Here is a 285,560-nt window from a genome sequence, read left to right as displayed (position 1 = left end):
GCCATATATTATGTTCAAATTGCACATTATTTCCTACTGTATGTAGATGGATTGTATACTTTCTCAAGACCTCTTCAACTCTAGGACTCTATGGATTTAAGGCCATGAAGAGTAAAGCTTCTCTGCCAAGGTAAGAGGCTTGGCTTCTAATCCTTATCTATTATAACCCTTTAAAGGACAACATAATGAAAAGATCTACAGGTGTGTAGTATCAAAAGCAAATGTGTGGCAGAAAATATTACCAAAGTAATGACATTGATTATCTTTGAACTTTGAGATTTTGAGTTATTTTCTTCTTTCAAATTTTGTTTTCTGAAACCTCCATAATTAACACATATTAATTTTACACCGAAATAGCGGAGAGTGCAAATGCAGCAAAGTATCACTTTTATGCTTCATTTCTGTGCAAATGACCTGGCTTTATCATCTGTTAGCCCACAGCTGAACTGGCTGCTGGATGAAGTAGGCCAGTTTGCCCTTTCTTCTTTTTCCTCTTTGTGATGCTACACACTCAGTGTTAAGGGGCAGCATTCCCAGAGAGAATAACTCTGGTTGATGACACACAAGTACCACTCTTCTCTGCTACAATCACTCCTTTGTGAGCCTACGGTGCATCATGTCTGGTGGAGACTTAAGAAAAAGCAACTGGCCCTGACTGAGGAGAAAGACATCCCATTTTATTTCTGAGGCTAAACCTCACCCTCCTGAAGCACTGAGTTCTAGAAATCTTACCTTCATCATGAGCACCCTCCCCGATGGGGATCCCAACATACACCATCACATTAACTGCATCAGACACATCTAAGTGAAGATTTGTTGTGCCAACTCTTCTGTCTTCTGCTGTTATCAAGCCTGAAGATAAAAGGAAGATATACAAGGTGAAAGGCAATATTCTGTATTATTATAATTATTTTTTTCATTTTTGGCCGAGTGGCGTGGCATGCCAGATCTTTCCTTGACCAGGGATTGAACCCACGCCCTATGCAGTGGAAGCATGGAAGCTTAACCACTGGACTATCATGGAAATTCCTTGGATGGAGTCTTTGAGAGGAAACTTTCTAATGCTGTAATGTATGTTTTATGGACTGGGCTAATAGGGCTGTTATGTAAATCAATGATAAAAGCAAACATTAAAACCATCCTGGATACTGTCAACTTCTTCAGCACCTGTCACTCTGCCCTCTATCATCTCTACACGTGATACTGATTACAGATCTCCCTTTTCAAGTAAAATGGAAACAAGAGTGTCCAAAAAGATCAGTTATGGCCTCTCCCTCATACCGTAGGCATTGTACATCTTGGGGCCCAGATCGGGCCTTACAAAATAGCTGGGTAGCCTGGAGGCCAGATTAAGCCTGCCATCTCGCTTGGTATATTCTGGCAGAGGAAGGTTCTCCATCAGATCTTCAAACCTACAAAAAAGCATGAGAGATGACTTAGGTTGTTACAGGGGAAAAAGGCAAAGAGGTGGAGCTCACTTTTCTGTGATTACTTTGTGATAGCTTCAGCAAAGCACAAGTCTCTCAAGATGACTTACTGTAGTTCACTAACCTTGTTGGCATCATGTCCCGAAAATCTTCCCCAGGAGGCCAGTCCTTGAGTTTGAGCACCATTGGCTGCCCATCTTCTGACCGTAATCGCTCTGGAAGACGGAGAGCACTCCTATAAATATCTGCTGGGTTGGCTATTTCCTGATTCTCCAGTGACTAAAAGGTTTAGAAAACTCTTTTTTTTTTTTTTAGTTTGCAAACCTCTATAATGGATTAGGTGGGCTTTGTTTTCTTTTTCTTTTTTTTTTTTATAAATTTATTTATTTTAGTTGGGGGCTAATTACTTTACAATATTGTAATAGTTTTTGCCATACATTGACAAGAATCAGCCATGGGTTTACATGTGTTCCCCTTCCCGGACCCCCCACCCACCTCCCTCCCCCTCTCATCCTCTGGATCATCCCATTGCCCCGGCCCTGAGCCCTTGTCACATGCATCGAACATGGAATGGTGCTCTGTTTCACATATGACAATACACATGTCTCAATGCCATTCTCCCAGAACGTCCCACCCTCACCTTCTCCCTCAGAGTCCATAAAATTGTTCCATGCATCTGTGTCTCTTATTCTGTCTCGCATATAGGGTTATCGTTACCATCTTTCAGATTCCATATATATGCATTAGTATACTGTATTGTTGTTTTTCTTTCTGGCTTACTGTGTATATGTACCACAGCTTCCTTATCCATTCATCTGCTGATGGACATCTAGGTTGCTTCCATGTCCTGGCTATTGTAAACAGTGCTGCGATGAACATTTGTTTTCTTTACCCTCAGAAAAACCATGGTTGAATTTTTCCATCTCAAAGTGAAAGTGCTCCACACAGCCCATGTGATCATGTGCTTAAGTCCAGGTAAGGTCTGGGAGCCATGTGATTGCCATGAGAGCTACCTGGTTGCCACCATGATAGACTATTTCTCCCACTAAAAGGATGTATCAATAATTTGCTACTTTAGGGGTAGGGCTGGGCATATAGATGCTTACTTTCCAGTCTGCTTTTATAGAACCAGATATCAAAGCTACTTACTGCATATGATCTCGAAGCCATCCCAGAAATCCCGAACTTTCACATCGGAAATTATAGCACAGTTCCTGCAGTTCACCAAGTCCACATCCTGGTCTCCAAATTCCTGGCTAAAGGCTTCTGGCTTCCAGAGTTCAGACTTGAGCTTTTTATGTACCCCTGAAACCAGCACTGGCTGTGGAAACAAAAGTATCTTAATCAGAGCCATGTAGGAAACACTTAACTCAGGGCTAAGGATAGAATAGGAGGGTTTCCTGAGGACAACCTCCTCTTCTCCATGATGACTGATTGATCCCTCCCAGTTTCAGAATCCATGGTTTCAACATGTCAGCTACAGAAAATGAAAACACTTCTATTCTGTCACTATACTTGATTCTCACAGGGTGGGGGTGGGGGTGCATTCCAGAGAAATCACTTCTATTCCCCTTGTATGTACCATTAATTTGAGGTGAGAGGATGAAAAGCTAACAAGTGCAACTCAGAATATTTCCTCACATCTCAAATGAAAAACTATCTAGACAATTCCATAAACTCCTTCCTCACACCTGCTAATGTATAAAGTTCAGGAAGTGTTATCACACTATCACACAGACTTGTATGGTCTTGAAACATTTACCTAGAAAAGTACCACCCACTTCCACCCACTCTCGCCTCACCCCATATCTCACTTAAGGATTTTCCTCTAAAGGTGTCATTAATGCCATATCACAACCTCACAGGAATTTCAATTGCACTTTTAAGAACACAGAGCTACACAGTTGAGAAAGAAAAAAGATCCACAGTGTATTTTATGAATCTTCTGATTTTTAAAAATCAAAGAAAACTCAAAGTAGCAAGGCTGTCTACAACAAACTTACTGTATATCTAAATCTCCTCGGCAGAGTATCTCCCAGAGAGAACTGAAACTATCCTGCTAGCTTTGGTGGGTGGGCAGGTAGACAGCCGACCCTGGGATCTGCTTATTCTTGCTTACCTGGCCTTGCTTCCAACACTCCCGGAAAATCTTCCAATTGTTTTTGTTGCTGGGGTCATGAAGACACAAAAGTCTTCCATCACAGAGCCAGGAATGAGAGGTATGGGGGTCCAGCACATTTAACCCCATCACCATCTCCTTCACTTCCTTTTGGGTATCAGTCAAGTTACAGGCCCGCTTTGCAGCATCTGAGGTTTTCTTATTTTCTACCACTGAGGCAATGATGTGGTCAAGGAAGTTGGGTAGGCTGGCCTTGTTCTTCACTCCCTGCCAGACACAAATCCATCAGGTTAGTATGACTGAGGCATCATCAGTAGAGTATTAAAAAACAGTCTCACAGTTTTATTCACATGGAGTTCTGATCTACCTGATTCAATTTCATAAAAGTTATTATGAAGTCTTTTGTGGTTGGAAGGGGAGTCTATTAAGTCAATATCTTACATTTTCCCAGCCTCCATATTCTGCTTTTTATTTGTGAAAGAAAAGTACAGAAAGATCCCCTCAATTGCAAGAGATTTGAGACCTAAGAAATATCTCTGGGGACTTCCCCGATGGTCCAGTGGTTAAGATTCTATGCTCCCATTGCAGGGGGCATAAGTTCAACCCCTGGTCAGGGAAGATCCCACATGCTGCATGGTACAGCCAAAAAAAAAAAAGAAATATATTTGGCCCACTTTAAGCATATGCACATAGACTTTAGGGATCACAAAATGCTACAGCTGAGTGAAAAAGATCATCTACTTTGAGGGTTATACATTTTTTTCTGGCCAGCATGTTCAAAGGATATAATACTTCAATTAAGTAACTGAGGTGACTTACCAAGGCAGTGACTTTTTACTAGGGAGTGTACCCAATAAATATTTGTATCCAAGAGAACTGTATATTCTGAAAGTAGTCTCCCACTCTTCAGTTTGTCCCCTACCAAGAATCTCTGATTTGTTTTGGTTGGTGGGAAAGGCCCAGAGATACAAGTGACAAACCTAAGCTCACAGATGTGAAGGAAGGGGAGGGCTTCTGTAAACTTGATAACCCAATGTCTAAAGTATCACTAATCATTATCTCTATAAAGTATATATAACCATATAACATCCTTGGAAAATTTAAAAAGAAAAAGGAGAACTGGGAGTCCAAGCCAAGTACAAATAAAACAGAGGTCAACGTAAATTCAGAGGTCATTTATCCAAAAGAGAAACAAATAACCCACACTGTACAGGGCTCAACCATCATCAGATTTCAGTCAGTCATAAAATAGAATGAGAAACATGTTTATGTACTTGTTTGAAATGATCTCTGAAATACATAAACTGAAAATTAAGAAGCAATGTTTAAAAATATCTGTGTAAAAAGAGGAGGAAAAAACTATATACTGTATGTATTTTAATATCACAGAAAAGACAATCATGAAACAGTGGTCGCCTACAGAAAGGGAGGCAACAGTGAGAAGAAGCCTTTTCACTGTATCTTTTAAATTTAAATTTTATATCTTTTGAATTTATTTGTTCAGTAAATGCTTACTAAATACCTACGTATCAAACATTGTGGCATTATGGCTATCAGGTGAATAAAACAGACAAAAATGGGGAATTTCTGGCAGTTTAGTGGTTAGGACTTTGTGCTTCCACTGCTGGGGACCCAGTTTGATCCCTGGTTGGGGAACTAAGATCCCAAAAGCCGCACAGCATGGAAAAAAAAAAAGACAAAAATGCCTTTAAGTGGTGAGACAGAAAATAAATAAAACACAGTAAGTCATAAATAATAGATGCAGAGGAAACATATGAGTGGAGGATGGGAGTGGAATGGACTTTAAAAAAGAGTGATCTAAAAAGAAGGCTTACTGAAGAGGTAACATTTCAGAAAGGAGGAGAGAAGGCTGATGATGAAGCAGGCCATGTGGTGACATGGAAAAGACAGCTCTTGGTGGAGAAAAGGACACATGTACAGGCTCTGAAGAGAGCATGCGTAGCCATGTCCAAGGAAAAGCAAGAAGGTGGGTGTGGCCAGAGCAGAGTGGACAATGAGAATGGTAGTTGAAGTCAGGGAAGTGAGGAGAAGATAGGGCTGGAACATTATAGTCCACTGAAAGGACTCTGTTTTTATTATGAAATTGGAAGGCCTTGAAAGATTTTAGGCAGAGGTGATATGATTTGATTTATATCTTAAAAAGGATCATACTAACTGCTCTGTTGAAACTGAGTGTAGAGTGGAAAGGGAAGAAATGGAGATTACTGCAAGAATTCAGGCAACAGAGGATGTTATCTCAGACTAGAATGGGGAAGCAGGGGAGCTGATGAGAAATGGGTGTGCTACGAATACATTTTAGCAATCAAACTGAAAGGATATGCTAATAGATTAGACACAAAATGTGAGAGGGGAGTCCCAAATGACTCTAAGATTTTTGGCCAAGCAATTGGAAACCAGTGACCAAGAGAGGAAAAAAATAAAGGAAATGCAAGTTTACAGGCAGCAGATTAGGAGTGTGGTCTTAGATGTATTAAGTTTGAGGTATCTAGTAGATATCCAAGAGGATACCACATAAATGTATTGCCTATGTTAAAAAAAATTAGCTACCTATTATTACCAAGAAAATAAAGTGATTCCTGCTGATGACTGAAAAATTCCAATGTCTCAGTTTCTACTAATTTCCTAACATGGCACAAAAGCTTTACTACTTAAAAGGATCTCAAACATTCCCCAAACTTAATATAAAGAAAGATCTTATCAGTTGGGACTGATAATGTAGAGAACACAAGTCACTCTATACCTTCTAACCTAGTTATCAGATCTCTTTCTGATGGTTCTTTCATGGAAAAGCAGCAAAGGCTAGAGTTTTAGGGAGGACACTTACTGCTGAGGATGTAGAGAAGACCGGGGGAAAGGGTATGCCTGTGTCCAAGGGGGTTTGAGGAAGCTTTCCGGGCCCGGAGTGGAGGAGGTCTCGAAGGCTAGAGCCTTCAGTTTTGTTGTTGGAGGCAGTGGGACCCAGTAACAGACTGTTAAAAAGCTTTGGAGTCAACGGAGAGACCTTTGCAGTGGAGTTGAACGAGTCCAGCCCAAAGGGTGAATGAGACTCTTTATTGAGCACCGACCTCAGGGACCCTGCTTCTGTAAGAACATAACCGGGAATAGCATTAGGCACAAGGAATACCCAGCAGGCAACTGACTCCTAAAAATCAGCCAAGTGGGAAAGAAGAAAGACTCTTCCCTCCCCTGCCCCACAAACTACATACAGCCTGTCTGGGCCAAGCCTGATGAGCTATGACTATGGCAGGTCTCATGGCCAAGGAGAAGCTCTCCTACTTCCTATCTTTTCCAGATATGGATTTCAACTTCCTTTTGTTCCCATTCATCTTTTGTCTCCCTCACTTTCTTTTCTTTTCTTTTTTTTTTGTCTCCTTCACTTTCTAAGTCAGTGCTTCTTCAAGCGAGTCTCCAGAATACTTGTACTGCAATCACCTGAAGTGCTTGTTAAAAATGGAGATTCTCATTTAATAGTTCTGGTAGGGCACAGGAATCTTCATTTTTAACGATTCCCCAGGTGATTCTTGTGCCCATCAAAAGACAAGTCTAGCCCTCCTGGCCAGCAATACTGGCCGAGTAACAGGGCAATATGGGAAGATGGTTAAAAACCTCATATCAATTCTGACTAAAGAGGTTTGGGGTAGAGCCCAGGCATGTGCCTTTTTAAAAAAGCTCCATTTCTAGAAAGAAGTTGAAAGAGATTCCCTCATTTCACGTGACCAGCCAGAGAAAGCAAGCAGCATGTTTCAAAAATGTGGATGGTAATGTGTGAGTTTGAAGAATCCCAGAATAACTCAAGTGTTCCACCCACAGGCAGGGCAGGGGCTTGTGGTAATCTCACCTTTTGTTTCTTCTTTAGCCTTCTGAGTTGCTAAATCCGCCAACCAGTGCAGGGCAGAGGAGGGTGGGGCTGTGTCAGGGCAAGGGGGCCTGATGGCTTTTAGCTCACTATTGCTATTTGATGTCGAACTGTCTGCTTTCAGAGGCTCATCAGCTCTGCTGTCAGTACTGTCAGCTTTGGGAACATGGTCTGTCTCTGGTTGTGTTCCCGGTGCAGTTCCTCCTCCGCCTGAGAAGGTGGTTTCATTTCCAGAAGAGGCACTAGGGTTTATGCTAGGAAGCTATAGCACAGAACACCAAAATGATTAAAGTGCTGTCCTTGTGTAGAAAAAATACAATGCAAATACTAAGGACTGCTGACACTAAATAAGTCTGGGAAAGCAACTTGGAATTGTCCCATAAACTGCTATTTCACTCACTCATTAATTTAATATATATTTATTGAGTCCTACATGTGATAGAAACTATGCTAGGTTCTGTGGAAAGAGCAATGAACAAGACAGGGTTTTTGTTTGGCATGCCTGAGGCTCAATTTCTGCAATGGCAAATCGTGATCAGAACCTGACTGCACAAAGCTGTTCTGAGGATCAAATGAGACAGTATATGCAAAGAGCTCAGCACAGTGTCTGGCATACATAAATGCTCAATAAAAAGGTTACTATTCTATTGTTAAATTTTCCAGATGATGTGTTCTAATATATCAATTCTACTGAAAATATATCTTGAGATTTCTCAGGGTTAATCCTTGTACCTCTTATTGATCATGTGTAGCATTCCTGGAAAGTCCTCCGAAAGTAAGCAGTGTGTTTTTTGTTTTTAAATAATGTCTTATTCTTAGTGGTCACCATCAAACTAGAATGACCGCTACCTCTGACAGAAAATGGGAAAATCACTGTCTCTCTATGAAGGCTTAGGATGCTTTCAGATGGAATGATCCCAGATCAGCGGGCCAATATTCATGTTTCTTTCCTCAGTACCCAACATGACAAGGCAGGGTCCATGCACACAGATAAGACTGTATTCCTAGTGACCTTTTCTATATTCTTTATCTACATAAAGACCCTGAGGTATAAATCCTGACAAGATGCAAAGAATCTCTTTGTGCTACTTATCAACCAAGCCTGAATTGGTTTTAAAGACAAATGAAGAGAAACTCACACAGTTAGGGGGAATTTAAATCCCTCCAGTAACTGTATGGGCTCTCTCTAGACAGGCTTCCCTATCCCCTAGTTGCTCAGGAATCCAAGAGTAGCCTGGGTCAACAGAGGTGAAAATGGGACATTTCCTGGAACAAAGAACTTAAGTTTCTCTCAGTTTACCTGTGAGAAACACCACTTTTTCACACCATTTTACCTGTGACATCCCATTAGTGACAGCAGGTCTCAACACAGATTTGTTCTGCCGACTAATACAAGGGCAGTTTGCTTTAATTCCCCACTTGCCCCGGGCAGCATGTACCATGTCTCCAATGTTGTAAAGAGCTGGAAAAAAGATAATTATAATAATAATCAACCTTGGAATACTTTACATTATCTCTCTCAAGCCTTTCAACATTTCAATGAAGTAGCAGCTTGTACCCTTGATTTCTGATGATGAAAGTGAGACTCAGGGAAGTTAGGTTATTTGCTTAAGTACATAAAGTTGGTAAATGAAAGTACTAATACTTTAACCCAGGTCTATCTAGCACTAATGTTCTGTACACATTTAACCACTAAGCTACACTCCCTCCCTCCTCTAGTAAACATTAACAAGGTGTCCTTCAGCAGAAACTCTAAGGGTAGATTCCTTAATATTCAAGCATATATAAACATTTTGAATTGTATACTTGAGATTTAGGTACTTTACTATAAGTTATACCAATGAATACTTTACACAAACATTTAACCAATGCTTAGATCAGCAGGGAGCAGGCATCTCACTACTGCACTCAGGAAGCTCTTCTGCTTGCATACACTGGGGTATAAAGATACAGTGGGTGGCTCCCCAAAGTGAAGGAGACTATAGGCAGGGGATTCACCAGCTTCAGTGTGTGTGTGTGTTAGTGAAAGTATGGAAGCTGGAAATAGACTTCCTGGAGGAATCACTGAAATAAGTTGCCATATGACCATTCATTCCTACTGGTAAGGTGCCTTCTTCATGGTTTCAAGAGCTCTAATTAGCTTCAGCTGGATTTTTTTTTAAATTTATTTATTTTTGGCTGCACCATGGGGTATGTGGGATCTTAGTTTCCTGACCAGGGATCGAACCTAGGCCCCCTGAATTGGAAGCATGGAGTCTTAACCACTGGACCATCAGGGAAGTCCCTCAGCTGGATTTTTATAAGCCTAAAAACAAAGGTCTTTCTGGAAGCCAGGGGACTAGCTTTTTCTTTCCTTTTTTTCTTTTTGCCATGTTACACAGTTTTCAGGATCTTAGTTCCCCAACCAGGCTTAAACCCGGGCTCTTAGCAGTGAGAGCACAGAGCAGAGACCACCACAGAATTCCAAGACAAGCTTTTTCTATTCTGGCCCTGCTGACCATAGGAATGTAAAATGACATCTGAAAAGCAACCAACCCCTACACCCAGCAAGGTGAGGCAAAGTATGTGCCCTTGCTGCAATCAATCAATCCAACATTTCTGAAGATTCAAATTCTCAGAGAAATCTTGTGAAGCTTAAAAACAGTCAAGCTGACATAAGCCATTTTACCAAATTTTATAGTGTATAAATTATAACTTAAAAATATTTTTCTCCCACCAAATCTAAAAAAGGAATTCCTTTTACCTGTGCCGGGGATTATCTGTGTGGGCATGAGATTCTCTGGTTCATGGGACTGCCCCTTTGCACACTTCAACCAGGAGAAAACCTCTTCATCACCCATCTCTTCTGTCTCTGAAACGGAAATGAATGACTTTCCTATTTATGAGGGTCACAAGATGTATCTCTCTCAGTGAGTGAGAGTTCAGACTCTAAAGGCCAATTTTCTCATGGGTCAAAGAAGATCATAGATAACTTTTATTTATTTTTGGTTATACAGTTTGTGGGACCTTAGTTCCCCAACCAGGGATCAAACCCATGCCCCCTACCGTGAAAGCAGAGTCTTAACCACTGGACCACCAGGGAAGTCCTTAACTTTTAAAAAATACTGCTTCACTGAGGTATAATTTACATAAAATTAGTTCAACAATTAAAGTGTTCACTTCAAATTCAAATACGTTTGAATTTTGACAAAGGTATCTAGTTGTAGAAAACAGTATGACATTCAGAATTTAGAACATTACTATTCCTTCCCAAAGTCTCCTTTAGCCCTCTGCAGTCAATACCCTTTCCTCAACCCCTGGCCACTAATGATCAAATTTCTAACACTAAAGTTTTGCTTCTTCTAGAATTTCACATTACTGGAAACATATGGTATGTCATCTGTCATTTGTGTTGAGATATTTTCATTTGGCATAAAGATTTTGAGATTCATCCATATTGTTCCATGTATTAATAATTCATTCCTTTTTATGACTGAGTGCTGTTCCACAGTTTGGATGTACCACATTTTGTTTACCCACTCATGAATAGTTGGACTGCTTTCAATTATTGGTGAATAGTTGGATTGTTTCCAATTATTGGCTATTATGAATAAAGTGCTACAAACATTCAAGCACAAGCCTTTGTGTGGACATATTTTCATTTCCCTTATACATACCTAGTTGATGTTTAAATTTATAAAGAAATAGATACACTGTTTTCCAAAGTGATGGTACCATTGCATTCCTACCAGCAATGTTTAATAAGTTTTAGTTGCTCCATATCCTTGACAGCACTTTGCACTCTCAGTTTTAAAAATATTATCCATCCTAGTGGGGATAGTGGTTTCTCATTATGGTTTTAATTTGCATTTCCCTAGTAAGTAATGAGTTTTTTCCATGTGTTTATTTTTCATTGACCTATCTTCTTTGATGACATATCTGTTCAAATATTTTTCCCATTTAAAAACTGGGTTGTGGGGACTTCCCTGGTGGCACACTTCCAATGCAAGGAACTTGGGTTTGATCCCTGGTCCAGAAAGATTCCAGATGCTTTTCCTTGTCTTTTTAATGTTCTAATTTTTTGGCTGTGCTGGGTCTTAGTTGCTGCGTGGGCTTTTCTCTAGTTGCAGACAGTGGAGGCTACTCTCTAGTTGCAGTGTGCAGGCTTCTCATTGCATCGGCTTCTCCTGTTGCAGAGCATGGGCTTTATAGGGCACTCAGGCTTCAGCAGCTGTGGTTCCCGGGCTCTAGAGCACAGGCTCAATAGCTGTGGTGCACGGACTTAGTCGCTCCACATAATGTGGGATCTTTCCTGACCAGAGATTGAACCTATGTCTCCTGTATTGGCTGGCAGATTCTATCTAACTGAGCCACCAGGGAAGCCTTTCCTTGTCTTTTTTTGAAATTATTTATCTATCTAGTCAGTTATTTTTGGTTGTACTGGGTCTGCTGTAGCAGGGGCTAGTCTTCCTTGTGGTATGCAGGCTTTTCATTGCAGTGGCATCTCTAGTTGCAGAGCACAGGCTCTACACTCAGCAGTTGTAGCACCCGGGCTCAGTAGTTGGGGCTCACAGGCTCTAGAGTGTGGGTTCAGTAGTTGTGGCATATGAGCTTAGCTGCTCCGCAGCTTGTGGAATCTTCCCGGACCAGGGATCAAACCCATGTCCCCTGTGTTGGTAGGTGGATTCCTATCTGCTGTACCACCAAGGAAGCCCTATATTGTTATTACTTTTGCTTTAAACAATTATTTTTTTAAAAGATTAAAAATAAGAAAAAAGTGTTTTGTATGTACCCACATATTTACCATGTAGCACATTCTTTATTCCTTTGTATAAATCCAAATTTCCACATTGTATCATTTTCTTCTGCCTGAGTAACTACCTTTAACGTTGCAACATGGGCCTGCTGGTGATAGAATGATGAATTCTAACACTTTTTCCATTCCTGGAAAATGACTTCACTCTAGAAAGATAATTCCACTAGGTATGAATTCTAGGCTAATAGGTTTGTTTTCAGCACTTTAAAACGCTGTTCCATTGTCTCTAGAGTATAGTTTTCTGACAAGTTAGCTATCATTCTTATCTTTGTTACATAATATGCATCTTTTTCCTCTTGTGCTTTTCAGCTTTTCTCTTTACCACACTGTTTTTCAGTAAGTAATTAGGATGTGCTTTGGTGTGTTTCTCTTAATGTCTTTTTTATTTGAGGATTATTGTTGGACTTGTAACGTTATAGCTTTTTCATCAAATTTGGAAAAATTTTGGCTTTATTTGTTCCAATATTTTTTCTATCTCTGCTCTCCTGCCCTTTTTCTTTTTGGAACTCTACTTACTTGTTTAGGAGACTAGCTGATGTATCTGGTAGTTCAACAAGGCACTCTTCAACTTATAAATTTAAGTCCTCTGTCTGTACTTAGTTTTTTATAGTTTTTATTCTATGTCTTCAAGTTCACTGTTTCTTCTGCAGTATCTAATGTGCCATTAATCCTACTTAGTGTAATTTTTTTTGAGATACTTTTCATCTCTAGAAGTTTCATCTGGGTCTTTTACATGTCTTCTATGTTACTCATTATGTTTTCCTTTATGTCCAAGCATATTAAAAGTATTTTAATAGCTGTTTTAAGGTCCTCTTACAATAACTCCATCATCACTGTCATTTCTGGATTTGTTCTATCGATTGTTTTCTTCCTCCCAGATTACTGGTTGTATTATACTGGTTGCATTATTCTGCTTTTCCGTACACCAGATCTTTCTTCACTGAATGCAGAGCTTTGTGAGTTTTATGTTTCAGAGTACTGGATTTTGTTGTAATCCTTTAAAGAATGTTTGGTTTTACTGTAGCGTATAACTAAGCAATTTGCAGATGAATTTGATCCTTCCAAGTCGTGCTCTACACTTCATTATGGCAGCTCCAGAGCAACCTGATTCTGGAACTACGTTAGTCCTACTACAAAGGGTATGACTCCTTTGGACTCTATCCAATGTCTCTCTACTCTGGCTGGTGGGAATACAAATTGTGAGTTCTGTGTACTATTAAGTTGATTGGCTTGAGGACAGTTTCCTCTGATGCATGTGCAGACCACTATATGATAAAAAAAAATTGAGATAATTTCTCTATATCTGGTGTTCTTTCTGTAGCACTTCAGTACACTGCCTCAGATTTTAATCTCGGTCTGAACTTGTGAGATTGCCAAACTCTATTTTAATTACGTTTCCCTGTCGTACAGGCTAGAAACTGCCTCCAGGCAGTAAACTGGGGCAATTATAGGACTCACCTTGTTTCTTCATTTTTCTGAGGGAATACAGACTCAAGCTGCCTGTTGTCCAATATCTGAAACTGAAAGTGTGAAAGTCTCTCAGCTATGTCTGACTCTTTGAGACCTCACAATACATGGAATTCTCCAGGCCAGAATACTGGAGTAGGCAGCCTTTCCCTTCTCCAGGGGATCTTCCCAACCCAGGGATCGAACCCAGGTCTCCCGCATTGTAGGCAGATTCTTTCAGCTGAGCCACAAGGGAACCCAAGAATACTGGAGTGGGTAGCCTATCCCTTTTCCAGCGGATCTTCCCGACCCAGGAATTGAACCGGGGTCTCCTGCATTGCATTTCAGGTGGATCCTTTACCAATGGAGCTATTAGGGAAGCCCTATGAAACTGTGGTTTTGTATATTTTGTCTGATTTTCTTATTGTTTATGATAGGAAGGCAACTTATGCAGAAGTTTATCTTTCATGGGCAAAAGTGGAAGATCTTAGCTATGTAACATGTAGTATCTAGTGAATGTGTTAACAACTTGATATACATTATCTCATTTAATCCTCAAAACAATGCTGTGAGGGACATACTTGTATTATCTTTTATTATCTTTTATATATTATCTTTTATATCTTTTATCTGTTTTATAGACAAGGAAATGAGTCTGAAGTGAAGTGAAGTGAAGTCGCTCAGTCGTGTCCGACTCTTTGCGACCCCATGGACTGTAGCCTACCAGGCTCCTCCATCCATGGGATTCTCCAGGCAAGAATACTGGAGTGGGTTGCCATTTCCTTCTCCAATGAGTCTGAGGGGTTAAGGAACTAGCCCAAGATACCATAGTTGGTATGATAAGATACAGAAGTAGGATTCAGATCCCAGTAGTCTAAGCTCTAAATCACTGTTACAATGGTTACACTGTATCATAGAAGAGGGAAGAATGATGAAATCAAGGGGCAAGGAAGATTTTTGGCTGGTAATAAGATAAAGCAAAAAGAAAGTGAAGCAAAGGATCTGAGGAGACACTTTTCCAGGGAAGATAAACATAGGGCCAAAAAACACATGAAAAGATTCTCAACATTAGTAGTCATCTGAGAAATGCAAGTTAAAATCACACGATATACTACTTCACAGTCACTATGATGGCTATAATCAGACAGATAATAACAAGCGTTGACAAGGATGTAGAAAATTTACAATCCTCATACATTGCTGGTGGAATTATAAAATGGTGTAGCTACTTTGGAATACAGTTTGGCAGTTTCTGAAAGGGTTAAACATAGAACTGCCATATGCCCCATCAATTCTACTACAAGGTATAGTCTCAAAAAAATGAAAACATACATCCACACAAAAACTTGTAACAAATGTTCCACTATTCATAACAGCCAAAAGTAGAAACAACCCAAATGTCCATCAACTAAAGAATGGATGATGAAAATGTAGTATATCTATACAATGGAATATTACCTGGCAATACAAGGAATGAATTATGTGCTATAACAGGGATGAAACTTTGAAAGAGTATGCTAAGAGGCCAGTCACAGAAGGCCACATATTGTATGATTCCATTCATATGACATGTACAGAATAGGCAAGTTGATAGAAACAGTAAGCAGACTGATGGTTACCAAGGTTTAAGGGGGGAAGGAATGGGGAGTGACTGCTATTGAACGCAAGATTCATTTTTAGAGCAATGAAAATGAAATTAGATAGTGGTGATAACTATATAAACTTGGGAATATACTAAAAACATTTGAAGTGTATACTTTAAAAGTTTTAACCTTCTCAGTTAGGCTGGAGTATTGGCAATTATAAGACCTCACAATGTGACAAAACATAAGCTAAAGAAGCGGCACAAAGCCATTTCTGCTTCAGTTTCCAAGTCCACACCTTCACTGACAGTTTACCTTCAGCTGTATAGGACAACATTTGCTCACCACTGCGTGGTCGGCTTTTCCTGAGCCTGTAACAGTCAAGGCAGACCCCAAATCCACATTTGCGACAAACCCAGTGGATGTTGAAGAGGGTTGTTTCACATACATCACACATCTCCCGTACACCTCGGACCGCTCGCTTCCATGCCACTTTCTCTGGTGGAAAAAGGAAGAGGAATACTGTTGGCACTGATCATCCTGAGTGAGAGCAAAAGATCCCAGATCCACTGATTCCCATTCAAGAGTTTTGTCTAGCAATTAAACTCAAAGATTCATGAAGTTTGTATTTCTCTAATTGTAAGAGAAACAAAATACATGTAATTTCTAACATTTATGAACAAGCGTCAGTGAGAATGAATGCCATATGTTGTCACTTAAGATACTATAAAATTTTCAAATTGGGGAAGTTTGAAATAAGAGGAATTTTCTCTTAAAGTATAGGGCATAATTTTATAGTACAATATTCTTTGGTCTAGAAATAGGGTATAGTATCTCAGAGACATGGAAATACCATAAATGTATGAATAACATGGGTTTAAGGTATGAAACACAACAACCAGTAGCACTTAATCTATTCACAAACCATCAAGTGTTACTACTTACTGACACAAATTAGTTCAAAGCGAAGAAAATATTCAGAGTGAACCAAACCCAAATAGGAATCAAAATGCAAATTATGGCAACTGTGCTACAAAAATGAAAGACAAACAGGGAAGGAAATTTTAGTCTGTTAAATGCCAAAGCTGGAAAGACTGAGGACTGCTAGACACAGGTATTGTTTTAGCTATTCAATTTATTTCATATAGAAGTTGTAGCAGGCTTAATTCATCCATAGAAAGTGTTATCTGCCACTCATTCCACACTTCACTTTAAGCAAAAGAAAATGAGTTTCCAACTAGAACTGCCTAGAAGACAAGCAAGAGGGTGCCTTACGGTGTGGCTCCACCATCATCATGGCCTCCTTCTCAGACATCACAAGTTGGCAGAACTGGTCTCCAACATTGGCCAGAATGTATTTTGAGGTTTCTAGGTCTATTCCTTCTGCTAGGGAGGAAGAGGGGATCCACAGGTTCATGGCATCAGGGTCACTTTGCTGGGGACTCAGAAACCCTTCCACTCGGAGTACGCCTTTTCGAGTGAAGATCAACCTGAGATAGGAAGGTAAACAGTCAAATAAACAGTAAATAGCAGCAACCATGCAGACCAACACCCACTTATAAATTCTACGACCTATAAGACATTAAGTGAGACTTAATAGGAATCAGGCTGAGTTAAGAATTGCACCATATTCGACCAACACAGTATGCACTAATAGAAAGGCTTATTGTTAACATTTAATAGGTCCAGGTTCTTTAAAGAGCTGTCTACCAGTTTCTCTAACCACTTATTCCATACCAGCAACTACACCAGTAAAGGTGACCAGAGAAAAATACAGATCTGTGCTCACTGTCACACTTGAAATGCCTGTCTACTTACATCAAGTGAGCCTTTAATGCTTGTTTAATATCTTCTTTCTTTTCAAAACTCCTGTATTATTTTCCCCACGAGGACCTTGCTAATTATCTCACTCAAAAATTCCTGCAAGGAGCCAGAAGAGAGAATTCCCACAAGCTCCCACCACACTATCACACCTTGCTATACCTGCCCCCATGTACTCCATCTCATCTTCTGCTACTATGGATGAACTAGCTCCCAGTGAAGGCCAATCTCTTTGCTCTACATCTTATCCTCCTGCATAGGCATCCCTTCACTAATTCTCTGTTCTACATCTATTTTCCTCTCTTTTTCTCATTGTTCAGTTGTGTCCGACTCTTTGCGACCCGATGGACTGCAGCACGCCAGGCTTCCCTGTCCTTCACTATCTTCTTGGAGTTTGCTCAAAGTCATGTCCATTGAATTGGGGATTTTCCTCTCTACTGAATCACTCTTGTCAGTATTTGAATGAGCTATCTCAGTCCCCTTGATCCCACATCCTCCTTCATTTATCTGTTTGTAAGAGCAAAGTGTCTTAAGAGATTTGTCTATACTGATAGTTACCAGTTCCTTTCCCTTTTATTTTCTCTTAACCCACAACATTCAGACGTTCTCTCACCAATCTACCAAAACTTTATTTTGGCTGCGCTGTGTGGCATATGAGGTCTTGACTTCCTGACCAGGGATGGAACCCACATCCTCTGCAGTGGAAGCACGAGTCTTCCACTGGACTGTGAGGGAAGTTCTAAAACTGTTTTTGACAAGGTCATTCTCCCCTGTTAAATCCAAAGGTCATTTTTTTGTCCTTAACTGACCCCACCCAATCACCAGCATTTGCCAGAGTTCATTATTCCTTCCTAGAAACACCTTCTTCAGTTGTCTTCCAGAATATCTCACTGGCTGTTCCTTCTCAGTCTCCTTTACTAGTTCCTCCTTATCCTGAAACAGGAGGGAAGAGGGAGGGCACGGACTTTAAAAGAATGACATAGCCCAAGGACACAACATAAACTGATTAGAACAAACAGGTCCAAGATGTCAGAGTGACTTCTACTAGACCTTTGAGCCTCAGTATACACTCATCATAACACATCAGCAAAGTAAATTGACACACCCACCAGTGCCATCAGAGTTCTGAGGCCAACCATCAAAGACCAAAAAGCGGGCGGTGGCCTAACTCCTGGAAATCCTTGCCCTTTCCCAGGATGACAGAGGATGAGATGGTTGAATGGCATCACAGACTCAATGGACATGAATTTGAGCAAGCTCTGGGAGTTGGTGATGGACAGGGAAGCCTGGCACGCTGCAGTCCATGGGGTCGCAAAGAGTCAGACACAACTGAGTGACTGAACTGAACTGAATTTCCCAAAATAGTTGGAATAATCCCCCCATTCATTGTTGTTGGTCAGCTGCTAAGTCACGTCCAACTCTTTAGGACCCCATGGCGTCACCACACATGGGGTCTTAGTTCCCCAACCAGGGATTGAACCTGTGCCCCCTGCAGAGGAAGTGCAGAGTCCTAAACACTGGACTGCCAAGGAAGTCCCCCATCAAGTCATCCTATTTCAATTGTAGCCTCTCTAGCCTCCCCACACATCAATCCTCTTTCCCTTCTTTATCTTCTTCATAGTTAAACTTGTTTTTCTTATTTATTATCTGCATCCCTAACAAGCCTCTGGAGGGCTGGAATTTGATGGTTTTGTGTACTGTTTAATCCTCAATGCCCACAACAATGGCTTGCACACATTAAATGCTCAGTACACATTTGCTGAGTAAGCAAATCCATGCCACATGGATAAACCACTTGGATTTCTTTATTTAAAAAACTAAGGACTCCTGAATGATTTCTTAGAAGAAATTCCTCTTCTAAGTTTATCAAGCAGAAGCAAAGTGAGTAAATAGCTATTGTTTGGTAAAAACAAGGGACATTTAAGGATTTTGAACAGTTATCCCTATTTTAAAGAAAGTTCACATTATCTCCTAATCTTACTTCCCCTTCTTTCTTAGGAGACTCCAGTTACTCTAGCACTAAAGAGGAATAACTGGTCAAGCAAATCTATAATACAAAATGGCATCCTTCTGCTCACATCACTGGTTTCAAATGGAACTGAAGTTAGGAATAACAACACAGTTCAGGGAGCAGCAGGTGAGACTGTTAAATTTCAATTCTCTTAAGGACAAAGTCATGTATCATTTCACAACTTAAATAACTAATGGGATGGCAGAACCTTAGCACAGACTCTGAGAGCAACGGAGTTTAGTAAAACAAGAAAAAGATGCTGAAATACGTTTACCGATTCAGAGAAAGGGTGGAAGTTACATATCACTAAGGAAACTGGGAAGGAGATGAAGAGAGGAGTTTGGGTACCTCCGGAAGTGAAAGAAGCGGCAGGCCACAGTGGAATCATCTTGCTCCTGTTCCTTAAACTTCCGATACCGCTCCAGGCGGCACTCACGACACTTGTGCAGGTGAGGGGCTACATTGATGCATGACCCATCCTGCAGGAAGGGCTCTCCAGACTGCTTCAGCTTCTTTACTTTGCTCACATCTTTCAGCACTGACTGGCCCACTGTGAGAAGGCAAAGAGAGAAATGGTTGGTCATGAAAGGTTTAAAAGAGATGCAAAAACATAATCCTCCTGAGGACAGACGTTGTCCTGACCTGAGTCATTCCTCCTTGCACTGGATGGGCATGAGCCCATCAGGTCCATCCTTGGCAGAAAAAGAGCAGAGGGAACAAAGAGGCTTCAACTGGGAAATAAAAACCATGGAGGATTTGTGGGAAGTACCCCATGACAATGAACCAACTCTGAGTATGGGTGAGGAAAACTCAAGAAGGCAGAGGGTAGCTTCTTGCCACCAGCCCCTCAGGATATGACTGTTCTGATATGTTCTGACTATTCTGATATGACTGTTCTAGATATGACTAATCAAGAACTCTTGGGGCTTCTATGGGAAAACAAATCCTAATGAGACAGGTGACTTGCCATTTTCTTAGACACTTGTCTTTACACAATTTCAGACCATAACCTCACTCCACAGGAGTTAACGGCTTTTAAAAGAGGTCTAAAACCATAAATATGTGACAGAGAGGAGCAAACTGAGGAGTGGTTCTCTTGCTTCATCAACTCTACTAAAGGCTGCTATGTGAGAATAAAGACTAGTACCGAGTAACTCCCCTAAGTTCATTAAAGGGGAAGGACCAAAGGCAGGAGAAATACACTAAGGGAGGAAGGAGCTCCTGACCAAAAATAACAGACTATCAAGACTTTGTGGGATTATCATTAACAGGACAGATATCTCTCTTACAGTGCTGGTTTAGATCAACCCTGCCTTGAACCAGATGATCTGATGAGAGATCCCTACTGCACCCTTTGGACTATGTAATTCTATGAGATTATAGGACTTTCCATCAAAAAGAGGGCCTCTGCTGCCCAAGAGCACAGCAAGCATTTGAGGCAAGTGCCAGAGCTAGGCCCATGGATAATCTCAGCAGGATCACCTTTCAAGGGAGCAGTCCGAGGCCGGCCCTTGGGGGCCTGCTTCCCTTTGCCTTTTCCCAGCAACAGCTCAGCACTGCGTTCCCCATTGGGGCCCAGCTTCCCCATCAGGTGCTCCGGAATCCCCTTCAGGCCGGTCTTGGCTTGCAGCTGCTCCTCAGAGTCGCTTAAATCTGACAGGTCACTATTGGTACTGGAGTCTGAGTCCTGTCTGCAAGCCAAGCTTCGCTCATCCAGTGAGAACCTTTTCACAGCTTCAAAAGGAGCTTTGTTCTCCTGTGAAAAATCTGCTGGGGACGACAGAAAGCTGCCTGAGTGCCTGCCAAAGACGTTACTAAAGGTTTTAAGGAGAGGATTGTCCTGCTGCCCAGGCCCCACAGTTGGCCTCTCCTCTGTGGGGCTGGAGGAGAGAGTAGGCATCTCAATGGGCTGGGTGAGGCTGCTGGTGGGTGAACTGGAGCGGCCATTCCCCATGGCAGAGAGGCTTGGCCCCCCGGTGGTAAGAGCTGAGCCCAGAACACCAGACACCAGTTTGGAGGAGTCAGTTGTGATGAAGAGGGTTTTCTTCTTTGCTAAAGATGCCGAATCTGTAGAGGAGTGAGACTCGGGCCAGCTGGGTGCTGCCTTGGAGGTGACAGTGGTAGCAGAGGAAGAGCTACCTGATGCCTGAGATGCAAAGCTGCTGAAAGGGCTATGTTCAACTTTCTCCACAAATGCCAAGAAAGGGTTAGAAGGCTCTTCTCGGGACAGTTTAGGGGGCTGTAAAAATAGATTTTCATGACTGTCTGGGGTGCGGGCATTTAGGAGGCTCCGTGGGAAGGCTGGCGTGAGGGTGGGCATGGACTCTGCAGGCACTTTCCGATCCACAGAGCTGCCAGCCTTAGAGCCTGATTTAGTGTCTGCTCCAAGAGTGGATCTTCCTTTACAGAGGCTCTCAAGGCTTTGTTTAAATGAGTCTCGACTGGAGGAATCATCAGCCAAATTCTCTGAAACGGTAGTGAAGTAGTTACTGGTGGGTAAAGTTTGGGACATGCATTGAAAAAACAAGTTTTTGGAGAGATCAGAGTCTTTCTGAGACTCTGGTGCTGGGCTACAGCCAAAAGAGAAGCCCAAAGGTTTGTTCTCTGTGGCAAGAACCCCATTGGACTGGCTCCTTCCACTTCCAAAAGTCAAAGCTTGTGATGAACCCGGGAGAGATGCTCCAAATCCAGAAGAGGCCAGGATAGAATTCCTTGAATTCTGAAAAGAAGATAGGCAGAGTTAGTAATGCTGGCTTCACTTGACAATCTTATGATATCTTCTTGGACCTAGGCCAACATTTCTTATGGGTCAATCAACTTTTCTCTCCTATAATTCCAGGAAAACTGCTCTTACAACTGTTATTTCACCAGGAAAGAAAACTGCCACAGACAACACAGAGGGGTCTTTAGCAAGGTGAGACAGAGATGGCAGGATGAAATGATACCCTTGGTTGTTAGCCAACTGACTGTCAAAGCACCAGGAGGCTGTGTAGGCTTCTAAGTTATCTATTTAGAAATGAAGACTCTACCAGGGAACTGAAGAAAAGGGTTCCCGAATGTAAATGAGCTTTTAGTCTGAAATAGAGTGAAATATTACTAGTGACCCTGTAATATTAATCTATCTCAAAGACCTTAGGGGTTATGGTTAAAGTTTTGGTTGATTTAAGTCATTGCAAATTGCCCACTCTTACAAAAGTGACTTCAGCCCTATGAAAAGCTCATTGTACATTAAGGAAAGGTACTTTGTCTGAAAATCACCAAGATGGACCCAAGTCAACGTAAAAGATGAATTATCTGTTTCTCTTAAAGTTAGACCTAAAGGTGTTAAATTAAAGAGGCATACCAGTTACTGAACACTTCTGTTATCATTATGATTTAACAAGTCTCCAAAGTGGAAAACTGTAGATACTGATAACACCCACCAACAAAAGCATTCAGCATAACAAACTGGAGAATGAAAAAAAAATTCTTTTTTTTACATCTTAAAAATGCTGACTTCCACATTTGGATAAAGAAGGATGTGTACATAAAAAGGGGTTAGAATCACTTTCATATAGTATATCACACATTCATATATGTGGATAATACAGAGAAATATTCATAGGTAGGTACAAGTACTTACATAATACTTATATTCACTTTAAAGTATTAGAAATAAAAATTATTTCATGACTGCTTAATAGTTATGGAGTTTCTCTTGGGGGAGAAGAAAATTTCTTTATGTAGTAGTGATGGTTGCATAACATGAATGTATAAATGCCATGATACTGTACACTTCAAATGGTATAAATGGTAAATTTCATGTGTTAACTTAATTTTTAGAGATGTAACATATACCAGATAAATGAAAGGGTATTGTTCAAAAAGAGTGGGGTGGTGGGGGGAGTTTCTTCTTTAACTATGTAAGAGGAGTCTACATTAGGACTTTCTTTGAGGGTGGCAAAGAGGCATGAGAACCTCTATGGCTTGCCTCCAGGTGACATCTGCGACAGAGACCAGTTGAGGGTATTTCAATAACTTAGTTCATTCTCCTTTTTTCTTTTTCTTCCCACTAACCAAAAACCACCAACTTAAAACTCCTCCAAATAAAAAGAAGAGAATAGACAGACACAGCACTGATGCTGTGCTGTTGTTTTGCTGGCTGGATATGGCCAGGAGCCTTGACACCTGCGTGACTGCAAGGAATGAGCATAAGGATCTCAGGTTTCACTACTAAAGTTACTCTCTAAAAATAAACACACACATGGACTTCCCTGGTGGCTGAGTGGTAAAGAATCCTCCTGCCAGTGCAGGAGACACAGGTTCCATCCCTAATCCAGGAGGATCCCACATGGCCGTGGAGCAACTAAGCCTTTGCATCACAACAATTGAGCCTGTGCTCTAGACCCCAGGAGCAGAAACTACTGAGCCCATGTGCCTCAACTACTGAAGTCTGAGCACCTGGAAACCAAGCTCTGCAACCAGAGAAGTCACCACAGTAAGAAGCCCTTGCACTGCAACTAGAGGAAAAGACAGTGCAGCAATGAAGACCCAGCACAGCCAAAAATATTAAATAATAAATAAATAAAATTATATTAAAAATATACACATGAATGAAAAATAATTGGATGCTCTTTCATTTTCCTACAAATGATTAAATTTCAAATCCTTTTCTTATAAGAAAGTGATGACAAACTGATTTCAACACAATTTTTAGGGCAGGAAGTTTCCTGGGGGGCTATGTCTCTGGTTCATGATGGAGAAGGCAATGGCACCCCACTGCAGTGCTCTTGCCTGGAAAAATCCCGTGGACGGAGGAGCCTGGTAGGCTGCAGTCCATGGGGTCGCGAAGAGTTGGACACGACTGAGCGACTTCACTTTTACTTTTCATTTTCATGTACTGGAGAAGGAAATGGCAACCCACTCCACTGTTCTTACCTGGAGAATCCCAGGGACAGGGGAGCCTGGTGGGCTGCCGTCTATGGGGTCGCACAGAGTCGGACATGACTGAAGCGACTTAGCAGCAGCATGATGGAAACATCCATTTCTGTACTTTTAAATCATATCCCAAGAGAATACGTAGGCTAACCCACTAGTAAAGTTACTGATACAGTCACAGAAATTTCTCAGACCTGTTTGGAAAATGCCCTCTGAATCCGCACTTCATCTATTCAGCTTTGCTACTCCAAGAACAACAGTATTCAGTGGATCTCTTCATGAAGCATGTAATATTTGCTCTGTTTTGTAATCCCCATTTACATCTATTCTGCCTTTGACATGGATTTAATTTTAATCAATTTGGGCACTATGATGACTTAAACAGAGGAGAAATCCACATAAGATCCCACCTAGTTCTCCTGGGAATGCTGGTAAACTAACAGAGAACAAATCATGAAGAGTGTAAACTTTGCATTTATAGGCCTTCTCTTCTTCTGCCTTGGCACTTCACCTCCCTCCCCATCCTTGCACACTAGAGATTAACAAACTGGATCTGCTATGGAGGGGAAGAAGTCAGATGAAATGTATATGCCATGTTTTATATGACACTGTTATAAAATGATTCCATTTTAGGATGTGAGCTCCTTCAAATAGGATTTCAATTCTTTGTTTATAATATACAGTACTTAGCACACAGTAGTTTCTTATACATAATTTATGAAAGTCATTTAGTATTTTATTTGTATTTCATATTCCAGTTTGAATTAATAGCCAATTTGAAAAGAAAATATGACCAGCATCATTAATCATACTTTGGTGACCAAAATAAGAGCCAAAAGACTATAAGAACTGATTTTGATACTGTTTCAAATTTGACTGGGGAGCCAACTTGATGTTAACTTTATTTAACAGAAGTTCTATTTCAGCAACGATATATGCATATCTGATAAAGAACCTAGCAAGCTGGATACTACCACAATTAATTCCATCAAATTTCCAGGTAAGGCTTAAAAGATTAAGTTAAGAGGGGAAAAAAAAAACCCTTCTATGGTCATATCAAAGCGGCCCAGCCTCAAAGGAAAATACAGAAAAAGATGAACTGAAAATGGGTTGGTAATAGTAGCTTTCACATAGCCCTAATTATAGTGTTCACTGTTTCCAACACTGTAATTCATTAACCTTGCCTCTCAAAGGCCTGGTGGAGGCTAAACCACTACACGAACTAAATAGATAACTGAATTGAAAAGATTCCCCATTAGATCTATTTTAACGACACATTAAATTGGATTATATAATAAAGTTTTGATTAGCCAAACTGTTCAGGTGACTTTTAAGAGCTGAGAAAGTTTTAAGAATATACACATTTGTCCAATAAGCAGTAAAGGACTATCTACAGAATACAATTTAAACACATCTCAGAAATACTCCTTCCCTATGGCATTTGAGATGCTTTTTAATGTGTTAAGAACAAAGTAGGGTGAAAGTGTGAACACACATCTTGCAAATCTGCCCCTGAAACAACTCACCTCTCCTGGGGCCTGCGACCAGCTGCCTTTCTGTTTTTCCGGCCCAGTCACTGTTGCAAGGCCAGTGTCTGAGATCCTCACCGTGGTTGGGGTGGAGCTGGCGGTAGTGACCACAGCTGCTGGAGCCACCATACACTGGCCAACTTGTTCCAGTGTTTTTCCTGCCTCTTTACTTTCGGGTCCACCCACCTCTGGGGCCAAAGGTGTCTGACCTGTGGCTGTAGAATACGGAGTGAAAGGTAGAGGTGTGTCCCCACCCACAGGCTCATCCTGCACCACCAGAGTCCTGCCGTTTTCTTTGGTGTAAGTGGCAAAGCGAATGTTGCGGTTAATCTGGGGGACAAATGTAGTCGGTGGCTGCTTGGTTCTCTGATCCAGCCCTGGCTCTCCACTGGCATTCCCTCCTTTCCAGGGCCCTCGGCTTGCCTCGCCTCCATCGCTCCCATTACTGTCTACTTCACCCCTGTCTCCTTTCAATTTCTTTGATGCAGGGTCACACCCAGAGTCCGAAGCACTTTTCCTCCTCCGGCCATCTTTCCCCTCTATGCTCTCTCTCTTCTTCTTTCCTTTGGAAGATTTTACTGCTTTTAACGTACCCCCCTACAAAACAAAATTCAAAAAAGATTTATTACAAGGGACTTTCCATCCTGTGAAAACCATAAACCATTAGCTCTTTCCCATCTCTAGAAGCAGACAATCAAAGCTGGGACAGATTGCCAAATTCCAATGCCAGCTCTAAGACATCCCCTTTGTTAAAAAGCTCCAATCTTCCTGTGATTCAATTTACACACACATATTCAAGATAATAGTTACTAGAGGTTAACTCACTTGGCAAAACTTCCCTTAAATGAAATGTACTCCTTTCTTAAATGGACTTTTTTCAGGATTTTAAAAATTTGTGGAATTTCTTTTACAAAATGGACTGATGAAGCTAGTCTGAGAACTTATTTGCCCCTTGGTGAAAAAAAAAATCTGCTTTATTTTATATTTATCTCCTTGTTTGACAGAAACTGGCAAGTATTGAGATATAAAATCTCCTCTATCCAGAAGTCACTAAAAACTGGTGACAACTTAACAATAGGAAAAGGAACATTTATGAGTCTGTGACCAGAGGAAAAGTGAGCCCAACAGAGACAGGTTTGAGTTGCTCTTATGGACACTATAAAGAACACAAACAATTTCCAGATCTTATTTCAAAGCATTAGATACAAACAGCGGGGAAAACTAAAAAGGCAGGCTACGATAGCCAAAAACTCAAATCTCTTAGCTCTTTCAGTAATTTCATCCTATCTCATGAAATCTTACTTAGCCTTATTTGAAAGGTCAGTAACCTTAAAAGACACAGAATTAAAAGGGGGCAATTCCTATCTCTGAGTGAAAACTCTTTCCCTGAGAAGGACAAGAGGACAGGGGCTTGGGACATAGTTAACACTCTCTCAGGCAACTTATACCTGGAACATTCTTAGATTGATATCCTATTATTTCTTTTTAGCTGCATTTAGCTAACTTTCAGACAGTTTCATTTAGATAATGTGCTGGGGTGGCAATAAGCTACTGACATGGTTATTTGGCTGTTATTATTTACCACCTTGATTAATCGACTCTCACTGCCCTTGAATACATATAGATTCTTTGTGCAGATCTGTATCTTTGCTGTAATCAATCATTATGATAGCTCTTATAACTGAATTTTTTTCAAATTTTTCATTTCTTCTTGACAGTTTTCTCTTTTTTTTTCTGCCTTCATTTTTTTCCCCTTAATTTCCTTCTGAAAACCTTAACCAAAGCTCAAGATTGACTCGTTTCTCCCATACTTTTGGTAATATTAATCTAAGTTTCTAGATTTAAGAACTGTTTCTGTTTGTTAAGAATTATTTTCATTTGATCATTTAAAAATCTTTTTACCCCTTCTTCAATCTCTATCATCACTCAGTTTTCAATGCTGTGAAATATTTAAGTACGACCACTGAAATCTCTCCTTTCTTGCTCACTCTTTCCAAGGAAATGAGGTGACCATGGATCTCTAAGAAGCGTTACTGAAAAACTTGGCAGATCTATCAATAATTGTATTTCGCCAGCTAAGAAGATAGTCACACCATGGAAAGCTGAAAAGAGAAGAATCAACATCTGTTGCTGAAAACCAAAGATCTCACCTTTAACTCATTCAGCCAATTTACAGAGCCTGGCTCACAGCAATTTCCCTGAGCAACAACTTATATGTATGTCCTACTTATGGTGAGCTACTCACATGTGAGTAGATTACGACACTGAGACCAGTACTCTCTAGCTTTTTATGGCACAATCTAAATGTACATAGCATATAATAGGTGCTTAAAGAACAAATGAAATGAGGAAGGAAATAAAAAAGGGACCCAATACAGCATCAAAGTAACAAGCGTTTTTCAGCCATGTAAACACAATCAACAGACTTATCCTATTTGTAATAATATAATATGTAGTAAAGAACTATTAAATTTTACCCTGATTCTTCTTTTCCTACCCTAATCTTGTTTTATCAAGCCGAAATGACTGGATAAAGAAGAGGAAGAACTGTATACCCAGCAGGAGCAGCCAAGAGAGCAATACTAACACAGGTGCTAAGAAAACTATGAAGAATATATGGACAGATGGCTGTCCAAGTCAATGTCCTACTGAAGGAAATTCATACAGGATTTCTTGATTGGTTCAGGCACTGATTTATAATGTGTCTTTTTATGGGTTATGATAATTCTGAATGAACCAAGAGTTGGTCTGATTCACAGAAACTATGGAGTAATCCACTGTGTGCTGAGCACTGAACTAGGCACTAGTTTAGTTTGAACTCTTCTTGGGATACGAAATTTCAGATTTCCTTGGAGCTCACTACCACCTAATGGAAAGAAAAAGAGGATGTAGCTTCTCCATTTCTTATTACTGGGTAGGTCATGAATATTACTATTGCTTATTATCGCTTTGTCTGTTGTATCTTTTAAGTATACCTGTCCTGAAAAAATGTAAGAAAAAAGTAGGCCATTTTAAAACAGTTAGGCAACACAGCCATGATGAAAAGGGTTTGCTCAGACTAGGTCTCTTTTTGAGATTATCCTCCCTCAACTAGACATGACTGTGGTGAGAGCAAGAAATGTACAGTAGTCAGAGCTTGAAACCCAAAGCTATTAACATGGATAGCACACACATAATGAAGTCTATGTAACAAGATAATGCAAGCTCATGAGTCTGCTCAGAGACTCACTCCATTACTGTACCTCACTCTGAGGCGTTGAATTATCCACAAGCATCACATGGATCAGTCTGGGATCTACAGACTTGATCTCACCACTCTATAGGAGGGGGATAGAAATAAGAAAAAAGGAGGAGAAAGATTTAAGGCTCGCCCACCAAAGACATAATCATGTATTTTTTCTTACATAATTTATGCAATTATCTCTATTTGTTTCTACTCCCCTGCTAGAATGAAAGCTCCATGAATAGGGATCTCTATTATTTAATTCACTGCTGGAATAACATTTGAAACAAGGTCTAGAATATGGAAAGCACTCAAATATTTGTTAAATGAATGAATGAAAAAATTGAGTTCAATGCCCAAGTGTCTCTTTCAGGGTTACTAATTTCAAATTCTGCATCTCTAAAACCTTCCTATTCTGTAATTAAAAAAACAAAAAAAATGAACTTCCCTGGTGGCTCAGTGGTGAAGAATCCACCTGCCAATGCAGGAGACACGGGTTTGATACCTGGTCCAGGAAGATCCTACATGCTGTGGTAACTAAGTCTGTGAGCTGCAACTGCTGAGCCTGTGCTCTAGAGCCCAGGAGCCACAACTACTGAGCCCATGCGCTTAAATTATTGAAGCCCTGACAGTGTCAGAGCCAGAGCTCTGCAACAAGAGAAGCCACCACAATGAGAATCCTGCATACTGCAACTAGAGAGTAGCCCATAGACCCTGCAGCAATGAAGACCCAGCATAGCCAAAAATAAATATAAATCAATAATAAAATTTAAAAGAAAAAAGAAACCTTCAGAGAAAAAACTAAAGGTTTCGGCAGGGGCCAATTTGACAGATACTGTCAGATTTAATGTGTACATCCTTTGACCTGGCAATTACACATTTGGGAATTTATTTCAATAAATAAATAATGTGAAAAATGTATAATGATATATGCTCAAGGATATTCACTGAGGCATTATTTGTATTAGTAAAATACTGGCAATGATTTTTAAATGTCCATCAATTTTAAATTAAATTAGTTATAATACATCAATTCAGTGGATAGTATGCATCTGTTTTTAAAGGATGAAGTAGATTTCTACATATATTTACAGAGAATGATGCTAATAACTTAAAATTAAGTTAAAAACATAAATCAAAGAACTATGTGTATCATACGATCCCATTTGTTAGTACAGTATGATCTACACAGTTCTTACCTAAATAGACAGTATAAAAATATCATATACACACATAGAGAGAAGGTATTTGGAAGCATATGGAATATATACCAAACTGTTAATGGTGGTTACCACTGTCAGGAGTAATATTTGCCGATGGGAAGGGATGACTTTCACCATCTATTTTATATATACGTGTATCACTTGAAATTTGTAAATGAAGATTGAATAATTCAATAAATTAAATAAAGAAATAACTAAAATCATTATGCTCATATTACATGTGACTGCTGAGGGCAAGTCTGAAACCAATTCAAAGGTATTATAAATACATATGTGTTTGCCTCAAAATACTCTTGTTTTTGATAGATAATTCTGCAAGTAGTTATAGATGTTATGTTTTTTCTACTTATTTCCTTAGAAAACAACTCATTTTATCAGCATCTAGGGGAGAGTGGCATAAATATTATAGAAGCAAATGCTAATTGATTAGATTTGTAAATAATAAACATTTTGAATATGATAAAATAATGATAATAGCACTTCACATCTGTATACCGTTTTATAGATTTCAAAGCAATTTTGAATATATCATCTCAGTTTCCAAAACACATACTGTGAGGCCAAGGGTGGTTACCTAATTACCTCTAATTTACAGATGAGAACACTGAGGTTGAAAAAGTAGAACAATCTTTCTCAAGGTGACAGAATCAAAAGTGATAAAGCCAGAGATGGAACCCAACTCTTCTTACGTGTAATCAAGTACTCCCTTTCTCCATACTACCCTTGGTAAGGGGATGGATGGACCTCAGACAAAATAACACAGAGCCTCACCTCAGTTACAGACACCTCCATAAGACGGGTGATTGAGTCTTGATGGCTTACAACGCCACAGAGCCAACTTTCTTCTCCCTCTGGCTGGTATACTTTGACCCTGTGACCTTGAACACTGTAGGGACCTAAAGAAGAGATCAGTCAGTACTGAATATTTTTGGCTAAGCTGTATTTCATGATTGTTCCTAAAAAACAGAAACAGAAAGAAGACTTATTGGCACTTTCAATCCTCTTGTATGGAGTTGAATAAATGAGCAATTTCAGTTCTACTATACACAGCAATTTAAAAATAAAACATAGTTTTTCCCAGTGACTTTTGTAAATTTTATTTGGAGATTTCTTAGAATATTCCAGGTTCTGACACCTTATCTCAATCTTCCAATTCTAGAAGTAATACAGCAAAGAGAAAGGCAACTTACAAGTCAAAAACTGTAGATAATATGAAAATCTACTCAGATCTATCTGACATATACATAAAAAAAGTAGGCAAGTAAGTTGACTGTACTATTTTGTTATGTTAGCATAGGAATGATATATAACTATTTGCCCTTTGCTATCTTACTTTCAATACAGTAGGTGGAGAATTCAATTTATCAGGTTTCCAGCCTCTGCTCTAATAACAATCTGAACAAATATAGCACCTGTCTTCCTAAGAACATAGAGTTTCAAAGATAATACTTTATCAGCAGGTAATGTTACCCTACAATTTCAGCTGGCCCTCCAAGAACAACAGTTTCTCTCTCCTATATATCTTATACATTTGAGACTATATAGTTAAATTGCTGCTTATTTTAATTATCTTTCAGAGCTATAATTAAGATTAATTTTTCTATACACATTCATATATATCTCTACGTCTTATCCTGTCCCTTGATTTCCTTCTCACTGCTATCTATTTTTCCTTACTTTCTTCCTCTCTCATACCTTTCCTTGATTATTAAACATCATTTCACACTGATACCTCCCTTATCCGAAGAGGCCAGTTTTCCTACTTTTACCTATTTAGATTTAGTTTGACAAAAGAGAACCAAGACCCCTATTTCACTGAAAATCATTATTATCATGAGGTCAGGAAGGACAAAGAGCAGATGTACAACATGAACGGAAGGATAAATGAAGCAAGAATCTACCCTTTGTGTAGAATCTTGGGCAAAATCTGTATGTAAAATGAAAAAGTTAATAAATCTCTTTTGTTTTCATTCTTAAAAGTTAACATGCTCTTAATGTGAATGAGTCTGTGAACACCTTCCTTTATGAACATACCTTACACTCTAAGTTGTTATTTGTTGGTGTTAACAGTCTTTGGTCCCCTGAACCTTATAAGACAGTATGCTCAACAAGGGCAGAGATTTTCTAGCTTGTGGTTATATCCCCACTACCTTAACACTGTGTCGACTGCAAGGTTAGTCCTTAATAAATATTTAAGAAATAAAGAAATTTTTAAAAAGACAAAATTGCATATTATTAAAGATAATACAAAAAGGAAACTGGTTTGAGGGAGACCCTATTTTTTCAATCCATTCTAAAGATCCAGCTAACTAGAGTTACCTGTGACGCTACCCACAAAAAGAAGATAAGCACAGATGTTTAAGAGTTGCATGGTGTTTTCCCCATTCTATCACTTTCAACACTGACCGTACACCTGATTCAGAATTCAAGGACAGAAGACTACCTGTTCTTACCTCGGCTGAATATCTCTTGTAGCTTTTGGTCACTGATCAAAGCATTAACTGTGTCTCTCAGAGCAGCATGTTCCAAAAGAATCTGGTTTTGGCTATCTGTTCCCATCTAGTAAAGATAAAAGAAGAAAAAACTGAATACTGAAATAAATGGCAATAATATCTAACCAGAAGAGAAAAATTATACCCCTCAGGAGCTCTACATCAGCATATATCAAAATGTTCCAAAGAACCCTAGTCTGACTACAAGATGCTCTACAAAAGTTAAAGGTGCTATGATCATTTAGGTTTAGGAAATATTATACCTCCCTTGAACAAGGTGGGAAGGGGGCAGGACATCAACTGCTCCCCCAATATTATCATCCATAAATCCTGAAACTCTAACTCAGATACTAGCTTGTTTAAACTACTAACCTATCCCTTTTTTGAAACTAAAAATATACCTAAGCTCTTCAATATTTAATTTAATGTTGGTTGGAACCAGTCTAAATTCCCAGCCTCCCTGCCACTGGCAAAGGTATAGGCCCTTCTAGACAAGTTACTGAAGCAGCTACCTCTGGGAAGTCACTACTTCTGAGGAACTGTGGTCTTAAGCGTGAAGTGGTTTTAGGGTGGGGTGGGGGTGTGGTAGGGGAGAAAAGAAGCCTCAGTCACCAAATGTACTTTTCAAGGGAGCACAGAAACTTTAAAAGGCACATGGATTAAAAAAAAAAGGTACATGGAATTACTGGGAGAAAGTACTTGCTTCAACATTAAAAGAGAAGAGGAAACACTCTATTTATAATCAACAGAGAAATTAGCAGGGAGAGAAAAAATTCAGGACTAGACCAACTGATAAGTACCTGGAACAAATGCAACCCATTAGCATCTGACAGGAAACGAAGCTCTCGATCCAGAAGGTATTCAACTGGAACCACAGAACCCAAACCGAGTTTATCTACCAGGGGAGTGAAAGTCTGTGAAATACAATGACAAGAAATAGATTAGTATTTGGGAGAGAAAATAAGTAACAATTAAACTGAATATCTAACTGCAGAGAAAATATCCATTATTAATATATATCTTTCACCTCAGTAAATACAGATAAGCTAAAGCATAAGTTCTGAGAGTCATTCCTAACCCACCATCTGCCCTCATATAATCATATGAAGCAAACTAGAGCATAAAGTCAGCTCAATAGCCTTATTAACAGCTAAAAAGGATAAGAAGAATAAGAAATTCCTCATTCTCTTTTGCAATCTAACTTATCTTGTCAGGCTTCAAGAGGGTTACATTACAGTCAGCTCTCAGAATAAAGAGTTACACCATTATCATCTCTAGAACTCTTGAAACCTTTGTGAGATTTCTAAAATGATCAGGTATATAAAAATGCATGGGTAAATTCATATTTAGTGTTTCATAAATAATCTGCCTACAAAAGTCACCCAGGGACCAAGATCAATTTGAGCTTCTTCTAAAAGTTCAACTGGAAAGTGGCCTTAAAAACAAATGAAAAGAGTTCAGTAAGTGATGATATGTATAATCAATAGGTTAAAAATGTTTGTTTTGAGCATTATTTAACTTTGTTAGTCACAGGAGAACTAGATTTTTGCCTTGTGAGAGTCTGAGCTAAGAAGTAGTACACAAAGTGTCTATGCTTCTAACTTATCCAACTAATAAATGGGTGATTTAAAAAGCTAAAAACAAAAAACTCCTCACAAATAGTCTGATTTAAAAATGGGCATGCTGCTGCTGCTGCTAAGTCGCTTCAGTCGTGTCCGACTCTGTGCGACCCCATCGACGGCAGCCCTCCAGGCTCCCCCGTCCCTGGGATTCTCTAGGCAAGAACACTGAAGTGGGTTGCCATTTCCTTCTCCAATGCATGAAAGTGAAAAGTGAAAGTGAAGTCACTCAGTCGTGTCTGACTCTTAGCGACCCCATGGACTGCAGCCTACCAGGCTCCTCCGTCCATGGGATTTTCCAGGCAAGAGTACTGGAGTAGGGTGCCGTTGCCTTCTCCAAAAATGGGCATATCACCTGAATAAACATTTTTCCAAAAACAGGCAAATGGGCAACAGGTACATGAAAAGGGGCTCAACCTCACTAACTTCAGGGAAATGCAGATCGAAACCACAGTGAGTAATCACCTCATACCTAAAATGAAAGACAAAGAGGAGGGGACCCTTGGACCATCAGTGGGGATGTGAAAAGACAAAGACACCAAGTACTGGAGAGAACGTAGAGAGGGGGACCCTTGCGCCACCAGTGGGGATGTAAACTGGTGCAATCACTACAGAGAACAGTACAGAGGTTCCTCAAAAAAATTAAAAACAGAAACTACCATGTAATTCAACATCCCACTTCTGAGTATTTATCCAAAAGAAATGAAATCACTATCTTGAAGAGATATCTGCACTCCCATGGTCACTACAGCAATATTTACAATAACCAAGACAAGGAAACAACCTAAGTGTCCAGTGATGAATGAATGGATAAAGAAAATGTGGTGCATACACACATACATAAATATTATACACAATGAAATATTATTCAGCCATAAAAGAGGAAATCCTGCCATTTACAACAACACAGCTGAATCTCCAGGGAACTATGCTAAGTCAAATAAGTCAGACAGAGAAAGACAGATATGGTATGATTTCAATTACATGTGGAATATAAAACAACTGAACTCATAAACCGGAGAAGGCAATGGCACCCCACTCCAGTACTCTTGCCTGGAAAATCCCATGGATGGAGGAGCCTTGTAGGCTACAGTCCATGGGGTCGCTAAGAGTCAGACATGACTGAGCGACTTCACTTTCACTTTTCCCTTTCATGTAGTGGAGAAGGAAATGGCAACCCACTCCAGTATTCTTGCCTGGAGAATCCTAGGGACGGCGGAGCCTGGTGGGCTGCCATCTATGGGGTCGCACAGAGTCGGACACGACTGAAGCGACTTAGCAGCAGCAGAACTCATAAACACAGAATATATTGGTGGCTGTCAGGAGTAGGGGGCGTGTGGGAAATGGGTAAAAGTGGTCAAAGGATATAAGCTACAGTAATAAGAAGAGTAAATTCTGAGGATCTAATGTACAGTACGGTGACTACAGTCAATAATGCTGTAATGTATACTTGAAAGTTGCTAAGAGAGCAAATCTTAAAAGTTCTTACCATGTATGTGTTGTGAGAAGCAAATTAGATAATATGTAGGAAGGTACTCTATAAAACAATGAGATTATTATACTTTATTGAGATTTTTAAAATGTTCTTGTTCTGCAAAACTAAAAAAAAAAGTTCTTACTACATTACTACACAAAAATGTAACTATGTGAGACACAGAACTATTAACCTTACTGTAATCATTATTTCACTATAAATATAAAATCATCATGTTGTACACAGACTTATACAATGTTATATGTCAATTCTATCTCACTAAAGCTGGAAACAAAACAGTTTCTATGGGAAAAAACAGACTTTAAGAATTACATTGTTTCATAATATTATATAAGAAATGTGAAAATTTATTTAGAAACAAAGTATCAAATATTACTTAATATAAAACGTTTCAGAAGGCATAGAAGAAGAGATCCTCCCAATTTTTGCTTTAGTAACTTCAGAATAAAAGCCTGTAAAGGACAAAGCATTAGAGTTTGGGGAATTCTAAAGAGTTCCGCTATTGCATAAATACTATATAGAATAGGCATAAAGCCCAAATATGTTTCTAGCCAATAAAAGTCACTCACCAGGGCTGGCCACTGTGCAATTGAGACTCGAGCGCCCTGGATAAGTACTGGGTCCTTCCGTGGTGCCCACACTAGAGACCCTTCCAGCAAAAGTACAATAACTTCTTCAGCGTGAACTTTAACCCAGGAGTGCTGCTTCCAGTTACAGCCATCAAATTCTACAAAGATCTGAAAAAAGACACAAAAAGTTATCTTGAGGTTACATTGGAAAAAATCCCACACTATAATATAAAAACAAATACAAACTTCCTGTTTTGAAAACTTTTAACTTGTTTTTAAGTTCTTTTAATGGATTTCAATAAAAACCAATCGTACTTCAGAGCCAGGAAGTTGGCTGCATCCTCACTCTGAGAAGAGGGTACAGAGTTAACAGGGCATTAGTTATTTACAGTTAGTAATTTCTAGCCATGATCCTACTGAGATTTATAACGCTTAGTTTCCAATTTACATCTAAGCACCCTAACTGGGGGCTTACTATGTTTAAGGCCCTATGCTAGGTTTAGGAATACGGAGAGGAATCTAGAACACTGGTCTCAAGGAGTTCATAGTCTAATAGGTAGAAAGAAAAATTTTTTACACTTCTATTGTGAACTTTTAAAATTAATAAAGGCTAGAGTACTTATAGACCACTTCAAAGAATTTTAGTTGGCTTTTGGGAAAGATACAAGAAAATGATAAAATATAAATTTGTAAATCAGGACTAAGCAAACTACAACAGGAAGTCACTATTAAAGTATAAAAAGAGGGAAAACTTAAGAAGGCAATAAGGATCTATACAGCTGTATGACTGAGGGATATATGATGAATGATGGATTACTGATTTGGCTCGGAGCTTCCTAAAGGCCAATCTGAAAATGGAGAGGTCAGTTGCATTGTCTTCACTGTCTAAAAGGAGAACACAAAGCAATGTCTCATGGAAGCAACACTTTTCCAACCACGTGGCTCTACAAGAAATTTCTCATATGACACTTCCAAAGGCAATAATGTAGAGGAATTAAATTCATTACACAAAGCTCTAGGTTTATTACTTATAATATACTAAATAAGTCTCACATTTACTTAAAAAAAAAAAATGACAGGAAAATAATGCTCAAAAGGGGAAGCATGATTTTTACAGAGAAAGAACATTAAACTGCATTACATTTAATATATGAAGGGGCTCATTCATATATTAATATGTTTTCTGGGAGAATCATATACAACTTTAAGTAACTTGCTGACAACTGGAAAGAGATGTATTCAAACTTGTATTTAAGTACAGACTCAGGCAACAAGAAAGACAGTAATGAACAAAGCTTGGGGCTTATGTTTCTGAAGGCTTGGATTTCCGTCTTAACCTTAAGATGTTAGCTTTAATTGAAAACTTGAGCAAGTCACTCTTCACTTCTCAAGTCTTGGTTTCTTCCTTTGTGATAAGACATACCTCATGGACTGGTTGTGAAGACTAAATAAAGTAATAGATTCAAAAGTACTTTGGTCAATTGTAAGAGCACTACTTCGGTAATAACATGCCATAAGATAAAACAAATAAAATAAGGTAGAGGGAGTGTTCAGAAGCAGGAGAGACCACTTCAGGTGTGCAAACGGACTGATATGGGTTGAGGCTAAAAAAAAAAAGTCCCAATCAAGTTCTAGGATGGCTAGGAGCTACAGCACACTATGGGGGAAGGGTGGCAATGAGACTAAAAAGATTAATAGTCAATGTGGATAAAACTTGGGTTCATCCATCTGCCAATGGGAAATATGTATGTGTGTGTGTGTGTGTGTGTGTGTGTGTGTGAATGTGTATACAAGCAACTGCCAGTAAAAGGTTTCTGAGGTCAAAACATAAGCAGAACAGTTTGTTTCAGGACAATTCAGCTACTTAGTGGATGAAGATGGTTTAGAGTGGGAGTAGGATGGGGAACAGGCGGTGTTCTTACATGACCTAGAGTGGGAGCAGTGAGACGAGGAAGGAAGTGACCAGGGCTCATGAGAGTTGATGAGTCCTATCAACAAACACGATGACTGGCTGGAATAAGAGTAAGGGAAAACCCCAAAATGACTTGGATTTTGAACCAAAGACTAGGAGAACAACAGTCCCATTACTGTTCAGTGGTGTCATAACTGATGTCCAGAGGAGGCAATGGCCGGAGGACAGACAAGGCATTCCAAGTCATGAAAAGGAACAGAGGCTGTTTTGAAACCCTAGGTGGAGTCTGACCTTGAGTGACACAGTGCTCTCCTGGGCATAGCTTAGAAAACCAGAGGTTGAGGCTCTCTGGTGCCTGACAGCTAGGTTCCATGTACAGTGGTAATCCACCAACTACTTTAAAAATCAACACGGTGCTGGTGCTGGTGCTAAATCGCTTCAGTCATGTCTGACTCTGTGCGACCCCATGGACTGTAGCCTGCCAGGTTCCTCTGTCCATGGGATTCTCCAGGCAAGGATACTAGAGTGGGTTGCCATTTCCTCCTCCAGGGGATCTTCCCAAACTAGGGATGGAACCAGCGGCTCTTATGTCTCCTGCATTGGCAGGCACATTCTTTACCAACTAGTGCCACCTAGGAAGCCAACATATGAGTCACAAAATTCTAAGTCATACCAACATACAAATACAAGGACAACACTAAACGAAGTCATTGTATCAAAGCTGTAATGATTTTAATTCTTTATATAGGTATTTTAACATTTAAAAAATCAGTATTCAGGAATTCTATCATAACATGTCTAAAAACACCATGGAAGAGCTGAAATATTTGAAAGCCATATTTCACCTAATTTAAGGCAACCCACTCCAGTGTTTTTGCCTGGAGAATCCCAGGGACAGGGGAGCCTGGTGGTCTGCCATCTATGGGGTCACACAGAGTTGGACACGACTGAAGCAACTCAGCAGCAGCAGCAGCAGCAAGGGCAATTATCTCCTAACCTGCCTGGGCAAAGGAATAAAGTATTGAACTTGGAAACCACAGTGCTGTATGTTCTAGGATCAAACAACTGCTCTAGGCTAACAATACAAATTTGTTTTGAGAGCAATATGGAATGTGGATATATGCAAACATGTTCTACCAGTATTATGGCTTATTTCTGGCCCTAGCACTCTGTTCCACCTCCTAGCTAGAGATGGAAGGAGTTAGAATATATAAGGTGAAGAATCATTTCAGGTCAAAGTACACAGAACATGAACTCTTAAAATGGTAATGGCCAGGGACTTCTCTGGTGATCCAGTGTTTAAGATTCCATGCTCCCAATGCAGGGAGCCCAGGTTCTATCCCTAGTCAGGGAACTAGATTCTACATACTGCACCTAAGACCCAGAGCAGCCAAACAAACAAATATTTTTTAAAAATGGTAGTGGCTAGGTCACAAAACAGGAAGAAGTGATATAAACTAACAAAAATCAATGGCAGTGCTTGGACTGAGTTAGAGATGGCCAAGGTGGGTTGATAATGTGGACAGAACAGAACTAAAACAGTTTGAGTTGATTTTTTTAAGTCTTTTTAAAATTTCTACTATTAGAGTAAAAGTAGCAAAAAGTATTATACATTGTACAGCTAGAGCCTAAGGACTAGATGTGTAAAATATTTCCTTAGTTAAGGAGAGTTAGTGGTAAAACGCTTACTTTCATTTCAAAATCCCTTTTATGGTATATATGTTATGCACATTTATTTCAGTGACATTAAAATGAAATAAATTTTAAAAAAATCAAGTAAGTTAACCTAAGTTTGATAAAATCAGACGGTAGTAGTCTGAGTAATACAAACTTTCATGCTAACCACATCATTATGTAATAATCAGTTTGGATTCTGGTCTTCCCTAGGGCCATTCTTACTACAATTAATAAAAGTATTAATTTATTCACTCACTCAACAAAAACAGAATGCCTCAAAAATATGTGTGTGTGTGTGCACGTGCACAAAATACTTGCCAGGGCCAAGAAGATCAAGGTGAATAAGGTAGCACTTGGCAGGAGGGAATCAAACCCTAGATGAGCCAACAGAGAGGTACAGAAATTATTACAGAGGTATGTAATAGGAGCAGTAATAAAGACTGAATATATCAGAGAAGGTATATGCTTTGGGAAACAAGAAAGGTTTCATGGAAGAGGGGTATACAAACTGGATCTCAAAGGACAAACTGTATTCTTCTGGCAGAGAAGGGAGAGAAAGACTGCAGCAGGTGCAAAAGCAGAGAAATCTAAGAGCAGATTGGGTGTTCTAGGAGGAGGATGTAGCAGCTAGTAAGTTAGCTGTAAAGTGTTCTGTTCGCCTGTTAACCGATGATAAATTGAAACCTGGTGGCAAAGGTTCTTGTTTGGTCAGCAGAGTGGGGGTTCTGTTGGTATGTCTGAACTCTCCAGTAGTAAATCCCCCTTATACCCTTCAGTCTGTCGCCCAGCTATTCCTCACAAGCCTGGCCCTGGACACATGAGAGTTTATGTTGTCTTCTATAGCCCTTGGGGGAGCGTTTGATTGTTTTAAGGGGGGGTGGGGGAAATGATGATATACACAGACATCTTGCACGTGCATTTTAGACAGATAATGCCATCTGAGGGGAAAAATTTCTCAATACTCAGTTCAAATAGGAAATCAAAATAGAAACTACAAAGTAGTAAACATACTTTATTCAAATTATGGAATAACATAAGGAAGTTTTAAAATGAGATAAATCTAATAGATGAACATAGATCTCTACGATATACTATACGGAAAAAAGCAAGCTGCAGATTTTTTAGGGAGTTGGGAGGACAGGAGAAGGATTGGGATAGGAGGAGTAATCATGTTATTTGATAATAAGGTAATACCTTATCAGTAAATGTTCCCTTTTTTGTCCTTAGACATATTATTTATATAATTAACTTTTTTTTTTTAAAGGAAAGAATTAACTTTGGGATCAGGTTGGAAAGGAATTCATAGAGGCAAGAAACTGGAGGCAAGGAGACTAATTATAAAGTGATGAAAACCCAGGTAAGAGATGTAAAAGGCCTAAACCAAGGCCTAGATCAAGACTGTATGAATGAAAAGTATATTTGAGAAATTAGAGATAAAAATAACAGGATATGGTAATAACTGTGAGAAGGTAAGGAAAATGGAAACTAACTTCCAAGGTTCCTAACTTTCCTTTTCCAGTTTTCCTAACCACATTCTAAATGAAATATGAACTCTGTTACAAATATTAGAGTCCCAGGTGGCACAGTGGTAAAGAATCTGCCTGCCAATGTAGGAGGTGCAAGAGACAAGGGTTAGATCTCTGGGTCAAGAAGATCCCCTACAGTAGGAAATGGCAACCTGCTCCAGTATTCTTGCCTGGAAAATTCCATGGACAGAGGAGCCTGGTGGGCTACAGTTCATGGGGTTGTAAACAGTCAAATGCAACTGAGCACAGAAATAACCTGAATACAAACTCAAGTGTGCGTATATATATATATATATACAGTTTTAGGTGCAGAGGAATCACAAAGATGTGGATTTACATCCCAACCGCCCCATTTCTTAGCTGTGGAAGCAAGTTACTTTAGCCTCTTTGAGCCTTACTTCCTTTGTCTATTAATAGGGATAGTAAGTACTTCACAGAACTGTGGTAGAATTAAATAAAATAATGTGAAATGCCTAGTGGATCTTGGGCTTCTGATAAATAATACATTTCTTAAGCATATTCATAACTGGTCAGAATATAAACTGGAATGACTTAAAAGGAAAAAAAAAATGTCATATTTCAAGAATCTTATGTATGTGTATACCCTGCATTTCCATAATAGCATTTTTGGCAATAATCCTAGAAAATCATAGTAAACACAGAACAGGAGGCTTTATTCACAAAAATGTTCATCAAAGAATTATTAATAAAGCATAAGATCTGAAACAATTTCAGTATCCAATGAAAGAGGAACAGTTAAATAAATTAGCCAGTCAATAAAAACTATAAGATTTTCTTTGAGAGAATTTATTGTTTCCCTTTCAGTTACGAAAGCAACACATGTTACCTGTGGAAAATACAAAAAATAACAAAAAATTAAAATCACCTATAATACAAAATTTTTTGGTAATACATGAAAATAACTGACATATTAAGTTAAAAGAAAAACTCAAAACTGAAAATACAGTATGAATTCAACTTAAAAAAAAGATTAGAATATGTACCAAACATAGCAGTTTTTAATAGGTTGTGATTCTACAGGGGCTTTTTTTTTTACTTATTATTTTTATTAAAATAACTTCTACATTTTGTATACTAGAGCACGTATTACTTGAGAATCAGAAAAACAAAACACATCTAACAACTCTGATGTAAATCACAAAAACCAACGGACAATGTACCTTGGATGGGGGTCCCAAATATAAATCCAATCATGTAAAGAAGAAAATCAGTAGTGAGTCAACATCAGTAAAAATATACAAAAGAAAAAAACCTTAAAGATCAAGTTAAATACAGGGGGCCACAGAGTAGAAAATCCATAATAAATAAAATAAAAAATCAGAAATAAAAGTTAATATAACACTGGCTTCTAAATATTCTACTTAAGGTGAATAAAATACTAGTAAAAATGCACATGTTCCCTGTTCTTGATGAACTTACAATCTAGAAGGGCAGATAAGCTATATATCTTGTTATGTATCTATACCAAGAAAAATTAATAAATATTACAAAAGAAGTATCTCACAAAGTGATAAAGGAAAAACACTGGGATTTAGAAAGACTTGATAGAGGTGTTCTTTTCTCTTTACAGGATTTCAATGGACGACAGAATCAAAAGCAAAGGGTAAAGGGGGTATAAAACACGGAAGCCAGAAAGTACTAGGAAAGCAGAGGATCAGCAAGAGTGCATGTTGTAAAGATCCCCTTGGCAACGCCCAGCTTTCCTTGTCTGATTCTTTGCAGGACAAGGATCCCTCTTATCTGTAATTTGGTCTCCTGCGTAGACCAGGAGAGGGGCTCTGTGCAGATCTCTGGATAGGTTTATCTCCCGTTGTAAATTAATAACCTTACATGTGGATTTACAAATCAGTCTCAAGAGTTTGGTTAGTGAGAATCAGTTCCCTAGAGCCTGATTACCCCTGAAGACACAAACCCCCACCCCCACCCCCCCCAGAGCTCCTGCCCTTGCAAAACTATGTGAGGTCACTGTTCAATCAGGCAGGTTTTATCCAACTGCAGAACAAGGGTAAAAGACACGTTAGCAGTAGGAACAGTGGGATGAAGAGGGTTTAAAAACCACCAACCTGTCAAAGGCAGTGGAAAACTGAGAAACAGCAACAGGTGTTGTGTCCCCCAGGCCTCGAGGAAGCAAAGCCTACTGGAACCCACTCCAGCTGCTGCTGAGAAAATCACTAACAGAAAATGCCATGTTCATTACCCGTGATTTAGGCGAGTGGAGGGGAAACTAAATCAACAAGAAGAAGGTGGAGAATAGAACTAGGCAAGTGAGCACTAAAGGAGGGAATGAGCCCTTGACAGATGGAGTGTTAGTGAAACAACTCTTAGAAACAAATGCATAATTAACAAGAAAAAAATCTGATTTTACAGTAAAGGGAGAGGATGCTGGACAAAATGACCAGTGTACAGTGGGACCACTGGTGGACATATTGTAGTCTTGAAATAAATAGAATGCACAGACAGTAAGATAGAAGTATCAAAAATGACATACACACATAAATGAAGACAAACTTTAAAAAGCAACTTACACAAAGCACTTGAGTGCCTAAAAAATTCAATAGTGGCTCAATGTTTCAAAAACAGAGGATCAAAAGTGTGTGTAGATGGCCTCACACTTAACCATTATGTATTCTTTTGCACCATCTCATTTTTATTTAAAGTTCTCTAAACCATACACTGATCCACAAAACATATTCTACTGACTTTAGTAAACAGCATACTACAATATTATTCAGATTTTTATTTAGCTTAGGGGTTATAAGCAAGAAAAGAACACTTAGGTATAATTATTAAAGGCTGATCTCCTAATTCAATTAGGGCTGAAGTTCTGTGTGAACTTAGGTTGAGAATAAATAATATTAGATTGTACACTGGAAATTATTACATTATCTAGAAACAAACTAGACAGCTATTTTAAAGTCCACCTACCCTGAGACAAAGAGGAGAGGTTGCAGGAAGAGTTTTTTGTTTTTTTTTAAAAAAAGCAGATATGCTTTCACTTCTCTTGTAAGACTACCAGATGGAAGAAATATGGTACTAGCCTGGACACTCCCACATCTATTACATCAACTCAAATCAAAGAAAAGGAGTACTTTAGAGCCCACCTTTCCTCTAGATAAAGATGAAAAAATTAAAGGGTTAAAAAAATTAAGGCAGATATGCTTTTACTCCTGTTGCAAGTTCTGGATAGCTGAGACAGGTAAGATATACATTCAAAACAATTCATGACTACTAAAAGCATAATTTAATTCTATCATATAGAAAGAAAAGGATGGTTTAGTTAATAAAAATTGATGCTGCCACAACTGGTTCCTACTCAGTAGGAAAAGTTACATTGTCCACCACACGTGCCACTTATAAAAATATTCCAGATGGACTAAAGATCTAAAGGTAAAAAAATGAAACAGAAAGAAAATTTGAAGAATATTTATACAGGCTCAAGGTGGCAGGGGTGAGGTTGGGTGTCTTCTTCCCTAGCAATAAAACCCAGAAGCCATTCAGAAAGGTCTAACAGATCTGATGATATAAACATTTTATTTTTCTATGTGGCAAAGCAACCCTTAAACAAAGTTAAAAGACAAATGAGAGAAATGATACTCTTGACAGGTAAAGGGGTTAATGTGGCAAATACAGAACTTGAGCAGAATAAGAAAACTCCCATTTTTTCAAACAGGCAAAAACTTGGCATAAATGACTCATAAAAGAAATGTAAAAGGCTAATAAACACAGAAAAAGATCAGTGGTCATGAAAATGCTAGATACTATTTTTCACTCATCGGATTGCAAAAAATGACAAAGACCGATGACACCAGAGATGGCAAGGATGAAAAGAAACAAGCACTGCCTGCATGTTGGTGAGAGTATGAAATGCTATAATCTCATAGGAAAATAACCTGGCATTACCTAATAAAAATATATACATGTAGTCCTTAACCCAACAATTTCACTCCTGGATGGCTAAACTAGAAATAAAACCATGATTACATAAAGACATATGTACAAGGATACCAACTGCATTGTAAGTGCCAAAAAATGTAAAACACCTTGAATGCCTATCATAAAGGGAAATGATTGAATAAATCATTGTACATCCATTCTATAATGTAGTTATCTCAAATGATGAGTAAGGTCATGGGTACTAATGCCCCTAATGTTAAATGGAAAGGAAAAAAAAAAAGACATAGGCTACAGATTTTACACAGTATGATAGCATTTGCTTAAAAAACAAAACAAAACAAAAAAACCCCCAACTTTTTATAGACAGAAATGTTTTTATATTTTTGTACCAGTATTAAGAAGACACACAAGGCTTCTTCAACAAGTGGAAGCTGCTAAAGGATGCAGATTGTTGACCTTCCTGTGTATACTCTTCACATTTTGACATTCTACAAAATGCAAGTTTTGCTTTTATTACCCCCAAAAAGAAAAATCTATGTTTTTGTGGTGTGTGTTTATTCACCATGCCTACATATGTGAAGGTCCCAAGGTCTCTCTTACATGGACCAATAACAATCCAGAACACAAAGGACACAGCATTAGAAAGGCATAAAAATCCATAATACTAATTTTGCAACTAGACTTTTTTTCAGATATAACAAGCCTATTTTGAAATACAAATAAAGTTACTATTACATGGAAGAGGGGAAGGAAAAAAAGATGTTTAAAACTTAATTCAAAATCTCAGTAGTTATTTCTCAGCATAGCTTTGGTGAGGAAAATGCCCAGATATCAAATTCTTTTCAACAAAACTCTTGATCAAGATCCTGACTTATAGCTTTAATAATGTTTTCAAAAAAAGGGGGGGGTCATTAATGAATCAGGACTACATTTTGAAAGATTTCTGTATCAAAATTATTTAGAAAGAGGATATTAATGGAGCCCAAAATTGCAAAGTGTTTGCAATCACTTCAAAAACTCATTCATTCAACCCTCAATTACTCATCCTTAACAGGGGGCGCCCTGCCATGCATTACTCAAAACCAGGCATGCCTGAAAACATCTTAAACATAACTGAATGAAAATCTGTCCAATCACAGGCCAGCTGCCTGCAAACTCCACCCTTGAGTACAGGAAGAACACTTTCGATTGGAAGACAGTTGTGTTTACTACGGTTGTGTGGTGCAAAATTGGAAAGGCACACATGCCAAGGGTCCAAAGGAAATCTCTTTCATGAAAAAGGAAAACAAACGGACAGTTCTGATTCTATATTAGTTGTTGTCATTAACTGAACCTCATCATCACAGCAGCAATTCTTGAGCAATTTTGCAAGCTGGTAAAATATTTTAAAGGCTGAGTTTTGTTGTTGCTTTTTTCTCATCTATGTTCCTTGATTATACATACGAGACAAGCATAAGCCTATTCTTAAAACCCCAAACTGCCTTTGCTTCTAAATGCATACAGCTCCCTCTAAGACCTCAACACAGTTGTAACACTTCGTTTTGAATCACTGAAACTTTTTACTTGGTTTGAGAAACCAGTTCCATGGGCCCAGTGGCACAATCCTTCAGTATTTAGCTTAGTAGGTGTCCAGCATCTCAGTGAGCTTCAAAAACCACTGCCCTTTGGGAGCTCAGCAAACAACAAAGTGAATGGGTAGCCATTTCAGGTGCAGAGCTCATTAGCAATTCATCTGATGGAGGAAACAACTATAACAGAAAACTTCAACTGAAACGCTAGGACAGACTAAGTTTTTAGGTCAAAATATGCATTTAATGGTGGATCTTAACCTAAGTTTTGCACTCAAGGTAGTAAATTTGGATCTAAGAGGGACATCTCTCCCCCCGTTTTAACCTAAAAAGCAATCTTCTAAAGAAATCGCAAAGGAATTTAACTCCAAATCTCCTTGTTTAATCATCCTCTTCACCTCTTTATATTCCTGATATCTCTTTAAAAATTCGCCCCACTAAAGCCTCATAAATGTCCAAGCAGTCTTTTACTTAAAGCCAAAGCCAGCCACAAGCGAAACAACCCAGAAGACTTCTATATGGGGCGGGGCGGGGCGGGGCGGGGAGTCTAAAACCACTGATCGATAGGTAGAAAAATGAGTATCAGAAACCTGCAATGTTAACATCAAATCTTACAAAATGAATTCCCGTTTACAGCGAATAAAATACCTGCAAAAGCAAGTTCATCAAGAAAATTTTCCTTCTGCCTGCGGATCTATCACAATCTAAAAGAATCCCCCTATTTTTCACAGCCTTATCTCAACAGAGAACCTAGGGCCGCTATCAGAATGAGGAACTGAAGAGGCTTGCCAAAGTTCAAAGACAACATTTTGTCGCTACATTAACAAAAATAACACATCACGGACACGAATGCTAGTTAAGTTCTATTACTGAACAACTTCAATCACAAAATACACCAAGACAAGTATTCAAAAGTGGCCATGCCCCAACACAAAGTTTCAAAACAAAACCTCTCCCAAGGTTTGGGGGAGTTGCCTAGCTCGGAGATAAAAAGCACCACCCAACAGCCCCATTTGGCTGCTAAGACAGATCTCAAACTTATCAAAAGCAGCCACTACGGCAGCTCCTGTCACCCAGAAGCGCAAAGAGAGAGGAGCCTGAAGAGAGCTGGCCTTTCTGGAGACAGCCTGGCCGAGTCTGGCTCAGACAAGGAGGAAGTAACTGCCAGATAAAAAAACCCTGAGCAGCTCCAACTGCAGCCTCTCGATCTCCCACAAATGCCCACATTCCCGCCCCATTCGGGGCTCGGGGAAGAAGGGAACAGGGCGCAGGTCTCCCACGAGAGGCTGGAGACTACAGGTCTGCTTCTTCCAGGAGGCAGCGGCACACAGGCAGAACTCTAAGGGGCCCCGGAACCCAGGGTGCTAGAGCCTGCTCCGTAGGAGTGTTGGGGGTACGCTGAGAAAGGGGTCGCTCAGGAGGCGGGGCCTGCCGGGTGGAGGCAGCATTTCCTAGCGCCCTGGCTGCCCCCCGGGGTAACCCGGGGCGCGCACCCCGACGCGGAAGCCATGCTGGCCAGAGCTCGGGGTGCTGAGGAGCCGGCGGGGGGCGCTGAGGAGATCTGGGGGCGCGGAACTGGGTCACCTCCACCCCACCGCCCCCTCACAAAGGCCCCCGGGGAGGCCGCCCGCAGGCCGTTGCAACCCCGGCCTCGAGTGCCCGCCTCGACCGCCACTCACCGCTAGGTCCTGGGGCACCGCCCCGCTCATGGCCCGCACCGTGCCGGCCCGCCAGGCCCGAGTGCGCAGCGCAGGCCCCGGATCTCCGCCCGCCGCCGCCGCCGCCGCGGGGACCGAGGCCGAGGACGAGCCCGCGGTGTCCGCGAACAGAAGCAGCAGCCGCTTGCCCACCGGGGAGGCCGCCGCGTCCGCCATCGCCAGGGCCGGCCGGACCCGTGCTCCCGCCCGCCGCCTCCCACCACCTCAGCCGCCGATCTCCCGATCCGCCCGCAAGGCCTCCCTCCGCACCACCCGCGGCCGCGGCTCCCCCCCACCCCCCCCCACAACAGCCACCACCAACCACCGGCGTCGCGCAGCGCCCCCCGTGGCCGGGAGCGGAGCCGCAGCCCGGGCCCCGCACAGCGCCCCCCGCGCTTCGGAGCGGGGCGGCAGCTCCGGGCCCCTCGCAGCGCTCCGCCCCAACCTCCCCGGGGCCTGCAGTGCCCCCTGCGGCAGGGAGGGGAATTGCAGTTTCGGCCGGGGTAAGGGAAGTGGGCGGGTCCTTCAGTCTCCCTTGGCACTATCCTGGTGCCATATTTCCCTTAGGGGGCCCCTTTATCTGAGGAGGTTTTAGCTTACCCTCCTCGGATACCAAAGACTTTAGCTGGGGTGGGTGGCTGAGGGGCAAGTTACCTAGAGAATTGATATTCTGAGATAAGAAGTTAGTGCCCCAGTACCTGATTGATTTCCAAGCCTGAAAATAGGCACTACCCTCCTGTCCTTATCTTTTAGGAAACTTCCCATTGGTCCATGGGACACAATATCTTTTTTCTCACTGGTCCATAACATGGTACCATTTCATTATATACTACCAATACTTCATAGGTCCCTTTCCAATTGACCAGTGTTTTATACCCATTGTATGTGATAATGCCACTCTATATTGGCTGAAGGCCAACGTGCTTCCAACATCTCAATAGTCTGACATATCCCAATGGAGCTTCTTCCTGCTTCCAAATCAGCCAATGTTATTAAGTCCAGGTGTTTCTCAATTCAACTTTTAAGGGAACTGGAAAGAGACCAAAGTACATCTTACCATGGAAATAAGTGGAGCTGGGACAAAGAAAACCCCACCACTCCTATCTGAATTCACAGGCATGGAAGATTGATACTCCTGACAGAAAAGTGGCTGTAGAGAAGGGGAGATAGATATTTTTTGCCTGGATTTTTGTTTACACTGGGCAATGAGAAATCTCAATCATTAACTCTGATCACGTTAGAGACTAGCACAAGTTCCATAATCTTATGGATGCAGAGTACACATGGAAGTAGATACAAACCAGGAAAAGGTATGGTATTAATCCATGATTATTACCCTAAAAGTACCCATTTCTTTCACTGATCTGACCCACAGACAATTAAGAGCAGTAGCATTCTTTCCAGACTTATGTGCCTACCCAGAAATCTGTCCATAATCTTCTTTAACCTTGACCTACTTGCCTTGTAGCAAAGGTTGGGGGCCAGAGGGAAGTACCACTTACTGGCTTCAGTCAAAGTACAACATCCAGTGAAGCCATTCTAGAACTAACCCTATGGAGCACCAAGCAAACATTTCTTTGGATTTTTTCCTCTCCCTATTCCTTATCATGTCCATTTCCCATAGCCAACCTAAGGCCTGATTCAATTTTTCTTGGTTTTTCTGGGCCAAGACACCTCTTAAAGCACACTCCTCACAAATTGTAGTTGGTAGGAGAGAAAGAGGGATGAATCCATACATGACCTAGCTGCCTTGTACATTTTCCACTAAAATTCACTGCTGGGATTTTCTTCCACATGGAGCTCTTATTACTGTCCCACTGTCCAAAGCTGGCTTCTCACAGCACCAGACACAAGTGGTGTCTTTGTGCCTAAGCTCAGGAATGGGAAAGCAAAGATAAAAAAAAATTAATTCAACAAATATGGCAACACTTTTCATAAGCTAGTAAGTTTTCAAAGTGTTGGGGATACAACACTGAATAAAACAAAACCCTCATAAAGTTTATATTCTTTCCTACACTTCAGCAATGGAAAATGAAATCACACTAGCCTTCAGAGAAAATAAACAGTAGAAAAACCCAACAAAAAAACTGAACAGAAAGGAAAAAAAAGCAGAGGGAAGTAAGTTTAGATGTTCAGGCCTTAACCCTGCTCAAACAGTAGGTGAAACATAACAGCAGTTTTATACAAAGAACGAACACGTAATTCTGAGATTCTTTAACCACATGCTATAGCCCTACCCCCTCAAAGCCCTTCTTACTTTGTTTCCAGGATAGGTGACAACTCCCACTCTTTTCAGGGTGTATTTTCATCCCCTCAAAGTTCCTCCTCCAGGTAGTCAAGCCAATCCTGTCTTCTTGCACACTTCATTGGTATTCAGTGATGAGTGCCACCAATTTGAAGCAGGAAACTGGGTCGGAGGCTAAGCAACTTGACTCTTCTTGCCGCCTGGCAAGTCAGTGCTACAACTGGTAAAGAAAGGCTATGCCTTAGGGACAAGAGGCTCCTGCCTGGCTCTCTAAGCAACTACACTTCACCCACACACATTGGAAGAATGCTAACGGAGGGAGAAGAAAGGGTGGAATAGAAAGGTCTAAAGAGAGAGAGTGAGCCACACAGCTTCTTTCAGCAAATGAACATTCCAAACTGAAGCATTAGGAAAAATACCACCTCTAGAGCAAAAAAGCAGCTCTGCTGCTAGGGTAGTTTTCCAAAATCAGCATTTTCAGGATGGAGAAATTGCTGAGGTCTTTGGACTTTGAATTTTGACAACTTTATCTCCAGCTCTCCACAACATAACACGTGAAAACTCTGAAAAGACACTCCTGGACAAGGTCCCTATCATGCCTTCTCCATACTTCCCAAAGCCTACAAACCATTCTAGACAAGTTTCTAATTGCATCATCTAGCATTTCTCAGGGAGGAAGAATGGATTAATACTTGACTTCACCCTGCTGGAAGTGAGAGTGACAGGAGGGAAGAGGAGATGGGTATAAGTACCAGGGAAACAGGAGACCAAATCAGACTGCCAGAAATAACTGAGGTCTTAACAGAAGCTGGGTCACAGGATAGAACTACTGTGGCTGCAAAGGGCCCAGGGACCAAATACTGTCCTCAAGGGGCAAAAGTTCAGCCATGTCATAGAAGCAGCTGGAAGAGTTGGGCGGCCTTCTCCCCACTTCCTCCTTGCCTTTCTTTGTGGAGAAAGGAAGACGACACTGTAGTACACAAGGTTGCTTGGGAAAATGGATTATTCTAATAAAACTTTATTTTTTCAAACACAGCCACAGAGGCAGGACCTCATGTTTAACACACACAGACTTATGGATTTTTTTTTAATATAAAACAAAGTTTACGAAAAATTTTTTTCCACTTTTTATATTTGTAATCCCATTAGCACAGGGACTTTGGCAGCAGGTGGGAGTGAAGGGCAGCTGGAGCTGCCAGTGGGCAGTCACCGGGCACAGGAGGAGAGCACCAGCCTGGGAGTGGCTTCACTCACACACGCAGGAATACTCACCTACTGGTCAGCCACACCACACACACAATACAGATGCAGATGTCTACCCAGGGTCAACCACTGCAGAGGTGTGTTCCACTCTGGGTAAGCCCAATATGTGAAAATCCAAATTGTCAAAACAGCTAAAGTAGAGGGAGGTTGCTTGCTTTACAAAAGAAGCAATCACAGGCTGCTTTTAAATGGTCAGCAGTCCAAATGCTTTGAAAAATAGCATTTGGTTTATACAGAACTGTTAGAACAGATCTACCATGTAAAGCAAAATAAACCACTTCTCGAAAAGGCTTGTCCAAGGGCCACAGGTACTCAGATTAGGAAGCAAAACAATAGCTCCAGCTAGTTTAACTTTCCAGATCTTAAAGTAACGGAATTCAAATATGGCATCTATAGACCTTCTCCCTTAGGGATGGTGCCCTAGGGCTTTGAGGAAGCCAGGGTGGATGCAGAAATTATTGCCCTCACTTCTTCAACTTTGGGCCTGCAGAGACCCCCCTGACATTACCAGTGGCCTATTGTAAGCTGGCACAATCTGCAGCAGAGAGCCCAGAGATGAGGATGCCCCAGGAGGAAAAGAAGCTGGCACCAGGGAAATTATGGCCTAAAGAGGGAGAACAGCCAGGGGAGGGATGAAACCAAGGAGGGGCAACTCCTGGGCTCAGTTTCCTTGGATTCTCCAGAGAGCCTCTCTCAGGCCCCTACAGACCTGGTAGCTCACTGGTAACTCATGCTAACTAGCAGGTAAAGGGAAGGAGTCCTGAAGGGGTAGAACCTCTAAAGTTAGGAGGCTGAAGACGACACAGCCATCTCCTTGGGAGTGGAGGCGAGGTTGCTAGGACCTCACTGACGCTCCTATCCAACATGTGGGAGACCCACAAAACCATAGGTTCAATTCCATAAGGAAGAAAACATGTAGGTCCTCTTTCCTAACATGAGCAACTGGTTCCTACAAAACCCTGGGAAAATGCCCTTCTTCCAATAAACAGGAAGGGCAAGTCCAATTTGGTCCTGCAGGGTCTAAGCAAAGCTGGACAAAGCCTCAAAAGCCATTATGGTGGCTGCTTCAGTATGCATCTCCCCTGGAGCCAGCCCTATAGAGCTTCTGAAATCCTTAAACCCATCAGTGTGGCCACTGAGACCTGTTGCCCGGGCCAAGTTGTGGGTGTGAAACAATAAAAGAAATTCAATCCAGCAACAACAAACTCCCAGCTGCTTCTCACAGTCTGCTTTACACATCCTCAGCCAGTTCCTCAGTGAGCCTCAACCTCGCTGAGGTCTCTAAGGGCCAATTAGAGGCAAATAAACATTTCCTGGCAGGAGTGGAAGACAAGCAAACTAGTAAATGCTGACATCCCCTTCCTCTTTCTCAACCAAGTCAGAAAAAATGGCTAGGCCTGGGTTTTATAATGAGTTTCTCTACCGTCTGCTTCCAAAGGGCAGTGCTGGGGTGCACTCACCTATGCCTGCTGGGGACTGAACACTACTTCTGCTGCAGGTCAGCCTCCATACAGGGGCTTCCTTCCTTGTTCTTGACCCTCAAAGGGCAGAAAGTAAGAGGGAAAAGAGGTCCCATCAGTAGGGAGGGAAAAAAAGAGATGGAGCCCTTTAGCCCTGCCTTAATTGCCCACATGTGTTTGCATCTACTTAGTGAGTGAGACAGGCAAGTTGTATCCAGCCTTGGCAATCTGATGAGAAAAAAAAGCCAGCTCAGAATCAATATGCAGTGCCCTCTCCAGCCAATACTAGATCTATCTAGGGGAGGTGTGGGCCTGAGAAAAAGACCATTAGTTGAGGACCCACAAACAGAATCCTTTGCAGAGCCACTGTTGCTAACAGATTACAAGCTTGCTTCCAGAGCTCCTTAGAACCCCGACTCTTAGAACAAGCCTGCTGTCCCGTGAAAACCCAAGATCCTGGGAGTACTGTGGTGCTCTGCTGTTAGGGAGAAACTGCCTTCCTTCCCTAAGCCTACCCAAACACACCTTTCCTCGAACACTCTCATGCACTCACACACTCTCACACAATTTCTCCAAGGAGGCTGAATGAATCCCCCACCCTGGCCAAATTCTAAGACACAAGTGCCCTTTGAAGCAAAGGGGCTAGTGAAATTCCCCGAGCTGGGGTCGGCAGACCCCTTTCGTCCCTGCCCATTGCTTTCTCGGTGGCAGGGATACTCACACTCAGGGCCGCCATGGGAAGGGTCTGCTCTGGGGCTGTCCCTCCCGCCACCAGCTCCGTTTATCTTGTCCCGGCCAGTCTCTCGGCATGGTCGAGCTTCCTGGAGCGAGAAGATTTCCGGCTGCCCTGAGTCGGAGCCCTCCATTCACCCCCATTCCCAGGCTGGGCCCCCGGCCTTGGGACCTCGACACTTGTTAGTAGCCATAAGAGAGTCAGTCTGTGTGGCCCCAGGAAGTAGCCTCTCAGTTTTAGTTCTCCTCAATCAGATTCAAGTCCAGGTCCCCAAAGTCCTGCTGACACAGTGTCCGCTTGCTCAGAGCCTGCCGCCCCCACCGCACGGCCCCCTCCTCTTCCTCTTCGCTTTCACTCAGCACCTGGGAGGAACCCCCAATGGGGCTGCAGGAAGCAGAGAGGGGTGGGGGGCTGCAAGCCATAAACCATGGTGGAGAGATACTGCTGCCTTCCCGGGCTGTTTCTTGGAGACAGAGACCTCCTGAGTATGGTTTCTGTCAAACAAACAAACAAACAAACAAAATTAAGGCAAAGAAAGATGTTAACTTCCCAGAGAACCCTGCTCAAGCTGTATTTCAAAGTACCCCTCTTGGTTACCCTTGAAGGCAGGAGTCCTATGCATAAGGGTGAGGTCATGAACTCCCAGATAAAATTTTGAAAATTCAGTGTACATGCATGTTTTTTTGAGGAAAAGAGCCCATAGTTTCTATCAGATTCAAGATTAGAAGCCTGTTTATAAACTTCATGTGTGTAGGAATACTGACTGACTGCTTGTTTCACTCCTATATTGCCAGTGCCTAGTTGGAGTCTGGTACATAGTAGGTATTCAATAACGTTTGTTGACTGCTTGAATGAATGACTATGAATAAGTGAGTAAGTTCTCAAAGCGGTTTATGACCCAGTGGTCTAGAAGGAAGAATATGAAAAGAGTGGGCAAGTGCCTACAACAACTGTACTCACATTGGGAAGACAAAAAACATTTGTTGAGCAAATGAATGATGCAACAGCCTATTTTGCTTAAGCCCTCACAGACCCACTTGAAGCAGTGAAGGGCAAAGGACAAAACCAGCCTTGCATGAGAAGGGGCAGGGCACTTATGATGGGGTTTTTCTGAGCCATGTACAAGAAGGGAAGATGCCTCCAGCAGGACAATCTGGGATCTCTGTTGGAAGGTTTAACATGGGTCTCACCCTAAGTTTCTCTGGAACCCCAAGAACTTAGGAATTTCACAGGACATAGGACTTTCACTGCTAAAAGCAGGATAATCCTGGGCAAATTGAGATGGTAGACCACCCTTAGCAAAGGCTCAGGCAGACAGGAGAGCCAGGGGAGGCCATGTCAGGAGGGCCTGGAGCTAGAGGACACCTCACAAGTGAAAATGGAACAGTCTTCGCTACTCCCATCCTAGCTTCCCTGGTCTTGCCGGTCCCACCTGATTCATCTTGTCAAAGTCCAAGGAAGGCCGCAGCCGCCGAGGGTCCTCCTCGTGGCGCCGCTTGACCCCAGCTTTGCGGGCATCAAGATCACAAGGCTGTGAGCGGCTTCGGGGAAGATTGCGCAGGCCTCGAGGTCGCCAGGGCAGCTCTGGGGAGGATGCAGGGGAGCTCCGGGCAGAGGGCAAGAAGCGGCTTGCCTGTGGGCCCAGGCTGGGTGACAGGGAGAAGCGGCGTTGGGGTGGGCAAGGTGACAGGGACTCAGCATCACTCTCCCAGGAGCCACTCTGCGGGGAGGCGGCAGAGGGATGAGAGGAATCTTGGGCTAGGGCCAGGCTGAAGAAAGGGGGGCTGTAGGGTCTGTGGGCTGGGGCACATTGAGAAGAGGCACTGGGAGCTTGGAGGAACCTGAGGCTGGAGACCCGCTTCGGGGGGCTCTGGTGAGGCACCTGCGGCCCACCCCCTCCACCACTGCCCCGGTGCTTGATGGGAGTCCACAGCTTGGAGGGGGCGGGCCGCCACACTGGCTGCCAGCGAGACAGGTCCACGGGCACTGAGAGTGAGCGGCAGTGCCTCTTAGATGGAGGGGCAGGGGGCACAGGAAGCTTTTCTGGGTCTGGGGGCTCAGGGCTTAGGACTTGGGAGAGGGACTGCTCCTGTGGGGAACTTCCCGGGCTGGGTGGTCTGAGGTGCAGGCTCAAGCCTGAGGGGTGGTAGCTGAGGTTGAGGCTATCCTGGAACTCGGCACAGGAACAGTGGGGCAGGCCCCTCCAGGAAGCACCTTCTGGAAGGCATTCAAAATAAAGATAGAATTAATGATAGCTAATATATTTTCAAGAGCTTACTATGTGCTACAAAACATAGTGAGCACTTTATGTGAGGTTTCCCCTAAACTTCATGAGTTAGGTACAATCACTACCCCCATTTCACAGATGAGAGAAGCTCCGTAACTTGCCAACAGTTATGCAGGAATCAAATGACCAAAGCAGGGTTCAGAACCAGATTTGTCCGATGCTAAAGCTAGGTCTTTTACCCAGCAGATTATATGAGGAACCACCTGAAACTAAAAACACAGAATCATAAACTGCCTGCGAATCCCTCTCAAAGGTAGAATGAGTCAAGAGAAGCAAAGGTGTGTGTGCCATGCTCATCTTTCACTCCACTCCACCGAGCTCTACTCTGCTCCCCCAACCCCCCGCCCTGAGTTGTGGAAAGCTGGCCTACACTCTCTGTCCTTAGCCTTTACCTTTCCTATGTGTCAAAGCACCAAGACAGGGTGATCAAGCAGGTAAGAGACCATTTGTATTCCTAGTGAAGGCAAGGGTGGGGAGGGTACAGTGGGAAAGGGTTTTGATGGTGCTTGTGTTCCTCTGGGTCTGGCCACCCACAAGGAAACACTCAACATACTTACATGGAAAGATCTTCTAGCTTTATTAAGATTAGTTTAAAAAGAAAGTTCCAAATAAACAGAATGCAACCTTTTGTGTTAAAAGAGTGGGAATAAAAAAAATTTACATTTATATTTGCATCTATTTGCAGAAAAAACAAAAACAAAAACTCTGGTTGAACAGACAAGAAACTAATAACAGGAGTTACTTTTGGGGAGGTGATAGAAGCTGGGTAGATAGAAAAGGAAGGGGGACTTTTTTCAGTTTAACACTTTTCCTATTTAAAAAATTTTGAAATGTGACTGTATTGCCTACTCAAAAAATTAGATTATAAAAGTTCCTACAAGGCTAGAATAAGAGCAAGGGAAACAGATAACTCCCATACTGGTGCGATAAAATGGAGACAAGCACTAATTTCAGAAGCTGACCCTGGTAATAAAATTGTGGAGGCAGGCTAGCTAGACCTGGTTATGGAAAATCAATAAAAGAAACATGTGGATGGAGGCATGGGCATACACACAAATATACACATAATGTCTTACCAGACACAAGCTGGAAAGGGTTCCCACAGTTGGAGATGTCTGCATGATCAGGCAAAGGCTAAGAGACAGAGAATATCCATCATGATTCAAATCAGGATAGAGTTCCAGGAAGCCCTTTCAGCTCACCCCTGCAACTCATGGGCTATAGGGATATTAGGGACATCTAAATGTTCTTTCTCTTCTTATCCTCCCAAAGTTAGTGAGCAAAATAATTCACATCTTCCAGTATCTCAAACCCTTCTCCACCCAAATTTTAGTGTCCCTTCTCTTAACAGTAAAAAAAATCCCTGCCTTTTGGGCTGGGTTTTGAGCCTTTAGTGGGCACATCCCATACAAGTACCATGATTCATATAGCACAGGACAAGGATGAAGTAGTAACAACAAACAGCCTCAGAAAAAAGGGCAAGGGGGTGTTAGAGAAGTGGGAAGACTGTCTTATACCAGACTGATGCTGAAGCGTGTGCATTTCAGCTCATCCAGAGTCTGCTTCTGTAGCTGCTCAGTGATCAGGGTTATCATGATTCTCCCCTGGATTGGACTTGCACACTTTGGAGCAAATGATGGATGTCTTCCCTGTTGTTCTTCCAGACCTCACTCGTGAGCCGTCTTCTGCCACTGCAGCACCATTCTAGCACCATTGGGACTTCCCTCTCCAGTCATGCCTGCTGAGTCTGCCAATTACAGATGGATCAGCCCCAAGTGATATTAGAGATGTACCTAGTCCAGAGATGGAAAATGCATGGCACACATACCCCAGCATCCCTATGTCAGGCCTCTGGCAGACATCATTAACTGATCACAGCTCTTTCCGGCTAAGCCTAAACATAGCCTCAGAAACATTCTCAACTTGGCACTCCGGATAACCAGTATAATAAAATGGAGTTGGCAAGCAAGTTGAAAGCTAACTTGGTTGCCACTCCTAACCTGGTTCGTGCTCTGCTCTGCCTACCCAAAAATACCAGCACCACTTAGAAAACAGCTCAAATGAGAGAAATACCTGCATTGTTATTTCCATCCTGATTAGTCCAAGTATTTTATCTTCCAGTCAAAAGCAAGGAGAGGTAGCCTTTTCCTAAACTACAGAAATAGTAACAGTGCAGTGGTTGTAGGAATGACTTTCTACTTCAAACCAGAGTAAACAAGGTATTATATTCTCCTTTATCCTGAACAGCTGATATTATATTATTGTTCTCCAACAGATACTGTACATATTCTCTTATAAGAAGACAAGGAAATGCTACCTCGGTAATTCCATTCACATTTCAACTCTAAAAAACAACTCTAACTTCATTCAAGTAAGTTTTTAGCCAGATTTGACTCAAAGACCATGAATACAATTAATCAAGACTCTTTCTCATGGTCAAGTACAGTAGAAGCAAACTAATTCTATCAGAGAACAGGCTTCAAGCCCACACAATTGCCTGAGGGACCTCGATCAACGGAGATGGGGAAGTTAATCTAACATTTCCATACTGTTCTGCCTATTCCCAGAAATGACCAGCAGGCAGACAGCAATCAGACAGTGTAAGTAGCATTTGCTAGCAGAAAGAACAAACTATCAAGAAATCAAATCTGGATCAGATTTGCTGTGATGGTCTTGGCAAATCATCTAACTTTTCTTTCCCTCAGTTTACCCATATGAAAAATGGGCAGAATAATCTTAATCTGTCACAGGGATAATATAATGCAAAATATCAAAACATAAGTAGTATACCACTTGGCCTGTACAAATCAGGAGTCCACACAGACTGCCATTTCTCACCCTTCCTATTTGCTGCTCTACAAAGCCTCAGGGTGCTACAAATGATAATATTAAGATGAAGAAGGCAATTGGGTTGATTTATTTGGCTAGGTATCAACCTCCCTCACTCACATGCCAAGAAAAGCCCAAAAGGCTTGACCTTGAGGGCAGATAACTTTCAACCCTGGCCAAAAAAAAGGGGGGGGAGGAATCCTCTCTACTCGATTTCCACCTCAGAGGGAGGCAGACCACAAAGAAAAGCAATGAAACACACTTTGATGTACTTGGAGTTTAGGCAAAAAGGAGGCAGAAGTCAACCACCACTATAGTTAAATAACGTTTTCATGCATAATTACTATTACCACCCTGAAGTTCCAGTTTCCTGAGCGCTCCCTTCGGCTGCTTCCCCCATTCTTGTAGAAGAAGCTAAAGCTTGTATCACTTCTGCTCTTGGTTTCTTAACTCTGCCCTCAAAGACCAACCAGAGAGGAAACCTAAGGCAGGCTTTTACCCCCAGAGACCCCAGGCCTCAGGCTGACCAGCCATGAGGAGCAGGGAGTGAAGCAAACTCTTTCAAGGTTTTCATGAGGCATTTGGCCAAATAGCAAACTTCCAGCCCTCTCTGGGATCAAGAGAGTGATTTTGTGTTTTTCTGCATTTTAATTGTTGGGATGTGGCCACACACGGCGGTAATTAGAACAATGCAACTGCCACCACGCAACTGATAGTTTCAGTCTGAGTTTCCTAAAACAGGCCAGGCTGAGAGGGGGAACAGAACGGAAGCCATAAGGAATCAAACCAGGACACAAAAGAAGGCAAACCAGCTCCGCGAGGGGCCTCCTCTTTCTCAGGCAGGCAGAGAAAAAAGTCTAAGAAGCCCTCTCTTGCCGCCTTCCTTCCCTTCCATTTTGTGTATCTGAGGGGCACAGACAGCCCTGAATGTTCACTAAACAAGTTAAAACTTCTCAGCTTAACAACTGGCATGGGGCTAAGCCCAACACAGAGCAGCAGGCCGCTAGGCCCTCCCTCAAACCCCAGCAGGCCCAACTCTCAATCCAGGCTTTCTCTGCACCATCACCTCTCCCTCATATAAAGGTTGGACCCCCACCCCACTGGGTGGCAGTAACCCCTGACATAAGGTTTTCAGGGATGCTGAGGTTGTGCTGAAACCTGGATAACCTAGGATCAAGTCAGGCCAAGGAAGGAGAGAGTCAAAAACCCCTGGAGACCCCCTAGGTCCCAGTCCCACAGCTCTGGGGGAGACTGAAGAAAAACATGAGGCAGGGAAGCACACGAACAGGTATGTGGGGACCTGACTGCTTTTTCTCCATATGGCACCGATGGGCATAAGGGTGACAAGTCGGAGCACCCCTCCCCCCACCCCAATGAAGAAGCAAAAGGCTAGGCCCCCCTCTCCAATCTTCAACCTCTCCATCGGTTGCTCTGCCTGTCCCCGCGGGGTGGGGCATGGGGCGTCCGCTGGCCCCTGGGGTGGGGGGGAGGGAGGGCGCCGGGGCACGCTCAGGGGGGCTGTCGCTCGCCTGTTCCCAATCAGCTCCCATCATCTGGCCGCGGGGAAGCGAACTCAGGACACAGGAGACAAGAGGGTCTGGGACTTAACACTCCGCCACCCCCTCCCCCACCGGGTCCCGTGCTCTCCCCGCGGAGGCGGCCAGCGAGGCCGTGCCTCGCGGGCGGACGGGCTGGGGGAGGGGAAAGAGGGAAGGAGGGAGGGACAGTCTAGGTACACGCCCCGAGGCCCCAGCGCCACCTGCCCTCGGCCACCTACCGCGGCTCCTCCAGTTCCCAGGGCCGCGGCCGGAGCAGCTCTGAGCGCTCGGTTCGCCCCACGGTGCCCTTAAAAGGCGCTGGCGTGAACCAACGGGCCCCTGAGGAGAGTGGAGAGATCGCTCGGGTTGGGAGAACCCCCCTGAACCGTCCGCGGAGGCTCGAGCCCCGCGTCGTTTTTCTCGCAGAGTCTTTCTTGGCTAGCGCCGTCGGAGAGAGGCCGGGCTCTTTGATTTAGCGATGAGGGTGGTTTCCTCCCTAGGAAGTCACCCCCTGCAAAATATTGCAGAAGGTGGACTGGGCCAGTCGAACGCAAATCTCGAAACCCGCGGGGGAGGCCGTGTTGGTCGAAGGTAAACAAAGCCATTGCCCCCGCCCTCTGTTACTACATCAGCCCACGTACAGCCCCCAACTCGATTCCGGCTGCGTAACCGAATTAGCTAGGGTTCCTCTCACCTGTTCTCCTGCCCCCACCCTCTACGGCCTCCGCTCTGAAGGAATCCCCCTTCCCCCAGCAGAGGACCCGTCCGCGTCGTGAAGGCTTCTGGGAGGCGTAGTCCAAGCACCGATTAGGGCCTGCTCTGAGTCCCAGGAGTCCCTCTTCCAGCTGCTGGATCGGCTCGAACCTTATAAACCCAGGACCTGTAACGGTTGCGGGCCGTTCCCACTTGGTTGTGTAGTTAGCTGTCACTCAAAATACCGTAAATCCGACGAGGGCCCGGGGCTGTTCACTCGTTCTCCTCCCTCTATGCCCCCACCCCCAGCAGGATGAGGTAATGGGATTGTGATTATGACATCATAGGCGGTTCAGTTGCTTGCGTGGGGGAGGGGGAAGAGGGGAAAGTACGGTGGTAACAGCTGGACCACTTTCTTTAAACCTTTCTGAGAGGGAGGAAACAGGTCGCTGGGGGAGAAGATATTGATAATGCTATATTTCGTCTTCAGGAAGAGGAAACCACCTTTTATTAAATCTCCATCTCTACCGCTACCTCCTACTCAGCCAAAGTTTAAGTCCTTTTTGAAGAGACTGAATGTAGCAGTTGGTAGGTGAAGAGGTTGTGGAACAGCTAGGTGGTTTCTGGCTCTTAAGTAAATTTGAGTATCAGTTATCAAAGAAGGTTCAGACAGAGGGTAAAACATGGGAAAAGGAGAGGTTTTAAACAATGCCTTCGTGTTATGATCTCTTTGTGGGACAGAGTTAGATTTTTAATCAGTTGGAAAGTAGAAGTACTGCAAGTAACCTTCACTATTACATTCAGCAAGAAGTCCCCTGAAAGACACGTTTTCCCTAAATATTTTATGCACCACTGAAGTCTAGGACAGATAAGTAATTGTGACCAGCTCAAAGGTAGAGCCAGTGGTGGGGATCTTCCTCAGAAAGACAAGGAAGGCAGGAGGCAGGAGCAACCAAATCTGCAAACTGAAAAAGAAAAGTAAAGGGAAAGTGAGGCACTTATCAAGAAAATACGCGGAGCAGGGGGCTGTGATAGGAGATACACTGCACATTTGTTTGCCCTGCACATTTCCCCTTGACAAAAGAAGGGTCAGGGACCATGAAGTGTAGAGGACATGGTTTCCAGTAATTGCTGCTATGGAGCGCTTATGTGCCAGGCACCGTGCTTCGTACTTTAAATATGTATTCTCATTTTTGTTTATGATCATCAAATGAGAGAAAATTTCCTTGTTTGACAGATGAAACAGCAAGAGAGGTTAAGTAGCTACCCATGTGGTGGACAATGGTAGTATCAAAAAGCTGCCTGAGACTCTAAAGCCCTTGGTCTTCACCACTAGGTAAGTCTCCCTTTTTATTTAATAATAAAATATCATGCTTACTAAAGATAAGTGATTAAGTGTAAGAAGTTAGCATTGGCGCATTTGCAAAACATTGAAAGAAACTGAAACACTTAAAACAACCAAACCCTGCAAGTCAAATTTCAGGTCTTGACTCAAAGGAAAATGACACCCATTTCATCAAGTATAAAACAGTGTCCCCAGTGCAGCCCAGCCTCTTCCCCATTCCTAACTATAACTAGATCTTTTTATGCCGCTTTTGGTTCAAGGTTGTTGTTTTTTTTTTTTTTTTTACTCACATTCTGCATATTTTCCCCCCTGCTGTTCCATTTTTCTTCTTTTGTTCTTGGGCTACTACCTTGAACCCTATCATAATTGTGACCTCCTGGGCCAGACCCCATCTCTGACCCTGCTCCAGTGGGTTTCAGCAGAGGATACTACCTGGGCTCCCTCCTAGTCTTCATCCTGATTCTCTGAGGGTTCCAGGGCCTGGAGCCAGTCATCCAAAGGGGTGGAATCCATTGGCTCTAAGAGATTGTACACTGCGCATCTAGGAAGGCAGCAGAGTCAGAGAAATGTGCATTTCATTCATACTCTCCCTTTTCAGCCAATGAAAGTGAAACCTCTGCAAAGTGGGGAGATAAGGCTTAGTCCACCACTCAAGGAAGGAACAAGGAATAGTGCACACACCCCTCAGGCTGCAGAGGCTGGCTGGGAGGGTCCCAGGAATGTAGGGCTCTTCTCCACTTCCTGATCTGGGCATCCCAGGAGCGACGGCTGTACCTCCTGTTCTTGTTTGGTGTTTGAGGGTGAAGTCCTGGCTGTCGCTGTGCCCTGGCAATGACAAATGTGTCAGACTAAGGTCAAGGCCAAGGGGCATAGCTTATTGCTTATTATGGTGAATTAGGAGACTCATTAGGGATTTCCTGAGAATAAGGTAAGATCAATGTCCTCAATCCAAAGAAAATGTTTAGATTAAACATCAAACTTCCCAACTCTCTAATATTCTTTCTTCTGGGTAAGCTAAATTAGATATTCCAAGTCCCTCACTAGTCAAGATAGATACAGAAGAAAGTATTTGACATCTCTTTAAAACATATTCTACCTTTTCATTCATTAATTTGTATATATGCTTGTAAGCTTACATGTAATTAGGCAGGTATGTTGTAATTAACAGTCAGATGGAGGCATGGGCCTTCCCAGGTGGCACTAGTGTTAAAGAACCCTCCTGCCAATGCAGGAGATGTAAGAAATACAGGTTCGATCCCTGGGTCAGGAAGATCCCCTGGGAGAGGGCATGGCAACCCACTCCAATATTCATGTTTAGAGAATCCCACGGACAGAGGGAATCCCCTGGTGCTGGGGTCCATAGGGTCGGAAAGAGTTGGACACAACTGAAGTAACTTATCATGCATGCACATGGAGGCATGAGGTGAAAATGGAAGAAAAATAATTTATTAGCAAACACGAATAGAGCTTTGAGAAGTCTTATGGGCCAAGTATAACTTGTTCCATTTGAAAAAAAATCTTGGAAATTTATTTGGGGGACTAGATTACAGAATAATTTAGTAATGTTGCAACTTCGTGGGAGCATTCAGATTTTAGTATCTTTCCATCACCTGACATTGAACAAAAGCCATGTGGTTGACACTCTTGTGACTACTCACAACTGCACTCACTTGGGGACCTGCTGTAGAAAGCACTGGTAACCAGGTGTGCACTTGCCATAATCTATCTGCTTTTGCCGCCGCTGTAGGACAATTGCATCTGTCTCTATCTCCCACCTATAAAGATGCAGACAGTGGTCCCATGAAGTGTGATGATAGTCATCAAAGCAGAAACCAGCTCTTCCCACATTCCCTTAATCTCCAGCCTGATTGTCAAACTTACCTGGCATGGCAGGGCTCTGTACTGACTCCCACACTCATCGTCTCTATCCTGGAGGATAAAGACTCTTCACACACCTTCTTTCTGGGGAAGCAGATTCTACAGATGAAAAGGGTATTAGGATAAAACCCAGCTAACTATACTATACCTCACAGCCACTACTACTACCAAGATCCTGGCACCAGATAAAGGTTGTATTCCTGACTCACTGTCTCTCAAAGATAAAGGTTGCATTTCTAATTTGTTTCTCAAAGTGTGGTCTGTAAGCCATTTATATGGGTAGCTTATGGGTGCCTTGATAACTCCTCAACCCCACTCCAGACCTGTTGAGTTATCATTTTGGGAAGTTATATTTTAAAGAGCTTCCAAGGTTATTTTAAACATTTTTTATTATGGAAAATTTCAAATATGCAAAGATAATAGCATAATCATCTGCTACTCAAAGTTTGATCCCAGGACCAGCTGCATTAGCATCAGCTGAGAACTTGTTAGAAGTGTAGAATCTTGGTAACCAGATCTACTGAACCAGAGTATGCCTTTTAGCAAGGTCCACAGGTGATTAGTATAAAGATTAAACTTTGAGATCACTGGATATCATGGACCTCCTAGTTACCCATGACCCAGTACTCATGGCCAATCTTATTTCATCTATACTCACCACACTCCCACAGGATTATTTAAAAGCAAATTCCCAACATTAAGAATAAATTCTTAATACCGTCTAGACAGAGGATGAGAGAGATGGTTGGATAGCATCACTGACTCAAGGAACACGAGTTTGAGCAAACTGCGGAAGATGGTGAAGGACAGGGAAGCCTGGCGTGCTGCAGTTCATGGAGTCCCAAACAGTCACACATAACTGAACGATTTAACAATAATAACCACCTAGTCAATGTTCAAATTTCCGTAAACGACCAAAGTTTGGGATTCTTTGGACTCTGATAAGGATTACGCCATGAGATGATTCTACTTTCCTTGAAAAGAAATTTCTTTTATCTCACAAACCTAGTGTCTCAGATGCTGGGGCTTCAAAGAGTCACGGACCCAGGAAAGCTCTTGGAAGGGGCCAGTGCTACTCATCATAAATACACACACCTGTCTTGCCGCAACATCTGCCATACTGGCTGAAAATGTTCCATCTATAGGGGAAGGCTAGCAAAAATAAGGAAAGGTCCACGTAACAGCACGAGAAAGAAGCAAGGGAAAAAAACACAACCCATTTAAAACACCCTCCCACATAAATGAATTCCTCCAGGTAGTATCCTAGGGAGTGGTCGTCGCTAGCAAGGTGCAATTTAAATGTCCCGGGGTTGAAGGGGCTGAAGGGGCTGAAGGAAAGGAGAGCTCAGAAAGGGTGTGGTGATTGGCCAGAGGAAGAGCCAATGAGGCGCCAAGCTCCCTATGGGGCGGGGCTTAGCTAGGGGCTGGTCCAAAGCTGGTGGTCTAATCGGAACCCAGCTGGCCTGTGGGGTGGGGCAAATCTCCTTCCGAACAGCTCACGCCCCCGGTGATGCAGGAGGCAAACGATTGGCCCAGCGGGTCTAGGCGGGTGCGCGGAGGTAGGCTGACGCTGCTCTGAGGCGAGCGTGATAGGTTTTTGGGAAGGCGGAAGGTTTGAAAGGTCAAGGCTTTTGGCTGTTAATCTTACTCTGAGGCTGTAACTTCAACCGTCTGCTAAGAGAAGCGGCGAAACCCGACCCTAGCCTATCTGGTCGAGAGGCATAGATATCTGGTTAAATCTCTTCCTTTACCTCAGATTTTCTTTAATTCTTCTAGAATCTTCGCTTGTGTCTGATTTCCCTGCCTACTTTCATTCCTCCTGAAGGCAAGTGTCGGACTCAAACCTGAGGTAAGCCTGGAGCTGTGTCCTCCACAGAATCACGGGCCTCGCGAACGGTGTTTAGGGGGACAAAACAGGCATTATCGCGAGTTAGGAGACCTGAGTTCCTTCCTGTCAGGAGCCATGAACTGTGTGGCGCCTAACAAGTCAAAGGCCTCTTTTCATTTCATCTTCAAAATCCTGAGGTTGCCTTTCGGTAAGTTAAGAGATTCCAATGGGAAGGCCAAGCCGCTTCCGGCAAGCGCTATTTCACCTTCAGGCCAATCTCTGATTCACCGTTTGGGAATGCCCCCTTCTCCAATACTGGTCCACTTGGTCGCAACTGGAAAGGGTGGAGGGGGTTGTGTAGGTGATGTTTTCCCTCTCTTGTGGTTGTTTGCTGCTGCTGCTGCTGCTGCTGCTAAGTCTCTTCAGTCGTGTCCGACTCTGTGCGACCCCATAGACGGCAGCCCACCAGGCTCCACCGTCCCTGGGATTCTCCAGGCAAGAATACTGGAGTGGGTTGCCATTTCCTTCTCCAGTGCATGAAAGGGAAAAGTGAAAGTGAAGTCGCTCAGTCGTGTCCGACTCTTAGCGACCCCATGGACTGCAGCCTACCAGGCTCCTCCATCCATGGGATTTTCCAGGCAAGAGTACTGGAGTGGGGTGCCATTGCCTTCTCCGGTGGTTGTTTACTAGTCGAGTCCAACTCTTTTGCGACTCTATGGACTGCAGTCCAGCAGGCTCCTCTGTCCATGGGATTTCCCAGGCAAGAATACTAGAGTGGGTTGCCATTTCCTCCTCCAAGGGATCTTCCCCACCCAGGGATCTAACCCACGTGTCCGGCATTGGCAGGCGGATTCTTTTACCTCTGAGCCATCTGGGAAGCCTTGTCTCTTAGCTAGGTTTGGTTTTTTCTTAGAACTCGAAGACCATGTCTGCAGAATTCTTCTCATCCAAAAGAGAGGAGGGAAGCCTTGCCTCAGGACCTAGTTTTAGGTCCAATCAGAGGAAGATATTAAACCTGCTCCTTGAGAGAGATGCCTCCTTTTCCATCAGTTCAGATCTCCCTAGAACTCCAGTGGAGAAGAAACTTTTTGGTGACTCTGCAAACCTAAGCATTTTGTCTGGGTAAATCTACTTTTTCTTTTCACATCTCCTTTACTCTTGTAAACAGTTTTTGGGTTTTTAAAAAATTATCCTGGTTCAGAGATAAGGGTTAAGCTACTGTCCTTGACTAACCATTTGACAGTTTTGAGTCTAAGACTTCTTTTCTGTGACATAGACATAATAATCCCTTACTGTCTTACTAGGATCATGTAGAATCAAATGATGAGGAAAGTCTTTGAAAACTATTGCATCATATGAGTTATCACTTTATAAGTACTACAGTTAACATTACTTTTGTTGTTGTTTAGTTTCTAGTGCCCAATTCTTTTGCAACCCCATGGGCTGTAGCCCGCCAGGCTCCTCTGTCCGTGGTATTTCCCAGGCAGTAATACTGGAGTGAGTTGCCATTTTCTTCTCCAAGGGATCTTCCCAACCCAGGGATTTAACCCACATCTCCTGCATTGACAGATGGATTCTTTACCACCGAGCCACCAAGGAAGCCCCTATTGTACTTTAAATTCTGGTAATGCCATGCTCTGATGCCTCAACTAGCCAGCAAAGTTGGAAGTCAGAGAAGTACTGAAGACTCCAGGGAGAAATAAAATCTGTGTGCTCATGGTGCTCAGGGCAAAAGATGAGGAGTCAAGACCCACCTCAGCCATTTTCTTAAATTACCTTGATTCAACATATTGATGAGGAGAAAATGAGGTATTATTGGAGTAGAGAAAAGGTGGGAGATTTTTCTCAGCCTAGTCTGACGTGTTTCCAAAAATCAATTTGATTTATTTGAAGACTGTTTTATGTGGTAGTCAGGGAGGGGTATTTCAAATGAAGAGGATAATGTGAAAAGGATAATGTGATCTTTGCCTTTTAGGATATTATAACCCAGTGGGAATCTTGATGTACTATTATGTCTCAACAGAGGAACCCCAAAACGTTGCCTTGATCTTTCGAATCTTAGCAGCGGAGAGATGTCTGCCACTCAGCTTACTGCTTCTGCAGACCTTGATGAAACTGGTAGGGAAAAGGGAGGTAAAAGCCTCAAGGGAAAGAATAATTGTTAGGGGAGAGGACAGTAGTATGATAGAGATGGAAGGTGGTAAAAGTAGATAGAGAGCCTTGAGGATGTAATTCTTTGAGTACCTAGAGGATTTTTGAGAAGAATGATTCAGCCAATGGGAAGAGAATTGACCTGAATAGGAGTCACTTTGCCTTGAGAAAGTTAGACAAGAAGGAATATTTTGTTGATTGATTGTGGGAATGAAAGTGGTAGTTAAAGATGAAAAGTTTTATGCCCCAGGCTGATTTCAGCAGAGACAAAGAAGCCAACATAAAGAAATGCTTTGTCAACTAATTCTTATGTGTTTTTATAGAGTGTGTACTCCAAAGGAATGTGTTTTACTAGTCAACCATTTTAGTATTTGTTCTAATTTCACATTTCCTGAGTGATAAATTTTCCTTTCTACTAATGAAAAAAATCTCTGTAGGTTAGCATAATGCACTAGTTCTGAGAAATATTCCTTTATGTGACACATGCAGATTTTCAAGTTTCCATGAACTTGTACCATGGTACCTTGTATCATGAAATTAATATTTATCAAGAGCCTTTGTGTTTAAAAGCTCAGCTTTTGAAATTAATATGGCTCACTGGTAATGAAAATTAGATGGAAAGACAAAATATATGAACAAGAATAACTCTTTACATCTGATTGCAGGTCATTTGGAGTCTACAGGACCTGAGCAAGTACAGTTAGCTGGAATGTAAGTTCTTTTGCTAAATGAACCCTGTACTAAAGTATTAAAGCCTTCTCAGCACTGGCCTAGGGATTTTATCCTATGCAGACTCTATAGAGAATATTTCACCTTAGGTGTAAAGGGGCTTGAAGGCATAGGTTCTTCCCTTGAAAGTTTCCGAAATTGAAATTGTGTTGTGAGGGACTTCCCTGGTGGCACAGTGGATGGAAATCCACCTACCAATGCAAGAGACTTAGGTTTGATCCCTGGTCTGGGGCAATTCCACATACTGTGGAGCAACTAAGCCCATGTGCCACAACTTTTGAGCCCATGCTCTAGAGCCCATGAGTCACACCTACTGAGCCTGCATGCCGCAACCACTGATGCCCATGCTTCTAGAGCCTGTGCTCGGCACGAAGAGAAGCCACTGCAATTAGAAGACTGAGCATTGCAATGAAGAGTAGCCCCTGCTTGTTGCAACTAGAGAAAGCCTGCAGGCAGCAACAAAGACCCAATGCAACCAAAAAATAAAATAAATAAAAAATAATAGATTATTTATATAAAAAAATAGTGTTGTGAAAATGAAGGCTATTTATTTTAACCCTCACATACAATCAGTGTTGTCTTTAAAATGGAAGAGAATGGTATACTGAACTTAGGTGGAGGCTGTTATCTGCATGTGAGTAGTACTAAATCTTAGTGGTCAAAAGTGCAGCAGAGTGCAGGCTCTGGAATCAGAGTGTCTGGATTCCAGTGTCTTACTACTTCATCAACTTACTTTGACAAGTTTCTTAACCTTAAGGGACCTCAGTTTATTTGTAATAAAGAAATAATAATAATGGAGATAATCGCACTTTTCATAAATGACTCCTTGTGAGGATTAAATGAAGATGTATACTTAATACATATGCTGCATTTTACAATGTTTTGTATTATTACTATTGAAGATTCTTTATTGAAAATCTTAGAAAAATGTTTAGTTAGAGGGTACTCAAGGAATGAAAAGTACTTTTAATTCTTAAATTTATCATGAATTTTCCATTTGATTGTTTTAATATTTTTATAACTTTATTCTTCAAAGTTTAGATGAATTAGGTGCCTCTTTGTGCACTAGGGAAGACTCTCCATGAGTATTTTTAATCAATACATGTGAAAATTTTACTTTATATTGCTTTTATTTTCTTTGAATTCCTTATATGTCCTAACCCAGAGAGACTGGATGAAGTCTGGGGAGGGAGGATAGAAATCCGTAAAAAATAAATATTAACTCCCAATAGTCCATGCTGAAAAATTAGCAAATTGTAAATTGTGTCTACATAAGAGATAGGACAAAGTCATCATCTTTGATGCATATCTATATATATGGTTATGCCAGTGAGGTGAGGTCCTCATCCCCAGGATGTCACTCGATGTCTTGTTATTTACCACAGAGAACACCCTATGTATTGTTATTGGAAGAGATATATCAATTAGGTACAGGTCTCCTAGAATGCAAGAAAAGAAAAGTGGGATGTCCCGAGTCACTGAAGAATAACCAAATCGTGTTTGGGGTTTGAATGACTGGCAGTTTTTCTTATTTTGATCTACAGGAATTACCGCCAACATCTTATAAAATGTAGCCCAGTGAGTAATCTTGGGTTTGGGTTTGTCAGGTGGGAGGCAGAGGATTTCCACCTTACCTGTAGCTCAAGGACGCCGGATGTTCTTTGAAAACAATCCCTTGTAGGCACAGCTGTTTTGTAGCACTCCGAATGCCTTGGACCATGGCCGCAGGAAGAAAGATGAAATATGTGGCTCATCTGCAAATAAGGAAAATGTGAGTGTTTAATGGAAACCTAGGTCCACTAGCAGTTTTATTTCTTTGAGTAGAGCAACTAACTCATCAGTATCACTATGAGACCTAGAGCTGTCTGTGCTTCAGTATGCTAGACAAGCAAATTGAAATACTAGAGGAAAAAAAATTCTTTATAGTTTTTTTTTTTTTTTCCATTTAAGGTTTGATCCTAGGATGGAAACCTGGCTTCCAGTCTTCCACAGCAGGTCATCATTATTACTCATGTTCAGTTGGTTGTAATGTAAAAAAATTTATGACTTAAAAAAGAAACACAGGGATAATTTACATAACTTGTTCACGTATTCATTGCATGGCTTCATATACAAGTCTAGGTTTCTTAATTTCTTCTTATTTCCCTCTTAGTCTAGTTTCTTAGCCCCTATTCTGGGGAAGTCATTGTCCTTTTTTGTCTGAGTCTCAGATCATCCTTCAGTTCCAAGTTGAAACTAGCTTCTCCAAAGCTACGTAATAGCTAAGATAATTCTCTAACTAATCCCTTCACTAATAATCCCCTTTTCTAACCATCTTTTTGCTTTTCCTGTCCTCCCATCCTTTCCCTCTGGTCAGTATGTAGAAAAGATAGCTGCTGTTCTTCTTTGCTCACATTGCCTAAGTTATATCCATGTTTTTCAGCTGTCCTAATCAGCTTTTTCTTGAATTAATACAGTTCTACTCTCTGTTTATAATCACTATTTAAAAAATCTCATCATTCCTTCCCCTGTCAGGCTCCCTTCTTCCTCCCTTCCTTTGGCTTGTGATCATAAAATTAGTACCCTCCAGAGAGGTTCTACACACCATACATCAAATCCAAACCATAATTTGTATTTTCAGGATATGTGGTCAACCTTGATTACATGTACTATGTTTTGTGAGGCTTCATCAGATGAAATGTTTTTGGCAGAGTCTGCTGACACCTCTTCTTTCAGCCAGTGTAGTTTTTCTTATGCAGGAAAACAGCACTTCAAAGCCCCTGGAGTGGTGGGTATCCAGGAACCTGAGGTCTCCTCTTTCTCTACTGGTGAGTCACTGGACATCATCCTCAACAATCAACTGAGGTGTTGTGGAGTAAAGGATTGCAGATCTGGATTTATGGCTCTTTGAATTTTCTAAGCTTATTTGAGCTTATTTGGGTTGGAGAAGTAACCTTTGAGTAAGGAAAGGGAGGAGACATGTCCTCTGATCTTTTTATGCTAAAATTTAAGAAGAAGAATAAATTCTTAGGCCTTTTAAAGCATTTCTCCTTTATTCTTTAAGTGTTTCCCTCCTCTTTCTCATGGCTTCCAGGTGGCTTAGTGGGTAAAGAATCTGTCTAGAATGCAGGAGATGTGGTTTCAATCTCTAGTTGGGAAGATCCCCTGGAGGAGGGCATGGCAACCCACTCCAGTATTCTTGCCTGGAGAATCCCATGGACAGAGGAGCCTGGCTGGCTATAGTCAATGGGATTCTCAAGAGTCAGACATGACTGAAGCAACTGAGCATGCATGCACCCTTCTTTGTCAATTTTGAAAGTACTGTGTGCCCATTATGAAAACTATGTAAAAATATACTAAACCATAAAAAAGAAAATAGCCACCTCATAGAGAAAAACCACTATTAATGTTTACCTCATTGCTTTCAATCTTTTAACCATGTGTATAGTTTTACAAAGTTGAGGTCATATTGTATATATAACTTTATATTCTATTATTTTAAATAAATATTAAAACTCTTAGCAAATAGTTCTTAATGGATGCTTTTATTCTAATAAATGAACTGTATACTTCCTGATTATTGGGCACTTATGGGTATTTGCTTTTACAAATAATGCTATTGTGTAAATTCCTGAGCACAAATTTTGCCTGTTAACAATTTTTTTATTTAGGATTAGTACCAAATATTATAATTACTAGATTAAAGGGTTTAAATATTTTTAAGATTTTTTGATACATATTGCCAAATTCCTTTCCAAATAAAGTTCTAAGAATTTATATTTTCATGAGCAATTCATAGCTCATTTGGATAAATGATTTGTTATCACTTTTAAAAATTTATTAATTAGATGGGTAAAATGTTTTATTTTATGTTAAACATAATTAGTAATGATTTCATGTCCCTTAGCCATGCATATTTTCTCTAGTGAATGATTGTGTCCTTTGTCCAGTTAGCTACTGGAGTTTTAAGTTAACACAGGTGCTCACTTGTTGTGTTTGTTTGTTTAATTGAAGTATATTTGATTTACAAGGTTGTGTTAGTTTCAGGTATATAACATCACTTGTTTTTAATAAACTATGGACTTGATATACTTCAGAGATTTGGATCCTAATCTCAACACTCTGGGGAAGGCATTTTAATATGCCCCATACTAAGGAGATAAAGTTGAGCATGTTTCACATTTTTCATATCTTGGAGTAAGGCAAGACTTGGAGCATAGTAAATTGCTAGACAGCTGTTAGTATATGTATGTGTAATTTTTTTTAATATAGTAAAATATACATAACATTTACCACCTGAACCATTTTTGTGTACAATCCAGTGGCATTAAGTATGTTCACAACATTAAGTATGTTCACTATCCATTTCAGATTTTTTTTATCATTAAAAACAGAAGCTCTCTGCTCACTAAATAATGGTAGTGGTGGTTTAGTCTCTGACTTGTGCCTGACTCTTGTGACCCCCATGGACTGTAGCCCACCAGGCTCCTCTGTCCATGGGATTTCCCAGGCAAGAATACTGGAGTGAGTTGCCATTTCCTTCTATAGGGGATCATCCTGACTCAGGGACTGAACCTGTATCTTCTCCGTTGTAGGCGGATTCTTTACCACTGAGCCACAAGGAAGTCACCCATTAAACAATAACTCCCCCTTTCTCCCTCTGGTAACGTTTAGTCTACTTCTGTGTCTGTGAATTTGACTACTCTAGGTACTGCTACATGTAAGTAGAATAATATAATATTTGGCCTTTTCTGTCTGGCTTATCTCACTTAGCATAATATCTTCAAGGTTCATCCATACTGTAGCACGCATTAGAATTTCATTTTTTTTAATGGCTGGATAATATTCCATTATATGGATATACCACATTTTGTTTATGCATTAATCTGTTGATGGCCGTTTGGTTTGTTTCCACCTTTTAGCTACTGTGAATAATGCTGCTATGAACATTAATATAAAAATATCTCTTTAAATCCCTACTTTCAATTCTTTGGAATATATACCAAAACATGGAATTGCTGGATCATACATGGTAATTGTATGTTTAATTTTTTTGTAGAACCACCATACCATTATCCATAGCAGCTACATCATTTGACATTTCCCACAACAATGTACATGGTTCCAACTTCTCCATATCCTTGCTGACACTTTTTATTTTCTGTTTTTTTGTTTGCTTGTAGCTATCCAAATAGGTACAAAGTAGTATCTCTGTGGTTTTGACTTGCATTTCCGTTATGACTAGTTATGTTGTGCATCTTTTCATATGATAGTTGGTCATTTGTATATCTTCTTTCAATAAATGTCTCTTCAAGTCATATTTGTTTCTGTTGTTATTGTTGCTATTGTTGTTGTTGAGTTTTGGAAGTTCTTTATGTATCTTGAATATTAATCTCTTATCAGATATGTGATTTGCAAATATTTTCTCCTATAGGTTACCTTTTCAGTTTTTTAACAATATTCTTTGATGCACAAAGGTTTTTAATTTTGATGAAGTCCAGTTTATCCTATTTTTCTTTTGTTGCTTGTGCCTTTATTTAATATTCAAGGAATCATTGCCAAATCCAATGTCATAAAGCTTACCTCATCCTATTTTCTTCTAAGAGTTTTATAGTTTTAGCTCTTACATTTAGGTCTTTGATTCATTCTGAGTTAATATTTGTATATTGTTATAAGGTAAGAGTCCTAGGTAGTTTTTAATATTGTCAATATACTTTGTAGGACAGTGGAAACTTGGTGGAAAGTGAAATGAAACATCTGGGCAGTCCCATTACTACAGTTTCAAAATTACATAAAAATCCAGAGCTAGCAGAAGATCAGGCAGAAGAGATATCAGGTGAATTGATGGCGTTTTCACTGGAAGATCAAGAAGAGGCCAAGGTAAAATACTCTCTGATAGTATCTTTGCGTTTTTCAAGTTCCTTCATTCTTGAATAAATAAAGTTGTGTCTCTAACATGTTGCAGCCACTGGACTATGTGGTAGGTCTGAAGAAATCAAGAAGACATGGTCTCTAAGGGTTACCTGACTGATAGAGTATCAGGTCATCATGGGAATATTACTGCTGGTGAGAAGGTTTGTTAGCAGTTTGAGTAAATCACCATCAGTGCAATCTGAGGTAAAAGATAGCTCCAGAATAATGGTAATAGATGAAATATGTTTAGGATGATTTTTCAAATATTTTAGAGTATATCTTTTTCTCTTATTTTATCCTCTCTATATCACTAAGAGGAATATATGCTGCTGTTGCTGCTGCTAAGTCGCTTCAGTCGTGTCCAACTCTGTGCAACCCCACAGATGGCAGCCCACCAGACTCCCCCGTCCCAGGATTCTCCAGGCAAGAACACTGGAGTGGGTTGCCATTGCCTTCTCCAATGCATGAAAGTGAAAAGTGAAAGTGAAGTCGCTCAGTCATGTCCGACTCGTCGCGACCCCATGGACTGCAGCCTACCAGGCTCCTCCGTTCATGGGATTTTCCAGGCAAGAGTACTGGAGTGGGTTGCCATTGCCTTCTCCGGAGGAATATATGAAGCCTGTGTTATTAGCAATATGATGATATGTCAAAGATGCTTTCTGAGGCATTTAGATTTTCTCTCTTTTTTTTTTTTTGCATTTTGATTTTCTGAGACAACTTCCTTTCTTTGGAACAAATACATGCAGTGGTTTGCTTTTTTTGGTGGGATCCAACATTCTCCTGTCAATGGTTGTTCAGCAGTGAGTTGCAATTTTGGAGTTCTCACAGGAGAAGATGAGCATACGTCCTTCTACTCCGCCATCTTTTCATGTAGACTGTTAAGAAAGTTCTAGGACCCACAACAGATTTCCCAACTTGGGGCTCTGGCAAAGGGACTGAGAACCCCCAGGGAATTTGACTTTAGAGGCCAGTGGGATTTGATTACAGAACTTCCACAGGACTGGAAACAGACTCTTGGGGGGCACAGACCAAACCTTGTGTGCAACAGGACCCAGGAAAAAGGAGCAGTGTCCCCACAAGAGACTGAGCCAGACTTGCCGTGAGTGTCCAGGAGTCTTTGGCGGAGGTGTGGATCGACAGTGGCCTGCTGCGTGTTCAGGGGCAATGAATACAACAGTGCAGGCATAAGTCCTTTTGAAGGAGGTCGCCATTATCTTCATCACCCCTACAATAGTTTGGTCTCAGGTAAAACAACAGGGAGGGAACACAGCCCCACCCATCAACAGAAAATTGGATTAGAGATTTACTGAGCATAGCCCCTATAAAGAAAGCTGAGCACTGAAGAATTGATGCTTTTGAACTATGGTGTAGGAAAAGACTCTTAAAAGTCCCTTGGACTGCAAGAAGATCAAACCAGTCAATTCTAAAGGAAATCAGTCCTGAATATTCATTGGAAGGACTGATACTGAAGCTGAAACTCCAATACTTTGGCCACCTAATGTGAAGAACTGACTCACTGGAAAAGACCCTGATGCTGGGAAAGATTGAAGGTTGGAGGAAAAGTGGAAGACAGAGGATGAGATGGTTGGGTGGCATCACCAACTCGATGGACATGAATTTGAGTAAGCTCCGGGAATTGGTGATGGACAGGGGACCCTGGCGTGCTGCAGTCCATGGGGTTGCAAAGAGTCGGACACGACTGAGAGACTGAACTGCACTGAGCATAGCCCCACCCTTCAGAACAAGAAACAGATTCCCCCACAGTCAGTCTCTCCCATCAGTAAATTTCCACAAGCCTGTTATCCTTATCCATCAGAGGGCAGACAGAATGAAAACCACAATCACAGAAAACCAACCAAACTGATCACGTGGATCACAGCCTTGTCTAACTCAATGAAACTGTGAGCCATGCCATGTAGGGCCACCTAAGACAGACAGGTCATGGTGGAGAGTTCTGACAAAACAAGGTCCACTGGAAAAGGGAATGGCAAACCACTTTAGTATTCTTGCCTTGAGAACCACGTGATCAGTATGAAAAGGCAAAAACATAGGACACTGAAAGATGAACTTCCCAGATCAGTAGGTGCCCAATATGCTACTGGAGAAGAGTGGAGAAAAACTCCAGAAAGAATGAAAAGATGAAGCCAAAGCAAAAACAACATCCAGTTGTGGATGTGACTGGTGATGGAAGCAAAGTCCAATGCTGTAAAGAACAACAATGCATAGGAACCTGGAGTGTTAGATCCATGAATCAATGGAAATTAGAAGTGGTCAAACAGGAGATGGCAAGAGTGAACATTGACATTTTAGGAATCAGTGAGCCAAAATGGACAAGAATGGGTGAATTTAATTCAGATGACTATTATATCTACTACTGTGGGCAAGAATCCCTTAGAAGAAATGGAGTAGCCCTCAGAGTCAACAAAAGAGTCCGAAATGCAGTACTTGGGTGCAATCTCAAAAACAACAGAATGATCTCTATTCATTTCCAAGGCAAACCATTCAATATCACAGTAATCCAAGTCTATGCCCCAACCACTAATGCTGAAGAAGCTGAAGTTGAATGGTTCTTTGATGACCTACAAGACGTTCTGTGGGCAGGAATCCCTTAGAAGAAATGGAGTAGCCATCACAGTCAACCAAAGAGTCTGAAATGCAGTACTTGTCTGCAATCTCAAAAACAAAAGAATGATCTCTGTTCGTTTCCAAGGCAAACCATTCAATATCATGGTAATCCAAGTCTATGAAGTTGACTGGTTCTATGAAGACCTATAACACCTTTTAGAACTAACACCCAAAAAAGATGTCCTTTTCATTATAGGGGACTGGAATGCAAAAGTACGAAGTCAAGAAACACCTGGAGTAACAGGCAGATTTGGCCTTGGAGTACAGATTAACGCAGGGCAAAGGCTAATAGAGTTCTGCCAAGAGAACGCACTGGTCATAGCAAACACCCTCTTCCAACAACACAAGAGAAGACTCTACACATGGACATCACCAGATGGCCAACACCGAAATCAGATTGATTATATTCTTTGTAGCCAAAGATGGAGAAGCTCTATACAGTCAGCAAAAACAAGACCAGGAGCAGACTATGGCTCAGATCATGAACTCCTTATTGCCAAATTCAGACTTAAATTGAACAAAGTGGGGAAAACCACTAGACCATTCAGGTATGACATAAATCAAATCCCTTATGATTATACAGTGGAAGTGAGAAATAGATTTAAGGGACTAGATCTGATAGACAGAGTGCCTGATGAACTATGGACAGAAGTTTGTGACATTGTACAGGAGACAGGGATCAAGACCATTCCCAAGAAAAAGAAATGGAAAAAGGCAAAATGGCTGTCTGAGGAGGCCTTACAAATACCTGTGAGAAGAAGAGAAGCAAAAAGCAAAGGAGAAAAGCAAAGATATAAGCATCTGAATGTGGAGTTCCAAAGAATAGCAAGGAGAGATAAAGCCTTTCTCAGTGATCAGTGCAAAGAAATAGAGGAAAATAACAGAATGGGAAAGATTAGAGATCTCTTCAAGAAAATTAGAGGTACCAAGGGAACATTTCATGCAAAGATGGGCTCAATAAAGGACAGAAATGGTATGGACCTAACAGAAGCAGATAATATTAAGAAGAAGTGGCAAGAATACACAGAAGAACTGTACAAAAAAGATCTTCATGACCAAGATAATCACGATGGTGTGATCACTCACCTAGAGCCAGACATCCTAGAATGTGAAGTCAAGTGGGCCTTAGGAAGTATCACTTCGAACAAAGCTAGTAGAGGTGATGGAATTCCAGTTGAGCTATTTCAAATCCTCAAAGATAATGCTGTGAAAGTGCTGCACTCAATATGCCAGCAAATCTGGAAAACTCAGCAGTGGCCACAGGACTGGAAAAGGTCAGTTTTCATTCCAATCTCAAAGAAAGGCAATGCCAAAGAATGCTCAAACTACTGCACAATTGCACTCATCTCACATGCTAGTAAAGTAATGCTCAAAATTCTCCACGCCAGGCTTCAGCAATATGTGAACTGTGAACTTCTAGATGTTCAAGCTGGTTTTAGAAAAGGCAGAGGAAGCAGAGATAGAAAAAGCAAGAGAGTTCCAGAAAAACATCTATTTCTGCTTTATTGACTATGCCAAAGACTTTGACTGTGTGGATCACAATAAACTGTGGAAAATTCTGAAAGAGATGGGAGTACCAGACCTCTTGAAAAACCAGTATGCAGGTCAGAAAGCAACAGTTAAGACTGGACATGGAACAGCAGACTGGTTCCAAATAGGAAAAGGAGTACATCAAGGCTGAATATTGTCACCCTGCTTAGTTAACTTGAATGTAGAGTACATTGTGAGAAACACTGGGCTGGAAGAAGCACAAGCTGGAATCAAGATTGCCGGGAGAAATATCAATAACCTCAGATGTGCAGATGACACCTCCCTTGTGGCAGAAAGTGAAGAACTAAAGAGCCTCTTGATGAAAGTGAAAAAGGAGAGCAAAAAAGTTGGCTTAAAGCTCAACATTCAGAAAACTAAGATCATGGCATCCGGTCCCATCACTTCATGGGAAATAGATGGGGAAACAGTGGCTGACTTTATTTTTTTGGGCTCCAAAATCACTGCAGATGGTGATTGCAGCCATGAAATTACAAGACGCTTCCTCCTTGGAAGGAAAGTTGTGACCAACCTAGACAGCATATTAAAAAGCAGAGACATTACTTTGTCAACAAAGGTCCGTCTAGTCAAGGCTGTTGTTTTTCCAGTGTTCATGTATGGATGTGAGAGTTGGACCATAAAGAAAGCTGAGCGCCGCAGAATTGATGCTTTTGAACTGTGGTGTTGGAGAAGACTCTTGAGAGTCCCCTGGACTGCAAGGAGATCCAATCAATCCATCCTAAAGGAGATCAGTTCTGGGTGTTCATTGGAAGGACTGATGTTGAAGCTGAAACTCCAGTACTTTGGCCGCCTGATATGAAGAGCCGACTCACTTGAAAAGATCCTGATGCTGGGAAAGATTGAGGGCAGGAGGAGAAGGGGACGACAGAGGATGAGATGGTTGAATGGCATCACCAACTCAATGGACATGAGTTTGGGTAAACTCTGGGAGTTGGTGATGGACAGGGAGGCCTGGTGTGCTGCGGTTCATGGGGTCGCAAAGGGTTGGACACGACTGAGCGACTGAACTGAACTGAACTGAACTGACCTGAACTATGTTGTCTCCTGCTGAAGATAACTCGGAGGTAAAAATCATACAAGGGGGAATTCCCTGGCAGTCTAATGGTTAGGATTCTATGTTCTCACTGCCAAGGGCCAGTGTTAAATATCTGGTAGGGAAAGTAAGATCCCACAATCCTCATGGCATGGCGGAAAAAAAAAAATTGCAGCAAGGAAGAAAAAAAAAAAGAAATCTTACTACTAGGGACTTAGAAAAACAATAGTTGCTTGTTCTGCAGGCTTGGTAAGCTGAATAGACAGTTTGAATGAACTAAAGTGTTAAGAAAGATGGTTAAGCAATTATGGTTAAGCAATTATCTAAAGTAATGCTGTTCAGTAAAGCTTTCGGAAATGATGGAAATATTTTATATTTGATACAGTAGCCACTAGCTACTAGCCACATGAAGCACTGAGAACTTAAAATGTGGATAGTGCCATTAAGGAACTGAATTTCTTTTTCTTAGTTTTAATTCATGCAAATAGCCATGTATGGTTTGTGTTTCTATAATGAGTAGCACAGATATATAACGCTCTATAAACTATGGTCCCTGGAACAGGAGCATAAGTATCAGGTAGGAATTCTTAGCCATGCAAATATGTGGGCCCCACCCCAGATCCTAAAAGATGATGCTGTGAAAGTGCTGGACTCAATATGCCAGCGAATTTGGAAAGCTCAGCAGTAGCCACAGAACTGGAAAAGGTCAGTTTTCATTCCAATCCCAAAGAATGTTCAAACTATCACACAGTTGCACTCATCTCACACGCTAGCAAAGTAATGCTCAAAATTCTCCAAGCTAGGCTCCAGCAGTACGTGAACCGAGAACTTCCAGATGTTCAAGCTGGATTTAGAAGAGGCAGATGAACCATAGATCAAATAGCCAATATCCAGTGGATCATAGAAAAAGCAAGACAATTCCCAAAAAATATCTACTTCTGCTTCATTGACCACGATAAAGCCTTTTTGACTGTGTGGATCAAAACAAACTGGAAAATTCTTCAAGATTTGGGAATACCAGACCACTGACTACCTTACCTGCCTCCTGAGAAATCTGTATGCAGGTCAAGAAGCAGCAGTTAGAACCGGACATGAAACAACAGACTGCTTCCAGATTGAGAAAAGAGTACGTCAGGGCTGTATATTGTCACCCTGCTTATTTAACTTATGTGCAGAGTAGCACATCATGTGAAATAACTAGGCTGGATGAAGCACAAGCTGGCATCCAGCCCCATCACTTCATGGCAAATAGATGGAGAAACAATGGAAACAGTGAGAGTTTAGTTTTTGGGCTCCAAAATCACCGCAGATGGTGACTGCAGCCATGAAATTAAAAGACGCTTGCTCCTTGGAAGAAAAGCTATAACAAACCTAGACAGCATATTAAAAAGCAGAGACATTACTTTGCTGACAAAGATCTGTCTAGTCAAAGCTATGGATTTTCCAATAGTCGTGTATGGATGTGAGAGTTGGATGGTGAAGAAAGCTGAGCGCCAAAGAATTGATGCTTTTGAACTGTGGTGTTGGAGAAGACTCTTGAGAGTCCCTTGGACTGCAAGGAGATCAAACCAGTCAATCCTAAAGGAAATCAGTCTGAATATTCATTGTAAGGGCTGATGCTGAAGCTGAAGCTCCAATACTTTGGCCACCTGATATGAAGAACTGACTCATTGGAAAAGACCTTGATGCTGGGAAAGATTGAAGGCGGGAGGAGAAGGGGAAGACACAGGATGAGATGGTTGGATGACATCACTGACTGGATGGACATGAGTTTGAGCAAGCTCTGGGAGTTGGTGATGGACAGGGAAGCCTGGTGTGCTGCAGTCCATGGGGTCTCAAAGAGCCGGACATGAGTGAGAAACTGAACTGAACTGAACTGATCCCAGACCTGAATCAGAATCTTTGTGGGTGGGGCCCAGCAATCTAGTTCAATAGTTCCTCCTGGTGATTTTGATGCACACTAAATTCTGGGAGCCACTGCACTATAAATTTAAAAAATGTAATTTTTAATTTTATTTTTAAAAAATTAATTAATTTTAGTTGGAGGATAATTACTTTACAGTATTATGATGATTTTTGCCATACATCTACATGGATCAGCCACGGGTGCAAATATGTCCCCCCATCCTGACCCCGTCCCCCCACTAAGTTAAATTCTGTTTTCTTTTAATTTCCTTGTGGGAAAACAACAGAACCAAGATAACAATCCAAAAGGGGCAGACTGGGTATTGGGAGAATTGACAGTGACCTTCCTGAAGAAAACATTTTTGAGAACTTGCTGATTATGGAGAGTAGATCTGTGGAAAAACAGCAAGTTAGGGATAGTTAGTTCTTGCCTGGAGAATCCCAGGGATGGTGGAGCCTGGTGGGCTGCCATCTGTGGGGTCACACAGAGTCAGACTCGACTGAAGCTACTTAGCAGCAGCAGCAGCAGCATGGGGAAAACGCTACTAGGCCTTTTGGAAAAAAACAAAAAAGCCCATTGTGAAATGAAAACTTAGTGTTGCTCTTGAAATACAAGTTAGTCTTCAAATTTGTAAAATGTTGGAGTTAATACAGACAAGCCTCAATTGTTATTAACATAATAAAGTTGAATTTAATGTTGATTAAAAAGAAAATTCTTTTGTTTTCAATTTTATTGTTTTAAATTTTTCTGTTTAAACTGCTTTTGTGAAATAAGTACAATAACAGTGAACAAAATTGAATCTTTCTTTGCTGATTGACGATCTTTCACAGTCTTAGAAACATTGTTCATTTTGAATTGTATAATATAAACATTATATGACAGTGAATGTAAAATAGACTCACCCCAGTAAACACTCTGGAATTTTGTTTGTTTACATGGAATACTAACATGTGGCTGTTAGCTATTTATTTTATTGGTCTTTCATAAATATTAAATCTCTTTATAGGCTTGTTTTCTTGGATTATGACTCTTATAAAGTAATTTTTTATTGAGAGCCCACTGTTTAAGACTGCATTGCAATAGATTTTAGGTTAGAAAAAGTGTAGGGATTTTCTCTTACTGGATTATCTCTTTGATGCTAAATGGAATGAGATACCTTATAAAATAAGGAGATTGGTATAACTTTTGTGAGTTTTGATTCATTTCTTTAAAAAAAATCCTATTGACACTTGTTAAGGGTCAGGCACTGTGATACAATGGTGAACAGAACAGACTAGGTTTATACCCTCTTGGGGTTTATATTCTTGACATAGAGACATAAAAATCCAAAACCAAAAAACATGTTCATCAACTTACTAGATGAACTTAGTTCAAGTTCTTGGTTGCAAATAACAGAAATAGATTCTAGTTACCTCAGGCAGAAAAAAGATTTTTCTGGAAGATATTGAGGAACTTGGAAAATTACCAGGAAGTTTGGAAAATAAGATGAGACCCGGCCAAAGTGCTACTATAGGAACATTGTGCTCTGGATGCCACCACTTGCTGGCTAAATGCTCGGTGCCACCATTACTGGCCCCCTGCCACAGAACATAACCCACCTTGCTCCTGGACTCTTGGTCAGGGACATGGCTGCCACTCACTATATTGTCCACTGTGATGCAGCATAAAAACGTCTTAACCAATGCTGTGCTTTTGTATTGTTCCTCAAGGTTCAAAATCCAGTCAAGAATATGAAGTTGACTATAAGCGAACAGAAAAGGGAATATCTGTCCCCTTTTGTCTTTTATCAGGAGGCAGGGCTGCCTTCCATCTAATTTGAGATTTTACTAAAATAGGATGCTTAGTAGCCAAATTGCAAATGACTGTCACAGAGACAAAATAATTTAACTATTGCAAATTGCCCATGTTTAATGTAGGAAACAAAATGGGGACCAATATAGCGTCTGACAGAAGGAAACCTTTAAATGGAGGTAATTAGGAAAGGCCTCCTCAAGCAGGAGATATTTAGTTGAGAACAGATTCATCAACTGTCCCAGTTTGCCTGAAACTGAGGAGGTTCTCAGGACATGGGATTTTCATTCTAAAGGTGACAAAGTCCTGGATGAATTAGGGTGAGTTGATAAGGTACTATCAACTCCTTCCAATCCCAAAGAGAGGCAATGCCAAAGAATGTTCAAACTACCTCACAATTGTATTCATCTCACACACTAGCAAAGTAATGCTCAAAATTCTCCAAGCTAGGCTTCAACAGTACGTGAACCAAGAACTTTAAGATGTTCAAGCTAGATTTAGAAAAAGAGGAACCAGAGATCCAATGGCCAACAGCCATTGGATCACAGAAAAAGCAAGAGAATTCAGAAAAACATCTGCTTCATTGACTATGATAAAGCCTTTGACTGTGTGGATCACAACAAACTGTGGAAAATTCTTCAAGAGATGGGAGTGCAAAACCACCTTACCTGCCTCCTGAGAAATCTATATTCAGGTCAAGAAGCAACAGTTAGAACTGGACATGGAACAACAGACTGGTTCCAAATAGGGAAAGGAGTACATCAAGGCTGTATATTGTCATTCTGCTTATTTAACTTACATGCAGAGTACATCATGCGAAATGCCAGACTGGATGAAGCACAAGCTGGAATCAAGATTGGGAGAGAAATACCAATAACCTCAGATATGCAGATGACACCACGCCAATGGTAGAAAGTGAAGAGGAACTAAAGAGCCTCTTGATGAAAGTGAAAGAGGAGAGTGAAAAAGCTAGCTTAAAACTCAGCATTCAAAAAACGAAGATCATGGCATCCAGTCCCATCACTTCATGGCAAATAGATGGGGAAACAATGGAAACAGTGAGAGACTTTATTTTCTTGGGCTCCAGAATCATGTGGATGGTGACTACAGTCACGAAATTAAAAGACGCTTGGTCCTTGGAAGAAAAGCTATGACCAACCTAGACAGCATATTAAAAAGCAGAGACATTACTTTGCCAATAAAGATTTGTCTAGTCAAAGCTATGGATTTACCAATAGTCATGTATGGATGTGAGTGTTGGACGGTGAAGAAAGCTGAGCGCCGAAGAATTGATGCTTTTGAACTGTGGTGTTGGAGAAGACTCTTGGGAGTCCCTTGGACTGCAAAGAGATCCAATCAGTCCATCCTAAAGGAAATCAGTCCTGAATATTCATTGGAAGGACTGATGGTGACGCTGAAGCTCCAATACTTTGGCCACCTGATGTGAAGAACTGACTCATTGGAAAAGACCTGGATGGTGGGAAAGGTTGAAGGCAGGAGGAGAAGGGGACGTCAGAGGATAAGATGGTTGGATGGCATCACCAACTCAATGAACGTGAGTTTGAGCAAGCTCTGGGAGTTGGTGATGGACAGGGAAGCCTGGTGTGCTGCAGTTCATTGAGTTGCAAGTTCAGACAGGACTGAGTGACTGAACTGAACTGATAAGGAACTGTATATGACAGGAGTTGATAAGGAACCATACATAGCTAGATTGTTCCATGACAAAGGAATATTGTTAAGTGCCAAAGTCCCAAGGTGAAAAGATCTTGGTGTGTTTAAAGAGCTGAGAAACCAGTGTGAGTGAGGGAAAAATTTGCCTGAGGTAGGAAAGGAGAGGTAGGTAGGAGACAAATCGTGCAGAGCCTCTAGGCTATGGCAAGTTTTTCAATTTTATTCTAAATAAATGCAGTGAAAAGTTATTGAAGGGTTTTAAGCAGAGCACTAGTATAATCTGATTTATGAAGACCACACTTGTTGCTGGAAGAGGAATGGATAAGAGTTGGGGGAGGGGAGAGGAAGGAGTTGGAAGTAGATAAGGGTAGGAAGCAATTGCAACATTCCCAGGGAGAGTTGTTGGTAGCCTGAACTAAGGTGGTGGCTATAGGAAAGAGAGAAGGGATGAATTCAAAATACACTTTGGATATAGAATCAGCAGGACCTGATGGGTTGGATATAGGCTATGAAGGAAGGATGGATCAAGGATGACTCTAGATATGTGAATTTTGAAGTATTTGGTTTCAAAGAAAACAGAAGCAAGCAGAAGAAAACTACCTTTTCTCGCCAAATATGGCAACCTATCTTCTCTGGTATTCATATGATCTGCCATTCCTCTTGTTACATGAAACAAAATGTCCTTGCTCAGATCTAAACTCAGCCCTTTCACCCATTTACACTGAACCGTTTGGATTCGTTCATTCGATAATCCTGGGGTTAGTTACAGTAGTGAACACAGCACAAGTCCCTGCTCTCATGGAGCTTACATTCTAGTCAAGAGGTAATAGACAAATCCCAAGTATATTTATAATTGGCTGATAGTAAAAATACTATGGTAAAAAAAAAAGTGGGGTAAGAATAATGGAGAGTGCTTGGATTACAATGTGGTAGAATGGGAGTTGGAGAAGGAAATGGCAACCCACTCCAGTGTTCTTGCCTGGAGAATCCCAGGGACGGCGGAGCCTGGTGGGCTGCCGTCTATGGGGTCGCACAGAGTCGGACACAACTGAAGTGACTTAGCAGCAGCAGCAGCAGCAGAATGGGAGTTGATATATATATATATATGTATATATATATATATTTGGCTGCACTGCATGGCATGTGGAACTTTCCTAACCAAGAGTCAAACCTGTGCCCCCTGCAGTGGAAGCATGGAGTCTTAACCGCTGTACCACCAGGGAAGTCTGGGAGTTGATCTTTTTGATAGGTTGCATAGGTTAGAGAATATCTCTCTGAGAGTGTGCAGACTTCTGAAGCAGCAAAGGAGGCAAGCAGCAGCTATCAGGAGGAATGAGTTCTTCCAGGCAGAAGGAAAAGAAAGTGAGTGCCTCTGAGATGGCAGGGTGGCTGGCATATTCGTGGAAGAGCAAGAAAGCTGGAGCAGTGAGCACATGCAGAGTGGTAGATAAGGGCAGAAGGCAGGTAGCTGGACAGATCATATAGGGCCTTATGGTCTATTGTAAAGACTGCAAAACCTCTGAGTCAGATGGAAACATCTCTTCCTGTTTGCTCCTACAGTACTCTCTCTTCCTCTCTCCTATATTATCTATTTTCCTCTTTCTCTTAGATTAATAGTTGTCAATTTTTTTTGTATCAGGATTCCTTTACAATTGTAGTTATTGAGAACCTCTTGCCTGTACCTGATCTTACAGGAAAAGCATCCCGCCTTTCTCTATTGAGTATAATGTTAGCTGTAAGTTTCTTGAGATGTCCCTTACCAGGTGAGGAAGTTTCCTTTTTTTCCCTAGTTCACTGAGATATTTTAGCAGGAACAAGTTCTAGATTTTGTCACGTGCTTCCTCTGTATCTACCGAGATGATCATATGAGTTCTTTTTCTAACCTAATACTGTGAATTACATTTATTGATCTTTGTTAAAACAACCTTGCATACCTTTGATTACTTAGTCATGATATATTATTCTTTTTATGTATTGTTGGATTTAATTTACTAAAATTTTGTTGAGAATTTTAACATCCATGTTGGTGAGCAATATTGATCTTCATTGTTTTGTTTTCCTTTTAATGTCTTTGGTATTGGTATCAGTGAAATGTCATCAGTTGGAAAGAATTCTCTCTCTTTCAGTTTTCTGGAAGAGTTTGTATAGGATTGGTTTTCGTTTTATAAAATGTTAGGCAGAGTTCACCTGTGAAGGTGTCTGGACCTGAGTTTTTCTTTGAGAAGTTTTTTTTTTTTTTTTTTAATTATTTGTATTGTGTTTTTTGGCCATGCCATATAGCTTTCAGGATCTTAGTTTCCCAACCAGGGATTGAACCTGCATCCCCTGCATTGATAAACGGATTCTTAACCAGTGGACCACCAGGAAAGCCCCTCTCTATTGTTTTTCTGTTCTCTACTTCATTGAATTTTGCTCTAATTCATTATTTCCTTCCTCCTGCTTGGATTTAGTTATTTCTAGGTCATTAACTTGAATTCTTTCTTCTTTTTCATTATAGATTTATAGCTATAAATTTCATCTAATCACTGGTTTAGCTGAATTTTTGCCCAAGTTTTTGTATGTTATATCTTCATTCTTGTTTATCTCAAAATATTTTCTGATTTCTTTGGTGATCATTGTTGACCCATTGATTATTTAGGAGTGTGTTAATTTCTGCATTTGTGAATTTTCCAGATTCTTTTCTGTTATAAATTTCTAATTATTCTATTGTGTTCAAAGAACATACTTTATATCACTTCAATCCTTAAAATTTATTGAGGTTTTTTTTTTTTTTTTTTAATATCCTAGTATATAATCTATCCTGGAGACTGTTCTGTGTGTATTTGAGTAGAATGTGTATTTGAGAATATTGTTGTTGGGTACAGAATTCTATAGTTGTCTATTAGATCTAGTTGGTTTATTGTATTACTTCAGTTTTCTTTTTTTTTTAATATTTATTTATTTTTGGTGGTGCTGGGTCTTCATTGTGCTGTGTGGGCTTCTCCTTGTGGTGGCTTGTGTTGTAGAGCACAGGCTCTAGGTTTCTTGGACTTCAGTAGTTGTGGTACATGGATTTAGTTGCTCTATGGCATGTGAAACCTTCCCCAAGATTTGCAGGTTTGTGAGATCAAACCTACATCCACTGCATTGGCAGGCAGATTCTTAACCACTGGACAACCAGGGAAGTCCAGTATTGTTCCAGTTTTTTGAGTTTTCTAAAAATGGAACCATCCTAAATTCTGCCGTCACTGGTTTTGCCATTCTCACTAGAGCATTTATTGTTCCTGCAGCCTAGAACACTTCCCCTGGGCAAACATGATTTTCTCCCTCATTTCAGTCTCATATCTCCACATTTGTCAGAAAGCTTTTCCTGACAAGCTTCTAACCCCAATATTTTTTCCTATCTTTTATCCTTTTTTATTTTTCACTTAAGGCACTTATCAGTATATGAAAGTACAGAGTATATTTATTTGTTTGTCTTTTCCACCCTCTTATTCACTGCTATGTCACCTGGTATGTATTTGAAAATTGTCTAACAGGTATGTAAATATGGAAGTCTGAAAGTAAGAACAGAGGTCTTGAGATAGAAATTTGGGGATCATCAGCATAGAGGGAAAATCTAAATTCATGGGTAGGAAAAAATCACCTAAAAAAAAGGCCAGATCCTAGCTCTGAATCCAACATCTATTAGAGGTTTGGTAGGTGGGAAAACTTGACAAAAAAGACAGAAGGAGTCAGACAGGTAGAAGAATCACAGTTTTTTCAGTAAACGGTTGCCTATACAAGGACTAAACTCAGAAACTAGGTAGTGCCACTGAACCTAAAGAAGAAGGAAGTATCCAAGTCAATGGAAGTCACTGTGTGATTCAGGATGATAACAGGGCTAAAGAAGTGATTGTCTGATGTGACAAGAAGATTGTTGATAACCTTGATAAAAGCAATGCTGCTGCTGCTGCTGCTAAGTCGCTTCAGTCGTGTCCGACTCTGTGCGACCCCATAGACGGCAGCCCACCAGGCTCCGCCATCCCTGGGATTCTCCAGGCAAGAATACTGGAGTGGGTTGCCATTTCCTTCTCCAGTGCATGAATGGGAAAATTGAAAGTGAAGTCGCTCAGTCGTGTCTGACTCTTAGCGACCCCATGGACTGCAGCCTACCAGGCTCCTCTGTCCATGGGATTTTCCAGGCAAGAGTACTGGAGTGGGGTGCCATTGCCTTCTCCGTGATAAAAGCAATAGAGTGGTATAAACAGAAGCCAAGTCTATGTGTGTTAAAGAGCATATAAGCTATGAGGAAATGGTGATGCCTCTTCAGTTTATAAAATAATTATCCAGTTTAAAAATCTGTAAGTAGAATTGAGCTTTTCTTCTTTCTGGTCTTTTCAGTGCTTAAAAATTCCCAGATTTGGAAAGTGTTCATTAATTCCTTAAACAATGAAAGCCATTAGTTGGTAGATCTAAGACAGCTGGTCCTGGGATCTGCCCTCACCAGCTTCTGGACACTGGGAAACTCCTGACTAGCTAGACAAAGCTAAAGTATCATTATCATCGTTGATTTATGACCTAGCACTTATATTCTTTGCAATAAGTTGCCATTTGTTTTTATATAAATGTATTGGAAATAATCTATCAAAGCAGTAGTGGCTGTTTCTGTTTGTTGAAGTATTTTTTTGTTAATGTTTATTTCTGGCTTCTTGTCCTTGGACTGTGTGAAACTCAAAGAGATGTTTATCACCCTCATTATCGCCATCATAATAGCTACCAAAAACCTAAAGCTTCAGTGCAACAGAATAGAGATTTGAGAAACAGACCCCATGCATGTATGGTCAATTGATAATAGATGAAGATACAAAAGCAATTAAATGCAGAAAGCATAGTCTTTTCAACAGATTGTGCTGGAGCAATGGAAAATCCATGTGAAAAACAAAAACTTCAATCTATACTTCATATCACATATATAACTTTACACAAAATGGATCATGGGCCTAAACATGAGAGTGTAGAACAGCTGAAGAAAAAAACAGGAGAAGAATGCTTGTGACCCTATGTTAGGCAAAGATTTCTTAGATGTAACGCTAATAAATGGATACATTTCACTTAGTAGATAGTTAATTCAAACTCTTTAAAATGAACTCTTTGCTTAATAATTACAGTGTGTTCTAGAGATGCTCTTTTGGTTAAAGAAACAAAGATTGACTAAGGCCAGCAAATTTGAAATTCTAATCTAGCTTCCTTCTGCATTCTTCTCAGGGCAAAACTGAAGTAATAAGGGAAGTCATTCATGGATGCTGGGTAGCCTGCTTCTCAGTTCTTTACCACATCTCCTCTACCACTATACCTTTGGTTCATCCATCCATTCATCAATGGTGTCATGACCTTGACTGTATCTCTTGGCTTCTTCCTTTTAATAAAACTTTGGCTTCTACTGCTGCCTAATTATTTTGACATTTTGCAAGTTAGACTCCCAGAGAAGGAACCTGATTGACCCAGATTATATTTACATATTTTTGACCACTAAATAGGAGTGTTCAGTCAGCAATATGGTCCAGTCACCAGTGGCTTGCAGTAGGATTGTGGAGGCTAGAGGGCATTGACTGGCAGGGGTCCAAGGGAAAAAGTAGATATAGAATGCTGGTATATCAAATGTGGTCTGTACCTTTAACTGGTACCATGGACAATCGAGTTTTCTTTAGACAGGACCATGAGTGTGACAAATACTGTTGTATAGATGTAGTTATTATGTTGTTGTACAGTAAATTACTGATGTTCTTACTTTCTTCTCCCAGAAACCATTGACTATCAATATGTCTTCCAATTTTGACTCTCTTATGGTCTAGCCTGCTTCTAAATCAATCCATGGCAGTTAGTGAGATGAGTATATAAAGAAGGAAAACAGGATAAGAATCTTGGATTAGTTTAAAGTTGCTATCAGAGATCTTTTAATATATCCCCCTGCATCTGGGTATATAACACCCATATCATATCTTTCAAAGAGACAATTAGTCTATCCTTCTGTACTTAGTCTATTCCTGGGCCAGCAGCTCCCATGGTACTTAATCCATTTTTTTTCCTGATAGGCTTCATAGTATCAATCCTATAATGGTCATCCTGATATATTTTTTTAATTTATTTATTTTAATTGGAGGCTAATTACTTTACAATATTATAGTGGTTTTGCCATACATTGACATGAATCAGTCGTGGGTGTACATATGTTCCCCATCCTGAACCCCCCTCCCATCCTGAACTCCCCATCTCATCCCTCTGGGTCATCTCAGTGCACCAGCCCTGAGCACCTTGTCTCATGCATCGAATCTGGACTGGCGACCTGTTTCACATATGATAATATACATGTTTCGATGCTATTCTCTCAAATCATCCCACCCTCACCTTCTCCCACATAGTTCAAAAGACTGTTCTATACATCTCTGTCTCTTGCTGTCTCGCATATAGGGTTATCGTTACCATATTTCTAAATTCCATATATATGCGTTAGTATACTGTATTGGTGTTTTTCTTTCTGGCTTACTTCACTCTGTATAATAGGCTCCAGTTTCATCCACCTCATTAGAACTGATTCAAATGCATTCTTTTTAATGGCTGAGTAATATTCCATTGTGTATATGTACCACAGCTTTCTTATCCATTCGTCTGCCGATGGACATCTAGGTTGCTTCCATGTCCTGGCTATTGTAAACAGTGCTGCGATGAACATTGGGGTACATGTTTCTCTTTCAATTCTGGTTTCCTCGGTGTGTATGCCCAGCAGTGGGATTTCTGGGTCATATGGCAGTTATATTTCCAGTTTTTTAAGGAATCTCCACACTGTTCTCCATAGTGGCTGTACTGGTTTGCATTCCCACCAACAGTGTAAGAGGGTTCCCTTTTCTCCACACCCTCTCCAGCATTTATTGTTTGTAGACTTTTGTGATAGCAACCATTCTGACCGGCGTGAAATGGTACCTCATTGTGGTTTTGAGTTGCATTTCTCTGATAATGAGTGATGCTGAGCATCTTTTCATGTGTTTGTTAGCCATCTGTATGTCTTCTTTGGAGAAATGTCTGTTTAGTTCTTTGGCCCATTTTTGAATTGGGTCGTTTGTTTTTCTGGAATTCAGCTGCAGGAGTTGCTTGTATATTTTTGAGATTAATTGTTTGTCTGTTGCTTCATTTGCTATTATTTTCTCCCCTTCTGAAGGCTGTCTTTTCACCTTGCTTATAATTTCCTTCATTGTGCAAAGCTTTTAAGTTTAATTGGGTCCCATTTGTTTATTTTTGCTTTTATTTCCATTACTCTGGGAGGTGGGTCATAGAGGATCCTGCTGTGATTTACGTTGGAGAGTGTTTTGCCTATATTTTCCTCTAAGAGTTTTATAGTTTCTGGTCTTACATTCAGATCTTTAATCCATTTTGAGTTTATTTTTGTGTATGGTGTTAGAGAGTGTTCTAGTTTCATTCTTTTACAAGTGGTTGACCAGTTTTCCCAGCACCACTTGTTAAAGAGATTGTCTTTTTTCCATTGTATATTCTTGCCTCCTTTGTCAAAGATAAGGTGTCCATAGGTGCTTGGATTTATCTCTGGGCTTTCTATTTTGTTCCATTGATCTATATTTCTGTCTTTGTGCCAGTACCATACTGTCTTGATGACTGTGGCTTTGTAGTATAGCCTGAAGTCAGGCAGATTGATTCCTCCAGTTCCATTCTTCTTTCTCAAGATTGTTTTGGCTATTCGAGGTTTTTTGTATTTCCATACAAATTGTGAAATTATTTGTTCTGGTTCTCTGCAAAGTACCGTTCGTAGCTTGATAGGGATTGCATTGAATCTATGGATTGTTGGGTAGTATACTCATTTTCACTATATTGATTCTTCCAATCCATGAACATGGTATATTTCTCCATCTATTTGTGTCCTATTTGATTTCTTTCATCAGTGTTTTATAGTTTTCTATGTATAGGTCTTTTGTTTCTTTAGGTAGATATATTCCGAAGTATTTTATTCTTTTCGTTGCAGTGTTGAATGGAATTGTTTCCTTAATTTCTCTTTCTGTTTGCTAATTGTTAGTGTATAGGAATGCAAAGGATTTCTGTGTGTTAATTTTATATCCTGCAACTTTACTATATTCATTGATTAGCTCTAGTAATTTTCTGGTAGAGTCTTTAAGGTTTTCTATGTAGAGGATCATGTCCTCTGCAAACAGTGAGAGTTTTACTTCTTCTTTTCCAATCTGGATTCCTTTTATTTCTTTTTCTGCTCTGATTGCTGTGGCCAAAACTTCCAAAACTATATTGAATAGTAGTGGTGAGAGTGGGCAACGTTGTTTTGTTCCTGACTTTAGGGGAAATGCTTTCAATTCTTCACCATTGAGGATAATGTTTGCTGTGGGTTTGTCATATATAGTTTTTATTATGTTGAGGTATGTTCCCTCTCTTCCTGCTTTCTGGAGGGTTTTTATCATAAGTGGATGTTGAATTTTGTCAAAGGCTTTCTCTGCATCTATTGAGATAATCATGTGGTTTTTATCTTTCAATTTGTTAATATAGTGTATTACGTTGATTGATTTGCAGATATTGAAGAATCCTTGCATCCTTGGGATAAAGCCCACTTGGTCATGATGTATGATCTTTTTAATATGTTGTTGGATTCTGTTTGCTAGAATTTTGTTAAGGATTTTTGCAACTATGTTCATCAGTGATATTGGCCTGTAGTTTTCTTTTTTTGTGGCATCTTTGTCTGGTTTTGGTATAGGGTGATAGCCTCATAGAATGAGTTTGGAAGTTTACCTTCCTCTGCAATTTTCTGGAAGAGTTTGAGTAGGATAGGTGTTAGCTCTTCTTTAAATTTTTGGTAGAATTCAGCTGTGAAGTCGTCTGGTCTTCATCCTGATATTAGATTCTATTATTTCCTTTTCCCTTGCATGATGCTTATTTTGCTGTTTTTCTTTCCCCATTAACCTCTTTTAAACCTGAATGATATTTTTCCTCTTTCACTCCACAGATTGAAAAAATATATATATTTTTAAGTTTTCCTTTATTCCCCTGAAGGAAGTTCCAAAAAGCAAGCTTGAATTTGCCTACACAGGAAACTATTTACATAGCATTTACATTGTATTAGGTATTGTAAGTGGGCTTCCCAGGTGGCACAGTGGTAAAAAGTCCACTTGCCAACGCAGGAGATGCAGGAGATGTGGGTTCATTCCCTGGGTCAGGAAGATCCCCTGGAGGAGGGCATGGCAATCCACTCCAGTATTCTTGCCTGGAAAATCCATGGACAGAGGAACCTGGCAGACTACAGTCCATGGGGTTGCGAAGAGTCAGACACAACTAAAGTGACTTAGCATGCATGCATGAGTGTGTGTGTGCATGCGCACACATGCACACCCACATATTATAAGCAATCTGGAGATGATTTAAAACATACAAGAGGGAATTCCCTGGGTTAACCACTCTGCAGTTCAACTACATGGGTCATAGGTTTGATCCCTGGTCAGGAAACTAAGATTTCACATGCTGTGCAGCGTGGTCAATAAATAAAATAAATGTACAGAAGGATGTTCATAGAATATACTACATAATTTTAAATAAGGGACTTGAGCACCCCCAGATTTTGGTATCTGTGGGAGCCCTGGAACCAGCCTCTCACAGATACCTCACAGTTGTCTCAAGGGACAACTATATATTCTTGCTTCTTAGTACTTTTCACCCAGGCTAACTTTTTTGGCTTGTTATCTTCAGTTTTGTTGGGATTCTTAAATCTTGATAGTCAGGGTCTTAGGATCCCATAGAGAAGCTATCATATGACTAGAGGAATTAAGCTTGCATTTGCTTTTTTCTACAAGTATTGGTATATATGACAATCAGGTCGAGAATTTGGCTGGAGTTAAAACATCTTAGGAGAGATGGAACATCATGGAGTCTGAGGAGAAGGTGTTAATGAGGAAGGGAAGAGAGATTCCTTACCTGGGGCATTGTTTCTCAAACTTTAGTGTTTCTAGGAGTCACCTGGGCATCTTGTTAGAGTGAAAATTTTAATTCATCAGGTTTGGGAGGAAGCCTAACATCTTGGATTCTGCATTTCTAACAACCTCCCAGGGGAGGTTCACAATGCTGGCCTGCAGACCCACTTTAAGGAATAAGAACTTAGGGGTTTCATGTTTCCAAACAGCCATCTCTGAACCGGAGCTCCCTGTATCGCTCCTCATCGTTGCCAGACAGCTTGAACAGTCCAAGTCTGAAGCAGATGGTAAAATTCAAGGACAGCACAATACCAGATAAAGTAAAAAAGAAATATTGTTCAAACCACAAAGAGCTCGGAAAGGTAAGAAACTTTTGTTTTCTTTTTTTTGTCAGAAACTTTTAAAAAAGACAGTCTCTTTAATCTTTATCTCATCTTCTCCACCTTTCTGGGTTGGGGGTTGCTTTCACATAGCTTTTGGCCTTTTACTTTTATCTCCTCTTTCCATTTTCCTTTTCTACATATGCACCCATATATTAAGTATTTAATAATAAATGTTATATTATAATCTTGGAAATGATATCATTGTATTGTCTTCCCAACCACCTTTTTTAAGATCTGAGAGAATACAAGGGAACTGTGATTGAGAAGGACATTTATTGCTGTTTTATAGGCATTCAGACAGAAATAACATCATAGAGCACACTGGTTTGCTGGAAAGCAAATTCTGAAAAACTTAGCCCTCATCCTGTATCTCTCCTTTAAAAAAAAATCTCAGTACATTTGGCTATTTTATAAAATCGGTGTATGACATTATAGAAAAATAGAAAATTCAAATAAGCAAAAAGAAGCCATTGCAAAATGTGCATAATTCTACAGGCCAGAGATAATTACTGTTAATAATGTATAGCCTTTCAGACTTTTTTTTAATGCAACTATGTTTTTTCTTTTATTAAAGAGGCATTACAAAGTATATGTTTTCTAACCTACTTAATGATGTCATATTTTCAAGTTAATGAAGTTAATTTACAGCTTACTTTTTATTCCTTAATAGTAATCGATAATGTGTGGATATGATTTGTTTAACCAAGATCTTGTTATTGATCATTTAATTTATTAGTAATTTTTCTCTATTGTAAACATCCTTAATAGCCAAATCTTTTACATATCTTTATTTTCTTAGTAAAACAAATGGAATTATTAGATCAAAGAGTATGCATATTTTTAATGACTCTCCCAACACTCCTTCCATCCCTTGGTTTTTAAACCTTTAATATGAGGATTGGGGTGGGGGGAATCTTGTTGTTTTCAGGGCTTAGGTCTAAAGAAAATGGTCTCCCTCTGTGACATTAATATGACTCAGATGCTGGAGGAAGATTCAAACCAGGGGCCTCTGATTGGTGATTTCTCCAAGGTGAGTTTGGTTACACCAATCCTATATTTCATCCTATATTTTGGATCTGAATCTTATCTGCTTGCAGAGGACACTAAGTTTAATTAATATGCGTCTTCAGCAAGTACTCACTGATAACCTGAAGGTGCTGGAGTGGTAGATCTAGGCCCTAAGCCTTTCATGAGAAAGTATCCCTTATTCACTCTGGAACTATCTACAGAAGTGGAAAAAGTATGAGGTTTTCTTTTTTCTGTTTTTTGGTGGTGCCCTATGGCATGTGGTGGAGAAGGCAGTGGCAACCCACTCCAGTACTCTTGCCTGGAAAATCCCACGGATGGAGGAGCCTGATAGGCTGCAGTCCATGGGGTTGCTAAGAGTCAGACACAACTGAGCGTCCTTGCTTTCACTTTTCACTTTCATGCATTGGAGAAGGAAATGGCAACCTACTCCAGTGTTCTTGCCTGGAGAATCCCAGGGACGGGGGAGCCTGGAGCTCTTCCGTCTGTGGGGTCGCACAGAGTTGGGAATGACTGAAGTGACTTAGCAGCAGCAGCAGCAGTATGGCATGTGGAAACTTAGTTCCCTAACCAGGGGTCGAATCTGTGCCCCCTGCAGTGGAAGCACAGAGTCTTAACCGTTAGACTGCCAGGGAAGTCCCAAGTATGAGGATTTCCACTTTTTTAAAAAACATATTTTAAAATTATATAAATCATATTTGGTGACTACAGAAAAGATAGAAACTGAAATCTACCCCAGATCTTATCAGAGTATTATTGTTTTTGTTTATTATTTTTTTGGTGTATATTTCTAGTGTATATTTTGGTGTATATCTCTGTATGTATTTTCACAAAGACACATGCATATACACAAATATACTTTTTGTTTTTCCATGTTTGTTTTGAGTTTTTTGTAATTTTGGTGTATATCTCTGTATGTATTTTCACAAAGACACATGCATATACACAAATACACTTTTTGTTTTTCCATGTTTGTTTTGAGTTTTTTGTAAGTACCACGCACTAACCGATTGCACCACTGGAGCTCCTGTTTTGAGTTTTTTATTCCATCTCCTTTGATGTATCAGGAACATCTTTTCATGTCAATAAATAGTTCTTCATTTCATCACTTTTAATAGCAGCACACTATTTCTTTTTTTTTGGCTGCCCATAATTTCCTGATAAATCCTTTCTTGTTATTACCAAGATGGACATATTTGTAGCTAAATCTAAGAATTTTTAAACATTCGTAATTAGCTCCTCAGGTTCGGTTCTTAGAAATGGAATCGTTGTGTATGCACATTGAGACTATTGATTTCTGAAGGCATCTGGGGTTTTAAATGTCATTTGAATAGGACAATATATGGGTCATGATTTCAAATTTGGGTATAGAGAACTTGCTGTTTTTTTAGCTCTTGGGTATTTCTAGGTATGTGCACTGCCAACCGTGTCAGGGAAACACCAAGATCTGAAGTACGTCAACCCAGAAACGGTAAGCAGATTTCTGGAGATGGTAACTGGTTACATAAGCTGCCATCTGGTCTGTTCTGTCCCTAAAATCCCCACTTCGATTTGTATTTCTTTCACTTTGTTCACTCATGTGGGCTCTGTATTCAGCTGAAGCTATGTTGAAAGACTCTCTTATATGTCACCTTTGTTTGTAATTAAATAAATGAAATATAATTGTTAACATACGAAAGGAAGGAGGAAGGGGAAGGGAGAAAAGTAAAAATCACCCAATTAGGCTGGCCTTACATCCTGGCTTACATGTTGCAGTTCCATTTATGCCTATTACTGCATATTATTAACAGTGCTCTCTATCACTCTCAAAAGTGTTCTAGTTTGTGCAATAATTATTTTGTCACTTTACCCATAGGTCTCACCATCAGAGATAAGCACTAGTAATACTTTCCTTATGGCCTCACAGATTTTATTCTGGTATAATAAGTTTTATAAAAATAGTATCATAATCAGCATGTAATTTTGTAGTTAGTTTAGTAAGTCATTGTAAACATCTTTCTATATTATTAAAAAAAAATCTATATTATTCCTTTGATGCCTATGTAATATTCTGTTATACTGATAATATATAACTTTTTTAACTAAACTTCTTTTATTGAGTATTTAAGTTATTTATAATATTTTGATAATCTAAACAATGGTGAGATCAACATTATTGTGCCCTATCTTTATGTACTTCTGTTTGCTTAAGATGTTAGAAAAGAAATTGCTGAAAATGTAATTACATTTATTTTTTTATAAGTATTTACAAAGTTTCCTCTGGAAAGCTTGAACCAATTTACATAACCACACATAGCTTAAGTTTCCTCCTCTGAATATCAACCCTTTCCTTCCATATCCCTTGTGAGAAACTCGCTTTCTAATCTTACAGTGGAGGGTGGGGAATCATTTCTCATTTCTTCTTATAAAACTGAGACCTCTAGCTGCTACCTGTGCCCTTACAGAAGTCCTTGGGTGTCTTCTCAGAGATTGATTGCAGCCGTGTCTTCCTCCAAATAAGTAGCTTGAATGTTCTCCCTTGTGTCCTGGCAGTATGGGCTGTTTTGGTTCTCCAAAAGGCCATTTCCTGTTTTATTCTCTTACTTGCAGAGGGTTGGTGGGGGGTGGTTGCACCATTGCCATGTTTCAAATATAGGGGGACTGGAGGCTGAGCATACAGGGGGATCCTGAGTGACTAAAAGGAGTACACATCAGGAACTGGGTGACTGGCTCTTCTTTCCCTCTGAAGAGGCAGGGTATTCACTCATAGATTCTGTACAGGTGGCTGCCTTGCTATTGGGGAAGTTCCAGGGTCTGATTGAGAAGTTTTATATCATCGATTGCCGCTATCCATATGAGTACCTGGGAGGACACATTCAGGTAAGGTTATATTGGGGACTTAGCAGGGGAGGGGCTGGAGATACCACTTATTAAGAAGTCTAGACAAAGGGTCCTGCGACCTCTGGAACCAAGGCAGACATACATTTGGAACACATCAAGGTTGTCAGTCCTCATTCCTGTTGTAATTCTGTGAACCTTGAGCAATTTACTTTCTCTTTCCCTCCTAGACCAATCTGCCTCTTTCCTATAGGAACCAAAAGCTCTACCTGGAAATAAAAACATTAATCCAGGGACTCAGCAGCACTTTGCAAACACTTAATGCTTACAGACATTTCTCACAATAATCCCTACACTTCAGGCAGTTCTGTTCTATAAATGTTTATTGAGCACCTACTATATAACCAAGCTCCATGCCAGGCCCTGGGGGTAGATACAGGTAGATTTCCACTCTGAAAGTACTTAATAATATTTCAAGATGGTATTCCAGTTATTTCTAAGTGTTGGCCCTGTTCTCTCACCCTTAAGGAAATACTTACTAAAATTATTTTACAGGGAGCATTAAACTTGTACAGTCCAGAAGAACTATATAACTTCTTTCTGAAGAAACCCTTTGTCCCTTTGGATATCCAGAAAAGAATAATCATCGTGTTCCATTGTGAATTCTCCTCTGAGAGGGGTCCCCGAATGTGAGTGTCTACACGAGGAGGGGGCATGGAGAGGATGATGGATCTTGAGTTGGGACTTAAGCCAGGGAACCTTCCCAGCCCAGTTCAGACAGAGACTGAATGAATGAATGATTTCCACTGTAGTTTAAAGAATGTTAAGAAGGTGAAAGGAAGGAGTTTCTACAATTCAAAGGTTTGAAGTAGTGAAGGAAAAAGGATTTGGAATTAGATACCAATGGAGGAAAGGAGAAAGAGCGGTGCTACTTGCACCTTATTTTGCAAAAATAAGATCTGGAGCTCCTTTTGAGGGTTAGCAAAAGTCTGTTCTTCTTCCTCTTCCCCAGTGAATGACCCATGGAATCCTGAACTTACTTTTTCCCATCCCACCCATCTCTGGATTTTCTCTAAAGGTGCCGTTCTCTGAGAGAAGAGGACAGGGCTCTGAACCAGTATCCTGCACTGTACTACCCAGAGCTGTACATCCTCAAAGGGGGCTACAGAGACTTCTTTCCAGAATATATGGTAAGTCTTGGATGGGACATGTGGGGCAATGGGGGAGCCCAGACTTGGGGGAGCCAACTTTTAACACGCAGCTCCCAGGGCCTGCAAAGCCCTCTGAGAAGAAAGTGCTGTTCCTTCTAAGCCACTCCCTGCAGCATCTCTGTTATACCTCTTGGGCAGACTGTAGGCATCAAGAGGATTCCTTACTCTGTCCCTTGCCTTTCAGGAGCTGTGTGAACCACAGAGCTACTGCCCGATGCATCACCAGGACCATAAGGCTGAGCTGCTGAGGTGTCGAAACCAGAGCAAAGCATGGGAAGGAGAGCGGCAGCTGCAGGAACAGATTGCCTTACTGGTGAAGGATGTGAGCCCATGATATCAGGTCACCTACTGGCTGCCTGGGACTCACCAAAAGGCACTGTAGAAAGCCTGAGCAGAAAGAGGCCATCTTCTATGCAGACTCTTTTCATTCTAAGATGTTAAAAAGATATCAGCAAACCAACAGGCTGCCAAACTAATGAAATCCCAGGCATGGGGATTGGTTAGGTTTTAGTAGAGCTGCTGGCTAGTGAGGAAGTCCTCGAGCTAGTTCTATAAGGTTGGAGCCTTGGGTTGCATGGAGATTTATGTTGCTTCAGGGGGCTGTTGCATTCCTCTTCCTAACTACTCCTGTCTTCTCAGAGATCAGCCAGATCTCTCTCCTGGGCTTCTGGCTATGCAAGAGAGAGTTGAGAGAGCTGTCCATCTTCTTTCTCTATATTTTCCCTCTTTGTCTCCCTCTCTCTTCTTTTTTTAAAAATGGAAATATAAACATTGATGATTGAGAAGAACTCCTAGAAGATGTATATAAGGAAGTAATCACCACATTTAAACTCCTTCAGACAAAGATGTAGCCACCTCTATTCATAGCTGAGGCCAAAGTGCTTTTCTCCAGACCATGGTTCTCAAAGTTTGGGCCCTGGTCCATCAGCATTATCTGAACTTTGCTTGAAATGCAGGTTTTCACAGCCCACTCCAGACCTACTAAATCAGAATGTCTGAGGTTAGGGCCCAGAAATCTAGGTTTTAAAAATCTCCCTTTCAGGTGATTGTGATGCATGTCAAGGCTTGAGAACTACAGCTCTGGAATTAAAGAAAACCTTTTAAATGGAATTCTTCAGCAGTGTTCCACACTTTCCTTTCCTACACCATTCCATGGTATGAATTGCCTAAAAGTGTGCCCCAGACTCAATTCTTTGTGGTATCAAGACTCAGAATACCAAAATAATTGCAATTCGGTAAGACCAAGTGATAGGTCTGAGTTGCATTCCAAAGGTTCCTTATCTACAGCCTCAATAGAATTAAAAAAAAAAAATATATATATATATATATATATATGTATATTTATTTATTTATTTTTGGCTACACTGTAACTTTGCTGCTGCTCCGGATTTCTTCTAGTTGCAGAGAGTGGGGGCAGTGTGTGGGGGGACTACTCTCTAGTTGTGGTGCTTCTCATTGCAGTGGCTTCTCGTTGGAGAGTACAGGGTCAGTATTTGTGGCGCACAGGCCCAGTTGCCCTGCAGCATGTGGAATCTCCCGGACCAGGGATTTAACCTGTGTCCCCTGCACTGGCAGGCAGATTCTCAACCACTGGACCATCAGGAAAGTCTGCCTCAGTGGAGTTTTGACTTTTCCCATTTTCCAAATTTTTTTCTCCACTCCACTTCATGTTTCACAGAGACAGATTTACAATGGTTGGAAGTAGAGATCTGTGCCATATGAAGATAAGAATGAAGGAAAAGAAAAGTACCAAGCAAAATCAGTTACACGTCAGAAAGATATTTAATCAATTTTTTAAAAAAATTTGGCCACGCTGTCTGGCATGTGGTATCTTAGTTCCCCAACCAGGGATTGAACTTGCACCCACAGAAAAATATTTTAAGTTACATTCTTCAGCATTACCCCAGGCTTTCCTTTTTTAGAGCTCTTTAAGGTGAGTAGGTTTTTGTCTGTGTAATAAGGTACAGCCCTACTTGGCCTGGACGGCAGTGGAATTGCACATTGTCATTCTGTGGCATTAACCTGGTAGGTAGTGATAGCCTGAGATAGAATGGAGACAAAAATGACACCTTCGCAGATCTGGAGCAGGGAGATTTTTTAAAAAGTGAGTGGGAGGGAAGAGTGTGCCCGAGTGACTGAATTGATTTTTGCAAGGTTCAAGAACACTCTTCTCCCAGAGTGCTGCATGCTTGCCTCACAGCAGAGGGCACTGCTGTATTCTCTAAAGCAGCCACTGCAGCCTGCAGTCTCCACTCCTATCTTGAACCTGCCTGTCCTCAGCCCTTGAGCTCAGAGCTCAGAAGGGCTGGGGGAAAATGGAGAGAAGAGCTGCTGCTTCAATAGGTGGAGACAGCTGAGGGAAAGATGCTGTTCTTTTGTCCCACTCCACACACTTCCTCACAACAGGCAGGAGCTTAGTCGCCTGAGCAGGAAACTGCTTGAAGCACCTTTACTTCCAAGTGTGAGGAGGGGTCCCTGACTCACTGCCTACCTTAGTGAGTCATTTCCTGTAATTCTTCCCAGAAAGGGAGAAGCAAGCCCCTACTTGGGAAGAGACTGGTGCACAAGTATTCACATTTCAGCGATCTTAAATGGAAGTTCTGAGTTGTAAAACATAAAACTAGGGTTTAATCAGCTATCTACTTTGTGGAAAATTATATTTGCCTAAAAGGCTACATTTTCCCATATAGTTTCTTGTAATATCTTCCCACTGTATAGGTACCATGTCACGTGATTCATGTTATTTTCAGGAATAATAATAATAGTAGCTAACAACCTTTCAGTTGTTTACTGCTTGCAAGTAAACATTTACTCATTTTATATAAATAAACTAATTTTCACAACAATCCTGTGAGGCAAGTAAGTACTCACTATTATACATGTTTTACCAATAAAGAAATTGAGGAACAGAGAGATTGAGTAACTTGTTTAAAGTCCCACAGCTAATGAATGGCAGAGTTGGGATATGAACCCAGGCAGTATGGCTCCAGAGTCTGTAATGCTAATGGATTTTGCTGTTACCAAATCCTCATCGATGGAACAATGTCCTTCTAAATTGGCATTGTATTAGGTGTTAAATGTGTAAGTGCCTCAGTTATAGGTTCTTGAGAAGTCAGGGCCACAGGGTTGCTTCAGCTTGGGAACTGAAGCTAAGGGCAGATACTAAGACCCCAATCCAGAAACCTTTGCATGAGGCTATGAAGGGGTTAGCTCTGTGCTGGTGTCCTTGTACTGACTGGTATTGGTTTAGCATGAAGTCAAGTGATAAAGAATGGAAACCTTTTGGTCTGAAAACACTTCTGGTTGCAATCTCAGCCCCAGTACCTGGCTGACCTCTGCTACAGAGAGGGAAGCATTTCCCTTTCCTTACCAGCCATATATAAAGTGAGAGGCATGGAGAATCTTCTTTCCCCATTCAGTTCAGACAAATGTGAGGGACTCACCAGTTTCTTTTAGGGATGTCAGTTCTAAGTACCATAAGCATTCAAATATGTCACAGTTCCTCCCCTCAAGGTAGAAATGACTCTCTTTGTTCCCATCTCTACAAGCACTCTGGCCCACTAGCATATTCAGCAAAAGGAATAAGATCTAGCCTCCAACTCCAAAACTGTAGGTTGACTGGTAGAGGCTGGCTGAGTTCATAGAATAATTAACTCCTGCAGTGATATCATTCCGTGTGTGCTATGTGCCTGGCACTAAGCTAAACCCTTTATTCACTATATACTTGTTTAATCCTCACAACTGTTATACAAAGTAAATACTGCTATTAGTTTTTCAGATGAAGAAACTGAAGCACAGAAAAATTAAGTGACATGCTCGAGGTCACCCAGCATGTGTTGATAATGTCAGTTGAAACTAGGTAGTCTGTAAAACTTGTTCTCTTCACTGTTTTTCACTGAACTGCTAACACCCTGGATTAGCTAAGGATAGCAGCAGGAATTAAAGCCCAACAGTGAGAGAGGTCTTGATAGAAGGCAGAAAACCAAGATTACAAATGAAAGTGGAGTAAGATACAGAGTCTTTGGACCTTTGAGCCCCAATCAGTGGCTTGCAAAGCCCTCCCAGGGCAGTTTGTGTCTTAATCATTTTTGTACCTGGCACAAAGCTGGGCTCATAATCAGCCTCAAAAGACATTATTGAATTGAATGATGGTTGAGTAACATCTTTGTAGAAAGGATTGGCTCATTTGTCATTATCCACAAGGTTCCCAACAGCAATGCTGCTTATCTAGCAGGTGTTGGCTGGCAGTCACAAAGGACATGGTTGGTGGGGAGAGAGTGTGTGGTAGGAGCTGTCAATATTAGTCTTGGAGTCATATTTATTTGCAGAGGCTTCCTCAACCCTCCACTAGCCTTGGTTACCAATCCTCATTAAAGGCCTGATGATGTCAAGCTGTTTACCACAGTACCCAGACAGAATTATGCTCCAAGCATCTCATTTACTCTCAAACAGAGACTGGTCTTTTATGGGTGGCTTTGGATATTGCTTTCAGCCCATCAAGTTGACCTTGTTCCTGCTTTCCTGGTTCCTTTTGTGGGGAGAGCATTGAGTAGACCTACTGAGTAGACACCCTGAGCAAATGCCTTTTCTAAGCCTACCCTCCTATCCCAAACTGATTTGCCTTGGTTGCTGAAGGAGAGAGCAGAGGTGACACCCCTTGATCATTTCCCACATCTTTGTTGCTTCATAGCACCCTTTCCTAGCATCCCAAACACCTGATATTGTTACATTTTGCCTTGTAAATCCCATTTTGGAGCTATTGCCAGAGTGAAGCGGAGAGTGGGGGCTATCAGCTCCCCAGCCACACGTTTTCTAATCTTACTGGAGGGAAGGACTTGGGAAAGGTACACAGAGGTAGGGTGGAACTGGTGGGGGTTGGGGGGAATAGGCCCTGTATAAAAGCTGAGTAGCCAGATGTTCACTTTCACAGCTCTCCTGTAAGACTGGCAGGGCAGATATAGATTAAAATGAAGCACAAACTCCATTTAAAGTGCATTACAGCCCAGGAATCAGCTCCCCCTGGGCTGGAGAAGGGAGGAAAGGGCACAGGAGGCCACATAAGTCTCTTTCCTTATCTAGCACCACATGTCACTCTCCTAGCTTTGTGAAGGGTGATTTACACCCCGGCTGGAATGACTCTCTTTCTGAGCTGATTACATTGGCAAATGCCCCCCAGAGGCCACAGCAGGATGGCCATATTCAGAAGCAGTGGCCAATAAATCTCAGAGGTCTATATTGCACTTCTCAGTACCCTCCCTCCTGGCCCTCTGCCAGGTGGGCTGTGGAAGTAGGAGAGCGCTTGGCTGGAGGATTGGGGGAGGACACCCTTCAATACCTTTCATTACCATCTTCCCTACGTACTGTTTAGTTCTCATTCTTACAAGCCATTCTGCCTCTGTCTTTATCCAGGGAGCAGATGGGAACCAGCTCAGTAAATTGATCTAATAAATAACCCTTATCTTTATGGGTAGAAGTCCTGGGTTTCTCCTAGGTATTTGCTCTTGGTAGAGTAGCGTGCTCTCCTCACACTCCTCTGAAAATGATGAGGCTCCTAAATGGTCTCTCCAACCACCTTTCTCAATGATCTTTCGTCCAGGGAAATCTCTGCAGTTTAGTCTGAGGGAGTTTGATCCTTCCATCCTTCCTCATGACTCTGAAGGGGCTGAATTTTGGAGGAGTCTAGTCTGGCAAAGGTCCTGGGATCTGGCCCCAAGTCTGTCCCCAGCAAGGTCATTTCACCTGTCTGCAGAATCTTGGGGTTAATAATACAACAGACTCTCACCCCTGAAAATACTGATGCGGGGAAATGATATCAGATATGTGTAAATTCTAAAGGAAAGAAAAATCAAAACTTGAAATGCAAGTGCCCTCGTACGTTTGTTACAAGATTTCATTTGGGGTGGTTGTTTCTTGGTGGTAGAGCGGATTCCGGAAAGTAAGATAGGATGCTTTTTAAAAAAACAAATATTTGGACCCCCGAGATGGCGAGCTCCCACAATGACTCGGCTGCTCCGGGGCGCGTACCCTGGCTCGCCCCCACCCCCGCCGCCCTCTGAGTCTAGGAGGAGAGGCTGCGTGGTGCGTCCGTCGGCTTTGGAGTTGGAGGGCGGCGCCCGGGACCCTGGTGGGAGAGTGTCGGCGCCGCGCTCCCTGCGAGGAGGGGCGGGAGAAGTGGGAGGTGCCGGTGGAGGAGCCCGGCTCACAGAGCTCCTGTGCGAGGAGAGAGGGTAACGCTGAGTCGGGTGCAGGCAGAGCACCCGACGTCGACGGCCAGCGCGCGCACTCCACCATGGCGCGCCCACGGAACCCGCGACCTTTGCCGCCTGCACTCCTGCTCCTGCTGCCGCTGCTGTTGAGAGCTGGTGAGTGTCATTGGAGCCGCCCCGGCTGGGGAGCGAGGGGATGGGGCTGGTGGTTACCGTGTAAGTGGGGTGCCGGCACCAGAGCCCAGAGAGGTCTCAGACCCCACACTGCTGCCTGGTGCTGGGCGTCCGTCTGTCCGAGCCTGGAGAACTGGAGGAGGAAGCCTAGGGTGTCAGGAAGGGGCTGGGTTCTATGCCTAGTCCAAGTGTCTGAACTTGTAAATTGAGTGTAAACCGTGGCCAGGGTACCCAGGTATCTCTTCGCTGCCGGTTCCCCCTCTTCCCTCTTTTGAGGTGCTCCTATACAGTCACAGAACAACCCGCAGCCAGGCCACTACCAAGATAGCATCTCTAGGAGGCGGGGAGAATCAGAAGCAGGACACCTTTTGCTCCACATGGGCTTTACCACTTCCACCCCGTGTAAAGACTGGGAAAGTGGCTACTAGGTACAGATGACAATATTGAAGTTTTTGTTAGAACTAACTTGTCACTGGGAACTCCCTGGTGGTCCAGTGGTTAGGACTCTGTACTTTCACCAAAAAAAAAGAGAAAGAACTGACTTGTCACAAATTAGGGTTGAAAACTGCTGCCCAGAATTCGCCAACACCATTACTGAGTGGTTGAGAATATTGCTCACCATCAACAAACCCCCTCTTCAGGAGTTACTTTATTATTATTTTAATTGGAGCAAAAAACTCACTACTGGGTAAGATGGCCTTTCTGTATAGGCTGTCCAGCACAGTGCCTTGCCCTGTTATAGATCCACAATAAGTGTTTTGTGGAGTACATGGTGTAAAGCCTGGTTTTAGAACTATGCGATTCCCCTAAGAAGCATGCATGTGGCCTCTGGGAGAGGGATGGGTGCATGGAATCTCACTCTGGGGCTCCTGTCCAAAGCCTGGCTGGAGGGACTCGTGAGGCAGAGACCAGGTACTTATCTGCACGTGACCTCCTCCACAAAGTAGGACTGCAGAAGTGCAATCTTGGCTGAGAGACACATATGGAAGGAAGGAGGGAAAGTACTGACTTGTTCAGACTGACTTCGTCAGTAAATCAGAGCAGCAAGACATCACTGATCTGATTGAGCTGCCCAGGAAACTTCACTACCCTAACAGTATGGCTGTATGTCAGGATCCAGGTAAATTTTCAACACCTTCATCATGACCAATTTAGTGGAACAAGTTACCCTCTGTTAGTGATGAAATTTAACATGACCCCCACCTTCTTTTGTGGAGCTGCAATGCCCCCAGATCGACCACTGCTCAGACTTGGTGAACTATATTATCAGCTAAGAAATTAGAGAGGTTTACTTTCGAAAATTGTTATGACTCAATATTTAATATTTAGTCCAGTTAAAGCAATGAGACTTGAACCTGCTACATTTCTTTCAGCAAGCACTTTCTGGGTACCTACTAGAAGTAACATCTTAAACATGCACCATTTCTCAAACTGTTTAAATTCATGTCCCTTTTTTGATAAAGATAAAAATCTTATGTCTTCCTTAAATAAATTTTGAAATTTCAAAAGTCCTTTTGTTCATCTTTCACATATAAAATTGTTATATATGCTTTTTTGTTTTTGTTTGTTATCATTGTTGTTTTGGCCATGCCATGATCCTAGTTCATGTTTTGGCCATGCAAGATCCTAGTTCCTTGACTAGGGATTGAACCTGGGCCGTCAGCAGTGAAGGCACAAAGTTCTAACCACTGAACTACAGGGAATTCCTGTCAAACATACCTTTTTGAACCACAAGTTCCCTTTGGAAATTCTGATATGGCCCTAAAAGTGTCCCATCCTCTCTCTTTCTTATCCTCTGCATTGAGAAATTCTGGTTTAGTCCAATCCCCTTTTTAAAAATCAAAATTATGCACTTCCTTGGTGGTCCAGTGGCTGAGACTCCGTGCTACAAATGGAGGGGGACTGGGTTTGATCCTTAGTTAGGGAACTAGATCCCACATGCTGCAGCTATAATCTTGCATGCTGCAGCAAACATTGAAGATTCCATGTGCTGCAACTAAGACCCGGTACAGCCAAATAAATAAATACATTTTTTAGAAAGTCAAAATTAAGGACTTCCCTGGTAGTGCAGTGGATAAGAATCTGCATGCCAATGCATGTGACACGGGTTTGATCCTTTGTCTGGGAAGATTCCACATGCCACAGAGCAGCTAAACCCGTGAGCTACAACTACTGAAGCCTGCACACTCTAGGGCCCTCAAGCCACAACTAATAAGCCCCTGTGCCACAACTACTGAAGCCCACACGCCCTAGAACCAACAGTTGCAACTACTGCACCTGCATGCTGCAACTACTGAAGCCTGTGCACCTAGAGCCTGTGCTCTTCCACAAGAGAAGCCACCACAATGAGAAGCCACCACACTGCAACAAGAGAGTAACCCCCATCTCTGCAACTAGAGAAAGCCCGCATGCAAAAACGAAAACCCAGCACAGCCAAAAATAAATAAATAAATAATGACTAAATAAATATAGCAGTGTGTACATGTCAAAAAGTAAAAATAAATGCCAAAAAATCCACAATGAACAAAATACCAAAATTTTAAAGCAAAAGTAACAATGCCATGTTGAGGCATATTAGAGCCTGAAGCAAAAGGAAAATTCAGTACTGCTCACCCTGCCCTTTTTTACACGTTGGATATGGCATCAATTGTCAAACTTTAAGGGGCATCATTCTCTCTAGTGAATTTGCTAAAATTCAGATTCCCAGCCATTATCACCAGAGATTCTCATTTGGTAGTTTGGAGCTAGGGCTCAGAAATGTGCCTTTTAATAAGTTATCTAATTGATTATTATATGATTGGAAAAGAATGTTGGACTAACTAAACTTGGAGGCCCCTCCTAATTTTGGGACTCTTTGATTATAGGTAGAGAGAAGGTGCTCAGAGAAGTTATTGGGGTGGCTCATAAAATGTCTGTTATCTGGTTATTTTTTAAATATTAGTGGGAGCTTACAAAGAATAAGCACTGTTCTAGACACTGGTAACAGAGTAGTGATAAGATAGACATGGAAAGCTAGCTGGGGAGAAAATTAAAAAATGAAGTAAAAATATATCAAATGGAGATAAGTACTATGCACAGGGCTATTTTACTTTGGTTGGTTGGGGATAGCCTTTGTGAGATGCCACTGAATGACCAGAAGGGTCCAGTCATGTGAAGGTCAGGTAGAAGAGCATTCCAAACAGAAAGGCTAGGTGGACACAAGCTTGTCTTGTTTAATGGCAACCAGAAAGAAGGCCGGTGCAGATGTAGGGAAGTGGGAGAGGAAGAGAGAGCTAGGAGGTAAGGTTAGAGAGTTGGGCAGGGCCAGATCTCTACAAGGCTTTGTAAACCAGGGTTCATAAACTAAGTGCAATGGAAGCTGGTGGAAGGATTTAAGCAGAGAAATGAGATGATCTGATATACAGTTTTTAAGTTCAGTTCAATCACTCAGTCGTGTCCGACTCTTTGCGACCCCATGGACTGCATGCCAGACTTCCCTGTCCATCACCAACTCCTGGAGTTTGCTCAAACTCATGTCCATCCAGTCAGTGATGTCATCCAACCATCTCATCCTCTGTCATCCCCTTCTTCTCCTGTCTTCAATCTTGCCCAGCATCAGGGTCTTTTCCAATGTTGGTTCTTCACATCAGGTGGCCAAGGTACTGGAGTTTCAGCTTCAGCATAAGTCCTTCCAATGAATATTCAGGACTGATTTCCTTTATGATTGGCTGGTTTTATCTGCTTGCAGTCCAAGGGACTCCCAAGAGTCTTCTCCAACACCACAGTTCAAAAGCATACATTCTTTGGCATTTAAATTTCTTTGTGGTCCAACTCTTACATCCATATATGACTACTGGAAAAACCATAGCTTTGACTAGATGGACATTGGTTGGCAACGTAATGTCTCTGCTCTTTAATATGCTGCCTGGATTGGTCATAGCTCTTCTTCCAAGGATCAAGCATCTGTTAATTATCATGGCTGCAGTCACCATCTGCAGTGATTTTGGATCCCGAGAAATAAAGTCTCACTGTTTCCATTGTTTCCCCATCTATTTGCCATCAAGTGATGGGACTGGAAGCCATGATCTTCGTTTTTTGAATGTTGAGTTTTAAGCCAGCTTTTTCACTCTCCTCTTTCACTTTCATCAAGAGGCTCTTTAGTTCCTCTTTGCTTTCTGCCATAAGGGTGGTGTCATCTGCATATCTGAGGTTATTGATATTTCTTCCAGCAATCTTGATTCCAGCTTGTGCTTCCTCCAGCCCAGCATTTTGCATGATGTACTCTGCATATAAGTTAAATAAGCAGGGTGACAATATACAGCCTTGACATACTCCTTTCCCAATTTGGAACCAGTCTGTTGTTCCATGTCTGGTTCTAACTGTTGCTTCTTGACCTGCATACAGATTTCTCAGGAGGCAGGTTAAGGTGGTCTGGTATTCCCATCTCTTTCAGAATTTTCCACAGTTTGTTGTGATCCACACAGTCAAAGGCTTTATCATAGTCAATAAAGCAGAAGTAGATGTTTTTCTGGAACTCTCTTGCTTTTTCTATGTTCCAACGGATGTTGGCTATTTGATCTCTGGTTCCTCTGCCTTTTCTAAATCCAACTTGAACATCTGGAGGTTCTCAGTTCACATACTGTTGAAGCCTAGCTTGGAGAATTTTGAGCATTACTTTGCTAGTGTGTGAGATGAGTGCAACTGTCTGGTAGCTTGAACAGTCTTTGGCACTGCCTTTCTTTGAGATTGGAATGAAAACTGACCTTTTCCAGTCCTGTGGCCACTGCTGACTTTTCCAAATTTGCTGGCATATTAGTGCAACACTTTCATAGCATCATCTTTTAGGACTTGAAATAGCTCAACTGGAATTCCATCACCTCCACTAGCTTTGTTTGTAGTGATGCTTCCTAAGGCCCACTTGACTTCACATTCCAGGATGTTTTGCCAAGAGAACAGTAAGAGATGATCCCATATAATTCTAGTCAGCATTAAAATTATGTTATACTCACATGATGGAATGCTATACAGCAATGAAAATAAGCTATTTGCAACTATACTTAATGGTGTGGGTGCATTTCAGAAACTTAACATTGAACAAAAGAAGCCAAGACACCAAAAGCACATCTATGATTGAAAAACAGGCAAAACAAACTACTAATGTTAGAAATCAAGATGTTGCATTTGGTTTGTTAGGAAGATGGTGACTGGCAGATGGCTTCTGGCATGCTAGTAATGTTCTGATTCTTTATCTGGGGATGTGGTTACACAGGTATATATAATTAGAAATTCATTAAGCTATATATTTTTGATTCATGTATTTTTCTACATTATACGTTATTAGCAAACATGATATACAAATGACTAACAAAAACATGAAAATATGCTCAATATCATTAGTTATTAGGGAAATGCAAGTGAAAACCACAGTGAGATACTAGCTTACACCCACAAGGATGGCTGTAAAAACAGAACAAAAAACAGAAAGCATGGGTTAATAAGTATGTAGAGAAATTGGAACCACCCTCATGCATTGCTAGTAGGAATGTAAAATGATACCAGCTCCTGTGGAAAACAATTTGGTGGCTCATCAGAAAGTTAAACATTGAATTATCATGTGACCTAGCAATTCCACTTCTAGAGAAATACCCAAGAAAAATGAATACAGGTGTTCAAGCAAATACCTGTGCATAAATGTTTACCTAGCACTATTCACAGTAACCCAAAGATGAAAACTACCCAAATGTCCATCAGCTAATGTTGACATAAACAAAACAAATTATGGTATCCATACAATAAAATATTATTCATAAGAAAGAGTGAAACACTGATATATACCACAATGTGGGTGAACTTTGAAAAAAGTATGTTAGATGAAAGACGCTAGATACAAAAGTACATATTTTATGGTTCCATTTACATGAAACATCTAGGATAGGTAAATGTGTAGAGACAGTGACTACTAAGGGGAAGTGAGAATGGAGAGTGCCTGTTTAATGGGTACGAGCTTCCTGTTGGGGTGATGAATTGGATCTAGAAGTGATGGTTGTGCAACAGTGTGAATATACTAAATCCCATTTACTTGTGCCCTTTAAGATGACTGATTTTATGTTGCATGATTTTTTCTCTCTCTCTCTTTTTTAAAGAGTTTGCATCTTTTGACTACCTTCATCCAGTTCTCCCTTCCCATCCTCCGCCTCTGGTAGCTGCAAGTCTGATTTCTTTTCCTATGAGATTGTTTTTGAAGTATAATTGACCCACAATACTATGTTCCTGTTGAACAATATAGTGATTTGCTATTTCTATACATCTCAGAATGATCACCAGACATGAATTTTACTTCAATAAAAATGTTTCACAACCTAAAACAATTTATTAAAAAAGATAGATGCAACAACAAAAAATGTTAATTATATGAAGTGAAAGATTTGTTAACCAGTTGTGGTAACATTTTACAGTATATACATGTATCAAATGATTATGTTGTACACCTAAAACTTAAAAAATGTTGTGTGTCAATCGTATCTCAATAAAGCTAGAAAACAAAAAAGATGGCTGAATGGTATGGGAGAATGAATTTTGAAGATGGAATTATGGAGACCAATAAGGACTCTCAACTAGTTCAGACAGGAATTGATGGTGGCTTGAGCTAAGGAAGTAGTGATAGATATGGAGAGAAGTGGACAGGTTCCAGATATGTAGTGGAATTGACAGGACTTGCTGGATTGAATATAGGATGTGAAGGAAAGAGAAAAATTCAGAATGACTCCTAGATGTCCTGCCTTGAAAAACTAGGGGATGATGGTGTGTTGTTACCACTTGATAGGGACCCTAAGGCCCAGGGTGCAGGGCCTTTTTCCAGGGCTGACCTATAACCAACCATGATATTCTTGAGTAAGTAACAGAATCAGTAAAAGTGCCCTACCCCAATCCCAGCCAGTTCCCACTATAAGGGTTTTTATTATATATATATTTTAAGTTTTTAATTTTGTTTACACCATGTTATTTTTAAGTGACCTTTTTTTTGGCTGTGCTGTGAGGTTTGCAGGATCTTAGTTCCCTGACCAAGGATTGGACCTGGGCCCCAACAATGAAAACACTGAGTCCTAACCACTGAACTCCCAGGGAATTCCCTTATGTGACTTTTAAAGGACTGAGAGTTGTTGCTAACTGTCACTTAGCACTCCCATGCACATTCTCAACTCTCTCTGTTCATGGCATAACTCTGCTCAGGGCCCTCTTCCCAGTGCCTGGCAGGGTCATCGGGCTCATCCTCAAACATTTGTTCCCCTTTCCTTCCCAGGAGGCTGAGCAGCCTTTCTTTATTAAACTCCTGCCCTTTCTTGAGCCTGACCTCTTCTGTCCAGATTGTGACCACGGCAGACCCTCCTACTGGTCTTCTTGTTCCCCACTAAAGGCCTCTGTGCTACCCCAAGACTTTCCTGCCAAAGATTTCGTCCAGAATCCACCCCACCCTACCTTATGACTCGGTTTTCTCAGACAGCTATTCTGACCTTATGTGAGCCTCTCTTGACCTCTCTCCCTCCACAGGGGACCACCTCCCCACAGAAGGACGACTCACAAACAGCTGTATCCAGGCCAGGAGGAAGTGCCAGGCCGATCCCACTTGCAACGCTACCTACCACTACCTGAATTCCTGTGCCTCAAGTATAAGCACCTCATCACCTGCAGAGGAGCCTTTGGTCCCTGAGGACTGCATGGAGGCAGCCCAGCAACTCAGGAATAGCTCTCTGATGAGCTGTACATGCCATCGGCGCATGAAGAACCAAGCTACCTGCCTGGACATCTACTGGACCATTCATCCTGCCCGCAGCCTTGGTGAGGCCCCCATCCTAGAGTGGGCTAAGCTAGGGAAGATGGCTCTTGGGAGTTGATTTTTAATCCTGTTGGATATGGTCCACATGGTAGATTCTGACAGGGATGATAATGAAGCTCTGCATTTGACATTAGTAAGAAATGGAAGGAGGAATTGGCTGTATCCTTTTGGGTCCCAGAGTACTGCCCTCCCTTCCCACTACTTCCCCCTTTCTTTTACCTGGAAACATGTGGCTGCCTCTTGGAAGATCTCTGAACCAAGCTGAGGCCCAACATGGGGAGCTCCTGGAACAGATGGATATGGAGAGGAAGTGGAGGGAAATGGTCATAACCCATAAATACAACATACAAATACAAGATAATCCATAGATTCAGAGAAACTGGGAGGCTGTGTCCTGGTGCAGCCTTTAACAGAGAGGATACTCATTAACCAGACAAGAGATGGTAAAAGACAGAGGGCACTGGAAGAGCAAAGAGGAGCTTCCTCTGACCCTAGAGATCTCTTTTTATATAGTCAATTTTACTGGATTACGCTGCAATAATGAAACAGGGTCTTGTAAAACAAAGGTTAAGTTCTTACTCACGTTCTGTCTTGGCTGTGTCCTGCGTCCTCTTCGTTCTGGGATCCAGTTCAGCCTCTATCTGGGATGTTCCTTTCTGATGGCAGGGGAAATGAGCATTGGCAGAATCATTTGATGCCTTTAAAAGTTTCTGCTCAGACATTACATGAAATACTTCTGCTCACATTCCATTGACAAGCAGATAGCATGGTCAAACCTGATGTCCTCCCCCAGGGGACACTAAAAATCTCATGGCAATAAATGAGGATGTGTAGTCTTACAGGAAGGGTAAAAATAAGTAGAAACAGTAATGCAATCTACTGTAGTTCATCACTTGGTCAAAACATTCATTTCCCTCCCTTCCACAAGCAAAATATATCTACTCACTGTCTAAAGAAGGTGCCTAAGTATTTTATTTAAGCAGAACATCAGGCTCCAAGATCCCCGACTTGGATATTATCTTGTGACAATTTCTGTATAAGGTCTGAATGTGTGGTTCCTCTTAATCTAGAAACCTATATACTAAAAAGTCATCTGCTTCCCATATATGCTCAATATATAGTAAGGGAACAGGGACGGGAGAAGCACAACAAACTCAGAAAGAGGAATAATGGGAAGCACACAGCAGACATTGATTCATAGCAATTCTGAAGTCCTGACACACAACTGATGCAAGGGCCGTCTTCCCTGGGAGTAGGAATTACTCTTTAATAAGGCCCTGCTTTTGCTCATTGGGGAGCAAAATCCCAGGAGTTTCTCAGCCCTCTGGGAGGTCCTCTCTTTTCCATTATTTTCTTGGGCTACATCTGAAAAGGGCATTGGAGACTATGACCTCCTTAGGGACTGAATAGTGTTCTCTGCTTGCTTCTTACTTGAGGAATGTTGGAGCATCTTAAGTCTCAAATAGAGTCTCTTTTAATCCAGGCTGGTGGCTCGTAGCAGTACAACTCTCTCAATACATAATTGTGTTTTATATCTTTTGATTTCTGTCACCTCATGTGCCAGTAGCTGTTCTTATAATCCTTTTCAAGACATACATCTCTTTCCATACCTAATTAGAGGTACCTTGCCCTTATCAAACTTCTGTGCCTGAGCCACTATCTCAGTCTTTTTTCCCTGAGCACATTTGTCCAACTGGCAGGATTTATTGGATACTGTCTTAATCGATGAGAGATCTCCACGAAGGGCATGATAGCCGTGAAGTTGTATTTGTCTTTGCCCCAAGGCTGAGTTGTAATTGAGCTTATTACTCAAAGCATTTTTCAGTTTTATCTTTTACCATTAGAATATGAGAAGCAGTTGCATTTCTTAATCCTGCAAGTCCTAGAATTTCTGTATTCTTTCTTCTCTGTTTCCTCCTTATTGGTAAACCGGTCAGTTCTCTAAGCTTATATCTTTCTTGTGGTACCTTGCCACATATAGCCATGAGCATTCACACCAGACTAGTAATCTTCCTTTTCCTAGCTTCTTCCTCTTAAAGCACAAGCTCACTCGGTACATCATCTTCCTTCTAAGTTATTACAGGCAACAATTTTACCAAACATTGTGCCACTGCATAATGAGAGCTGCCAGCCCCCAGTAACAGCTTATTCACTGCCCACTGCCCAGTCCCAAAGCTAATACTGTTTATTTTAGATCTTTTTTGTTACTTGAGCACTCCACTTCTAGTACTAATTACATGTTTAGTAAGAGTTTGCTGAATTATGCAACCAACGCAAAATCCTTGGCTTTCACCAACAAAAATGTAACTTTTGTTCATGTTACACACATCTGCTGTGGGCTGCCATGAGTTGGCTTTATTTTTGCTCCACATGTCTTCATCATTTGAGGATCCAGGATGGTAGGTGGAAAAAAACCACAGCAGGATCACGTGATAGTTCTTAAAAATTCTTCTTAGAGGTGTTTAAGTCTCAGCAGCTCACAAGCCACAGACCAAGGCAAGTCACATGGCCAAGCCTTACAGTAGGGTGGGAAAGTACAGTACTCTCCTAGGGGGCCTAGAAGGCACATGGCAACAGGAAAGGATATATAATCATTCTCCAGCAAGCAGTTGGAAACAGTAATACAATTTACCACTTTCCTTGTTCCCTGACTTCCTCTCCTTATCCTAATCACCTCACTTCTAGAGCTTCACCTGAACCCTCTCCCTAAATCCTCTTGTCTTCCCTCGCTTTCCCTTGGGAGCTCCCAGGTATCCCTAGGCATTCAAATCATCCTTTCCAATTTGCTTGATACTATCCATATCCCTTCTCTACCGAAGACATACTCACAGAATGTCCCTGCAAGCTCACCTCTGTCTTTGAACAAGTTTTTAACCAGCATTTATTAAGCACCTTGTGTATGAGCTATGCAGTGATTTTTTTTTTTTAATTGAGGTATGGTTGGTTAACAATGTTGTGTTGCAGTGATTTTATAAGATCCTGTACATCTCTTTCAGGAGCCCACAGCCCCATGAGGGCATCTGAAAGAGATGTATTTCCTTTGAATCATTGTCTCTCCCTTCTCTGCTTTTCTCAGTCAGGTTCATTCTGGGCCTGGTTACATTTCCATCACCTCAGCGTGTGATTCATCTCCATAGCCAAGTGGTCAGTCCTGGAACAGAGTTCACCATGGCCCCTTCTCCAATTGCAAGAGCAAACAGGACAGAATCCCTTTACTTGTTTACATGCTCACAGGCGATATGTGTAGTAGTTAGGAGTGGAGACTCTGGAATCAGATAATCCAGATTTCAAATCCCGGCTCCACTTATTAGCTTATGTGAGTGGAGCAAGTGAATTAAACCTCTCTTATCCTCAGTTGCCTTTTACCTACCCAAAGACTTCTATGAAGACTAAGTGAAATTGTATATTGTATATATTTATATATATTGTATATATTTATATATATAATACCATAGTGCCCAGTATACAGTGTGCACAACAAACAGTAGCTTTATTATTCTTACCATTAAACTCAGTTTATTCATCAAGCCTAGCCTGTACCTTTATGGGCCCATTTTTTTTCCTTTTCCTCCGCCCAGGATGCAGCTAGTTGGGTAGAGATTGTGCCTTTTCCTTTTCCCCAGGAGCTTCAGCCCCTCCTACTCTCATCCCCAGCCCAATCCTCAGGATTCTGATGCATCCTACCTTGTCTCTAGGTGACTATGAGCTGGATGTCTCTCCCTATGAAGACACAGTGACCAGAAAACCCTGGAAAATGAATCTCAGCAAACTGAACATGCTCATACCAGGTTTGCAGGGCCAACTGGGGCTGGGGTATGGGAGGGCTTGGACCCTGTGGGAAGGGTGGCTGGTGGGGAACACAGCTGGGGAATAAGAGGGGAGAGTTCTAGGTTGCCAAGTGACTAAAGAAGCCCTGTCATGGTGAGAATCTGAGCTATGGGGCATAATCTAGTCTCACAAGTCAACAAAAAGCAATGGTTATTAAGGAGATAATCGAAGAGAGCCTGTTAGAGCTTTCAGCTTCCAAAGGGTGGATCTCTACAAAGGGTTAGAAGGGAGTGGCAGCAGTCCCAGGGAAAAAAATGTGCTGAAATGGAGTATTTACCCTAATTCAAGGCAGCCAGGAAAGTAGCTTGCGGTCCCTAAAGACTAGGAAATTGCTTGTTTTCAACCATTCTAATGGGATGGGTGAGGTGTTGGGCAGGGAATGGTGAGAGAGAGTGTGACTCCTCAGGAGTGATTCAGGGTGGGGAGCCATCTGTCTGGCAAGGACTATGATGCATGTTTTTCAAGAAAGTGAGGCTGTTGTGTTAATTGGAGAGGAAGACACACATGCACTCTCTTTTTTGAGAGAGATGTGAGATTTGTTGTACAGTCAGTTCTACATATTAGAATTTTGAGAGAAAAATATAGAAATTTATATATTAGAAACTCTAGGTTACAAGGAATCTGGGAATAACCTAATCCAGTTACTCCATTGTTCTGACAGCTGAAATATTCTGTTAATAGAGATATCACCATGATTTTCCAAGACTCAGAGTATGGTTTTTTTTTTATGCGTGCATCAATCAAAGAAACATGGACAGAATACAGATATAGAACCAAAATCCTAAGTACAATTCGGTTGCATCTGTTGTGGACAATTCAGAAAGTATACTTTTCCACACTAGGAGGATTGTGGGATCCTAGTTCCCCCACCAAGGATGGAACCCCTCAGAAGTGAAAGACTGGCTCCTAACTGCTGGACTTCCAGGGAATTTCCCAGAAAGTACTTTAGAATATTGTAGGGCCTCTTGGTTACAGTTTCCACCATGGGATCTCACTCATTGCATAGGATTGTAAAAAGGATTTGGTTAGATGTATATGGCTTAAAAACAAACAAACAAACAAAAACCTAGGCAAGCAGAGAAGCAGGATCAGGGAGGCTCATGAATACCAATATTGTTTGAGGCTAGAGGGAAAGGCCTTTTTCAGAGCAGTCCTCCCTGATGGTAGTGCCCTCCCACTACCGCCCTTGATAAATCAGAGGCTGGGCGGCAGGTCTGTGAAGAGGACTGCTGACTTGCTTCCCCTCTCCCCCCAGATTCGGACCTCTGCCTCAAGTTCGCCACGCTGTGCACTCTTAATGACAAGTGTGACCGGCTGCGCAAGGCGTACGGGGAGGCGTGCTCTGGGTCCCGCTGCCAGCGCCACACTTGCCAAAGGCAGCTGCGCACCTTCTTCGAGAGAGCCTCAGAGCCTCACTCGCAGGGCCTGCTGCTGTGCCCGTGCGCGCCCACCGACCAGGGCTGCGGGCAGCGCCGGCGCAACACCATTGCCCCCAGATGCGCGCTGCCCTCGGAGGCCCACAACTGCCTGGAGCTTCGGCACGTCTGCGTGTCCGACCCGCTGTGCAGGTGCGGGTGCTATGGGCTGGGTGCTGGTGAATCGGGTGGGTGCCACTTCCTCCGGGCTTCTTCCTTGGCAGGGTTGAATTTAACTTAGCCCAGGGATCCTGGACTGACTTCACCACGTAGCTACTCTCGATACCTTCTGAAACTTTTCTAGGGGGAAATGTGAGTGTGTGTGTGTGTGTGTGTGTGTGTGTGTGTACACACACATACAGTGTAAAAACCTTAGAAAATATAAAAATGTCTTAAAATATCACCCCAAACCCGTTACTTGGAGTTAATCTAACATACTTCGGAGAGCATTTCCTTCCAATCTTTTTTCTTTACACATAAACAAAATCAGACATTTTGAGAGTATATTTATCTTGCATTTCTTCCACTTATGGTACATATCTGGTGAGCATTTTCAGATGGAAGCAGTATGAAATAGAGATGAAGACAAGCTCTGAAGTCAGACATATGTGAATTTAAATCCTTTTCTGTGTGACCTTGGATCTATCACTTAACCTAAAATTTTGTCACTTAACCCAAGGTTCCATTTACTCCTCTGTAAAAACTGGGATAATAATGCAGACCTCTTGGGAGTCTGGTGAGAGTTAAATTACATAATTTATGTAGAAAGTTAGCTTACTGGTGCAGTTAAGTAAGCACTCAGTAAATGATAGTGCTTATTTTGTCATTTACTGTCCTTTAACAACTTGCTTTTTAACTGTGTACATTGTATTTCACTTTATAGATGCCCCATATTTTATTTAATAATTCCTCTATTTATAGATATTTAGGTTGCTTTCTTTACTGCTATAAATAATGCTGCAATAAATATCACTGTTATTCATTAATCTTTGTGCACAAATCTAATAATTATTTAGGTTGTGTTGCTACAAATGTCATTACCAAATCAAAGAACATGAAGAATTGTAAGGTGTCTGATCAAAATTTAAGCAAAATTTTAATCTGGCTTACCTTGACCTTCTTACGCAAACATTCATCAGATTGACGTTATCATCCTTTTAAGTGATATTTGTTGACAGTAAGAGTCACATCAACTTTGTGTTGCAGCTTGGTTCTACCACTTAGTTCTCTATAACCTTGGGCAAGTCACCTGTCTTGAGTCCCACTTCCTCTTCTGTAAGATAATACATAGTAAGAGCTCTCAGTTAACATAATATTAACATTTAGTAATTACTATGGGCTAAGTACTGTTTTAAGTACTTAACATCTATTAACTCTTCTAAAATTCACAAGAACTCTGTAAGATTGTTGTTATTATTATTTTTTTATCATCCTCAGTTTACAAATGAAGAAACCGCAGCAGAGAAAGGTTAAATAGCTTACTCAAATTCACTCCTAGATAGTAAGTTAGGTTTGTTAATGTTTACAATGTTTACAGTGAAAGAAGTCTGGCCTAGAGTCTGCTCCTAAAGGCTCTGCTATGCTGCCTGTTGTTATGCTGGTAGCTGTTACTATTACTATCACAATCACATAACAAGTGCTGGGCTAGATGACTAAGATATTGTCCCTCCCTTCAAGGAGTTTGCAGTTGAATGGGAAGGGCAGAGAAGTAAACCACCGATCTAACACAAGGCAAAATGTAAGGAAAACTGCACAAATATATACAAAAAATATATTCTTAATTCCATTGCCTAAAGATAACCAGCTTTACCTATTGTAGGATGAGTTTTAAAATAATAATATCTAACATTTACTGAATACTCACTGTATACCAGGCACTATTAAATGCTGTACATTTAATGCTCTTACTTCATCCTCACAAAAATCTACAAGGTAGTGCTATTTTCATCTCTATTTACTGTCAAGGAAACTGAGGTTAAAGAAATTGCCTGAGGTCTCATAATTAGGGATTTTGGAGCCCAAGTTAAAAGTGATATGCTGTGGAGACTGGGGTGATGGTACATTTGACTGTGATAGGAGCAGGCCTCACTCAGGAGGAGGCCGTGGCTCAGGCTCTGAAAGGCAGAGGAGGATTTGGCATGAAGATAGGCATGTCAGCTAAAGGGGAAGCAAGGTGATGGCTGCAGGCCAGACCGTCAACAGGGACTCTTGAAATTTCCTTTTTTCCAGATCGCGTCTGGCAGATTTTCAGACCCACTGCCATCCTATGGACATCCTAGGGACCTGTGCAACAGAGCAGTCCAGATGTCTGCGAGCCTACATGGGGCTGATTGGTGAGGCTGGGGGACATGCGTAGGGAGCCAACAGGTTGGCCAGCCTGGTGGGTGAAAATGCTCTCAAGATTGAACCTAGATGGAGTGGTCCTGAGACAGGTGGGAGATGGATGGGAGCTGAAGGCAGGGTTGGCTAGTCACTGATAATCTCTTCACCCCATAGGGACTGCTTTGACTCCCAATTTTGTCAGCAATATCAATGCCAATGTTGCCTTAAGCTGCACCTGCCGAGGCAGTGGCAATCTGCAAGAGGAATGTGAGCGGCTGGAAGAGTCCTTCTCCCACAACCCCTGCCTCAGTGAGTGCTCGCCACCTGCTCCCAGTCCCTGTGGCTGGTTCAGCTCAACCCCAGGAGAGGGAAGGGGTCAGCTCTGTGGTCCACACTGGTTTCATCCATCTTCTTCAGATGGAGCAACCTCCTCCTCAGCCCTCAGCATAGGCTTTCATCTTCCCAGCCTGGGCCTTTCTGCTTTCTTCCATGCCCTAAATGACCACCCCCCTTGCCCCTACCAAGCTGCCTCTTCACCTGTCTGAGCCCCAGGGACACTCTTCAGCTCAAGGAATAGCAAGCAGAATGAGATAATATCCCATTCCCACCTGCCACACACACACCCTCCTATATGCCAAGGTCCCTGAGACATTTCCTTTCCTTCTTTTGGAGCCTAAGAAATCTCCAACATCTGCCTGCTCTCAGTCTTCCTTCTCTCCTAGTGGAGGCCATTTCAGCTAAGATGCGTTTTCACAGCCAACTCTTCTCCCAGGACTGGGCAGCCTCTACCTTTTCGGTGATGGAACGCCAGGTAGGGGCTCCTCTGTTATACCCTCTTCTGTCTTTTCTGGACCATCGGGGGAAACCCAGACAAGGGAAACAAGAGACTGGGGGTGGCATGAGTTCCTTGTGGTCGTAAGGACTGTAGACCTCTAATGGACACCTCAGGGGAGGGGAAGAGGCCTTGATGGAAGCTGAGGTGGTGCAAAGGGTGGAGCTGACTCCATTTCATTTTTTCCACAGAACAAAAACCCTGCTCTGAGGCCACAGCCTTGGGTGCCCCCTCTTTTCTCCTGTACTCTTACCTTGATTCTGCTCTTGAGCCTCTGGTAGCTGGACTTCCCCAGGGGCCCTCTTCCTCTCTACCACACCAGCTGACCTGCTGCCTGCAACGGGTGAGGAAGGGACAGCATCGGGAAGGAAGTTCAGTCCACCACGTGGCAACCCTGACCTATGTCCATTCGACTCCAGATGAGGTCATGGTAGAAGCTGACTAGCCTAGTTCTCATGCCCTTCACTTCTTTTTGTTGTTGTTGTTGTTTGGCTGTACTACACAGCTTGTGGGATTTTAATTCCCCGACCAGGGATTGAATCTAGACCCTCCCAGTGAGCACTCAGAGTCCTAATCACTGGACTGCCAGAGTCATTCCCTTCACTTCTTCTCGGGCTGCCCCTTCTTAGGACTTCAGCGTATCATCTGGTGGTATCCAGCTCTCCCAGGCTCTCTCCTTATTCCTTTCTCCTGCCTACCCAGGATCACTCAGGCTCTAACAGATCAGTCATACTCTGCTGCATTCTCCAGGTGGGCAGAGTTGGGTGACCTGTTCTAAAGTGACCTGGAAAGACATTCCTTATGGTGAGGAAAGCTGGAGGAAGACCCCTATCTATCCCTTGTTTTCTCCTCTGAGTGGGAGATGGGAACCTACTGCCAGTCCCGCCCCAGGATCCTACACAACACTTGAGCATCAGGAGCTGGAGCATTTGGGCCTTGCTTTCTTCCTGCTACTGTCCTAGAGTCCCCTTAGCCTCTTGGATTATGATTAAACATTTTGACTTAAAACTTTTCTGTTTTTCCATTGTCTCACATTGTGAATTTATATAGAACAAGGGTTGTTACAGACACAAGAGCACAGGCCAGGTTATCTAAGAGGCACAGTGACCCTGCCACCAGATTCTATGTGACCCCCAGGCAAGTCTCTCAGCCTCTCTGTGCACTTGACATGGAGTTGGAAGAAAAGTAATTTATGTGAGGCTGTGGACCATGTACCAGTCCCAGCTGCTGCCTAGGATCTGCTACTCCCTGTACATCTGTGCACATGAGAACCTATCGGTATGTATAACATTTCATAAGTAAGATTGGGCACTGCCTGTCAAAGCGTAAGTCACAGACCCCTTTCAACATCCATGAGAAAAGCTTGAAATACATCATCCTTTTCATCAGCGGCGTAACATGGACTTGTATGAATGCATATTTCTACATACATAGTTTATTTAACCAGTTATGTATTGATGGATATTTGTTTGTCTTCCCATCTTTCTCTGAGCCAAGTTTTAAGGCAGCGAGGAGGTGACTGGGGGTAGGATGTGCAGAAGAGCTGTCAGAGCATGGGTGGCATAGGGAAGCCACTCTCTAAACATTCCTGTATCCACATACCCCTGCCCCAGGAAATGCCCAGCCAACCTGCCATCCTGCACACTTCTGTGGGGTACCTGGTGGACCTTCCTCTCTCTCCCCTCCTAGGAAGATCTCTGTCAGGGCCTCTCCATTTGCTTTGGCTCCATTATCATCGTGATGGGGAGTTGAATGGTACAGTCATTCCTTGCTAAGTGCTTGAATTAGATAATAGGTCATCTGTACTTTTCTCTGAAGAAGGTCCAAATTCCTGGTAAACAACCAGACCACTCTCCCAGCCTAGGGCCCAGAGCCAAGACCCAGGGTTGGGGGCGCACAGTGGCTGGACTGAAGCTTTTAATGGTATCCTAGCTGGCCAGGGTGGTTAATGCCATTAGACTAGTTTCTGGGTAATGAGGTGGGAAGGTCTGCTGGCAGCAGTGGTAAGCAGAGAATGCTGAATTACAGGTCTCTGCATGGCTGGGGTGGAGCAGACTGTCTTTTAAACAGCTATCTTGAAATTCACCCATTCAATCTTGTATTCATTCAGCAAACCTTAGCAAGTGCTTGCTCTGTTCCAGGCTGTATTTTTCAAGATCTGTTCCTGCCTATTCATGAGCTAGCATTTTGGTGAAGGGACAGCCCAGCCCAGGACTTTGGCAACTGGACCTCAGCTTTAGGCACTTAGGACTTTTCAGTTATTCTGGCTGATTGTAACACTCAGCTGTCTGACCTTGTGAAATACTCTTTATCCCTCTGAACCACCATTTCCTCATCTCCAGTAGGGATGCCAATAAGAGTACTTAAAGGGTTGCAGTTTTGCTTTTGCCTTTGTTTTAAATAAATACATCAGCAATTTAATTTCAGTAAAAAAAAAACAAAACAAATTAGCAACATCAACTAATGTTTATATCAATTTTTTTTTTACTGTAGATCTGTAATTCTTTTTTTTTCCTTTTTCTTATTTTTTAAATTAGTTTATCTATTTTTTAACTTTACAATATTGTATTTGTTTTGCCATACATTGACATGAATCCACCATAGGTGTACATGTTTTCCCCTTCCAGAACCCCCCTTCCACCTCCCTCCACATCCCATCACTCCAGGTCATCCCGGTGCACCAGCCCCGAGCACCCTGTATCATGCATCGAACCATTTATATCAATTTAAATGGTTTTGGTTGGCAATGTTTTTGGCTTCTTATTTCCATAAAAGCTTATAAGCATGAAGAATTTATGCTCATTTTGATCTCCATGTATATTTACTAGATAATAGTAAAAATATTTAGAACTATCAGGGTTGTTTGAAGACTAGAAATAATTATAACATTTAACATAGAGCCTGATACAGGATGCAGAGTCAATAAATGGCAGCTGTTACTACTATTACTTCTGGGAGGGGATCTGTGGGTACTATGTATTCCACTCCCAGCCCTGGAACCGTGCTGAATGATGATGCTAGCTCTGCCTCCAATTGGGGACTGAATTCTGGGTGGGGCTGCTTCTGGGAGATTCGCCATTCAAGCTCTGAACTCCAGGATGGAAACCAGAGTTCTGGGTTTGTAGCTCAGGCCCTGAGGGACCTTGGACCAGGCATGGAGTCAAAGGCAGTGTCTCATTCAAGGATCTTTTGGCTGCAAGTAACGGAAGATCCCCTGGAAGAGGAAATGGAAACCCACTCCAGTATTCTTGCCTGAAAAATCTCATGGAAAGAGGAGCCTGGCAGGCTATATAGTCCATGGGGTCACAGAGTCCGACACGACTTAGCAACTGAGCACACATACATACAACAGAAACATTAGGATTACTTAGTAAAAAGGGAATGTCATGCAACCTAACTCCAGGAAGTTCAGCTGGGCCTTGGTGAGACTGAAACTAAAAAGTCAGGAGCCAGTCTTCAGCTCCAACTGTTGAAGGCCTAGACATCTTGGGCCATCTACTTCATTCTCTCTACAGACCTAGTTCCTTTGCATGACCTTCCAGAGCAAGCATCTTCAACTAAATGACCTCCCATCCCAGTTCCAAATTCATGAAAAATCTGACTGTGCACAGGTTTTAGATTGGCTTTCCTGGGTTGAGGGTCCATCCTAGCTCTATCAGCTGGGTAAAAGAAACACAGACACACATGCAACTAAAGTAATTACAGGGTCCCAGGCCTCTTAGCCAAAAGCAGTTCTCAGAGAAGCAGTGTGTCTCAGCAAGACTCCAAGAGCATAGACACTTGGCAGGGAATTGAGGTAGATTTTAATCACCTGAAGTCCAACTTTGTGTTTTTTGTGGCTTCCTTCCTGGCATAGGAGTGTCTTCTTTGAGCTTCCTTCTTGGATGCCCTGAAGGATGGGAGTTAGGGACAGAGGCCCAATGTTGTGGCTCCCAACCCAACCCAAAGTCTGAGAAGCATCCTGAGAGCTAGATGGAGGTTCTTTATGGCTGCAGAAGGAGGCTTTGCTACTGTGGAGCTTGCTAGCTTTCTGGTCCTGACAGTTGAAGAGTGAAGCAAAGTGAAGGGGATCAGAATGTGCCACTCTAAAATATGCCATTTTGGCATAAGGATTATTTTGATCTGAAGGCAATTAAGAACCAACAACAAGGTCTCTGTCCTCCCCTTACCTGCCTGAAAGGGCGTAAATGAAGATGGGGAGTCAATACCAAGATAAGCTTGCACAAACAGACCTTACGAAAATAGCCCTTGCCTTCCAATTCGTTTCCCCCATATATTTCCTAGTCTCTTCTGCACAATTGTTCCTTGGGGCCCAAACTCTCTATCCTTTGTTAAAAGGGTACATAAAGCCCCTAGTCTAATCTCAAGTCTTATATAAGTTTCACTTATTTTCTGTGAACTCCCATGTAGATAAATATTAATAAAAACTCTACCTTATCTCTTGTTAATACGTCTTTTGTTAGCTTAATTCACAAGCCTTCAATTACTGACCATAAGAGAGTAGAAGAAAAGCTTTTTCCTCCCCAACAGAAGCATTGCCACTTCTTTGGCTGATAACCCTCCATTTTTGCTTCCATATATCATCTTACTGATCCCATCTTATCACTCTCATTCCTCTCATGGAATCTCGGGTTCTCAAAAATTCCTGACTCGTTTCAGCACCTCTGCTTCTCTCAGGAGGAAGCCTATTCACATGGGAGACTTGGTCCAATAAAGTTCCATCCTCAGATACTGAGCTGGTCAAGGCCTTATCTGACATACTGTGGGAGTTGTGGGGGTGGAGGAGAGACAAAGACAATAATAATAACTAACATTAAGAGTTTAATGTGTGCAAAGCACCAGGCTAATGGCTTAAAGAGCATTATCTCATTTACTTTTCAGAAGTATCCTCTTTTATTTTCTTGTTCTACAAGGGCATTGTAGCAAAGCTAAGCAACTTGTCCAAGGTTACAGGGCTAACATGTGTCTGATCCAGGATTCAAACCTCAATTTCCCTGACTCCCAGGTTCAATCTTTGATCCAGTGATCACGTTTGTTGGGGTGAGATCCCACTACCTAAATTTCAACAGAGGCCATGATGAGCGTGGGGTCAGAGGGCTCTTTTAGGCTACAAACATGACTTCCTCAAAGAGAAGGTATTTGGACTGGATCTTGAATGAATAGGATTTATCAGGTAGAAATTGGGGAAAGGGTACCCCAAAAATCAGAGTGGGCAAATGCAGGCTGGAAAGGGAGGATGACAAGATGTCTGCTGTAACTGGAATTATTTGAGGGGAGGTGCTCTCAGGTCTTCCTGTCACTCAACTCCCCATCCCACTGTCCTAGGGGAGGGTTCTCCTCTGGGGACATACCCAACTGCAGAGCTGGTGTTGTGAAAGGCAGGCCCTATGAAGCAGGCAGGAGTCTTGGGGAACTGGTGTGCAGAGTTCTGGCTTGGCATGCTTGGCCTCTCTGGTCACAGGGAGTCCCATGGCTTCTTGACCCCTTGGTGACATCCAAGGGCACAGAGGTCATCACTGTGTGGGTGAACAGATACAGTGAGACTGTGTCTGGCCTGGAACAGTGAAAAGCAGGAAGGGATGGCCCATCCCCTACAGAGGGATACCAGCAAATAACCACTCCCCACCCTTCCCACCCCCCACACCCATGATCTTCCAGTTACTGTGGTCAACTGCAGTGTCAGGACATTCATTTCAAGAGTCTGGTCTTCCCAGACTTTGGTTGGCTCTGGGGTTCCCATGGAGGCTTCTTCCTGCTGTACCTACTGTGGACTGGGTATGGCAGGCAGCAGGCACATGTAGAAATGAAGACAAATTTTGTGATGGAGATAAACAACAGAGACATCATTATTTGAGCACTTGATATGTGTTGAACATTGCACTGAGTTTTGCATGTGTATCTTTTTAAAGCTAAGTTGCCTCATGGGCTTGTCTCCACATGGTATTATCTGGCATCAATAATATTTGAAAAAATTTAAATAATTATTGTACAGTCTTTTGAAAAAATACACAGCAAAACCAAAATTCTTTCCCCCATCTGTTTCTCTCTATTGTATACACAAAGCAGCAGCCATCTCCACAGAATCTCTTCTCTCTCTATGAAGCTCAGAGGAGAGATTTATACCATGAATATATATAGTTAATATTTTTTCTTTGTCTCACATGTGTAATACAGTTTAAATTTCCTCATGTCTCTCTAAGGGCAGACACTATTATCCCCATTTTACAGATGGAGAAACAGACGTCCAGAAATGAATTATTGCCCAAGGGCACATAGCTAATCACTGGCAAGTATCTTTTAAGCAGAATTTGTGCTTGCTGTGAAAATACATGTGATCTAGGGTCTGTGAGGTTCTTGAGGAAGAGACAGTTCATTCATTGTGGGGGGCTTCATGGAGGAGGCAACATTTGAGTAGAACCTCAAAGGATAAAGAGAAGCTCAACAGATAGAAAAGGGCAGTAGAAGTGTTCTTTAGGAAGGCAGGAAAGCCTGAGAGATGAACACAGCAAATTATGGGATGTCAGAAGAGAGGCAATTTCATTTCTCCCCATCTCATGCCTCCCTCTCAGTGGTGGTGGGTCTGGCATTTAGGAGACTTGCTTCATTTCCCAGCTTTGCCCCAGGCACATTCTGCCTGTGCCCTTTAAGAGCCTCCATCACAAAGCCTCCTTGTGTCTTCTGAAAGAGACCATCTAATTCAGACTGGTTTCCTACCCACCATTCCCCTCCCTGACATAGGGGAAGAGAGAGAGATGTGGTGATGGAACACAGAAATGAACCCCCTCTTAGGCCAAATCAAATACACTTAATTCTTCAGGAATTACATGTCAAGAGTGTCTTAGGGAAGGCAGCTGTCTAGCTGTTCAGTGGAAGCATGTTATAGTGAAAAGAGCACAGTGGAAAGTGGATTTGCCCTTTGCATCTCCTCAGAACTACTTATCAGCTAGATGACTTCAAGCAAATTGCTTAACTTTGCCAAGCTTCAATTTCTTGATCTACAAGAATCATGGGCCCTATTGCCAAACAGTGGTGACTTGTAGGGTTTGTCAGAGAGGGAGAAGAAATGGCTGGCTGGGAATATACTGATCTGATAGTTACTTTAGTATTGGGTGTCAGTTCAGTTCAGTTCAGTTCAGTTGCTCAGTCGTGTCCAGCTCTTTGTGACCCCATGAATTGCAGCACACCAGGCCTCGCCGTCCAACACCAACTCCCGGAGTTTACCCAAACTCATGTCCATTGAGTCGGTGATGCCATCCAGCCATCTCATCCTCTGTCGTCCCCTTCTCCTCCTGCCCCTAATCCTTCCCAGCATCAGAGTCTTTTCCAATGAGTCAACTCTTCACATGAGGTGGCCAAAGTATTGGAGTTTCAGCTTCAACATCAGTCCTTCCAATGAACACCCAGGGTTGATCTCCTTTAGGATGGACTGGTTGGATCTCCTTGCAGTCCAAGGGACTCTCAAGAGTCTTCTCCAACGTCACAGTTCAAAAGCATCAATTCTTCGGCGCTCAGCTTTCTTCACAGTCCAACTCTCACATCCATACTTGACTACTGGCCCAAGGAATCACAAAACCTGACCACCTGATTGAAATGGCCAGCCAAGAGAGGAGAGGCAAAAGGGAATAAACAGAAATTAGCATTTCAATAAGTTATCCTGCCACTGAAATGTATCAAGTGTTTGTTATGTGTCAGTCAGCCTGCTCAGCTCTTCACATTTAGGATATTTCATGTTGCTGCTACTGCTGCTAAATCGCTTCAGTCGTGTCCGACTCTGTGCGACCCCATAGACGGCAGCCCACCAGGCTCCCCCTTCTCTGGGATTCTCCAGGCAAGAACACTGGAGTGGGTTGCCATTTCCTTCTCCAATGCATGAAAGTGAAAAGTGAAAGTGAAGTCGCTCAGTCGTGCCTGACTCTTAGCGACCCCATGGACTGCAGCCTACCAGGCTCCTCCGTCCATGGGATTTTCCAGGCAAGAGTACTGGAGTAGGGTGCCATTGCCTTCTCCTATATTTCATGTTAATGTTGTCTATATAACATGATACAGGGAGCTAGCCTAGGAGCTAAGGACACAAGCTTGGGTAAGAGGGATAGAGCCCCGTCTCCCTCATTGGCTTGCTGCAATCCTTGGTTGATTATTGAGTATGTTCCTTCACCTGCGGACCCCAGTTTAGCCCTCTCTTGTGTCGTGGTAGCCAATCTGTAAGCTAAAGCATGACCCAATATTAGTATGCAGTAAACAACATAAACAGCGGCAAAAGTTTTTTGCCTTATAAGGATCGCAGGGACGTCCAAATCTTGAAACACTATCCCCCGCCACCTCCACCACGCCCACCTCCCAGGCCCCTCGGTTTGGCTAGGGTGGTAACAGACGCGGGTTCTCCCCGGAGCGGGCTCCGCGAGGGGGAAGCCGCAGGCAGCGTGCAGAAGAGGCGCGCCGCCTAATGCAGTTGGCAGTTAATTAGAGGGAAAGGTTATGTCATTAATGATGGGATCGATGCAAAGGGAATTAAGAGGCTCTGGCAGTGCTGCTGCCGCGCTCTGTGCACGGGCCACAGGCCGAATTCAAGAAAAACTCAATACGCATTAGTGCACTATCTGTGGCTGCCCCGGGCACGGGCCGGCAAACGCGAAAAGTTGCAACATCCAAGTTGGGCGGCCCCGAGCGGGACGCGGTGCCTTGCTGGGAAGGGCCAGTGCCCCAGCCTGGGCTGCCTGGAGCCCCTGCGAGGGGTGGGATGCGGGATGTCCTCCCCTGGGGAGGCTGGGGGCAAGGTGGCTGCCTCCTCACCAGGGGCCCTCCCATGACTTTAGTCACAAGGAAGCCAAGTTGACTTTCCCTGACTAGGCCAGACCATGGTGTAACCCACCCTCCCAATGTTGACTTCTTCGTGGCCTTTATCATAGAGTCATTACATGGTGCTCTGTACAACATTTTGATCAATGTGTTTTCCCCAAACAGACTGTCAGCTCCAGGAGGGCAGGGACTGCCATGTTTAATTGTACTCACCGAGCCTGGCACATGGCAGGTGCTTAGTAAATACTTGCAGATGGAGTGGATCTCTACAGCAACCCAGTGAGCTGTAGAGTGAGGAAACTGGGCCTGTCACTTCATTTCCTTGAGCCTCAGTTTCCTCACTGTATCAGCTCACTGGGTTCCCTGCACAGACTCTTTCCTTGAGCAAATGACTTCCTTTGCCTGAATCTTATTTTCCTGTCTAGGGAAAATTAGGCGCTGCTGCCTCCAAAGTATGTGCCAGGGACTGTGTTAACACTTAGATTTGCTTTAATTCTCACAACACTGTAAAACAGAGATCATCTTATAAACATGGAGTTTGATCATTTTATAAACATGGAGGTAGGCCCATCATTTGCCTGTTCACACCCAAATCCCTTGCTTCCCTTCTGATAGTCCATGTCACAAATGGGTTTCCCTGCCAGCAGGCTGCATTACCCAGGCTTCCTTGTCAGCTGAATTTTGTTTGGGAGCCACTGGCTCGGGATTAGGGGACTGAGGACAGGAGGAACCAGGACGCCGTCAGCCTTGGCAGCTTCTGGGCTCCGTCCCCCTTCCTTTGGCCTCCAGACCAGGGATGGTAGTGGTTTCCTGTTCTTGCTAATCTCTGGGTCACCTCACTTTACTGTTTGGCTTCTCAGTTCTTCTCTTATGTGAGTGGTCATAATATTAAATTGTCTGTATTAAATTCCCTCTGTATGAAATACTTAAGAGTGAATTCATTTTCCTGGTTACTCTAAGAGTCATGATTGGAATCCAGATCTGTCTGACCACAGAAGTGCACTTAAAGTTTTTGTTTCTTTTTTTTTAATGGAAGACGATAGTGGGGCAGGGCACTAAAAGTGATAACCATTTAACCACCTGCCCAGAGAGCTCTTCTCAGGTCCCTTTTGTGAGAGAAATTAATTTTAGAGATGGTTATCCACTCATAAAGCCTATTTATAATTTATTGTGTTTAAGAAATTCTTTAAAAAAAAAAGGAAATCCTAGTTTGCATAGCTAAAATATTGTTTATACCCATAAACAAAGATTACTTACCAGAGTTGTTCTGAAGATTAAATGAACTAATGTATGCCAAACACCTGGTACATGGTAGATGTTCAGATGTTCAGATAGCTTTAAAACCTGGATAATTTTTAGTACCTTCAGTTTTCTCAGCTTGGTGATCCTGGAGTGTGGAGGACAGCAATTCTGTCTTTCATTCCCTCACATTCTCATCGCACAGTAGATTAACCTTGCCCATTGAAACAGTGAGTGAGAAGTAGTAGTCAGATGGCTGGCCTGCCAGCTACAATACACAGAAGATGTGTGCAATGAATGTTAGATCTGAGAGAATGCTTCTAAATCAATTGGACCACCCTAGAGACTTGGCTGGCAATGAATGAGAGTGTGAGGTGCTTTTGACACATGCATCCAGCATCTGATTTGAGCAAAGATGTCTGCTCAGTGGTCCCGAGGGCAATTTTCTCCTGATTGATTTGGAACTTTCAATCTTAATGGAAAAGAAGCCAAGTATAAAGGAGGTAGTTTTCTTCATGGATCAGAAATCTTGTGTTTTCCTTTCTAAACTTGGAGGCTGGCAGTGGGTACCATCTCCTGTTACCTGCAAAGGGGCTACAGAGGCCAAAGTTTACTAGGGAAGGGTGTTTAAAGGTGGGGGTGGGAGTTGGGGAAAGGAGCTTCTTAATCCATACAGCTCCCAATGACTAGGGAAAACCAGGAGACCAGAAACTGCCCTTGATGCATCCTGGTTGTAGACAGTAGTTCAGGTCTTCAGTTAACATAGCCTAGAGCCTGGGGCTGGGAATCCCACCTGTGCCCTTGGCCAAGGCACTTCATTCGAGCCTGCCTTGATCACTGCATAGTTTGCTGGGGCCTCATATGAGTCACTGATGTAAATACAATTTAAAGAAGTTTATTGACCTTACAAATACATTTGAGGTTATGGTTTTAAGCTAGATAAGTAGCTGAAAAACTGCTTTTTACCATACTCCTAGAAGTTAAGAGCACAGGATTTGGAGTCAAATAGACCCAGGTTCCAATCCTAGCTCACCATGACGTGACTACTTCTCACTTACCCTTTCTGTGCCTCAGGTTCATCTGTAAAACAGGAATGATAATGCCTCTCTGGAAGGGTTGTGAAAATAAAATAAGATACTAAGGAGAGAGCTTAAGAAATGTTAGCCATGTTAGAACTGTTCACAAATTTATCTGCCAACATTTTGGGACAGAATAGGGAATCTGGTCAACTGGATCATTATAGTCTTCAGGACTTTCTAGTACACAAGCTTTGGTTTGTCATCTATGGTCCACTTCTCTAGTAACTGTTCCCAATCATCGTTGTTCAGTTGCTAAGTCATGTCCGACTCTTCACGACCCCATGGGCTGTAGCATGCCAGGCTCCTCTGTCCTCCACTATCCCCTAGAGTTTGCTCAAATTCATGTCCATTGAGTTGGTGATACTATCTAACCATCTTATCCTCTGCTGCCCCTTTCTCCTTCTGTCTTCAATCTTTTCCAGAATCAGGGTCTTTTCCAATGAGTCAACTCTTTGCTTCAGGTGGTCAAAGTATTGGAGCTTCAGCTTCAGCAATAGTTCTTCCAATGAATATTCAGGACTTTAGAACTGACTGGTTTGATCTTGCAGTCCAAGGGACTCTCAAGAGTCTTCTCCAGCACCACAGTTCAAAAGCATTAACCTTTCGGTGTTCAACCTTCTTTATAGTCCCAACTGTCACTTCCATACATGACTACTGGAAAAACCATAGCTTTGACTATAAGGACCTTTGTTGGCAAGGTAATGTCTCTGCTTTTTAATATGCTGTCTAGGTTTGTCCTAGTTTTTCTTACAAGGAGCAAGTGTCTTTTAATTTCATGGCTGTAGTCACTCTCCATGGTGATTTTGGAGCCCAAGAAAATAAAATTTGTCACTGCTTCCACTTTTCCCCATTTTGTTTACCAGGAAGTTATGGGACTGGATGCCACAATCTTAGTTGTTTTGAATGGTGAGTTTCAAGCCAACTTTTTCACTCTCATTTCACCCTCATCAAGAAGCTCTTTAGTTCCTCTTCACTTTCTGTCATTAGAGTAGTATAATCTGCATATCTGACCTTGTACCTTGTTTAGTCACTCAGTTGTGTCCAACTCTTTGCAACCCCAGGGACTGTAGCTCACCAGGCTTCTCTGTCTATGGGATTTCCCAGGCAAGAATACTGTAGTGGGTTGCCATTTCCTCTCCAAGGGATATTCCTGATGCAGGGATCAAACCCATGTCTCCTGCATTTCAGGTGGATTCTTTACCACTGAGCCACCAGGAAGGCCATAATCTGTGTATCTGAGGTTGTTGATATTTCTCCCAGAAATCTTGACTCCAGTTTGTGATTCAACCAGCCCAGTATTTCACATGATGTACTCTGCATAGAAGTTAAATAAAAGGGTGACAATGTACAGCCTTGTCGTACACCTTGCCCAGTTTTGAACCAGTCAGTTATTCCATGTCTGGTTCTAACTGTTGCTTCTTGGCCCTCATACAGGTCTCTTAGCAGACAGGTAAGGTGGTCTGGTACACCCATTTCTTTAGGAATTTTCTACAGTTTGTTGTGATCACCACAGTCAAAACTTTAGCATAGTTAATGAAGCAGAAGTAGATTTTTTTTTCTGGAACTCCCTTGCTTTCTCCATGATCCAACGAATGTTGGCAATTTGATCTCTGGTTCCTCTGCCTTTCCTAAACCCAGCTTGTACATCTGGGAGTTCTCAGTTCACTTACTGCTGAAGCCTAACTTGAAGGATTTGGAGCATAACCTTACTAACATGTGAAATGAGCACATGAAATGTTCCCTTGCTATCTCCAATTTTCTTGAAGAGATCTCTAGTTTCCTATTCTATTGTTTTCCTCTACTTCTCTGCATTCATTGAGAAGGCCTTCTTATCTCTCCTTGCTATTCTCTGGAACTCTGCATTCAGTTGGGTGTATCTTTCCCTTACCTTTCCTTGCTTCTCTTCTTTCCTTAGCTATTTGTAAAGTCTCTTCAGACACCACTTTGCCTTCTTGCATTTCTTTTTCTTTGGGATAGGTTTGGTCACTGCCTTCTGTACAATGTTATAAACCTCCATCCATAGTTTTTCAGGCACTCTGTCTATCAGATCTAATCCCTTGAATCTATTCATCACCTCCACTGTATAATCATAAGGGATTTGATTTGATTTAGGTCATACCTGAATGGCCTAGTGATTTTCCCTGCTTTCTTCAATTTAAATTTGAATTTTGCAATAAGGAGTTCATGATCTGAGACACAGTTAGCTCCAGGTCTTGCTTTTACTGACTGTACAGAGCTTCTCCATCTTTGGTGCAAAGAACATAATCAATCTGATTTCAGTGTTGACCATCTGGTGATGTCCCTATGTAGAGACATCTCTTGGGTTGTTGGAAAAGAGTGTTTGCTGTGACCAGCATGTTCTCTTGACAAACTGTTAGCCTTTTCACTGATTCATTTTGTTCTCCAAGGCCAAACTTATCTGTTATTCTGAGTACCTCTTGACTTCCTGCTTTTGCATTCCAATCCCCTGTAATGAAAAGTACATCTTTTTTGGTGTTAGTTTTAGAAGGTCTTGTAGGTCTTCATAGAAGCAGTCAACTTGAGTTTCTTCGGTATCGGTGGTTGGAGCATAGACTTGGATTACTGTGATGTTGAATGGTTTGCCTTTGGAAACAAACTGAGATCATTCTGTCATTTTTGAGATTGCACCCAAAAACTTCATTTCGGACTCTTCTGTTGACTATGAGGGCTACTCCATTTCTTCTAAGGGATTCTTGCCCACAGAAGTACATATAATGGTCATCTGAATTAAATTCGCCCATTCCCATTCATTTTATTTCACTGATTCCTAAGATGTTGATGTTCAATCTTGCCATCTCCTGCTTGACCATGTCCAGTTTACCCTGATTCATGGACCTAACATTCCAGATTCCAATGAAATATTGTTCTTTATAATCATCAGACTTCACTTTCACCACTACATACATCCACAACTGAGCGTTGTTTCCAGCATTGTTTCTGGCTGTTGGCTCGGCTGCTTCTTTCTTTCTGGAGCTATTAGTAATTGCCCTCTGCTTTTCCTCAGTAGCATACTGGACACCTTCCAACCTCAGGGGCTCATCTTCCAGTGTCATATCTTTGTGCCTTTTCATACTGTCCATGAGTTTCTCCAGACAAGAATGTTGGAGTGGGTTGCCATTTCCTTTTCCAGTGGACCACATCATAACTCTTCACTATGACCTGACCATCTTGGGTAGTTCTGCCTGGCATGGCTCATAGCTTCATTGAGTTACAAAAGCCCCTTTTGCCAGGACAAAGCTGTGATCCATGAAAGGGGTTCCCACTCATAGTTCTTACCAAATAGCTAGACCTGGGCAGCCATGTTTGTGCCATATGACCCTGTCCTCTTGGCCATCGTTGGTTGGACCTCGAGTGAACACTTAACCTAAGCTGGACAAATCAGATTCCTCTCCTGGGAAGTGGGGAGTCATGTAGAATCCAGAACTAGTACAGCTGATGGAGGAGCTGAGGAAACTGATATGGAGAAGTACAGAGAGATGTACAAAGAAGAGGCAATTTAGCTTGTAAAAATGATGGAAATGGCCTTACTCCTGATGATTTTTCAGTTCCATAAGGCCTTGCTATGCTAATTTCCTGTGCTTAGAGTCTGTGCATTCTGCACACCCAACTGCTAGTGCCCACCTTTTCTTATACTGGCGCAAGTGCACCTTTTTTCCTTGTAACCCAAAGAGACTACTCTAGGATGAAGATGTTGTCCCTTTATAAGATAAAACATATTTCTTTAAAAACCTGAATGGTTTTCTTGGAAATGAGCTTATATACTCAAAACACACCTATACCTCAGTTAACTATGTGCCATGTGCTAAGTCGCTTCAGTCGTGTCTGACTTTTTGTGACCCTATGGACTGTAGCCCACCGGGTTCTTATGTCCATGGGATTCTCCAGGCAAGAATATTGGAGTGGGTTGTCATGTCCTTCTTCAGGGGATCTTCCTGACCTGGGGATCAAACCTGCATCTGTTATGTCTCGTGCATTGGCAGGTGAGTTCTTTACCACTAGCGCCACCTGGGAAGCCCCTCAGGGGCTTCAGTTAACTAGTAAGCACAAATCAGTAAGAGCAATTGTAAAGCAGAGTATCAACCACAAATTAGTTGAGAAACCTCTTTTTCCCCCATATTTTCTTGAATATCTTGTTATTATACTGAAAGCCTCAAAATGTTTGATTTGCAGCAGCACCTAGATATTCTAAAAAAATTCCATTACATGATCATGTAGTTTCTAAAGGGATGTTGAGGACCTAAGGGTGGTTGGGGTTATAGGACTGAGCTAAACCAAAGAAGCAGGGATGGGAATTCCCTGGCAATCCAGTGGTTAGGACTCCATACTTTCACAGCTGAGGGCCCAAGTTCGATCCCTGGTCAGGGAACTAAGTTGTATGGTGCGGCCAAAAAAATAAAAGGGAAAAGAAAAAAACAGGGAAAAAGAAGGAAAAGCTATCTAAGAGTATATTATCTATCTATCTATCTATCTATATAATTAATGTCTATTATTCCTATCATAAAGTGGGGATAATAATGGACCCAGTTTGTGTCATTGATCCAAGTATTAAATGAAACAGTGCATACAAAATTCTTTGCTGCCTGGCATATAAATTAAAACCCATAAATTTTTTTTAGCTATAATGATCATAAAAATGTGACAAAACTTGGTACTGGAACCAGGTTTTAAAGGAAAATGCTCTAAAATTAAAATTAAAGTAAACGCTCTGACACTCAGTAGCTTTGTGTGGGTAGGTACTGGGTCTTGGTTACTGTGGTTTCCTTAGAGCTTAGTTCCTATTCCATAAATAATTTTTTGAATAACCACTGAGCCTTGAGGAGGACATCACAGGGCTGAATAGCAGTTTGAAAACTTTGGAAAGTAAAATGGTGATTTTGAAGAGTATTCTAAATCTGGGGTAGAAGTATTGAAAAGTAGATAGAAGAGAAGAATGGAGAGGAGGAGTTCATGGACTTAGAAGGTCAACATGAACACACATACATTCTTAAATTTTCCAGAGTCTGAGGTCATGAGCTTAGTCAAGAAATAATAACATGATATGGGTTGTATTGCACCCCCTCAATTCATATGTTGAAGTCCTAACTCCCCAGTACCTCAGAATGTGACTTTATATGAACACAGGGCCATTTCAGATATGGTTAAGATGAGGTCTGCAATAGCCAAGATAAGGAAGCACCCTAACTGTCCATTGACGGATGGATAAGTAAGATGTTATATATATATATATGTATGTATGTATGTAGGTAAGTAGGTATGTATGTATATACAGTGGAATATCGCTCAGCCACAGAAGAGAATGGGGCTTCCCTGGTGGCTCAGTGGTAAAAGAATCCACCTGCCAAGCAGGAGACCTGGGTTCACTCCCTGGGTCAGGAAGATCCTCTGGAGGAGGAAATGACAACCCACTCCAGTATTCTTCCCTGGGAAATCCCATGGACAGAGAAATCTGGCAGGCTACAGTCCACGGGGTCGCAAAAAGTCAGACATGACTTAGTGGCAGACTTTGACTTTCATAGAAGAGAATGAAAGAATGCTATTTGTTTTTTTTTAATTTATTTATATTTATGCTTGTGCACACAGGCTTTCTCTAGTTGTGGAGAGTGGGGGCTATTTTCTAGTTGCAGTGTGGAGGCTTCTCATTGCAGGGGCTTCTCTTGTTGTAGAGCACCAGTTCTAGAGCGTGAGGTTCAGTAGTTGTGGTGCACGGTGCTCCATGGCATGTGGAATCTTCCCAGACCAGGGATTGAACCCATATCCTTTGCATTGGCAGGTGGATTTTTTTTTTTTTTGACTTTTTGGTATTACTTTTTTTTTTTTTTGACTTTACAATATTGTAATAGTTTTTGCCATACATTGACATGAATCAGCCATGGGTTTACATGTGTTCCCCTTCCTGGACCCCCCACCCACCTCCCTCCCCATCCCATCCCTCTGGGTCATCCCATTGCCCCGGCCCTGAGCCCTTGTCTCATGCATCGAACATGGAATGGTGTTCTGTTTCAGATATGATAATATACATGTTTCAATGCTATTCTCCCAGAACGTCCCACCCTCACTTTCTCCCTCAGAGTCCATAAAATTGTTCTATGCATCTGTGTCTCTTATTCTGTCTCGCATATAGGGTTATCGTTACCATCTTTCAAATTCCATATATATGCATTAGTATACTGTATTGTTGTTTTTCTTTCTGGCTTACTTCACTCTGTATAATGGGCTCCAGTTTCATCCATCTCAGTAGAACCGATTCAAATGTATTTTTTTAATGGCTGAGTAATATTCCATTGTGTATATGTACCACAGCTTCCCTATCCATTCGTCTGCTGATGGACATCTAGGTTGCTTCCATGTCCTGGCTATTGTAAACAGTGCTGCGATGAACATTGGGGTACACGCGTCTCTTTCAATTCTGGTTGGCAGGTGGATTTTTATCAACTGTACCACCAGAGAAGTCCGAAATAATGCTGTTTGCAACAACATGGATGGGCCTAGAGATTATCATACTAAGTAAAGTAAGTCAGACAAATACAATATCACTTATATATGTAATATAAAAAATGATACAAATTAGCTTATTTACTAAACTGAAATTGACTCACAGACACAGAAAACAAATTAATGATTACCAAAGGTGAAGAGGGGGCAAGGACAAATTAGGAATTTGGGATTAATAGATATACACTACTATATATAAAATAGGTCATCTACAAGGACCTATTGTATAGCACAGGGACCCATATTCAGTATCTTATAATAACTTATAATGGAATCACTTTGCTATACATCAGAAACATTGTAAATTAATTAAACTTCAATTAAAAAAAAAATGAGGTCAAACTGGAGAAGGGTGGGCTTCTAATCCAAAAGCTCTAGTGTCCTTATAAAAAGACAAAAACTGGACATAGACAAGTATACAGGGAGAAGATCGGGTTAAGATGAAGTTAGAGATCAAGGTGGTGATCCTACAAGCCATGAACACTGAAGATGGCTAGCAAATCACCAGCTAGTGGAGAAGCCTGCAACCCATCCTCTCACAGCCCTCAGAGGGAACCAACTCTGCTCATACCTTGATTTTGGACATCCAGTCTCCAGAACTCTGATACAATGAATTCCTGTTGGTTAAACCACCTAGTTGGTAGTACTTTGTTACCATATTTGCTAGGCAGCCCTAGCAAATGAACATTAAGATGTGAAACAAACAAATCCAGAATTGCTGCCCCTCTGGCTTTCCCAGTGGTAATTCCTGCCCAAGCCAGATAATTAGATCTGTATGCGCTTGCCCCAAACCACTTCTGTTAGAACAACTCTTGCCAGGTAGGCTTCCAAGCAACAGGCAGAATGATGTGGAAAGCCGTTGACCTATTACTCCCAAGGAACACAGTAGTTTTAAGTCTGATCAACTGCAACCATGCAATTAACAACAACAAAAAATCCTGCCTAGGTCTGCGGCTGCTGCTGCTAAGTCGCCTCAGTCGTGTCCAACTCTGTGCGACCCCATAGGCTCCGCCGTCCCTGGGATTCTCCAGGCAAGAATACTGGAGTGGGTTGCCATTTCCTTCTCCAGCGCATGAAAGGGGAAAGTGAAAGTGAAGTCGATCAGTCGTGTCCAACTCTTAGCGACCCCATGGACTGTAGCCTACCAGGCTCCTCCGTCCATGGGATTTTCCAGGCAAGAGTACTGGAGTGGGGTGCCATTGCCTAGGTCTGAGGAGCTTAAAAAAAGTTTGCAATTTAGCTATTTTATCCTAATGGTATTTTAATAAGTAATAACTGCTATACATTGATTGATTATTATTATGGGTTAGGGAGTTTGCTAAACACTTTATACCCATCATTTCTTTAAACCTCTCAACAACCTTAGGAAATAAGAATTATTATTATTTACATTTTATCAAGGAAGAAACTGAGACTCAGAGGATTAGCTTGTCTGTAAATGCATAGCTAGTCAGTAATGGAGCTGACCTCAGACCTAGAGTCCATGATTTTTGTTACCACACTCCTCTGTCTCCTGAGAGGGTACTGGGCCTCCATGCAGAGAAAGCTTATGGAACATTAGATTCCTCCCCTGTCTCCTTGTAATTGACATAAAAGCTACTGCTTGTTTTGCTTGCATTTTCAAGCTCAAAATGAAAAAAAGTGACTGGCACATAGTAAGTGCTCAGTAAGTGTTAGCTATTATTACTATTAATATTGCATTGTACATATTCTTCTCTGGCAAGAGAGGTGAATCCCTAGTCTATTGCTAACAGTGAGTACTTAGAAGTGTTCCTGAATGAACAAGACAAGTGGAGTGGGGGCCTGGAAAGTTAAGTTGATCCAGGAAGAAAATGAGAAGTGAGGGTAGGGAGCTTAGGGCTGGGGGTGGGGGAGTGGCGAGGGAGAGAGAAGGTAGTTGGCAGAAGGCCAGACACCACTTTGCCTTTGGTGTGGCTGCCCCTGGGGTTTCAGAGGTGGGGGTTGTAAAGCCTTTCTACTACTGATTGGTCAGTTCACCTTGCTTTATCCTGTATTTTCTCCCTTTTGGGGTGTTGAGGAGGCTGCCGCTTGTGGTTACGTAAAGCTTCCTGGGATTCTTCCAGGAAGAGGAGACATGCATGGGGTGCTGACAAAGGTTCCGGGAGTGAAGGACTGTGTGAGCAAGAGTGATTATGCACTGTCTATCTGCACCATGGCAAGGCTGGAGGGCAGTGGAATCGGGCAGATTTAGGTGGAAATTCCAGCTCTCCCATTTTAGCAACTGTGTGACTTACCTTCTTGAGTGTGATTTCCACTTCTATAATAAGGATGATAATGGTACCTACTGCATAAGCACTTAAAAGCCTAGTATAATGCCTCATAAACAATAGCAACTACTACTGTTATTGTTATTAAGTGTTAGAGTTTAATATCCTCTCTGCCTCCCAGCCTTCTCCTCTCCCTCCTGTTCCCTCAGTCCTGAAAATTTGAGTCAAATACCTCCAAGTGCTCCTTGATACCTCTGCTTTCCCCTGGTCTTTCCAGTAGGGCCAGGCCTTCAGGGACACTTGGGCAGCCCCAGGACAATGGAAAGCATCCCTTCATGACTCTGGGATGGTCCTATCCCCCTCACAGCCTAGGAAGGTTGATAAAAGTCTTATCTGAGTCACATTCCATTACAGGATTAAATCAGACTTGCTCTGGGGCCTTCTGTCTGCTACAGTAGGCTGCATGCTGGCAGCTCCTTGTTACTGCCTTTAGCCCAATCTGAGGTCATCACACTTCTTTGGGCCCAAGGGACCCTTGGAGGTAGAGGCTGAGGAGAGGCTCTGGCCACCATTTGGGATCCAATTCAAGTAGCAAGGACCGACTAAGCATGGAGTTCAACAGCCCCGCAAATACTAGGCACTTTGGTTTGGAGACTAGGAGGAAGGATGCTCACCCAGTCAGCTTCAACCTGAGGAGAGAAATGACAGGCTCCACGAGGGCAGTCGGCAAGGATGAAATAGATCAGCAAACAGGAGGTAATGGGACAAAGGAATAATTTTGTGACTTCAGGCAAGTTGCTAAATTTCTCTGGGACTTAGTTTCTTCAACTCTGAGCTTGTAATATTAGCATTTACTGCAAGAAGTTAATTTAGATGGACACACGTGTTAAAACAACCATGTTTTAGAGATAAACCTGAGTTTGGATTCTGGCTTGGCCACCTTGTGGCATAACTGTTAACTTCTCAGAACGTCAGTTTTCTCATGGGTCAAAAAGAGGAAATAACATTTCCCTCTCAGGGTTGTACGGGTTAGAGAAATTTATGCATAGCAGTTAGTGCTTACTGGGGCAAATGCATACCCTGTCCACTGTCCTAGAACTGCTCAATGAATGGGTACTCACAATTCTTCTTGGGCAATGTAGGTGAGAGTGAGTTTAGCCTTCTGGTCTACCTTCTCAAATTAGCGAGGCAGCAGAGAAGATGCATTTCTTTTGCCCAGGTCTCGATGTATGTGTATGGGGGGTAATGGGGTTTGGGAGAGAAGGTTGAGAATGGGATGCATGTCTCTGTGAGTCCCCTAGCAGAAAGAGCCTGGACTGAGCCAGATGCCACCTCAGTGTGGGGTCAACACCATGATATGTATACTGGACTTGGGACCAATCTCAGCTTGGAGGGCACAGCAGGAAGAGAGAAAGTGGGATTTCATTAGCCTCCAACACCCAGGTGGGCCTTAGAATTTGTGTGTTCTCAGTCATGTCCTATTCTTTGCAACCCCAGGACTGTTGCCCTCAGGATCCTCTGTTCTTGGAATTTTCCAGGCAAGAATAGTGGAGCAGGTTGCCATTTCCTCCTCCAGGGAATCTTCCTGACCCAGGGATTGAACTCGAGTCTCCTGCGTTAGCAAGTGGATTCTTTACTACTGCACCACCTTGGAAGCCCAGGGCCTTGGAGTGGACAGATGAAATCTGGAATCTGTCTGTGAGACTATCCAACAACAGAGAAGGCCTGAATGCTCAGCACCCAGCTGCCACAGCAAGGGCTCATTCCCGAGTCTGAGGTGCCACCTCAGGGGCTCCCAGCTAGTAGTTCAGTCTCTCTCTGCTCAGATCTTTCATCTTTATGGCTCCCTTTTCTTCTTATTTTTATTTGCCACCACTCCATAATTTTATCATGATTCTTTCCTGACCTAGACCTAGTGGGTAATCTGGCAAATGTGAAGGGACACCATACCCTATGCCTGTTGGAAACACAACAATCTTTGTGTAATGACTCTCTGCATGGCATGATCTCATCTCATTCTCAGAGTAACCCTATGAACAAACTTCTCTTAATACCCTCCTATTATAGTTGAGGAAACTCTCATTCTATGAGATAAAACAACTTGCTCATGGTTACTTGGTTACAAAGTGGTTGAAGCAAGACTTGTCCAAAGATGGGGTGACTTTTCCATTCCAACACCAGGTAAAGAGCATTCTCAGGCCTAAGCTGTGCTTTCTATACTCATGGACCCTGGGGAAGTGTGAGTGCTGAGCTGTTTTCTCAGGGGGATGCCGCAACCTCTGTGGAGTGGGCACTGTGCCTCCAGAAACAGTGGGCTGATGGAGGGTCCTCTAATGTCTTCCTCAGGGAGCACTGAGCTCGCTGGAGTGGGTATGCTGAAAGTGTAGATGGCTTCATCCAAGTTTTAAAAGGGAGCCCAGAGGTTCCTGGGGAACAGAAGAAAAATAAAGCAAAAATGGTGGAGGCAGTTGGTTACTTTGAAGTGAAGCCAGTAGATGCCCCCTGCTGTGGTAGTGACTGGGCTTCCCTAGTGGCTCAAACGGTGAGCATTCCATAAACAGAGGAGCCTGGAAGGCCACAGTCCATGGGGTCCCAAAGAGTCAGACACGGCTGAACGACTAACATACACATGGCAGTGGTTAGGAACATGAGCCTTGGAGTCTAACATTTGGATTCGAGTGTTCCATTGGCACCTGCTTCTGTGGGTGATCTTTTACAAGGCATTTAAATTCTCAAAGCCTCAGTTTCTCCATCTGTAAAATGGAGATGATAGTGGTACTTGGTTGTGAAGATCAAATGGCATCATGTTCCATACAGCTCTTAGCCTAATGCCTAGACCTCAGTCAGTTTATTTAAAAAGGTATTATTGTTAATAAAGATTAAGAGTAAATACCTGTCCGAAGTGTTCTTTATCTTGATTTGGGTGACAGTTATATGAGTGTGTGCCTATGTGAAAAAAAAAACCTTGAATTGTACACTTAAGATCAAATTACTTTTCATGTGTGAAAGTTAGTACATTCCACATTTTATTGTATGTATTATACTTTACCAAAAAAAAAAAAAGAACAAGAAAAACAAAAGGAAGCTCTTGCAAGCTAGAGTTAATAGAATGAAATAGTTCAAATAAAAAAAAAATTGCAGGCTAAAATTTAGGGAAAAATGTATTGTGGAGGTATGTCAGGACGTTAATAAAAACATTTTCTTCCCCTCAGATTTTGTAATGGTTATGGGATTTACCAGGGTTTTTTTGTTTTTTTGACCACACTGCACAGCATGTGGGATCTTAGTCCGTCCCCCGCCCCCAGGGACTGAACCTGTGTCTCCGGCAGTGGAATCAGGAAGTCCTAACCAGTGGACCACTAGGGAAGTCTCTGTCAGTTTTTTTTTAATGTGTAATTTCGTGTGCTTTCTTTTATTACCCTAAGTAAATATTCACTTCTGTAGTGAAAAAAAATGTGAATGAGCCCATCTTTGGTAGCGCTGTGCACAGGGACCCTCTTGAGAAAGGAGAGAAAGCAGGAGTTGCCAAGTTGGATAAGGACAGAGTCACACCCAGCCTGCCCTTATCCCTCAACTGGTTGGAGCCAATAAACAGCCTGGGTGTGAGGTCCTGTGGTTGTCCTGGGGGAAGCCTGCCTGATGGGAAGCCTGCTGTGATCAGGCTCAGCTTTTTGCCCCTACAGAGGGAGCTCACACTGTATCATCTTCCCCACTGGGAACAGCATGAGCAACACAGTGATGTCAGCCCAATCAATTCTCCCTCCTAACAGTTCTCAGCAGCGACCTGGGAGGTGAGGCATCCTTAGGGGGACTTTATTGAGTAATAGGAATTAAGAATACTAAGAAGGGGGGGTCACCCAGGCTCTGGGCCCCTGATTAACAGGGCTGGTAGCAAGGCCTCCCATTACATCCTGGAGCTATTACCTCGGGGAAATGGAACTGGACAAGCCTGCCTTCCCATTATGCAAAGAAAGGGCTTTTCAAGTAAATTTCCATTTAAGTATGAGCTTAGATCAGTGAAGATGGGGCCGTAATAGCTGAGATGGTCATCACAGCTATTAAAAATACATTTTTTTACCATGTGCTCAGGCTCCCTTGTCATCTTCATATCATTTATCCCCAGAAGACTGTGACAACCTTTCCCAAGTTTCTCAGAGGCAGGTTAACATCCGTCTGTATTTTCAGCTTTTTAATTCTTTGACATACATCCTGAGTGAAATTTACATCCTTGACATAGCCTATGGATGTATTCAGAATGTGATAAAAAATTGGTCCTGGATTGAGATGGAGATGGGTGGTGGGCAGTAAGTAAGGCACTCCACTCACTGGTCATCGCCTGTGGTGCTGGGCTTACCTCTCCATTAGACCATCTTGTTCTGCTGTTTCCTACACAGGACCTCAGACATACATAGTTCATTTTTAGCTTAATGCCTTCAGATGGTTGTCTCTGCTGCCTGGATACTCTTCCCCCATGCTCTATCAGGCTGACTCCCACTTATTCTCCAGGTCTCAGCTTGAACCTGTGTCTTCAAGGATGCGCTCTGACTCACTCCCCACCCCCAGACATGGTTAGGACTTTCAACTGGTTTTCTGTCTTTGAGTAACAAACTGCCCTTAGCCATTTGCTCATGATTCTTCAGTTTGATTGGTTCAATCTTGCCTGGATAACCTCTGTAGCTGCAGTCAGTTGTTGAGTTGACTGACAGCTAGCTATTCCTGGGTAACTTTGCTCATATGTAGGGAGCCTCAGTCAAAGTGGTGTAAGCAGCTGGGACAGCTGGAATGTCCAGGACAGCTAGGAGGCTAAGCTGGGGCTTCCTTACATGGTGGCTTCAGGGTAGCAAGAGAGTGCAAATAGAAGCTGCCAGGTTCCTTAATGCTGAAGCTCAGAAGTCATATAATGTCACTTTTACTGCATTCCATTACTTGAAGAAAGTCCTAGAGCCAACACAAATTCAAAGGCAGAGAAATAGACTCATTTCTTGATGCAAAGTCACCTTGAAAAAGGGCAGGTATCCAGGGATGGAAGGACTTACTTTGTCCATCATTTAGCACAGACTTTGTTCCCTAAGCGTTTCCTTCAATGCTCTTATAACTGCTGTTGACTAATACCTTGTATGATTGTTTACTTGTCATTTTTATTTCCTACTAGTACTCTAGCCTGGAAAATCGCATGGACAGAGGAGCCTGGTAGGCTGCAGTCCATGGGGTCGCTAAGACTGAGCGACTTCCCTTTCACTTTTACTTTCATGCATTGGGGAAGGAAATGGCAACCCACTCCAGTGTTCTTGCCTGGAAAATCCCAGGGACGGCGGAGCCTGGTGGGCTGCCGTCTATGGGGTCGCACAGAGTCGGACATGACTGAAGCGACTTAGCAGCAGCAGACAATAAGGCCTATGAATGCAGGGATTGACTATCTTGTTCATCACTCTATTCCCAGAGCTTGGAACATAGGGCTTAGTTGCTCAGTTGTGTCCGACTCTTTGTGACCCCACGCACTGTAACCCGCCATTCTCCTCTGTCCATGGGGATTCTCCAGGCAAGTAAACTGGAGTGGGTCGCCATGCTCTCCTCCAGGGGATCTTCCCAACCCGGGGACTGAACCCAGGTCTCCCACATTGCAGATGGATTCTTTACTGTCTGAGCCACTAGGTAAGCCCTAGTAGAAACTAAGTAGTTGTTAAATGAACAGATGGATGAATGAATGAATAACTAAGGTTCCAGGTGTCCCGAAGTTGGAGCTAAGGCTTTGGAGATAGTCTTGGGTTTAAATCCTTGTTTTATCACTTCCTAGGTGTTTGACCTTAGACAGGTTGCTTGATCTCTGAGCCTTAGTTTCTTTATCTTTAGAGATTAAAATAAACTGCACCTCAGAGTCCAGTCCTAACCATGAGGGTTTCATCTCCATGTTTGCTTTCTTTCCCTTCTTTGTGACCCTCTTAGCTTTCATACTCAGTAGGTGCGAGCTGCTAGTGTCCTTTCCCCAACTCCCAAGCATTGGAAACTGGGCTTTCAGGGCAAGTGGCCCTCAGAGTACATCCTTTGAAGGTCCCCAGGAGTCTTTTTTTTTTTGCGGTGCTGTGAGGCATGTGGGATCTTAGTTCCCTGACCAGGGATCAAACTAGCGACCTCTGGAATGGAAGTGCAGAGACAGGAGTCTATTCTATATAGACCATTGCCCCAACACTATTAATGGCTATAAACCAGTGGTTCTCAACTAGGAGTGATTCTGCCCCTCAGGGGATATTTGGCAATGTCTGAGACATTTTTGGTTGTCACAGACATTTTTGTTTGGGGAGAGGCATGCTGCTGGCATCTAGAGGCTAGCAGCCAGGGATGTTAAACATCTTACAATGGACATCCGTCTCCCAGCCCCAACAGAGAATTGTTGATCCAGGGGATCTTCCCAACCCAGGGATCGAATCCAGATCTTCGGCATTGCAGACAGATTCTTTACCGTTTGAGCTACCCGGGAAACCCCAACAAAGAATTAAATGGTTGAAGGCAGGAGGAGAAGGGGACGACAGAGGATAAGATGGCTGGATGGCATCACCGACTCGATGAACATGAGTTTGAGCAAGCTCCGGGACTTGGTGATGGACAGGGAAGCCCGGCGTGCTGCAGTCCATGGGGTCGCAAAGAGTCGGACACGACTGAGCGACTAAACTGAACCGAAACTGAAATATCCATAGAGCTGAAACCATGATAGGAACTGACTGTTCTTTCCGTCCTCATCGGGTTTAGATGTACTAGATTTTACCTGGTAGTAGTCAGCCTTCATCCTTCTTTAGCTCTGGTGTCTGGTGATGGCTGAAGTCTTCTCATTCCTGGACCTCACAGCTTTTGATGAACAGATTTTCTGCTTGGCAAGTTCGTTGAGAGAGGAGGGAGGAAATGACTCCATCTGCTGGCCACAGCTGGGATCACAGCAGGAGAAAGCAATGGAGTTCTTTTCTGGGAAAGGCCTCATGTGTGTCAACCTTCAGTTCAGTTCAGTTCAGTCACTCAGTTGCGCCTGAGCAAGCGTCTTTTAATTTCATGACTTCAGTCAACATCTGCAGTGATTTTGGAGCCCAAGAAAAGAAAGTCTGTCACTGTTTCCATTGTTTCCCCATCTATTTCCCATGAAGTGATGGGACCAGATGCCATGATCTTCGTTTTCTGAATGTTGAGTTTTAAGCCAATTTTTTCATTCTCCTCTTTCATTTTCATCAAGAGGCTCTTTAGTTCCTCTTCACTTTTTGCCATAAGGGTGGTGTCATCTGCATATCTGAGATTATTGATATTCAACCTTCACCGTGTTACAAACCCCTAAGGTTCCTGAAGAATGTTAGTTGGGACAGCACACAACTGGATGAAGTTGTTACTGATGATGTCGTGTGTGATAAGCTAGGGGTTAGGACCTATAGTTGAATTCAGCAACTTCTTATTCCTTCTTCTTTTTAAGAAATTGTTTTAAAAATTATCCCAGAGGTCCAGACCCAAGAATGGTCATGATCCTAGAACTTCATTTTCTCAAAGGGTGTTAGTGTCCTGGGCTTAGCAGCACTTCAGCCAGGAAGGTGCTCGTAGCTGCCTAGTGGGTGCTTGGTACACACTTGCTGAACTGAATCCAGAGTTTAGGAGAAACTACAGCAGCATGCAGCTGCCTTTAATAGCCCTGTTGGGAAGAACATTTACTCAACCAGAGAAAGAAGAAGAGAAGGATAGAGGGAGGGAAAGGTGTTAAGTGATGCCTGGGTACTTTATGTGTCATTTCATCTGATCCTCGCAACAACTTTGTATGGTCAGTTACTGACTATCACTATCGTCAGCCCCATTTTATGTTATAGATGGAGAGGTTTAGTGACTTGCGTTAAGCCATTGCTGGTATATAATGGAACCACAATTTGAATCCAGGTCTCTCTGGGCCAAAGAGACTAAAGTCCTATTTCCATTATACCGCAAAGTTCTTCCATAACAGAAGTGGTTATTTTTTGTTTTTATTTATTTTTTTGACCGTGCTATGTGGCAAGTATGAATCTTGGTTTCCCAACCAGGGTTGTCATGCAAACGGATGGGCTTCCCAGGTGGCTCAGTGGTAAAAACTCTGCCTGCCAATGCAGGAGCCACAGGAGATGCAAATCTGATCCCTGGGTTGGGAAGATTCCTTGGAGGAGGAAATGGCAACCCACTCCAGTATTCTTGCCTGAAAAAAGTCCAAGGACAGAGGAGCCTGGTGGGCCACAGTCCATGGGGTTGCAAAGAGTCAAACATGACTGAGCAACTGAGCAGACACACATGCAAACAAGTGATCTGATATGTAAAGATGCCAGCAGAGAGTAAGTGTTCAAAAATAGCTTACATGTATCCTGTGTTCATTGTGTTAACCATTGTTCTAAATATATTACATGGATTATCTCATCCAGTTCTTACCCCAAATGAATAGCATGAATTATTGTTATGATCCTCATTTTAAAAACGAATGACCTAAAGGACATAGATTAAATGATATTACCAAGATCTTGGGAACATCGGCAATGGTGGAATTAGGGTTTGAACCTAGTAATATAACTCAGGGCCTGAATTCTATAGCTCTCCACTCAACTGTCTTCCAGTAAAGAACTCACTATTAGCACCATTTTACCTCCTGAGAGAGAAGAAGGTAAAAGGAAGCCTAATGTCAGTTTGGAAATAAAATACCTTTGAACTGGGCTGAGACTGGTGATGTTGGAAGCGGAAGGAGGTAGAGATCAGGAGTTCACCAAGGTGTTGGGAGGGGTCCGCATCACTAAAGCTGATGATCATGATTTTCATTTTTTAAAAATATTTAACAAAAAAGATACTTACTTAAATTTTTTCTCTTGGTAAAAGGGAACAGTTTGAGTCTTAAGTGAATGAAAGAATGAATGTGAGGTGGTTCCTAGCGATCAGAGGAACATGGAACAGTTTACAGCTGACCCTTGAATAACTTGGGGGTTAGGGGTGTCGACCCACTAGTCAAAAATCTCAGTATAACTTTTGATTCCTCCCAAACTTAACTGTTAATAACCTACTCTTAACTGGAAGCTTTATCTGTAACACAAGCAGTAGATTAACATATTTTGTATGTTATAAGTATTATATAGTGTATTCTTATAATAATGTAAGTTAGAGAAAGAAAATGTTATTAGGAAAGGAAGTGAAACACATTTTACAGTACATATATGTATTTATTGAAAAAATCTAAAACAAAAAAGATTTGCATATAAGTAGACCTGCACAGTTCTAACCTATGTTATTAAAAGGTTGGCTGTATTACTCAACTGAACACTGGAAGCCTCCATGGTGGTTTTTACTGTTGTACTGTTTTTACTGTTGTACTTGTTGTACTGTTTTGACTGTTGTACTGTTTAGTCATAGATACGTTAAAAATTTACCCTCGATGGATAATGGTTAAAGTCTCCAAGCGTAAGGAATCCTGATACTGAAATACTAGTTAATGAGGAGTTTACAAATGATACTTCTGCAAATTTGCCTTAAGGTACTCTTCACACATATCTGTGAATTGTATTCATCTAATGAAAAAATCTTGTTTAACACAAGAAATCTCTGGGGCTTAACAAAGCAGTGTTGCAATGAGAAAATATATCCAGGGTCCACAGGAAGGGGAGAGTGGGAAGTGATGCCAATGGGTATGAGGATTCTTTCTGAAGTGATGAAAATGTTTTGGAATTGGATAGTCATCATAGGAGAAACCATTCACCTTCTTACTGTCTCCTTAGTTTTGCCTTTTCAGAATTTCACATAGTTGAAATACAATATGTAGCCTTTTCAGATTGGCTTCACTTAATAAAAGGCATAGAAGTTTCCTTTCCAAGTCTTTTCATGGCTTGATAGCTCATATCATTTTAATGCTGAATAATATTCTATCTTCTGGATATATTAGCGTATTTATTCATTCACCTCCAGAGGACATCTTGTTTCCAACTTTTGGCAATTATGAATAAAGTTGTTATAAACATCTGTGCACAGTTTTTTTGTGTCGATAGAAGTTTTCAATTCCCTTGGTTAAATACCAAGGAGCAATTCTGCTGTGTCACATGGTAAGTGTATGTTTAATTTTGTAAGAAACTGCCAAACTATTTTCAAATGTGGTTGTACATTTTGCATTCTCACCAGAAATGAATGAAAGTTCTTGTTGCACATCCTTGCTAGCATTTAGTGTTAGATTTTGGCCATTGCAACAGGTATGTAGTGGTATATTTATTTTTATCCATGAATACTGTATTCTTCAAGTTTTCTGCATTGACCATACATTATTTTTGTAATAGACAAAATGTGTTATCAAATAGCAATCTGCAAAGTCTTTTTAATAGCAAGGAGTGGCGGAATGGTGGAGAAATAAAAATTATATAGCATTACAGTGAGAAACATAATACAAAATAATGATAGTATCAGAACAACTATGGTTTTAAAAATGGTTACAAACATGTGACAGTTATATCCAATTTATCTTTTCATTCACCAGGACAAAACATTCATTCAAAATGTGTTGTTTGTAGAGAACTGCTTGACAAAAGCATCTTGAAATCATTTCTGTTTTCTTGTTACTTAAAAACAAAACATAAAAATTATAAAATTATAGACAATTATAAAATAAATAATAACACATTAAAGGGCAAAGTATAAGAATTCTAAACAAGTCATAAAAGCATTATCTATCTTACTACCTATAACACCATAAACAGTTACATTTCATATTTATTCAATTTATATTCAGTACAGTCCATGGAATTGCAAGAGTCAGACATGACTTAGTGACTAAACCACCACCACCACCACCATATCTCTATATCTATATATATACACACGCAGGTAGATACGTAATTTTTGTGTTTGCTAACAAGTCATTTTTTTCTTAAATCATGTATTTAAAACAAATATAAAGTGTGCAACACTTTTGAAACAAGAAGAAATAGAATTTTGACCTCATATACTATATAGTATGGTGGAAAAAAGTTGACTTTAGAATAGTCTTTAATAATATAAGTTAATCTAAACATGCTTTACATAATTTCACTTATATATAACACCCAAAGAATGGGTTCAAGACATTCCCAAGGGAGTTCAAAAAACCATATATTATTATGAAAAGGTTAAAGATAAAACAAGGTTGAAAATGTTCATATAATACTTAGTAATGTTCATTTAATATTTAAGGGTTTTGGAATCAGAGCAGGGTTATAATCTAAACACTCTCCTTGGAAGACTGATTGAAATTCTGAACTTTCGTCTTGTTTTATCTGTTAAATTGGGATGATACAATATCATGCTGCTGCTGCTGTTTAGCCGCTAAGTCGTGTCCAGCACTTTGCGACCCCATGGACTATAGCCTGTCAGGCTCCTCTGTCCGTGAGGTTCTCCATGCAAGAATACTGGAGTGGGTTGCCATTTTCTTCTCCAGGGGATCTTCCCGACCCAGGGATTGAACCTGGGGCTCCTGCATTGGCAGCCAGGTTCTTTATTGCTAGTGTGAGCTAGGGAGCCCTCAACAAATGATAGTTATCTTCTCCCCTCCCCCAGGGTAAGAAAGAGGGTGGATAAAAACAAAAATTCAGACAAATTGAAGAAAGTAGGGAGAACCACTACACCATTCAGGTATGACCTAAATCAAATCCCTTACGATTATACAGTGCAAGTAACAAATAGATTCAAGAGATTAGATCTGAAAGACAGAGTGCCTGAAGAACTGTGGACGGAGGTTTGCGACATTGTACAGGAGACAGGGATCAAGACCATCCCCAAGAAAAAGAAATGCAAAAAGGCAAAATGGTTGTCTGAGGAGGCCTTACAAATAGCTGAGAAAATAAGAGAAGTTAAAGGAAAAAAGGAAAAATATATCCATCTGAACGCAGAGCTCCAAAGAATAGCAAGGAGAGATAAGAAAGCCTTCCTCAATGATCAATGCAAAGAATAGAGGAAAACAATAGAACAGGAAAGACTAAAGATCTCCTCAAGAAAATTAGAGATACCAAGGGAACGTTTCATGCAATGATGGGCTCAATAAAGGACAGAAACTATATGGACCTAACAGAAGTGGAAGATATTAAGAAGAGGTGGCAAAAATACACAGAAGAACTATACAAAAAAGATCTTTATGACCCAGATAACCATGATGGTGTGATCACTCACCTAGAGTCAGATATCCTGAAATTCGAGGTCAAGTGGGTCTTAGGAAGCATCATTACAAATAAAACTACTGGAGGTGATAGAATTCCAGATGAGCTATTTCACATCCTAAAAGAAGATGCTGTGAAAGTGCTGCACTCTATATGCCAGCAAATTTGGAAAACTCAGCAGTGGCCGACTTCCCTGGTGGCTCAGATGGTAAAGCGTCTGCCTACAATGTGGGAGACCCAGGTTCAATCCCTGGGTCAGGAAGATCTCTTGGAGAAGGAAATGGCAACCCACTCCAGTATTCTTGCCTGGAAAATCCCATGGATGGAGGAGCCTGGTAGGCTATAGTCCATGGGGTCGCAAAGAGTCAGACACAACTGAGTGACTTCACTCACTCATTCACATCAGTGGCCACAGGACTGAAAAGGTCAGTTTTCATTCCAGTCTCAAAGAAAGGCAATGCCAAAGTTCAAACTACCACACAGTTTCACTCACCTCACATGCTGGCAAAGTAATGCTGAAAATTCTCCAAGCTAGGCTTCAACAGTACATGAACCAGATGTTCAAGCTGGATTTAGAAAAGGCAGAGGAACCAGAGATTAAATGGTTAACATCTGTTGGATCATAGAAAAAGCAAGAGAGTTCTAGAAAAACATCTACTTCTGGTTTGTCCATTCATTTCAGTTTAGTAGCTCAGTTGTGTCCGACTCTGCGTCCCCATGGACTGCAGCACGCCAGGTCTTTCTGTCCGTCAGCAACTCTCAAGTTTACTCAAAAACATGTCCACTGATGTCCATCAGTGATGCCATCCAACCATCTCATCCTCTGATGGCCCCTTCACCTTCCGCCTTCAATCCTTCCCAGCATCAGGGTCTTTTCAATTGAGTCAGCTCTTCGCATCAGGTGGCCAAAGTATTGGAGTTTCAGCTTCAACATCAGTCCTTCCAATGGAGATTTGGGACTGATTTCCTTTAGGATGGACTGGTTCAATCTCCTTGAAGTCCAAGGGACTCTCAAGAATCTTCTCCAACACCACAGTTCAAATGCATTAATTCTTCGGTGCTCAGCTTTCTTTATGGTCCAACTCTCACATCCATACATGAGCACTAGAAAAACCATAGCCTTGACTAGACAGACCTTTGTTGGCAAGGTAATGTCTCTGCTTTTTAATATGCTGTCTAGGTTGGTCATAACTTTTCTTCCAAGGAGCAAGCATCTTTTAATTTCATGGCTGCAGTCACCATCTGCAGTGATTTTGGAGCCCCCCAAAATAAAGTCTGCCACTGTTTCTGCTGTTTCCCCATCTATTTTCCATTAAGTGTTGGGACCAGATGCCATGATCTTAGTTTTCTGAATATTGAGCTTTAAGTCAACATTTCACTCTCCTCTTTCACCTTCACCAAGAGGCTCTTTAGTTCCTCTTTGCTTTCTGCCGTAAGGGTGGTGTCATCTGCATATCTGAGGTTATTGATATTTCTCCCGGCAATCTGGATTCCAGCTTGTGCTTCCTCCAGTCTAGCGTTTCTCATGATGTACTCTGCATATAAGTTAAATAAGCAGGATGACAATATACAGGCTTGACATACTCCTTTTCCTATTTGGAACCAGTCTGTTGTTTCATGTCCAGTCCTAACTGTTGCTTCCTGACCTGCATACAGGTTTCTCAAGAGGCAGGTCAGGTGGTCTGGTATTCCCATCTCCTTCAGAATTTTCCACAGTTGATTGTGATCCGCACAGTCAAAGGCTTTATCATAGTCAATAAAGCAGAAATAGATGTTTTTCTGGAACTCTCTTGCTTTTTCGATGATCCATTGGATGTTGGCAATTTGATCTCTGGTTTCTCTGCCTTTTCTAAAACCGGCTTGAACATCTGGAAGTTCACGGTTCACGTGTCATTGAAGCCTGGCTTGGAGAATTTTGAGTATTACTTTACTAGCATGTGAGATGAGTGCAATTGTACGGTAGCTTGAACATTCTTTGCATTGCCTTTCTTTAGGATTGGAATGAAAACTGACCTTTTCCAGTCCTGTGGCCACTGCTGAGTTTTCCAAATTTGCTGGCATATTGAGTGCAGCACTTTCACAGCATCATCTTTGAGGATTTGAAATAGCTCAACTGGAATTCCATCACCTCCACTAGCTTTGTTCGTAGTGATGCTTCCTAAGGCCCACTTGACTTCACATTCCAGGATGTCTGGCTCTAGGTGAGTGATCACACCATCGTGATCATCTGGGTCGTGAAGATCTTTTTTGTACAGTTCTTCAGTGTATTCTTGCCACCTCTTCTTAATATCTTCTGTTTCTGTTAGATCCATACCATTTCTGTCCTTTATGGAGCCCATCTTCGCATGAAATATTCCCTTGGTATCTCTAATTTTCTTGAAGAGACCTCTAGTCTTTCCCAATCTATTGTTTTCCTCCACTTCTTTGCACTGATCATTGAGGAAGGCTTTTTTATCTCTCTTTGCTATTCTTTGGAATTCTGGATTCAAATGGGTATATCTTTCCTTTCGTCCTTTGTTTTTTCACTGCTCTTCTTGTCACAGCTGTTTGTAAGGCCTCCTCAGAGAGCCAGTTTGCTTTTTTGCATTTCTTTTTCTTGGGGATGGTCTTGATCCCTGCCTCCTGTACGATGTCACAAACCTCCGTCTGTAGTTCATCAGGCACTCTGTCTATCAGATCTAGTCCCTTAAATCTATTTTCCACTTGCACTGTGTAATCGTAAGGGATTTGATTTAGGTCATACCTGAGTGGTCTAGTGGTTTTCCCTACTTTGTTCAATTTAAGTCTGAATTTGGCAATAAGGAGTTCATAGACTACGCCAAAGCCTTTGACTGTGTGGATCACAACAAACTGGAAAATTCTTAAGCAGATGGGAATACCAGGCCACCTTACTTGCCTCCTGAGAAATTTGTATGCAAGTCAAGAAGCAACAGTTGGAACCGGACATGGAACAACAGACTGGTTCCAAATTGGGAAAGGAGTACATCAAGGCTGTACATTGTCACCCTGCTTATTTAACTTATATGCAGAGTACATTATGTGAAATGCTGGATTGCATGAAGCACAAGCTGGAACAAGACTGGGGGAGAAACATCAATAACCTCAGATATGCAGATGACACCACCCTAAGGTCAGAAAGCAAAGAGGAACTAAAGAGCTTCTTGATGAAAGTGAAAGAGGAAAGGGAAAAAGTTATCTTAAAACTCAACATTCAAATAAACTCAGATCATGGCAATCGGTCCCATCACTTCATGCAAATAGATGGGGAAACAATGCAAACAGTGAGACTTTATTTTCTTGGGCTCCAAAATCACTGCAGATGGTGACTGCAGTCATGAAATTCAGACGCTTGCTTCTTGGAAGAAAAGCTATGACCAACCCAGACAGCATATTAAAAAGTAGAGACATTACTTTGCCAACAAAGGTCCGTCTAGTCAAAGCTATGGTTTTTCCAGTAGTCATGTATGGATGTGAGAGTTGGAGTATAAAGAAAGCTGAGCACTGAAGAATTGATGCCTTTGAACTGTGGTGTTGGAGAAGACTCTTGAGAGTCCCTTGGACTGCAAAGAGATCAAATCAGTCCATCCTAAAGGAAATCAGTCCTAAATATTCATTGGAAGGACTGATGCCGAAGCTGAAACTCCAATACTTTGGCCCCCTGATGTGGAGAACAGACTCATTGGAAACGATCCTGATGCTAGCAAAGATTGAAGGCAGGAGTAGAAGGGGAGGACAGAGGATGAGATGATTCGATGGTATCACCCACTTGAAGGACATGAGTTTGAGCAAGCTCCAGGGAGTTGGTCGACTGGGAAGTCTGGCATGCTGCAGTCCATAGGGTCGCAAAGAGTTGGACACGACTGAGGGACTGAACTGAACTGAAAGAGGAAGAACTCACCTGTGGCCATACATCTTACTGCTTAAAAAAAAAAAACCTAGAGAATATCAGACATCCTTGCTAGACACCATGCCTCACTGTCATTCAGCGGCAGAAAATCTGCCCAGGAAGTACACTCTATCTTCAGTCCAAACACATCACCCTTAAGGTGCAGGCCAGGGCTCTCTCCCTTCTGCACACTCTTGTCCTCCCAACCCTTGTTTCCAGTCCACCTTCTCTGTCCACCTTGCCACTCACTCATTCCTCTCTGCCCCGCCCGGAAATCGTGGCTTTGCCCACTGTTTCGTGTTCTAACTTTCCCGCCCCAGTAGTTCTTCGCCAATCGGAGACGTAATTGTCTCTTCCCTCTCGACCTCTTAGTGACTTTACGAGAAGGAAGGTTTCTGATTGGTTTTTCTGTAGCAAGAGCCCGCCAATAACAGACAGACTTTTTTGGTGTAGAGAGTCAGGCAGTATTTTCGCTGATGATTGGTTGGGGTGGCCGAGACAGGAAAATGGCTGCGAGCTCCTCTATAGTCTCGGTGGCCGCGACGGCTTCCTCGGTGCCGGTCCTGCCATCCAGCTGCGATTTCTCAAATTTGCGGGAAATTAAAAAGCAGCTGCTACTTATCGCGGGCCTCACCCGGGAGCGGGGCCTCCTGCACAGTAGCAAGTGGTAAGATGTCGGGGTCCGAGGGGACTATGGTTGTGTCCTTGGCCTTGGGGGGCTTGGGCTGATTCAGTTTGTGTGGCTGTTCCAGGTCTGCGGAGTTGGCCTTCTCCCTCCCGGCATTGCCTCTGTCTGAGCTGCAGCCGCCGCCGCCTATTACAGAGGTAACGACGTATTCACAGCGAGTGCTCCCCAGCATCAGAAGAGATACTGAGTGCCCTGTCACCAGAGGGGAGCACGCTGTTTAGCAGGGATGTTTGTAGAGGGAGTTCAAGCCATTCACAGAGATGGATATTTTAAACAATTTTATCTGTATGTTTTTGGTAAGCTTGGAAAGACTTGGTGCTCCAACTTGAGCTTTTGGAGGCATTAGTAAATAATGCTTGCTTAAGATTTCATCCTTTTAGGTTTTACAGCTCAACCTTGACAGTATTCATAACGAGGAGAAGCATCAAAAGTTTTTGCAACAGTGCGAAACCGATTTTGGATCCAGACGGTTCTGGATTCAAATCTCAGCCATACTAGTGACTTTTGACAGTTTACTTAGTTAACCTCCCAAGCCACAGTTTCCTCATCAGTGAAATGCAGATAATAGTATTTACTTTATGGGGATATTGAAAAAGTTAAATGAGATATGAATACATTTTGTGTATGATATATAGTACATATGTTTACATAGTCTGTGTAGCCTGAAAGGTTTTTGTCAGAATCCATTTTGTTTTTCTTGATTCCACTCCTCCTCCAACCACACGCACACACACACACACACACACACCCACCCACTTAAAAACAGTAAATATTCATTAATCCAAAAGATTCAATGCATGACATATATACACTACCATGTGCTACCATGTGTAAAATATATAGCTAACAGGAAGATGCTGTATAACACAGGGAGCTCCACTCAGTACTCTGTGATAAATAGAGGGATGGAATGGGAGGATGGGAAGGAGACTCAGAGGGAGGGGATATATGTATACTTATGGCTGATTCAGTGATGTTGTACAACAGAAACTAATACAAAATTGTAAAGCAATTATATTCCAGTAAAAAAACAGAAACAAAAACAAAAAATGTATAATGCAAGTGAGAGAGGTGGAAGAAGAAATAAGCAAATGATAAGTATATGTGAAGAGGGCCACCAGAATCCTAAGCTTGAATAGCCACATTTAGGACATGTTCATCCATTGAAGAAAACATGAATATAATTTTGGTTCCAGTTTTTTGCTGGCAATATTTGGGCAGGAAGGATGAAGAGAAGGAAATAAAGTTTTAATCAACTTATCCCTAGAATTTGAGGGAATTGTACGTTTTTACCTCAAGCATGTATCATTTAATTTTTTTACATAGAGAATATAGCTGTGTTTTTTGCTTTTACGGTACTAATATGTCAAAACTTGAAGAACAAAAAATACAATTAATTCCACAATATATTGCATTTATGTGGACATTTCAAAGTCTGGAGAAGGAAAGGAATGTCAGATATTAATACTAGACATTTTTTATGACTTTTTTACTTTTTCCTCGTATCATATGTATAGTATTGGCTCCATTTTACAGATGAAGAAGTGAATACTCAGAGAAGCTAAGTAAGTTCCCTACTAACATCTTGAATTCAGGAGGTCAAGGAGTCAGAATTTAAATCTAGGTGCCTAACACTAAAGCATATGTTACTTCCCACTACATTTGTAGAAACAATACAAATTTCTGAGTGCTGGTTTAGTTTTTTAAAGTTTTTTCCCCAACTTTTTATTTTGAAAGAATGTACTGTTACCTTACTTCATAAACTAATAAATAAGTATTGGGTTTTGGGGAGGAGGAAAATAATTATTGTTTCTTACATCTTGAATTTAATAAATATGCTTCTTGGATTTGAACTTTTGTTATCCTGTTCTTAATCACCAACATAAGCTTGTCTCTTTTTTTAGGAAGATGCCCAGGATATGGATGCTTACACCCTGGCCAAGGCCTACTTTGATGTTAAAGAGTATGATCGGGCAGCACATTTCCTGCATGGCTGCAATAGCAAGAAAGCCTATTTTCTGTACATGTATTCTAGATATCTGGTGAGGGTCGTTTTAAGATGTCATTCTGTTATCAGCGAAGCATCCATGTTTAGAATCCCAATAGAAAAAATTTAATCTTGAATAGTTTAGCAATAGCCTACTTGGTAAATATACTTTATAAATACTTAATAATAATAAAGAAGACATCATAAGAAAAGTAAAAAGAATAATGGTATGAAAGAAAATATAAAAATATTGACAATATTCATTATTGATAAAGGCAAGGGGCAGTAGAACATCTGTTTCAGGAGTAAAAGTTTATATAATTTTGGCATTGGTTGAAAATCACCTGTGGTTTTGGTTGTGGCTATGGGTGAAATTTACTGCCCAGGGCCACTGGGGGCCTCAGCTCACCACCCACTCCTCTGTATGGGGAGGTGAAACCCAGACCCTAACGTGTGGACTGCTGCTCTGGGCATGTGTGCATGCTGTGTGCTCAGACGCTGTCATGTCTGACTCTTTGCGACCCCATGAACTGCAGCCTGCTAGGCTTCTCTGTCCATGGGATTGCCCAGGCAAGAATACTGCAGTGGGTTGCCATTTCCTCCTCCAGGGGATCTTCCCGACCATGGGATTGAACTCATGTCTCCTGCTGCTCTGGGCAGATTATGTCAGTTTGAAATACTATGCCCAAATAATTCTTGAAGAAACTTCACTTGTCTAATAGAAATACTTCAGTATGTGTACAGGGATATATGTACAGAGCTGTTCATTGAAGTATTTTTAGTAGTAGGCAAAAAAAAATTAAGAACCTAAATAACCATTAGTCAAGAAATTCATTGTTAATTTTTGCCTGAAGTTTTCTTTATTATAATGTTGCAAAATGATGATATTCTACTCCAGGACTCGCTTGAGAAGTAAATTCTACTCTAAGCAAGACTCTGAGATTTTCCTGGTGGTCCAGTGGCTAAGACTTGTTCCCAATGCAGGGGGCCTGGTCAAGGAACTAGATCCCTCATGCTACAACTAAGGGTTTGCGTGCTGCAGCTAAAATTCCACATGCCGAAGCTAAAAAAAGATCCTGCATGCTGCAACTAAGACCTGCTATAGCCAAATAAATAAATACTTATTTTTTTTTTAAAGAGCATATTTTTCCCTTCACTTATTTATGTATTTATCTAGTGTCAGTATGGACTCAAGGATACCTATTTTTTTTAACTGTTTATAATTCATTATTGTACTTTATCGTTTTGGTACTCAAATTATTCCAGATTTGGCCAGTGGGAGCTCCTAAATAGTTGTTTAAAATTAGTGACCAATAGTAGATTTCATTTTGGACTTGGACCCTTTAGGTCAATTCAGGCTGCTAGTTGTAGAACAGGTTTCAGAATAAACTGAAAAAAGACCTACTTACTGATTTTCTCTTACAGTCTGGAGAAAAGAAGAAGGATGATGAAACAGTTGATAGCCTAGGTATGAATTTCTTTCTCTTACCTTTTGGACTAAAGCAGAAGTTGGAAACTCTAATTCCTGTAGGAGCTGGGCAGGTAATATAAATGTGGGAAGTGGACTGAGGAGAAGTCTACAAGCTGGAGAGCACAACTGACTGGTTGTGACCCAGCTGCCTCTACCTTGTTCCCTGCAACCTGAACCTGGAAATTTAGATTTTTAGTTGAGGCTTCTGATATTTAAATATTGATAATTAACTCAAAATTTTAAAAACCTGTGTGGACCTAACAATATGACTGCAGACCAATTATCAGTTGCAGTTTCTGTAATAAAGTAAATGGACTGTGTAAGATGTCATTGGCCATTGGTGAATGTTGGCTGGAAGTTCCAGTTGTAACTTTGGTTGACGCCAAAGGGAGTATCTGAGTCTGTGAAATGAAAAGCAGCAGTCTACCCTTAGGTCAGAAACTCTGTTTCTTTCCTAGGCCCTCTGGAGAAAGGTCAAGTGAAAAATGAGGCTCTTAGAGAATTGAGAGTGGAGCTCAGCAAAAAACACCAGGCTCGGGAACTTGATGGCTTTGGCCTTTATCTGTAAGTGTTACAGTAATTTGGAACTTCTGAGAGATATTCTTCTGAGTACCAGGGAGACGTTATTAACTTCTGTGATTGTTCCCTTCTTTTCTAGGTATGGCGTGGTGCTGCGAAAGCTGGATTTAGTGAAAGAGGCCATTGATGTGTTTGTGGAGGCTACTCATGTTTTGCCTTTGCATTGGGGAGCCTGGCTAGAACTCTGTAACTTGATTACCGACAAAGAGATGGTAAATTTGAGATGAGCTATATGAAAAAATCTTTTGCTTTAAGTCTTATGTAATTCTTTAATAATCGGGTAGGGGGAGAAAAGTTTTGCTAAACCTTTCATTATAGCTACCTCTTTGCTCCCTCTCCTATGGTCTCTTTCACTGTTGGGATTTAGGTCTTTATTTGAAAGACTAATGTCTAGCTCTTGTTTGGTTGATGCTGTTGGATTTGCATCTAGTTGTGTTAGACTATCTTTTCATATTCATGCTTTCAGATTCAAGTTTTACTGTAACTTGTTTTATAGACTAAATGCTTTTATAGTTTCCTAATTCCAAAGATGCTATAGGAATGATTTCTCTTAAATCAAGAATTGTATTAAAAACATGTGTAATGTCTCTTCTGAACTGTCATAGGACTCTGTTAAGATTTAGAAACTTGTTAATTAATGAAATAATGTATATGAAATTTCTTTCTAAACTGCAGTTGTTTTATTAGTCATTGTTAGAGAACAATGTCTACAGAGTTGTCTACAGAGTTGTCTACAGAGTTTATTTTGCTGTTCTTCAGTAGTTAATAGAAGCAACAACATACTTATTTTTCTTAACTCTAAGGGACCAAGGGCTGGTTGATTTCCCTCAATAATGACACATTCTACTAAATTTGAGTCTGAAATCTTAATCTTGGTTTACTTCTATTCACTTATCTCTACCTACCTACCAGACTTTCATTGAAAGTTTGTTTAGCTCTGAACTTAAAATATGTAAAACCACATTTCTCATCTTGCCTCCTCAGTTCTCTTTCTTCCTCTCAACCTGACGGACTCTCAATTATATCACTGCTTCTCATAATGTACTCAGTCTTGATGCCTCAGAGTCATATTTTGTCTCTTCCCTTTTTCTCATCTCCCTTTATCTAGTCAGTCACCAGACATTGCCATGGTTTCCTTCTTGTCTGCATCTCTTCCTCATGGTTCCCTTTGCCATCTTGGTTATCATCTCAAATCTAGATTACTTAAAAGTAATAAATACTTTCTAGCTTTCCTATTTTTGTACTTCCATTTCCAAGCTATCCTACATACTGTTTCCAAACTTATTCTTAAAGCACTCATGTCATCATGTCATTCTCTTAACAAAAATTGCAGTGTTTTCACATTGCATCCCATTTCCGGTTGTAGCATAGCACCCACTCTTAGTTCAGTCTTTTTTTTTTCTACCGCTTCCCAACACATAGCCTCCCCTCAAACTGAACTAGTTGCCTCATCTTGTCTATCTACACTCATGACTTTTTCCTCTGTTGTTACCCTTACCTAGAATGTTGTCCTTTTTCTCTTCCTCTCCCCTTTTTTATTCAGTTTCTACTCATCCTCCAAGGCTCACCTCAAATCCTGTCTTTTTGAAGCTAGACCATTCTTCCCTATTCCTCCTATTATGTTTATGAGTCCTATTCACTTAATTGAACAGCATCTCAGGTGGTGCTAGTGGTAAGGAACCTGCCTATCAATGCAGGAGACATAAGAGATGCGGGTTTGATCCCTGGGTTGGGAAGATCCCCTGGAGGAGGAAATGGCAACCCACTCCAGTTTTCTTGCCTGGAGAATCCCATGGACAGAGGAGCCTGGTGGGCTGCAAACCATAGGGTTGCAGACTTCAACTTGACTGAGGCGACTGAATACACACACACACCTGTTCATTATTAGGCGCTCTATTAAAATTTTGTTGATAAATTCTTTTAGAAAATAAAGATAGTTCCTTGATGTTCATTCGGAAGAGAGGTCAAAGTATATTAAGTATGTCCCTCTCTCTCCTGCTGCCAGCTGAAGTTCCTGTCTTTGCCAGACACCTGGATGAAAGAGTTTTTTCTGGCCCATATATACACAGAGTTGCAGTTGATAGAGGAGGCCCTGCAAAAATATCAGAATCTCATTGATGTGGGCTTCTCTAAGAGCTCATATATTGTTTCCCAAATTGCAGTTGCCTATCACAATATCAGAGGTGAGTGAATAAGGATAACGAAGTACCATCAAATCCTGAAGGCAGCACTGTATTGTTTTCTGAACTCTGTCTTATTTCTGCAGATATTGACAAAGCCCTCTCTATTTTTAATGAGCTAAGGAAACAAGACCCTTACAGGATTGAAAATATGGACACATTCTCCAACCTTCTTTATGTCAGGGTGAGCTGCTTCCTTTGCTTGGATTTGATTAAGCTCTTTTGTGCTTTGATCTCCTGGGTTGGAATGTCACCTCATAGCATTAGATACAAGAAAAATAAGGGTTCCTTTTTCATGCTTAGATCATCTTTCTTTTCTTTCAGAGCATGAAATCTGAGTTGAGTTATCTGGCTCACAACCTCTGTGAGATTGATAAATATCGTGTAGAAACATGCTGTGTAATTGGTAAGAGTCACTATTTTTTTTCTTTCAAGATTTATCTTTATTGTAAGTAATCCAAATAACAACAATATAAAAGTGTCAAAAAAAAGGATGGGGGGAGTTCTCTGGCAGTGCTGTAATTAGGACTCTGAGATTCCACTGCAGGGGGCATGGATTCAACCCTGGTCAAAGAATTGGGATCCTGCCAAAAATAGAAGTGTCAAAGGTAATAAAATTATATACAGTAGAATGTGAAGGATCACTGTAATCCTACTCACAAGATTGTTTGGTGAATACAACTCTAGAATATTTTTCTGTGTAAATACTAGAAATGATATATGTGTAGGTATGGTTATTTACCAAAATTGTGTCATTATATACACTGCTTTGTAATGTCCTTTTTTTTAACCTAAAATATATATTTTTCCATCTTTTCATGCTATTACATCTAGAGTTGTATTATTTATGATGGCTGTGTAGTATTTTATTATATAGATGTGCAATTTTTAAAATTTAATTATTTTCTATTGTATAAGTTGTGGCTAGTGTTTCACTTCAAGAAAGAGATACCAAGGGAATATTTCATGCAAAGATGGGCACAATAAAAGACAGAAACGGTGTGGACCTAACAGAAGCAGAAGATATTAAGAAGAGATACCAAGAATACACAGAAGAATTGTACAAAAAAGATCTTCATGACCCAGATAACCACGATGGTGTGATCACTCATCTAGAGCCACACATCCTGGAATTCGAGATCAAGTGGCCTTACTTGAAGCATCACTATGAATAAAACTAGTGGAGGTGATGGAATTCCAGTTGAGCTATTTCAAATCCTAAAAGATGATGCTGTGAAAGTGCTGTACTCAATATGCCAGCAAATTTGGAAAAGTCAGCAGTGGCCACAGGACTTTAAAAGGTCAATTTTCATTCCAGTCCCAAAGAAATGCAGTGCCAGAGTATGTTCAAACTACGACACAGTTGCACTCATCTCACATGCTAGCAAAGGAATGCTCAAAATTCTCCAAGCAAAGCTTCAGCAGTATGTGAACCAAGAACTTCCAGATGTTCAAGCTGGATTTAGAAAAGGCAGAGGAACTAGAGATCAAATGGCTAACGTCTGTTGGATCATAGAAAAAGCAAGGGAATTCCAGAAAAGCATCTACTTCTGCTTTATTACTATGCCAGAGCCTTTCACTGTGTGGATCACAACAAGCTGGAAAATTCTTCAAGAGATGGGAATACCAGACCACCTTAACTGCCTCCTGAGAAATCTGTATGCAGGTCAAGAAGCAACAGTTAGAATCAGACATGGAACGACAGACTGGTTCCAAATTGGGAAAGGAGTACATCAAGGCTGTATATTGTCACCCTGCTTATTCAACTTTTATGGAGGGTACATCATGTGAAATGCCGGGCTGGATGAAGCACAAGCTGGAATCAGATTGCTGGAAAAAAACATCAATAACCTCAGATATGCAGATGACACCACCCTTAGGGCAGAAAGCAAAGAGGAACTAAAGAGCCTTTTGATGAAAGTGAAAGAAGAGAGTGAAAAAGCTGGCTTAAAACCCAACATTCCGAAAACTAAGATCATGGCATCCCATCTCATCACTTTGTGGCAAATAAATGGGGAAACAATGGAAATAGTGAGAGACATTATTTTCTTGGGCTCCAAAATCACTGCAGATGGTGACTACAGCCATGAAATTAAAAGATGCTTGCTCCTTGGAAGAAAAGCTATGATCAACCCAGACAGCATATTAAAAAGCAGAGACATTACTTTGCTGATAAAGATCTGTCTAGTCAAAGCTATGGTTTTTCCAGTAGTCCTGGTTGGATGTGAGAGTTGGATAATAAAGAAAGTTAAATGCCAAAGAATGGATGCTTTTGAACTGTGGTGTTGGAGAAGACTCTTGAGAATCCCTTGGACTGCAAGCAGATCAAACCAGTCAAGGAAATCAGTCCTGAATATTCGTTGGAAGGACTGATGCTGAAGCTGAAGCTCCAATAAATACTTTGGCCACCTGATGTGAAGAACTGACTCATTGAAAAAGACCCTGATGCTGGGAAAGATTGAAGGCAGGAGGAGAAGGGGATGACAGGATGAGATGGTTGGATGACATCACCGACTAGATGAACCTGAGTTTGAGCAAGCTCCGGGAGTTGGTGATGGACAGGGAAGTCTGGCGTGCTTCTTCAGCGCTCAGCTTTCTTTATGGTCCAGCTCTCACATCCATACATGACTACTGGAAAAACCATAGCTTTGACTAGACAGATCTTTATCAGCAAAGTAATGTCTCTGCTTTTTAATATGCTGTCTGGGTTGATCATAGCTTTTCTTCCAAGGAGCAAAGAGTCAGACACAACTGAGCGATGGAACTGACTGTTAATATATAAAAATTACTTTAGGAAACATCTTTGTATGTGTGCATTTATTTTTGTTTGTTTATGCAACTATTTCTTTTTCAATTTTAATTTTTATTTATTTTTGTTGCACTGGGTCTTTGTTGCTGCTCATGGACTTTCTCTAGTTGTGGCAAGCAGAGGCTACTCTTGTTTGTGGTGCACAGGCTTCTCATTGCGGTGGCTTCTTTTGTGAAACACAGACTCTAGGTGCACAGGCTTTAGTAGTTGTAGCACATGAGTTCAGTAGTTATGGCTCGCCGGCTCCAGAGCACAGGCTCAATAGTTGTGGCACACAGGCTTAGTTGCTCCGCGGCATGTGGGATCTTCCTAGATCAGGGATTGAACCCGTGTCCCCTCCACTGACAGGCAGATTCTTATCCACTGTACTACCATGGAAGTCTTTTATGCAATTCTTTATGTGTAATAAGTTCCTTGCAGTGAAATGCTGGATCAAAAGGGTGTGTATTTTAAACTTACTAATATTACTTAAGTGTTGGTAAGAATTTCCAATTCTATGGAAAAAAAAATGAGATTACTTCTTTTTTCTATACAAGGGTGTCTCAGGCTTGGCTTTGTTGACAGTTTTGGTTTTAATTTCTTTTTTGGGGGGCTGTCCTATACCCTGGGGCTTGCCCAGTGGCTCAGTGGTAAAGAATCCGCCTGCCAGTGCAGGAGCCTTGGGAGATACAGGTTCGTTTCCTGGGTTGGGAAGGTCCCTTGGAGAAAGAAATGGCAACCCACTCCAGAATTCTTGCCAGTATAGTCCCATGGACAGAGGAGCCTGGCAGGTTACAGTCCATGGAGTTGCAAAGAGTCTGACTTGACTAAACGACTGAGCACACACGCATGTCCTGTACACTGCAGGGTGTTAGCAGTATACACAGCTTCTCAATGTCAGTAACCTCCTTCTGCCAGGTGGGACAACCAAAAATGTTTGCAGGTAAAGCCAAATAACCTCTTGGGGTCAGAATCATCCTCCATTGAGAACTGTGGTCCCATGTATTTAGTCACACTAGTGTAGCGTGATAATCAGTTGACACAAATAGATGAATGGCCACTCTTGGATAAAAGTAACCTTGGTTGCTTGTGATTGAAAGCCTAAGTTTCCCGGAGATGAAAGACTTTGTTCCTGGGTGTTTGGTGATATGGTACTGAGAACATATATTTGTACTTTTCTATATTAGGATGTTGGTTAATAAAGTGATAGAATTTCAGTTCAGTCATTCAGTAAGTATTTCCAGACCTTGAAGAAGTTGTAGTCTAGTATGGGAAATAAGCATTAAAAAAAAATGTCCTAGACCTGGATTTGATCCATGGTTTGGGAAGATCCTCTGGAGAAGGGAATGGCAACCCACTCCAGTATTCTTGCCTGGAGAATCCCATGGATAGAGGAGTCTGGTGGGCTACAGTCTGTGGCGTCGCAGAGTTGGACACAACTGAGCAACTAATAATAAAACAACAGTGGAAACATAGGTAAGAGGAACAGATGATCTTTTCAATGTCAGAACATAAAGTCCGTTAAGGTGAGGATGAAATTCCAGTTTATTCAGAAAACATCCTTTCAGCATGTTCTGAATACCAGGTACTGTAATTTGTGTTGCAGTACATACCCCATTACCTACTGAGGAAGATCAGTAAGAAACTGATGATATAGTGGGTTGAGGGTTATGACTGAAGTAAACATAGGATACAAAGAGAGTACATAGGACAGGTAGCTAGCTAATCCAGTCTGATTAGGGAAGGCGTCTTGAGAAGGTGAGATCTGAAGGAATGAGAGTTGACTAAGGGAGAAGATGGATTGACTTGGGAGGGGTATTGCAGTGCAGAGGCACTAAAGTGTGAAACAGGCAGTGATCATGAAGCACTGTGTGGGAGGACGGAATGTACTAAAGGGACCAGATCATGAAGAGCCTTTTATGCTTTGCCAAAAGTTTGGATTTTATTCTTAAGGCAGGAGAAGTATTCTGACGGATTTTAGACCAGACAGTGATAAATTTTTTCAGATTTTCATTTTCAGATGATAACTGGAGACTGTGCTGGGAAGATTAGAAAAAGGGCAAGACTAGATGCAGGAAGACCAGCAAGGAGGCTTTTGCAATAATCCAGTCTAGAGATGATGTGAGCCCAAGCTGAGGTATTGGCAGGAGGAATGAAGAGAGGTGATTAGACTTAGAAGATGTTTAGGAATTAGAATAAATAGAAATTGATGAATGGGTAACCAGATTTACAACAGTGTCCTTTACCTGAAGAAAGGTAATATAGGTAGGGGAGATACTGTTCTATTTTAGCCTACTAACTTAAAACCAGTTACAATCAAAGGAGACATACACATGAAGAGTAATGCTTTAGGAGTTTCTGGATTTTTATTTTATTTATTGTTTGGCCATGCCACACAACTTATGGGATCTTAGTTCCCCTAGCAGGGTTTAAAGCCAGGCCTTTGGCAGTGAGAGCAAGGAGTCCTAACCACTGGACTACCAAGGAATTCCCGTCTGTTTTTGAAAATAATTGTTTGATTGGTAAACTTTTTTTTTTAATTTATTTTTATTTTTGGTAAACTTCTTAATGAACTGTTTTTGTTTTCTCTTCAGTATATCAGTGCATGCGTGCACACTCAGTTCTGTCTGACTCTTTGCAAACCCTTGAACTGTGGCCCACCAGGCTCCTTCATCCATTGTATTCTCTCAGCAAGAATACTGCAGTGGGTTGCCATTTCCTCCTCCAGGGAATCTTCCAGACCCAGGGATCAAACCGGCATCTCCTGCATTGCAGATAGATGCTTTACTGCTGAGCCATCCTGTCCTTTGCCCCCAGTATATCTGTAATGCCTAACAAAGTTCCTAACATATGGTCAATAAATGTTGAATTCAGCCCACCTATTTTAAGAATAAGGAACATTAGATAAGATAAAAAGTATATTTCAGCTTCCATATTATAGCCAATTCAGAGGAAGTGAAAGGAGTAAAAAGGGTGGAGAGAGAAGAAACTTGAGGACCTGAAAGAGAATGAAACAATAGAATGATAAATAGAGTGATGGCAAGAAACCCCTACTTATTTATTTCTTGCCTCTGATTTTATGTCTTGATGTGAGTTGAATGTTTCCTTTTGCATCTTTTCTGGAGTTCTAGTCTCTGACAGGCAGCTTTACACACACACACACACACAAATATATATATTTGTGTGTGTGTGTGTGTATATATATATATATATATATATTTTTTGACTGTGTAGCATGGTTAAGATTTGGACTCTGGAACCAAACTGCCCAAGTTTACTCTTGTTTTTGCTACTCACTAGCTATGTGACAGTGGATTTAAGTTCTCCTCATCCATAAAGAGATTTATCAGTAGAACCTTTTCCTTTGTGTTTAAGGATTCAGTTCAGTTCAGTCGCTCAGTCGGGTCTGACTCTTTGCGACCCCATGAATCGCAGCACACCAGGCCTCCCTGTCCATCACCAACTCCCGGAGTTTACCCAAACCTATGTCCATCGAGTCAGTGATGCCATCCAACCATCTCATCCTCTGTCGTCCCTTCTCCTCCTACCCCCAATCCTTCCCAGCATTAGGGTCTTTTCCAATGAGTCAACTCTTCGCATGAGGTGGCCAAAGGATTGGAGTTTCAGCTTCAACATCAGACCTTCCAATGAGCACCCAGGACTGATCTTTAGAATGGACTGGTTGGATCTCCTTGCAGTCCAAGGGACTCTCAAGAGTCTTCTCCAACACCACAGTTCAAAAGCATCAATTCTTCGGCACTCAGCTTTCTTCACTGTCCAACTCTCACATCCATACATGACTACTGGAAAAACCATAGCCTTGACTAGATGGACCTTTGTTGGCAAAGTACTGTCTCTGCTTTTAAATACGCTATCTAGGTTGGTCATAACCTTCCTTCCAAGGAGTAAGCGTCTTTTAATTTCATGGCTGCAATAACCGTCAGCAGTGATTTTGGAGCCCAAAAAAATAAAGTCTGCCACTGTTTCCACTGTTTCCCCATCTATTTCCCATGAAGTGATGGAACCAGATGCCATGATCTTAGTTTTCTGAACGTTGAGCTTTAAGCCAACTTTTTCACTCTCCTCTTTCACTTTCATCAAGAGGCTCTTTAGTTCTTCTTCACTTTCTGCCATAAGAGTGGTATCATCTGCATATCTGAGGTTATTGATATTTCTCCCGGCAATCTTGATTCCAGCTTGTGTTTCTTCCAGCCCAGCGTTTCTCATGGTGTACTCTGCATATAAGTTAAATAAGCAGGGTGACAATACACAGCCTTGACGTACTCCTTTTCCTATTTGGAACCAGTCTGTTGTTCCATGTAGAGTTCTAACTGTTGCTTCCTGACCAGCATACAGGTTTCTCAAGAGGCAGGTCAGGTGGTCTGGTATTCCCATCTCTTTCAGAATTTTCCACAGTTGATTGTGATCCACACAGTCAAAGGCTTTAGCATAGTCAATAAAGCAGAAATAGATGTTTTTCTGAAGCTCTTGCTTTTTTGATGATGCAGCGGATGTTGGCAATTTGATCTCTGGTTGCTCTGCCTTTTCTAAAACCAGCTTGAACATCTGGAAGTTCACGGTTCACGTATTGCTGAAGCCTGGCTTGGAGAATTTTGAGCATTACTTTACTAGCATGTGAGATGAGTGCAATTGTGCGGTAGTTTGAACATTCTTTGGCATTGCCTTTCTTTGGGATTGGAATGAAAACTGACCTTTTCCAGTCCTGTGGCCACTGCTGAGTTTTCCAGATTTGCTGGCATATCGAGTGCAGCACTTTCACAGCATCATCTTTGAGGATTTGAAATAGCTCAACTGGAATTCCATCACCTCCACTAGCTTTGTTCATAGTGATGCTTTCTAAGGCCCACTTGACTTCACATTCCAGGATGTCTGGCTCTAGGTGAGTGATCACACCATCGTGATTATCTGGGTCATGAAGATCTTTTTTGTACATTTCTTCTGTGTATTCTTGCCACCTCTTCTTAATATTTTCTGCTTCTGTTAGATCCATACCATTTCTGTCCTTTTTGAGCCCATCTTTGCATGAAATGTTCCCTTGGTATCTCTAATTTTCTTGAAGAGATTTCTAGTCTTTCCCATTCTGTTGTTTTCCTTTATTTCTTTGCATTGATCCCTGAGGAAGGCTTTCTTATCTCTCCTTGCTATTCTTTGGAACTCTGCATTCAGATGGGAATATCTTACCTTTTCTCCTTTGCTTTTCGCTTCTCTTCTTTTCCCAGCTATTTGTAAGGCCTCCTCAGACAGCCATTTTGCTTTTTTGCATTTCTTTTCCATGGGGATTTTCTTGATCCCTGTCTCCTGTACAATGTCACAAACCTCTGTCCATAGTTCATCAGGCACTCTGTCTATCAGGTCTAGTCCCTTAAATGTATTTGTCACTTCCACTGTATACTCATAAGGGATTTGATCTAGGTCATACCTGAGTGGTCTAGTAGTTTTCCCTACTTTCTTCAATTTAAGTCTGAATTTGGCATTAAGGAGTTCATGATCTGACCCACAGTCTGCTCCCGGTCTTGTTTTTGCTGACTGTATAGAGGTTCCCCATCTTTGGCTGCAAAGAATATAATCAGTCTGATTTCGGTGTTGACCATCTGCTGATGTCCATGTGTAGAGTCTTCTCTTGTGTTGTTGGAAGAGGGTGTTTGCTATGACCAGTGCGTTCTCTTGGCAAAACTCGATTAGCCTTTGCCCTGCTTCATTCTGTACTCCAAGGCCAAATTTGCCTGTTACATCAATTTTAAGAATTAACTAAATTAATACATACAAAGCAGTTATAACAATGTTAAGTTGCCCAGCACATTGTAATTATACAATACATTGTAGCTGTTCCAACTGGTCAGAAAAGCTGAGCTTTTCTGAGCTGTGCTTAATCTTAATCTTTGCACAGAACTTGTCTATTCTGACTTACTTTTGTCATCCCGACTCCTTTAGTAGCTAAAGCTTATACTCCTGCTACCACTGCTTCACTTCTATTCTATTACAGAATCTGCTTAAAGTTTGGTTATTTTTCTGTATCTGGGTCTGAGTCAGTGGCAGAAGCAAAGGTATCTTTGTATACATAAAGACTTCCCATCTTTTTTCCCAGGCGAATATCAACTTGAATGATCTTATGTGATACAGACAGTTGTTATAAATGATTTCTCCTGAATCAAACTGACAGCTGAATCTAGACAAATTTTTTTAAAAAAGACAAACACATACACAGAAATAGTATTACTTGTTTTTTACCAGAGTGGAATCATAAAATTTCTCGCAATTTGCTTTTTTCCATTTGACAGTTTATCATGATCTCTGTAAGTTAGTATATGTATGTATCTAAATCCATCCTTTTATTTAGTTTATGTACATACAGTTTTTACATAAAGGAGGTGTTTTTTTTCCCCCCCTCACTGCACCCTTCATCCTTTAAAATACTTGTGTTAGCATGTTCCGGTACGACATGAAAAATATACATACACATATATGTGGGGTTTGGGCTTCCCTGGTGGCTCAGTGGTAAAGAATCCACCCGCCAGTGCTGGAGAGGCAGGTTCAATCTCTGTGTGAGGAAGATCCCCTGGAGAAGGAAACGACAGTCTACTCCAGTATTCTTGCCTGGGAAGTCCCATGGATAGGGGAGCTTGGCGGGCTACAGTCCATGGGGTCATAAAAGAGTCGAACACAACTTAGTGACTAAACAACAACAATGCAGGGTTTAATGGGCTGTTTGCTTACAAAAACAGGATTATATTGTACCCATTTCTCTGCATTTTACTTTTCTCTTTCAACAATATCTCGTGAAAAATCATTCAGAAATCTTGGTATATCTCTAATTTTTTCTTCTTTTTAAAATAATTGCGGTATAGTTGATTTACAATATTATATTGGTTTCAGGTATACAACATAGCGATTCTGTATCTTCTGTACAGATGATCATATAATTTTTATTTTTCATTTTGTTAATGTGGTATATATCACATTGATTAATTTGTAGGTATTGAACCATCCATGCATCCCTGGGATGAATCCCACTTGATCATGATGTATGATCCTTTTAATGTATTATTGAATTCATTTTGCAAATACTTTGAGGACTTTTTCATCTATGATCATTAGTGATATTGGCCTGTAATTTTCTTTTTTTTTTTGAGATATCTTTGTTTGGTTTTGGTATCAAGGTGATGCTGGCTTTGTGGAATGAGTTTGGAAATGTTCCTTCCTCTGTAATTTTTAGGAATAATTTGAAAAAAATAATTGTTAGCTCTTTTCTAAATGTTTGATAAAATTCATCTGTGAAGCCATCTGGTCCCAGACTTTTGTTTGTTGGGAGTTTTTTTTATTACTGATTCAGTCTTATTACTGGTAATTGGTCTATTTCTATTTTCTATTCCTGTTTTAATTTTTGGAGATTATATATTTCTAGGAATATGTCCATTTCTTCTAGGTTGTCCATTTTATTGGTATATATTAACGATAGCTTTATTGAGGGATGATTTGTATACCATAAAATTTACCCGCTTTAAGTTTACAGTTCATTGAGTTTTTGCTAACTTATGCAGTTGTGTAACCATGATCATAGTCCAGTTTAGAAAATTCTATCATACCCCAAAATTCCCTTGAGTCTATTTGCAGTCTGTTCTACTCCTATCCCCAGCAGATCTGCCCTCTGAGTGTGCAGTTTTGTCTTTTCTAGAAATTTTAAATGGAATCTTGGAATATTTAGTCTTATTATGTGGCTTTTTTCACAGAGCTGTTTTTTGAGGTTTGTCTATGTTGTAGCATATGTCAGTAGTTCTTTTCTTTTTACAGCTGAGAAGTATTTCATTGTCTGGATATATACCACATTTCATTTATGCAAGTCAGTTGAGGCAAGTCAGATGGCCTTTATTCCCTTTCTTCAAATAAATTTTTTAATAGAATCCTAAAATCTTTCATATACTCTTTAAGACCAGTGATGATAGAACTTCCTTGATTCTTGTGGAAGAGAGGAGTTCAGAGTTGTACATTTTTAACCTTTCAGGTACTTCCTTAGGAACCTAGGAAGATCGTTGGAAAACTACCATTCTGAAGCATACTCTAGGAATATCTTACCCTATATTAAGAAAATATATGTATAAATGCTAATATCCAGAGGAAATAAGGTGAAGAAAACCTTTGTGGTGTTAGGAAACACTTTTTTTTAAAAAAATCAGAGTGTGTGATAGATCAAATATATTTTCCAAGGAAATGATGATATTGCCAATACAATTTGGCTTTTCTGCAAGGACTTTGGGGGAATGAGTTCATGCCTACCCTGTGGAATTCTGCCTATTTTAGTGACTTATTTTAATCTTTCTAGTTGTTCACGTATTTTTTTTTCCTATCAGGCAATTATTATAGTTTGCGTTCTCAACATGAGAAAGCAGCCTTGTATTTCCAGAGAGCTTTGAAATTGAATCCTCGGTATCTTGGGGCCTGGACGCTGATGGGACATGAGTACATGGAAATGAAGAATACGTCTGCTGCTATTCAGGCTTATAGGTGAGGTCTTGGTTGGAGGGTGAGGTGGAGCAGATTGTTGTGATTTTAGGAACCTCTGGGAAGATCACCTGGAGAAGGGAATGGCTTCCCACTCTAGTATTCTTGCCCATGGATAGAGGAGCCTGACAGGTTACAGTCCATGGGGTCCAAAGAGAGTCGGACACAGCTGAGCAACTAATACTTTGACTTTATTGAATCTGCAAGTCGCTAACTTTGATTCTGCCTTCTTACCAGTTTTCTCTTTCATTTCTTAGGCATGCTATTGAGGTCAATAAGCGGGACTACAGAGCCTGGTATGGCCTTGGGCAGACCTATGAAATCCTTAAGATGCCATTTTATTGCCTTTATTATTATAGACGGGCCCACCAGCTTCGGTAAGTCTGACCACCACCTGATGATATGTTTGTTGTGGGAAGGCTGACACTTTTCTTTCTCTTTGGATAGCTACTGAAGAATCACAGTGAATGGTTTTGACTTTTGGAGACCTAAGTTTAAACGTGCCATATGTTGTTTGGTCATTTTTATGTAGTGTATTCTACTATGTTAATAGTATAACTGTGGGGACTTCCCTGGTGGTCTGGTGGTCAAGAATCCGCCTTGTAATGCAGGGGACGTGGGTTTGATCTGTGGTTGGAGAACTAGAATCCCACATGCTGTGGAGCAACTAAGCCCAAGCACCACAACTATTGAGCCTGTGCATCACAACTAGAGTCCCTGCACTGCCATGAGAGATCCTGCATGATGCAACAAAGAACCCCCATTCCGCAACTAAGACGCAAGGCAGCCAAATTAATTAATTAATTAATTTAAAGAGTAGTATAATTGTGAACATATTATAATTATACGAAGTATTGGATTAAAGCCCATTCCTTTCATGGATTTGAAACAGTTGTGGTGGTTCCTCAAGGGAGGACTTCAGTTATCTTTTAAGTCTTTGCTCAGGTTTCCTATTTCTCGTTCCTCACAGGCCCAATGATTCTCGTATGCTGGTTGCTTTAGGAGAATGTTATGAGAAACTTAATCAACTAGTGGAAGCCAAAAAGGTACCTGAAATTGGGTTCTGGAGAATTTATGTGGAAACCTAATGTTTGGATAAGGGATCGAGCTATTGGTGCTTAATTTTCCTTCATTTGTATCTTGTCTACATAGGGAAGTCTGAATATTTATAGGCTCATAGTGTGTATAACAGAGAAGGCAATGGCACCCCACTCCAGTACTCTTGCCTGGAAAATCCCATGGACAGAGGAGCCTGGTAGGCTGCAGTCCATGGGGTTGCTAAGAGTCGGACACGACTGAGCGACTTCACTTTCACTTTTCCCTTTCATGCACTGGAGAAGGAAATGGCAACCCACTCCAGTATTCTTGCCTAGAGAATCCCAGGGACGGTGGAGCCTGGTGGGCTGCCGTCTATGGGGTCGCACAGAGTCGGACACAACTGAAGCGACTTAGCAGTAGCAGTGTGTATAAAGCAAAGTAGGGCTGACATAGTTAGTGGGAATCTTAGTATGTAGCCTGGACCTCAGAGCTAGTAAAAATGCTTTGTATTCTCTAAGTCTGAACCTCTGGGAGGATTGCAGGACCTGAGTGAGTCATGGCACATGGTGCAATGGTTGAAGTGACTCGTTTATTTCTTTCTTTATTGACAGTGCTATTGGAGAGCTTATGCTGTGGGAGATGTGGAAAAGATGGCTCTGGTGAAACTGGCAAAGTGAGTGAAAGAGTGAAATGTTAGTTATATTTCTGTTGACTTCTCTGGTAGGTGGAACCTGCATGTTCTAGAGGTTCTTATCTATCATCTACATGAATGAGGGGATGTTCAGTTCAGTCGCTCAGTCATGTCCAAATCTTTGTGACCCCATGGACTGCAGCACACCAGGCCTCCCTATCCATCACCAACTCCCGGAGTTTACTCAAACTCATGTCCATCGAGTTGGTGATACCATCCAACCATCTCATCCTCTGTTGTCCTCTTCTCCTCCCACCTTTAATCTTTCCCAGCATCAGAGTCTTTTCAAATGTGTCAGTTCTTTGCATCAGGTGGCCAAAGTATTGGAGTTTCAGCGTCAACATCAGTTCTTCCAGTGGGTATTCAGGACTGATTTCCTGTAGAATTGACTGGTTGGATCTCCTTGGTGTCCAAGGGACTCTCTCAAGAGTCTTCTCCAACACCACAGTTCAAAAGCATCAATTCTTTGGCGCTCAGCTTTCTTTATGGTCCAGCTCTCACATCCATACATGACTACTGGGAAAACCATAGCTCTGACTAGACGGACCTTTGTTGGCAAAGTAATGTCTTGCTTTTTAATATGCTGTCTAGGTTGGTCATAACTTTTCTTCTAAGGAGCAAGCGTCTTTTAATTTCATGACTGCAGTCACCATCTGCAGTGATTTTGGAGCCCCCCAAAATAAAGTCTGCCACTGTTTCCACTGTTTCCCCATCTATTTGCCATGAAGTGATGGGACCAGATGCCATGATCTTAGTTTTCTGAATGTTGAGTTTTAAGCCAAACTCAGGGATGTAGTACAGTGTATGATTACTGATCTGGAAACAGCCATCTTGACTCAAGAGAATGCTAGTACTTTTTGAAGGGGAATAGTTTTCCCATTTGGAAAATTCAAGAACTAATTGAAAGAAATGGAAATTTTATGTGAGAGCGGTCTAGAGAAACTAATTTAGGTATTAGTCTCCTCCTAAGCCCCAGGAAAATACAGAATAACTCAGAAATGATAGGGAAAGAGGTTCTTAAATGCAATTTCATTCCTACCAGTTATTTTCTGGATTCTTACAAAAAATCCGAATTATTTGGTATTTTTTTTGACCTTACTCAGGGTATTACCAGGCAATTTTTGCAATGGTATGTTATCCAGCTTAAGTATTTACTAACTTTCCATCTATCACCAGAAGCAGAATAATGATTTGAAGCTTTGATGAAGTAACCATCACTTCTGGGCACTAATATTATTCTGGGTCCCACTGTGTCATTTATGTCAAAATTTGTACTTGTCTGTATATTGTCAGTTTTTGATGTTACTTGTGTGCTTTTATGGAGAAGGCAATGGCACCCCCACTCCAGTACTCTTGCCTGGAAAATCCATGGATGGAGGAGCCTGGTGGTCTGCAGTCCATGGGGTCGCTAAGAGTCGGACACGACTGAGCGACTTCACTTTCACTTTTCCCTTTCATGCACTGGAGAAGGAGATGGCAACCCACTCCAGTATTCTTGCCTGGAGAATCCCAGGGACGGCAGAGCCTGGTGGGTTGCTGTCTGTGGGGTCGCACAGAGTCGGACACAACTGAAGCGACTTAGCAGCAGCAGCAGCAGTGTGCTTTTACTTTTTTTATCGCTAGCTTGCTTTGTAATATGATTTGTACCTAAAGACCAATTTCTTTTGTAGGCTTCATGAACAGTTGACCGAGTCAGAACAGGCAGCCCAGTGTTACATCAAGTATATCCAAGATATCTATTCATGTGGGGTATGTGTCATTAGCATGAGAATTGGATTGCTAATCTTATTCTTATCACCTCAGTCATTCCTGCTTTCCTTATCTAGGAAATAGTGGAACACTTGGAGGAGAGCACTGCTTTCCGCTATCTGGCCCAGTACTATTTTAAGTGCAAGCTGTGGGATGAAGCTTCAGCTTGTGCTCAGAAGTGTTGTGCATTCAATGATGTAAGTATCAGTACTTTAGTGAAAGACTTGGATTTTAAGTTTGACGACATGACTTTACTGTGATCTGGGGGTGGAACGTGGTTAAAAGGGTGAGTGGAGAGGCTACCTTGTTCTGAGGAACTTTATAAGTCAGTATTTTAGAACCTGTTTTTGAGAATAACTTTGGATATATTTTGATACATTTGCTTGACCTTGTTTCAGACCCGGGAAGAAGGTAAGGCCTTGCTCAGGCAAATCCTACAGCTTCGGAACCAAGGCGAGACTCCCTCCACTGAGATACCTGCTCCCTTTTTCCTCCCTGCTTCACTGTCTGCTAACAACACTCCCACACGCAGAGTTTCTCCACTCAACCTGTCTTCAGTCACGCCATAGTTGGCTCCTTTCAAACCAGAACATTTCCAGACCCATATTAAGCCTTATCTCCATGTAAAGAATAGCCACGTCTCCTTTTCCAAGGACCTTATTTCTTTTTGTTTGTACAACTCCTTAGGGACAGTTTATAGAATCACCTTCAGAGTAGACTGACAGAAGAATCTTGGCAGGAACAGATACTGTCTTTTGCCAGTTTGAAGCACTTCTATCTCCCTTCTGTTCAGAGTGGCTACAGATCTTGGCCTTTTTCCCAGGTCTTTTGGCACCCCCACAAAACATCCCTTTAACAGCACTTTAGCACAGGCAAATCTACAGGAACAAAGTTTAAATGCTGCTGGGAGTGGGAGATTTCTTCAGAAAGGCAAGGAAGAAAGCCTGCCACTTTACCCTCTGCTGACAATAGGGCACTGGATACCCTAGGAAGGTCAGGGCACTGGATAGACATGACTCATCATTCTTTGATGTGCTGAGCATGACTACATGGAGTCAAGTTGTACTTTTGTTCTCACTAGGAAGACATTCTTCCAAAACATGATTTTGGGGTGTCTCCTAGAAACTCTCAAATGGGAAGTAACAAGTCGAGTTGAACAAAGGGGCAAAAGGACTCACGGAGTGTGGAACTGATGGCCCCTACTAAGGGGAAAAGATGTCTAGAGTTAGCTATACCCCTACTAAAGCAGAGCAAGGAGACAGGATTACAGAGTTTCACAGATAATCTGGGTGTGATAACTTTTCTGACTATACAGATAAGAATAAACTAAGTCGGTCTGTTTTAATAAATATTTTTGACATAATTTTTGTGTCTCTTCCCCCCACCCCATCTCCAGCAGAATGATTTTTTGTAACCTTTACCTGTTAGACAAGGTAAAAGTAATCATTTCTGCTGTATTTTTGGAGTTTTCAGGCCTGTGCTTGTGTGTTCCATAGGAGGTAATATGCTGTGATTGGTTTGTACAGTGGATACTATGGGTTACTCTGAGCTCAGGGCCCAGCCTTCCTTGATTCTTTTTCCAGAACAAGTTTGTTACCCATTCATCTCCTAATATATGACACTTCATTTTTTCTTAAAGAAGGTTTAGAATGTCTAATGTCCCTTGAATTCATTTCTTACCAAGATTTCTTGGGTTAGCTGTACACCAGTTGCTGGTCTCCACTGCTATTCCTGTGCCAAGGTTCCCAGGGGCCTGGATGATATTTGATTTTCAGTTTTTCTGCCCCTTTTATAATTTACTTCAATGATAATGCTAGATTTGCAATTCAGATATAAAATGTGAATAATATCTTTATTTTAATATAACTTGTGTGCATAGAAACCATATAAGTAAAAAAGTGAAAGATTACATAGGTGATTATATTACAAAAGGGAGAAAAACTACTAGTGTCTGAATATTGCATTTTAGATAGTTTCAGGTATATATATGGTAAAGGTTTAAAGAAACCTATTTCTTAAACTGAGCAGCAGACCTACCCGAGGGCAGTGCTCTCTCCTCACAACCTTAGTATTTTTTGCCAAAAGGCCCAGATTTGAGTAAAGGGGAACGCCGTGAGCGCAGGATTCGGGCATAAGGGCTGCAGTCTGTTGAACTTTGGCAGGTGGGTGTTCGGGGAAGTAAGTTACGAAGGAACGGTTTCTTCCCTGGGGGCTGTTGGTTTGGTTGCTGGTTTTCCTGGTTGGCACCCAGACGCTTTTTGGTGGAAGCCTGGCCTTGGAGTTTCAGCACAGTATGATACTGCTCCGCGATGCATGCTGCCTTCTTCCGAAGGTCCAGTTTTACTAGCGTCATGTTATTCTGCAGCTCAGCCAGGGTCTGATCCTAAGGAAGATGAACAAAGTTATAGAAAACATTTCTGTCTGATCTATTAGAGAAACTCAAGAGGGCAAGGTAATACACACTATAGTTAATAAAACTTCTTTTTACAAAGATTAGCTCTGTATGGTCAGAGCTTTAATTGAATGGTGTGTGTGTGTGTTGGGAGGGGGGGGGCGGTGTTGGTATTTAAGACCCAAACAAATTGCACTGATTAGAAGGACCTTTTCTAACACATCAGGTGGTATGAGCCTGAATAATTTTACTTAACCTCTAAGAGCCTCGGTTCCTGGGTGGGTATCAAATTAGGATGTATTTTTTACATTTCCATATATCTGGATGGAATCAGGGTGAGTGTCATATATTCTGACATGGGCTGATGGGAGAAAGTGACATACAGGCTGCCCCAACCTGTTTGATTAAGATGTCATCACAAGTGGCCAAGGCTTGGCGAAGTTTTCCTGCTCCAGTGTTGTGGCAACAGGCTCTTTCTGCTGACTGGAGAGACTCACCAAGTTTCTGAAGCTCTGTCCGCAGTAGCCTTATGTTCTGAAAAAGGAAGAGTAGGAAGCAAACTGTGGCCAAGACATCACGCCAAGTGATCTATAGGAGTCAGAGAACCATCTGAAGAGAAGTAAAATCCTCACGTAAACCAGGGATACAGTGCTGGAAACTGTCTCAGGTGAGAGCTTTGGTAACGGAGAAAGCAAATTACCTTCTGGCCCTCCTCTAACTTCTTGTCCACATCAACGATGAAAGGCTTGGTTGAGGGTGGGGGTTCTAACATTTTCTGATACTTCTGCAGCTCTGAGGGAAAGAAACAATAACCTCACATGTGTAGGCTTTCTAGCCTTGGACTTACTCTTTAACTGAAATACCAGTAGTTTGCAAAAAACATAACAAGTGAAGCCATGTGCATCCTAGAATGAAAGGTCAGGGGGATGTAGCTTGGCAGTCAAGGAAATTATGTTGGAGTTGGCTCCAGAAGGCCCAAGTTTGAAGAACAGCTCTTCCCTGAAACACTTCGGCTTCCTGCCCGCTCTCCCTCCTCACCTTCAGTGGTGGAGTTTAGCTCTGCTTTGCATTGTTCCAGTTTAGCTTTAATCTCCTGGAGCTGCTGGGTGGAAACAGAAGCCAATCTTTGTGACCGCCGTAGGGACAGTTCAGACCCTGAGGGTTGATGGGCCACTTGCTGCTGTCTGGCTTCCTGCAGGAGAGCTTCTAGCTCTTCAATCTTCTCATCTCGCTCCTAAAGGGAAAGAGAGAACACAATTCTGTTCAGTCAGACGAATCCTGCAGCTATAGATGACTGACGAATGAACAAAAATTTCCCTGTAAACTAGCATTTACATCATTTCTTGGCCAGTCAAACTTTAAATCAGTTCATCAAACATAGATTGACATAAAGCACTAAGGAGACGAGAGAAAGGTGAATTACACATTCCACCCCTACTTTATCTCAGGCAAGCTAGTGATGGGAATCTGAGCAGCTACTTGGGGCTGGTTCAGGGCAACTCACCTGAAGTTCTTCTTGGTAAAAACTTGTCAGTGACTCCTTGAGGATTGTTAGTTTGTCTTCATACAGTTCCTCTAGTAGTTCCTTTTGTGTGTCCAAATGTTCACTGTCAGAGGTGAAAAGAGAAGTCAGTGCAGATTCTGAGGAGTGAGCTTGGAAAGCAGATCTTGAGGCACTACTCCATCCTAGTCTCTAATTCCTACCCTACGGTCTCGGTGATAGAACAAGAGGGGTTACTCGGCTGGTACCTGCACCACTGTTCTCGTTGTTGCATCTGCTCCATCATCTCATTGCAAATTTCATCACGGAGCTGCATCTCCAGCCGCAACTTTTCCTGTCGTTCTTTCAAAAGCAGTGCTTTCATGGCTTCTACTACCTGTAGGAGCTCCTAGGAGGGACAACAGGTCAGAGGTCATCAGAAGTCCACGCCCTAAAAAAGTACAGGCCCACTTGGAACATAGCATGGAAAATGTATAGCCATCAAGCTGCTGCACCAAAGCTTTCTTGCGTTCTCACCTCCTTCCCATATGTGGAGATGTCAACTTCATTTTCAATGTCATCACCAAGGCCTGGGTCAGTCTTAGCTCCAGTCTCTAAGCTGGGAGATGCCCGCAGACTGTGTTCCTTGAGGAATGAATGTATCGATGGAAATCCCAGTTGCACAGGTGGAGCATGCACAAGCTAGTGAGGGGAAAAAAATCTTAATTGAATCCATTACTAGTCCCTAGTAGCTTTCTGAAGTACAGGTACCAGCCCAAAGTGAGCACAATCATCACACCTATTACTTCGCACCTGGCTAGCAATGGCTGAGAACTTGGCCACATGAAGGGTCTCATCATAGGTAGACGCACAGGGATTCACATTGACAATCATGCAGGAGCGGCCTCGGCCTGTGAAGAAGCCTTGGAACACTCGAGTCAGCTTGCTGTCACGGAAGGGAACCAGGTTCTGCTTTGACCTGGCAGGGAATTAAAGAGAATAGTGCTGTGAGCAGAGCTCTAGCCCCTGAGGAGATACTAGCACTAGCCCCAGTGATGATCAGGAAGTCTCTTAGCAAACTGCAGAATGCCAGGCCATTCTGGCTTGCACTGAAAAGCTTACCGGTTCTGCTGGTTTTGGCGCAGGGCAGCAATACAGCGGCCCAGGGTGTGCAGAGAAGTGTTAATGTTTCCTGCTTCCTTCAGCCGCTCACCACTCTTTTGATCTTTACAGCGCTCTGAGCCAGCAAGATCACAGAGGGATAACCTTGAGTGATGGACAGGATCTGACATTAGGACCCCACATGTTATATGCTTTTTAGCCCCTTCATATAGTTTTAGGGAGGGGAGGACCTGTGAAGAAACTCTGTACCCAAGAAAAGAGAACATGAATTTAATGGAAGTAATTCCTCTGAGGACTGCCTTGTCCGTTCCCCCAGTCACCATTTATGGCCCCAAAGCCCAAATTTCTAAATGGAAAAACTTACTCGCTAATCTTGGGGATTATATCTCCTTCCCCCTGAAGGTGCAGGATCCGGATTGAGAAGATGCTATGACTAGAAGTCAAAAAAAATAAAAGTCACTGCATATCTTCTATGACCAGGTGGAGGACTAATGTTTCCCAAAACAGTGAAAGGCTGACTCATTAACCTACTAACCTGCGGCTGGAGTTCTGGTTCAGGTGGGTGCTGGCAAAGCTCTGGTTTTTACGACCCACTTTCAGGAGTTTCCAGGCCTCCTCAGCATCCTGAACATGAATCCAATTGAGATCTGATGTGAAGGAAAGAAGGGCATACATAAGATGGGAACACCTAATTCTTTTCCAGGTCTCTCCCAAGGTCCCCTCCAGGGTTCATGCCAGCCACCCTGCTTTCCCATACCTTTTACATAGGGACTGCCATTCTGATCCTCACACAGCCGCAGAGTCTGCCTCTTGCGCTGCTGGCTAGGTGTTTCTAACAGGTCATAAAGCAATTCATTGTAGATCTCAAAGAAGGAAATCCAGATGGAGAAGCGAAGGTCTGCAGGAACACTTACAGGGGCAGTGTCTGGCTGTGCCCATCGGTGACTCATTTCTGGGGAAAAAGCCAATGTCCAGAGCATCAACTCAAGGGTAGTCCACCTCTCCTTTGGCCTGCAGGGGCCTCAGAAAGTGGAACTCAGGTTGCAACCTCTGATCTGTATCCCTGGAGTTTTGGGGAGCAGAAAATGGGTTCCTACTGTTAACTGGCACAGAGCCCAGTCATGGTACATACCATCCAGCTGGCTACTGCTGGGAAACTGGCTACTGGAGGAGAGCCCTGCAATGCCACTGTCAAAGCTGGTGCTGGTACCCATCCGGCTGTCAATGTAGACACTTTTCTTCAAGGAGGTGGACAGCTCCTCCTAGAAGGGTCCAGGGATAAGATAAGCACAAAACTTTCTGGAGGTTTGTCCCCTATCCCTGCCTCTGTGAACACCAACACTTTACCTCTTGGAGGCCTCCATTTAGCAGGGCCAGTTTCTTTAATTCCTCCTGCCGGATTTGCTTGCTGTCTAGCCACATTACCTCATTGGAGAACAAGGGCTTCAGATTAGGTGTTGGATGAAGCTGGCCTTGGAGGCTATTGAAGATCAGAGCCAGGGACCTGGGCAGGATCCCACCATCCCTGATGGTACCTGGAGGTATGCAAAAGATGGACAGTTGCAGTAAGCGCTATTCAACTCAGAGCATCAAAAGCCAAAGACAATCAGCAGTTCTGTGAGGCCTACTACTCACCTTGAATTGTGTAGGTTTTCCCTGAGTTGGTGACTCCATATGTATAGATGAGCCAGTTCTGTCCTTTAAGTACATCCTTTACCATCTCCTTCACAGTCAGGTTGAAGAAAGATGCCTGTCCCACTTCTGGTCCAAAGATCTAGGGACAGAACCAATTTCTCAGAGGCCCATCCTTCATCTCCCACTTTTCCCTGTGCCGAGCCAGAAAATACATCTCTTCCTGGGTGGTTGGCTCTAGAAACTACTCAAGCAGCTTCTTCCTGCAGTGCTGTCAGTTGCTGCCTAAATACTCTCTGCCAGTCCATCTTTCATTCAAATCAACAAATACTTACAGAATGCTATCCACTAAGTCCAATGCTGCCCACAAAATGGAGCAACATAATGGTCACAAGCATGGGCTTGGTAGATAGATGAATCTAGATTCAAGTCCTAACAATTCAAGTCTACCAATGACTAGCTACATGGCCTCAGGAACATTATATTCAATGAGTCACAATATCCTTACCAGGAAAATAGGGACAGTGATGATAGTAACAACAGAGTTGTTGGGAATCAATGTATATAAAGTACATGACACAGTGACAACACATAAGGGTCCCCAAAATTGTAGACATGCATATATAATGAACTCAGTAAAGTAAAATGCTTTCCTTCTGAAGTGGGAATAAAGCTGCCCCTACATGTTGGTCCCTTGTTCACATATCAGTAACTCCATACCTGGGAAAAGGTGAATCTGTGGGTGGCCTGTCCAACTCCTCGCTCGTTGCTCTTCTGGGCAAAAGAGTCCTTGGGTGCCTGAAGGGCAAGGGTCTCCATATTCTCAATACAGACACAACCCTGAGATGGGGGAAAACATAGTTGTCATAGAAGGAAACATTTCTGGGAACTTCTGCTGTACTGTATCATTCCTTCTTTTAAATCCTCCCTCCTCAGAAACTTACCTGATCCTCCTGTCGTTCTAACTCTGAAGGTAACAAGGGCCTGACCCTCAGGTATACTTTCACCTTCTCTGTACCATCTTCAGATGGAACCTGTAGTAGAATTCCCAGTCAGAATCAGATTAATCTCAGTTACTTCTGAGCAGATGGGCAAACACAACATAGTTCCTGGGAATCATGCTAACACTATCCCAATTAACCTCAGATGACTCTGCTGTTACTCTGGTTCCGTAATCATTCCAACCCACATGGATTTTTCAGTACTTAATCGCCATTCCTTGTCTCTTCAGTATCCTGCAAACTTGGCTTACTACAGATTATCTGCATCAGAAGTGGCTGACTGGTATGAAAATCAGCATGTGATATAGCAAAACACAGTAGTTAAGCACTTTGCGTGCATGCTAAGCCACTTGTGTCCGACTCTGTGACATTATGATTCATAGCCCGCCAGGTTCCTCTGTCTATGGAATTTCCCAGGCAAGAATATTGGAGTGGGTTGCCATGCTCTCCTCCAGGGGATCTTCCCGATCCAGGGGTTGAACCCATGTCTCTTACGTCTCTTGCATTGGCAGGTGGGTTCTTTACCACTAGTGCCACCTAGGAAGGCCCAGTTAAGCACTTTGGAGGCAGACATACCTGAATTTGAGTCCCAGTTTCGTCATTTGGTAACTATGAGATCTTAAATAATCACACCCACCGCGTTCATTTAACAAATATTTATAGACATCTACTCTGGCCTAGAAATTCTAAGAGGCTCTGGTAGCCCACAGTGAACAATATTACCAAGGCTTCTGCTGTCATGAAACTTCTACAGAAGAGAAGACTTCTGAGTGGAGCTGTTCTCAACTATGGCCATTTCCCTTTCAAGGGACATTTAATGTTAGGACAGGTTTCCTGGTTGTCACAAATGGGAAGGAGCTACTGACATCTAGTGGGCAGAGGCCAGGAATGCTGCTTAACATCTTAAAACTGCACAGGATAGCCCCCTATAACAAAGAATTATCTGGCTCCAAACATCCATAATGCTGCACCTGAGAAACCTCAGCTCAGCAGAAAGAAAGTTTCCTTAAATGGAAGCTATGGTTGATATTAAAACTTGAATGTACATTTCACCTACTTAATGGTGATATGACCTTGTGCAAATTAACTAAAATGTCTGGGCCTCATGGTGAAGGAGAGACAACGACTGCCTTCCGTCATAGGATAAACTGAGAGTAAGCGTTCAGTTTCATTAGCAATTAATAGCTTTCTTATAGACACACAACTGTACATTTTTTACTTATCATGCTCTTAATTTTGAGTTGACCTGTCAAACTCTAGAATTGCTGGGTTTTTTACCTCATGCTACTCTGTATGGACAACTAGTAGGCTGATTATATCACTTTCAGTCCCCAAGCCACTCTTCAACTCCTTTACCTGCTTGTCTTCCAGGGAGGTGGAGATGACAGAGCAGTCTGACAGCAGGTCCTTGCGTATTACAGATCCCAAATCTGCAGCTGTGGACTCAAACATGGGGGAGACTCCGATCTCCTCATCCGACAGCAAGCCAGCTGGTGGAGAAAGGATCCCTTGCGACATGTCAGCAGGGGCAGTTTAGGTCTAAAAAGAGACAAGAGTGGGTAGGGAGGAGAACCTTAAGGGATAAAAGGGGCTGAAGAATTCTGAAGAATTCAGCCTCTTTTCTAGGTAAGAAACAATTCCCAGGCCCTAGGACAACCTAGTCTCGCTGCCTGAATTCCTACTCCCTTTTCCCTTCAACTACCAGCAAACGGGAAAGGAATGAGAGAAAGAGTTAATCATTTAATCCAATCTGAGGCAAAATTTCAGACAGCGAACAGGAATGAACAGATATTCAATTCCGAAAACATAAGGCCCAGTTCCAAGTAGGGAGCCTCCCTCAGCCGTGTCAGTAGCCCTAGGCTCATTGTCCAACCTCGCCCCTAAGCCCACGTTGAGGACAGAATGATTAAGAAAAACAGAAATGGCGGCAGTTCCACTTTCTGAACGCCTAATCCGCCAGAGCAAAGGTGCCCCAACTTGGCTCAAGTACAGCCGCACACTCACCCAAAGACGCCACACTTTTACGGTACCGGCTCACTCACACGGCACAGCCGAAACCGGGCTTTCGCAGCTTGAGAGCACAACTCCACCCACAAAGCGCACCTTTGTTACCGATACAATGTTTTAAATTGCGCGCTGCGTTCGTTCGCCCAATCAGATAGCGAAGCTTGCACCTACCAATCAGTGCAAGGGGGCGGGCGAAACCCGGAAACGGTTTGCTTCGGCTTGACCTCTCTGCTCAAATGTGGGACGGGTTACCAACTGTCGGATTTCGGAGCTGGATCAACTGGAACTTCGGTTTATCAGTTTTTCTTGAACCCTAGGCATTTCTTTTCTAAGAAGCCTGAAGGAAATCCTAAGGCTTCAGCCGCCATTCTCTGTTCTTTCGCACATTCCTTCCCAGGAACTCAAAAGAATATCTGATTTTGGGCGCTAGTTCATCCTAGGGTGGGGAGAGGGGACTACATTTCCCAGGATGCACCGCGAATAAACGCTGGAACTCTATTTCCCAGAACTCCTTGGGCTTCAACTCTGCCAGAAATCTTCCTTCGGGGGTTGGAGACGTCGGGGCCAAGATGGCGACGGGAACGGGCAGTAAGTATTTACCTTGCTCTTGCGTGGAAGGTATTTGTAGAACCAAGGCCAGGCAATAGGTTTGTCACACTCCCAAGGAGTAGAAGCAGATTTACCTGAGAGCCCAGAGCCGTCAGAGACTTGGGCTCGAGCGGCGCTGTTAAGGCCAGCGGTTGGTGGTTGAGGGCCCAGAGGCGTGAAGTCTTACATTTCAGTAAAGCCGCGGAGGTTTTTTTGTTTTTAAATTTTTTACTTATTTATTTATTGGCTGCGCTGGGTCTTCGTCGGTTCCCGTGGACTATTCTCTAGTTCCCGCGAGGGGTGCTCCTCTCGTTGTGGTGTGCAAGGCCGCGGAGCTTTGAGAGAAGCAGCTCAAGAGAATTCTTGTATGTTTGTCAGCTCTGCGGGGTGAGAGGGAAAAAGGGTGCCTTAGAGGCTCCGGCGTGCGGACAGAGATACTGTGAGCCATATCGAGTGGCCGGGGTACCAAAGAGTCATTTTCTGACGAACATTTGTGAGGCCTGTATTCACAGAGAAACGGGGCATGTTATCGTGAGCTTTTTCTGCCACTACGGAAAAAACTGAATTTCGTGTATCTCAGCCATTTCCCCCTGTTTCAGGGACTGAGAAGGTCTTTTAGGCCTAACAGCTTGAGGGGAATGGGTGTAACTGAGAGAAGTAAACAAGTTTATGCTAAGAAGGAGGCGGGGCAGTAGGGGGGGGCGTTGACCGCTCGGAATCCTGGGAAATAAGCCCTAGGGTCCACATTGGAATAAAGCATTCCTTTTTGGCCAGGGCGAGGCGGGGAGGTTGGTGGTAGGCAGGATCATGGAACCCACGTCCCCTCTAGTGAAAAGGCACAGACTTAACCACTGGACCACCAGGGAAGTTCCTGGAATAAAGCATTCTTAAAACTGGGTTTTTTGGAAGAAATGCCCTAAATTAACTTGGCTTTTTTTTTTTTTTAATATGGCATTTAAAGAAGAATCTTTTGCCAGATACTCAAGTGTAGTTCTCATGCAATGAATAGGCACCATCCTAGTGGTGTTGTTTGCTAGAGAGGTGAAAAATCAAGATTTGGTGATAGTGGCTCACTTTGTCCTTACAGGTTAGGGCATTTTTGTATTAGACTTTAAATCTTGCCTTTGGTGCTTAGAGTTAGTGTCTTACTGGTTGTCTCTAAATCTTTCCTTTCAGAACATAAGCTGCTGAGTACTGGCCCTACAGAGCCATGGTCTATCCGAGAGAAGCTGTGTTTAGCGTCTTCTGTCATGAGGAGTGGAGATCAAAATTGGTAAGGTATCTAGGATGTCTGCTTCCTTGGGTATTAGAAACCATTTTTTTTTTTTCCCTTCATGTAAATACCAGTGGATTCTAGTAGTTAACCTTTAAGCAGTATTCGTTTAACAGCGTTCTTGAGATGCAATTCACATATCATAAAGTTATATTCACAGAATTCCCAGTATATTCACAGAATTTAATTTATTAAGATTATTAAAACTTGTTAATTTATTAAATTCACAGAATTTAATATATATCTGTAATAGTACCAACATTAGAGTCTAATTTTACATTTTAAATACACTTGAAAGAAACCTCTTACCCCTTAAGCAATCACTCTACAAATCTCTTTACCTCTCTAACATTTCCGCCTCCCTCACCAAACACTACTTTCTGTCTCTCTATAGCTTATTCTGATCATTTCATTTAGATGGAATCATATACTTTGTTGGTACTCTGGGGCTGGCTTCTTTCACTTAGCATAATGCTTTCAGGGTTCATGTTGGAGTATATATCAGTACTTTATTCTTTGTTTTGATGAAATTGTAGTTCCTTGTATGGGTTTACCACGTTTTGTTCATTTGTCTGTTGATGAACATTTGGGTTGTTTTTTACTTTTCTGAGTATTATAATTAATGTTTCTGTGAACATTTGTGTACAAGATTTTATGCAGGCATGTTTTCATTTCTCTTTAAAGAGTGGAATTGCTGGATCATAGTTCAGTTCAGTTTAGTTGCTCAGTTATGTCTGACTCTGTGACACCATGGACACCATGGACTGCAGCACGCCAGGCTTCCCTGTCCACTACCAATTCCCAGAGTTTACTCAAGCTCGTGTACATTGAGTTGGTGATGCCATCCAACCATCTCATCCCCTGTCGTCCCCTTCTCCCGCCTTCAATCTCTCCCAGCATCAGGGTCTTTTCAAATGAGTCAGCTCTTCACATCAGTTGGCCAAGGTATTGGAGTTTTAGTTTCAACATTAGTCCTTCCAATGAATATTCAGGACTGATTTCCTTTAGGATGGACTGACTGGATCTCCTTGCAGTCCAAGGGACTCTCAGTGGATCATATTTTAACTCTTATATTGATGTTTTTGAGGAACTGCTTTCAAACTACTTTCAAACTAAAAAGTGGCCTCCCTGTTTTACATTCCCACCAGCAATAAATGAGGGGCCTAGTTTTTCTGCATGCTTGGAAAGCATTTAATCTTTGATTATAGCTATACTGCTGAGTGTGAAATGGTATTGTATTGTGGTTTTAATTTGTATTTCTCTGATGATAATTGTTGGTGAGCATCCTTTCATGTTTTTAGCCAATTGTGTGTCTTTTTTTGTAGAAATGTCTGCTCAGATCTCTTGGATTATTTTTATATTGAGTTTTAAGAATTCTTTATATATTCTGGACACAAATCCCTTGTTAGACAAATTGTAAACATTTCACCTGTTTTGTGTATTGTCTTTCTTTGGTTGATATCTCTCATTGTCTACAGCACAGATGTTTTTAGTTTTGATACGTCTGTTTTTTTCTTCTGTTGCTTGTGCTTTTGGTGTCAAAGCTAAACTGTTTACATCTATATTATATTCTAAGAGCTTTTAACTCTCTACGTTTAGGTCTTTGATCCATTTTGAGCTGAGCTTTGTGTGGGTTGTAAGGCAGGACACCCTTTTGCTTGTAGGTATGCAGCTATCCCAGAATTCAGTATTTGTTGAAAAGATTATTCTTTCCCTGTGGAGTTGTCTTGGCACTCAATATTTCTTTTAAGTACCAGAAAGTAGGACTGTGTGTTTCCCAGTCTTTTTCTACCAGGACATACTCTCATTTTTAACATTTGTCCTTTTCTCCTCCTCTTTTTTTCTCTCAGGATCTAAAGATACCTTTTAATTGTCTTAAGTGTTCAAATTACTTAATAAACAAATTTGCATTTGTAGGGTTTATATCTACTACTTTAACCATTCAAATGAGTTTATGAAAGCACCATTACTGGTCACACATAACACTTCTACAATTCAATATATTTTTCAAATAACTTTTCAAAGAGGAAACCAGAATACTCTAGGTAGCAGCTATTCTTGAGCTGGTAAACCCCGACAAAACAGAGCATGGTAATTTGACGGATCTCGGATTGAACTTAAATATAACTCAAATATAAACTGAACTCATTTTTATACAAAATATTAATGTCAAGTAAACTGGATTGAAATAGAATCCCAATATGTATATTTTATTACATTTTTGTTTAAAAAGTATAAGTACACTTAAGTAAAAGTTTGAAATTTTAAATTGTATTTATGTTTTGAGGAGGTTCTTAAGACGTACAGTTCAAAATTCAAATGGTGCTCGTCTGTATCTTATCTCCCAGGATTAGCAGTTCCTGGTGTGTTTCTCTGCCATTAAATTTTATACTTGAACAAATATATGTTTTCTTTTTCCCTCTCCTTTTTTCAAAAATACTATATTTTTGGCTGTGCTGGGTCTTAATTGCTGTGCACGGGCTTTCTCTAGTTGCTGCGAGCAGAGGCTACTCCTTGCAGTGTGCGTTGTGGTGACTTCTCTTGTTGCAGAGTCTGGGCTCTGAAGGCAGGGCCTTTGTTGCCCCATGACATGTGGAATCTTTGCAGAGTGGGAATTGAACCTGTGTCCCCTGAATTGGCAGCAGATTCTTAACCATCAGACCACCTTCTCTCTCCTCTTTAAACACAGTGGCCCTGGAGTAGGAAATGGCAACCCACTCCAGTATTCTTGCCTGGAAAATTACATGGATGGAGGAGCCTAACGGGCTACAGTCCATGGGGTCTCAAGGAGCTGGACATGACTGAGCAGTCATGCACCCACGCAATGTATAGTATGTAATTTTTACTGCTATGTAAAGCAAATAAAGATCTTTCTCAAAATAAACACAACTGGTTATATACTATGCACATTTTACTTTATTTTGGCACTGCTGCCTTTTTTTTTCCTTCAACTTAGTATTATACCTTGTAGATCATTGTACATCTTCATATGAATATCTAGCTCTTTTTAAACAGCTGCATGATACTGTTTTATGGAGATACCATAATTTATTTACTAGAACTCTGTTGATGGACATATGCTAATAGAAATGTAGCCTTGTATAGTTAAGTGTGGATTTGTATCTTAGACAAATTGAAAGTAGAATTATTGATTTAAAGAATGTATAAGTTAAAAAAATTTGTTAAGCATTTCAATTGCCCTACTCAGAGATTTGTTTCAATTTATACTCCCATTGGTGATATGTCATACCTGCTTTTCTATGCCTTGGCTCATAGAACTTGTTATGTATTTTTGATCATTGACAGTAGAAGATCAAAACTTTGAAATAGTTCTTTTATCTTTCACTTGCATCTGTCCTATGATGAGTGAAGTTAAATATCTTCTGTTAAAACGGCACCTGTATTTCCTTTTCTGTAAACTATCTATTCCCATTTTTCTATTTGACAGTTAGTCTTTCTATTTAATTTTACTGGTGAGATGGGGAGGGTGAAGGTGGCTCCTTATATATTAGGGAGATTAGCCATTTATCTACATCTTGGAGTGCATTTTTTAAAAACTAGTGTGCTATTTGGCTTTACTTGTAGTATTTTTACATTAAGGGTCTTAAAATATATTTTGTTTATTAAAAATTTTCTCTTATAGCTCCTGGATTTTGTGACTTAATTACAAAGTTCTTCCCTAGTCCAAGGTTATAAAATACTTTTCCTTTTTTTTTTTCCCTAGTACTTTTGTGTACATTTTAAAAAATATTTAAATCTTGATTTGGAAGCTTTTCTTGGTTTAAAGAAAGTGTGTTGTGGTTCAAACTTTATTTTTCGTTGATTGTTGTCTACATAACAATGTTAAAGTGGATTTTTTTATGACAGAACTCTGTGAAACCATTATCCCAACACAGAATTTAAAACTGTTTTCTTTTTAAAGTTGCGAAATACTTCAAATTCATAGAGAAGTGGGGAGAATAATATAGAGTGTCCATGTATCTGGTTACCTGGATTTAACGAATCCTAATGTTTTGTCATGTTTCCTTCAGATCTTTTTAAAGAAATAGAGACACAGTTGAAGCCCCTTCACACTCAGTCTGTTTTCATTTTTGCCTTTTCTTCCTTTTTCTTTATATCTCTTAGCTTTTTAAAAGGTCGTATAAGTACATCATAGCAGAAAATTGTGTCATTTTTTTTCAAAATATTGTTATAAATATGTTCTGCATCACCACATATATTTCATAGTTATTTTTATGGGTTTAATATTTCCTTGAGGCGAAGTACCATAAGTTAAATGTGCTGTTACAGGCATTTAGGAAAAACCTAAGTGTTCATCAGTCTGATCAGCACACTTGTGGTTATCGAGGGGAGAGTGTCCGTGCCTTCTTCCTGGTGCTTCTTTTGTGAAATTATTTTCTTATATTACATTCTTAAGAACTGTATTAGTAGATCAAAAGGTAACTTTTGGGGGTCTGGGATATTACTTCTCAAAAGACAGATATTTTCTAAAAGAACCAAAGAGAAAATTTCCCAAATGAACAGAAATGATACCTTAGTGTAGGTCCTAATACCTTCATTTCACTCAGGAAATACATCATGGAGGGATACTGTTTATCAGTGATGCTTTCCCTCCAAAATGACTTTTCAGTAGCTGTGTCCTTTGCCATAGTTGTGTATCCCAGAATATTTCCCTGCTGCTGCTACTTCTAAGTCGCTTCAGTCGTGTCCGACTCTGCGCAACCCCATAGACGGCAGCCCACCAGGCTCCACCGTCCCTGGGATTCTCCAGGCAAGAATACTGGAGTGGGTTGCTGTTTCCTTCTCCAGTGCATAAAAGGGAAAAGTGAAAGTGAAGTCGCTCAGTCGTCCGACTCTTAGCGACCCCTTGGACTGCAGCCTACCAGGCTCCTCCGTCCATGGGATTTTCCAGGCAAGAGTACTGGAGTGGGGTGCCATTGCCTTCTCCGGAATATTTCCCAGTAGCAGTTTTTTTCCCCAGGTTTTGTACTCTAAACCTTGAATTGTGGATATATACCTTCTCTCTGTCTCTTTTTTTGTTTTTTTCAATTTAGTGTGTGATGCTTTTCTCATTTTGTAGGGTATCAGTTAGCAGAGCGATCAAGCCCTTTGCAGAACCTGGCCGTCCTCCAGACTGGTTCTCTCAAAAAGTAAGTTCCCAAGTACATGTTCTTTTAGTGCACTTTTTGAGATGTAAAGTGGGTTCCCTTCCAGGTCCTGCCCCCCACCCCCGTTTTTTTGTCTTTAAGTATTTTGCTCATTTGGGCTCCCCTGGTTGCTCTGTGGTAAAGAATCCACCTGCCAATGTAGGAGATATGGGTTGGACCTCCTGGTCGGGAAGATCCCCTGGAGAAGAAAATGGCAACCCTCTCCAGTATTCTTGCCTGGGAAATCCCATGGACAGAGGAGCCAGGATGGGCTACAGTTCATCAGGTTGCAAAAGAGTTTGACACAACCTAGTAACTAAATGACAACAACATCTTGCTTACTTATTTGTTCTTATGTTTGTTTCTTTTTTTAATTTTATTGAAGTATAGTTGATTTACAATGTGTTAATTTCTCCTCTCCACACACTCCTCCTGATAACCACAAGTCTGTTCTCTGTATCTGAAAATCTGTTTTTGTTTCGTACATATGTTCATTTGTATTATAGTTTAGATTCTACATATAAATGATATCATATGGTATTTGTCTTTCTCTTTCTGACTTACTTGGCTTAGTATGATCTCTGATTCTATCCTTGTTGAGGCAAATGGCATTATTTCATTCTTTTTTTATGACTGGGTAATATTCCATTATGTGCATACACAAACGCGCGCACACACACACACACACACACACACTCTTCATTTTCTTTATCCATGCATCTGTCGATGGACATTTAGGTTGTTTTCATGTCTTGACTGTTGTAAATAGTGCCGCTATGAACATAGAGGTGCATATATATTTTCAAATTAAAGTTTTGTCCAGATATATTCCCCAGAGTGGGTTTACTGGATCATATGATGGTTCTATCCTCTATTCTGTTTTCTATATTTACATTTCCAACAATAGTGTTAAAGGGTTCTCTTTTCTCCATACCCTCTCCAACATTTATTATTTGTAAACTTTTTAGTGATGGTCTTTCTGACCACTGTGACCAGGTCCTCCCCTTTTAAATCACAAGGCTTTTGTACCATGAAGAGTAATTGAGAATACTTTTCCTTTTTCTCAGTATTTGCCAGTCCATCCATGTATGCTCACACTATTACAAACTGTTCTTTTCAGTGTAGCATAAGAGTGAAAAGCCCAGTCCTGTACATTAGACAGATCTGGGTTTAATATGATTTTACTTAAAACTTTGAACCATGATTCTCAGTTTTCTGATTTGTAGAATAGAGATACAAGTTGATTCAAGCTTGTTTAAAAGATTTTGTTGAGATAATACTGAAAGGTTTGTTGCTGAACCACGTAAAGACACCAGGATTCTTGGCCTCCAGAGGAGAAGAATTCAATCCGGGGCCAGAGACGAGGCTTGATCGCTCAGAGCTTTTGTGTAATAAAGTTTTATTAAAGTATAAAGGAGATAGAGAAAGCTTCTGACATAGGCATCAGAAGGGGGCAGAAAGAGTACCAGCTTGCTAGCAGTGGAGTTATATACTCTAAGATAACAGGATTAACCAGAAGGTTTAATCCAGAGACTGTCCTCAGGCGGGATACATTATTGTTATATAATCCTAAGGAATGTAGAGAGAAAAGAAAAAAAAAGTTGGTCCTTTCTTCCTCCTTTAGAATTCCAGACCCCTCTCTCCTTGGGGACCCCTAGACTTCTTATCAACCTGCCTAGGAAATGACTCTCTCAATACCTAGAAAACATTTAGCACAGTGCCATGTATATGGTAACTACTCAGTAGATATTAGATATAAATATTGGCTGTTAGCTTGTCTCTCCCCCAAATACACAAATTCCATGCCAGAATTTGTATTATGTAGTATACAAACACAAATTTGTATTCTGTATTATGGTATTGATTATTTTGAACTGATTTGATTGCAGAGTAGTTTGTCCTCCTAGAAGCTACTCATACCTTAAATATAGCTCTCCTGTCTAAACCTTAGTGTAATATGTTGACATTTTTAAAACTTGTCCTTTTTTAGGCTTGGTCATCATATTTTCACTTTTTTCCACAGCACTGTGCTTCCCAGTACTCAGAGCTTCTAGAGACCACTGAGACCCCAAAGTGAGTACAGAGCCAGGCACTTGAACCAAATCTCTTTAGTGGAGAATATTTACTGTAGAAGTCTGCTTTTTTTAAAAAAAAGAAATTATTTGTATTATGGTGTGATAAAATTGTAAAACTAAAATAGTAATAACCTTTGGTTAGGTGGTGGAGAATCCTCAAAGAAAGCAAGTGGGAGTAGAAATAATGTTCTTATTCAAGTCTGTGTTTGTTTTTTTAAATTTTCCATAGACGGAAACGCGGTGAAAAGGGAGAAGTGGTAGAAACTGTTGAAGATGTCATTGTTCGGAAACTGACTGCTGAGCGAGTTGAGGAGCTAAAGAAAGTGATAAAAGAAACCCAGGAAAAATATAGGTACTTATCAGAGAGAATGCAAAATGGTTGGGAGAGACAAATGGGGCTGACTTACACTAGTCAGAAATTTTTAAATAGATTAAAAAACCTAGTCTACCCACCTCTCATCCTACAGACGACTGAAAAGAGATGCAGAACTAATTCAAGCTGGGCATATGGACAGCAGACTGGATGAACTTTGCAATGACATTGCAATGTGGGTTATATTATTTTTCCATCTATACTCCTTTTTTTTCTTTTTGCCCTCTTTACTCCTTAAGTAATCTGGCTTATTTCCTACATCTGCCACCCCTTTAGACTTGAGAGATTTTTGGAAAGGGACAGCTGCAGAGTGGCCTGGAAGCTGGGAGGGGGTGGTGAGTCTTAGAAGGTAATGTGATAGAACATTTCACTGTGAGAGCATAACTTAGTTCTAACTTAAAAGTGGCTCTAGTTTGCTGGGGTAAAGAACTGGTAGTTAGGTAGTATACTCAAACTTCCCTATTTTGCTAATAAAGTTTATAGGGTTTTTTTTTTGTTTTTTTTTTTTAAGCTTTTCCTCTAAAAAGAGCTAGCCTGGCAAAAATAATTTCCTTGTGAGGGCACTATGAACTGTGGAGGAGCTAGAGCCAGCTAGGATCTAACCCTTAATTTTCTCTTTAGGAAAAAGAAATTGGAGGAAGAAGAGGCTGAAGTAAAGAGGAAGGCTACAGATGCGGCATATCAGGGTAAGGTGAACCTAATGACTAGCAGTTGACTGTACAGTACTGCGTTTTGATGGCAGTCAAAAAATATTTGTTAACACAGAATCCACTGATTCCAATTTACTTGCACACTTTCCTCTGTCATCTTCTCTTTGATCAGAATAAAAGTGTCCCTTTATGTCCAGGAAGAAGCTCTTAGAAAGTGAGCTCTATTCAGAGCTCACTAGACCTTCTGTTCTTTTAAGTACAAAAGCCTGATAATAACCTACGGAACATAAACAAGGTTTTAGAAGTCAGATTCTGTAAAAAAAGATTGAGAATAGCTCAGTTACTGGATAAGGGGAGGAACTTAAGCACTTATAACTCTAAGAATACATACTCTGAACCAGTGAGGTCTTTCCTTGTTTAAAGCAGAATCTCAAGTTGTTGTAGAGGATACTGAGGGATGTTTAAACTACTTTCCTACTCTAGGAACCTTTGGGGTATACGAATTTGCTCATAGGAAAAATTAGGCTAAAAACTTGCAAAGAAAGCTTTCTAATCCAGATTCTTAACACTGCTTTAGTAATACAGCTTCTCTATTTGTCCTTTGTTGTATAATAGCAGAGTAGAGTCTAGTTTTATTTTTTTAATCTTGAAGACAGAAATCATTCTTTTGTATGTTCTAGCCCGTCAAGCAGTAAAAACACCCCCTCGGAGGTTACCTACTGTGATGGTCCGCTCTCCTATAGATTCTGCCTCCCCCGGAGGTGATTATCCACTTGCGGACTTGACTGCAACCACTATGGAAGAGGCCGCCTCTGGGGTGAGTGTATTTCCATCCACAGGAATTGATCAGCAAGGGGCAATAAGCCAGCTGAGAGCTGAGTAATAAGGAAACCACTTTTGGCTTAGAGACAATTTCCTCTCTTGGTCTGAATGCTGAAGACTCGTCATGTTCTGTGCTCTAGGATAAGAATGGACCTAAAAACATTGAGCCTTTTGAAGCATTTTTAGAGATAGGTAAAAGACTAAGTTAAGGAATTACGTGTAAGTGTGCTGGTCTTATGAAATTCTTCCTGAAATATAGGATGACTTCTTTGTAAATACAGTATTGGTAGTGGGTAAGGAGTTTATAAAAGGCAAGTTGGGTGGAAAGATTGAGTCATTTTGGGTTTGAGTGGGTGGAAGAGAAAAATTTAGAGGGGAGAAAGGTGTGATTAAGAGGGGTTGAGGGTTTCTGGGCAGTTCCACTCAGGACTAATAAAGTAATAGTTAGATACACTAACCCATCCAGATTAGTAGGGGAACCTTCCTGAGTTTGAGAAGTCAGATAAAGGTTCTCTGTTGTCTCTTAGGTAACCCCTGGGACTTTGCCGAGTACCCCAGTCACCTCGTTTCCTGGAATTCCTGACACCCTTCCTCCAGGCTCTGCACCCTTAGAAGCCCCCATGACCCCAGTAACAGATGATTCACCCCAGAAAAAGATGCTTGGACAGAAAGCAACTCCACCCCCTTCCCCTCTGCTGTCAGAGCTCTTGAAGAAGGGCAGCCTCCTGCCTACTAGCCCCAGACTGGTATGGAGACTTCTGTGGGTGTTTGAGAGCTGTGGTGATTTAGTAATTTGGAAGGGAGTGCCTGGGACCTAAAATATAACCTAAAATATACATGGAAAAAAGTTCAAAAGAGGAAGAGATCTCCTAGTTAAATGTTAATTTTAAAACAAGTAGTTGATAGTATCCTTGGGTCCTGAGATATCTGAAACCATAATTATTTTGGTTCTCTTCTCCAGAGAACACTTGTCCATAAGATTTGAAAATTAGAGTTTACCCTGGGTCTGCAATTATTTTCTTTGGATATTAACTTTTAGTTTCATGAAGTTTGGCCAACTGCTGGAGCATTTTTTGGGAAGTGGTAATAAAGGAAAGCTTGAGTGTAGCCTTCACCTCTGTTCTTCCCTGGTAGGTCAATGAGAGTGAAATGGCTGTGGCTTCTGGCCACCTGAACAGTACAGGTGTCCTCTTGGAGGTAGGCGGGGTCCTTCCCATGATACATGGTGGGGAGATGCAGCAAACACCCAGCACTGTTGCAGCCTCCCCTGCTGCCTCAGGTAAGTCACTACTTTTCCGTTATCTACTTTGTTTTAGAAATGTTGAACGTGGCATTGATTGCCCTTGGTTTCTAGCTTTTGTATTAAGCAACTGTGAATCCTAGATTTAAAGCCAACCTTGGAGCTGCTTTACCTCTTAAGCCACATGGAGCTTAAAATTATAAATCCATTTCATCTTCAAAATACTGAATATCTTAGATGAACATGGTATAGATTCTATTAAAAATAGTGAAGTTAATGGTGAAGGTGCAAAATCACAGAAGGGTGCTAGGGATACCTGAGACTATAGTATAGGGAGACAAGATTTAGAACTAAAACACTAGCCTTAATAAGTCTCAGGCCTGCCATGCCGTGGGTTTCTGACCTTGGATAGGTAACTTTAACTCTTAAGTCTCAATTTCCTCTTTTATTAGTTGCAATATATATACTTCTCAAGGATGTAGTAAGAATTAAATGAGGTAGAAAATGTAAAGCAAAAAAGAGTTTTATAAAATGCCAAGCGTTAGATTTTGGTGTTTGAGTGATGTTACATTTGGGTGGTTTATAGCATGCTTAACTTCAGTAGAAGTGACAGATTTACTCATACCATTTTTATTTGTTTGTTTGTTTTTAAATTGCCCCTCATTTTTCATATGAGTTGTGTATTCTAGTGCTTTGAGTCATTCCTAACTTGGCAGATGATCTTAAGTAAGATTTGGAAAAGTAAGGATATAGATAATGAGCTTATTTAACAGAGGAGTTGCTTTCATCCTTTGAGTCTAAATTTTTTCTTGGTTGAGTCTTAAAGTGGCTATTATTTGCTTCTTGTTCATGTGCTTTCTTCTTACCTCGTTTGTGTGCCTCTTTGTCTGTTAGGTACTCCCACTCTTTCCCGGCTTTTAGAAGCTGGTCCTACACAGTTCACCACACCTCTTGCTTCCTTCACTACTGTTGCCAGTGAACCTCCAGTTAAACTTGTGGCACCCCCTGTAGAGTCTGTATCCCAGGCTACCATTGTCATGATGCCTGCGCTGCCAGCACCATCCTCTGTTCCGGCTGTCTCCACTCCTGAGAGTGTAGCTCCAGGTGCGTCCTTGACCCACGCCCTGAGCAGCAACTAGATCCAAAATTTCATTTTGAGCTTCATTTAGAGAAAGGTGACCAAGAGCATTAGCTTCTGTTCTCTGTAGACATGTACTATCTTTATCCTTACAAAAACAAGGATATAAGAAGAAGTGGGTGGGCATTTATTCATTGGTGAAAAGGACTAAGTGTACACATATAAGTGGGCCTGAGAATGTGTTCTCACCTTTCTAGATAAAACTGAGGAGAAGAAAACATAGGCAGATGTAAGATAACTTCTGCTGAGCTTAAGTGTATGGGTACTTGACATCTGTCTAAGCTTTGCCGTGATCTCCAGTTGGGCAGTTGGTAACAAGCTTCTGAGATGGTTTTCCTGTTATTCAGTGACTCAGCCTGACACCTGTGTTCCCATGGAGGCTGTGGGGGATCCACATACTGTGACTGTTTCCATGGATAGCAGTGAAATCTCCATGATCATCAATTCTATCAAAGAAGAATGTTTCCGATCAGGGGTAGCAGAGGCCCCTGGAGGATCAAAGGCTCCCAGCATTGATGGAAAGGAAGATTTAGATCTGGCTGAGAAGATGGATATTGCGGTATCTTACACAGGTGAAGAGCTGGATTTTGAGACTGTTGGGGACATCATTGCCATCATTGAGGACAAGGTAACTATTCAGCAAAGCCCCAAGGAATGTCTCATGGGTCCTACATAGACTTCTCTCCTCAGCTTCTCCTTGCAGTAAGAATTACATAAACAGCTCTCTTGCTTCTTCCCATCTCCATCTCTGTAGTCTCAAAGCCCTTTGATGCTGACATACTAGTCATCTGCCCAACCTACTGGTTTGCACCAGACAGGTGCCTGTACATTGGTTGCTTCTTCTACCTGGAGAAGATGGAGAGAGAAGCTCAGATTCAGGCCATCTCATTGGGTGCTAATGAATTGAGGGACTTGGGCTTATTTTTGTGACTTCAACAGTGTATGTATTATGGGACAGGTAGATGATCATCCCGAAGTGCTGGATGTGGCAGCAGTGGAAGCAGCACTGTCATTCTGTGAAGAGAATGATGATCCCCAGTCCCTGCCTGGCCCCTGGGAGCACTCTATCCAGCAGGAACGGGATAAGCCAGTACCTCTCTCTGCACCAGAGATGACAGTCAAGCAAGAGAGGCTGGACTTTGAAGACACAGAAAGCAAAGGAATCCATGAACTGGTGGACATCAGGGAGCCCAGTGTTGAGATCAAAATGGAACCTGCAGAACCAGAGCAAGGCATTTCAGGGGCTGAAATGGTATCTGGAGTTGTTCCAGCCACAAATATGGAGCCACCAGAAATCAGGAGTCAGGACATAGACGAGGAACCGCGAAGTATAGCAACCGGAGAAATTACTGAAGCAGATGTTTCCAGCAGGAAAGGTGATGAGACTCCACTTGCAGCAGTGAAGACAGAGGTATTTAAGATCAGGGGCTTGGCAGGGGGTTGGGAGAGGGTGGAGGGTTATACCTTATGTAAGAAGTGACAGTTTGGGCCTTTGGTTTTCCTGTTGTATTCCTGAGTTCTGACATGTTGGTGTCCAAAGCCCGTAGGTATGATCAGTGCTATATATATTTACTTAACCGTGTTCCTATTAAGGTGACCATTAGAATCATATTTCATGGGTAAGACTTAGAATTTCTTGTATAGTTTCATCATCATTGAAGAATAAAGTAGAAGCTATAGCGATTTACCAGGACTTAAGGTACTTTTTCTGTTTTGGTCTTCAGGCATCCCCTGAAAGCATGTTGTCTCCATCACATGTTGTCTCAAATCCCATTGAAGATCCTTTAGAGGCAGAGACTCAGCACAAGTTTGAAATGTCAGGTAAATAAATAATAAAGCCAGGAAATACGTACTCTGTAACTATAAATCATTTGCTTTGGCTTCTGAGGGATTGTGGGTTGTGGAGGAGATAGAGTAGGTCAGCATGGAAAGGAGAGCTGCAGGGGATTATTGTCCATAGGAAGGGGAGGGCTAAGGTGGAAAAATCTTCAGGTAGTCTTTCTCTCCTCTGCAGACTCATTGAAAGAAGAATCAGGGACTATTTTTGGAAGCCAGATAAAGGTATTTCAGACTTTTCTTTATTCCTCTTGCTGTGTGACTAGATTTCCCTATAGCACTACCTTTTTAATGAATTTCAGTAAACTCACATCTTTATTCTCTGAGATGAGACTGGTTAAGGAGTTACATGGGGAAAAGCTGCAGTGGACAGTTAGGCATAGTGGGAATACTGTGGCAAGATGTGCTTCCTATCTGAAAGAGTTTATGACTATCACACAGACCCTTCTTGGCATATAATGTACAGAGAAACTTTGATACATTCAGAAGATTTGGAGTGAGTAGGGATAACAGAGCCAGGGAGAGCATATAGGAAATCAGATTATTATACAGAGAAAGTCATCCGAAGTTTTCTTTTTAGAATTACTAAAGCAGTAGTAACAAACAGACTTAAAGTAATACGATGTCAGCTTGCTCCATCAGATGAGAGACAAAATAAAAACTATTTTTGATAATTTGTACCCAGGGTCAGAGTTCCTCTCAAGAGCAAGGGGAAAGAAGGAACGCCTCTTAGCTTAGTCTTAAGTAAGTAGCTTTTTTTTTCTTCCTTTTAAAAAGATCCTGGGTCTTATTCTTTGTCCAGGTTCTAAATTACTTGATCAATCAATATCTGTAAGTAGATGGTAGTATAAGTGATAGAGGGCTCAGTCAGGAAATAGTGTGAGGCCATTTTCTAGAACAAACAGATCATGTTTAATGATGCTTTGCTAGATAGTTTTGCTTTTCTTTCAATTTGTTGACTGGAACACACTATGTCTAAGGATGCCCCAGGTGAGGATGAGGAGGAAGATGGAGTCAGTGAAGCAGCAAGCCTAGAGGAGCCTAAGGAAGAAGATCAAGGAGAAGGCTATTTGTCAGAAATGGATAACGAACCCCCTGTGAGTGAGAGTGACGATGGCTTTAGCATTCACAATGCTACGCTGCAGTCCCACACACTGGCAGACTCCATCCCCAGCAGCCCTGCTTCTTCACAGTTGTGAGTATTAGCGATTCTTTCTTTGAGGTCAAGGCAGTGAAGGTGAGAAGTAGGAGACGATCTTTTCTTTAGTCTTACTTTTTCATCTTCACTTTCTTGGCCTGAACAAACATTTGATAAATAGTTAGAACTTTTTTTTTGGACTTATACCAAGTGGGACTCTCCTATTTCTTTTATTACAGCTCTGTGTGTAGTGAGGATCAGGAAGCTATTCAGGCACAGAAAATCTGGAAGAAAGCCATCATGCTTGTATGGAGAGCTGCAGCTAATCATAGGTGAGTGGGCTTTACCAGTTAATAGGAACATTTTCTCCTGCTCTTCCTCATTGTTGGTAACTAGAAAAGTCTAAATAGACTTATATATGACTGATAGCATTGGCTCTTAAAACCTTCAGCCCTTTAGATCAAGTTCCATTACTTGCACTCCTTGGAGGAAAAGTTAGTAATTGGCACCAAATTCTTTTTGGACAGGTATGCCAATGTCTTCCTGCAGCCTGTTACAGATGACATAGCACCTGGCTACCACAGCATTGTACAGAGGTAAGCCGTGACCTATTCAGCCTGCTGACTTGGCCTGAATTGTAAATTTTCCAGTCTTAGTGGACTTTTCTATAGACAGAAAGTTTAAAGCAAATTTTATTTGATGTAATGTAATATAATTTGATGTAATGATGGACTACTAAGCTAATTATTTCATTGACTGGATCATTGAGTCTAAAAAGAATTAACCCCCTTTATTACCTTTCTTAATACTTACTGTACAGGCTGACTTTTTGTTTTTATGTTAAGTACTTGTTTTAGGGCTTTATATTTGAGTCCTGGCAGCTGGGACTGAAAGTATATGTTAGTAAGAGTATATGGTAATAATACATTCAAAGATCCTGTTGAGTCCTCTTTCCCTCTCTGCTCCCATTTTCCCCTGCTCTGTTTTTTAGGCCTATGGATTTGTCAACTATTAAGAAAAACATTGAAAACGGACTGATCCGCAGCACAGCTGAATTTCAGCGTGACATTATGCTGATGTTCCAGAATGCTGTGATGTATAATAGCTCAGACCACGATGTCTATCATATGGCAGTAGAAATGCAGCGAGATGTTTTGGAGCAGATCCAGGTACTTTGAGTATCCTGAGTGTTTTAAATTATTCAAGAGAAGGATTTGTGTTGATGTTAGGAAGGGGTGCTAGGATTTTTACTTGAAATAGCCATCAGGAACACAGTACAATTTTGTTCTCGCTGCAGCTATGTTGGTTTTCTCATGTTGGTTTGCTAAACGAGTTGTGAGGAAATATTCTACCTTTCTTGGGCATATATCAATAAAATTTTTATAAAACGGTGAATGTTTATTTTTAAGTGACATAAAGTATGTACATGGTAGACAGCCCTTTTCATTGCAGGGGACCTACTTCTATCATGTAGTTGCATTACCAGGCACCCTTTGGGTATTGAACTTGGAGGGATGTTGTCTGTCTCTACAGACAGATAATGATTAGTGCCTAGTGATTACTTAAGTTGCTTCAGTTCATCTAGTTTTATTCTTTCTCATTTTCAATCTTAGAGCATGTAGATTTGTTTTTAAGGATTTTTTTTCTTTAATTGAAGTATAGTTAATTTACAGTGTTGTGTTAGTCTCAAGTGGACAGCAGATTGAGTCCGTTTTTTTATATATATTAGTTTGGTGCAAAAGTAATTGCAGTTTTGCATTATTGAACTTTGCCATTTGATATTGGAATACATTCTTAAATTTGTTAAATAAATGTGGTTTTGTTATACATCATTTTAATGCATGTTTCTTGCTTTATATTTTTTGCTAATGACATTACTTGCCGTGTGTTTTATATTTATTTTAGACTATGGAAATGATGTTAGACAAAAAGCAAATTCAAGCAATTTTCTTATTCGAGTTCAAAATAGGTCATAAGGCAGCAGAGACAATTTACAACCCCAACAACGCATTTGCCCCAAGAATTGCTAACAAACGTACAGTGCAGTGGTGGTTCAAGAAGTTTCGCAAAGGAGATGAGAGCCTTGAAGATGAGGAGCTTAGTGGCTGGCCATGGAAAGTTGACAGTGACCAATTGAGAGCCATCATCGAAGCTGATTCTCTTACAACTGCACGAGAAGTTGCCAAAGAACTCAACATTGACCATTCTATGGTCGTTCAGAATTTGAAGGAAATTGGAAAGGTGAAAAAGCTTGATAAGTGGGTGCCTCCTGAGCTGACCGCAAATCAAAAAAATCGTTTTGAAGTGTTGTCTTCTCTTACTCCACACAACAACAACAGACCATTTCTTGATCGGATTGTGGCATGCGACAATAAGTGGATTTTATATAACAGCAGGCGACAACCAGCTCAGTGGCTGGACTAAGAAGAAGCTCCAAAGCACCACTCAAAGCTGAACTTGCACCAGAAACAGGTCACGGTCACTGTTTGATGGTCTGCTACCCATCTGATCCACTGCAGCTTTCTGAATCCCTGTGAAACCATCACATCTGAGAAGTATACTCAGCAGATCGATGAGATCCACCAAAAATTGTAACTCCTGCAGTAGGCATTGGTCAATAGAAAGGGCCCAGTTCTTATCCATGACAATGCCCAACTGCAAATCACACAACCACCACTTCAAAAGTTGAACGAATTGGGCTGTGAAGTTTTGCCTTATCTGCCATATTCTCCTGACCTCTCGCCAACTGACTACCACTTCTTCAAGCATCTCAACAACTTTTTGTAGGGAAAGTGCTTCCACAACCAGCAGGAGGCAGAAAATGCTCCCCCAAGAGTTTGGTGAATCCCAAAGCACAAGTTTTTACGCTATAGAAATAAACTTTATTTCTCATTGGCAAAAATGTGTTGATTGTAATGGTTCCTATTTTGATCAATAAAGATGTGTTTGAGCCTGGTTATAATGATTTAAAATTCATGGTCTGAAACCACAATTAACATTTGCACCAACCTAATATATATGTTCTTTTTCAAATTCTTTTCCATTATAGATTATTATTAGATAACTTGAGTATATATAGTTCCGTGTTTTATACAGTTAGAGCATAGAGATTTTGATGCTGCATTGTAGCAACAACAAAAACTTAGAGCCATTTGGCATTTTCTGATTCTTTATCATATGCAAGAAGAATTAAAACCTAATGTGCTAAACTTCTAATTAGTAGATGTATTTGAATGGTGTTTGCGGAAGGGTACCATAGTCCTATTTACAAAGCCTAAGGTGTCTTCATTCTTCCTTGATGGATCGATCAGGTCTCTAGGGCCAACTCTGTTTCTTCTCCCTACAGCAATTCCTGGCCACACAGTTGATTATGCAAACCTCTGAGTCTGGGATCAGTGCTAAAAGTCTTCGAGGCAGAGATTCTACCCGCAAACAGGATGCTTCAGAGAAGGTGAGGAGACCAAGGAAGAGCATGTGTGCCAGTGTTCCAGTGATAGAAGTCTGAAGCATCCAAGGAACCTTATGTTACTACTTGGTACTGCCAGGCTTCTACATTCCAGTGGTATACAGACATCAAGATCTTAAAATGGTAGTTGTTTGCTCCCATCAGACATTGAAGAAATCTGCTGTGACTGAAAGACTCAGTCACATGGGGGAAATTGTGAGCCGAGTGAATGAATTATTATCTCCTCTGGAAGAGTGCCCACAAGTTGGGAGAAATGACTTAGCTTGTAGCATTTGGGGGCCATCAGTTCCTATTCCAGAGGCATAATGGCCAGATTGCTTTTGGATCTCTTTCCTCTTATTCTTGAGTTTTAAAATTTTGTCTTGGTGTGCGTGGTGCTTGTGTCTCTGTCCTGAGGTTTGGGGTGCTTGCAGCTGAGAGTTTCTGTGGAACCTGATCAGTGTTTGTTTGTCCTCTAACAGGACAGTGTCCCCATGGGCTCTCCTGCCTTCCTTCTCTCTCTCTTTGTAAGTATTGAATGGCTGCAAGGGGTGGTGTTGCCACAAAGATTCTCAGCTCTTGCTGGGGGTGGGTGGCAGAGGGAAATCCAATGTGCAGACTGTGGCAATGTCTCAAACTTCTGTTTATTCAAGTCATCAAATAAGAAACTGCCTCTTCTGCGTTCCTGTCTTTCTGCATGTGTGTGTGTGTGGGCTGGGTAGGGACTGTTTCAAGACTTCACTAAGCTGAAATGAGATATTCTTGGTAAGGATATAGGATGCACCTGCTCCTCATTTCTTGACTTCACCTTTTGACAGTTCTTTTCTTACAAATAGAAGATTGCTCAGAGCAGCAGCTGCTAACTGGCATTTAAAAAGATAACTCTGCGCATGGTTTTTTTTCTTTTCTTTTCCTCTAATAAGAAGTTGCAAGAGTGATGCCTGATACATAAACATCCAGTAAAATTTAAGATAAAGATCTCAGTAACAATGACCCCTACGTTTAGTAGTGGCTGGTGGAATTAGAGATAAGCTTAATAAAGCTAACCTAAAGACTTCTTTCTTTTCCTCTCTGATTTGAACAAACCTTTGACTGTGTCCATTACGAGGCACTAATTCATGGTATAATGAAGGGATATCAGCGTAGAAAACCATATGATTTTAAAACTCACTGAATTTTCTCTTGGAGCCTTGTTTTCTCATCTGTGTGACGGAGATAATATAATGAGATACCTGTCCAGCCTACCTCACAGGGATGTTGTGAGGATAAAATGAAATAATAGGTGTAAAACTGGCTTGAAAAAAAAATTAAAGTGTTACACAAATGCAAGGGTGTTATTTTTATACTTAATGTTGTCTCAGAGGCAACTTGTGTTCATGAGCTCTAAGAAGTCCTTGCATATTAGAAATGTAAAAATGGCCTGGCCCAGCTAAAGTGTTCACTAGCTCATCTTACCTACAGGCCTCAGCCTCTACAACAAACAGAACACTGTAGTCTCCATTCTTTCTTACTGGCCTTTAACAGTGACTCTGTATCGCGAAGCAATTGACTGGTTGTTGCAAGGCTGGTTAATAGAATCTTTTATCTATTGAAGACAGCAAAGTATTGCACAAGAGGAAGGAGCTGGGCTGCAGGGAGAGAGCAGCATATGGAAAGAAGCTTTCTGATTGTCCTGATCTCATGGAAAACAACTCAGGAGGTGCTAGGGAACTAGTGCCAGGGTCAGTCTGCAGGAAAGGCCTTTCTTATAGGGATCAACAGCTGGACAGGTATGTTAGCCAAGAATCTCACTATCCACTGCCCTTTCTGGCTCTCACACCCATCTTTTACTCTTCTTGTTCCTTTGCACATCATTTGGGGCCAGGGTGGGATGACTCAGTCATTCTGTGGGACCCCAGGGCAAGAGCAAGGTACTCTGTCCTTTATTTCTTCTCACATACTACTAGACGATGCTTTTTAGCCCACTCTGTGGGAAGACAGATAAATGCCCTTCATTCCCTGGATTTTTCTGTTGATTCCTGCCCCGCCCCCCCCACTTTTCCCCCTAAAACCAGATCCCCAGCATTCTTGTTGCATCTTCTCCCTTACATCATAGGTAACTCATTCATGCTCCCTTTCTTTATCTGCCTGTCATCTAGGATGGGGGAACCAGGGGGCGCCGCTGTGCCATTGAAGCAGATATGAAGATGAAAAAGTGAAGCCTCTGAACCTGAAACAGAAGTAAAGATATCGCTTGGGCTTGTGGCCCAGTTTCAGAAGTTGAAGTTACAGAAGAGGAGGTGCCTGGGCCCCATGACATAAGCTGGGAAAATCTCTCTCAGAGAGTTGGAGTAGCACAATTGCCTGTTTTAGGGCAAAAATCATGGGCTGTGTTAATGTCCCGATGTGTTGCTAGCAGGTTGTAGCTAGTTTGTACTGTCTTGTGAAGTGTACAGACTTTAAAAACAAAAACCTGTGAAATGTGTATTTACACAATAAACTCTGAAAGATAAGAAAACTAGCCTTTGGTGTGTTCTTAGAGTATGTGAGTGTGTGTGTAAAACTTGTGATTTGTTCTGCATGGTAACTTGAATCATTTGTGGAATGAGATTGTTAGAGGGGGAGAGTGGTCTTATAATATGAACTGTTCTACTACAGGTCAGAGAATGTAAGTAACCAAGATTGAGTTTATAATATTTAAAAGTATTGCATTATGCAGTCAGGATGGTTTTACTCAGCTTTTCTTGAATGATTGGGAAAACTTAAGGTTTTCAGTGTTCTGTTCATGGCGTTGTTGAAAGAAGATTAAAGCATGAATACAGATATCATTTTTATCCTCAGCATTTGTTCTATTTATTACTATCTTTGTAGGTGGTGGTTCTATTATTTAGTTTTGGCTGCACTGGGTCATTGTTGCTTTGTGTGGGTTTTCTCTAATTGCGGAGAGTGGGGGCTTCTCATTTTGGTGGTTTCGCCTTGTTCTAGGCGTGCGGGCTTCAGTAGTTGTGGCTTGAGGGTTCCAGAGCGCAGGCTCAACAGTTGTGGCACACAAGCTCAATTGCTCCATGGCGTGTGGGATCTTCCTGGACCCAGGGATCAAACTTGTGTCCCCTGCACTGGCAGGTGGATTTTTATCCACTGTGCCTCCAGGGAAGTCCTGTAGGTGGTATTTCTTGAATAGTATATTATTTCTTTTCTATATATTTCTATGTGTAGAGTTCTTGTATATTTTAGAATTCATAACATTACTATTGGAAGATTTAACTCAGTTATCAAATTTATCACCTGAGTTTATTCCAACTTTTGTTGCTAAATAAAAATTAGATCAGTGAAATGAGGTATTTGTGAGCTTTTTATTAAAAAGAGTTGGAAATTCGTAGGGTATTTAGTATTTTGAGCATTCTTGAGAAAGATATGGAACTTTATGATTGGAAATCATAGATCTTTTTTTGGCTTAAATAAAAATATAAAGCTGGTTAGAATGATAAGGAAGTAGAAGATATACATCTTTGTGAGTGATAGAAAGTCAATCCAGGAGTTAGAAAACTTTAATTACAGTATAGTCCCAAAGCGATATACAAACGTGTGTGATCTAAGCAATGGAGTCCTAAAAGTTGGAGAAGTTAGTGGAGGAGGAGGTCCATTAAAGGACACAGATTTTGGGTTGGTAGAGAATGTGATTCATAAGCTTAAGCAAGCTAAATTAAGGTAGAGGTCTCTGAGATGGGAACAATAAGACTAATTAAGGATTGTATTAAGGAATAGTGAATTACAGGAACCAAGATAAAGGGACAAAATTGGGCTTGATTTCTGGAGGACTTTGACAGACTTGAGAAATTTATATTTGAGGTATCTATTGTAAAGCATTGACTTCCCTGGTGGCTCAGATGGGAAAGTGTCTGCTACAATGTGGGAGACCCAGGTTCGATCCCTGGGTTGGGAAGATCCTCTGGAGAAGGAAATGGCAACCCACTCCAGCACTCTTGCCTGGAAAATCCCATGGATGGAGAAGCGTGGTGGGCTACAGTCCATGGAGTTGCAAAGAGTTGGACATGACTGAGTGACTTCACTTTCACTTTCATTGTAAAGCGTTAAATAAGGAAACTTTGTTCAGAGCAGGTTGGATTAAAAATAGAGAAACTGACCAGGAGGCTATCACATTTGTTCAGGAATATTCAGGATGGGCAGTGAGAAAAATTATCATGGAAGAAAATTGGGAAGTGGACTTGTTTAATGAATGTAAGAGAAGAAAGACTCAGGACTAAGAAAATAGTGATGGTAGGCATAAGGAATTTAGGGAGAGCAAATGGTTTGGGGTGCTTCCTTGATAGCTCAGTTGGTAGAGAATCTGCCTGCAATACAGGAGACCCCAGTTCAATTCCTGGGTCGGGAAGATCCCCTGGAGAAAGGGATAGACTACCCACTCCAGTATACTGGCCTAGAGAATTCATGGACTGTATAGTCCATGGGCTCACAAAGAGTCGGACATGATTGAACGACTTTCACTTTCAAATGGTTTGTGAGATGTTCAGAAAAGTGATTTTAGTGTTTTAGAAGAGGTGAAGGAGATGGTAGGGCACCTGAAGGGAATCGGCCTTTGGGTACATGGAGAAATGATGCAAGAATGCATATAAAAAGTAAAAGTGGAGCGATTTGGAAGCCACCTTAAAGATTAAAGTTAAAACCTCAAAATAGCTACATTTCTTTTTTTTTTTTTTGTTAAAGACACAGTAAGGAAGCAGAGATCCAAACAAGAACATAGAAAGTTGTAAAGGGAGAGGACAAAGTGGTAAGAAAACCAGGAGTGCAGTGTAATGAAAGCAAGGAAAGATATTTTAAAAACTTGATGTTGCAGTTCTCTTTCTGAGAAGTGAAAGCTGAATATCACTAGAAGGATGCTGCAGGTAATTGTAAAGCATGCTTTGAGGATTTAATGGTTGATAGGTTAAAAATGTCTATATGCTGAGGAAAACACCCCATGTGCATCTTATTTGTTGCCTTGCAATTGAGTTTAAGGGTGATTTGGAATAGAGGAGTTCAGCTAGCTATGTTCCAGTTTTTTCTCTTCTTTCAGAGTATGAAGAGTCTAAGAACAAATACTTATTGGGTAATATTTCTATTGTACTGTTTGACATAGGGCTTTTTCTTTATTCCCAATAACAGGTCATTTTTTCTCCTGATGTCTCTCTTCAGCTAGATATTACTCTTCCTAATGATGAGTAGAAAAAAATTTCTGACCTGTTATCTTTCTACCAAAATTGGGAGATGGAAATGCCATAGAAATACTGATTTGAGTGTATTTAATGCATTTTTTTTTCTGTGTATTTATTTACAGATGGGGCATGGCTGGGGTTGGTTGGATTCTGAACAAGACTATCCCAACGACTCTGAGTTGAGCAATGACTGCAGGTCCCTCTTCAGCTCATGGAACTCCAGTTTTGATCTTGATGTGGGCAGCTGGAGGGAAACTGAGGAGCTGGGGGCTGAGGAACTAGAGGAAAGCAGCCCAGGGAGAGAAGCTAGTGAGCTGCTTGTGAGGGACGGAGGCAGTGAGGAATCTCAGGAAGGGGCAGAGCAAGTCAGCCGCCAGAACCTCTTCTTTCTCTCTGAGGTAATGGGAAGCCATTATTTCCAAAGGTGGAAGAGTGTCAACTTGCTAAGAGAATGCTTACCCAAACATATTTCTACCACTCTGTATATTGTTTACTAAAATATAAGGTCTATGTTGGCCAGAATTGAGTTAATTGCTGTGTCTCCAGCACTTGGTGCTGATACAAAGCATGTCCCAAATATGTACTTTTTGACTGTTCTAAGAGCCCAGTCTTTATGAGCCTGAATCATAGGAATTTCTGTATGTATGACTGTCTTAGGAGGATCCTTGCAATCCATTCTTTCATACTCATGTGAGGTAACACTTGCCCAGACTCCCCTGTAAGTTTATAATGTTAAGACTTCTGGGCAGTATTTTGCAGTGTTTTTATTTCCCTGGTTAAGGGCTGAGGACCAGAAATAAACAGACTGGACAGAGAGTTTATGTGGCAACTATACATATTCAGGAGAACCTAGGTCAAGATCAGTAAGAATCCAGTTTGTGGCAGAGTTTTCAGCAGTTTTTTAGATAATCATTACCAGTTGATTGGAGTTGACACTTGAGATGGAAAATTAGAACTTTAGCTTTTTGAGGCAAGAATCATGTCTATCTTGTTTACTGTTAAGTCCCTACCAACTAGCCCAGTGCCTATGTGTATAAGATATTTGATAAATTTAAAAAGACTGAATGAATCAATTAACCCTACCATCTCAGTCACAGTGGCAGTGTAATGATGTGGCATTATTAATATGTAGATAATCATTTCCACTGATGTTCTTATACATCTAACAATAAACTATGGTTGCAGGTAGCTTATTTAATGGAGCCGTTGTGCATTAGCAGCAAAGAATCAAGTGAAGGCTGCTGCCCTTTATCTGGTCCCAGACAAGCAGCAAGGGAAATTGAAGCTGCTGAAGGAGAGGGGGAGCCCTACAGAGAACCTGAAGAACTTTCAGCCAAGGAAGACCTGTTAGTTGCTGAGAAGCCATCACTGGGAGAAAATGGAAGGCCAGAGGTGACTCCACCTCCCTCAGATATTTTGGCACTTCAGGAACAATCCACAGAGAGCGAAGAGGTATAAGTGAATAACTTAAACCAGCTGTCGGATCGATCCTGTGCACAGACAGAGCAGAATGGTTAGAGCACATAGGCTAACTCCAGAGTTCAATTACTTGGGTCTTAAATCCTGGTTTTAGCATCAGCTGTGTAGGCTTAGGCATGTTAGTGAATATTTTAGAATCTCAGTTTTCTCTGCTGAAATGAAGTAATAGTGTTCTGTCTCATAGGTATGCTGTGAGGATTAGATGAATAATTCACGTGCAGCACTTAGCACAGTACCTGGCTCATTCATAGTAAGCCGTCAGTAAAATTTAGAATGCCATTATCATTAATATAATCTGACCAGCTAGAGTGGTTAGCTCCAGGGCAATAAGTAATGACAGTTTTAAAAGAAAACAGCATCTATCTAGAATTGAGTATATTGCTTTTTCATTTCTTGGAGGGCTATAGAGTCAGAGTTCTCGAAGAGTTCTCCATGGCCTTAGGTCTAGTTAAAACACCTTTTTCTAACTTATTCTATAACTTTATTTAACTGACCTCTTCTTACCTTAAGATCAGCCTTCTTTGACCCCATGTAAGAAAAATTACCTTGAAGATAGTAAATACCTTTCTAAACTTTCCTTTGTTTCTTGGCATTCCCAGGGGGGAGTTCAGCAAGAATCCAAAGAGGAGGACCAGGGTGAAGGGTATGTGTCAGAAATGGAGGACCACCGTTCTTCAGGTGAGTTTTGTGATGATGGCTGCAGCATCCAGGAGACTCCTCTGGTGGATATCCTTTTCAGTCGTGCTACCTCCTCAAAGCTGTAAGTATAGATTTTTATCCAAGATTGTTAGGATTCATACTTTTACTTGTGTTTATGCCTATTTGAATTTGTTGCCATGAGCATTGATTACTTTTGTAAACTGAAAAATAGAGTTGGAAAACACTAGAAGTAGAATTAAATACAATTCTACTATATAAATAGTAGCCTCTATGCTTTCACCTTATAAAACAGGAGTGTTTCATCAACATTAAGAATCTCTTTCATAAATAATGCTTGTCTCTGTTTATTCAGGAAATATTAATGAGTCAGATTGTCACTCAAGTCTAATATATAAACTGTACTTTTAAAAATACTAAAACATCTCCTATTAACTTGAAGTTAAAAATTATCTCTAAGATATTATGTCCCTTGTTACATTTTTCACAAGTCTTGGGAAATTGTTTATATATATATATTTTTAACATAAATAACTCTAAGGCCACAGGGCACGTTTTAGGATGTTAATTTTTTTTCAGTAAAGTGAATTTCTTTTTAAATCAGAAAAACAAGGTATTTTTAGTTATGATAACAAATAGTTGCTCTTCTGGGCCTAGTCTGGTGTCTATGTATTGAGAGAAGTCAGCATGAACTGTTCTTTTTTCTTCACTACATCCTAAATCCATTCACATTATCTGTGGTCAGGCAAACCAATAATTATTTTAGCCTAAGGTCTACCACTGAAACATGCATATATATTTTTGTAAATAGTAGATTTCAAATTTTTGTTACACAAATAGAATACAGCTTAAAACCTAGCTTGTTGAAGAATTACTTCTTTGCTTTTCTATAATTCCCTTTGTAAGTATGAGCAGATGGCATATGATGACTATCCCCCAAACAGGAAATCACTAATCTGGAACATTTTTTCTCATGACATTTCAGCATCTTGAAATGCAAACTCCACACTCTTATCTTAGAATTTAGGCTAAACATGAAATCTTTATTAGAAAGCAGTAGATATTAGTAATTGAGTCTGCTTGACTAGATAGCTTAAGGGGAAACAGGTATTTGAGTTCGGTGTTATCATTACGGAAGCTTAAAACTACTTTGAAATATAGACAGTCCCTTGGTCCCTCTCTACTGGCTTCTTCCTTAGTCTGTACTGACTCTCAGGGTAAAGTAGAGCTTTTAGAGTACCACTGTTAAGTCTGCAGGTCCTTTTTACTCCCACAATTTTACTTGTAGTTGCTTGGCGTGCATTCCCAAATAGATGGAAATAAAGGTAAGCAAGGGGTTGTTTCTTAAAATATTGCAAAGGTGATTGATTATGAAGTTACCAAACCTATCGCAGTACATTTTACATAATGGAAATTAATATCTCTTTTGTGGATATATGAACAAAATTGTATCAGAACTAAGGACCTATTGTTTATTCTGGCTGACTGACCAGAAACAAAGGAAGAGGTTTGCTTTGGGCTTTAAATGTCTTGTTCTTGTAGGGTTCTGGGCTTAAGGATAAATTGATTTTTGTGGTATATAATTTAGATACAAGTGAGATATTGCATCATGAAAATGAATTGTTATATGGAGTTGTTCAAACTGGAGTAAGATGAAATATGAGTTTTGTTCAAATGGATGCACACAATATGGTACATAAAGCAAAACGAGGGTGTGAAACCTTAGGTGTGAAGAGAGTCTGTTTAGAAAGAATAAGGCAGTGTATAAAGTATGAAGTGTAACGTGATATTTAACTTTGGAGTAAATAGAAAACTTGCCAACTGGCAAAAATTATAAAATGAAATAAAACATTGAGCAGTTGTACCTCTAAAGAAAAAACTAAATAAATTAGGCAGTTTAGCCCAGAGAAGGAAGGACCATGAGGAGAAATGAATTTGTCTTGGTGTTTTAAAGATTACCATTACAGAAGAGAATGAAAAAGAAAAATATTTAAATTGTATAGCATTCAGGTGAAGTGTGAGAGAATTCCTTGGGATATGAAACCAAGTTTTTTCCTCCCCTCTGGAAATATGGGAGAAATACTTATTAATGTGCCATATTTCTGTATAAAAAGAGGATAAGATTCATTTATCAAATACTCATTTGAGCACTTAATATGTGCCAGGAACTTGGGAGACATCAATAAACAAAGACTACTTTCATAGACCAGTTGTTTAGAGTCACATGTGCTGAAATGCAAGATTGCAAAAGGCACAGGCAGTTGCTTGTAAGAATGTAACAACTTCATTTGATAATAGTGATCAGAAGAGAATACTTATAGTCTGGGGTCCTTTATGGAAGCCTTAAATATGTTTTCATTCCTGTGATGTTATTTCCTTCAGATGTTAGCTAGGGTCACTCTGTGTTGGGGAAAACTCATTGCTTATCTAGGGAGAACAGAATACCAAATGTGAAATTACTGTTTCTTTTCTGTCCTGTTTTATCCCATAGGTCTGATCTATGCCATGGTGATCCTGTTCAGGATCACTTGCTATTAAAGAAGAATCTCCTGCCAGTCTGGAAGATTATAGCCAGTCACAGGTAGGACTCCAAGCCACTCTGGACATTCACAGCCGCTCTTCTTATTTAGGGTGACTTTCTAGAGTTTCTTCATTCTCTCTGGATTTGTCCTTTATCAGGTTCAGCGGTCCATTTCTGAAGCCTGTGTCAGAAAGGCAGGCCCCAGGATACAAGGATGTGGTGAAAAGGTCAGTGGAAAAGGGGTCAAGAAAGGTTGGTTGCTTTTATATCTGTCTTTTCATACTTTATTTTGCATCTGTTAGATTATTTCCTTATTTCATTTACATTACTTAAGCTCAAGATATATTTTATAGCTGAATAAGTTCATAAAGTTATGATAAGTTCAGTCCTTACTTGAGAATGTAAGGAACAACAGGATAAAGAGGCTTTTTTCTCCATTATTGACTTTTCAGTGATATGATCCATTTGTCTTAATCTTACATTAGCCTTTGATAGTTTTTGACACTTATTTTGGAGGAAAACTTTGAAAGGAAAACTGTATTCCTTCAGGCAGTTATAAGTATGCAAGGCAAAGATGGTAATCCAAATGGATGTTACAAACACTGGTTGAAAAAAAAAAAAAAAAAAAAAAACTGGTTGATTGCAGTATTTTGGATTTTTATATCATAGTTCATCTAAAATGCTATCATAAACTAGTGTGTTAATGTGTAAAAGATCATAAAAGAACCTTTGGAGACAGACTCCTTAATTCTGTAGTTGGGAAAACTAAGACTCAGAGGTGATCATGACTTGTCTGTGATCAAAAGTGAATAGCAGAGCTAAAACTAAACTGGAGTCTTACGTCCCAGTTCAGTCCTCTTTCTACTCTGCTGTGCCTTCTCTTATATACCCACTCTCTATTATGTCCCGTTATATAATATTTATCTTAATATTCATTTTATCTTCATGAAAGAAGAAAAAAACTCTGAGATTTTGATTATATAGTAAAAACTGTTGATTAAATACCTAGTATATGACTACACATTGTAAACCGTCAATAACTCCCATGTGACAAATTGATCATTGGAGCTCTTTACAACTTTGATACCACCAACTGTAAAATGTAATGGCTGGTCCTGTGGGCTCTGGAGTCAGGCTGCTTCTGAATTAGAATCTAAGCTGTGTGACTTTGGGCAAGTACCTAACTTCTTTAGATCTCAATTTTCTCTTTGCCAATTGTGATCATGGTACTTATCATATAGGTTTGTTGAGAGGATCAAGTGAGTTAATATAGAAAATACCTAGCATAGCACTTGGCTTATTGTAAGCAGTCATTATGTTAGCTGCTATTGCTGTTTTATTATCTAATGGGGATTGTTATCTTTACTACTGTTTTCATTAAGAGCTGGTTAGTTTTTCAAGAAAGCATGTTAGGTCACCATATCATCCACGTGAAGGTTTGATATCCTCTGGTTTCTCTTGGCCATCTGTAGACCCATGGACTTAACTAGCCTGAAAAGGAATCTGTCCAAGGGACGGATTCGCACCATGGCTCAGTTCCAGCGGGACCTGATGCTGATGTTCCAAAATGCTGTGATGTACAATGACTCTGATCATCATGTATACCATATGGCTGTGGAGATGCAGCGAGAAGTCTTGGAGCAGATTCAGGTACTGTAGGTAGAGAGCTGCAAGAAAAAGGAGTGTAGTTTCTGGAATCTGATTTTAGAAAGTCTTGTGAGAATAAGGGTGATGTTGAAGTGACCTTGTGCTCCCAGAGTTTATGTTTAGAGGTGATTCAAGGACCTGAAGGGTTGACATTGTAACTGCTCCTCTGTGGAACCAGCTTTAATAGATGGTGAAGTAAAATACTCTAGGAAGGCAGGCAGCAGTAAAGAGCTCTTGGAGACCTGGGGATAGATAAGTAAGCAATGGGTGCATCTACTTCCAGAGCCTCAAGTCAGGGGGCTAAACATGAATACCTGAGGCTGGAGTCACTGTCCATTTTTTGACACTATATTGGTATTAATATATGTCCACATTGTCCCATCTATAGGAGATAAGATATGGTAGCCAGAAGAAGACATTCAAGGGTTTCTTTTTTGGGCAGCATCTTATTGATACTTTAAAGAAGAAAACATGGTTGAATCTCTGCAAAGAAAGAAATAAAATTGCATTCAAACCTCCATAAAGATTCATAGCTGTTATCTGCCTTGACCCTGTAGGTGCTGAGTATTTGGTTAGACAAAAGAAGAGACTTAAATAGTCTGGAATGAAAACTAACCAACCCTATGGATGATGAAAAACCTGTTTTGCTAACTTGGAGCTGCTTCCCTGAACTTTTCTGGATTTTGGACCTTTCATTGAGACTCTGACTTATTGAAGATCCCAATACTTGTTTACCATTTCTCTGTTGTCTTTTCTAATAAGAATTGTATCTTAACTTAAAACCAAAGAGTTAAAGGTGCTTGTGGACATGATATAAAGAAAACACAGAAAACTGAGATTTGGGGTTATGCCATATATGTTGCCCACATCTTTGTTCCATAAGGTTAATTTAGAGGTAAATAGATTAAACCTCTTTTACTGCTCTTTAAATAAATGTTATTTCACAAGTCAAAAATTACCTTTTAATGATTATAGAAGCTGGCAGTAGAGGGGATAACACTGGTGAAATATGGAAGGTATCTGACACGGATTTTCTTACATACACTGGAAGGTGCTGGGGGTAGGATGAGGGAGAGTACCTATGATTTATCTCATCATTTGTAAAGTGTAGATAATACAAGTGTCCTTCGAATGACTAGGAGGATGAAATAAAATAAATTATGAGGAAAATGTTAGAAAATATCTATTGCTTTTAAGATTTGCAAGGGGAAAAAAAATCCCTGTGGCGGGTTCCCTTTCTTGGCTAAACGGAGCTAGCCAAAGACTGTGCCGTGCTCTACTGGAATTGGCCCTTTGCAGCCACCGTCTCTAAGCTAGGTTTCTGGTCTCCTAGCAACAATCTGTGACACTAAAGGAGCCCAAGCTAAGGTGAGTGCCCAGATGAGGGCCGGACTCTGAAGGAATCTGGGGGTGCAGCCCACAGAGATTCAGGGGACCCAGGAATTCTGCTTTCCAGCCAGTCCTGACCCTAAGCGTCCTGGTGGCGGGATGGGGTGGGGAGACAGTGTGTGTGTGTGCACTGTGGAGGGTGGTGCTGAGTAGGGTGGAGAGTTGCAGACCTAGTCTCCTGGGCCCCCAGGGTCCTCAGCTTTGCCTTGCTCCTTGGGCTCTCCTAACTTAATGAAAGCACCTAGGAAAACCCATAACAGGAGATAGAGTAAAAATCGTATTACTGAGACACTGCTTGTGGAAAAAACTATGACAGTTTCCAGCTTTATAAATTAATAAAAATCAAGCACCTGATAATGCTGTTTAGTCACAATTACATTAAGTTGGAGGTGGGGGTGCATGTCATTGCAGTTGATATGTGTGAAGAATCTTAAATTGTAGCTGAAAATCCAGAATGGAGCTATCAATGCCCCCACCTCAGATCTACGTAGAAAAGACTCTGGCTATTATCAAACCAGATATTGTTGACAAAGAGGAGGAGATACAAGATATTATTCTCAGATCTGGATTCACCGTTGTTCAGGTAACTTCTGGGCAGTATGATCATGTTTTTCTCCTCTCTACTGAATTAGACTTTTCTGCCTTAGCTTTTAGCTAAAATAGAATTAAAAATTCAGTTTATCTTAAGTAAAATATATGTTTGAAAGCTCTTCTTACTCATAGTTATGTCCCTAAACTTGTTTTAGAATACCTTTGATTTTACCTTTTAAAAATGTTTATGTATATGTGTTAGCCCAGTTCGATCCTTAGTATTTAGCATGAAATTTAGGTTTACTCTTCTGAATATAAAAGTTATATGACAATTTTCCAAAAAGTATTTTCACACTTTAAAAATATATAAAATGAGAAGTAAAACTTCTTTTTCCCATCTCTCCTCTCCCAACTCAAGTCTCAATCTGCAGAGAGAGACAACCACTTAACACTTTCTTTTCTTCCAGAATTTTTGTATGCATTTACAAATATGTTTCCCCCATAAAGTAGGACAGTCGCCCTCCCTGGACCCTCTTTACAAAGTCCCTCAGATAGCATGCCAGATCATTACATCTAAATCTAACTTCTGTGTAAATACTCTTCTGTCCTAATAAACCACAGTCTATTTACTTGATCTTCTCTTGATGAATTTTTAGGGTTTTTTTAATTTAATGTTTTAAGCCTTTTCCTTGTTCTGCAGTTAGTAGTTTGAAAATGAGTATATAAAGATTATCAAATAGAATGGAATAATTTTAATCTTCCTTTTTTGTACCATTCTTATTTGAAATTTCACTTTTTTATTATATTTATTCAGTGTCATATTGCCTGTTGAGTCTTTTAAAAAATAAAAAAGATAATTTCAGTCTTCAGAAAGATGAGTTTTTGGATGAACTTAGAAGGATACATGGAGGCTGAGGGTGAGATGCTACAAGAAAGTTGAAGGGAGCAGCAATGCTGGAAAGTATAAAGAAATATTTAATATAATTAAGAGATTCAGGTAAAGATGAGCTTTTAAATAAATGTTAGGAAACTGGGTAGCCACTTAAAAAAAAAACAACTTGGATTCAAATATTACACCATATATACCAGGATAAATTCCAAATGGATTTGACATTTAAATATTAAAAAATTAAGCCATATAAACTCTAGAAGAAAAATGGCTGAATTTCTTTTTATTCTTGGAACAGGGCAGCCTTTTTACTGGGTACTGTAAAATAAAAGGTTGATAAAAATATAAATGTAAAAAACTTGAGCATGGCCAAATAAGCATAATAAGCAAAGTCAAAACACAGGTGACAAATTTGGAAAAAATATTTGTAACTCATAAAGACTAATCTCCCAAATGTATAAAAAGCTCCTAAAACAGGATAAAAATTCAGTTGAAAATGGGCGGTACATGTGGATGGTCACAGAAAAAGAAATAAAAATGCTTCTAAAACATGATAAAAGATGCTCAGTCTCTAAGCAGGAAAAAAAGCAAATTAAAATGACACTGAACTACCATCTGGCAAGAATACAAAAGTAAATAACATAACCCCTATGGAAGGGAATCTGGCAATTATCTATCAGTATTTATAGATGCATCTTCCCTTTGGCCCAGCAGTACTACTTCTGGGAATCTCTCCTGTAACTTGTGTATTAATATGCAGTGACATGTATCTAGGTAATTTTTTGTAGCATTGTTTATTTACAAGCAAAAAATTGAAAACAACCCCACATTAGGAAATTGGTTAAATTCACCCTGACGAATCCGCCAAATTGAATACTATGCAACTAATTATAAAAAGAGCAATGAAGAACCTCTCTGTGTCCTGTTAGGGAAAAAAGCAAGATGCGGAACAATGTGTAGCTTTTTTCTATGATAGAATGAGAAAAAGTAATATATATTCATGTTTGCCAGTATTTACAAAATGAATTTGCTGCTGCTGCTGCTGCTAAGTCACTTCAGTCATGTCCAACTCTGTGCAACCCCATAAATGGTAGCCCACCAGGCTCCCCTGTTCCTGGAATTCTCCAGTCAAGAACACTGGAGTGGGTTGCCATTTCCTTCTCCAATGCATGAAAGTGAAAAGTGACAGTGAAGTTGCTCAGTCATGTCCAACCCTTAGTGACCCCATGGACTGCAGCCTACCAGGGATTCTCCATCCATGGGATTCTCCAGGCAAGAGTACTGGAGTGGGTTGCCATTTCCTTCTCCACAAAATGAATTTAGAAGATAGTTCAGTTCAGTTCAGTTGCTCAGTCGTGTCCGACTCTTTGCGACCCCATGAATTGCAGCACGCCAGGCCTCTCTGTCCATCACCAACTCCCGGAGTCTATGCAAACCCATGTCCATCAAGTTGATGATGCCATCCAACCATCTCATCCTCTGTCGTCCCCTTCTCCTCCCGCCCCCAATCCTACCCAGCATCAGGGTCTTTTCCAATGAGTCAACCCTTCACATGAGGTGCCCAAAGTATTGGAGTTTCAGCTTCAACATCAGACCTTCCAATGAACACCCAGGATTGAACTCTTTTAGGATAAATTGATGGGATCTCCTTGTAGTCCAAGGGACTCTCAAGAGTCTTCTCCAACACCACAGTTCAAAAGCATCAATTCTTCGGCGCTCAGCTTTCTTCACCATCCAACTCTCACATCCGTACATGACCACTGGAAAAACCATAGCCTTGACTAGACGGACTTTTGTTGGCAAAGTACTGTCTCTACTTTTAAATATGCTATCTAGGTTGGCCATAACCTTCCTTCCAAGGAGTAAGCGTCTTTTAATTTCATGGCTGCAGTCACCATCAGCAGTGATTCTGGAGCCCAAAAGAATAAAGTCTGCCACTGTTTCCACTGTTTCCCCATCTATTTCCCACGAAGTGATGGAACCAGATGCCATGATCTTAGTTTTCTGAACGTTGAGCTTTAAGCCAACTTTTTCACTCTCCTCTTTCACCTTCATCAAGAGGCTCTTTAGTTCTTCTTCACTTTCTGCCATAAGGGTGGTGTCATCCGCATATCTGAGGTTATTGATATTTCTCCCGGCAATCTTGATTCCAGCTTGTGTTTCTTCCAGCCCAGCGTTTCTCATGATGTACTCTGCATATAAGTTAAATAAGCAGGGTGACAATATACAGCCTTGATGGACTCCTTTTCCTATTTGGAACCAGTCTGTTGTTCCGTGTCCAGTTCTAACTGTTGCTTCCTGACCTGCATACAGGTTTCTCAAGAGACAGGTCAGATGGTCTGGTATTCCCATCTCTTTCAGAATTTTCCACAGTTTATTGTGATCCACACAGTCAAAGGCTTTGGCGTAGTCAATAAAGCAGAAATAGATGTTTTTCTGGAACTCTCTTGCTTTTTCGATGATCCAGTGGATATTGGCAATTTGATCTCTGGTTCCTCTGCCTTTTCTAAAACCAGCTTGAACATCTGGAAGTTCACGGTTCACATATTGCTGAAGCCTGGCTTGGAGAATTTTGAGCATTACTTTACTAGCATGTGAGATGAGTGCAATTGTGCGGTAGTTTGAGCATTCTTTGGCATTGCCTTTCTTTGGGATTGGAACGAAAACTGACCTTTTCCAGTCCTGTGGCCACTGCTGAGTTTTCCAAATTTGCTGGCATATCGAGTGCAGCACTTTCACAGCATCATCTTTCAGGATTTGAAATAGCTCCACTGGAATTCCATCACCTCCACTAGCTTTGTTCGTAGTGATGCTTTCTAAGGCCCACTTGATTTCACATTCCAGGATGTCTGGCTCTAGGTGAGTGATCACACCATTGTGATTATCCGGGTCGTGAAGATCCTTTTTTATAGTTCTTCTGTGTATTCTTGCCACCTCTTCTTAATATCTTCTGCTTCTGTTAGGTCCATACCATTTCTGTCCTTATCAAGCCTATCTTTGCATGAAATGTTCCTTTGGTATCTCTAATTTTCCTGAAGAGATCTCTAGTCTTTCCCAATCAGTTGTTTTCCTCTATTTCTTTGCACTGATCGCTGAAGAAGGCTTTCTTATCTCTCCTTGCTATTCTTTGGAACTCTGTATTCAGATGGGAATATCTTTCCTTTTCTCCTTTGCTTTTCACTTCTCTTCTCTTCCCAGCTATCTGTAAGGCCTCCTCAGACAGCCATTTTGCTTTTTTTCATTTCTTTATCCCTGTCTCCTGTACAATGTCACGAACCTCTGTCCATAGTTCATCAGGTACTCTGTCTATCAGGTCTAGTCCCTTAAATCTATTTGTCACTTCCACGGTATACTCATAAGGGATTTGATCTAGATCATACCTGAATGGACTAGTGGTTTTCCCTACTTTCTTCAATTTAAGTCTGAATTTGGCAATAAGCAGTTCATGATCTGAGCCACCGTCTGCTCCTGGTCTTGTTTTTGCTGACTGTATAGAGCTTCTCCATCTTTGGCTGCAAAGAATATAATCAGTCTGATTTCGGTGTTGACCATCTGGTGATGTCCACGTGTAGAGTCTTCTCTTGTGTTGTTGGAATAAGGTGTTTGCTATTACCAGTGCGTTCTCGTGGCAAAACTCTATTAGCCTTTGCCCTGCTTCATTCTGTACTCCAAGGCCAAACTTGCCTGTTACGCCAGGTGTTTCTTGACTTCCTACTTTTTCATTCCAGTCCCCTATAATGAAAAGGACATCTTTTTTGGGTGTTAGTTCTAGAAGGTCTTGTAGGTCTTCATAGAACCATTCAACTTCAGCTTCTTTGGCGTTACTGGTCGGGGCATAGACTTGGATTACCGTGATATTGAATGGTTTGCCTTGGAAACGAACAGAGATCATTCTATCGTTTTTGAGATTGCATCCAAGTACTGCATTTTGGACTCTCTTGTTGACCATGATGGCTACTCCATTTCTTCTAAGGGATTCTTGCCCACAGTAGTAGATATAATGGTCATCTGAGTTAAATTCACCCATTCCAGTCCATCTTAGTTTGCTGATTCCTAGAATGTCGACGTTCAGTCTTGCCGTCTCATTTGAGCACTTCCAATTTGCCTTGATTCATGGACCTAACATTCCATTAAAAAATGGTTGCGTATATAGGGTAAGGAAGAACAGGCTGAATTAGGACAGGAATGGGAATGAAATTTTTCAGTATGAACCTTTTTATATTACTTTGAATTTTTTAATCCCCAGAGTATGTTACTCATTAATTTTAGAAGAAAGACAAAACATACAAATAAGATACAGTTTCCAATTTGATTTTTAAAAGCTTGAAAAGAATTAGTGAAAAAGTAATTAAGCAGCAAGTGATAATAAGAAATGAAAACTTCTTATTAAAAAAAAACAAAACTGTAAATGTTAATATTTAACACTTTGTCTAGTCAGCAATAAATTTTAAACTAAAGAACATCTTGGTATGTAGTATGCTTCTTTTTGGTTTAATTATGATAAAATATATACAACATAAAATTTGCCTTTTTAACTGTTTCAGTTCAGGGGCATTACAGTACCTTCACATTGTTGTGCAACCATCACCACCGACCATCTCTAGAACTTTTTCATCATCTTAAACTGACACTCTGTGCCCATTAAACACTAGCTCTCTGCTTAGCCCTCTCTCCAGTCCTTGGTAACACTATTCTACTTACTGTCTCTATGACTTTGCTGTTCCAGGTATATCATGTCAGTGGAATAATTTTTTCCCTATGTATTATATGCTTTAAAATAGGCTTTATTGTAGTTGAGAGTTCATTGAACTTGAGGCTTTCTTTTCCCATCTAGGAAAAAACCTTCTAAAAAATGATGTGTTCATTTAGTAGGTGGCAGTCTCCTGTGTTACAACAAACTATTAGTTCCTTTTTTTTTTTTTAATATATAATTTATTTATTTGGCTGTGCTGGGTCTTAGTTGTAACACTCAGGATCTTTAGTTGCTGCATGTAGGACCTTTTTCTTTTTTTTTGGTGTGAGCCACAGCGAACTCTTTTTGTGGCATATGGGATCTAGTTCCTTAACCAGAGATTGAGCCAGGGCCCCCTGAATTGGGAGCGCAGAGTCTTACCCACTGGACCAACCTCCTTTTCTGATATTAAGTTCACTTCTCTTTGTGAAAATACTTTGTTTTGTTTTTTGTTTATTTACTTATCTTTTGACCATGGCTTGCAGGATCTTAGTTCCCTGACCAGGGATTGAATCCATGCTCTGGACAGTGAAAGCATAGCATCCTAAGCACTGGACTGCCAGAGAATTATCTCATTGTAAAAATATTATTAATCTAAATTACAAAAAAGTTTATCTGATCTAATTTTGAAGCAATTGATGGAATCATTGATTCAGTATCAACTTTACTTTAAAATGAGCCCTCAGTTTTTAAAATTATGCTACATTAGCTGGCATGCCTGCAAAAGATAGCTTCCCTTGCTTGTTAAGGGATATCTGGCAGTTAAGTGCTTACAGTGCTACAGGTGAGATTTTTAACCCAGCAGCAACAAAATTACTCAAACCAGTAGGCATAAGAATCACAAATACAGGCATGTCTTAATTTTAAAATAATAGAGTCAATGATTATACTAAATCAAGTGCTGTTATCACTTCTCAGATTTCTTCTGTTTCTTGACTATGTGAATTTTAATATGAAAACAGATGTCAGCACCTTTTTTTTTTTTTTAATAGTACTAGATCTTCCCAGGTGGTGCTAGTGGTAAAGAACCTGCCTGCAGGAGACGTAAGAAACTCTGGTTCTATCCCTGAATTGGGATGATCCCTGGAGAAGGAAATTGCAACCCACTCCAGTATTCTTGCCTGGAGAATCCCATGGACAGAGGAGCCTGGAGGACTACAGTCCATAGCATTGCAAAGAGTTCACACGACTAAAGTGACTTAGCAGGCTTCCATAACTGATCCTTGACTGTGAGAATGTTAGTTTTTGTCCAGTAGAGCCTGTTCATAGCAGTGCTGAACTACATAGTAAAGCATCTTTCTAGGCTTCTTGAACTGGGGCAGTTTAGATCCCTCTCTACAAACCAAGCAATTTTATCAAGTTTCTGAAACCTGAAGACACAGGGGGTTTTTTTGGAAATACAAATTCTTTTATTCCAGGTGTTTAATGAGCAATAAATGTGAATCTTAGACAGCTGAGTGATGGTAGATTTGTCATTTCTGCCTGTGATTAGATTTGGTTTCTCTAAACAACAATTTAGAACAGCAGTTGAGTAAGCGGAAGTGACTTGTGAATGGAGTTAAAATAGAAAAATTGGAAGAATGACTGACTCAGCTTCTATGATTTTTTAAATTTCATAATTCATATAGCTTCTCATTTGTGAAAAAAATTAATATTTGTCTCAAACGTTTCATTTTCTTTCAAATTAACAAGGTTAATGCTAACTACTTAGCTTAAGCTCTTTCTGAATCAACATATTTATGGCAGAACCAGAATAAGGAAACAAGTGAAAAACTTCTTTACTGCATCATGTTGCATACTACTTCAAAGGACCATAATGAGACCAGCTCTCTAAAATAATGTAGGAAAATTTCACAACTAGATAGGGAAAGATGAATTTGGAATATTCTAAAATATTTTTTTTACTTTATATGAAGTATGTATTAACAAGATATTGAAGATTGGCATGTTTTTACTTTAAGGAGATAAGATTATTTTGTCATTAATGTTGTTGTTCTTTTTTAATCACTAAGTCATGTCTGACTCTTTTTGTGACCCCAAGGCCTGTAGTCCACCAGGCTCCTCTGTCCATGGGATTTCCCATACAAGAATACAGAAATAGATTGCCATTTCCTTCTCCAGGGTATCTTCCTGACCCAGGGATCAAACCTGTTTCTTCTGCATTGGCAAGTGGATTCTTTACCGCTGAGCCACCATTAACATACCATAGGTTGAAGGAGGCTGCCAAACAAGAGTAATTTCTCTTAAGTAATAATTCTTATTTACAGCCTACATTTTTAAAAAAATTATTTATTTTAATTGGAGGCTAATTTTAATTGGAGGCTTGAACTTCCAGATGTTCAAGCTGGTTTTAGAAGAGGCAGAGGAACCAGACGTCAAATTGCCAATATCCGCTGGATCATCGAAAAAGCAAGAGAGTTCCAGAAAAACATCTATTTCTGCTTTATTGACTATGCCAAAGCCTTTGACTGTGTGGATCACAATAAACTGTGGAAAATTCTGAAAGAGATGGGAATACCAGACCATCTGACCTGTCTCTTGAGAAACCTGTATGCAGGTCAAGAGGCAACAGTTAGAACTGGACATGGAACAACAGACTGGTTCCAAATAGGAAAAGGAGTCCATCAAGGCTGTATATTGTCACCCTGCTTATTTAACTTATATGCAGAGTACATCATGAGAAACTCTGGGCTGGAAGAAACACAAGCTGGAATCAAGATGGCCGGAAGAAATATCAATAACCTCAGATATGCGGATGACACCACCCTTATGGCAGAAAGTGAAGAAGAACTAAAGAGCCTCTTGATGAAGGTGAAAGAGGAGAGTGAAAAAGTTGGCTTAAAGCTCAACGTTCAGAAAACTAAGATCATGGCATCTGGTCCCATCACTTCATGGGAAATAGATGGGGAAACAGTGGAAACAGTGGCAGACTTTATTTTTTTGGGCTCCAGAATCACTGCTGATGGTGACTGCAGCCATGAAATTAAAAGACGCTTACTCCTTGGAAGGAAGGTTATGGCCAACCTAGATAGCATATTTAAAAGCAGAGACATTACTTTGCCAACAAAAGTACGTCTAGTCAAGGCTATGGTTTTTCCAGTGGTCATGTATGGATGTGAGAGTTGGACGGTGAAGAAAGCTGAGCGCCGAAGAATTGATGCTTTTGAACTGTGGTGTTGGAGAAGACTCTTGAGAGTCCCTTGGACTGCAAGGAGATCCAATCAATCCATCCTAAAAGAGATCAATCCTGGGTGTTCATTGGAAGGTCTGATGTTGAAGCTGAAACTCCAATACTTTGGGCACCTCATGCGAAGGGTTGACTCATTGGAAAAGACCCTGATGCTGGGTAGGATTGAGGGCGGGAGGAGAAAGGGACGACAGAGGATGAGATGGTTGGATGGCATCACCGACTCGATGGACATGGGTTTGGGTAGACTCCAGGAGTTGGTGATGGACAGAGAGGCCTGGCGTGCTGCAATTCATGGGGTCGCAAAGAGTCGGACACGACTGAGCGACTGAACTGAACTGAATTAAAATATTGTAGTGGTTTTTGCCATACATTGACATGAATCAGCCATGGGTGTACATGTGTTCCCCATCCTTAACCCGCATCCCACCTTCCTCCCCATCCCATCCCTCAGGGTCATCCCAGTGCACTGGCCCTGAGTGCCATGTCTCATGCATCAAACCTGGACTGGCAATCTGTTTCACATATGGTAATATACATGTTTCAATGCTATTCTCTCAAATCATCCCACCCTTGCCTTCTCCCACAGTCCAAAAGTCTGTTCTTTACATCTGTGTCTCTTGCTGTTTCACATATAGGGACATCGTTACTATCTTTCTAAATTCCATATATATGCGTTAGTATACTGTATTGGTGTTTTTCTTTCTGACTTACTTCACTCTGTATAATAGGCTCCAGTTTCATCCACCTCATTAGTTCTGATTCAAATGCATTCTTTTTAATGGCTGAATAATATTCCATTGTGTATATGTACCACAGCTTTCTTATCCATTTGTGTGCTGATGGACATCTAGGTTGCTTGCATGTCCTGGCTATTGTAAACCGTGCTGTGATGAACACTGGGGTACATGTGTCTCTCTCGATTCTGGTTTCCTCGGTGTGTATGCCCAGCAGTGGGATTGCTGGGTCATATGGTAGTTCTATTTTCAGATTTTTAAGGAATCTCCACACTATTCTCCATAGTGGCTGTACTAGTTTGCATTCCCACCAACAGTGTAAGGGAGTTCCCTTTTCTCTGCACCCTCTCCAGCCTTTACTGTTTGTAGACTTTTTGATAGCAGCCATTCTGACTGTACAGCCTACATTTAACATTTTTATCTTGCCCACTGTTGATAATACAAAAATAAATCTCAAATTTGTGGTCAGATTGGTACTATTTCAAGTTATTTGTGACTTGTGAAAGTTGCTCAGTCATGTCCAACTCTTTGCGATCACATGGACTATACGTACAGTCCATGGAATTCTCTAGGCCAGAATACTGGAGTGGGTAGCCTTTCCCTTCTCCAGAGGATCTTCCCAACCCAGGGATTTAACCCAGTTCTCCTGCATTGTAGACTGATTCTTTACCAGCTGAGCCACAAGGGAAGCCCATTAGTGACTTAATGTGTTATTATTGAACTGTCAATAATGCTTTTGTTGACTTTGTTTCTCTTTTAGAGAAGAAAACTACATCTCAGCCCTGAGCACTGTAGTAACTTTTATGTGGAACAATACGGGAAAATGTTTTTCCCCAATTTAACAGCTTACATGAGTTCTGGACCACTTGTTGCCATGATATTAGCTAGATATAACGCCATCTCTTACTGGAAAGAACTCTTGGGACCAAGTAATAGCTTAGTAGCTAAAGAGACACACCCAGACAGGTAACTTTCCTAGGGGAGAAATGGAATCCAAGTATGAAAATGAAAAAAATCTGATTTCATTGTAATAGGAATTTCCTTTAATTTGAAAGTTTTTCTGAATAACCTGATTTTTTTTTTTTTTGGTGGTGATGCAGGGTTGAGTGGGGAAGGTTCATTCTGTGTTTTAACTACTTAAATGTGTACTTTAATATCAAATACCACAAAAGGTCTCAGAATGTTTGATTTATGGTTGACTAGCCTTATTTTTCTCTCATTCTTGAATTAAACTGCCACTGGTATAGGAATTTTCATGGGAAAATTGGGATGGTATTTTGTATTATGTTGGTAATAGAGATTAGAAACTCAGATTTTCAGCATTATCTTTAATGTTTAGAAGCCAGAGGACATTGAGTTCTTGACACTTTTGAAAATACCGTTGTTTTTTCAATTGTCACAAGATAACTCCTCTTTTTCACCCAGATAACTATTTTCCCAGTATATTGCTCCTGCCGATTTAAATATATTTGACCCTCATGTAGATAGATTTATGCTTAAAATCAAAATAGGTTAAAACCTCCATATGTGAAAAGTGGAAATGCTTCTATAAAATTTCTAAGTAGAATACATATGTAAAAAGTAAGAAAAGAATGTCAGATAGGGTGGTCATCATTTCTAACTTGCTTTCAGTCTGAGGGCGATTTATGGCACAGATGAGCTAAGAAATGCACTTCATGGAAGTAATGATTTTGCTGCAGCAGAAAGAGAAATTCGATTCATGTTTCCTGCAGGTGAGTTACAAATGAGTAATTGGTTAATTGCATTTACTTGTTTGCTTTCTCTCTTAATTTTGGAGATAGAGCTGGGAAGGAAGATAACAGGGTTTATCTCCAGTATATTCTGTCATATTTTCAAGTTGTAGTTACTTAACAATTTGAAGCCAAGAATAGAAAACTTAATGTTTTTCTCAGAATGAAATTGTGACCTCTAGGGAATCTTTTGAGAGGAGTTTACCTTTCTTTCCTTTATTTTGGACTGGACATATCAAGGGTTTTTCTTGTTCTGTGTTATTACTCCTTTTAGTTAGTTAGTTAGTTCAGTCGCTCAGTCGTGTCCGACTCTCTGCGACCCCATGAATTGCAGCACGCCAGGCCTCTCTGTCCATCACCAACTCCCGGAGTCTCCCCAAACCCATGTCCATCGAGTCAGTGATGCCATCCAACCATCTCATCCTCTGTCGTCCCCTTCTCCTCCCGCCCCCAATCCTACCCAGCATTAGGGTCTTTTCCAATGAGTCAACCCTTCGCATGAGGTGGCCAAAGTATTGGAGCTTCAGCTTCAACATCAGACCTTCCAATGAACACCCAGGATTGATCTCTTTTAGGATGGATTGATTGGATCTCCTTGCAGTCCAAGGGACTCTCAAGAGTCTTCTCCAACACCACAGTTCAAAAGCATCAATTCTGCAGCGCTCAGCTTTCTTCACCGTCCAACTCTCACATCCATACATGACCACTGGAAAAACCATAGCCTTGACTAGACGTACTTTTGTTGGCAAAGTAATGTCTCTGCTTTTAAACATGCTGTCTAGGTTGGCCATAACCTTCCTTCCAAGGAGTAAGCGTCTTTTAATTTCATGGCTGCAGTCACCATCAGCAGTGATTCTGGAGCCCAAAAAAGTAAAGTCTGCCACTGTTTCCACTGTTTCCCCATCTATTTCCCATGGAGTGATGGGACCAGATGCCATGATCTTAGTTTTCTGAACGTTGAGCTTTAAGCCAACTTTTTCACTCTCCTCCTTCACCTTCATCAAGAGGCTCTTTAGTTCTTCTTCACTTTCTGCCATAAGGGTGGTGTCATCCGCATATCTGAGGTTATTGATATTTCTCCCGGCAATCTTGATTCCAGCTTGTGTTTCTTCCAGCCCAGCGTTTCTCATGATGTACTCTGCATATAAGTTAAATAAGCAGGGTGACAATATACAGCCTTGACGTACTCCTTTTCCTATTTGGAACCAGTCTGTTGTTCCATGTCCAGTTCTAATTGTTGCTTCCTGACCTGCATACAGGTTTCTCAAGAGACAGGTCAGATGGTCTGGTATTCCCATCTCTTTCAGAATTTTCCACAGTTTATTTTGATCCACACAGTCAAAGGCTTTGGCATAGTCAATAAAGCAGAAATAGATGTTTTTCTGGAACTCTCTTGCTTTTTCGATGATCCAGTGGATATTGGCAATTTGATCTCTGGTTCCTCTGCCTTTTCTAAAACCAGCTTGAACATCTGGAAGTTCATGGTTCACGTATTGCTGAAGCCTGGCTTGGAGAATTTTGAGCATTACTTTACTAGCATGTGAGATGAGTGCAATTGTGCGGTAATTTGAGCATTCTTTGGCATTGCCTCTCTTTGGGATTGGAACGAAAACTGACCTTTTCCAGTCCTGTGGCCACTGCTGAGTTTTCCAAATTTGCTGGCATATTGAGTGCAGCACTTTCACAGCATCACCTTTGAGGATTTGAAATAGCTCCACTGGAATTCCATCACCTCCACTAGCTTGGTTCGTAGTGATGCTTTCTAAGGCCCACTTTACTTCACATTCCAGGATGTCTGGCTCTAGGTGAGGGATCACACCATCGTGATTATCTGGGTCGTGAAGATCTTTTTTGTACAGTTCTTCTGTGTATTCTTGCCACCTCTTCTTAATATCTTCTGCTTCTGTTAGGTCCATACCATTTCTGTCCTTTATTGAGCCTATCTTTGCATGAAATGTTCCTTTGGTATCTCTAATTTTCTTGAAGAGGTCTCTAGTCTTTCCCAATCTGTTGTTTTCCTCTATTTGTTTGCACTGATCGCTGAGGAAGGCTTTCTTATCTCTCCTTGCTATTCTTTGGAACTCTGCATTCAGATGAGAATATCTTTCCTTTTCTCCTTTGCTTTTCGCTTCTCTTCTCTTCCCAGCTATCTGTAAGGCCTCCTCAGACAGCCATTTGCTTTTTTGCATTTCTTTTCCATGGGGATTGTCTTGATCCCTGTCTCCTGTACAATGTCACGAACCTCCATCCATAGTTCATCAGGCACTCTGTCTATCAGGTCTAGTCCCTTAAATCTATTTGTCACTTCCACGGTATACTCATAAGGGATTTGATCTAGGTCATACCTGAATGGACTAGTGGTTTTCCCTACTTTCTTCAATTTAAGTCTGAATTTGGCAATAAGCAGTTCATGATCTGAGCCACCGTCTGCTCCCGGTCTTGTTTTTGCTGACTGTATAGAGCTTCTCCATCTTTGGCTGCAAAGAATATAATCAATCTGATTTCGGTGTTGACCATCTGGTGATGTCCACGTGTAGAGTCTTCTCTTGTGTTGTTGGAATAAGGTGTTTGCTATTACCAGTGCGTTCTCGTGGCAAAACTCTATTAGCCTTTGTCCTGCTTCATTCTGTACTCCAAGGCCAAACTTGCCTGTTACGCCAGGTGTTTCTTGACTTCCTGCTTTTTCATTCCAGTCCCCTATAATGAAAAGGACATCTTTTTTGGGTGTTAGTTCTAGAAGGTCTTGTAGGTCTTCATAGAACCATTCAACTTCAGCTTCTTTGGCGTTACTGGTCGGGGCATAGTCTTGGATTACCGTGATATTGAATGGTTTGCCTTGGAAACAAACAGAGATCATTCTGTCGTTTTTGTTATTTTGTTATTTGTATTTTGTTATTACTCCTTTTAGTTATCCCTAAATGCATTAGTTGAATTTGTTACAAATGAAACGAGACTCTTCTTTGGCACTCTTGATGGATTTGCCATATTCTCTAATAATAGTTTACTGTTTATCTAACAAACACTCATGCTTTTATGAAATTCATAGTTCTCCAGCCCTTTTTTTTGGTTTCTATCCTGTGAAGTTATAAACCTTTTAGAAGTGGATATAATGAGGAACAACACTGATGTTCTTATTTTTAATAATATTTTTGGAGCAGAAAAGAAATTTGGTGATTTTCATTATATAGAAAAAAGTCAAAGCATTGGGCAGTTTTGAAAATTTTTTTGGCCTTTTTTTCCTCTCAGTAATTTAGACCTATTCCTCAGTATTTTTCTGCTGAAGATTTATTCAAAGAAAACTTAAAATTGTCTTGGAGATTTAAAAGTTCGGATTTTTTAACGAACAAAAACTGTTTTAAAGATACCTATACACAAAAGGATTTGCTTACTACATACTTAGTTCTTACTGCGACTGAAATTTCTGTCGTATCTATCCCCTTAAGGTATCTTTTTCTTTGGAGCTGTTTTTATTTCGGAATATTTACACAAAAGGAGATAGCATAGCAGCCGTGAAATTAAAAGACGCTTGCTCTTTGGAAGAAAAGCTATGACCAACCTAGACAGCATATTAAAAAGCAGGGACATTACTTTGCCAACAAAGGTCCATCTAGTCAAAACTGTGGATCTTCCAGTAGTCGTGTATGGATGTGAGAGTTGGACCATAAGGAAGGTTGAGCACTGACGAATTGATGCTTTTGAACTGTGGTGTTGGAGAAGATTCTTGAGAGTTCCTTGGACTGCAAGGAGATCAAACCAGTCCATCCTAAAAGTAATCAGTCCTGAATATTCATTGGAAGGACTGATGCTAAAGTAGAAGCTCCAATACTTTGCCCATCTGTTGGGAAGAGCTGACTCATTAGAAAAGACACTGATGCTGGGAAAGCAGGAGGAGAAGGGGATGACAGAGGATGAGATGGTTGGATGGCATCACTAACTCAATGGATATGAGTTTGAGCAAACTTGGGGAGATGGTGAAGGACAGAGAAGCCTGACGTGCTGCAGCCTATGGGGTCGCAAAGAGTCAGACATGACTGAGTGAACAACAACAACGAAGATCACATAGTATAATAAACCACTAATGAACCCATCATTCAGTTTCAACGATTGTGATCAGTCTTCTTTTTTTTAAAAAAATATAAGTATAGTTGATTTAGACCAGTCTTGTTTCATCTATCGCTCCTGCTTGTATTTCTCCTGCTTCTGTATTATTTTGGGGCACATCTTGAACATGAGATGTCTTTTTGATGTGGTAGATGTTTAGATTTTGTCCTCCTAATGAATTAGACTTTTTCTCCTTAGCTTTTAACTAAAATAGAGTTAAAAACTCATTTATCTTAAGTGGAACAAATTTTTTAGAAGCCCATCTTACTCATAGGGTTATATCCTTAGACTGTTAGTTTGTATTGCCTTTGATATTATTAATTAATCCTCTGTATACAGTTAGACAATTGAGAAGCAGCAGTTGTAGGTTAGATATAAATGATTACCTACTACACTGCAGATCTCTTGCTAAGAGAATGTGAAGTCCTTGAGAGAAAGTTTTTGGAGTTTGTGATATGAGCTCCTTCTTGCTTAGCAATGAGGAACTATGTGCAGAACCCTATACGATAAGTCACTAAAGCAAGTTACAAAGATATTCTAAGACATATTCCTAAATTCTTGAAAAAGCTAGTGCTCTTCCTTTTTAATAGGGATTGCTGATTTAAAACTTTACTACATTCCATTCATTCAGCAAGTTTATTGAGTTATTGAGTTGTGCCAGAAATACAAAAATGAATAAGATATCTCTGCTCTCTCAAGATGATTTTATTTTAAAAGTCTATAAAAATAAATATACAATGCAATATGTAACTTCTGCCATGAAAAAGCCTTTAAAAGTACAGTGGAAAAAAAAAAGTACAGTGGAAATTTATTTATGTGAGAAACATGAAAACACGTTTTAGTTTCTCATTAATTCATCCAACTCTGTTGTCAAAAATCAGTTGACCATATATGTATATATCTACTTTTAGATTCTCAGTTCTGCTTCATTGATCTTTATTGTCTGTTCTTATGTCAGTACCATACAGTCTTAATATTGTGGTTTCATAATAGCATTTTTTTCTTTTTTATATATCTGTATTTGTTCCAACTCTTAAAGAAGTGTGTGGCTTGAACTCTACATTTCTACTCACAAAACTTGTTCTGAGTTATTTTTCAAATGGCTTTGCAACATGCCTAGGTAGGCTTTTTATTTTGCTACTCTAAATATTATTTTCCTTTATAAACAATCCCTATATATGGATAGTGACTCCCATCAAGTTGGTTCAGTTTAACATACTCATTTCTAGGGTCCTGGCACATGCGGTACTATGACTGTCGGGGTTGGAAGGTTTAACAAGTAGATCCCAGAAAATGAAAGTTGCTTTAATGAGTACTTTTCTTTTAAACATCAAGGTATATACTTCAGAACACTTTAGTGACGAGATATGGTCCACTAAAGAATCTATTTGATAGCTAAACACTTCAGACCAAGAAGTTAACATAGGTTACATACACCTTACAACAAACACTACTTCTGTCTGTTAAAGTAAGCCAGCGTGAAACTAGGAAAGAAAAGTTAGCTCTACTTCGTGACTAAAGTATCACACTTAATAGAAATCTTAACTTTCCCCTAAAGTAGCTGTCATGCCATATATATTTTTAAATGGTAATAAAAATAAATACTTGAAAACATGTTATCAGAAGAAATGGAGACAGAGTGTTGAACATGTAACCACATAATCCTCAGGCAGAGCTTAGTCTACTTCTTCCATATGAGAATGGTCAACATCTTCCAAGGGCAATGTCTCCTCAGTTATGGCAGCATTGCTGTTGTCAGTAGTGGGGTCATTCTTGTGGATCAGTTCAGTCGCTCAGTCATGTCCAACCCTTTGCGACTCCATGAACTGCAGCACGCCAGGCCTCCCTGTCCATCACCAACTCCCAAAGTCCACCCAAACCCATGTCCATCGAATTGGTGGTGCCATCCAACCATCTCATCCTCTGTTGTCCCCTTCTCCTCCTGCCCTCAATCTTTCCCAGCATCAGGGTCTTTTCAAATGAGTCAGCTCTTCGCATGAGGTGGCCAAAGTATTGGAGTTTCAGCTTCAGCATCAGTCCTTCCAATGAATATTCAGGACTGATTTCCTTTAGGATGGACTGGTTGGATCTCAAGAGTCTTCTCTAACACCACAGTTCAAAAGCATCAATTCTTCGGCGCTCAGCTTTCTTTATAGTCCAACTCTCAGATCCATACATGACTACTGGAAAAACCATAGCCTTGACTAGACGGACCTTTGTTGACAAAGTAATGTTTCTGCTTTTCAATATGCTGTCTAGGTTGGTCATAACTCTCCTTCCAAGGAGTAAGCATCTTTTAATTTCATGGCTGCAGTCACCATCTGCAGTGATTTTGGAGCCCAGAAAAATAAAGTCAGCCACTGTGTCCACAGTTTCCGCATCTATCTGCCATGAAGTGATGGGACTGGATGCCATGATCTTAGTTTTCTGAATGTTGAGCTTTAAGCCAACTTTTTCACTCTCCTCTTTTACTTTCATCAAGAGGCTCTTTAATTCTTCTTTACTTTCTGCCATAAGGGTGGTGTCATTTGCATATCTGAGGTTATTGATATTTCTCCTGGCAATCTTGATTCCAGCTTGTGCTTCTTCCAGCTCAGCATTTCTCATGATGTACTCTGCATATAAGTTAAATAGGCAGGGTGACAATATACAGCCTTGATGTACTCCTTTTCCTGTTTGGAACCAGTCAGTTGTTCCATGTCCAGTTCTAACTGTTGCTTCCTGACCTGCATACAGGTTTCTCAAGAGGCAGGTCAGGTGGTCTGGTATTCCCATCTCTTTCAGAATCTTCCACAGTTTATTGTGATCCACACAGTCAAAGGCTTTGGCATAGTCAATAAAGAAGAAATAGATGTTTTTCTGGAACTCTCTTGCTTTTTCGGATGTTGGCAATTTGATCTCTGGTTCCTCTGCCTTTTCTAAAACCAGCTTGAACATCTAGAAGTTCACGGTTCACGTATTGCTGAAGCCTGGCTTGGAGAATTTTAAGCATTACTTTACTAGTGGATACCAAGACCAAATTTGATCATCCTGTAGATCCTGTTAGCATGCGTCTGGGAATCCTCCAGACCAAAGCCAAGATAGGAGAGCCACTTCATACAGTAGGATGACCCAGTCCTTCACAGACTTGTCATTATTATCAGCCTTTTGCTTCAGGGTCTTGATGATGAAATGGTCTGGGATTTACCTCCAGGTGCTTCTTTGCTTCCATGTAACCCATTGAGTTGTCTCTTAGGGCTTGAGCCTTCATGATTCTTTCCATGTTTGCTATCCAGCTGTACGTGCTCGTGACAGTGCAGCACAGGGATGTCACCAGTAGGTTTGATACAACCATCTTTTTTGTCGAGGGTTTGAAATTTTTTCTTATTTATTTTTGGCTGTGCTGAGTCTTTGTTATTGTGCAGGCTTTTCTTTACTTGCTGCAAGCAGGGCTGCTCTCTAGTTGCAGTGCAGGGGCTTCTTATTGTAGTGGCTTCTCTTGTTGCAGAGTATGGGCTCTAGGGTGCATGGGCTTCAGTAGTTTCTGCATGTAAACTCAGTAGTTGGAGTTCCCAGGCTCCAGAGCACAGGCTCAGTATGGCACATGGACTTAGTTGCTCTACAGCATGTGGGATCCTCCTGGACCAGGGATCAAACCCTTGTCTTCTGCACTGGCAGATGAATTTTTTTTTTTTTTTTTACCACTTTACCACTTATCACTTTACCACTGAGCCACTAGGGAGGCCCTCTTCCTATTTCTTTTTCTCCTCGTCTTGTGGAAGTTCCAGGCCCTCTTCAATGACTGACATTAAAGTCTCGCCCTCAAACTTCTTTAGCTGTTGCACACAGTACTCATCAAGTACCAATTCCACAATCTGGGCCACACTATTACTGATTGGGTGCCTGACCCCTTCAGTTATTAAGTAGTCAAGTAACCAAGGACAGGACTTCTTTTGCACCATAGCTCCAATTCATCAGTTCATCTCAGAGAAACATCAGTTCATCTCAAAGATACCAAGCATAAATAGAGTCAATGTTCCCAGGAAGAATTCTGATATTATCTGAAAATCCAAGTCTCCCAAGCCTCAGGTTATCAGCCAGGCTTGGCCACCCTTCCCCAGCAGCCAAGTGTCAGTTGTTCCTCATTAAAGGTTTTGAAATCAAGTTAAGTGGAAATTCTCCAAAATTCAAATAATAAATAGCCAGAGACAAATAATAAATAATTTTCAAAAATAGAGAAACAATCCAAAAATGAAGATAAACAGTTTTATTCACAGTAACATCAAAAACAATAAGATATTTAAGAATAAATTTAACAAAAGAAGTGCAATTCATGTGCACTGAAAAGTACAAAACAAAATGTTGCTGAGAGAAATGAAAGAATATCTAAATAAATAGACATCCCCTTTTAGGGGTTTCCCTGCTGGCTCAGGTGGTAAAGAATCTGCCTGTGATATGGGAGACCTGGGTTCGATCCCTGGGTCAGGAAGGTCTCTTGAAAAAGGAAACGGCAATCCACTCCAGTTTTCTTAAGAATTCCATGAACACAGGAGCCTGGCGGGCTACAATCTGTGTGTTTGCAAAGAGTCGGACACGACTGAGCAACTAACACTTTCCTGCATCAGAAGAGTCAATATGACAGTTCACTACAAATTGATGGATAAATTTAATGCAGTCCCTATCAAAGTCTATGCATGCTTTTATGTAGAAATTAACAAGTCAATTCCAAAATGTATATGGAGTTGCAAAGGATCTAGAAGAGCTAAGGCAATTTTGAAAGAGAAGAACAAAGTTGGAAGACTTCCACTAACCTGATTTCAACCTATTATGAAACTGCAGTAATTAAAGCTGTATGGTCCTGATGTAAGGATAGACATAAAGATCAATGAAGCAGAATTGAGAATCTAGAAGTAGATTCTTACATTTATGGCCAATTGATTTTCCATGAAAGTGCCTAGACAGTTTGATGGGGAGAGGGTGATCTCTTCAACAAATGGTGCAGAGACAACTGGATGTCCACATGCAAAAACAAAAACCAGCATAGACCCTTGCTTCACACCACACATAAATAGACCTAAACATAAGAGGTAAAAACAAGCTTTGGTTTTTAGGAAGAGCACCAGCTTTTTCAAGGATTAGGAATATGTCCTAGAATATCTTTATAACTTGCTTTAGTGACTCATCATATAGGGTTTTGTATATCATTCCTGACTGACTGCTAAGCAAAAGGGAGCTCATATCACAAACTCTTCTAACTGGAAGAAAATATAGAAAATCTTTATTACCTTGAGTTGGACAAAGAGTTCTTATATATGACGTCACAAATATGATCTGTAAAATAAAATATTGATACATTGGACTACATCAAAATTCAAAGCTTTTCTTCTTTAAAAGTCGTCATTAAATGTATGAAAAAATAAATCATAGACTGGGAGAAAATACTTGCAAATCATATATCAGATAAAGCGCTTGTATCTAGAATATATTAATATAAAGAATTTTTACAATTCAATACAAACAACTGAATTAAAAACTGGGCAAAAGATTTGAATAGGTATTTCACAAAAGAAGATAACTGGATAATAAGTACATGAAAAAGTGCTCAGCATAATCACTGAGGAAATGCAGATCGAAAGCACCATGAGATACCTTTGCTTACCCACTAGAATAGTTATAATCAATGGCAAGGATATAGAGATACTTTGGACCCTTTTTGTTTCTGGTAGAAATATGTTTTTTGTTGTATTGCAAGTCTGGGTCACCTATAGTGTTCAAACAAAGCTGAAAAGACTAAAATTTCCTTAAATCTTAGATAATTTATTTTAACACCTGAAAAATAAGCAGCAATATTAATATATACTATTATAAAAATAGCTTTTATGTGTATGTTCAATAGTTCATAAGAGAGCAAGAAGCATGTATTATTTACTCTTGTATCTGTACCACTGTGCAAACTGCCTCCATTTTGTTGACAGGAGTTAATTTTTGTGATAAATTAATCTAGATTATATGTATTCTTTCAGCTTTTCATAACATTGTCCATTATGTATTTACTGTTAAAAAATGGAAATGTAAATGCAAAAAAGGAGATTATTGAAAACCGAATCAGAATCTTATGTGTGAGCACTATCAATATATTGATGTATTTTTTGCTATTTGTATGAGTCTTATTTTTGTGTATGTGATTGTGTGTTTTTGAACAAACTATTTGCTATGCATCTATTTCTGTTTCCTTTTTTTAAAAAAGAAAAACTAAGTATTTCTCATGTCATTAAAATGTCTTTGAATGTGTCCTTTTTAATGACTGTATAATATTTCATCATTTATGTTAGCTTTAATGGAAATACATTTGTATTTGCAGTGATTGTTGAGCCCATTCCAGTTGGACAAGCTGCTAAGGACTATTTAAATTTGTATGTAACGCCAACTCTGCTTAAAGGACTCACAGAACTTTGTAAGCAAAAACCAGCAGATCCTTTTGTAAGAAATCTTTTTATTCATACTTAAGAATACTGTCTATAGCTTTTATAATTAAAATAGTCTTTGAAATATATAGAGGGTCATTTAAAAAAGCAATTTTATATACATTTTAGATACTTCCTTTTGTATGACATTTGATTACAGTTGACCCTTGAGTAAGAGTAGGGCTTAGGGGCACTGACCCTTTGCACAGTCAAAAGTCTGGCATACCAAGAGTTCCCATGTGCAACAACTAAGACCCAGTGCAGCCAAAATAAATAAATACTTTAAAAAAAATCTGGCATATAATTTATAGTAGGCCCTTGTATCCTCAGTTCCTCTGTATCTGTGATTTCTGCATCCTGGGTTCAGCCAGTTGTAGATTTGTGTGCTGCTGCTGCTACTAAGTTGCTTCAGTCATGTCCGACTCTGTGCAACCACATAGATGGCAGCCCACCAGGCTCCCCCATCCCTGGAATTCTCCAGGCAAGAATACTGGAGTGGGTTGCCATTTCCTTCTCCAGTGCATGAAAGGGAAAAGTGAAAGTGAAGTCGCTCAGTCGTGTTCGACTCTTCGTGACCCCATGGACTGCAGCCCGCCAGGTTTCTCTGTCCATGGACTTTTCCAGGCAAGAATACTGAAGTGGGTTACCATTTCCTTCTCCTGATTTTAATTTTTTTGAGGAGCCTATTACTTTCTTTGCTGGCTATATCAACTTAAATTACAACCAGCAGTGCACAAGGGTTCTCTTTTTTCACATCTTTGCCAACATTTGTTATTTGTGTTTTTTAAAAAATTAATTTAGTAATTTTTTTGGTCTTCATTGCTGTTTGTGGGCTTTCTCTAGTTGCAGTGAATGGGGGCTACTCTTCATTGCAGTGGACAGGCTTCTCATGGCATGGCTTTTTTGTTGTAGAGCATGGACTCTAGGGAGCTCAGTAGCTCAGGGCCTAGTATTTGCAGCATGTGGGCCCTAGAAAATGGGTTCAGTAGTTGTGACTCATGGATTCAGTTGCTACAGGACATGTGGAATCTTCCTAGACCAGGGATTGAATGGATGTCCCCTGCATTGGCAGGTGAATTCTTTTTTTTCTCCATTTTTTTGTTTGTTTTCTTTTTTTTTTTCCCTTTCATTTTTTTCTGTTTTGTTTTTCTCATTTTTTAAAAAAATCTTTTTTATTAATTTTTTTCAAATCCTTGTGTCGAGGGCTGGTTTTCAATAGATCTCAGCAAGGGAGCTGCGGTGCTATGTATGAATCCCTGATAGCAGGTGAATTCTTAACCACTGGACCACCAGGCAAGTCCTATTTGTGTTCTTTTTGATGATAGCCATTCTGATTGATGTGAGGTGATAACTCATTGCGGTTTTGATTTGCATTTCCCTGATGGTTAGTGATGTTGTGTCTGTTGGCCATCTGTTTGTCTTCTTTGGAAAAATATCTATTCAGGTTCTCTGCCCATTTTTAAATTCAGTTTTTGTTTTTATGATGTTGAGGTGTATGAGTTCTTTGTATATATTGAATATTAATTTCTTATCAGATATATTATTTGCAAATACCTTCTCCCATTCAGTAGGCTGTCTTTTCATTTCATTGATAGTTTCCTTTGCTGTGCAAAAGCTTTTTGTTTTATGTGGTCCCATTTGGATTTTTTTGCTTTTGCTTCCCTTGCCTGAGGAAAAATATATCCAAAAATATATTGCTAATAATACAATATTGTGAATCAACTATATTTCAATTAATATTTTTAAAAATATATTACTAAGACTGATTTCAAAGTTGCATACTGCATGTGTTTTCTTCTAGGAATTTTATGGTTTCCTTTCTGCAGTTAAGTCTTTATCCATCTTTCACTTATTTTTGTATATTGTGTGAGAGAGTAGTTCAGATTAATTCTTTTGCATGTGGCTATTCAGTTTTCCTAAAACCATTTATTGAAGAGATTGTCTTTTCCCCACTGTATTTCTTGTCTTCTTTGGCATAAGTTAATTGACCATATAAGTGTGGTTTCATTTCTGGTTCTCTATTCTTTTCTGTTGATCTGTGTGTCTGTTTTTATGCCAGTATCATACTTCTTTGGTTATTATAGCTCTGTAGTATAGTTTAAAATCAGGGCATGTGATACCTCTAGCTTTGTTCTTGTTTCTCAAGATCATTTTGGCTATTGAATGTCTTTTGTGTTTCCATACAAGTTTTGGAATTATTTGTTCTAGTTCTGTGGAAAATGCCGTGGGTATTTTGATAGGGATTGCGTTAAATTTTGTTGTGGTTAGTATGGTTATTTTAACAATAGTAATTCTTCTAATTCATTAATGTAACATTTTTCCATTTGTTTGTGTTTACAGTTTCATCAGTGTAATAACAGCTTTCTTAGTACAGGTCTTTTACCTCCTTAGTTAGATGTATTTTTAGGTATTTTTTAATGCAATTGTAAATGTGATTGGTTTCTTAATTTCTCTTTTTGTTGGTAGTGTCTAGAAACAACACATTTCTGTATTTGTACTGTGAAACTTCACTGAGTTTATTAGTTCTAACAGTTTTTTGGTGATGTCTTTAAGGTTTTCTCTGTATAATATCATGTCATCTTCAAATTGTGACAGTTATACTTCTTCCTTTCCTGTTTGGATTTCTTTTATTTTTTAATTAATTTTTTTTTTCTGGTTGCTGTGGCTAGGGCTTTTAACACTATGCTGAAGAAAAGTGACAAAAGTGAGTATTCTTGTATGATGTTACTGTGGGCTAGTCATATATGATCTTTATTATGTTGAGGTATCATCCCTCTATACTCACTTTGCTGAGAATTTTTATTGTAGATGGATGTTGCATTTTGTCAAAAGCTTTTTGTTCATCTGTTAAGTTGATTGTATGATTTTTATTCTTCAGAATGTGATGTATTACATTGATTTGCAAAAATTGAACCATCCTTGCAGCCCTGGAATAAATCCCACTTGATCATAGTGTACGATTCTTTTAATGTATAGAATTCAGTTTTCTTTGAGTATTTTTGCTGCTATGCTTATCAGTGATACTGACCTATAATTTTCTTTTCTGGTGTTGTTTTTGTCTAGTTTTGGTGTCAGGGTAATCTTGGCCTCATCAAATGGACTTGGAAACATTTTTTTTCCTCTTCAGTTTTTTGGAATAGTTTGAGAAGGATAGGTGTAAGAATTCTTTATGTATTGTTATATCAAGCTTTGTTGTATTAGCTGCAAAAATATTTCTCTTTTTGTTTAATTTCTAATTTTGCCTTTTAAATAATATTCAATAAGTCAAACCTTAATTTTTTTTCTTATTGTGAGTTTTACTTTATCATCTAAGTTTAGAAAGTTCTATTCCATTGAAGGTTTTGCTAAACATTCACTTTCGTTTTCTTCTATTAATAGTCTTTTTCATTTTTAACTTTACTTTTATATATACCACAAAATGAAGATCTAAATTGATTTTTTTTCTGACCAATTGTTCTTGTACATTGATTTATGAGGCCACATTTATCACATATAAAATTCTATATGTGAGCATGTATTCTACTATGTTGATCTGTATGTTCTGATAACAGTACCACAATAAGCAATTGTTTTTAACATTATTTTCAGTACGTTTGTATATACTTAACAATTTTTTTGTTTTTTTGGTGGTAAATATAAGATAAACTTTGTCATTTTAACCATTTTCAAGTGTACAATTCAGTGGGATTAATTATACTCACAGTGTTGTATAGCCATCATGACTACCTATTTCCAAAACTTTTTCATCATCCTAAACAGAAACGCTGTAACCGTTAAGCGATAACTCCCCATTATCTCCTTCTGCCATCCTTTAGTAACCTCTAGTCTGTTTTCTGTCTCCATGAATTTGTCTATTCTAGATATTTCACATGTTACATATAAGAGTTATATAATATTGGGGTTTTTTGTGTCTGACTTATGTCACTTGGCATAATGCTTTCAAAGTTCATTCATGTAGTAGCATGTACCAGAATTTCATCCCCTTTATAGTTGAATAATATTTGATTTTATATATATATATATATATATATATATTTATCCATTCATCTGTTGATGGATACTTAGATCGTTTCTCCCTTCTGGCTATTGTACATAATGTTGCAGTGAACACTGGTGTATAAGTATCTGTTTGAGTACCTGTTTTCATTTCTTTGAAGTATGTACTTAAGAGTGAATTTTCTGGGTCATATGATCATTCTGAGTTTAGCTTATTCAGTAACCACTAAGTTATTTGCCAGCAAATTTGGAAAACTCAGCAGTGTCCACAGGACTGGAAGACGTCAGTCTTCGTTCCAATCCCAAAGAAAGGCAATGCCAAAGAATGCTCAAACCGCACAATTGCACTCATCTCACATGCTAGTAAAGTAATGCTCAAAATTCTCCAAGCCAGGCTTCAGCAATACGTGAACCGTGAACTTCCAGATGTTCAAGCTGGTTTTAGAAAAGGCAGAGGAACCAGAGATCAAATTGCCAATATCCACTGGATCATCGAAAAAGCAAGAGAGTTCCAGAAAAACATCTATTTCTGCTTTATTGACTACGTCAAAGCCTTTGACTGTGTGGATCACAATAAACTGTGGAAAATTCTGAAAGAGATGGGAATACCAGACCATCTGACCTGTCTCTTGAGAAACCTGTATGCAGGTCAGGAAGCAACAGTTAGAACTGGACATGGAACAACAGACTGGTTCCAAATAGGAAAAGGAGTACATCAAGGCTGTATATTGTCACCCTGCTTATTTAACTTATATGCAGAGTACATCATGAGAAACGCTGGGCTGGAAGAAACACAAGCTGGAATCAAGATTGCTGGGAGAAATATCAATAACCTCAGATATGCAGATGACACCACCCTTATGGCAGAAAGTGAAGAAGAACTGAAGAGCCTCTTGATGAAGGTGAAGGAGGAGAGTGAAAAAGTTGGCTTAAAGCTCAACGTTCAGAAAACTAAGATCATGGCATCTGGTCCCATCACTTCATGGGAAATAGATGGGGAAACAGTGGAAACAGTGTCAGACTTTATTTTTTTCGGCTCCAGAATCACTGCTGATGGTGATTGCAGCCATGAAATTAAAAGACGCTTACTCCTTGGAAGGAAGGTTATGGCCAACCTAGATAGCATATTTAAAAGCAGAGACATTACTTTGCCAACAAAGGTCTGTCTAGTCAAGGCTATGGTTTTTCCAGTGGTCATGTATGGATGTGAGAGTTGGACGGTGAAGAAAGCTGAGCGCCACAGAATTGATGCTTTTGAACCATGGTGTTGGAGAAGACTCTTGAGAGTCCCTTGGACTGCAAGGAGATCCAATCAATCCATCCTAAAAGAGATCAATCCTGGGTGTTCATTGGAAGGTCTGATGTTGAAGCTGAAACTCCAATACTTTGGGCACCTCATGCGAAGGGTTGACTCATTGGAAAAGACCCTGATGCTGGGTAGGATTGAGGGCGGGAGGAGAAGGGGACGACAGAGGATGAGATGGTTGGATGGCATCACCGACTCGATGGACATGGGTTTGGGTAGACTCCGGGAGTTGGTGATGGACAGAGAGGCCTGGCGTGCTGCAATTCATGGGGTCGCAAAGAGTCGGACACGACTGAGCGACTGAACTGAACTGAACTGACGTTATTTTTCACAGCAGCTGCACCTGTTTACATTCCCACTAGCAATGTATGAGTGTTCCAGTTTCTCCATATCCTGGCCAACACTTGTTCTTTTCCATTTTTTTTTTTTTAATAATTGTAACCATCTTATTAGATGTGAAATGGCCTATCATTGTGGCTTTGGTTTGCATTTCTCTAATGACAAATGATGTTGATCCTCTTTTCTAGTGTTTATTGGCCATTTATATATTTTCTTCAGAGAAATGTCTGTTCGTGTTCATGTTCTTTGCCTATTTTTAATTGTTTTTGTTGAGTTGTAGGAGTTCTTTTATGTTATAGATTTTAAATCTTTATATGATTTGCAAATATATGTTCCCTTTCTATAGGTTGTCCTTTCACTTTAAAAAATAATAATTTTATTTATTAACTTATTTTTGGCTGTGCTGGATCTTCTTTGCTGTGTGGGCTTTTTTCTAGTTGCAGCATGAGGGGGCTACTCTCTAGTTGCAGTACAAGGGCTTCTCATTACGGTGGCTTATCTTGTAGGGAGCACCATGCGCTAGGGTGCTCGGGCTTCAGTAGCTGTGGCACGTGGCCTTAGTAGTTGCAGTTCCCAGGCTCTGGAGCATAGGCTCAGTAGTTGTGGCACACAGGCTTAGTTGTTTCACAGCATGTGGCATCCTCCCAGATCAGGGATCAAACCCATGTCTCCTGCATTGGCAGGCAGATTCTTCACCTTTGAGCCACTAGGGAAGCCCCATGTCCTTTCACTTTGTTGATGATGTCCTTTGATACATGAAAGTTTTGAATATTTGATAAAGTCTAATTTACCTATTTTTTGTTGTTGTTACTTATGCTTATGTTGTCATAGCTAAGAATCTATTGCCAAATTCAACATTATAAAGATTTACTCCTTTATTTTCTTCTAAGGTTTTAATGAGTTTAACTCTTATATTTATGTTATTGATAAACTTTGAATTTATTTTTTATATTAAGTGAGATAGGGGTCAGCTTCATTTTTTGCATGTGGAAATCCAGTTTCTAAGTACCATCTGTTGAGGACACTGTATCTTCTCCATTGAATGGGCTTGGTACCATTGTCAAAAATCTGTTGGTCATATATATGGGTTTATTTCTGACTCTCAATTCTATTCCATTGATCTATATGTATATCTGTATACCTCATTGTCTTGATCACTGTACCTTTATAGAAGATTTTGAAGAAAAAAAAAGAAGATTTTGAAATTGGGAAGAACAAAATTGGAAAATTCCCCAACTTAGTTTTCTTTCATGACTTTTTTGGCTATTTGGAGCTCCTTGAAATTCTATATGAATTTAAGGATTGACTTTTCCATTTCTGCAAAAACAGCAGTTGGAAATTTGATGGGAATTGTGTTGAATCTGTAGATCACTTTGAAGAGCATTGACATCTTAGCATCTTAACATTATTAAATCTTTTTATCAATGAACATGAGATGTCTTTTCATTTATTTAGATCTTTCAGTTTCTTTCAGCAATGTTTTATGATTTTCAGGACACAGGTTGGTTAATTTATCCTAGATATTTTTTCAAGGCTATTATAAATGAAAGTGATTTCTTAATTTCCTTTCTGAATCATTCATTGTTGATATGTAGAAACACAACTGATTTTCTGTATTGATCTTGTAACCTGCAACTTTTCCATATTCATTTATTGGCTCTAGTAGCTTTCTTAGATTCTTTGGAATTTTTTATACAGGCATACCACGGAGATGTTGCGAGTTAGGTTCCAGACCACGACAGTTAAGCAAGTATTGCAGTAAAGCAAGTCATACAAGTTTTTTGGTTTCCCCATGCATATATAAAAGGGTTACACTATTCTGTAGTCTATTAAGTGTGTAATAATATTATATCTTAAAAAAACACAGATGTGTATAACTTAATCTAAAAAAATGTTAACCATCATTTTAGCCTTCAGTGAGTCATGATTTTTTTGCAGTAAGATCACTTATCATAGACCACTATGTGTGTGTTAAGTCGCTTCTGTCGTGTCCGACTCTGCGACTCTATGGACTGTAGCCCGCCAGGCTCCTTTGTCCTCTTGCCCATGTGATTCTCCAGGCAAGAATACTGGAGTGGGTTGCCATTTCCTCCTCCGGGGCATCTTCCTGACCCAGGGATGGAACCCACGTCTCTTATGTCTCCTGCATTGGCAGGTGGGTTCTTTACCACCACTCCACTTGGGAAGCCCTAGACCACTATAGCGAATCTAATAATAATGAAAATGTTTGAAATATTATGAGAATTAGCAGACACAGAGACATGGAGACACAAAGTGAGCAATTGCTCTTGGAAAAATGGTGCTGATAATCTTGCTCAATGCAGAGAGCTCAAAAACCTTCAATTTGTAAAGAAAAAAAAAAAAAGCTGTATCTCCAAAGTACAATAAACTGATGGAGGAATATTATACCTGTATATATGAGGATCATGTTATCTGTGAACATAGTTTTACCTTCCTTTCCAATTTGGATCTATGCTTGACAATATTGTCTAATGTAATATTTATTGTTTCAATTTTTAGTGGTCATTTTATTATTATTCTTAAAGTGATTTTGGAAACTGTTTTAAATTGATAGAGTATATATTGAAAGACGTATGTGAACATTAATTAACATAAAGTTTTTTTTTCTTTTCCATAGATTTGGCTAGCTGATTGGCTGCTGAAAAATAATCCCAACAAACCTAAACTGTGTCATCATCCAGTTGCAGAAGAATCTTATTAAAATAAAACCCTCAAAGAACAAATCATGAGCTGTCTTACTATAAAAGGCATGCTTCTACTTAAGAAAAAAGTAACTCCTAAGGTTTTATGTAACTACATGTGAAATTATTTCTTAAAAATAAATTTTAAAATAATATCTATTTTGTGCAGCAGATAACATTATCTAAGATAAAACATTAGTTTGGGGTATTATTTTTTTCTAATATGAAAATGGTATTAATATGAGAAGCACTTAGAATGTCAACAAAACAATTGCAACTTTTTATTTTTGCAGTTACAAAGTAGTGTTCAGTTAAGAGAACAATAATTCATATAGGATGCATCAGAGACAACTGAAGATGGTAAAACTACCATCCCTATATAAAACTGATATTTGCTGTGCACCAACAAGAACCTACTTTACATTTCTTTGCCAATTTATTAATACAACTCGCATAATACATGATGCAAAATTAGTATCTGTTGAAAATACCACCAGGGCAGGACTAGCTAAAGACACATTTGGTAGTATGTTAACTATATAGAAAAAGGCACTATACAGTTTAAAAACAAGTCTTGTACAGCTTTACAGTTCTTTTTTCTTTAGAAAGAGTGAGTTGTGCACAGGGAGGTTAAATGCTTTTAGACAAGCAGGAAACTAGAATCAACTTACTTCTTATTATCATCTTCAACTTCCTTCTCTTCCTCTTCCTTCTTTTCAGCCCTGATGACTATCTTTTTTGCTCCATATTTTTTCTTCATCTTAGCAGCCTTCTTTTCATAAAGCTGCTTGTCATCTGCTGGAATGCTGTTCCACATTTCTCCCAGTTTCTTTGCAACATTGCCAATGGGTATGCTGGGATATTCTCTTTTGATTTGGAAGAAGAACAGGAGAAAAACTGAAGGCAGCCTCTTGTATGCATTGGGATCCTTGAGCTTCTTTTTTGTTTCTCCTTTACAAGGAATGTAGGTTTTCATTTCTCTGTTACAAAGGCCTTGTCTACCTTTACTATGCCTTCAAAATTTTCTTTTTCAACTGACATGGTCTTCCATCTCTCTGAGCACTTTTTGGAAAACTCTGAGAAGGTGACTGGGTACTTGTGCTCCTTCTGGCAAGTTTGCCCAAAGAATGCATATGATGGTGGTTTGTGGTCTCTTAGGGCATCCTTTCCCATGTTCAGTTATTTTTCCTCTGTGAGTCTCAAAATCATCCAATGCCCACCTGGCTCTCCCTTGCCCTTATGCTGTCTTCATGGAGGTCATTGTGTTGCAAGGGCTGTCAGTTTAGGATATAACAGTGATATAGCATTAAGTAATAGAAGGCTGATGTAAGATATTGCTTATTATTTTTTAATTTTGAGAAGATGTGGCATTTTAGTTATATTTTCCCTAGCCTATATTCTGTATCTTCCTGCATAATTAATGCATAGTTCAGACAGCTTAGTTTAAAGAATGTTAAGTATATAAATAATTACAGTTTTCTTTTGCTATCCTATGGGCTTCCCTGATAGCTCAGTGTGTAAAGAATCCACCTGCAGTGCAGGAGACCCAAGTTTTATTCCTGGGTCTGGAAGATCCACTGGAGAACGGATAGGCTACCCACTCCAGTATTTGTGGGCCTCCCTGGTGGCTCAGCTGGTGAAGAATCCGCCAGCAATGCGGGAGGCCTGGGTTCGATCCCTGGGTTGGGAAGATCCCCTGGAGAAGGGAAAAGCTACCCACTCCAGTATTCTGGCCTGGAGAATTCCATAGACTGTATAGTCCATGGGGTCGCAGAGTCAGACACAACTGAGCAACTTTCACTTTCTGCTATCCAATAGTAGAGTGTTCCTATGAAACCTCTCATAAGCAAAAAGAATGTAAAGTGAAGCCTCAGTTACTTTAGTTAGTCTTTGTGCTAACAGAAGCACAAAGTAAATTGAGATCTCAAGCCCAGATGCTCACTAACAGTTCAAAGCTATGCTGGCTTGATGCTGGGATGCTGAGTGTAGTTCCTTAGGAAGGAGCTTGGTGGTGCTACTCTTGTTGCTCAGTGTGCGCACTGCTTCTGAATTCAGTTCAGTTCAGTCGCTGAGTCGTGTCCAACTCTTTGCGACTGTATGCAGCACTCCAGGCTTCCCTGTCCATCACCAACTGCCGGAGTCTACCCAAACCCATGTCCATCGAGTCGGTGATGCCATCCAGCCATCCCATCCTCTGTCGTCCCCTTCTCCTCCTGCCTTCAATCTTTCCCAGCATCAGGATCTTTTCAAATGAGTCAGCTCTTCACATCAGGTGGCCAAAGTATTGGAGTTTCAGCTTCAGCATCAGTCCCTCCAATGAACACTCAGGACTGATCTCCTTTAGGATGGACTGGCTAGATCTCCTTGCACTCCAAGTGACTCTCAAGAGACTTCTCCAACACCACAATTCAAAAGCATCAATTCTTCAGCGCTCAGCTTTCTTTATACTCCAACTCTCACATTCATATATGACTACTGGAAAAACCATAGCCTTGACTAGACGGACCTTTGTTGACAAAGTAATGTTTCTGCTTTTTAATATGCTGTCTAGGTTGATCATAACTTTCCTTCCAAGGAGTAAGCGTCTTTTAATTTCATGGCTGCAATCACCATCTGCAGTGATTTTGGAGCCGAAAAAAATAAAGTCTGACACTGTTTCCACTGTTTCCCCATCTATTTCCCATGAAGTGATGGGACCAGATGCCATGATCTTAGTTTTCTGAATGTTAAGCTTTAAGCCAAACTTTTCACTCTCCTCTTTCACTTTCTCAAGAGGCTCTTTATTTCTTCCTCACTTTCTGCCATAAGGGTGATGTCATCTGCATATCTGAGGTTATTGATATTTCTCCCGGCAATCTTGATTCCAGCTTGTGCTTCATCCAGTCCAGCATTTCTCATGATGTACTCTGCATATAAGTTAAATAAGCAGGGTGACAATATACAGCCTTGACATACTCCTTTCCCTGTTTGGAACCAGTCTGTTGTTTCCTGTCCGGTTCTGTTACTTCCTGACTTGCATACAGGTTTCTCAAGAGGCAGGTCAGGGGGTCTGGTATTCCCATCTCTTTCAGAATTTCCCACAGTTTATTGTGATCCACACAGTCAAAGGCTTTGGCATAGTCAATAAAGCAGAAATAGATGTTTTTCTGGAACTCTCTTGCTTTTTTGATGATCCAGTGGATGTTGGCAATTTGATCTCTGGTTCCTCTGCCTTTTCTAAAACCAGCTTGAACATCTGGAAGTTTACGGTTCACGTATTGCTGAAGCCTGGCTTGGAGAATTTTGAGCATTACTTTACTAGCATGTGAGATGAGTGCAATTGTGCGGTAATTTGAGCATTCTTTGGCATTGCCTTTCTTTGGGACTGGAATGAAAACTCACCTTTTCCAGTCCTGTGGCCACTGCTGAGTTTTCCAGATTTGCTGACAGATTGAGTGCAGCACTTTCACAGCATCGTCTTTGAGGATTTGAAATAGCTCAACTGGAATTCCATCACCTCCACTAGCTTTGTTTGTAGTGATGCTTCCTAAGGCCCACTTGACTTCACATTCCAAGATGTCTGGCTCTAGGTGAGAGTGAGTGATCACACCATCGTGATTATCTGGGTCGTGAAGATCTTTTTTTATAGTTCTTCTGTGTATTCTTGCCACCTCTTCTTAATAGCTTCTGCTTCTGTTAGGTCCTTACCATTTCTGTCCTTTATTGAGCCCATCTTTGCATGAAATGTTCCCTTGATATCTCTAATTTTCATGAAGAGACCTCTAATCTTTCCCATTCTATTGTTTTCCTCTATTTCTTTGCACTGATCCCTGAGGAAGGCTTTCTTATCTCTCCTTGATATTCTTTGGAACTCTGCATTCGAATGGGTATATCTTTCCTTTTCTCCTTTCCTTTTTGCTTCTCTTCTTTTCATAGCTATTTGTAAGGCCTCCTCTGACAGCCATTTTGCTTTTTTGCATTTCTTTTTCCTGGGGATGATCTTGATTCCTGTCTCCTGTACAATGTCACGAATTTCCATCCATAGTTCATCAAGCACTCTATCAGATCTAGTCCCTTAAATCTATTTCTCACTTCCACTGTATAATCATAAGGGAGCTTCTGAACTGGCTCACTGCAAAACGAATACTGAGTTCTGTTTTCCCTTTTGGCCTTTTTTCATAAAAGCAAAAATCCTCTTTGGATTTATTTTGATTAGTGAAAACAGATGTATGTAGGACTTTTTTAACAACAGAGTTACGAAAGAACGCAAACTTTCAAAAAGAGGGGATACCTATATTTATTGTAATGAAAATGTTTAGAACTCCATTATAGTTTTAACCAGTCATATATAACTGTTTCCTCAATGTTAGTAAGTGCCCTCCATGGGTGACCAGAAGGTAGAGTGAGAACTCATTTCTGTTTGTATCACTGAAAATCCTGCACCCTGGGAGGCCCCTTAATCCTATGCAAAATGAAATGATTGGTCCCTCTACCAAAGTCTTTAATATTTCTCAATTATGTCTTTGTGATGAGATACTAGTTTCCAAAAAATGAAATATTCTCAGTTATTAAAGAAATTTTTATTTACTTTTAAAAGATCCAAGTTGTAAAACAGTTTTATTAAGAGTAAATAAGTAAACTGGCCTCATCTCTTCTAAAGGCTAATGTCATTATAAAACTGAAGATGGAAATGAGGGCAACCAAAGAGACATCTTAACCAAAAGCAGTGAGTAGATCTTGGCTAGATACTGGTTTTAAAAATCAATAAAAGACCTTTATAGGACAATTAAGGAGGTTTAGGTTTGGAAATGTTAGGTGATGTTAGGAAATAATTGCCAAATTTCAAAGAGTCAAAATTATATGACCATGAAAAGAGAATGTCATTATCTTTAGGTGAATGCATTCTAAAATATTTAGGGGTAAATTGTTTTATATTTGCAACTTATTTTCACATGATTCTGCAAGAATTATTTTTATACATGTAAAGATAAAGCAAAGTTAGCAAAATATTAACAATTATTCAGTATAGTTGGTGGGCATCCTAGTTTAGTATTCTTTTCATTTTTCTGTGCTTTAAAACTATTCACAAATGAAGTTGAGGGGAAAAGATCTATTATCATCAAAATCTAGTGGTCAGTTTTTCACATTCTTGATAGGGAAACATTCAGATCCTATATAGCTCTTGATTAGATACAAAAATGAAATACAATGATCATTTATGATATGTTCTAGCCAAACGTGTACCTTAAAATTATCTAGCCTTTAGGTCAACCTTCCTGCTTACAGTAGTAGGAAATAAATTGGTCATCTAAAGAATACCATAAAGAAGCAAAAATTTACAAGATGGGATGTTCTGCAGGACAGCTTCCCCGGTCTTTCAACAAATTGGTGTTAGGAGAAACGGGGCTCTTTTAGATTAACAGAGATGTAAGATGAATAATCAGAATCAACACTTGTTACTAGATTGAACCCTCATTTAGGCAGACAAGTGGCAAAAGACATTTTTGAGACAACTGGAAGATTTGAATCTAGACTAAGTATTAGATAAAATGAAAATGTGTTCAAAGGTAAAGATTGTTAAGAAACATATTGCAAAGCAATATGTCCAGAGTAGTCTCACTTTGATAAAGAAATACATATATGTGCATATGTGTGGATTAAGTTGTAGAAGGATGCCCACTCAAATGTTACTGTATAATCTCTGGATGGTGGTAATATACTGGTTTTTTTCTTATTTTTGCTTAGCTATATTTAAATTTTTCTACAATGTTCATATTACTGCTTTTGTCATTTTTTAAAAAGGTTCAGAAAGATAAGTGTCTCACTGGTTGCAACATTAAAAGGGTTAGCAACACTTCCTTATTAATAGACTATCTTCAAGGTATATGTACAACCAAGATGCTTTACAAGTTCTCGGTCCTGATGTTTGTATGAGTTTTGGGACATATTCTTCCTGGAACTGGTATGTCCACTGTATTTCAAAATACCTCTAACATTCATGTTGGAAAGACAAGCAAAAATCTTAAAAACATAGGTAAATAGTGGATGGCTATATTTTGGACAATGGCCAAGAGCCTATAGGAAAAAGCAAATAATTTGTTACAATGAGATTCCAGCTTCAGGAGGTTATTTCCCCCACAAGAGCCTCCTCTTGTGCAAAAAAGTGGCTGCATTGTATATGGCAGAAAAATGCTATACTGGAAGTCAGCTTCAGTCCCCAGACCTGCCATTTGTTTTGTGTTTTAAGTGGAAGAAAAAAAATAGAGCAAACTTAATTTGAGACATGTTTTGGGAAAAATCAGAAATACATACAGATGGAAAACAATGTATTAGCCATAGGATTTTTAAATTTTGGACACATTTGAGGTCATTATTTCATAGATCAGAACTGGAAAGTGAGGCATAGAGTAAGAAAAATGAGAAGACTGCCTTCTGACATAACCTGTGAGGTAACACCAAAGTCCTGTGTACACATTTGTTACTAAGTGATGGTGATTTAATGCATTTATCGTGAATGATTTTGTGATATTCTTATTAATCAAGATACACCACTTCATTTAGTTCCTTTCTCTAGGACTCTAAAAGACCATAAAAGCAAGCAAGCAAGCATACAGTTCTCTTATGACTTGAGATTAAATAGCAGTTTAGATCTGGGATAGCATGTAGAAGTGCCTCCTCCTACCCTACCCCAAACCTGCTGCCAACACACACACACCCCCTTCACAGTCTTCTTAAACTTTGCCGAGAATTATGGTACATGTCTAACCTGGATGTGCCTACCTCAGCTTCTATGTGAAGTGTTTTGAAAAGTAAACTAATGTTTGGAAACCCAGGGCAATAGTTTATTTGCCCTAGCTTAAGGGTGACACAGTTCAACTTGATTTGAAAGTGTCACAGTTACTTATATATATATAATTTTGGGTTTCCCTGGTGGCTCAGCTAGTTAGGAAGCTGCTTGCAGTACAGGAGACCCAGTTTTGATCCCTAGGTCAGGAAGATCCCTGGAGAAGGGAGTGGCTATCCATTCAGGTATTCTTGCCTGGAGAATTCCATGGACAGAGGAGCCTAGTGGGCTATAGTCCATGGGGTCACAAAGAGTAGGGTGCAACACTTTCACTTTTCATATATAATTTTCTTTATTTATTTATGGCTGTGCTGGGTCTTTATTGCTTTGCTTGGGCTTTCTCTATGCAGTGGGTGGGGGCTCCTCTTCATTGTGGTGCAAAGGCTTCTCTTTGTGGTGGTTTCTCTTGTTATGGAGGACAGGCTCTAGGCACACAGGCTTCAGTAGTTGTAGCACGCTGGCTCAGTAGTTGTAGGGTGCGGGCTTAACTGCTTCAAGACATATGGAATCTTCTGGGACCAAGGATCAAACCCACGTTCCCTGCATTGGCAGACAGATTCTTATCCACTGTACCACCAGGGAAGTCTGTGAACTGTGAACAGTTACGCTCAAGAAGTACTTTCCCATCTCAGAAATACTGCCACTTCTCTCTTGTAGTTAACTCTATATAAGAGTATTTAGATTACGCTTTGATTTTTCATTCAGAGATGGCTCAGTTCTTCCTTGGTTGCTGCTACTTTGACTTCAAGTGCTTTTTCTTGAGTTCCTTATTTTTGTTAAGTTTCCCTGGTGGCTCAGATGGTAACGCGTCTTCCTACAATGAGTGAGACCCAGGTTTGATCCCTGGGTCGGGAAGATCCCCTGGAGAAGGAAATGGCAACCCACTCCAGTACTCTTGCCTGGAAAATCCCATGGATGAAGGAACCTGGTAGGCTACAGTCCACAGGGTCGCAAAGAGTTGGACATGTCTGAGTGACTTCACTTTATTTTTGTTAGTCTGCTTACTAATAACATTCACTATACTAATTTTGCTAACATTCACTATACTAACCTTTGGAAGGACTAATGCTGAAGCTGAAACTCCAATACTTTGGCCACCTGATGTGAAGAACTGACTCATTGGAAAAGACCCTGAAGATGGGAAAGATAGAAGACAGGAGGAGAAAGGGACAACAGAGGACGAGATGGTTGGATGGCGTCACTGATTTAATGGACATGAGTTTGAGCAAGCTCTGGGAGTTGGTGAAGGACAGGTAAGCCTGGTGTGCTGCAGCCCATGGGGTCACAAAGAGTCGGACACAACTGAGCAACTGAACTGATACTAACTTTGTCCCTTTCATTTAAGATCTATAATTGCTTTATAAAAGTTAATTAAATCTTAGAAACCCCCTGGCTTATGAGAGCCTTTAATAGAGAAATTTACTTCTAAAGGTAGAGTCCAGTGATTTCTGGCAATTTCAGATAAAGACTGTAAGGAAGATAGCTTTCACCTCACTGAAGAAAGGACATGACTAAAGGAAAAAAATCATTGTGGAGCAGTTCTGCATAGCTTTCCTATTAACTAGATTCTTTAGTCCATTGGAAAGGGGAGATGACTAAGTAATATGATGTCTGTTCCATTCCTGCATCCAAAGTGACCCAGAAAGTTCTCTCCCCTCATTCAAGGGTTGATGACACTGCTGAGATTGATGCCTTTTGTTCCCAGACCAAATTGTTTTTTATAGCCCACCCCCTGCCAGCACTTTCCAAAGTGCCACTGCCATCAGCTCCAGAGGGAGCCCCTTCCTCAGGCTTCCTGGCCAGCAGCTGCACTGTGATGGCAGGGAGCTTGGAATGGGAGGAGAAAGCAGCTTGCAGACAAATGGGCAGCTAATCCGACCAACAGCCCATCACTAGAACCATAAAAAAAATTCCTTTTTTCCCCCCACTTGCCTCATCTGCATTTCTTGGCTGAGGTGGCGATGGAATGCTCCTTGGGAAAGTTATGGTTTCACATGGTCTATCAAGCAACCTCAAATTTCCCCCCTTTTTTCTTTCTCAAACAATTCTGCTTAGTTAGCTTAGTATTGTCAAATCTCTACAGACCTTACAGATAGTAAAAGAACAATAAGGGAATAGTAGAAACAACTTTATGCCAATGAGATTGAAAAATTAGATAAAGTCCTTAAAAGACACAGCTACCAACAGTGTCTCAATCTAAATGAAAATTTCTGGATCCTTCTTTAAACTTTCTGTCATCATTGTTTGGATCTCTCAGTGTTCAACTTTAGTTTAGAAGCAGCCCTACTAAACTTAATAAACATTCTCAACTGTTCTACTAAGATCCAGTTGCTTTTCAGCATAAATTTTCTATTTTGGGGATAGAGAGGGTAAAGCTATTTTATTAGAATAAAATTTAAAAAATTTTATTTTATAAGAACATCTCAGGGATTAATCTTACTTTAATCAGGATTATAAAATTCTGATCCTTCTGGGTGGCCTTTATGTTAGGGCCAGAATGACAACCTTGCTGGTCTTTATATAGTGTTCCTAGTCCTTAACAATGTGAGAACATTTCAAGGTGAGAGAGGGTAAAGCTATTTTATAAGAATAAGCATCTCGGGTTAATAAATCTTATTTTAATCAGGATTATAAAATTTTAATCCTTCTGGGTGGCCTTTAAGTTAGAACCAGGATGACAACCTCGCTGGTCTTTATATAGTTTTCCTAGTCCTTGACAATGTGAGAACATTTCAAGGTGTCTTTAACATATATATGTGATTAGAGCCTCTTGCACCATAAAATGGTTAGCCACGGACCCATATAAAACAGTCAGTCTACAATGAGGTTGAAGCTTTGGAAACATCACATCCTTTTCAGTGGTACTTGCTTTTATAGTGTCATTTAGCAAATGGACTGTGAAGAATTAGTCATGCCAAACTTCTAACCATCTGATGACTAGCTACAGAATAAACATCCCAGATGAAAATTTTTAGATTTTAAAGCTTTAGTCTTTCTTTTCAAAGTTTCAATTAAAATAAAATGCTATATCTACTAGGACCCCCAAGTTCTCGTCTAACTTGTTTGCACCTTTCAGAGATACAAGATCAACACATAAGTAGCACACCATGAGTTCCTTCATGCCTCTCAAGGATGGTTTGAGAAAATGGAATATTTGAAGCCACTGTAGTCTTTGTGGTGAGAAACATAATACACTAAATTAAATCACAATGTGATGGTGTTAGGCATATTAATGAAATCACATTGTTATATTCCTCTTTCTGTTATGCATATTGTACGTCCCAGTCTGAACACTGTATTATATGTAGGAAGCCAGACCCTCTGTCTAGCTACCTGTAGGTCTGGATGCCCTCAATCTGTCCTTGGCTCTTCAGTAGTTACCTAAGTCTGAGACCTAACCCTGGGATCTCCTACACCATCCGAGGTGGCCTTTTCCCTGGATTTCATGCCCTTGTATCTTAGAATACTTTTCTTTCTTTTTAAGATCCATCTTTTTAACTAGACTTTTCTTGATCATTTACCTTTATCAGTGAGTTTGGTATTCCTGACCTCTACATAAGCTGCTATAAAGATTTTGATATGCCAGTTATATCTTAATACAATTTTTAAAAAGATTTTGAAATTCTGAAACACATCAGAGAGTAAGAGTTAAAAACAGTGTGCCAATGTGTTTTCTTCCTATTCTAATTGATCAGGGAAACCTGAGTTGGATGTACATATTGCCCATGTAGAAAACAGGTTTCCTACTCCATGAGGAGTTGTTTGAAATTAAATTTCACTGCTTTGTGACAGAAAATACTGAGTATCTAGTGTATATATAATATGCTATAAATTTTTTTTTTTAATATTTTATAGTTGTTAATCTGGCATTCAGGGCTCCCACAGACTGGTCAGTGTTTATCTTTCAAAATGTATCTCCCCAGAACCTGCCTTATGGTTGCTGCTCTAGCTAGAGTCATCTGTTTGCTCACATTGCTCCATTACTCACTTTGTTCATTTGCTAAAGCCATTCTCTTCCTTTACTCTGCTCTCCTATATCACAATACTGGAGATTCTCCTGTTCTTTTAATGCTTGTACAATTCCTAGCCTAGGAGACAATTTCCTGTAATTTTGCTCTAATGCATGCTTGTCTCATGTGCATATGAACTACTCATGCTTAATTGCTGACTTATCTGGCACGTAATAATATACTTTGATATACTGTGCTGGACATAATGGTGAAATGGTTTAGCATTTGGCCTTTATAAACAGCAAAGCAGTTTTATATCATAACTCCATCATGACTTCTTAGCTCTGTGACTGTAGGAAAAATTGCTTAACATCTCTGAGTCTGCTTCCTCATCTCTCTACTGAGGCTAATGATAATACCTACATTGAAAGTGAAAGTGTTAGTTACTCAGTCGTGTGTGACTCTTTGCGATCACATGGACTGTAGCCTGCCAGGCTCCTCTGTCCATGGGATTCTCCAGGCAAGAATACTGGAGTGGGTTGCCATTACCTTCTCCAGAGGATCTTCCTGATCCAGGGATCAAACCTGGGGCTCCTGCATGCAGTACCTACCTTACCAGGATTGTTTTAAGGATTAAATGTGATAATATATGTAAAATTACCTAACAGTGCCTTATGACACTGAGTAAGCACTCAGTTAAAGTTAGCTATTATTTTTTACCTTGTCCTTTTTTTTTTTTAACTTATGTATGGACTATGTTCCCATCATTAATGGAAGGATTACTATCTATTGTTACCTATTATGTGCCAAGCACTGTGCTAAGCACTTTCACTTATGTTATCCTATTTAATTTTTACAACAATCTTGAGGTTAAAGTGATTTGATATATAGGCCATATCTGGAAATTATTAGAGCCAGGGTTTTGAACTTAATTATATTTGCATCTAGAGCCTTTTTATTACTTAATGATGCTTTTTCATAGACGTGGGAAACTTCTTATTTTTCTCACAGGGCGAACCAAATGTTGTGTACAAACCAAGTTCATTCATTTAATGGATTTATTATGTATAAATAAATGAAGTGGAACTTGGGGTTTTACTCCATTTATGCTATCGCTTTTTGTGGCCAACAGTCGTATGTTCTCTTCCTTATTCACTCAGAAAGTTCTTCCAAATTCCTTTTCATTCTCTGTAATACTTAAGGCACTAGTACCTTTATTTACACTTAACCACTGCATGCTCTTGCTTATCCGCTTAAAACAAAAACAAAAACCTTTGCTGCTGCTGCTGCTGCTGCTAAGTCGCTTCAGTCCTGTCTGACTCTGTGCGACCCCATAGACGGCAGCCCACCAGGCTCCCTTGTCCCTGGGATTCTCCGGGCAAGAAACCTGGAGCCTCCTAATCCAATCCCTTTATTTATAATCGCAGCAAACAAGGCTCAGAGTAGCTAAGAGACCTGCCCAAGGTCACACGTGAAGCTAATGGCTGGTGATCCAGGTTCCTGGCTTATACCCAGAGTGCTATTCATTATACCAAGAGCCTCTGGAGAAGAACCACTTGAAAATATTATCGTCATAAGCAGTTAAAAACCTCCACTTGCTGTCTTATTTGTGGTAGTAATTTAACAGTAAATCCTTGTAAAATATAATGTACAAAGAAGCTTCCTTCTGCACAGAATTCAGATTAGTAAAATCTAATCTAATCTATGTACATGAAGAACATTTGACTGTTGCTATTTTACAGGCTATCTGTTTCTAGAAACCAGAAGGGATTCTAATTTATTCTATATGGCAATTGGTATGGAACATCTTATGAAGGCCAGAACTGTCAGAATAGAGAAATTTAGAGGCTAGAAATAAAATTTTAGAATTTGAAAAGAAAATTTGGAATATTTAGTGCAATCTAATCAAATTCTCTTCTTTTTTATAGTAAAGATTTTGAAACAGAAAAAGTGGCATGGCTTTACAGTAAAATCTGTGGCAAAATCAGCGTCACTTTTCTCACAATACTGAATTACCTCTCTTTACCTCAAAATTAAATTGTGTTGATTGTCATAGAAAATTGCAGGAATAAATCCTTTTGGAAAAATGTAAGACAACCTTCATGCAACTAAAATTAAACGTTACCTTAATCTCTTTTTTGGAATACAAACCCCATTATTATTCAGGCAACTTCATTGCAAGTGCAGATTTTCTTGGCTTTTTGATAGTCCTTATGTGTTACTGGCAGAATTGATTTTTCACCAGAAATATCAGAATTCAGAAAAAGAGAAAATGGAATTATTTCAGCTAAACAGGAACTTTGAAAATCTCCTGATGTGATGTATTCTGAAGTGGCCTCAATTTTTCAGCAACTTCTGGACGTGGAGAGGAATCAGAATGGGAATCATCTCTAAGAGAATCAACAGTTCTTTTCTAACATCTTAGCCCTAGAGACAACAAAAATGTCTAGCTGTTCATTAGAACTTAAACAAAAATTTCATCCTTGCTGTTTTCTTTAGGTTGTGGAGTGAGTAGGTATACCTATCGGAGCCCAGAACTTGAGAGAAATTTTGTATTATTGTTAAGTTTTAAAGAAAATTTCATTCTTCCCAGTTTGTGCTCCTATAGATTCCTGCCTGTTTTCTTTCTTTTTTCTGCCACACCATGCCACCCAGTCTGGGTATGAGAAGTCAGGATGAGAAGATGACAGTCAGCATATGACACAAGGGGGAAATGCATCCATACCCTCACCTCAGCCCTATCCTTCAAACTCTGGAGATTGTTTAGAGTCAACCCCAGGACAGTGGTGAATGTGGGAAGCTCTTGAGGGGCAAGAGGTGGAAGGGTGCCAGGGGCCTGAAAGATCATATGGAGCTCCCTGCCAAGCTGGCCTAGGATTAACCCGTGGTTTCCCAGCCAGAGCTAATCCAGCTGTCTTGCTTTCCTGGGGTCTCTCATCTTAATCTATGGAATTGACCAACTGAGTTTGACCGTGACTAGCTTTGTTTTGCAAAACAAAATTGGTAAGGCTGGCCTCATGCTGACTGACTGAATGGTGTCATCAGCCCAATTCAAGGGGTGCCACAAAAGCAAGGAAATGAAACTTCAATTTCCTCCTCATGTTAAATGATAGCTTATCATACCAATTATGACCCTTATGCAGCTCTGGGTAAAGTATTTTATTGCTTTTTTTTTCCCCGTGAACAGCCATAAAGCATTCTCTCCTTCCACTTTTTCCTCTAACCCCTGGCCCCAACAACACACCTGATTAAGGCTCATTGGCAAGGACTGCTCTCTGTTGTCAAAGGACAGACAACCCAAACTTCCTTTCTTAGCCCTACCAACCTGTCACGATTTTATCTTGATTCTAGGAAGTACAAGATTTGTTTTAAAGCAAAACAGAAACAAGCCAACAACCAGGGTGGGAGGAAGTCTATCTGGCTTCAGAGTACCTTTTTAATGTTCAGTTCCTCTCACTACTTGGATGAGCTCGCTTCATTTCTGGGCCAGGCAGCTTACTTTCATCTCTATGTTCCTACTGCCCCAAATAAAAGTATACCCTTTTATTTGACTGTTTATCATACCACATTATTATGGGCACAGGTATGCTTTCCTTTTTGATCAGGAAGAACTGTGTCCCTTCTTGTTTACGTCCTAGACAGGCACCTAGCACAGTCCATAGAAGACATTCACTGAATGAACAGATTGATGGAGGCTCCCCACAAAGATTAGCTCACCTATTTCCCTACCTGCCAGCATATCTGTACCTATCTATTCCTAAAATCAAAAAGAGGTTCAGTTGCTCAGGTTACTCATTGGGTACGTGTAGACAACAATGGGAGGGGTGTGGTGTTTCTTTGGACTTGAACCTGTGCCCTCTTCCCTTCAATTCCTACTCCTTTTAGGAAATCTCATTTACTCCTGTGGCTTCAGTGTGGGTGACTCCAGAATTTGCATCTCCTTCTCAGAGTTCTTCTCTAGTTTATTTAGCCATTTTCCCCAGACTTAATAGCCAATTCCCTGCTTAATATTTGCACTTGAATGTCTCAGAGAAAATTTAAAGTTAATGTGTTTGAAATGGAACTCTTGATCTGCATCTTCCCATTACCCCTAGCCTGGTCCTTTCATTTCGCCTATATCTGTAAACGGCACCACCTGCCACTCAGTTACTAAAGCTAGGAAACTGAAGGTCATCCTAGACCCTTCTTCTCTCACCCATCACATCCAATCCATCAGCAACTTTTATTGGTACTACCTCTTTTGTCTGTACTGTCCATGTTTCCTCTTGCCTCTGTTCACTTTATCCCCGCCTTAGTCTACTTCACTATCAGCTCTTGCCTGGCTTAATACAACTGCCTCCTTGTCTTCAGGCTTCCACCCTTGACCATCTCTGGTTCATTTTCCATGCAGTAGCCAGCGTGAGTTTTCTTACAAGGTAAATAGGAGCTTATCACCCCCTAACTTAAAATCTTTTGATGGCTTTCAATTTCTCTGAAACAAAATTCAAACATTTCACTGTGACTAGATGGGTCTTGGATGATCTGGACCCTGCTTGCTTCTCTAAGTTCATCTCATGTCACCACATGCAAAGCATTCTCCAGTCATATCAAACTTTTTATCGGTTCTTGGAATTTCACAAGCTCTTTTCTGCTTTGAGCCTTGTTGCTTGTTAATGCTTCTCTCTGAAATATGTTTTCTTGAAGTTCTTAACAACTAATTCCTTTGGGTATAAGTTTAAATGTCAACTTCACAGAGCTCTGACCAGTTTTTCTTAAGATGTTGCTGCCTTATTGTAAGAGCCCTACAGTTTCCATCGTGACACTTATCTCAGTCTGTAATAGCCTATGTTTTTTAACTTTTTCATCGTATGTGTCATCCATGAAAATGCTAGTTCCATGAAGGCAGAGACTTTGTCAATGTCATGAATTTCTTCATCCCTCGCATTAGTGCTATGCCTATAACAAAGTATGTGATCAAGAAATGTTTATTGAGTGAAGTGAGTTATAAATAGGAGGACTATATGACTGCCATCAAACAGTACACTTTCTGGAATGAAAGGAGGCACAATTACAATTATACTTGGAATAGCAGGCATAAACTATGAAACAATAGAAAGAGCACTGGATTTCTAGAGATGTCAGCATTCAAGGTGACTCTGATTTTGTGCTCTTCAACATTTTTATTTAAGTGAAGCCAATTTAAGGTGAATATGAAAGAGGGGAGAAGGGGTACGTGCCATGAAGTTTAATGTAGCTGGGAGAATAGGCTGACCTTTTCCTTTGCCTTGAGCTCAAGGGATAATGGTATGTTTGAGAACCTCAGATGTTCTCTTTCATTCTCTTTAGACTTAAAATTTTCTTTTTAAATATCACATACCATATACAAGGGCTTCCCAGGTGGCACTAATGATAATCTGCCTGCCAAAGCAGGAGATACAAGAGGCACAGGTTCAATCTTGGGTTGGGAAGATCCTCTGGAGTAGTAGCAACACACTCCAGTATTCTTGCCTGGATAATGGACAGAGGAGCCTGGCAGGCTATTCCATGAAACTGCCAAGAGTCATACATGACTGAGTGACTGAGCACACACATACTATATGCAAGCCCTCCGCCATCAGTTAACCTGTCTAAAGTTACTGCCCAGCTTATTGGTCCTGAGAGTAGTTTGGACCACTAACCCCAACTCCAAGAGCAGAGGACCTAGAAATTGATTACATTTGAAGTTAGAAGACCTGAGGTCTATCCTCAGCTTGACATTTAACTAGGCAAATGACCTTGGGCAAATTTCTTTCCTCTTCTGTGAAATAAGAGGTTTGCAGGAGATGACTGCTAAGGTCTCTTTCATCTCTGAAATTCCGTGTCCTGTACAAATCACCCACCAAAGGCAGAGTGTCATGAGAGGCTGGCAGAGGCACCAAGAGGGGTAACAAGGCCCTACTTCCAAAGAGGAGACTTGACAGCTCTATCATTGAGGCATAGAAAAATACATAATGTCTAGATATCATAGGTGGTAAAATTTAGTTTGTATCAAATACAAGGCAGGCAATTTCAAAGAGCAGATAGACCTTAAGGAGGAAAATGATTTTAACTGAGATATGGAAGTTGCATGGAAATGGTGTATACAAGAATTGTCATAACCTGGTCTAGCTGGAACTGAGGAAACAAGGGATGAAATTGAAAGAGCAAAATAGGCGTTGTTACCTCTGGGAAGGGCGGTAAGCTGGCGGGAGAAGGGAGGGAAGGTATTAGTATTACTCACTTTTTGGTCTGTGTATTTCTAAATTTTTTGGATTTTTATGAGATTATGTTCATGGAAAAAAATTGTTTTTTAATATTTACAATAAGATTGTGTCAAATTTAGGAGACTTGAGATGTCAAGCCAGAGAATTGGGACTGTATTCACTAGGATAGTGGTCCCCAACCTTTCTGGCAACAAGGACTGGTTTTGTGGAAGAGTTTTTCCATGGATTGTGGTGGGGTGGATGGTTTCAGGGTGATTTAAGTACATTACGTTTATTGTGTACTTTATTATTATTACATTAGCTCCACCTCAGATCATCAGGCATTAGCCCAGAGGTTGGGGACCTCTGCTCTAGGACATTGGTAATTTTCTTTTTAAGTCAGGTTATGATGAAGGTAGTGTCTTAGTAAGAAAGTATGGTAGTATTGTGTTGGGTAGAGAGTTGAGGAGCAAAAGATCAGTTATTGAGTTAGCACAACATTCAGGTGTAATATGAAAAGTTGAGCAGAGGGAGAAGTCGAGGATGACGCATTAGTAAGCCTTAGTCACCCAAAGTGTCGTTAGGTTACTGATGGAAGTAGAGGAATCATTTCTGTCACTCAAATAGAAATAGCCTGTGGAATATTAGAGCTGCGGTGCCTGGAGCTTGCACGGAAGTGGAGATTTTGGAATCATTAGCACAGAAATAAAACTGGGATTTTAAAGTAGCTAAATGCTTCACAGGTGAGAACAGAGAAGGAAATGTGTCCTGACTGTCAGTTTCATGTTCTTGTCCCTGCACTGCCTGCAGGCCCCTAGGACAGGAGGATCTTGTTGATTGAGGTTCTGGCTGAAGTGGAGGGGTTAGAAATGAACTTGCTGCTAAGTCACTTCAGTCGTGTCCGACTCTGTGTGACCCCACAGATGGCAGCCCACCAGGCTTCCTCGTCCCTGGGATTCTCCAGGCAAGAACACTGGAGTGGGTTGCCATTTCCTTCTCCAATGCAAGAAAGTGAAAAGTGAAAGTGAAGTCACTCAGTCATTTCCGACCCTTAGAGAACCCATGGACTGCAGCCTACCAGGCTCCTCTGTCCATAGGATTTTCCAGGCAAGAGTACTGGAGTGGGGTGCCATTGCCTTCTCCGAGCCATGGAGAAACAAGTGGGGCCTGATGGGACAATCAAAGTTCTGTGACAGCCAAGAATAGGTAGATTCTTCAGATACTTGAGGGCAAGAGGTGAAGGCAGTTGGGGTTTAAGAAGTGTATCTGGCTTACGCCCTACTAACTCCTCACCGAACCCAAAGCTGGTGCGTTTGAATAAGGTCGAGGAAAGAATAATGTAAGAGAGAACTAGTGAAAAACTGAAGTAATTAGGGTTATTCAGGTTGGATAAAAGGAATGTTTGTAGGTCGGAATCCATGATGAGGGGTCCTAGAAGATTAGGTAGACTTAAAACGCAGTAGTGCTGATTCAGGTTAGGCATGCGGCAAATGTCCTGATAGGCACTTTATCCTAGTAAGTATTAACTTCTCCCTCTCTCCCTGATGGTCTTTCAGAACAGAGTGTAAGATGTGCTCCTCTTCACTAGGCCTTTGATTTGGAGCTCTCTTGTTAAGAAGCAGGTAGCTGAATCAAATGATCTCTTATAGACTGCCAAGAAGTGGCAAGGGGCCATCTCACCATCCCCTGGACCTGTCATAGGTGTACTCTGCTATCTGAGAATCTGAGGGGAATGTGTGCCACCTTTCCCTTACCCACATCCCACCCACCCCCTACCATATTCCACCTCACTTCCCCACTGCCTACCTCCTCCCCCCCGACCAAATGCAGTCTGAGGCTTCCCAGAGCCTTGGCCTAATTTCCTCAATGCTTTCATTGGTCATCATACATTCATTTCTTGATAAAAAGGGCAGCCTGGCAGGGTGGGCAGAGCACCAGCCATGGAAAGTGTTCAGGGCCTTGGAATCTAATGTCCAGCTATCTCACTTGGTGATCCTGGGGGTTGGGAGGCAGGGGGAACTTTCCTCCTCCAAACCTAACTTTCCTCCTGTGGTGTGTGTGTGCTCACTCAGTTGTATCGACTCTTTGTGACCCCGTAGACTGCAGCCTGCCAGGCTTCTCTGTCCATGGGATTTTGCAGGCAAGAATACTGGAGCAGGTTTCCATTTCTTTCTCCAGGGGATCTTCCTGACCCAAGGATCGAACCTGCATTTCTTGCATCTCCACATTGGCAGGCAGGTTCTTTACCACTGTGTCACCTGGGAGTCCCTTTCTCCTGTGGTAGGGAATGCAGTAGAACTAGAAGGATTTAGAGCACTAGTCTCACCCAAAGGTCTTTAACTTCTAGAAATCTTTGCTCTGATCTTTGTTTTCATCCTCCTCTCACCCACCCAAACATCTTTATCTAGGCCCTTGATCACTATTTTGAGATCAGTGATAGGAGTAGTTTGTGATCTGGGGCTAGAAATTTGTCTTTCTCTAGATCCTCTATTTTTTCCCTCTAGCCTCTAAAATAAACACCCTTCTTTTGACTTTCCTTTGAAACTTTGACCTCTACTGTAGACCACAATGGTTAGCCTTTTTCTTTGAATATACCCCCTGGAGAACCAGGATTCTGCCCTCCCAAGTCAGCGGGAGCCAGGCTATCTGCTTTATCATTCCAAGGAAGGCCTTTGCAAGTCAAAAGTTAGGTTTCTTCTCTCCGGAGAAGGGCTGAGAAATGTGACTCTCCTACTTGTAGAAGAGGGAGGAAAAGGACACCTTTCACTGCATATAAATGGAGTCCTTCTACAAAGCTGTCATGACAGTTAAGAATGTCGCCAGAGATCCCTGGGGTCCCAGAGTGTAAGTGGTGTAAAGGAAGAGTATAAATTTATATGGTAGTAAGTCTGAATTCAAATGTACCTCCTTATGTTTAATTTTAGGTTGGTTGCTTAAAGGGGAATAATTGTAACTCTTTAACTGGATTGTTCTGAGGATTGGAGATACATATTAAGCATCTGACACTTAGTAGATGCCCAGTTACTTCCTTTCCACCCTTATGATCACACACCAGCAAGCCCTAAGGAGATTGGCAGGAGACCATGGGAAACTCTGGGAATAGGCCTTAGGGTTTTCTTGTTCAGTCGCTAAATCGTATCCGACTCTTTGCTACTCTGTGGACTGCAGCATGTCAGACTTCTCTGTCCTTCACTATCTCCCAAAGTTTGCTCAAGCTCATGTCCATTGAGTTCTTAGGAGTCATTAATTCTGCTCATGACAAAGATGGGGAGAAGAGGGAGAAGGAAGAGGAAGTGAAGGAGGAGGAGGAGAAAAAGCCTTGTAAGGGCCTGGCAAGCCTAGACTGAGAAAACAGAAGCTTCTATTCTTCAGGCTATGTGGAGCAGTGCCTGGATTTACTGAAGTATGGGACTTGGCTCATGGACAGGTTTCCCTCATCGAGTTGATTCCTTTTTCAGCAATTTTTCAAGATCCACTATCAGATTGTGACTGCCAACCTGCCTATCTTGGGCCCTGAACCTATCAAACATGAGGAGTTTTTACTGTTCTGTCACCTTAATGATAGCCAGCTTGTTAAGGATGAGCCAAAAGGGAAGGAGTGTGGCGTTGTAACTATTGAATCTGAATGCCACTGTAATGCCTAGGAATGACTCCCTGACAGGAAGGTGATGGATGTAGAGAAATCCAAATTCCTTTAGTTTGTGGCCCAGGATCCATGTGGGAAGATTGGTTGATTGCCATGAGGGTAAGATGAATGAGATTGGAGGAAGCTTGGAAGGATTGGGACTACGAGCTTTTGGGGGAAGTAGGCAAACTTTTCATGGAATTCCCAGTTTCATTAGTGAAAATCTCAGATATAAACCCCTAGAAAACATAAGGCATGTTCTCCATGATTGATGGTTGGGTTGGGAAGATCTGCTGGAGAAGGGATAAGCTACCCACTTCAGTATTCTTGGGCTTCCCTTGTGGCTCAGCTGGTAAAGAATCCACCTGCAATGCAGGAGACCTCGGTTTGATCCCTGGGTTGGGAAGATGCCCTGGACAAGGGAAAGGATATCCACTCCAGTATTCTGGCCTGGAGAATTCCATGGACTGTATGATCCATGGGGTTGCAAAGAGTCGGACATGACTGACTTTCACTTCACCAGGCATCAGGGATGGTTTTATTTCTGAAAATCTCCGTAAGATCATTTGGGAATGTCAGCAAGGTCCTGGGGCAAATGTCAAAGCATCAGATACCTGGGGTCTTTGGATGGAGATTCAGTTATGGATAAAAAGAAAAGTCTAGTTTGTTCAATTCCTTAGCAGTTTCACAACTCAGGTTTCATGATGGGTAATTTGGTATCTATATTGAGGATTTAACCTCAAAGTCTGATAACTTTTTTTCCTCTGAGCCCCAGGAAAATAATCTTTTCTTTTGGTTGCCTATTACTTCACCACAATTTTTGTGCTTAGATGGTATCTCTTACATTCCCCTTTCTACTACCACCTCTCTTTCTCTCTCTCTCTCTCTCACACATACACACACACTCACTTCTTTGTTGCTAACTGTAGTGTGTGTGTGTATATTTTTACCTTCCGTGAAGGGAGGTAGAGGAAATCTTCCATTTCCTTGACATAGGCTACATTTTTATGGATTTCTCCTTGTCTCTGGTGTCTGGCATCTGTGATAGTTGGTAGTTTTAAGTGCACAAATGATTGAGGGCAGGAGGAGAAGGGGATGACAGAGGATGAGATGGTTGGATAGCATCACCAACTCAATGGACATGAATTTGAGCAAACTCTGGGAGACAGTAAAGGACAGGGGAAGACTGGTGTGCTGCAGTCCATGGAGTCACAAAGAGTAGGACATGACTTAGCAACTAAACAACAACAACAAAATAGAGATAAGGGTAGACTTGCAAAGTCTGCTTATGGTTTTTCTTGAGATGACAACTTACTTAATAAATATTTTACCTTTTTTTTCGCTTAAACAAAGATGATGGACTGGTTATTCCCTGTTGGCATTAAAAATTAACATACTATTAATTCTTTTTGAAGACAAAAAAAATTGTTTATTGTGGACAAATATAAAAATACAGAAAAACACAAAAAGGAAAACTAACCACTCTATTTTGGTATTACATGATAGCTAATATTTTTTTCTTTTTAAAGCAAAATTGAATTCATTCTGAACATGCTGTTTTGTAATTTTATTCACTTAATTCTATCATGCATGTTTTTCATGTTACCAAATATTTTTCCAGAATATTATTTTAATGGCTAATATTCCATTGTGCAGCCATGACTTAGTTAGTTTGCCCTGATGTTGAACATTTAAATTGTTTTTTTTTAATTTAAAGCGTTAAGAATGTTTCCCTACTCTTGGTGATCAGTCATTTTACTTATTTATTTAACATAGTTGAATATCTCTTCCCTGTGGGGTGTTTGGCCTTTGCAGAGAGGGGAGACTCCAAAGGCTGAGATGCTCAGATTTAGGAGACCAGTGGCTGAGCCCCTAGGGCTCTCTTTATGGGAACTACCCCTCCCCCCACAGATTACCAGTGGAAGATGTAGAAGTGCAAATGAAGAAGGGAGAATCCACAACTTTCCCAGTCTCTTGCCTTGGAGCCCAGCTCCTCCGTGTACAGACACCCCAGGAAGCCTAAGTTGAGAGAGCAAACACACTTTGAATATGGTTCAAGTTCAAAGGGCTTGCTTGTTCCTCAAGTTGCTTAGGTTGCATTAAAATAATACCTTCTAAATCGAGAAATCTGGATTATTTTTCTATAGGCCAGTGCTTGGGTCTGAATTTTATTATCTGATATCTAACACTAATATCAATGGGTTGGTATTTCCAGTTTCTCTTTTAGACTTGTACATCATTGGAATATAGAAGTGGGGTTTCTCATTCCCTTTCTGATCCTAAGGTTTCCAAGGAGAGAAACAAAAAGTCTCAAATATGTATACTAGAAGCATTTATTGCAAAATGAAGTTGAGTTCCCAATTTGGGAAAATAACAAAAGAGAGTTGTTCTACAGCTCTTTTGGGGAAAATCCCTCTTGGGATGCTTTGACTGGATAAGTTGTAGTCACCTGTCCATTTACTGTGCCAATCCCTTCTCCATGGCTCCAGAAATGGTTTCTGAGTTGGAAAAGTTGTCAGATCATATGAGGTACTGGTTTCCCCAGGAATGGGTAGGGAGAACTTTTCAAAAATGTGCAATGAGTTAAAAAAAAAAACAACACCAAAAATACGTCCCTATAGGCAGGCGTGTAGTCTCTGCCTCACTTATCTCTATGAACTTACAGTTGATCTTTCTGGAGCTAGCCAGAGTAGGGGAAGGTTACTCCTTCAGGAGTCTGGACAGAACTCTTCCATTTTTGGCTTCCATTCCCTCTGATTCTTAGCCATACAGCTGGGTTGGATGTGGTCTGAAACTCCAGGGGCAAGTATTTTGAAGGTCTTTCTGGATATAGACTCCAAACCAAACTTCCCCTCTAGCAAGCTATAGAATTATAGGCAGAAAGACAAGAAAGTAACTTGGAGAAAAGATGAAATGGGGTCTACCCAAATTAGGAGGCCCAGATTCCCATTTTAGCTCTGTCAAGAACATGCTATATCATCTTGGGCCTCCACTTCCCCATGTACAGCAGATATCAAGAGGACTACAGACAGCCTTGTAGTTTTCCATTGTTTTTCTTACCTCTTCTCTCCAAGAGAGAAGCTGTGTCCCCTCCACTGTCATACAACTGATCAGTAAGTTCCTATGTGGTGCTGTCAGGCACTGCCCTTGCCCCGGGACCAAGCACTGCCTGGGGAGCGCGTGCAGTAGTACTTGCTCACCACATGCCTACACTGGTCACACTTGACCGTGCAGCACCATTGGAATTTGCAGTTACAGCTGCTGATAGCCTCAGTTCTCCTCTCTTCCACCTGCAAGCCGCATTCTGTGCACAAGCGCCCACAGCTGCATTGCTCCCATCTGGATGTGTTGTGGCTGTTCTGCAGACACTCCCGACCTTCTGTGCCATGGATGCCCAAGCTGGAATTGCGGGTACAGTAATCAGGCGATTCCTCTAAAAAGATCAGCTCAGCTTCTGCACTAGGAAGGAAGGCCTCAGTGGGTACCCAGTGGCCCTCAGCACTGTTCCCAGCCCTTAGCTGCCGTTTATCCATCTCAATTTTCAGTGCCTGTTCATACTTGGCCTTTAGGTAGTTGCCCAACTCCCTGAAGTTAGCTAGCTGTAGCCAGCATGTCTGGATGCTACAGCTGCCTGAGATGCCGTGGCATTTGCAAGTTCTCTTCATGGTGGCTCTCACTGCCTTCAGAGAAAGAGAGAGAGAGGACAAAAAGAGATTGGCTCTGGGTAGAGAAGATCAATGGCTAGCAATTAATGGAATATTTTAGAGTTGTGTTTCTTAACTTTATAGTACATCAGAATTATGAAGAGGCCTGTTAAAAATATTTATTCCTGGGCCCTACCTCAGATCTTTTCAATTAGGAAGTTCAGGAATTTAAAGGCTTTGGTATTGGTGATTTTAATGTTCTTTCCATGATTCTTATGGAAAAAGCCAGGCAAGTATTGAGAAGGTGGCTGGAGACAGGAAACCTAGATTTAAGGCCCAACTTTATCACTTGTGAGCTTTTTTCTCTTTCTGCCCATAAGAATAAGAATGATCAAGAAAGTACTTTGTTAAAAAGAAGATGAAGAAGAAAGTACTCTGTAAACTAAAAATGGCAAATATGATAATTGGCACTGTTACCAAGTGTTGCAACTGGGGCCTAGAGTGTTTGTGGGTGTTTGGATTTGTCTTTTGGGCTCTCTTCCAGAGGGAAGGAAACCTGGAGTCTGAAGCCCTATCCCCAAGGTGATTACCCATTATTGTCGCTTTGAAAACCTTCTCTACACTTGGCAGCCAGGACATCTAGGTATAGGTTCAAAGCAAAATTTCTATGCTCTTAGCTCCAAATACAACTAGATTCCAGATTTGAGTTCAGAACACTCCAAGGATTGCTACGCACCCCAGAAGTCTTGGGGGACAGTTGACCTTCCAGAGAAGCTTAGATCAGTCCCAACATCTCCAGGCCCAGAAAGACATTAGGACATAAGTTGTATGATAAACCCTTATTAATTTCCTAGAACATGCAGTTGAAATCGTTAAAATTTTAAGTCATGGAAGCAAGGCCTTGGATCTGTATTGTTTTATGTTCTCAGAAACCTGCCTGTAGAAGGAGTTACCATATAAGGTTTAGTGATAAAAGGACTAGACTGGAAGATCTGTGTTCATTGCCTACCTTAACTGGTTTTGTCATCCAGAGAATAGGGGTAGCTATCCTAGTCCTGCTGGGTGGTGTGGGATGAAACATGTTTGAGACAGCTCTTGATAAGTTGTGAAGGTCTGTACAGATGTGAGACTGTTGTAAATGCTCAGCCTGTTGGCTCACTGGTCAACTCTTATACGTACCAGCCTGCCTGCCCTGTTGTTATGAAGATTCATCAGGGCTCTGGCATCCTTTCCCTTCTCCAGGCTGTCCACAAAGAGTTTGGAGATTCTTTCCCCAAATTCAACATTGTCACTACAACCTCCCCAGATCCAGCCATGGCCTCCTGCACATAAGGAAAGAGTAAGTTCTGTGTATAGCTTCCTGTTGAGTCCTAAAAGAAGAGTCACAGTCATTTTAGCTGACATAGCCAAACCATCCCCAAGAGTTGTAGAAGTGTGTAAAGCTATAGCTAAAAGTAAGACAGGGAGGGAATTCCCTGGCAGTCCAGTGATTAGGACTCTGTGTTCTCACTGCCATGGCCTGGGTTCAGTCCCTGGTTGGGGAATTAAGATCCCACAAGCTGCACAGTATGGTCAAAAAAAAAAAAAGTGAGACAGGGAAATGGAGGTATTTAGGGTGGGAATGGGGGTAGGGGGCAGTCCTATGTCTAAAGTCAACTGCCCAGCTCTAGACAATTCAACTCCATACCCAAAGTAAAATTAGGATGCTGGGGCTGGCCCAGATGATCTCAAAGGTTCATTGCTGTTCACTCTAGAATTCTGTACCATTATTGTACAGTAGTCTTGTTAGAGCTATCTCCTCCCTCATTAGTGACCAATCTGAGTAAGGATTTTCCAGGCAAGAATCCTGGAGTGGGTTTCCATTTCCTTCTTTAGTGGATCTTCCCAACCCAGGGATCAAACCCAGGTCTCCTGCATTTCATGCAGACTCTTTACTGTCTGAGCCATCAGGGAAGGCCTATAAGTCTCTTAGGCTGTCTGCAAATAATTTGATAGCTGTGGATTATGAACAAGCCATTCTAAGCCTGAAATACGAGGGTTAGCTTTAAACTATCTTTGGCCTCCTCCTTCCTAGATGCCCTGTTGATTTTAGAGCTTGATGCTACTTGCTTATCCTCTAATCATCTTAGCAAAGTCTTGATCTAGGAGCGCCCACCAAGGAAATTTCTGCTGGGGTTTAGGAGTTTGAAGAAGCTGTGTCTCTCAGGCTTTCTCTGGAAGACTTTAGCTTACGCTCAGCTCTAAACCCCTTACCTCTTCCCACACCCATCAGAGGGCACAGCTTACCTGTTTTACCATTTTTTGACTCATCACAGCCACAGTTTTCAAAGTCACCCATGCTACAGTTCTTGGTGATGGTGTACATGACTCCAGCAGAGCTGATAGCATGAATGAAAGAAGTCTCCCTGGTAGCTTTGAAAAGAAAGAGGGAACTAGAAACTTGGACCTTGATGACCCAAAGCAGGGGCTTTCAAAAAGCAATGCCATTTCATTTCTCTCTCCCATCCCCCCCCCCTTTGGGTTTATTAAGAGGATGTTATTCTGCTTGAGAGAACAGTACATGCTTTCCCAGCATTCTTACTTCATACAGGCAGGAATGAGCATCCCCATGCTACAGATGGGGAAAATAAAAGCCAGAGAGAAAGTGATGAAACCGAGGCCACTCTCCTCACCAGTTATGGCATTGGGACCAGGACCCAGTTCCCCTGATAATCCAGCCTAGGCCTCTGTTCATTAGCCATTGCCTCTGGTCCTCAGGCAGTAAGGATTCAGGGCTATGAGGCTGGCTTATGAAAAAGAGAAGGGCATTTTTCTTCTTTCTGAGATGGAGTTGGAGCCATGTGATAATCATAATGGTAATACCTACCACTTACTAGCTTGTATCTGACTAAGTCCTTATAAACATGGTCCCATGTTGTTTCTCACCCTATTTGTTGTATACCCCACAGGAAGATACTTTTCCCCTCATTTTCTTTACCCCATTCCCCTCAACTTTCCTCAGGAAACTCTTCATTAATCATTTCTACATAAATGACTTTCTTGCAAACTGCTATACATAGTTATAAACAGCTGCACAGGTACATCATGCACACACACACACACCACACACACATATACATTCCACATGAGGCATAGCTCAGTGTGATCTCTCAGCTTCTCTGTTGTTGGGGTTTTATGACAGTTGAAATTCCCTCAGGAGCTACGAACACCGACTCCTTTCCTCATTTTTATTTCATGCAAACATAAGTGTGTACAAACACAAATACAACATGAATTGAAAAATAGAGTAATTACACTTGCATATAGATACCTTTGTATTCACCTCATTCAACCCTAAAAACACTTCTGGTGAACTAAACAGCTGATCTTATTGACCCCAGTGATAACACTGAGGTTCAGAGAAGGGGAAATAACCCACAACAAGGAAGTGGCAGATCACTGATAACTTTTTCATTTGACTGCACACGTACATGTTACACATACATACATACTGCACGCCCAACTTCATGGACATATACCCCTTGTACAGTTTGTACAAACTTACCACTTCTTAGCCTGTTGTGAGTGGAGAGCTGGAGAGCATTTTCAGGGCAGTTCCAGCGTTCCCAAGCAAATTGGAATTTGCATTCCTCGATGCCACTCTGGGCGCCCAGGGCCACACTGGTGGTATAGGTCAAATAGGCCTGGCAAAGGGAAAAGGATGCAAGCTTCAGCCCTGGCTCTCATCAGGTCGTCTGGGTCAGAAGGTACAGACAGGAATCAAATGGGTTAGCTCTCCATTAGGGAATGATTGGTCATAGGTTCCTCTGCGTGGCTGACTTCTGACACTGTCTCCCCTCCCATCTTTTCTTTCCCCAGAAGAGTTCCCTTAGGAACATGAATGGGTAAAAAGAGGAGCAGGAGACCATCCTACCTTGGGCCCTGTTATCAGGAAATTGTTCACTGACCTAACAAAAAGAGAAAAAGTGAGGCAGTTGGTGAATGGGGATGAGATAGTGGAAACTTCCTTGGTGAGGAGTGAACAGTGGGAGGGAAGGACTTACCAAGCAGAGGCACTGAAGGTTACATAGCATATGCCCACAGCCACTCTGAGCATAAGTAGATCCCCCATGGCCCTCCCCACCCCCAGAAGACAAAGTCTAGCCCAGGGCCAAGTCCAGAGAAGTGAGGAGAGGGCAGGGTCTTTCTCAGTATTTATGTAGGGAAATGCTGAATGGCCAAGGGGTGAAAAATCAACAGCTCTTCTCATTTGTCCCTCACTGGCAGGGCTGCAGGAGCCACTGACCCAATGAGGGACCAGGGAGGAGGGATTCAGCCCAAAGCCTGCAAGGGAAACCCCGCCCTGCCCCGCCCTGCCACCTCTTCTTCCCTCCCAGGCTGACAGAGGGGCTGAAACCTTTCCCTGCTCATTAGGTTTCTACCCTCTATAAGTCAGACTTCTTTCTCTTCCTGCTCAAGGGCTCATTAATTAGAATCTTGTAGCCCAGAGAAGACAAGTTTCCTTGTCTCTGCAGAATTAACTCTGCTAATTCTGAAGAAAGGTCACCTCTCCCTCAAAGTTATGGGGTCCTCACTCATTAATGAGACCGCACTCCTTACCCAGCCTTTCTCCTCAAGGTGTTAACAATTACAGAGGAACTCTATCTGGAGCTCTCTCCTACTTGTTCTACCCAAGTAAACAAGTGCACCATTCTTGCCTCCTCCCTTAGTACCTGTAAAGTGGTGTGGGACCCTGGAGCAGACACCTCTGCAACAGTCCCTTCTACCATATTCTACCAGAGTAAGTTCAAGTAAATTTCATTCATTCCTAGTAGGTCTGCAATTTTGTATTTGTTAGAACTCCAGTTTGCTATTGTTGTTCAGTCACTCAGTCATGTCCGACTCTTGCAGACCCCATGGACTGCAATACACCAGACTTCCCTGTCCTTCACCATCTCCTGGAGTTTGCTCAAACTCATGTCCATTGAGTCAGTGATGCCATCCAACCATATCATCCTCTGTTTTCCCCTTCTCCTGCCTTCAATCTTTCCCAGCATCAGGGTCTTTTCTAATGAGTTGGCCATTCACATCTGGTAGCCAAAGTATTGCAGCTTCAGCTTCAGCATCAGTCCTTCCAATGGATATTCAGGGTTGATTTCTTTAGAAGGGAATGGCTACCCACTCCAGTATTCTGGCCTGGAGAATTCCATGGACTGTATAGTCCATGGGCTCACAAAGAGTCGGACACGACTGAGCGACTTTCAGTTCACTTCCTTTAGGATTGACTGGTTTGATCTCTTTGCAGTCCAAGGGACACAGGAGTCTTCCAGTTTGTTAACTGCCTGTATATGTAAGAATCAATCTTTGGGCCACCCAGGGCTATATTTGAAAAGACTGATGCCTTTCTTTCTGATACCACTTTGTTGCTAGGACATAAGCTCAGCCTTAGGCAGGAATCTGTCTTTAAGATTCACTTTGTATTCCGAGTACTGAAGAAGATGCCTCGATGAATGAATAAATGAGTGAAGAAATGAATGAATGAAAGAGCTTGTGACCCCTAGGAGAACTGGAGGCATTATTAGGTAGGGCGGGGTACTGCAATGAAGGGATGGAGATCTTCCTTGCTTGGTGAAACTCTTTCCTGAGGCTGAGGAAGGCAGGCTAAAGGGATGCAGAGGAGAAATACAAACAGCAAGTTACTATCCTAACTCAGTACTCTGTGACCATAATCCAAATCACTTCATAGCACCCTGGACTGGATTTGGATGAGAAAGGGAGGTCAGAAATCCTCCACCAAAAAAAGAAAGATCCCCCACCAAAGGAGTTCCAGGGGCCAAGATGTTCCAGGGCCTTTTTAGTGCAGTGTACTCAAAGTATGAACTGTGATTAGTGTCAGCCTGAAAACTGTTATCTTTATGTGACATTATAAGTACAGAAATGAGAATGTTTAGAAATTTTTGTAGCAATTTGACAGAGTGATTTTATATATGTTGAAATCTAATAATAAGAAATTTAGGCTTCTAGTCTGTATTTTTTTCTATTTCATTTCTCTAGGAGGATGAGTGTGAATATCTCAGATGCAAAATGTCCTTAATGCACTAAAGCTCTGGCTGTCAACCCAGCATGTTCTCTTCCTTTGCTTGCTTGTAGGATTCTCTCCTTGGGGAAAAGAGATGTCCCACACTGGGTCACTTGGGAAAAGCTCACTAAATTTGCCTCAGTGGGCTCTTCTCTGTTTTCTACCTTTCCCAATCAAGAATCTAATGTTCATACCTGACACTGATATAATATTGTAAGTCAATGATACTTAAAAAAAAAAAAAAAGAATCTATTGTGTAACTCTCACTTAAGACAGTGAGGTTGATTTCCATGCCACTGTCTGTGTGGTCAGAACAGAGGTAACATTAGATCTGAGGAATCCAACATTCCCCTTGAAAGAGTTTTAAGAGTGATTCCACATTCACTTCCTGCGTATGAGTAACTGGATCTTATTCTTCTGAGCTCCCCATAGCACTTGGCATTTGGTTGGTCCTCTATAAAGACACTCTTTAATTTTCTAGGAAGGAAGGTGGTGGTGAGCTTTATGTGTGTAAACTTTGTGCTTGTCCCTGCTCACATTTTCTGAAGATCATATAATTTCTCTAAGTGGAACTCCTAAATGGAATTTAGGATGTTAAAGAAAGGTCTTTCCTTCAGGTATTAGGAACTCTGGACATTGGCCACTAACTTGTTATGTGACCTTGGGCAAGCCATTTACTATCACGTGAACTCTGTTACTTCATCTGTAAAATGAGGCAGTTGGGAAGATGTTGAATGTTGAATGACCTCTAAGGATTTTACCAGCTCTCTTCCATGTTATTATCCTAGTTTTAAGATTTACGAGATTTATTAATCTTGGAGGTGATTGTACACCAGAGATGGGAAAGTCTTGTCTTCTCTGTCAGCATGGTACTCTTATATATATTTGAAT

At 41.0% G+C, this 285,560-nt stretch overlaps 10 protein-coding genes, 2 long non-coding RNA genes, 1 other non-coding gene and 2 pseudogenes across 85 annotated transcripts in view; 6 read left to right on the top strand and 9 right to left on the bottom strand.

The window, feature by feature from the left end:
- Window positions 1-54,302, bottom strand: part of KDM3B (lysine demethylase 3B) — a 61,923-nt gene extending 7,621 nt beyond the window's left edge. Inside the window, exons 1-21 of one of the 9 annotated variants that reach the window (XM_081500782.1) lie at window positions 54,131-54,302; window positions 50,699-50,906; window positions 36,147-36,314; window positions 33,264-33,377; window positions 32,425-32,530; window positions 30,743-30,867; window positions 28,768-28,842; window positions 25,523-26,122; window positions 20,562-21,798; window positions 19,428-19,629; window positions 16,523-16,737; window positions 15,563-15,745; window positions 10,167-10,274; window positions 8,758-8,885; window positions 7,406-7,685; window positions 6,392-6,648; window positions 3,547-3,813; window positions 2,577-2,748; window positions 1,552-1,642; window positions 1,282-1,412; window positions 733-852 (exon numbers count right to left, since the gene is read on the bottom strand). In XM_081500782.1, the coding sequence (XP_081356908.1) occupies window positions 733-852; window positions 1,282-1,412; window positions 1,552-1,642; window positions 2,577-2,748; window positions 3,547-3,813; window positions 6,392-6,648; window positions 7,406-7,685; window positions 8,758-8,885; window positions 10,167-10,274; window positions 15,563-15,745; window positions 16,523-16,737; window positions 19,428-19,629; window positions 20,562-21,798; window positions 25,523-26,122; window positions 28,768-28,842; window positions 30,743-30,867; window positions 32,425-32,530 (4,297 nt within the window). In that variant the 5' untranslated portion in view covers window positions 33,264-33,377; window positions 36,147-36,314; window positions 50,699-50,906; window positions 54,131-54,302. Of the gene's footprint in view, window positions 1-732; window positions 853-1,281; window positions 1,413-1,547; window positions 1,643-2,576; window positions 2,749-3,546; window positions 3,814-6,391; window positions 6,649-7,405; window positions 7,686-8,757; window positions 8,886-10,166; window positions 10,275-15,562; window positions 15,746-16,522; window positions 16,738-19,427; window positions 19,630-20,561; window positions 21,799-25,522; window positions 26,123-28,767; window positions 28,843-30,742; window positions 30,868-32,424; window positions 32,531-33,263; window positions 33,378-36,146; window positions 36,315-48,423; window positions 48,736-50,698; window positions 50,907-54,130 lie in introns of those variants that run through there. The other 8 variants (XM_081500783.1, XR_014056877.1, XR_014056878.1 and 5 more) reach the window with 8 other exon arrangements.
- FAM53C (family with sequence similarity 53 member C) lies at window positions 51,672-61,784 on the bottom strand. 8 transcript variants are annotated; one of them, XM_081500815.1, is made up of 6 exons: window positions 61,491-61,784; window positions 61,036-61,307; window positions 57,947-58,222; window positions 57,506-57,563; window positions 55,575-56,359; window positions 51,672-54,636 (listed from the first exon to the last, which is right to left on the bottom strand). In XM_081500815.1, the coding sequence occupies exons 3-6, from the start codon at window positions 58,022-58,024 to the stop codon at window positions 54,379-54,381; spliced, it is 1,179 nt and encodes a 392-aa protein (XP_081356941.1). In that variant the 5' UTR covers window positions 58,025-58,222; window positions 61,036-61,307; window positions 61,491-61,784; the 3' UTR covers window positions 51,672-54,378. The 8 variants fall into 8 exon arrangements, with proteins under 8 accessions (XP_081356941.1, XP_081356937.1, XP_081356938.1 ...); XM_081500811.1 differs by having other exon boundaries at window positions 57,947-58,176; XM_081500812.1 differs by having other exon boundaries at window positions 57,947-58,176; window positions 61,036-61,135.
- A 183-nt stretch (window positions 61,785-61,967) lies between these two features.
- Window positions 61,968-71,181, bottom strand: LOC145510201 (oocyte-specific histone RNA stem-loop-binding protein 2-like). 2 transcript variants are annotated; one of them, XM_081500822.1, is made up of 6 exons: window positions 71,055-71,181; window positions 64,716-64,811; window positions 64,505-64,609; window positions 63,516-63,659; window positions 63,267-63,375; window positions 61,968-62,454 (listed from the first exon to the last, which is right to left on the bottom strand). In XM_081500822.1, the coding sequence occupies exons 1-5, from the start codon at window positions 71,138-71,140 to the stop codon at window positions 63,279-63,281; spliced, it is 528 nt and encodes a 175-aa protein (XP_081356948.1). In that variant the 5' UTR covers window positions 71,141-71,181; the 3' UTR covers window positions 61,968-62,454; window positions 63,267-63,278. The 2 variants fall into 2 exon arrangements, with proteins under 2 accessions (XP_081356948.1, XP_081356949.1); XM_081500823.1 differs by lacking the exons at window positions 61,968-62,454; window positions 71,055-71,181 and adding an exon at window positions 65,808-65,824 and having other exon boundaries at window positions 63,279-63,375; window positions 64,716-64,796.
- On the top strand, window positions 62,727-102,362 carry CDC25C (cell division cycle 25C). 20 transcript variants are annotated; one of them, XM_081500795.1, is made up of 17 exons: window positions 62,727-62,825; window positions 66,489-66,561; window positions 67,454-67,662; window positions 68,110-68,349; window positions 68,564-68,658; window positions 69,357-69,402; window positions 70,965-70,998; window positions 71,102-71,191; window positions 72,159-72,227; window positions 75,121-75,279; window positions 96,025-96,177; window positions 97,127-97,228; window positions 98,633-98,695; window positions 99,985-100,083; window positions 100,597-100,730; window positions 101,120-101,231; window positions 101,437-102,362. In XM_081500795.1, the coding sequence occupies exons 4-17, from the start codon at window positions 68,345-68,347 to the stop codon at window positions 101,584-101,586; spliced, it is 1,311 nt and encodes a 436-aa protein (XP_081356921.1). In that variant the 5' UTR covers window positions 62,727-62,825; window positions 66,489-66,561; window positions 67,454-67,662; window positions 68,110-68,344; the 3' UTR covers window positions 101,587-102,362. The 20 variants fall into 20 exon arrangements, with proteins under 20 accessions (XP_081356921.1, XP_081356913.1, XP_081356927.1 ...); XM_081500794.1 differs by lacking the exon at window positions 62,727-62,825 and adding an exon at window positions 66,153-66,271; XM_081500787.1 differs by lacking the exon at window positions 68,110-68,349.
- A 4,762-nt stretch (window positions 102,363-107,124) lies between these two features.
- LOC145510195 (uncharacterized) lies at window positions 107,125-119,333 on the bottom strand. Its single transcript, XR_014056876.1, has 4 exons — window positions 119,130-119,333; window positions 116,029-116,101; window positions 115,665-115,729; window positions 107,125-107,765 (listed from the first exon to the last, which is right to left on the bottom strand). It is a non-coding gene; the product is annotated as an uncharacterized LOC145510195 (long non-coding RNA).
- Window positions 107,336-124,850, top strand: GFRA3 (GDNF family receptor alpha 3). Its single transcript, XM_081500777.1, has 8 exons — window positions 107,336-107,614; window positions 115,160-115,447; window positions 119,141-119,233; window positions 120,529-120,841; window positions 122,918-123,021; window positions 123,185-123,319; window positions 123,733-123,821; window positions 124,034-124,850. The coding sequence occupies exons 1-8, from the start codon at window positions 107,542-107,544 to the stop codon at window positions 124,121-124,123; spliced, it is 1,185 nt and encodes a 394-aa protein (XP_081356903.1). The 5' UTR covers window positions 107,336-107,541; the 3' UTR covers window positions 124,124-124,850.
- Window positions 124,851-152,867: 28,017 nt separating this feature from the next.
- LOC145510193 (uncharacterized) lies at window positions 152,868-159,993 on the bottom strand. Its single transcript, XR_014056875.1, has 3 exons — window positions 159,736-159,993; window positions 156,331-156,403; window positions 152,868-154,268 (listed from the first exon to the last, which is right to left on the bottom strand). It is a non-coding gene; the product is annotated as an uncharacterized LOC145510193 (long non-coding RNA).
- Window positions 159,994-160,218: 225 nt separating this feature from the next.
- CDC23 (cell division cycle 23) lies at window positions 160,219-182,760 on the top strand. The gene is made up of 16 exons (XM_081500771.1): window positions 160,219-160,390; window positions 160,476-160,548; window positions 162,316-162,453; window positions 163,824-163,866; window positions 164,328-164,433; window positions 164,528-164,660; window positions 166,454-166,631; window positions 166,715-166,812; window positions 166,953-167,034; window positions 177,783-177,936; window positions 178,191-178,310; window positions 178,904-178,979; window positions 179,583-179,644; window positions 181,333-181,411; window positions 181,489-181,608; window positions 181,810-182,760. The coding sequence occupies exons 1-16, from the start codon at window positions 160,230-160,232 to the stop codon at window positions 181,978-181,980; spliced, it is 1,794 nt and encodes a 597-aa protein (XP_081356897.1). The 5' UTR covers window positions 160,219-160,229; the 3' UTR covers window positions 181,981-182,760.
- Window positions 162,727-162,853, top strand: LOC145511854 (small nucleolar RNA ACA64). The gene has a single exon (XR_014058226.1). It is a non-coding gene; the product is annotated as a small nucleolar RNA ACA64 (small nucleolar RNA).
- A 484-nt stretch (window positions 182,761-183,244) lies between the features above and the next one.
- KIF20A (kinesin family member 20A) lies at window positions 183,245-191,488 on the bottom strand. 2 transcript variants are annotated; one of them, XM_081500769.1, is made up of 19 exons: window positions 191,043-191,488; window positions 190,395-190,577; window positions 188,982-189,071; window positions 188,758-188,877; window positions 188,041-188,179; window positions 187,753-187,940; window positions 187,538-187,667; window positions 187,163-187,357; window positions 186,941-187,052; window positions 186,770-186,838; window positions 186,406-186,549; window positions 186,097-186,262; window positions 185,821-185,985; window positions 185,553-185,692; window positions 185,308-185,410; window positions 184,842-185,037; window positions 184,504-184,595; window positions 184,200-184,337; window positions 183,245-183,794 (listed from the first exon to the last, which is right to left on the bottom strand). In XM_081500769.1, the coding sequence occupies exons 2-19, from the start codon at window positions 190,554-190,556 to the stop codon at window positions 183,477-183,479; spliced, it is 2,667 nt and encodes an 888-aa protein (XP_081356895.1). In that variant the 5' UTR covers window positions 190,557-190,577; window positions 191,043-191,488; the 3' UTR covers window positions 183,245-183,476. The 2 variants fall into 2 exon arrangements, with proteins under 2 accessions (XP_081356895.1, XP_081356896.1); XM_081500770.1 differs by having other exon boundaries at window positions 191,217-191,488.
- A 117-nt stretch (window positions 191,489-191,605) lies between these two features.
- Window positions 191,606-223,221, top strand: BRD8 (bromodomain containing 8). Of its 34 annotated transcripts, none has more exons than XR_014056862.1 (28): window positions 191,606-191,633; window positions 192,810-192,906; window positions 197,987-198,056; window positions 200,077-200,126; window positions 200,358-200,480; window positions 200,596-200,676; window positions 201,123-201,187; window positions 201,832-201,968; window positions 202,501-202,719; window positions 203,108-203,252; window positions 204,108-204,317; window positions 204,699-204,979; window positions 205,310-205,762; window positions 206,076-206,172; window positions 206,366-206,412; window positions 207,168-207,382; window positions 207,565-207,657; window positions 207,853-207,921; window positions 208,317-208,494; window positions 210,672-210,776; window positions 211,253-211,297; window positions 216,085-216,360; window positions 217,148-217,414; window positions 218,041-218,201; window positions 220,590-220,679; window positions 220,778-220,871; window positions 222,092-222,269; window positions 222,824-223,221. XR_014056862.1 is itself a non-coding variant. In XM_081500746.1 (28 exons), the coding sequence occupies exons 1-28, from the start codon at window positions 191,615-191,617 to the stop codon at window positions 222,872-222,874; spliced, it is 3,891 nt and encodes a 1,296-aa protein (XP_081356872.1). In that variant the 5' UTR covers window positions 191,606-191,614; the 3' UTR covers window positions 222,875-223,221. The 34 variants fall into 34 exon arrangements, 23 of the variants coding, with proteins under 23 accessions (XP_081356872.1, XP_081356874.1, XP_081356875.1 ...); XM_081500746.1 differs by having other exon boundaries at window positions 220,778-220,846; XM_081500748.1 differs by having other exon boundaries at window positions 192,810-192,911; window positions 220,778-220,846.
- A 387-nt stretch (window positions 223,222-223,608) lies between these two features.
- On the top strand, window positions 223,609-254,411 carry NME5 (NME/NM23 family member 5). 4 transcript variants are annotated; one of them, XM_081500775.1, is made up of 7 exons: window positions 223,609-223,634; window positions 224,067-224,238; window positions 234,492-234,697; window positions 235,364-235,464; window positions 240,623-240,703; window positions 245,924-246,016; window positions 254,306-254,411. In XM_081500775.1, the coding sequence occupies exons 2-7, from the start codon at window positions 224,110-224,112 to the stop codon at window positions 254,317-254,319; spliced, it is 624 nt and encodes a 207-aa protein (XP_081356901.1). In that variant the 5' UTR covers window positions 223,609-223,634; window positions 224,067-224,109; the 3' UTR covers window positions 254,320-254,411. The 4 variants fall into 4 exon arrangements, with proteins under 4 accessions (XP_081356901.1, XP_081356898.1, XP_081356902.1 ...); XM_081500772.1 differs by having other exon boundaries at window positions 245,924-246,042; XM_081500776.1 differs by lacking the exon at window positions 240,623-240,703.
- On the bottom strand, window positions 241,260-243,524 carry LOC145509389 (heat shock protein HSP 90-alpha pseudogene; annotated as a pseudogene).
- Window positions 254,412-255,036: 625 nt separating the features above from the next.
- LOC145510907 (high mobility group protein B1 pseudogene) lies at window positions 255,037-264,313 on the bottom strand (annotated as a pseudogene).
- A 13,788-nt stretch (window positions 264,314-278,101) lies between these two features.
- WNT8A (Wnt family member 8A) lies at window positions 278,102-282,722 on the bottom strand. The gene is made up of 6 exons (XM_081500745.1): window positions 282,655-282,722; window positions 282,525-282,558; window positions 282,156-282,294; window positions 280,898-281,023; window positions 279,791-279,933; window positions 278,102-278,647 (listed from the first exon to the last, which is right to left on the bottom strand). The coding sequence occupies exons 1-6, from the start codon at window positions 282,720-282,722 to the stop codon at window positions 278,102-278,104; spliced, it is 1,056 nt and encodes a 351-aa protein (XP_081356871.1).
- Window positions 282,723-285,560: the final 2,838 nt, after the last annotated feature.

This window comes from Giraffa tippelskirchi, chromosome 6 (genome assembly GCF_054371585.1).
Source record: "Giraffa tippelskirchi isolate mGirTip1 chromosome 6, T2T-mGirTip1v1.2.pri, whole genome shotgun sequence".
Lineage (NCBI taxonomy): Eukaryota > Metazoa > Chordata > Mammalia > Artiodactyla > Giraffidae > Giraffa > Giraffa tippelskirchi.
The sequence above is the reverse complement of the archived record's forward strand: the minus strand, read 5'-3'. Positions and strand labels throughout refer to the sequence as shown.

Excerpts from the sequence above, each read along its gene's own strand:
- CDC23 (XM_081500771.1), top strand. The coding sequence starts at position 160,230 with ATGGCTGCGAGCTCCTCTATAGTCTCGGTGGCCGCGACGGCTTCCTCG. Across the intron at positions 162,454-163,823 it reads ACATGTATTCTAGATATCTG|TCTGGAGAAAAGAAGAAGGA; the intron begins GTGAGGGTCGTT and ends TTTCTCTTACAG. Across the intron at positions 181,609-181,809 it reads AGTGTTGTGCATTCAATGAT|ACCCGGGAAGAAGGTAAGGC; the intron begins GTAAGTATCAGT and ends ACCTTGTTTCAG.
- CDC25C (XM_081500788.1), top strand. The coding sequence starts at position 67,466 with ATGTCTGCAGAATTCTTCTCATCCAAAAGAGAGGAGGGAAGCCTTGCC. Across the intron at positions 69,403-70,964 it reads CAAGTACAGTTAGCTGGAAT|GAATTACCGCCAACATCTTA; the intron begins GTAAGTTCTTTT and ends TTTGATCTACAG. Across the intron at positions 98,696-99,984 it reads AGTACGTCAACCCAGAAACG|GTGGCTGCCTTGCTATTGGG; the intron begins GTAAGCAGATTT and ends GATTCTGTACAG.
- GFRA3 (XM_081500777.1), top strand. The coding sequence starts at position 107,542 with ATGGCGCGCCCACGGAACCCGCGACCTTTGCCGCCTGCACTCCTGCTC. Across the intron at positions 119,234-120,528 it reads ACTGAACATGCTCATACCAG|ATTCGGACCTCTGCCTCAAG; the intron begins GTTTGCAGGGCC and ends CTCTCCCCCCAG. Across the intron at positions 123,022-123,184 it reads AGCCTACATGGGGCTGATTG|GGACTGCTTTGACTCCCAAT; the intron begins GTGAGGCTGGGG and ends TTCACCCCATAG.
- FAM53C (XM_081500815.1), bottom strand. The coding sequence starts at position 58,024 with ATGATAACCCTGATCACTGAGCAGCTACAGAAGCAGACTCTGGATGAG. Across the intron at positions 56,360-57,505 it reads CCCTTTCCAGCTTGTGTCTG|AAGGTGCTTCCTGGAGGGGC; the intron begins GTAAGACATTAT and ends AATGCCTTCCAG. Across the intron at positions 54,637-55,574 it reads ACTTTGACAAGATGAATCAG|AAACCATACTCAGGAGGTCT; the intron begins GTGGGACCGGCA and ends TTTGTTTGACAG.
- LOC145510201 (XM_081500822.1), bottom strand. The coding sequence starts at position 71,140 with ATGGTCCAAGGCATTCGGAGTGCTACAAAACAGCTGTGCCTACAAGGG. Across the intron at positions 64,812-71,054 it reads CCGGCGTCCTTGAGCTACAG|AATCTGCTTCCCCAGAAAGA; the intron begins GTAAGGTGGAAA and ends TTTCATCTGTAG. Across the intron at positions 64,610-64,715 it reads ACAGAGCCCTGCCATGCCAG|GTGGGAGATAGAGACAGATG; the intron begins GTAAGTTTGACA and ends GCATCTTTATAG.
- NME5 (XM_081500772.1), top strand. The coding sequence starts at position 224,110 with ATGGAGCTATCAATGCCCCCACCTCAGATCTACGTAGAAAAGACTCTG. Across the intron at positions 224,239-234,491 it reads CTGGATTCACCGTTGTTCAG|AGAAGAAAACTACATCTCAG; the intron begins GTAACTTCTGGG and ends TTTCTCTTTTAG. Across the intron at positions 234,698-235,363 it reads AAAGAGACACACCCAGACAG|TCTGAGGGCGATTTATGGCA; the intron begins GTAACTTTCCTA and ends ACTTGCTTTCAG.
- WNT8A (XM_081500745.1), bottom strand. The coding sequence starts at position 282,722 with ATGGGGGATCTACTTATGCTCAGAGTGGCTGTGGGCATATGCTATGTA. Across the intron at positions 282,295-282,524 it reads TCCTGATAACAGGGCCCAAG|GCCTATTTGACCTATACCAC; the intron begins GTAGGATGGTCT and ends TCCCTTTGCCAG. Across the intron at positions 278,648-279,790 it reads ACAACAGGGCAGGCAGGCTG|GCAGTGAGAGCCACCATGAA; the intron begins GTACGTATAAGA and ends CTTTCTCTGAAG.
- KIF20A (XM_081500769.1), bottom strand. The coding sequence starts at position 190,556 with ATGTCGCAAGGGATCCTTTCTCCACCAGCTGGCTTGCTGTCGGATGAG. Across the intron at positions 187,053-187,162 it reads TGGCAGTCCCTATGTAAAAG|ATCTCAATTGGATTCATGTT; the intron begins GTATGGGAAAGC and ends CCTTCACATCAG. Across the intron at positions 186,839-186,940 it reads AACCAGAACTCCAGCCGCAG|TCATAGCATCTTCTCAATCC; the intron begins GTTAGTAGGTTA and ends TTTGACTTCTAG.
- BRD8 (XM_081500746.1), top strand. Across the intron at positions 205,763-206,075 it reads TTGCAGCAGTGAAGACAGAG|GCATCCCCTGAAAGCATGTT; the intron begins GTATTTAAGATC and ends TTTGGTCTTCAG. Across the intron at positions 220,847-222,091 it reads TACAAGGATGTGGTGAAAAG|ACCCATGGACTTAACTAGCC; the intron begins GTCAGTGGAAAA and ends GGCCATCTGTAG.